Source organism: Gambusia affinis, linkage group LG24, assembly GCF_019740435.1.
Source record: "Gambusia affinis linkage group LG24, SWU_Gaff_1.0, whole genome shotgun sequence".
Lineage (NCBI taxonomy): Eukaryota > Metazoa > Chordata > Actinopteri > Cyprinodontiformes > Poeciliidae > Gambusia > Gambusia affinis.
Genome location: NC_057891.1, coordinates 5,491,087 through 5,773,469, shown reverse-complemented (window position 1 = coordinate 5,773,469; position 282,383 = coordinate 5,491,087). Strand labels below are relative to the sequence as shown.

General features: G+C 39.1%; 5 protein-coding genes across 13 annotated transcripts; 3 read left to right on the top strand and 2 right to left on the bottom strand.

The window, feature by feature from the left end:
* The first annotated feature begins 56,585 nt into the window (after positions 1-56,585).
* On the top strand, positions 56,586-62,355 carry spry2 (sprouty RTK signaling antagonist 2). Of its 2 annotated transcripts, none has more exons than XM_044110026.1 (2): positions 56,586-57,020; positions 60,388-62,355. In XM_044110026.1, the coding sequence occupies exon 2, from the start codon at positions 60,436-60,438 to the stop codon at positions 61,483-61,485; it is 1,050 nt and encodes a 349-aa protein (XP_043965961.1). In that variant the 5' UTR covers positions 56,586-57,020; positions 60,388-60,435; the 3' UTR covers positions 61,486-62,355. The 2 variants fall into 2 exon arrangements, with proteins under 2 accessions (XP_043965961.1, XP_043965959.1); XM_044110024.1 differs by lacking the exon at positions 56,586-57,020 and adding an exon at positions 60,153-60,297.
* A 16,175-nt stretch (positions 62,356-78,530) lies between these two features.
* Positions 78,531-86,082, bottom strand: ndfip2 (Nedd4 family interacting protein 2). Its single transcript, XM_044110023.1, has 8 exons — positions 85,837-86,082; positions 82,121-82,322; positions 81,775-81,905; positions 81,165-81,252; positions 80,946-81,070; positions 80,790-80,856; positions 80,597-80,702; positions 78,531-80,482 (listed from the first exon to the last, which is right to left on the bottom strand). The coding sequence occupies exons 1-7, from the start codon at positions 85,861-85,863 to the stop codon at positions 80,599-80,601; spliced, it is 744 nt and encodes a 247-aa protein (XP_043965958.1). The 5' UTR covers positions 85,864-86,082; the 3' UTR covers positions 78,531-80,482; positions 80,597-80,598.
* Positions 86,083-95,877: 9,795 nt separating this feature from the next.
* On the bottom strand, positions 95,878-207,598 carry LOC122827262 (gamma-aminobutyric acid receptor subunit beta-3-like). Of its 7 annotated transcripts, XM_044110013.1 has the most exons (14): positions 207,467-207,568; positions 159,161-159,219; positions 158,956-159,080; positions 158,489-158,687; positions 134,720-134,767; positions 132,471-132,562; positions 132,320-132,387; positions 119,100-119,320; positions 116,677-116,759; positions 115,324-115,461; positions 109,237-109,389; positions 104,581-104,828; positions 104,183-104,251; positions 95,878-99,867 (listed from the first exon to the last, which is right to left on the bottom strand). In XM_044110013.1, the coding sequence occupies exons 3-14, from the start codon at positions 159,044-159,046 to the stop codon at positions 99,496-99,498; spliced, it is 1,782 nt and encodes a 593-aa protein (XP_043965948.1). In that variant the 5' UTR covers positions 159,047-159,080; positions 159,161-159,219; positions 207,467-207,568; the 3' UTR covers positions 95,878-99,495. The 7 variants fall into 7 exon arrangements, with proteins under 7 accessions (XP_043965948.1, XP_043965949.1, XP_043965950.1 ...); XM_044110014.1 differs by lacking the exon at positions 104,183-104,251; XM_044110015.1 differs by lacking the exons at positions 158,489-158,687; positions 158,956-159,080; positions 159,161-159,219 and adding an exon at positions 149,925-150,221 and having other exon boundaries at positions 207,467-207,598.
* LOC122827263 (gamma-aminobutyric acid receptor subunit alpha-5-like) lies at positions 134,792-156,505 on the top strand. The gene is made up of 10 exons (XM_044110020.1): positions 134,792-136,366; positions 136,822-136,882; positions 137,495-137,619; positions 138,451-138,518; positions 139,742-139,962; positions 143,404-143,486; positions 147,123-147,266; positions 151,863-152,015; positions 152,102-152,313; positions 152,437-156,505. Exons 1-10 carry the CDS (start codon positions 136,351-136,353, stop codon positions 152,734-152,736), a joined length of 1,383 nt encoding a protein of 460 aa, XP_043965955.1. The 5' UTR covers positions 134,792-136,350; the 3' UTR covers positions 152,737-156,505.
* Positions 171,548-242,983, top strand: LOC122827264 (gamma-aminobutyric acid receptor subunit gamma-3-like). 2 transcript variants are annotated; one of them, XM_044110022.1, is made up of 9 exons: positions 171,548-171,798; positions 184,687-184,754; positions 207,078-207,169; positions 207,510-207,641; positions 211,860-211,942; positions 218,189-218,326; positions 224,701-224,853; positions 235,647-235,843; positions 238,973-242,983. In XM_044110022.1, exons 2-9 carry the CDS (start codon positions 184,752-184,754, stop codon positions 239,252-239,254), a joined length of 1,080 nt encoding a protein of 359 aa, XP_043965957.1. In that variant the 5' UTR covers positions 171,548-171,798; positions 184,687-184,751; the 3' UTR covers positions 239,255-242,983. The 2 variants fall into 2 exon arrangements, with proteins under 2 accessions (XP_043965957.1, XP_043965956.1); XM_044110021.1 differs by lacking the exons at positions 171,548-171,798; positions 184,687-184,754 and having other exon boundaries at positions 206,280-207,169.
* The last annotated feature ends 39,400 nt before the right edge of the window (positions 242,984-282,383 follow it).

The window sequence follows — 282,383 nt, the reverse complement described above, 5'->3', positions numbered from 1 at the left end:
TTTAAAACCATGCCTCAACCTGGCATGGTTGAGGCATGGTTCCGACGAAACATATTGGTGTGTGCTTGTATGGCACACTGGGTGAAGATTGTGCCTTGGTTCTGGTGGTGGCTGGTTCAAGGCCAGCTTGACGGATGTTTTAAAAATGTTAAAGACAGTTGTTGCGGTACTTGTAGAAGTTCCGAGGAAAAAGGTTGTCGTGTGCTCGTATGGTACACTGGGTGAAAACTGTGCTTCGGTTCTGGTGGTGGCTGGTTCAAGACCAGGTTGAGGCATGGTTTTAAAAATGTTAAAGACAGTTGTTGCGGTACTTGTAGAAGTTCCGAGGAAAAATGTTGTCGTGTGCTCGTATGGTACACTGGGTGAAAACTGTGCCTCGGTTCTGGTGGTGGCTGGTTCAAGACCAGGTTGAGGCATGGTTTTAAAAATGTTAAAGACAGTTGTTGCGGTACTTGTAGAAGTTCCGAGGAAAAAGGTTGTCGTGTGCTCGTATGGTACACTGGGTGAAAACTGTGCCTCGGTTCTGGTGGTGGCTGGTTCAAGACCAGGTTGAGGCATGGTTTTAAAAATGTTAAAGACAGTTGTTGTGGTACTTGTAGAAGTTCCGACGAAACATATTGGTGTGTGCTTGTATGGCACACTGGGTGAAGATTGTGCCTTGGTTCTGGTGGTGGCTGGTTCAAGGCCAGCTTGACGGATGTTTTAAAAATGTTAAAGACAGTTGTTGCGGTACTTGTAGAAGTTCCGAGGAAAAAGGTTGTCGTGTGCTCGTATGGTACACTGGGTGAAAACTGTGCTTCGGTTCTGGTGGTGGCTGGTTCAAGACCAGGTTGAGGCATGGTTTTAAAAATGTTAGACAGTTGTTGCGGTACTTGTAGAAGTTCCGAGGAAAAAGGTTGTCGTGTGCTCGTATGGTACACTGGGTGAAAACTGTGCCTCGGTTCTGGTGGTGGCTGGTTCAAGACCAGGTTGAGGCATGGTTTTAAAAATGTTAAAGACAGTTGTTGCGGTACTTGTAGAAGTTCCGACGAAAAGGTTGTTGTGTGCTTGGTTGGCGCAGTGGTTTGAGTCTGTGCTTTGGATGCCTTGAGACTGGGGTTCAAGTCCCGGTTGTTGCTCAATGTATCCAAAGCGCAAACTGAAGACATTGTAACAACCAATAGGGCAGATAGGAGAGGTAAGAGCAGGGTGGCGGACAAGGAGAGATCAGAGCAGTGTGGCGGAAAAGGAAAGGTCAGAGCAGCATGGCGGACAGGTCAGAGCAGGGGAGGGAAGAGAGGATAGGGAGGGCAGACAGGAGAGGTAGGAGAAGTCAGGAAGGTGAGGATAGGGAGGGCAGGGAGGAGAGGGAGGCTAGGTAAGGAAGGAAAGGGAGGGCAGGTAGGAGAGGGAGGACAGGTAAGGGAGGATAGATAGGGAGGGCAGGTAGGAGAGGGAGGACAGGAAAGGGAGGAGAGGGAGGCTAAGGAAGGATAGATAGGGAGGGCAGGTAAGAGAGGAGAGGGATGCTAGGTAAGGAAGGTTAGATAGGGAGGGCAGGTAGGAGAGGGAGGACAGGATAGAGGGAGAGCTGATATAGATAAATCTTCTCCTACCTTAACTTTACTTTTGTATGCTTGCTATTTTGAATATCATTATAAAATGCAGTGCAAACAAAAAAAAACCTCCTGACCATATCCTACCTGTCCCACCATACCTATCCTGCCTGCCATCCCTTCCTATCCGCTCTCCCCTGCTCTCCCCTTTCCTTGTCCTCACACCAGCTCTGACATCTCCTACCTATCCTGCCTGCCTTCCCTTCCTATCCGCTCTCCCCTGCTCTCCCCTTTCCTTGTCCGCCACACTGCTCTGACCTCTCCTACCTATCCTGCCTGCCTTCCCTTCCTATCCGCTCTCCCCTGCTCTGACGTTTCCTTGTCCGCCACCCTGCTCTGACCTCTCCTACCTATCCTGCCTGCCTTCCCTTCCTATCCGCTCGCCCCTGCTCTGACGTTTCCTTGTCCGCCACCCTGCTCTGACCTCTCCTACCTATCCTGCCTGCCTTCCCTTCCTATCCGCTCTCCCCTGCTCTGACGTTTCCTTGTCCGCCACCCTGCTCTGACCTCTCCTACCTATCCTGCCTGCCTTCCCTTCCTATCCGCTCTCCCCTGCTCTGACGTTTCCTTGTCCGCCACCCTGCACTGACCTCCTACCTATCCTGCCTGCCTTCCCTTCCTATCCGCTCTCCCCTGCTCTCCCCTTTCCTTGTCCGCCACCCTGCTCTGACCTCTCCTACCTATCCTGCCTGCCTTCCCTTCCTATCCACTCTCCCCTGCCCCGACCTTTCCTTGTCCGCCACCCTGCTCTGACCTCTCCTACCTATCCTGCCTGCCTTCCCTTCCTATCCGCTCTCCCCTGCTCTGACGTTTCCTTGTCCGCCACCCTGCTCTGACCTCTCCTACCTATCCTGCCTGCCTTCCCTTCCTATCCACTCTCCCCTGCTCTCCCCTTTCCTTGTCCGCCACCCTGCTCTGACCTCTCCTACCTATCCTGCCTTCCCTTCCTATCCGCTCTCCCCTGCTCTCCCCTTTCCTTGTCCGCCACCCTGCTCTGACCTCTCCTACCTATCCTGCCTTCCCTTCCTATCCGCTCTCCCCTGCTCTCCCCTTTCCTTGTCCGCCACCCTGCTCTGACCTCTCCTACCTATCCTGCCTTCCCTTCCTATCCGCTCTCCCCTGCTCTCCCCTTTCCTTGTCCGCCACCCTGCTCTGACCTCTCCTTGCCCGCCACCCTGCTCTGACCTTTCCTTGTCCGCCACACTGCTCTGACCTCTCCTTGTCCGCCACATTGGTTGTTACAATGTCTTCAGTTTGTGCTTTGGATACATTGAGTCACAACCGGGACTTGAACCCCAGTCTCAAGGCATCCAAAGCACAGACTCAAACCACTGCGCCAACCAAGCACACAACAACTTTTTCGTCGGAACTTCTACAAGTACCGCAACAACTATCTTTAACATATTTAAAACCATGCCTGAAGTTGGCCTTGAACCAGCCACCACCAGAACCAAGGCACAGTTTTCACCCAGGGTGCCATACGAGCACACGACAACCTCTTTCCTCGGAACTTCTACAAGTACCGCAACAACTGTCTTTAACATTTTTAAAACCATGCCTCAAGCTGGTCTTGAACCAGCAACCACCAGAACCGAGGCACAGTTTTCACCCAGTGTGCCATACGAGCACACACGACAACCTCTTTCCTCGGAACTTCTACAAGTACCGCAACAACTGTCTTTAACATTTTTAAAACCATGCCTCAAGCTGGTCTTGAACCAGCAACCACCAGAACCGAGGCACAGTTTTCACCCAGTGTGCCATACGAGCACACGACAACCTCTTTCCTCGGAACTTCTACAAGTACCGCAACAACTGTCTTTAACATTTTAAAACCATGCCTCAAGCTGGTCTTGAACCAGCAACCACCAGAACCGAGGCACAGTTTTCACCCAGTGTGCCATACGAGCACACGACAACCTCTTTCCTCGGAACTTCTACAAGTACCGCAACAACTGTCTTTAACATTTTTAAAACCATGCCTCAAGCTGGTCTTGAACCAGCAACCACCAGAACCGAGGCACAGTTTTCACCCAGTGTGCCAGCACACGACAACCTCTTTCCTCGGAACTTCTACAAGTACCGCAACAACTGTCTTTAACATTTTTAAAACCATGCCTCAAGCTGGTCTTGAACCAGCAACCACCAGAACCGAGGCACAGTTTTCACCCAGTGTGCCATACGAGCACACGACAACCTCTTTCCTCGGAACTTCTACAAGTACCGCAACAACTGTCTTTAACATTTTTAAAACCATGCCTCAAGTTGGCCTTTAACCAGCGACCACCAGAACCGAGGGATAGTCTTCACCCAGTGTGCCATACGAGCACACGACAACCTTTCTGGTCGGAACTTCCACAACTGTTAAAGACCGCTGTTAATGAACAGTTGTTGCGGCCTTTAACAACTGCTAAAGGCCGCTGTTAAAGACCAGTTGTTGCGGCCTTTAACAACTGTTTAAGACGGCAACAACTGTCTTTAACATTTTTAAAACCATGCCTCAAGCTGGTCTTGAACCAGCCACCAAAAGAACCGAGGCACAATCTCCACCCAGTGTGCCATACGAGCACACGACAACCAATTACGTTGGAACTTCTGCAAGAACTTCTACAAGTTCCGATTTGGTTTAACAGTTGTTAAAGATTGCAACAACTGTCTAACATTTTTAAAACCGTGCCTCAAGCTGGTCTTGACCCAGGAACCACCAGAACCAAGGCACGAGCCACACCCGGTGCACCACACGAGCACACGACAACCAATTCTGTTGGAACTTCTGCAATTACCGCAGAGTCGGCTTGACACTTTGAAAACCTTGCACCGACCTGGCCTTGAACCAGCCACGGTCTTCAACCGTCGTGCCACTCGAGCACACGACAACCAACCCCGCGGAGTTGGCTTTCCATTGTGCCAACCAAAAAGAGTAGGTTTTTCCATAGCACATTGACTATACAACCAAATCAGTGACAGCTTTAGCTCCAGATACTACAAATACCACATGTCACATATCACATTTGATTTGGCTGTAATGTTTTATGGCTTTTAACAAGTAAAAATGTTTTGTATGTTTACGCAAAGTTTCACATCACATTTACTTTTTTCATCCAGGGTTATCAGTATTGTAACTACTGAGGACCCAATTTTTATAAATGTTTTATGTTACTTACCCACCCTTTACATCTTCATCTCTTCTGAAATATTTTAAGGCACCACCTTATTCTCTCAGGCTGCAGACTCTGATTTTAGCTGAACATTGCTAGTTGCATGTTTTGCATTGTTCGTTCTGCTTACAAAAAGAAATTGCAATTACATATTTATGCATATGGCAGCATCTGCAACACAAAAGGTACATCACTCATTAATTGCTATGTATCATAGATACATTCCTATTGATTCTAGTTATCAAACAGTACAGTAAGGTTAATTTGGCAGATGGTATTGAGTGATTCATTTTCATCATCCACTCCTCCTGGATCAGAATGTAGCAACAGCACAACACTTTCATTGAGTTGTTGACTAAAGTGGTCCATCTTGAAAGTGGTGACAGCGGAATGGAAAAACTCCCCTTAAATAGGAAGAAACCTCCAGCAGAACCCGGTTCAATACAAGTGGTGAAGACCGACTGGGGGTTGGAGCAGACGGCTAAAAAAAACCCAACAGACAAACAAACAAAAAAAGCAGAACTGATGTTAAATTATTTTTGATGTACATAAAAAGTTCAGAGCAGAGTATGAAGAAGGATTTGCTGATGACAGCATTATCTCAACCGACGTCCTCTTCCGGTACGGCACCGCAGCTGAAACTGAATGCCCCGTCGGGTGCGGCTTCTGTGGAGAGAAAAATAATTGAACGAAAGCAATTAAAAAGTAACAGCAAATATCTTTTTGTGGTACTTCTCCTTGCGACAGTCTGGCGACCTGTCCAGGGTGTACCCCGCCTCTCACCCGGGACGCAGCTGGAGATAGGCACCAGTAACCCTCCCGACCCCTTTAGGGAGGAAGGGTGTAAGGAAAATGGATGGATGGATGGATGGGTACTTCTCCTAATTACATGAGGAGAAAAAAACACTGAAAACCCAGATTAATATGCTCTATTCTGGACAACATATATTATAATTTTCAAAGGTAGTGAGAAAAATTGGATGCAACTTTGAAATATTGTTGACACCAAACAGCAACACAGTTGACTGGGTAAGGCTGTGATGCAAGTTGCCAGAGACCCGGCCCATTACAGTTACGATCTTCAATAAACTGTCCACTACATACATTGCAAATAGTAATTTGTTCTATCCTCCAAATGCTTAAGAAAAACATGACATACTACTATGATGTCAAAATGTTGAAAACGACATACTATACTATGGCTAAATGTGCAAAAACATACTATACTATGGCGTCAAATGTGCAAAAATACATACTATACTATGGCGTCAAATGTGCAAAACGACATACCATACTATATGTCAAACAAAAAAACGACATACTATACTATGGCGTAAAATAAAAAAAAAACGCATACTATACTATGGCGCCGAAAATGTTGAAAATCAACATACTATATGCGCAAAATGTGCAAAACGATACTATACTATGGCGTCAAATGTTGAAAAACGACATACTATACTATATGAAATGTGCAAAACACATACTATACTATGAAAATGTCAAAAACATACTATACTATGGCGTCAAAATGTGCAAAAACGACATACTATACTATGTCAATGCAAAAACTACATACTATACTATCAAAATGTCAAAAAACATACATATATACTAAATCAAAAAAAAAACTACATACTATACTATGGCAAATGTGCAAAAAGACATACTATACTATGTAAAATGTAAAAAACATACTATACTATATACAAATGTGAAAAACTACATACTATACTATGCTTAAAAATGAAAACGACATATACTATACTATTAAATGTAAAACGACATACTATACTATGGCGTCAAAATGTGCAAAAACTACATACTATACTATGGCAAATGTTGAAAACACATACTATACTATGGCGAAAATGTGCAAAAACATACTATACTATATCAAAATGTGCAAAAACATACTATACTATGGCATCAAATGAAAACGATACTATATACTATGGCCAAAATGTGCAAAAACATACTATACTATGGCGTCAAAATGTTGAAAAAACAACATACTACTATGTGAAAAAAAACATACTATACTAAAAATGTTGAAAAACTATACATATACTATGGCCGAAAATGTGCAAAAAAACATACTATACTATATGTTAAAAAAAACGACATACATATACTATGCCGAAAATGTGCAAAAACATACTATACTATGGCGTAAAAACCACATACTATACTATGGCGTAAAATGTTGAAAAACCACATACTATACTATGGCGTCGGAAATGTGCAAAAAACTATATACTATACTATGACGTCGAAAATGTGCAAAAAACGACATAGTATACTATGGCGTCGAAAATGTCGAAAAAACAACATACTATACTATGGCGTCGAAAATGTGCAGAAAACGACATACTATACTATGGCATCAAAAATGTGCAAAAAACGACATACTATACTATGGCGTCGAAAATGTGCCAGAAACGACATACTATACAATGGCGTCGAAAATGTGCAAAAAACGACATAGTATACTATGGCGTCGAAAATGTCGAAAAAACAACATACTATACTATGGCGTCGAAAATGTGCAGAAAAACTACATATACTATACTATGGCATCAAAATGTGTAAAAACTATACTATACTATGGCTGCCGAAAATGTGCCAGAAACCACATACCATACAATGGCTGCCGAATAGTAAAAACTATAGTATACTATGGTTAAAAATGTCGAAAAACAACATACTATACTATGGCGTCAAATGTGCAAAAAAGACATACTATACTATGTCAAAATGTGCAAAAACGCACATACTATACTATGGCCCAAAATGTCAAAAAAAACGATATACCATACTATATGGCGCTTTAAAATGTGCAAATAATCTACATACTATACTATGGCGTCAAAATGTCGAAAAAATCTACATACTATACTATGTCAAATGTGCAAAAACTACATACTATACTATATTTTAAAAATGTGCAAAAAAAACATATACTATACTATGGCGTCAAATGTGCAAAAACTACATACTATACTATGATCTAAATGTCGAAAAAAACGACATACTATACTATGGCGTCAAAATGTGCAAAAACACATACCATACTATGCTATGGCGTCCAAATGAAAAAACGACATATTATACTATGGCGTCGAAAATGTGCAAATAACGACATACTATACTATGGCGTCGAAAATGTTGAAAAAACGACATACTGTACTATGGCGTCAAAAATGTGCAGAAAACGACATACTATACTATGGCATCAAAAATGTGCAGAAAACGACATACTATACTATGGCATCACAAATGTGCAAAAAACGACATACTATACTATGGCGTCGAAAATGTGCAAAAAACGGCATACTATACTATGGCGTCGAAAATGTTGAAAAATCAACATACTATGGCGTCAAAAATGTGCAAAAAACGACATACTATACTATGGCGGAAAATGTTGAAAAAACGATACACTATACTATGGCTTAAATGTGCAAAAAACGACATACTATACTATGGCGTCGAAAATTTCAAAAAAACGACATACTATACTATGGCGTCGAAAATGTGCAAAAAACGACATACTATACTATGGCGTCGAAAATGTTGAAAAAACGACATACTATACTATGGCGTCGGAAATGTGCAAAAAACTATATACTATACTATGACGTCGAAAATGTGCAAAAAACGACATAGTATACTATGGCGTCGAAAATGTCGAAAAAACAACATACTATACTAGGGCGTCGAAAATGTTGAAAAAACAACATACTATACTATGGCGTCGAAAATGTGCAGAAAACGACATACTATACTATGGCATCAAAAATGTGCAAAAAACGACATACTATACTATGGCGTCGAAAATGTGCCAGAAACGACATACTATACTATGGCGTCGAAAATGTGCAAAAAACGACATACTATACAATGGCGTCGAAAATGTGTAAAAAACGACAGTATACTATGGCGTCGAAAATGTCGAAAAAACAACATACTATACTATGGCGTCGAAAATGTGCAGAAAACGACATACTATACTATGGCATCAAAAATGTGCAAAAAACGACATACTATACTATGGCGTCGAAAATGTGCCAGAAACGACATACCATACTATACGGAATGTCGAAAAACTACATAGTATACTATGGCGCCGAAAATGTCGAAAAACAACATACTATACTATGGCGGCCGAAATGTGCAAAAAAGACATACTATACTATGGCGCCGTAAAATGTGCAAAAACGACATACTATACTATGGCTATCAAAATGTCGTAAAAACTACATACTATACTATGGCGTCAAATGTGCAAAACCACATACTATACTATGGCTGCCGTAAAATGTGCAAAAAAAGACATACCATACTATGGCGGCGGAAAATGTGCAAAAAACTACATACTATACTATGGCGTCCAAACTGTCCAAAAAACGACATACTATACTATGGCGTCGAAAATGTGCAAATAACGACATACTATACTATGGCGTCGAAAATGTTGAAAAAACGACATACTATACTATGGCATCGAAAATGTTGAAAAAACGACATACTATACTATGGCATCAAAAATGTGCAGAAAACGACATACTATACTATGGCATCACAAATGTGCAAAAAACGACATACTGTACTATGGCGTCGAAAATGTGCCAGAAACGACATACTATACAATGGCGTTTAATGTAGAAAAAACTAATATATAGTATACTATGGCCGAAATGCTCAAAAAAACAACATACTATACTATGGCGCTAAAAATGTGCAAAAGACATACTATACTATGGCGTCAAAATGTGCAAAACACTACATACCATACTATGGGCCGAAATGTCAAAAAACTATACTATAATACTATGGCGTAGAAAATGTGCAAAAAACGACATACTATAATATGGCGTAAAAAATGTGCAAAAAAACGACATACTATACAATGGCGTCGAAAATGTGTAAAAAACGACATACTATACTATATGCCGAATAAATGAAAAACGACATACTATACTATGGCCGAAAATGTGCAAAAACTACATACTATACTATGGCTATATTTAAATGTGCAACAATCTACATACTATACTATGGCGTCAAAATGTGCAAAAATGACATACTATACTATGGCTAAAAATGTTGAAAAAATCTATACTATACTATGGCGTCAATATGGAAAAAACTATATACTATACTATGATATGCCCAAAATGTCGAAAAACGATTATACTATACTATGGCCGAAAATGTGGAAAAACCATATACCATCCTATGGCGAGAAAATGTCGAAAAACAACATACTATACTATACGTCTAAAATGTGCAAAAACTACATACTATACTATGGCCAAAATGTGCAAAAATCCACATACTATACTATATGTCAAAATGTGCAAAAAACGCATACTATACTATGATTTAAAATGTTGAAAATCAACATACTATGGCGTCAAAATGTGCATACATACTACAAAATATACTATGCAAAATGTGCAAAAACGCATATACTATACTATATGGCCGAAAATGTGCAAAAAACGACATACTATACTATGGCGTCGAAAAAACGACATACTATACTATGGCGTCAAAAATGTGCAAAAAACGACATAGTATACTATGGCGTTGAAAATGTCGAAAAAAATGACATACTATACTGTGGCGTCGAAAAATGTGAAAAAACTACATACCATACTACTATGGCGCAAAAAAAAAACACATACTATACTATGGGCCGAAAATGTGCAAAAACGACATACTATACTATGGCCGAAAATGTGCAAAAACCATACATACTATACTATGGCGCCGAAAATGCAAAAACGACATAACTATACTATGGCGAAAATGAAAAACGACATACTATACTATGGCGTCAAAATGTGCAAAAAACATATACATACTATGTATTAAATTGTGCAAAAAACCACATACTATACTATGGCGTCGAAAATGTGCAAAAAACCACATACTATACTATGGCGTCGAAAATGTGCAAAAAACCACATACTATACTATGGCGTCGAAAATGTGCAAAAAACGACATACTATACTATGGCGCTTAAAATGCAAAAATCTACATACTATACTATGGCGTCAAAATGTGCAAAAAACTACATACTATACTATGGCGGCCGAAAATGTGCAAAAAACACTACATACTATACTATGGCGTCGAAAATGTGCAAAAACCGACATACTATACTATGGCGTCTAAATTTTGAAAAAAACGACATAATATACTATGGCGTCGAAAAAACGACATACTATACTATGGCGTCGAAATGTGCAAAAAACGACATACTATACTATGGCGTCGAAAATGTGCAAAAAACGACATACTATACTATGGCGTCGAAAATGTGCAAAAAACGACATACTATACTATGGCGTCGAAAATGTGCAAAAAAACGACATACTATACTATGATGCAAAATGTAAAAACGTATACTATACTATGGCTGAAAATTTGCAAAAAACGACATACTATACTATGGCAAATGTTGCAAAAACTATACTATACTATGGCGCCGAAATTGTGCAAAAAACGACATACTATACTATGGCGTCTAAATGTGCAAAAAACGACATACTATACTATGGCCAAAATGTGCAAAAACGCACATACTATACTATAAAAAATACTATATAAAACTAAAAAAACATACTATACTATATGTCAAAAAAAAAAACTACATACTATACTATGGCGTAAAATGTGCAAAAACATACTATACTATGATGTAAAATGTGCAAAAACCACATACTATACTATGATGTCGAAAACCATACTATACTATGGCGTCAAAATTTTGCAAAAAACGACATACTATACTATGGCGTCGAAATTTTGCAAAAAACTATACTATACTATGGTCAAAAAATGTGCAAAAACACATACTATACTATGGCGTCAAAATGTGCAAAAACGACATACTATACTATGGCGTGTAAAAATGTGCAAAAAACTACATACTATACTATGGCGTCAAAATGTGCAAAAAACGACATACTATACTATGGCCGAAAATGCAAAAACTATACCATACTATGCGTAAAATGTGCAAAAACTACATACTATACTATGGCGTTAAAATGTGCAAAAAACACATACTATACTATGGCTGTAAAAATGTGCAAAAAATACATACTATACTATGGCCGAAAATGTGCAAAAACGACATACTATACTATGTCAAAATGTGCAAAAAACTACATACTATACTATGGCGAAAATGTCAAAAAACCACATACTATACTATGGCGTAAAATGTAAAAAACCACATACTATACTATGGCGTAAAATGTGCAAAAACCACATACTATACTATGGAAAATGTGCAAAAAACTACATACTATACTATGGCGCTAAATGCAAAAACGACATACTATACTATGGCGTCCGAAAATGTGCAAAAACATACTATACTATATACTATGCCGAAATGTGCAAAAAACGACATACTATACTATGTCAAAAATGTAAAAACATACTATACTACTATACCGAAATGTGCAAAAAACCACATACTATACTATGGCGTCAAAATGTGCAAAAACGACATACTATACTATATGGCGTCGAAAATGCAAAAACCACATACTATACTATGATGTCAAAATGTGCAAAAAACCACATACTATACTATGGCTTTAAAATGCAAAACTACATACTACATGTAAAATGCAAAAACTATATACTATACTATATGGCGTCAAAATGTGCAAAAACTACATACTATACTATGGCTCCGAATGTGCAAAAAAACTACATACTATACTATGGCGTCGAAATGTAAAAAACTACATACTATACTATAAAATTGCAAAAAACTACACATACTATACTATGGCGAAAATGTGCAAAAAAACATACTATACTATGTATGGCGTCAAAATGTCAAAAAACTACATACTATACTATGGCGTCAAATGTGCAAAAACATACTATACTATACTATAAAATGTGCAAAAACCATATACTATACTATGGCGTCAAAATGTGCAAAAAACGACATACTATACTATGGCGTTAAAATGTGCAAAAACGACATACTATACTATGGCGAAAATGTGCAAAAAACCATATACTATACTATGATGCCGAAAATGTGCAAAAAACGACATACATACTATACTATGGCGTCAAAATGAAAAAATACATACTATACTATGGCTCAAAATGAAAAACTATACTACTAAAAATGTAAAAACGACATACTATACTATGGCCGAAAATGTGAAAAAACTACTATACTATACTATGGCGTAAAAAACTACATACTATACTATGATGCCGAAAATGTGCAAAAAACTACATACTATACTATGGCGTCAAAATGTGCAAAAAACTACATACTATACTATGGCCGAAAATGTGCAAAAAACGCATATACTATACTATGGCGCCGAAATGCAAAAACTACATACTATACTATGGCGTCAAAATGCAAAACATACATACTATACTATGGCGTAAAATGTATAAAAAACGACATACTATACTATGGCGTCGAAAAAAAAACTACATACTATACTATGGCGTTAAAATGTGCAAAAACCACATACTATACTATGGCACTAAAATGTGCAAAAAATACATACTATACTATGGCGTCAAAATGTGCAAAAACGACATACTATACTATGGCCGAAAATGTGCAAAAAACTACATACTATACTATGGCGCCGAAATGTGCAAAAAACTACATACTATACTATATAAAAATGTGTAAAAACTACATACTATACTATGTATGTAAAATGTAAAAAAACTACATACTATACTATGGCGAAAATGTGCAAAAACTACATACTATACTATGATGCCGAAAATGTGCAAAAACCACATACTATACTATGGCGTCAAATGTGCAAAAAACCATACTATACTATACTATGTGAAAAAGCAAAAAACTACATACTATACTATGGCGGAAAAATGTGCAAAAACTACATACTATACTATATGGCAAAATGCAAAAAAACGACATACTATACTATGGCGTCGAAAATGCAAAAACTACATACTATACTATGGCGTCAAAATGTGCAAAAACTACATACTATACTATGGCGTCAAAATGTGCAAAAAATACATACTATACTATGGCGTCAAAATGTGCAAAAACTACATACTATACTATGGCGTTAAAATGTGCAAAAAACTACATACTATACTATATGCTTAAATGCAAAAACACATACTATACTATGGCGTCAAAATGTGCAAAAAACGACATACTATACTATACTATGGCGTCAAAATGTGCAAAAAACTACATACTATACTATGGCTTAAAATGCAAAAAACGACATACTATACTATGGCAAATGTGCAAAAAACGACATACTATGGCTATAATAAAAGCGACATACTATACTATGGCGTAAAAAACATACATACTATACTATACCATGGCGTCGAAAATGTGCAATAAACTACATACAATAGTATGGCGTCGAAAATGTGCAAAAAACAACATACTATACTATGGCGTCGAAAATGTGCAAAAAATGATGTCAAAAAACTGAAAAATTTAGTCATAGGTTAGTAGGACGTCAAAATCGTGAAAAATTTAGTCATAGTTTAGTAAGACGTCAAAAAACTGAAAAATTTAGTCATAGGTTAGTATGACGTCGAAAACCTGAAAATTTAGTTATAGGTTAGTATGACATCGAAAACGTGTCGAAAACGTGTCGAAAACGTGTCGAAAACGTGTCGAAAACGTGAAAAATTTAGTCAGGTTAGTATGAGGTCGAAAACGTGACAAATTTAGTAATAAACGTATTGTAAATATAGTCAGTTTGGAACTTAGCAGTTTTCAGTATTAGCACACACTAAAAGCAACCTTTGTACCCAGTTTTTGCCTGGCTGTCAGTGATCCAACTTGAGCGTCACTCAGGGACATGCAGCAGTAGCTGCTGCCAGAGCTAATTAGACCCACGAAGGAGGTGGTTAGGGAGTTTTGAAGCCAATGGAGAAACATTTTGGGAAAAAAAACAAAAAATACGTCATATTTGAGTTTCAAGAGCCAAAATAGATGCATAATATTTAGTTGGGCAAGGAATGAATATTTCCCTGTGCCTTGATTTATTTCTTTTCTTACCTCTGCATACTTATGCTTTGTAGGATTACTTGATACATGTTCAACTAGGCGGAAAATTAAGACTAACTACATGATTAGATATGAAACTCCTTAGTGGCAATCCTTTGTTTTCATAGCGATGAGCTCTATCAGGCTCTGTTTGTGCTTGCCTTGTGCCTGCCATGCATCAGCCCTCAGAGAGAAACAGAGCCGGGGAATGCGATCAGATGGTAATAATTGTTACATTTCCCAAATCCAAGTACATCCATCAATCTATTTGAATCCACTTGTTCAGCAATGTGACCCCAGTCTGGAGCTAGATCTGCAGAGGGTTGCAGTTTCCCCTTCCCCTCCGCCACCCTGTTCATTCCACCGGCCTCTCCAGTGCCAGGAGGGATCAATCAGGCCCTGCTGAGGCAGGTTAGAGGAAGTGAGGTTGAGCTCGACCCTGTAGGTTTGCCGCCAGACAATGACGGTAAGTGGAGCGGACAGCTTCGGCCTGCCTCCGCTCTCCTGGCGACCAACCTGGACCAGACCGGACAGCTGGGGGGACGTGGGGGGTACAGAGATGAGCAGCAAAGTGATGACGGTCCGCATGTGCATGTGGATGCATATGCGAGTGCCATCTCTGAGGGGAGAGCGCATGAATTTGCATGTGTTTTGTCGGTGGGCCGACTGCGGTGTGTGCGACTGGGCCACGACCTTGAGTGATGCAGTCTGAGATGCGGTGTGTGCCACAGTATCTCGAGCAGCACACCATCAGTGTGCTATGTATTTCCAAATCCTGCTACTATTAAATATGGTGAAACTTTCAGGATGTCGCTAATTCACAAGCCATTTATATCATACGCACGTTGAAGACACAATGCTGAGGTGATATAAACTTGTGAGCCATCTAGTCCAGTATAAAGTTCCCGGAACAAATCAATCCACAAGACTGAGTATCCATCAAGACCGAGTCTCCAGCTAAGCCTTTTTTGTCCACATCCTCAACTTCTTTCTATAGATAATCAATCTGCTGCTTTTAAACAATTGAAGTACAAATGGCACAGCAAACCCCTTGCCTTTTAATAGGCAGAAATAAAAGACACCACACATACAGGTGGAAACGGCAACCTGGAACAAGCAACAGCATTGATTTCCAGTCACTGCTCCTGTATACACTAACAATCTGCTGTAGAGGGAAGACAGGCAAGGGGAAGAGGGTCTCCATGGGATTGCATTGTTGAAAAGCAGTAATTGGTCGGCATTCATAGAATTCGCCCTATTCATCTTTGGCCGCTGTCTTTATGTACCAGGAAGTCTGCAATTTGACATAATAATGAGGGAAATCCCAGTTCGAGATGCTATTCGGGCGGGACTGATTAATTTATTTAAAGACGTGGCTTAATCATCCGTAATCATGTCTTTTTGATGCAAAAAGAAATAAAGTCCTCTTATTCCAGAGCTAGAACATTAACTGGTGAGTTTTATAGTCAAGAGGCCCATAAAACCAAGCGTACCTGAGCTGTAACCCAACTCCGCCAGGGGCTACTATGTGAGTTTATATGAGAAGTGTGTTAAAAGCTTCCATCCAGGACAAGATACCGTCCACTCGAAAAATATTGACCCTTCCCTCTTCCCCTCCCCATCGTGACGCTCGAGTCGCTTGCTACGCTCATAATGTGTGTGTTTCGGATTGCTGGGAGAGCAAACTCTCTGGCCGTGGCCCACGTCGCTGTGCAAATTAGCATTAATAACACAATTTCATTCCAAATAAGAGGAGAAAACAAATGAGTACAAGCACACCTGGCATCACAGAATCCAGTCAACAAATGGGTACGCCGCAGAACTGTTTGTGTGGAGGAAGTGGGAAAAAAATGCAAATGAGGATTCGCAGTAGGGATCAGTCGCATGAAAACCAAGAGCATGGAGTCATGTTTTCTGATGTTGGATCCTTAAAGTTCCAGTTTACATGTGCTGATAACTAGCATTTTTATTGTAGCAGGTACTCTTTTAGGAAGATTATGACAAGCAAACACAACAGCAGGATCTTAGAGGGTTAGATGAATGCAAAAAACATCATTTTTAGATTATATTTTGCAGGGGAAAAAAAAGTTTTCCTAAAAGATGAAAGAACGTACACCTACATCAACCAACTATGTTCAATTTTTGTATTGGGCAAAAAATCTAGGCATTTTTCCAGTGCTGAGGTTTGTTTATTCTGTGTCCTTAGTTTATTTTGATTCTTTCTGTTTTGCTTCATTTCAGTCTTAAGTTAGCGATTCTAGTTTGTTTATTTCCTGTCCTTGCTCTCTTTCTCTCCCCTCACAGCTGCAACCTTATTTAATTGGCCTGGTCCATTATTCCAACATTCACACTCCCAGTATTCCTGTTCACTGGTTCCTTTGGTTACAATCCAGTTTTATCCCTGTTCCTTGGATTTTTTTTGGTCTGCTCTGACTCCCTGTGTAAGTTTCTGTTTGTTGCATTTTTCATTAAATCTTCATATCAACTCTTTGTCTCATTTGGGTCCACACAATCATGACAGAGAGCATAAACTTCTTATTGTGTTGGTAGTTCTGACCCACAAAGAGAAAATGAGTTTAAAAAAGAAAGAAATTGTTGCAGTCTGGTGAAATATTTTACAGCTTCTAGAGTTAGATGGAGGAAAACAAGGGCAGGCTGCTCTGAACAGAGATTAGGTTAAATAAGAGGATGGGAGGAAGTTGAGAACCAGACAGTTTTATGCAAATAAGGCAGCGGTTATTTGCCAAATGTCAGTTGGATTTTTAAGTTTTTATCAGGAGGGGGCAGTGAGATTTGTAACGTAGTGATCCAGCAGATGGAGCAGACGCAAATGAGTATGAAGGCAATTTTTCAGACCAGATCCTTGGGAAGCACGAGTGTCCCTGAGAGCCAAAAGAGGAATTTGCACTCAGCATGTTGCCCATAGTCGCTTCAGAAAAAGGCCTGGCAAATGGCGTATTTAACAACCTCCATTTGCCCTGACATTTTTTCAGCCACAAGCACTATTCCTATTTTCTCTATGTTGTTTTTTTTTTATCATTTCAGCTTCCTTTCTGTGGTCACCTCTGTATTTGAGCCTTTCTTTTAGATTTCATTAATGGAATGGGTCCATCAAACACACACTTTCTCTCTTTCGAAAGTGCTAAAATATTAAGGTCATCTTTGACCTTTTTACATGCTTAAAAATCTTTCAAAAGCATAAACGGTGCATAATTTAGCTTGCGTAAATAACTGTCAATGTCATGTTCTTGTTTAAGCTTTTGGTATTTAAAATGAATCATTTACATATTTTGCGATGCTACTTTTTTTAGAAAGACCTTGAGGAACCTATTTAGAGGAATATGCTTTATGAATAAAGAGTAAGAGGGAAAATATGTTTCTATCTCCTCAGATATTGTGTGTTTCTTGAAAGAAATTACTAACTTTAAACACCTATATATACAATATTATGTATATATAACTTCATAAAGTTATATATACATAATATTGTAATATAGTCTTTGCTCTAAAGATTTCTATCCAAACTTTGCCTTTTTTTGGTATTAATTCACATTATATTGATATTTAAAGGTACTACACATTTTCTATCCAGTTCAGGATTGGAAGAAGGTTGGAGTTTGTCCAAGTGCTCAACTGCTATAAGGCAAAGGTGTGTAAAGGCACCCAAAACACACAGACACACACACACTTACCAAAGACTGCATTCAGAGTTGCCAGTGCATTTGAGATTTGTCAAAATATCATCTTTCTGGGACAATTTATGAAGCATATTTGATCAAAAGTGAAAAGCACTGCAGCCCAACACACTATTCACTGAGTCTATTATCACAACACTGATGCTAATCGTTAGCAATTAATGAGATCTTACAGCCGCATTAAGCTACCTCATTCTTGCTTCAGTTCTAATCAGTGAAATACTCGTTTTTTTGCTGCATCTATTTAAAATAAATAATTATCAAACCAACAGGCTGAAACAAAGCAAAAGATGGTACTTGTGATTAAATGAAACTTATACGGATGAGATAATGATGATGCTGTGGAGTTTGTGAGCGCAGAAACTGCAGCGTATTCAGAAGGAGCGCATGGTGAACTCAAGACCTCGTATGATTATTTGAAGAGGCGCAGAGGAGGATTCTTCAGGTGGGAATGGCTGTCTCACGGCTCCTCGCCAGGTTTCAGGGCACCGCTGTTCTCTATGATAATTAGGCCTCTCTCTGCTTCTGTCAGCGTTCGCCTGCTAGGTATGTAAATCTGAATACAAGCTTCTGTCTCCTCCTGTCATCTCTGCACATCCCTCTCTCGTCCCGTTCTCTTCGACATTGCATTGTCTTGTTTTATTACCCGACTTCCAACTGGAGTTGCTTCGCCTGGTGAGGAGGGAGGGGAGGGCAGAAAGTCGTAAAATACATCTCCATGATATATGTGTGGCAACTAGTTGGATCAGGAGAGCAGGGAGTAGTGCATCGCAAGAGGATTTGCACCTCTTTCTATTTTTTATTTGCATTTTGTGCAAAGCAGACAAAGGCTGCAAAACAGTATTCTCACTTGGTCAGAGTTGACGGGAAGAAAAGGCCGATAGTTTCATGTTAGTATTAGATACGAAGCGTTCAGTAACAAATAAGCAGCAACTTTCAGAATATATACGTAGTTAAATTTTATTAATCTGGTTAAGCAGAATTTAAAATGTAAATTGGAACTATGGCTGAAATTATACTAATTTAGTAATTGATCATTAACTGGATTAAAAAAGGCCATTTTGTGAAAGCCAAAACTGTACAATATAGAAATATATACATTGCATTTAAGATAGGAACACCTTTGTAAACTTTAGCCAAAACTACTTAAGTGGCTGTTTGAGCTTCACCCAGTTCAAATTAACTAAAGAAATGTTACATTCTTACATTTCAGGCAGTAAAATCTTATTTTTATTTTTCAAAAAAGTAATTGTTTATTTGCATTTTTAATGCACTTCTAACATTGTCTTTTTATTTTTTACTTATTTTTCTGCTTTAAAAGCATTGGAGTGTCCAGAAAAACACTATAAAAATCTGATGTTTTATTATTTTTATTGATGTATAAAAGGGTTAAGTGGTTCAATAAAAAAATATGGAAAATGTGGCAATTTTTTTAACCGATTACTTGATTGATCATCAAAATAATCATTAGTTGCAGCCATGGGGGGAACTTATCTTTTGTTCCACATGTGACATTGTTGCTCAGGGGCGGGGGGGTTTCCAACAATGGGACCGACACAGATATTAAGTTTAAATCGTTGCATCTTTGTCCCGTTTGTGCATAAAGTCTGATTATAGTGTGAAAAATAAAAACTGTATATTTCTCCAAGGTGCATTTTTGTGAGTAAAGACTTCCTTTTCGTGGAGTTCAGGCTATCTAACGTTAGTTTTTGTTAGGTTTTCTTCAAAAGAAAAAAAAATGTAAAAATTCAAATCTTTTTCATCTCCCATTATGAACCGTTGTCAGCAGACAGGAGATACGGCCATCAAACTGCAGAGCAATAACATTCCCGTGGCTCTTTGGCTAAATCCACATTTATTGGAAAAGCTTTTGAAGTCACACATGCAGCAGTGTAATGCTCGCTGTTGGCCACACACACGCCAAACACTGAGCAACTGCAATCCCAAAATAAGCTGCTAAACGCCACACACGCTCAGATATGCACGCGAGCGAAAGGGCGAACAAATTGGAGGAAAATTAATCGATCATAGTAAAAATTCCCCTCTCTCTCTTCGCCGGTGGACCCTGGCAAGACCTCTGCCTGGTTGCTTTTGAATTATAGATGTCTGAGTGACAGATGAATGCTGGCTGGAGATTAATGTCTGTCACTAATCCTGTGTGTATGGGAGACACAGAATACACACACCGTCACGCATAAGTATGACTCCAAACTTCCACAACATTTATATCTGCCCGCCTTGAACGGTGACTAAGAATCATGCACACGCAAACACACGCACACACACACACACACGCAAAACAGCACAGCTAATGGCACCTTCACACACTTATGTCAACAACAGGTTTCCGTGACTCCTCAAATCCACATGAGGTATTGTGGTAGAGCGTAATGATTGACTGGTTGGAGCCTGATCTGCGTCAGACAGAGCAGGAGACTGTGAACTGTGCTGCAGGCAATTACTTTGTTTTAAAGCAAGAAGAAGAAAAAAAAAGATGGAGGAGGAAAAAAAGGGGGAGGAGAGGGAAGCATATAGGGGATGAAGGGGGTAGAGAGAAGCAGAAAGGGAGGAAGTCTGCAGAATGGGGGAGGGAGGGCTGTTACTAGCTAACAGTGGCACCTGGTGGTGAGCTGCGGAACTGTTGTTTCTGAAGAATAAAATGGATGTTGAATGATTATGTTTAGATTATGTGTTAGAATATGACGTCAATCCAATTAAAAATGTTTTGTTTTGCTTTTTCAAACACAAAAATGTTGCATTGGCGCCATCTTGGGGAAGACTGCAAACTGATACCGTTCTGACAAATCACCAGGGAAGCTGATAGTTTTTCCTGGGTCTGGGGCGGGACTATCCTAAATGTTACCTCCCACCTCACTGTTGAGAATTCAGCTACTTTCTTGCTATGTTCAGTGGCATGTTAGACAAAATAAATCAATATACACTGAGATTTCTGTGTTTATTTCTATATGCAAATTATCTGAGGTACAGCCTTGGGCTTTTTTTTAGTTGTTTTTAATATAATATCAATTGCTGTGTGAAATGAGTCGATATAACAAATGAGTTTTCCTTTTTAAGATGTATTACTGAAATAAAAATGATAGTTGAATTTACTGAGATGCACTTGTATTTCTTTGGCTTCAAAAGAATTTGGAGAAAAAGGGGTTTTAGCCATTAGCACTGGTACTCTGTTCTTGTCAAGAATTTCAAACTCATAAATGAAAGCCACTTTTCATTTGCTCGAATGAGTTCATTAAATTGCTTGGAACTTGTTACAGTAAAATTCACTAAAGCACTTTTTTGTGCTTTGTTCTTGGAATTTAAGGACAATGACCCAAAGCAAACAGACAGAGCTGCTTCTAATCAGAATTTTAAACATTTTCTTTTCCCCTCTGATTTAAAGCATGATGAAAAACTTCTCTTAGTCATTAAATATCTTTAGATCTTCAATTATTTTATTTTTTTGGAAATCTTTTAAAGACAGAAAGAAGGCCATTTGAATTTGCTTTCAAAACTTAAGAGCAACTTAAAATTAAACAAAACCCAATTATTTTGTGCATTAGGATTTATTTTAAAGGCATTTTTATAACCAAATAAAATCAAAGGGTTATGAGTACTTTTGTGTTTGTTTGTATTTATGGGTTTTCATTACTTTTCTTTATTTGAAAACTTAATATTATTATTATTAATAATAATAATAATAATAATAATAATAATAATAATAATAATAATTCAAATAAAAACTGATTATGGTTGAAAAATAGGCAAGAGAAAAAGACTTGGCATTTTATTCATTTAGAGAGAGACACAAGTAAACAGAAAGCGAGATTCTTTGATTACTACTAATCAATTGTAAACTGAAAAGGTTTCTATTGCTTAAATGACTCTACACTCAACACAGTGTAACAATAGTAATAGGTCAAGTTTTGTGCGGGCTCCATTTTGAGTTATCGATTTAAACCTGTAACCTGATCCCTTTTAGGTGGAACATGAAGGACTTGATGCGTCAACATGTTTCTCTGAAATCGAGTGCACCCAGCTTCTTGCTAATTACACACTCCTTTGTCTCCTTTGGCAACGATGGAGTCAGCTTGCTGTCTCTACCGCCGACATGTCGACTGTTGCGTTTGCGGTCTGGTCTTCCCTTTCACACAGATGCACATTGTGTTGACGGCTTTGCGTGTTTATAAATGTGTTGCCAACGCCAGGCACCATGAAGCTGGAAACATTGTCTGACGATAATGGATCGTGTTGTGGTCACTTAATAGTGAACCTTTTCGCCGATGAGCTGCTTGTGAAGCAGCACATCATGATCAATAGTCACTTTCTGTGCCTCAGTCTTTGACATTTTACGTTACTTTCTGGTACTTAAGTGCTGCTTATGTTTCATGGAAAGTGCCAGAGCATAAATAATGACGACATGGAATATAAATATATGTTTTCTTGTCTTTGAAGACTTAATTAATGACCACCGACTCCGTGTGAATTCTTGTCAGATTTATTTATTAATATTTGAAAGCCTAGCAAGGCACAGGCGTAGAATAATAAAGCCCCAAGGACTTGACTCACTAGAGGATTATTATTCATAAAGTCATGAATAAGCATTTGTCCACTGACAGATTCTGCCTGTTTTTGCTTCTTTTTTTTGTCACACCTCAACGTTTTAGATCATCAAACAAATTATTAGACAAATAAAAAAAGACTGGGGAAATACATAAAAGTCTTCTTTTACTAAAGGAAGAAGACGCCATTCAAACCAATGTAGCTTTGGTGTTAAAATATATTTGCCCTTGTTGTTAAATGACGCTTAACCCAAATTAATGTCACTAGACACTCCGACGTCTGATTACTGGAAGATAAAAATCACAAACAGAACCTGTTTGACAACATAAAACAGGCTAAAACATCTAAAAAATAAAAATAAATGCCCTGATCTAGAGATTCAAAAATAGATGAGACTCAAAGATCATCATACTGTCATGTAGAGCTGTGAATCAATCCAGTACACACTAAAAGTAACTCAGAGGGTAAAAATCTGGTTCGTTGTTTTGCTCCGACAGCCAGTAGATTCTTCTTACCCAAAACCCTTAAAGTAAACTTTCCAAGGCATAGTGAGTCTTTTGATAGTTGGAGCACAACTCTTTCAAGTCCTACTTCTCGAAACGGGGGTCTTCCTCTCAAGACTCAGTTCTCCATCGTTAGATTACAAAGCTAAATATTCGGGTCAAACATGATTGTCCCACAATGTCCAAAGCTTCAGCATTTCAAGAAAAATCTTGAGGCACCTTTTGCCAACTTTGCCGACCTCTGCCTGCCATGACAAGCAATATTCTTACCGTAAAACATTGACTATTGACCATAGCACAACTCTTTTTGTACATGTACGAAAACTCAAAGTAATAAAACATACACAACCCATGTCAGTGGAAAGGTCAATGTAGGGTTATCTACAAAACCAGCAGCAAAGAAAGACCACAGTTCTGTTCAGACAGGAAAGAGACTCGTGTAAACAGGCTGTTCTCTAGCTTGCCTTAGCTGCCAATATGTTGTATTTTCATATTTTCTTAAGTCTGTTTTCATTTAGATGCTAATTCCACAGCGAGAAAAACACCACAGATTTACCACACAGATGGCCAAATATGAAACTTACTTCCCTTAATTACTGTGTTTTTGGGATTCACACACAGACACCAAAACCGAATGCTGTTGTTTGAATGCTGTGTCTTTTGCAAGAACAGTTTGTACCACGTCTGGGCTACATGTTTTTCTATTTGGGAAATACCGACTCACAATGAACGTTTACCTTCTTTGTAGAAAACAGTGGTTGATGTGAAGCTTTCAGACAGCTTTGTTGAGATAATCTTATAAAACGGGGGGAGCATCAATAAGCCCTGGCTCAGACAGTGGAAAAACTTTACTTGTGACTCCTTATCGCTCCGCACGTTTGATGTTCCCATCTCCGTTTCATCTTTTTCATCTCGGCGGATGTTCAACGCTCGTCTGAAACTATAGGCTTGTTTCTGACGTATTCTGCCTTAAACGCACCAACATCTGCACCTCAGCAAAGCTTGAAAATAATTAGAGCATTGCAAAATTTAAGCCTTCGCTCAAACAAACAGAAGCATGAAGACGCCTTTCGGGATGCAAGCTGATGTGAGGTCCCCCTCTGATCTGACAACAGTGTCAGAACCTCAGAACCTTTAATGAAAACTAATCTAGTGATCTACATGTTTAATGTAATTTTTTTTCTCTCCCCCATACCTCAAAGCACAGTAGCATTAAAAGACACAATATGACTTTCAAAGATGTTAATTTTGCTGCTGCTTTATCCATTTTAAGCTGACTTAATACACTTTCTGCACCTGGTTTGATTCCCAAATTAGGTTACCTACTTCATATACAGCGACTAGAAAAAGTATTCATAGCAGTTAAATGTTTTTGGTAGTTCAGGTTCAGGTAGTTCAGGTTCTCCTTTACATTCATAAAGTGTAGGGCAGTTTTGCATTGACTAGACACACCTGACCACACCAACACCACCAAAGGCTCATCTGCTAACAGCGGTTGATAAATAGCGCTCTCCTTGATGACGCTAACATCACTGGCCGCCATCATTTTTCAACTTCGACAATGCTTACCTCTGGTGGTGTCGTCACGGGTGCAGGTTGTCTAGCAGGCAGATGTAATTGGTTTGGAATGGTCTGAAGTGAAATTTGGGTGAAGGAGCGAGATAAAACTAGGGAACATTTCAGTTTGTAGTTGTGCAAAGTTGGTGGGTACTCACCCCAAAAAAGACTTGTGGCTGGTATTGTAGCACGACGTTGTTCTACAAAGTATTGACTAAAGCTGGCTGACATTCTGAAAATGATATGCAGTGTTTGATAACACTTTCTCCTTTTTCTTAAAAGGGAATAATTTGATAAAAATCTTATACTGTCTTTTATATCCATAGCTGCAGACCAACATACCTACTGCCTAATAGTGTCACAGCATTATTAGGCGTATCTAATGGGGGGGTCAGAGGTTAAATGGCATGTTAGGGGCCTCCCACACAGAAGTCGCTAACTGAGAAGAGGGCAATACTCAGACACTTTTCTTACCTGTGTTTTACCAAACAGTTGACCTGAGGATTTGTGATCACTGCCGGTCACACACACACACACGCCTACGCACACACACACACACACGTTCCTGAGCTCATGCCATTTCCAGGTATCCAGAACCAGTCGTGCCTGACGGGTTCCTGTCAGACTCTTCTCGCCTCCAACAACTGGGCCACGGCACTTTTCGAGACGAACGCGCCCAGAATGTATTCAATTACTAAATCACCTTGATCTGGTTGCCAGGCAACATTAGAGCAAGAACTGCTGATTCCATTTTCTTTCAGCCTCCGGTGATTTGTTTTTGTGTTGTTTATGTACATTAGTCGAAGAGGAACAGAAAAGGGGGGGGAAGTGATTTACAACCGGACAGGCGGCGTACAGTATGCACACAAACACAAGTCTGCTGTACTGCAGCATGCAGCCGCACATTGAACTACACTAACACTACATTTACTTAAATGTTTTTATTTAATAAGGGGAAAGAACCAGCCAAACCAACCAGAAACCTTGTTTTATTTCTACCACGTTGGTAGGTTTTCTAGCCTGAACAGGTTTTGTAAGGTCATACTATCACATTGTAGTTTAGATTTAACTCCAGAGTTTGGCTAAACAAACATCTGAAATGCCAGATGTACTGTACATCTGGCATTTCAGATGTTTTTCTGGCTTCTTTTGTGTCCTCCTTTACAAGTCTTTGAGAATTGTGGTTGAGTGGCTTCCCCTGGAAAGTTTTCAGCACCAATTTATGGATAAGAAACCTCTCTGTACTTTAAGGGTATCTTAGTAATCAGGAGTAAATGTGGTTGGTGAAATTAAACTCAGTGAATCTAAAAGAAATGTGCATGATCACATTTAACTCTTAGAGCCCCACTGATTCTTTTTTGTTTGTGTGTTTAAGCAAGTAAGCTTAAACACAGATCACAAGCAAAGACAAGAGAGATCTGAAAGGGAGCCAATATTTTTTTACCACTGTAGAAATATTGTTACTTTACCTGATTTATCATTTCTAAGACTTTTCTTCTTAAAAACATAAATTATGTTTGCCGATTTCCTGTCTATGATGAGCAAAATGTTTTAAAAACTCGCACATTGAACAGAAAATGCTGCCGTCAAATACATTTGGAAGTAAATATATGAGGGGAAATAGCCTTTTAAAAGCCGTCTATTTGTATATCTGTAACCGTGCCAGTAAGGAGGAAACGTGTGCATGTCAGCTTCAGTCTTCATTCGTGGAGACAGCCTCACTCTGTCATCTCCCGCTACATCGTTCACAACAGCACCGTCGACAAAACACACTTGTACTGTCGTGTTCTGTGTTTTTCTGTGTGTTTATTTTGAAGTTTCCTGTGTGTCTGAGTCTCCGTGTTGTCCTGTCTTCCCTTGATTAGTTCCCAGGTGTGTCTCGTTCCCTGATTACCCTCTTGTGTATTTAGCGTCACCTGTGTGTGTCTGTCTTCGTCGGGTCCTACGTCAGTGTCAGTCTGTGTACGTCAATCTACGTCCGGTTACGTCTGTGTTCGTCCGAATCTGCCTGTTGCTACCTGTGTTGAGCATTAGCCTTCCGCTCAGCAGTGCTGCCAGGTCTGTGGACTGTTTTCTGTTTTTTCACCATTAAAACTCCTCCTCACCTCATCTGGGTCTACTGCGTGCTGCCTCACCTCCACCACCGCAAATCATGACAGAAGGACCCGACCACAAACGAGGTGAGGTAGCTACATTTTTGGCCCAGTTGGACCGGGAGGTTTTCCGGGGGACGAGACTGGCCTTGGCTCCCCCCGGATTCGCTCCCGGCCGTTTTTCCCGCCGGGGAGCACAACCTCCACAGTTCGCCCGGAGAAAGCAGCGTGAGCCGCCGATGAACTCGGCCCCTCGTTGCTTGCCGGAACCACCACCTTCGCAGTTAGTCCGGAGAAAGCGGCGTGAGCCGCCGATGAACTCGGCCCCTCGTCGCTTCCCGGATCAACCACCTCCGCAGTCCACCCGGAGACAACGACGTGAGCCGCCGGTGGATCCGGCCCCTCGTCGCCCTCCGGGAACGTCACCTCCGCTGCCGGCCCCGCGGATCCGCGCCGGCACTCCTCCGCTGCCGGCCCCGCGGATCCACGCCGGCACTCCTCCGCTGCCGGCCCCGCGGATCCACGCCGGCACTCCTCCGCTGCCGGCCCCGCGGATCCACGCCGGACTTCCTCCGCTGCCGGCCCCGCGGATCCACGCCGGACTTCCTCCGCTGCCCGCTCCGAGGCGCTTCGCCGGACTTCCTCCGCTGCCCGCTCCGAGGCGCTTCGCCGGACTTCCTCCGCTGCCCGCTCCGAGGCGCTTCGCCGGACTTCCTCCGCTGCCGCTCCGGCGCGCCGCGGACTTCTCCGCTGCCCGCTCCGAGGCGCTTCGCCGGACTACCTCCGCTGCCCGCTCCGAGGCGCTTCGCCGGACTACCTCCGCTGCCCGCTCCGAGGCGCTTCGCCGGACTACCTCCGCTGCCGCCCGAGGCGCCGCGGACTTCTCCGCTGCCCGCTCCGAACCGCTGACTTCTCCGCTGCCCGCTCCGAGGCGCTGGCGGACTTCCTCCGCTGCCGCTCCGGCGCGCGCGGACTTCCTCCGCTGCCCGCTCCGAGGCGCGCCGGACTTCCTCCGCTGCCGCTCGAGGCGCGCGGACTTCCTCCGCTGCCCGCTCCGGCGCGCGGACTTCCTCCGCTGCCCGCTCCGAGGCGCTTCGCCGGACTTCCTCCGCTGCCCGCTCCGAGGCGCTTGCGGACTTCCTCCGCTGCCCGCTCCGAGGCGCCGCGGACTTCCTCCGCTGCCCGCTCCAGGCGCCGCGGACTTCCTCCGCTGCCCGCTCGAGGCGCCCGCGGACTACCGCCGCTCCTGTCCCCAGTAAGTCCCAGTGCCTGTCCCGAGCTTCCCAGTGCCTGTCCCGAGCTTCCCAGTGCCTGTCCCGAGCTTCCCAGTGCCTGTCCCGAGCTTCCCAGTGCCTGTCCCGAGCTTCCCAGTGCCTGTCCCGAGCTTCCCAGTGCCTGTCCCGAGCTTCCCAGTGCTCCTCCCGAGCTTCCCAGTGCTCCTCCCGAGCTTCCCAGTGCTCCTCCCGAGACCCCTAGTGCTCCTCCCGAGACTCCTTGTGCGGCCCCAGAGACTCCTTGTGCTCCTCGTCGCCGCCCCCGTGCGGCCCCAGAGACTCCTTGTGCTCCTCGTCGCCGCCCCCGTGCGGCCCCAGAGACTCCTTGTGCTCCTCGTCGCCACGGACGGCCGCCGGACCGCCTCCGTGGTTCCCGCCTCCTGCGCCGCGGACGGCCGCCGGACCGCCTCCGTGGTTCCCGCCTCCTGCGCCGCGGACGGCCGCCGGACCGCCTCCGTGGTTCCCGCCTCCTGCGCCGCGGACGGCCCCCTGACCTCCTCCGTGGCTCCCGCTTCCTGCGCCGAGGTCGGCCCCCTGACCTCCTCCGTGGCTCCCGCTTCCTGCGCCGAGGTCGGCCCCCGGACCTCCTCCGTGGCTCCCGCCTCAGGTGCCGCGGACGGCCGCCTGACCGCCTCCGTGGTTCCCGCCTCAGGCGTCGCGGACGGCCGCCGGACCGCCTCTGTGGTTCCCGCCTTCCTGTGCTTCCGCCCACCCAGTTGGGTTTGTTTTGTGTTGTTTTTGGACTCTGGACCCTTGAGTTTCCGCCCAATTATGTTGGGTAGTTTTTTGTTGTTTTATGGACTCTGGACCCCCCATCCAGCTCCCCTCCGCCCTCCCTCGTTGGGTTTTCCCGTTTTTGGGCGTCTGGGAGCCGCCCTTTAAGGGGGGGGTACTGTCGTGTTCTGTGTTTTTCTGTGTGTTTATTTTGAAGTTTCCTGTGTGTCTGAGTCTCCGTGTTGTCCTGTCTTCCCTTGATTAGTTCCCAGGTGTGTCTCGTTCCCTGATTACCCTCTTGTGTATTTAGCGTCACCTGTGTGTGTCTGTCTTCGTCGGGTCCTACGTCAGTGTCAGTCTGTGTACGTCAATCTACGTCCGGTTACGTCTGTGTTCGTCCGAATCTGCCTGTTGCTACCTGTGTTGAGCATTAGCCTTCCGCTCAGCAGTGCTGCCAGGTCTGTGGACTGTTTTCTGTTTTTCATTATTAAAACTCCTCCTCACCTCATCTGGGTCTACTGCGTGCTGCCTCACCTCCACCACACCCGCAAATCATGACATGTACAGATACCCGTCCAAAGGTTAACGACCACGGCAACGCGCTGTGTGTTTTGCTCCAAGTGGCAGCGTCGGGTGATGAATGTGTTGCTCCCGGAGCCAGACTCCCGACACGTTTTTTTTTTTTTTTTCTTTTTCCTCTTCATGGTTGACTCGGTTGTTATCCGAGACACGCGGGAATTTGTCTTTCCTCCCAGGTTTGGAATAACTTTATTTGCCCAGAACAAATAAATGGGACGAGGTTTGTCTGTGGGACATTGATGTAGCAAACACTTTGGCAGATTTGATTTGGCTGACAGTTTGTGCCGACGCGCACAGCAGCACCACGAATCCACGTGGTCCGAAGATTCGTTTTTATGACAGCTTGGTGTTTGGTTTAGGGACAATGACACAACTTCTAGAGTGTGTCCACACACACACTCTAGAAGTTTCTTTATTTTTCTCAATTTTTTTTCAAAACACATGACGTACTATTTTTCTTTTAAAAATTATGTGTTCATTAAAATATTTACTTTTTGTTGGAGTAAAATAGCAATAAGTGGGATAACACCTTAATTGTGTTTATTTCCTGCAGATACAAAACAATCCCAACAAACCAGTAGTTAATTAATAATCTTGAGTTCTGGTTTTTATGGAGTATAAATGTGAAATAAAACAGGAACGTATTCCGACACCATTGAAGCAGCAATGGGCGAGATGAAAATCAGTTGCGAGTGTTTCACAAATGACTCCCTGGGGGAGCCCCTTCCTCTGCCACTCCTTAAGCCAAATGAAATGAATAAATCTGAGTCGGGGGTACAATCAAGTGCAGAGCTTTTCTACTTTCAACAGAAAGAAGAGGATGTCAATTTTCCATTGACAAAAAGGCATAAAGTAGTGGAAAGCTTGATTAGAGGGAAACTGACAAAAAGGTTTTATTTTAGTTTTTGTCAGATTCTCGTGTGCCACCCTCACGTCATCCAACACCCTGGGCTAGTGCCCATGTGGCCAATACCTAAATATTCAATGTTTTGAGCTCAGAGGATTTTCACATTTTTTCTAGAACATTTCTGATACTAATCGCAAAAGTTTTGCAATTTTTGACAGAAATGCACTTCTGTTTTTTCCTATGTACACTGCCCCAAATTGCCATCATAGATCAAACTTGCTAATTTTTCATTGCAATTAAATATTTACTCATTTTACAGCTTTTCACACATCGTTACCAGTGGTGCCAATAAACGTGGAGGATGCTGTAAGTTAACAGGCTTCTCAAAGCTTAACCCAGTCCTGTGGAAGAAACTTCTTTTTTTCTTAAACCACTGCCTCTTTGCTGCAGAACAAGAATATATTATGGATTTAAAAGTAGACAGAGCATAAAATATTAACTTCATGAAACTGTAAGTCTCTCCCTCTCTGCTATCATTTTACACCAACTTGCATTATATCAGAAATATATATTCAGCTCAATGACATAAAAGTTTAGCACCCAAAGGGAATGTAAATGATCCCGCTTGCAGGAAGCTTTCCACTTCTATCAGGCGTCTAACAGCCCATCAAAATGGTGAGTGGAGTAACCAGACAGAAGATTGGAGCGCATTAAACATAACGATACAAATATAGTTTAGAAAAATGCTGTTTTTATCAGCTAATGTTACTTTCAAATAATTTAAATTAGGGAACATTTAAATACCACTCGTCATTTCGAATGCTAATGCTGATGCTAATGATAGCAGAGAGAGAACAGCTCAGGAATGAAAAGAATGTGGCGTTGACACGTTTAGCTCTGTTATCTTGTCTTGTGGTCTTAAGCTTAAGATCGGTGAATGAACAGTCTCAGTGTTTGGATTTCACAACACTTTGCCTCTTCTTTTTTTGTTTTGTCTCTTGCTTTATTAATCCAGCAGAGATGAATGAGCTTATTAGACCTCTGAATTAGTTTGTAAAATTACTTTTAGACTTCTAAGAGGCTGATCAACTCTTAGATTTTAATCAGTTAATTGGTGTTTTGAACATTTACTCCATCATTATAAAACTTTCCTTTAATCACTAGCTGCCAAGCACAAATTGTGGTATTTTTAAAAAAAATTTGTTTTCCATTTACTTTGCCTTTTAGTTTTAGTTTTGCATCAAGTTTAAAACAATACTGAGAAACATGTTGATTCTCAATAAAACTAAAGAAAGGTCAAGAATTTCTTTCACTGTTTTCCCCATCTCTGTCTCCATAACATTTGAAATAAACTCATAGAAACTTCTAACAAAGTTTCAGAAAGCTCAGTGGAGAATCACAACAAAAGTCTTGAAGCTTCGCTTGTGACACTAAACCTCTTACAAAGGGAATTAAAGAAATTCTGCAGGAATTAATTAGAAAATAGGAATAATCCCTTTATTGTAACTTCAGTCTATTGTGTCTTCATGTTGTACACAAGCATAAAATGTAAAATGATCCGCTCCTCATCACTTAAATCTGGCCACATCGTCCTCGGTAAACAGTGCAAGCCCCACTGGCAGTAGAGCAGCGGTTCAGCTTGAAGAAGCTGAAAACCAAGCAAAAGATTCTCTAACAGCATAATCATAAGCGCAAAGGAACAAATGTCAAAGCCCTCATTTGCCCTTTGATGCCACTGAGTCATGTGTTAAAATTCAAATAGTTTCCATTGTAAGTGGAAGGCCCCTGATCGCATCCCCACTACAGCAGCTCTTAACCTATTTGCATATTTGCTTCTTAACCTTTGATAAGGAACTCGAACCCAAGTCGGACTCTCATACAGAATCCAAATGTGTCCAAATCCTCTTTTTTTTTTTATTTTTTACCAAGTACACTCCAAGATTCTTTCAAACTAAAAGCAGATATAATTTGTGACTAATTCAGAATGAGAACTGCAGGGCAGATAAACAGTCATATCAAAAGATCCTGATCCAGGTACAGGATCCAGGCTTTACTCAAAAAGGTTCAGGTTCAGGACTGCTCTTCTTCTATTATTAATCCTAAGCTCTCTCAAAAACATATAGCAGTTGTTGCTGAGAATAGCACAAGTACTGCTGTTTAAAACAGGAGCTCCATGTTCCATCAGTGTGGGCTCAGCTTGTCACGAGTTTAAATCACAAGTTCAAATCGTCACGATTGTTTGCGGTACAATAACACAATAATACAGCTGAGGAAATTGGGACAGTTTAGAAAAGTGAAGCTGAGAAAGAGTTCAGATGTTTGTCAGTGCTGTTTCACAGTTTGCGTCACCTGTTACCAGTATCCTGGTCGGTCCAGTGAGATGCTGCAGAGCCTCTCGTGAGACTTTTATACCCTTCATTCCATCTTTAGTATTCCTGTTTCCTGTCTTTCACTTTTCTCTAACACCTTAATGTCTCCTACCTACAGGGTTGCATGTACTTTTTCTGTAAATTGTGCCACATTGTCCGAGTCCCACAACTCCTGCTGTTTCCAGTCTGAACATGCTCTTGTGTTTCTGCTTTCCACTCTAGCTGTGTGCTAACTAGTTTAGTTTCCAATGTTTAGTCTAAAATGCTGCTTCTTCCCCTTTGAATAAGACTGATACTCATTGCTACGGCCCCAAAAGACTTTTGTTTTTGCTTCCAGCTCCACCTGGATAAGGCCCCTTCACCTTTCAAAGAAATTTCAGACTTATCTTTGAGATTGTTCATTCAGAGGAGCCGATTGCCTAGCGACTTGTTCTTTGACCTGTATTTACTACCATGAATGCTTTTTCTATTGTCTCTAATTTTCCGCCCATCTGTCTTGGTTGGCTTTTCGTCATTGTTGTTGTTAGACAATTCACTCAAAGAATTGCTGAAGTTCGTCATGGTCAAGTAGAAGCACAACTGAAAATATGTCAATGCACTGAGCTATGGCTCCAATTTACATGTATTTTCTGTTTATCATTTTATGTCAATTCTTGAGCTTTTCAAATCAAACAAACTTTATAAGCATATGAAGAAATAGTTTCCGATAAGAAAAATTTAATTAACATTTTTGGTGCAAAAGCAATCACCCCACTTCATTTAAGTTTAATTAAATGCCATTAACCAAATTCTTTGTGATTCAATTTCACAAGCCAAAGCCAGACCCGATAACTGCCTGTTGGCAGAATGAGGAAATTCTTTACATACGTAATGCCTTAGAAAACAAAACATCCTGGCTTGATCTAAACCAAGTCATTGGCATCCATCAGTCCGGGTTACAAAGCTATTTCTCAAGGTTTCGTACTCACACTGAGAGCCATTACCCGCAAATGGAGAAAACATGAAACAATTGTCAACCCTCTCAGGAGCTGTTGACCTTCCAGCACGTTGAACACCCATACAAGAAGTCACAAAAGAACCCAACACAACATTTAAAATCCTACAGGCCTCGTATGCCAGTGGTCACAATTCATCAACATAAAGGAAACTGGGCAAAAATGTCATCGATGGTTGATTTCTACTGCAGAAAACCACTTCTGGCCTTAATAAAACTTCCCTTAAAACTTTAGAAATATTCAAATGACTGACAAGACCTAAGTGGAACTTTCTGCAAGGGGTGCACTTTAACATCTAGCCTTATTACGCAGTTGTTCAGGTAGCACTTCAGATTCTTCAAAAACAAAGCCATTTCATGTTTAGTTCCTTCAGAAACTTGATTAATTTTGACTAATTTTGCTCATAAATAGACGAATGCTTCCATTTCTAGTGGGTAAAAAAAAAAAAAAAAATCTCATTGACTTTTTGAAATAATTCACAGCAGTACAAAACAGTTAATCGCTCCTTGGAGAAACTCGACAACCCAAAAGTCACATCAGGGACCGTACATCCCTTATGAGAAAAGAATATACACTCAGAGCTAGAAAGAGGGAAGATCAGGTTCTAAGATTAAACACTGGGACCAAAGTGTTGGTAACTCGCTCAAAGAAAACTTCCATTCCCAACTACAGCAAACACATATTTTTGCGAGGTAACCTTGCTCACTATTCAAAGCCGTGTTTGCTTCCCTCCCCGTGTTTGGCGGCGGAACATCGACAGTCTAAGACAGACTAAAGGCCACATTCTGCTTTTGCTTTTGCTGCGTTCGCGTCCTTCACAGCGGCGTCCTTAAGTGCAGCACTGAACAAAAGGTTTTCACATAGTTTCAGAAGCTATAAGCTGAAAAAAAAGCAACAAAAATTCATCCCACTAGCAAGGAGCAATTGAACTTTCAGAGGATATTGCTACCCTTTCAGTTAAATTATTTATGAAGCTTTTAGGTTGTTATTAAAAAGCTCTGCTGAAATGTCTAAAGACTGCCATTTGTTTTCTTTATTTTGCTTGTGACAGTTGAGTCATAGCTTACTTATGTCACGTTTCATTTCTTAAGTGCTTTTCCATTCAAGATTCATCATTGTATTCCAAAAAGACATTTTTTTAGGAAATGTCCCTGCTTACTTCATACATTTTGTGACTTCGCTTTTTCCTTAGCCGACATAGCAAAAATAATGGCATATTCTTTTTTCTTTTTCCCCGCTCTACATCCTTTCTGAAAATACTCTTTGCAAACACTTGAGTGAGTCCAAACCCAGACTGATTTTAGCCACACACCGATTGGTGCCAGACCTTTAGAATCAAGAGCAACTAAAACACAGCAATACCAGACAGAGTGGGCCAAAACATCCCCAAAAAGCAACTCACTGTGCCAAGTTTTACAATTTATTTTTATTAGATTTAACAAGGCTAAATGGCAGACAGTCAAATTTGCTTAATTTGATGAACATCAGGGGGTTTTTTTTTCTTCTTTTTTTGAATTTTGCTCACTCAGTGCCAGGAAGGAAAGACATTGGCTAGGCAAACAAGATTGAAAAATTAGCTGCTGATCAAGCTGGTAAGGCATTTTCAATCTATTTCTAATCCATTATTATTCAACAAGATAAATCTTTTCCATTTGTGAAAACCAACCACTGGTCACTCTGCCATCTTTGACTTGATTACTAATTCCTCTGTGTGCTCTGGTCCGGCATGCGGCCATTTGTCTGACAACTGTCCAGGACAACAACCCCAACAAAGCAGACGACCTCAAGTAGATATCTACATGGAAAACTAATTAAATCATGGTGTTTATGTCATTTTTTACACTACTATTGCACTATGGTTGCTTGAATTATTATTATTATTATTGACAGATTTTAAAAAGTCTGAAGTGAGGAGCTGGTACAGTTTGGGAAAATCAGAATAGACTGTGCTTCCATTTTCAGTCAAAATGCAAAGAAAGAAGGAAAGAAAGCACTGCACTCTTCTCTACGTGAGACCAGACTTCTGTTTTGCTTTGAGGATCAAATATTCTATTAGAGAAAGATCTCTTTTCATTAATATTTTCTTCTGAGACGATTGAACTGTTTGTGGGGGGAAAAAAAAAAAAGATTTTTAAAACTGAAAGCAGCGAGGATGAGAAAAGAGAAACATTTCCAAAAAGATGAGAATTAATTCCTGGGATTTATTGGGCTCATATCACTCCATCCTATCTGGGCTTATAGTTTGGCTTCAAAAAGAGAGTGGAAAGAGGGAGAAGGAGGCAGACAAAGGACAATGATAAAGCCGGGATCATATGAATTGAGGGGAGCTTATCGACGTGTCGCACACCTGGGCCTCCGTTCTCCGATGCTTTTTGTGCCTCTGAAATGAAAGCTCTTACAGACCAATAGCTGCGCAGAGGTCAGCCGTTTCACCAGCACACAAACAAAACTCATCTCAGACTCACCGTCACGTAAACAGCTTTTTTTTTTTCTCATCTTCTTGTTTCCACCAGAGCAGATAATCAGCTGTCTGTGAAGCAGATGGAACAATTATAGCACTGTCTGGTTTGGAAAGTGAGGAGATTCAAGGAAAATGCCAAACACAACAATCAGTTTTTATTCTGAGGCTGATTCTTGCATAAAAAAAAATCTGTTTTTGGGGAGAGAACAAGAGAAATAAAATACTTAACATTTGCCTTATAACATAATTTTGGCCCTATTTTCTAAGATCTACATGACCAACCAACAATCAACCATCTTTCCCTGGATTTGTGATGCTGCAATTTGAAAGATGAGTATCTGAAATCCTTTTACAATTCCTTCCTATTTTTGTACTTCTTACATCTTTATAAAAAATGATGTACACTGCTGATTTTTACACAACTGAATACAACACCCCACTGATCCAAGAGGAAGCAACACACATAAACAACACACATTGCTGTGGTGGAGAATACAGGTTTTTGTCTCATTTTTTCCAACCATTCCTACCTAAAGTCTTGAGATACGTTTCGAAATGGCGCAGCCTTGCCTTCCAAGGTTCCTCCCCAATCACATGGGAGGCAATGTGACCCCTGAACCCACGGAACCACAGCTTACTAGGCAAGGGAGTCGCATCAGGAGAGTGAAGGCTGTTTTCAAGAGCCAGCACAAACAAAGGACGATGGCAGCAGCATAAATCATTCAGGAGATGTCGCATAAACCCTGAAGGTCAACTGAAGGTCAACTGAATGTTCTTCAACCTCGACTCGTCTGCCGTCTATGCTCGGACTTCGGCTTGTTCTTTTATGACCTTTTCATCTCAGGGGACTGTCCCCCAGCTTTGAATTAGCTAATTTCAGACAGCCTCTATGTATCATGATCCCCATCCATTCTGTTTATGTCATCTTGCAGTCGCCTGACCACCAAGGCCCACCAGACCCACTGAAGGCCTACGACTTGGCTAAGCTGCAAAATGGTACAAAATATTTGAAGCTTGCAATTGATGACCAAACTAAACTGCCTTTTGCTTTTGATATACATATTTACATGTTAGCAGCACAAGTTGACAGATTCCAAAACATTTTACGTTCACCTAGAAAGTAAGGCAACATTGGGTGTTGGCTGCAATCAGATACTCTTCTAGCAATTGGATGAAATTGTTGTGATTGGGAACCTAAGTCAAATCTCCCAATGGCCATGAAAGAACATTAAAGAACCGCCCCCAGAAGTCATTTTAGGATTTGAATCCATATTTTCAGACATGCAGATGGATAAGCAACTCTCTTACATGCAGTTGGACCAGTCCTAAACTTCTCACTTAACTTTTTCTATTTTGTTGGCAAATGTATTTCCTGCATTACTTTTACACTTGCTTGCATTCCTTTTGGTCAGCTTTCTTTTGCAACGAAACCTAATCTCGCTGGACTTGCCGTCTGCGATTTGTGCTGTGCGCCAGCATCCTATCAGATGAGAGGAATGAAAGCAAAATTCCCCGACTTCCACATGTTTGAGGGTTCTTTTTCTCTCAAAAAGAAACAAAACAAAACGTGCCTTATCGCGAGAGCGCTGCTTCACCCCGGGGAACCTAGGAATACATTGTGTGCCTGTTCATTTTCTGCAAAAGAAACACTAATTGTTCTCCTAGGAGAGTTATGGAGGTGGGTCCTATTGTATCCCAGAAAAGCTGTCTGCCTCACTGCAGTGCAGACCACTTTTTATCTCCATAGAGAATGCTTTATAAGTGCCAGAGAGTTTGGTCTCACCCAAAGACTAACCAGTGTATAACCAATAATTTATCTCTTTAAAGGAATTAAAAGTTTGTACACTTCATAGGCTTATATAGATATGAATGTATAACAAGACAGAGAGGAAGTCAGTGGGAAAAAGCTGGACATACAGAGCATTAATATTTCATATGTTCAGCCTTCATTTGTCTTTCTTATCCCATTTTCCTCAAATCTAATAAAGGTCATGGATGTGTGAACAAGTCTAAAGAAAGGGGCAGATTGCGTACGTGTGGCTCCTATGGCGCGCCGTCATTATTACATTTAGTCTTGGTGATGGTGTTCCTACCATGCTGAACTGTTGAAATAATATTCTGAATAGGAAGCCCTTTATTTCTTCCAAGGTTCCTGGCGATACACATGAGAGATAATGTCACCCCGGTACCTGCAGTGGCGCAGGTTATTAAGCAGGGGGAGGCACATTAAACGAGCGAAGGCTGTTTTTCAAGAACCCAACACAACCAAAATGCAACTGCAGCAGTATAAATCATTCAAGAAGCCTCGCCTGAACCCTGAGGGCCGAAAATAAGTTAAAATAAATCCTGGAAAGCCTCGGTTTACTTAGAAAAGCAGAAACATGCTTGGAAGAGGGACAGATACAAAAAGGGCTTGGACATAGAGTTACATTTTTCTGGCTCCAACTTTGATTAATTGAGTAAAACGTTTAGAAACAAAAACAAGCAATGAGGAACAAGTTTGAAGGGTCATCGTTTCCAAAATGCATAGGAGTGGGTGTAAGAGAGAAGCTTCATTTCTTATAACAAATGTCTTCAGTAACTTTGATTTGGAGGGAGAAGAAGGGAACTGCAGGTTCACATATGGTTGTAAACTGAATATTTAATCGGAGGAATCTTTGCAGGCAGAAGCTGTGAGCTTCTCGCTAATGATTGCAACGCCAAAACATGTCCATTTCGATTTAAACACAAACAAAAAAAAGCTGTGTTAGTACAAAATGACACATATTGAAAATATTCTACTGTCCACCAGATATCAGAATATTACACACAGTGTGTAGTTAAGTAGGTCCTTGTTTCCTTAACACGATTTAGTTGGTTTTGTGCATCAACCATAGAAAAACACACATCGTCAATCTTCAATATCAAAACATCTTTCTATTTCTTCCAACTTTGCGCTGAGAAACTAACATTACAAACCGAAATCCTGAAATCACAAACTAAATTGGATCCAAGTTGGAAATGCTCTCTGCTCTCGGATTGAACTCGCACGGTACTTTGGAATAATTCAAAACCTTCTGGCCTTTATAGCCATGGGATCACAGAAAGACATGACATAGATCATTAAAATGATTCCAGCTCTGCTTCAGGAGTTCTGGGCCCCGTTTGTAAAATGTGTCAATTAATCAGCAATGGCATGAAGTAAACAACGTCACATTGAAACAAAGTGCGAGGGAGAAGAAGCCGGAGCAAAAAGACGTCTCAAACAATTTCCATCAAAGCCGTACAGCAGGCATCATTTGGCTTTAATTGACGTCTATTGTAATGTAAGCGGCTACCATTAATACCGACTCCTTCCTCTGGGTATTAAATACTTAATGGCATTTGTCAGTCATCTGGCGAGATCTGATCTAGAATGAGTTTTCCAGCTTAAGAATTTGGAGATGGGGTTTACACAGAAATCTCACTTAAAAAGTCTTCAGCAGACAATAGCAATGTTACCAATTTAGGCATATTTAATTTGGTATAAAACCAAAACAAGCAAGAGTTCACAATGTTAGGGGGCCAGAAAAATACTTTTAAACTACAAAAAATTCATTTTTTGAAGGGGCAAACTACCGCCAGGCTACTTTCAGGTGGTACTGATGTAAAATGTCACCTCACTGTGTGAGTCGTTGATCCGCACCAAATCAATTTACTCTCGTTGACTCCATGTAAATCTTTGGATATTGACCAGAATGTCATCGCCACATTGCGCTGGTGTTCCTGTGACTGTACTGGCTTATGTTAAAGAGACCTGGTGGAGATTATTGGAGCTTTGCAACACAGAGCATTATCCTGCTAGACAGAGAGATTTGAAGACGGATAAGTTGGTCAGAAAGACATTATCAAGGCAAGGAAGTTAAAGGAATCACAAAGCTGAAACTTAGTCTGTTTTGTATTTGAGTCTTGTGTTACTAATCCAAGAAAGGTCTGTTTTAAAAACTTGGATAGGAATTGAAAAGGACTACACTTTACATTGTTTTTTTGTAATCTGTCATGCTCTACAGTTTGGGAAAGTAAAAAGTTAAATTATTTAAGACAGCCTTTCAGCTGCAGCCACGTGTCTCACTTTGTCCTGCACAAACATTCCTTTAATGCCGTGATTTGATCGAACAGCTACGAGCTGCTGCAGAAATAACACCAGACGGATGAACAGTGAGAAGTAATTTCCCACAGACGACATAATAAAATAGCAACAAGCTCTGGAAACCTTTTCTCCTCCTCTGTGCTTTAGCTCCAACAATAAACTGGAACACGTTTTATTACACAGCAGCGTGGCATGTGTTTGCTAGCTTAGAGTTTTTAGAGACAAAAAAACAAATTGCACAACCAGAACGCAAAAAAAATGTTAAAGGACTAAAGAAAAAGCGAGACTTTCTGCTGCTTCCATCCACATATTCTTATTCAGCAGGAAAACATACAGTGAGGAACATACATTTTCTTATTAGAGTTTAGTGTCATCAATCTTCCTGTGACCCTGTTGAAGACAGGTGTCCCCACAGCATGATGCTGCCACCACCATGTGGGTCAAAACTTTTATTTTAGCCTAATCTGAAAACACTACCTTTTTCTTTTTACATGTTTGCAATAACTGAAGCTTATTTTAAGATGTTTTTGAGATCTGTGGAATAGAATGATGGGTGTTTTTCTTTGAAAAAACAAATTAAGCAAATAAATTAGATCTTTTTAAGCCAAAATCGGCTCCAATTTGTTTTCAGTTTTACTTCTTCTAATTTTTTTTGCACCAATTACAAAAAGCCAGAAAAATTAACTCCATTTCCAGGACTATATTGCTGTTCCATTCATCTTGCAAGAGGAGATTTACTGAGTAATAATTTTCATTAGCATAAACAGGCAGACGATCATTTGTGAAATAAATGCAGCTGATTAGACGGCAGTGGGAAAAAATGAGAAAGAGGGAGGATGGAGGGAAACGGAAAAGGGTGAATTAGAAACACCAGTCCTAACTAAAGCAAATGCAAAAAGGGGAGGATGGATAAAAATGGCAAAAAATAAAAAAGAAGAGAATTAATGTGGTATAAAAAGCCAATTTCCTGAATCCTTGAAAGCCCCTCCTGAGTAGAAACAATTACTGGAGACATAAAGACAGTTATGATTAAGCAAGCGAACGCCCTGACAGACCAGATAAGCTTCAGAAAGGAGGGGTTTGACAGAGTCTTGTTTGCCGCAGACTATGATAGTTAATTTGCTGCTGTTGATCAGTGCCGCAGTGAGAGGCTTCTCCATGGCAAATGACAGTTAAGAGTCAAATACGCTGAAATCTCGCCAGTGCATGCGCACAGAGCACGCCTTCACACAGCTGCGGGACAAGTTTCACAAGAAGTCGAGATGAACTTTACATGACTTTGCTTCTCATGGCGGATGCCAGCGATTATCCACTTTCTCTAAGAAATAAAAACCGGTAATTATATCAGAGTGCTGTCCACGGTATCGCAAAGAGGACCAAAAAGAAATTGCACTGAATGTTCTCTGAGTGCAGAGCGCTTGCTGCTTCCTCGTCAGACTAGAAAAACCAGAGATGGATTGACCATTTCTAAAATTATCAGCTGACAACATAAGACGGCAAGAATAATGGCAGAGAAAGTGACTGAGACTGGAGAGGAGTCAGGCTTTCAGTAAGTGTATGTTTGCAGGATGATCAACTTGGGCACGCTTCCTTTGTAGGGACAGAATGACAAAATTATTACCACGAAGGACCACAGACGTTTCCGACGGCAACGCATTCCCAGAAAAAAGGTTTAACCAGCTCCACACATCTTGAAACCTGAAAGACATTCAGGGAAACGGACCAATGTAGTACACGTTAGCAAGTTTAAATTTGGTTGAGATCAGGAAACTGTTGAACCCACTAGAGTCTAAGTGATGCTTGTTTGGCATTAAGAGAGATAAAGTCTATAAAGAAAATATGTCCAACTCTCTCACACCACCATCATTAGCCAGAACAGTTACTACTATGCAGGATGGAGCTGTGCTTTTAAACTCTTTACACAAAGTGGCCTTTGCAGGGTGTTGACGATAGGGAGCACATGATTTCCTCAAGGTTGTGAAGATTAACTCTAGATCGAGGGAATCTGAAGTACTCCCACATTTTAGCAGATATTTTCCTCAACCTCTATATCGCCTATGTCCACAAAGCGCAATTGTTTTGCAATTTAGTGGTTAGAAAGCTTTAAGGAACAAAATTATAAAAAAATGTTAAAATGTGTTTTTGTTTACATATTGGCATTAAACCTCACAACTTCTGCAATTCTGATACAGGATGCAGCACCTATTGGCAGAGAAAGCAAGTACTGGTGAAAAAATACAGAGTCTTTAGTTGTTTACAGACATTCTTAACAGAAATGTTTCCTCTTGAGTTAAATCCAATACCAGCCTCCAGCAATAAGTCTACAGACTAAACAAAAGCTTCATTTAATTATTGTATTTCATTAAACCTTCTTTCTAATATCAAGTATTTAACCTGAACTCACCATTTATACTGACAGCACACACTATTTACATGAAAAAAAGCAATCATGAACACTCCGCATGTAGCCTACAGCCAGAAGGTGACAGGTTGCTATGATACGCAAGACCTACTTCAAGAGAGGAAACTCCTGTGTTTTCCCTCACACAGGCTGACCTGCTTCAAATATTCATTCTGTTTCTTCTGCAGTCTGTTAACCTTTCTTTTAAACAGACGGAAAAAGACAAGTGAGAGGAACGGTTGTGTCACTTGCCTCCATTTGCCCCCGAGCCACACAAAATCCACTACTTTCTTCCTCCTCTTCACCTTTTGTCTTCTTCTTGTTTATGTTTCCGTAAGATAAAACCAGAATAAAGAGTCTGTAGGTGTTCAACAAGTGGAACTTGTATGTTGTGTAGATTAATGTAACATGCTTTAGACTCAGGGTTTGAGGTACTGCTTCTCCACAGACCACACATGCAAACTCTACCTGGGCCACCATCTTAACAGGAAGTAGGCTAAAACATCTCAGACAGTAACACATCACGGTCCAATGTAGAGAAATTCAAGAACAGATGAATCTGACAGAGTCAATGACATCTACTGCTGACTCCGGCCAAGCCAAAAACTCCAGACTTAAATCAAACTGAGATGTTGTAAAGAAGAGTAAGCCCAAATTGTTTGTAAAGACTTATTTGGTTTAAAGTTGGGTTAATCTTTAAATGTCCACTATCACCATGAAAGATCCTTAAGTCTTTTCTTGTATTGTTGATCAGCTAAACTAATCAACTACTGCTTTTCTTAGGCAGAGAAGTGCTTCAAAAAGTTTCCTTTTTTGTATTTTTAGTAGATGTCACATTTTCCAGGTTTAGCAACACACAATTACTTTGACAGAGATGCTACTTGAGTGAATTAAGTTACTTGTTCTTGATTATTTTTTTTTTATGACAGAGCATGTTAAGTTCTTAATTAAACCCTTTGTGGACTTTAGATGCAGAGCAAAGAGAAAGATAAAGAGGTAGGACGATTCTACAATGAATTATGTATTTGCCATAAGTCTTGATTTTGTGAGTTGAGAATAGATTTTCTTTATGCTTCCTTTACCAACATGAGAAATACATAGGATTGTAGTTCTCTGGTTTTCCACAAATCTGTAAACCTTTTCATCACGACACTAAGAAGGTCTCTATCTTCCCAAATTAGGACGTCGAAAGACTGCAAAGTAAAGAGTTTCCTGCTACCAAGTAAGCTGGCATACAAGCTCCTGCTGTGCCTCGTGCTCTGGATCAGTCCATCAACTTCCTGTTTCTGTCTGGAAGCAAGTTTGTAACTTCAAGTTTTCCACTAATTGCATTTATTAGCACTTCGTTAACTCTCACATTCTCCTCAGAACAAGCCCACAAAGGCAGGGGGCTCTCTGCTTTGCTGTGTTCACCAGCTGCTCTTAGATGCTGAATGCAGCCAAGCAATTATTTGAAAATCCAAATCTCCATTGACGTACATTCTCTATTTTCTTCTGCTACGATGGCAAATAAAAGCGGGAATTGCAAGAGAAAACCACAGCAGGTCATGTTGTCTTGATAAATGCAAAAGACACCCACGCGGGTTAACGAAGGTCCTGCATCGGTCGACTGCCAAACAAAGCGCTACTTTTTAATGTAGCTTTTGTGGGAGTCGTTATAGAAAACCGCTCATGTTCCAGGTGAGCAAAGGCTTTGCTGACCGCTTCAGAGCCGCTTGGTGGCTCAGACTGTTGTCCAAGATGGAAGACGCTAGCTGTAAGAAACACCAAAGACGTTTTATTGTTGTTTTTTTTTAGTTTGGTCAAGCATGGACAACTGTTCCCAGTCTATTCTCCCATGATGCTTTGTTGTAACCAACTTGCTTTGGATGGCAGGTGCTCTTCAGTGAACATTTGACTCCGGTATTGTGGATTTTTAACTGCAAATGGATTTTAGGTCACTTCATCTCAATCCACTCGTCTGCATCAATGACTAAATAAGCAGAGAAGCGCCCAGCTGTCAGGAAAATGCAGGCTGACTCTCGGCACAGTGATGGAACTACAAAAGTGCTAAATCTGAATCTCTTTACCTCTCTCTTATTCCCCTAAGTTGTATTTATATACATTTCGTTTCATGAGTAATTCAGGGTAAACCCAGATCTAAAGTCCAAAGGGCTTCTTCGGTTTTTGTTTTTTCCTACCAATTTCTTCACTGGTACAGAGGCCGCATTAAATCAAAAACCAAACCAAATTTTATTTGATCCTGACGAGCCTGAATGGCACACTGCTGGGATAAAAAAAAGACACCAGCATTACTAAGGGGAAAAAAACAACTTTCCCATTGTTCTGCCACAATAACAACTGATTGTGTTTCAGAACGTTGAGCTATGCGCCCGTCCTGGAGGACAGACTACTGCAATATTAATCCATAACCACGGGGAATTGTCTCACAGTCCCCTCTGAGTCTGGACTCTGCAGCCAAGCCAGGCCATTAAACAAGCCGCTGCTCTCGAGTCTGCTCACGTCGGGCCCCACAGCAGATTGCCCTGCCTGCTCTAACACAGCCCCGCTATTGGCTCCTGGCACATTGGGTAAGGCTTAGACATCATCGGCTTCCTAAAAGCATTAAGGCTCTTTTTTTTTATATGCTGCTCAGACGGCCAGCAAGAGACTCTTTTGTGTCGAAAAGAAAAGACTGACAAACGAACGGTGGAAAAACTTATTCCGACTGAGGCAGGGAATTTTATTTTGGGATGCTGGCATTTGTATGCGCCGAGCTTCTTATTCTGCATTCATACGCAGGAGAAAGAAAATTTAATTTTTAACCCCAAATGACCCAGAACTAATAGAACTGCTGTTTTTTGGGGGGTTTGTTGGCACAGCATAGATGTTATCTGGAGTCCATCTGAGGAAAATAAAAAAAATTCAACTTGCATTTTTTTATGTGTAATTTTTGCTTTGGAATAAAGTTTTCCATTTGTGCCCCAAAAATCCTATTCTGTTGCTCCACGGCTTCGTCAACAGCTTAATCGTTTGTTTGTTTCTATCCAAAGTCAGATGCATTTGGAAACTTATTCAATAAAGACACAAAATCCTACAAGTGCTGCTTTTTGATTTAAAGTGTCAAGTCAGGGCAGTTTCAGAAAAACAACTCATTGTAACCAAGGACTCCTGACTCACTCCAATTTTATAAATAAATATATATACATATATAAAAAAAATCCATCACTTGCAGCTTAATATCAAGATCTTTTATGAACAAAAAATTTTAACAAAAGTGTTGGTTTTTCAGAAACTAAAAGTCAATTAACTATTTGCCAGTGAAGGATGATAATTTTCTAAACCATGATTCTTATTATCGCTGGTACCAAGGACATTTGTACCGACAAAAGGACATTTAAAATAAAAAATCTTTGTCCAAAAGTCATTTCTGGTATCTATCCAATCACACATGAAAAGGCTTTTTCAGACTAACTGCATGATGAGTTGCCGAAGCCAATTCTGAAAATGGGCTCAACCATAATCATTATTAAAATGATGCTGGATGCTCACACCCCAGCAGTTAAATGTAACAGAGACTGCCACTGCTGCAAAACAGCTCCTCTTTTTGCCATTCAATTCATCAATATTTAGAAATCTTTATAGTAATTTTGCACATAACTTAGTGCTAATTTCCTAAGCTACCATATTTGAGATGAGAAAATTTTAAGTTTGACACATTTATCGTCAATAAAGTTTTTTTTGTTTGCCAAATATTTTCTCTTTTGGAAATACAGGTACTTCCTGTACTTTTTTAGGTTGTTAATGTCAATAAATGTTAATGCTTAATTACAGCAATATGGTAATTAGGCATGATTTCGCCCTATTTTGAACCATAATCAGTTAATACAAGACTAGCAAATGTGTCTTTGTTGCCCATGTTTATTCGGGGACGAGCACACAGGCCAAAAAGCTAATCAAATAGAAAGTACATTCTGAAAAAATGCCACATTTTAACATTTTAGTTGTCCTCCACACCCACCACCTTGATGTCAAAAGAATAGCCGCTTTTCTTTTAAGAAGTTGCATCTGTGTTTTCTGCAGCTGAAGAAAAGCTGCATAAAAACACAGCTTTCTACAGCGTCTCCACAGATAAGAGTGAAACGGAGGCATTTCTGGCTGTGCGCAAGCTAACCCTGCTGGAGACGCTGTTCTGCTTCAAGAAATCAACCGGAAAAGACAGACGGATTAGACTGGACGTCTCCATACAGTAAGGAGAAGCAAATTAAGCTACAAACAGTCCCATGTCGTCTTCTAGGCTCACATTTCTTATATTAAAAATGACTGGTGTCTACTAAAAGGGTTTTGGTGTTCATATTTAGTTTTGCATGACTCACAATCATGTTAAAAATACAAAGTTAAAGCTTCACATAGATCCAGCTGAGTCACAGGTTAATACCAGCGAAAATGTTCTGTAAATGACCGGCTGTAAAGGCTGGCACTGTGGCAGCACACATTAACCTGATCCCACCAGGAGAAACAGGCATGACTAAAAGCTCTTACCCTCAACAGTTCCGGTGCTGCAGGATGTTAAGTGAATGTCCTTTAAGGAGGTGACTCAACTTCACTTGCTTTCACAGGTCACCCCCCCAAAATAAAACTCTGCTCTAGTCTTCCTGGAGACTATTACTGATGACACATGCTTGCCTTGGAAAGACATCATCGCTGATGAAACCGTTATGCCTTTTTTAAAAAATTCTTCATAGGAAATTGCTTCAAAAATGACCCTAATCGATGAGCTGTCACCTGGAAAGTTAAAAATCCTATTTTTAGGATCAGTGAGTTGAATAAACATGAAATCAGAGGAAGCGTAGAGATGACGGAGGCTATTAAAAGCAAACTATTTTCTGCAACATCTCTTTGGTTTGTTGGGGTTGCTGCAAGAAAGTGGGAGAAAGCAGCACTTAAAGCAGAAAACAGTCTTTTAAAAAGTTAAGCTTAGGATCTGTGTTTTCTAGAGCAGGGCAACAATAGACAGGTTGCCTCTGTCTGTTGCATGTCAAAACAAAATGTCCAGAATTAGCTAAAATGCTGTCAGTATCATGTTGACTAATATTGACTTAATCCAAGCATGAGGCGCCAAAAACCTAAAAGCTAGCTTCCTCAGCAAGGTTGGTACTTTGGGGACAAACAAATTGCAGAACATTCACAGATATAAGATTATAACTTTCATGTTTTTTTGTTAGAAAACAGAATGGAGTGAGTGCTTAATATGTTGCAAAAGACATTGTGAACTCGTCAACAAATTGCAGACACATATGGAACAGCATCGCCCCAGCACTGAACATGAATAATTAATGTCCATTCACGGCAAAGGGACCAAGAAAGTAGGATAAGATTTTTAAGAGCCAAGGATTGATTATCTGTCCCAAACATCTGACTGGTGCATCTCTCGTATAAAGCAACGTCAGGAAGTAGCAATTTCCCAGATATTACATGTAGATTTTGGCATATTGTTTTACTATACTGACTCAGATATTTGATAGTGTTTTGAAATGTGTAATTATGGAGAAAGAAATGAAAAAGAACTCTGCCTTCTGTTCACACACACACCCCAAGAGGCCTTGCTGATCCATTCTCTAGGGTCAAGTAAACAAAAGCTTTATTGAAAGGAACAATTTCTGAGCCCACACACACACACACACACACACACACTATAAGAAAAGGCGAGAAAGAATAAAGTTCTTCGACAGGCAAATGCTGGAAGTGTTGCCCGCATTCTCCATCAAGAACATTCCTTCAGCGCCCGATGTCTACCCAAATGGCTCAGTGACGCCGCTAAGGTGTCCGTGTCTTTTGCCCGAGGGAAAATATCTATTATCCTCCGCGCCTCCTTGTTTTTCTTGCCTCGCGAGGAAATAAACGCTCAACGATCCGGGGCTTTCACCTCTACTCTGATAAAGGTTATCTTGGCAATTTAGTGCCGGCGATATCGCATTATGGAGAGAGTTATGAGGCGGAAATCAAATTTTGCTCCCAGTGACTCTGAGGAGAAAGGGGTGGGGGATGAAAGGTATAGGGGAGTGCACAGTAATGATATAGTGGGAAATGGGGTGTGCGTGTGTGTGTGTGTGTGGTGCACAAGTTTTTGCCTGCATGTCTTCTGTCTAGACTGGAGAATAGTGAACCATGCAGCTCATATAGTTAAGAGTTTGTAGCGAAGATCTTTGAAGGATTTGTTGAATCTTACTAATAAGTCCCAGGGGAGCAAGTAGGGATTTGTGGGTTGTGATCTGCCAACTGTTTCAGCAAGCAACAAGCAACAGAAGGTAGAATCATTTTTTTAATTTAAGATCCAAAGCAAGAGGTGTACAACCCTAACATCACCCCTAATTGTAAATTCTAATCTGTGCCAGAACTTCATTCAATACGTTTAAGTCCATCAAAAAGCAATCTGAAGGAATAGAGAAAGAGACCCAACAATTTGAAACATTTCTCACGGACTTCATTTATTTTTAGTGGAGTAGAATGTTTTAAAACTTCTTCTTCTAAACTCTCGGGGTGAAAGAAAAGAAACACAACAGCAGACACCTGAGTGAAGCTGATAACTTGTTATAACGCAGTGTGAGGAGTGACACCTCCTTCCCTTGCACAGGAAATTAGAGAAACATTACTTTCGGGGGCAATCGAGAGAGCCTCCAAAGAGCACCACCACATCACACCTTCCATATTTGTCGAGATACATTATCACATTATTATATTCACAGTTTACCCTGCTCCTTGGAGAGCAAAGTATTGCTCCATGGCCAGGCTCTTTGTGCCAAAAAAAAAAAGGTTGCCATGACGATGAGATTTCACTCCTCTTCTCCCCCCGCCTATCCTTCAGCTTCAGCCCATTCGACTCTTTCTACTCCTTCATGTGCAATTATGACGAAACGACCATTGTGATACGTTTGCCCAAGGATATCATTAGATCTGCAGCTATAAATTACAAGAAACTGTTCTTCAGACTATAAAATAATATCATACAAAAGCAAATGCGTGACTCCGCCACTCCAAGGTAAACACTCGACGTTCGGATTTCCACGGGAAATTGCTTATGTGATGGCGTTTCCCTCCCGTTTTTTTCTTGGAATAAATATGTATTTTTAGAAAAGCGAGGGAACGTTTTCATAATGCACTGTACACCCAGACGGCAGTGCCATGAGGAATCATGTAATAGACGGAGAGAGAGAAAGAGGGGACAAAACTACCTCTGTTTGAATGAAGCAAACAAACTGAGCTGATGAAATTCCTTTTTGTTTCATGTCAGAACAGATTTCATCAAAACCGTGTTGTCTGCTTCTACCAGCGTCTGAGTTCTGCCCTGTAAAGGAAGCACATTGAAGCCTAAATAGCAGGTAATTGTAAAGACAAAACGCTCAAACACAGCAGCAAACAAACCCTCTTCTTCAATCCTCAGGGACCTGATGGTAACTCCTTTTCTCTACACTCCTGATCTGCTGCATCTATAAACACCATTATTTTTCTTCCTTGCTTCAGTGGGTATTTGTAGCCAACTGGTTCTGTCTGTCTGATGGAAGGCTATTTTGAGTTAGAATCTGTTGACTCTTTCTTCCTGTTCAAGGAGAAGGGGACTTTCCAGTGTGTCAAAATGCTCCATAAATCCTCAGGACAAGGTACTGGAGATTTAAGCAAAGTTTTGTATCAATCCATTTCCCATTAACTGTGTACTTTCTTAGTTTCACAGTGCCAGAAAAAGTGCTTTGCCATTTTTCTTTGGATGGGGTCATTGACAGATATATTGCTGTGGCTAATTTTGTACACTGTGCTCTTTGCTTGTCTTGTCTATAGATAGTTTGGCTGCCTCTCTTTCTTGGGCTGGGTCAATGGCAAAGTCACAAGTGCCACTAACTTTGTGTACCATACTTTGTCTTCCTTTCCTAGAGGAAACACTTTGTGCCTTCCTGTATCTGTTTCCTTGACAGAACCATTTCCCGAGCTATCGCTGCTAATAACCTTCCATGTTGTTCCCTGTGTTCTTTGCTTTCCTACAGAAAGTACCTCTGGCTCAGAGGTTTCCGTGTTCAGTTGTGTTTCCTGGACAAAACCTTTGATGGCCCTGTCGCTTCCGTCTCTTGTCTCATGTCTTTGTGCAGTCTGCTTCTTGTGCTACTGGAACTGACACACTGCCTGAAGGGAAAACTTTCTACAGGGATGGATGAAATCAGCTCTTGTTTAGATAGATTTGTTTTTACTCAATATACATTACAAGAACAACTTAATTTGACATTGTGACTTAGATTGCACTGGATGGTATACATCTTATTGGAATCGATTAGACTGAACTGAATTGAACCCAAATTGGATTCCACAGTCATACATCGTCTATTTGATCAATATGTTTTTTTTACAGTGCCTTGACAAGAATTTTGTAGTGTATTGGAGTAACATAATTAAATAGAATCAAAAGAAATACATCCCAAAGAAATGGGCTGAGCATATGGAATTTATATTTTTAGTCAGTGAGTTTATTTTGTCCTTATGGAAAGTCTTTACTGGATATCACAGACTAGACAGGCAAATTTGACCTTCGACATGATGCGTATGAGAAGTGCTTCAGGAAAGTTGGGACTTGTGTGTCTTTCTACACACAAGAAAGTCCATTTTAATGTTCTGGCAGACGATCAGACATGAATTTACGTACTAAATCACAACAGTGACCCCAGCTGGAAAACTTGAATTCTGGGATATAAAAGAATAGATATACATTTGTGTTTTGTTATTAGGATTTCTGCTTTACAACACAACACCTCCCGCCGCGATCATACCTCCGACTTTTTTCATCACTTCACCGAGAGACAAAAACCCGCCGGTTTCCAGTGTGGACACTTTTCTCTCTGGCACGGCACTATGGCAGAGTTGGACGGATTAGATGTAGTATTTCAGTGTCAGAGGGAGCATCTGCACTGTCTGTGGCCGGCTTTATTCCTTCCCTGGCTCTTACTTTGTTCTTTTCTCCACTCCAGCCGATCCCGTTGAGCTCGCTCTCACTCGAGAGCTTTCATGGGAATCGCATACAGAGCGCCGAAGTGTGCAGGGTGAATACAATATGTTTCTCCCTCCGTATGCTCTCACAAAGACTGGAGTAGCTTTCTTTTGTTGTGTTGAAGCACAAGCAAACTTCCACACGAACAGTGACACCATGCTTTTCATGCGCTGTGAGTGCAGCTATGTGAGTTGTGCGCCCCCTGAGGCTTTCACAACATCTCAGTTAATGCAGATCTGGGACGTTTTTCAGAGCATAGATGTTTTTTGTTTTTTTTCCCCTTCTGCCATGGCTGAATATATTTCTACAGATACAAGTTTAGCTTCCTCTTGGGTAGTATTGTTCAAAACCTGAATTTATTTTCTTTAAAGAAAGTGGGATTTAGCTGACTTTGCATACCCTACAGCTAATGAGCTTAATATATATGGTTCACTGTAGTCCAGAAAGCAAATGTTAAGGAGCCCAGAGGGCTATGTAGACAATCGTTGTGTGTGCGTTTGGGGCAAGATGTGCAATTTTTCATTTTGCTAAAGGGACTATCTTTGGAGGAGGAGCAGTCTTTGCTTCGCATAAGATTTCGAGTGCCAAAAAGGAAATCGAGTCAATGTGTAATAAATATCCAGAAATCCCTGCAGGAAAAAAAAGCAGAAACCGGTTTATAACAGGATCAAACACGCCGATGGCAAACAGAATAATAAATAGGGGAAAATGAATTAAGATCACTGCAATAAGGGAAAACCAAAAAAATAAATTACCTGTGCCTACTTCAAAATTAGATTAATTCCCAATATGAAGGCTGATTCATTAATTTAGAATTTATAAATAGTAATGCCCAACTTAATCCTGTAAATGCAAAAAATATTTATCGATGGCAGTTCTATTCATGCTGTCTTTCAGCATGAAAGACAGCATGAGGTGACATCCTCAATCTGAGAACAAAAACTAAACACAAGAACTCAGAAAAGTTACAAAAATGCAGGTATCTGGAATATGGATAGGAACAGTTGAGTTCAGTTTAGAACTGCGGCTACAAACAAGTATTAAGTTATCAAAGTTGTAGCCAAAGTTGCACCTATTGTCTTTTTTTTTTTTTTTTTTTTGCTTTTGCTCATTCTCTTATGTTAGCTATTGCTTAGCCGCTTAGGCTAGGATTTAGTTAAATAGGTAAGCTAACCATTAGTTAACAAGTTGTTCCAGCCTTTATTTAACCTGCTAATTTACCAATTAGTTAACCCAAATAAAAATAAATCCTTGCATTTATTTAATTCACCCATTAGTTTGCAGAGCTTTTCTTAGAAGTGGTTCAAATGTTAAATTAGTCTTAATTAAGGAGTTGTGCAATTAAAAACAAAAAACGAGGGGTTCTCAGTTCAGTCCGATATTTGTGTGGACTCTTCCTCAAGGCCACTAAAGGATCACAAAGCAGCAGTGCAGCAGTTCCAGCTCTATCAGACTGCCATGCGAGAGCCAGAGAGGTGATGGACCTGTAGACTCTTTCCTTTTACAAAGCTATTTCTAACAGTTTGCACAGTCGCAGTCTGACAATCCAGACACAGTTCATCTCCTGCAGCAGCAGGGGGTTTAAGTTTCATTTCAATTTTCTCTCCTTTTTTTATGCCCAGGTTTCTACCAGGCTCAGCAGGGGTGATAATCACTGTTCAGGGATTCTGCGGGGAGAAGGAAGGCCATTGCTCGTGGCGCGGTGGCATAGGCTTTGTGGAAGTGCTGTAACTCAGCCCTCATTAACGACTCCACTTCCAGACCTTGCTGGCTTCACAGTGAACGGACATTTATCTTGCTTAGGTCCGAGAGCATTTGATGAATTTTAAAGCCTCCAAAAGAGCAATTCAGATTAAATTTAATTAAGATGAGTGAGGATTGTTTTTCTATTCGAGTGCACCAATGTTTGCTAGCACGTCATTAATGTTGTAATTCTGGTCACTTTGGCTCCTTTTTTGCTTGAAAAGTCTTCAGATAAGTCAAACTTCAGCTTGAACTGCAGTGCTCAGCAATGAATATTTATACAGCTTAAACTTTTTCACATTACAGCAAGGTGCTTCTGTGTGTTTTATTATGATATTGTGTGATACCAACACAAAGTCAAAGTAAAATGGTATAAGGTTTTTAAATTTAACCGATAACAACCAGAAAGGTGGGAGATTAAACGGTATTCAGTCCCCTTTACTCTGATACTCCTAAATAAAATCACCACAGATGTGAAAACCTTCCGCTTTTGCTCACAGGTAGAAGTATGTCTCCTAAAGAAATTTGCAGATTTTATTTTTAAAGTCAACCCATTCAGCAATTACCTCCAACACCTTTTCTTTTCACTGCTTTATCAGGGTCATGAGATTATCCCAGCAGCCATAGGGCGGGAGGAACACAACACCATCCTGGACCTCTGAGAGTTGTGTGGCAACATTTAATTAGTTGATAAGAAAAGTTTTTGTCATGATAAGACTCGGAAGCAGCTTTATGAAGGCTAAAAAAACCCTCAATTTTCAGGATTTTCCCATATTGCCACATATTAGATTTACCATACAATACTTTTCAAGTTTTGTTTCTTCCCCATAAATCCACACAGAATCCCATAATATTAACGCTCAAGTTTATTAAAAGATGTAAAATTGTTAAACTATATTGCTAAAAATGTAGCATCCACACACATTTTGCAGCTAAAGCAGCTTTTGCAACAACCACATCCTCCTATGAAGCTATGGTTCTATGAAGTATTGACCAAGACAAATCCTCTAATTCTGAATCTGAAATGCGAAAGCCATGGATCTTTTTTCTTAACCCTTCCTAATCAGAATCTGTGGAGGATGCTGTATGTGCTCTGGGGGATGATGGAGGCCTTTCATGCCTCGGAAGCATTTGGCAGTCCTTTGCTGTTTAAAACCCCCCAAAAAACCAAAAAAACACAGCAGTGCTTTAAAGCTGAATGAACTGTGAGTAGGAGAAAAGTCTTGAAAGCTTTCTGACCCAGATCCAAGTTAATTTGCCAAGTAATACTTAGAGCTGATTAAAGTGACCTCTCCTTGCAGTGTGGCACCCAGAACTTCATAATTATTCCGTCTGGGATTGATCAGACACTCTATTACTAAAACAGAGAAGAGGAGGGAGAGGATGTCAAAGCTCATTTTTCATTAATGATTTGCTCTTTTAGCTCACATATATTGAATACAAGATGATTGGTCTTTGAAATAGTGTCAGATCACAGTTCCTTCTATCTAACAATGTTTGGATTTCCTTTTAAGATGAGAAAATGTCTTCCCCGATCGACAATCATTTCTGGCATCAGATTTAATGCTGATCCACATGGCCATTTTATTGTTTCTGTTCAGTTATTTAAACAAATCTAGAAAACTAAACTGCAGATTGAATGAATTTGGAATTTTATAGACAATACAATGCCTCATCTTACACTAATCTAAATCTTTCTCTGATGAGTCCAATTCATTTTTTTCATGAGTGACGCTGCAGTGTTCCGGATTGTCCACGCGGTGGTGCTGTTCTACAACTATTTACATCAGTTGAAACCAAGTTTAGTTCATTAATTAGTTGTATCGACACTTATTGAATTCCTTTGTCAGTGATTTGCGGTAGCCTGGCAAAGAACTGTGATATGGCTGGAAATCTTTCACAAAATTAAGCAAGATCAACTCTGAGTCCTAAGGAGGCATCAGGAGATCGGTCCTGGTTCATCATGTTCCTCTGGCTTTTTAAATATCATGTATTCAAGGGACAAAACAAGATAATTCACAAAAAGATACACTAAAATTTTCATTAAAGTAAGACTTTTAAGTAGCTTTAAAAAAAGTTATGACAAATTTTACTAACTGAATACTGTCTGAATCCTATTTTGTGTCTATTACATGTCTGGTGTCGTTTATAAAAGGTGTAGTGGCGCTACATAAATACCAGGTGGCGTTTTTATTGGCGCTTTTAATTTATGTTCATAATACTGGTGCCATCATTTTTTACAATCCAGCTGCAACTTAATATACATCTGCCGGCATTTATAAACTCTGTAGCACTAAATAAACAGCAGGTAGTACTTTTACCATTGTTTATGTAATACCAAATAGTGCTGGATAGAATGTGATAAATGATCAAGGTGGTTGTCCATATTTAACAATACCTGGTGGCGCTAAGCGTTTTGAACGCTGAGTGGCGCTAACTACACGTCAGGTTGCATTTATTAGGGGTAGATTTGGCGCTAAAAAACCGCAAAGTGGCGCTGGTAAATGCGTGATTAGTGTGCAGAATGACTTCCCATAAATTCCGATCGTAGGTTTATTGCTCAGAGTATAAACTAACATAAACATAAGTCCTGTTATTATCTAAAAACTTTCCCCCCACAACAGCATAAATGAAATGTAACGTGGCAAGTTGAAAAGTGGGTCAGGAGCGATAAGAAATCTCGAGACTTTCTTGAGGATCACGCAGGACTCGTGTTTCCTCAACAGTCGGCCAGCAGCGGGTATAATTGATCAGACTGGGTGTGAATGGCTGCTCCTCAAGCCGCCAATGGCTGAGCACCGGATGCGAGATATCCGCTGCAACAACAAGCACTCTGTTCCCCCCTCCTCTCTCTTCAGCTTTGACGCCATGTACGGACCAAATCCCGACCTCCTCTCCGGAAAGGGAGAGAGAGACAGAGAGAGAGAGAGAGAAAAAAAACACATGAGAAAAAATAGCTTGTAACCCTACATAGTGTGTCGGATAAAACACGCCGAGAAAATCACTTGTAAACTGGAGTTTTGGTCGCTATTTCTTCTGGTCTTACTTTTTTTTTAAAAACCCCTTTCTTAAAGGAGTCTGTTAAGATTTACTCCGGCTGATGTTTTTAATGCCTCGTGCTCTTACGCAGAACATGGGATTTGCGTCCTAACGCGGCGCGTTGGGGGAAAATAAGCGGCGCTTGGAAACTTTCTCAATGGATTTTGCAGACTGCTTTCCCGACTGAGCTGCAGGAGTAAGGAAGAAACTGGGACTTATTTTACCTGAGCTGAAGCTAAAAGTGACGAGAACACGGTGAGTGCGAGCCTCTTATGGCACACGCACGGAGCTTTGGTTTTGTTTTTGTTTACTAACATGTATTTCTTTGTGGAATAATATGCCGTAGTAAGAATCCATCGTTTTCTTTCAGTCAGAAGTTTTTGAGAACTTAATTTGCTGTTTTAATTGAAAAGATAAGCTATCTTTATTAAAAAGTTGCAGATTTTTCACTTAAATTTGTGGCATTTTACGTGACTGACCAACATAAAGTATTGCATAAAACTCTAAAAAGGAAAATATGTAGGGTTTTAAGTGTGAGCCGCATATATCCAGTCTCCCTAAGTTCTCTTTAAATATTTGGAGAATGTTTCTCTAGTTCTTATTTCCAGATTTGCTCAAACTCTCTTAGATTGAACGGAGAGCATTTGGAAACAGCCATTATCAAGTGTCAGGTTTGCATCTAGGTCATTATAGCTGGGATAAACTTTGATCCAAATCATTCCTGAGCTGGAAGGTGAACCTTTGCCTCAATCTCCAGTCATTGGCAGCATCCTTCAGGATGTCACATAGGATTGTCCTGTCATCCATCTTCCCATCAACTATGACCACTTGCAGTGTTCCTGCTGGTCAAAAGCATCCCCACAGCACCATTCTGCCACCACTGTGGTGTGTGTAACATAATGTACAGTATTGATTTACTTCCAGTATTGGGTGTTTCGCATGAAGGCCATTCACAAGATTGCATTATTCCGCATTTTTGCTGTGTTCCCCTCATGGGTCATAGCATTTATAACTGTAACCGAGCTTTACACTGCTTAACAGCTTTCTTCTTGATTTGTCCGATTGTTCACTAAATCTCGCCAACACATCAGTGAGGCCTTCGCAGAGCCGTTGGATTTGTACCAAAATGAAATTATACACAGTTGGACTCTATTTCCTACTGATTTCTGAAGGCAAATGCCTGAATTGGCATTTTATACGTTACTTGTGCGATTTAGATGATTCGTAGATCATTTTAAAAGAAAGATATACTTTTCTCTCCATTGAGAGATTATGCACGTTTGTATGCTCCTATTTTACACCATCATCACCCGCTGCTTTCCGTCCCACCCACTGTGGTCAACTTGGCCTGCACCCCGGCCCCCAGAAACAGATGAGGGGGCCACACTCTGACAGCCGTCAGTCTGAACATGCCTGCAAACCCCCGGTTGCTGGTTGCTTTGCACCTTTGCAACTTTGTGCTCTGTATGTTTGCCCCCAGATTTTTGTGAGCCCCACAAAAGTTTAGTGCCCCCACAAAAAAAAAAAAAAAAGTCTCTTTGTACACATTTATCTCTGCTGATCATGGGAAGGCCTGCACAATATAACACAAATATCTAGATTTCACACAAACTAAGTTTCACAGTATTTATGAGAGAAGATGTAAATTTAAAAAAAACACTAGATGAGCAAACTGGTTTGTTTTAAAGCTATAAAGTTACAAATATTCCTATTGTTGCCAAAATACTAACATTGATTTTTATAATATCAATTACTGTTAGCTATGTTATAGCTATAGTTTAAGTACTTGTAGTTAGTGCTGACCTACTATTTTTAAACTAACTGAAGCTTAACAACCTCACAACTAGTTACTAGTGAATTAGTTGATGCGTAGCTACCCTGCAGTCTGCTGCTTTACAGAAATGCTTCTCAAAGCTGGCCAACTCTGTTTTAAAGAGCATTATCTTAATAGCAGTGACAGGTGGTGATTTTGTTGGTTTCTACATCATAAAATTGTAAATAATTGTCTTTTCCTTAACTGAACGAACCCTTCAGAAGCCTGTCTTCAACCAGCTGACTAGCAGGCCCTACACCGCTTTATGCTCCATACAGATGTAGAAAACTTCTGGCTCTGCTTCTAGGAATTCATTAAAAAGACTGAAGTGTGCTGCCAAATATTTAAGTGATCAAACCAAAGCGTTTTATAACTCTGTATCTGGTCCATACCTAGTGAACGTAAATGATTCCATTAGAAGACCAGTATTTAGCATTATTCAACAATACAGATGATATTCAATGCAGCAAAAAAAACAAAAGTATGATTTTTCATGTTAATACACTTCTCTGAGCAAAATTGAGATTAAATTTCAATTAGAAATGATACAAAATGTAAAACCTCTACACTCTAAATGAACTAGAGGTTTTATCACTGTAACCCATTAGAATACCTAACTGCCAAATGAAATAAGTTTATATGCAATAATACGCGCGTGGGCACAAAAAGGAAGTTGACCTTGGGTGCAACAAAATGGATCATAAAAACAGAAAACAACAAATTAACTGGAACTCTGGAGGATATTTCCTTCCACCGGTCGAGCCCTACCACGACCTACACGCTCGACACTCATCTTTTTGACAGCATGGCAATGCAAAAATTGGGTCGAGAAAAAAGATGGTTGTCATGCATCTAATTAACGTCCCTCATATATTATTATTTTATTCAAAATGAGTATTTCATTGTGGCAATATGACTCTCTACCCCGGTTTTCTTGCTGATATGCAATATTTAGTGTGCCTTCCATGTGTCAGAACTTTCTGTTGAGTCTTCTCTCTGACTTGTATCTGTCTTCAGTATGGCTTCCTTCAATGCTCAATAAAACCGTGTGAAAAACCTGAACTTTGATCACCACAAATTGCAGTCTTTGAGAGAGGAAAAATTGATCCCATTCAGCTCTAGATTAGAAATCAAATGGCTTTTCTCTCTCTGTGTAGGTGTGTGTGTGTGTGTTTTTTATATTAAGTACTTGTAGGTAGTGCTGACCTAATAATTTTAAATGAACAAGCTTAACAAGCTTCAGTTCTGTCAAAAAGTTGTTGTTTTTACATATATCTAATGAAACAAGATTAAAGGTGAGTATTTTTAAGGCTTGATCAAAGAGAAGTACGAGAGTACAGGAAGGGAAATTTTTTTCTCTGGTAATGGTTATTCAAAGCTGTCATGGTTGAAGGAAAGCAGGACATTTTTAACAAACAACCTTTAGGGAAGCATCTGCATTCAGATGAGATACTGCTTCTAAAACATAAAGCCTGGCTGTGGAACTTGCTATGGCCCCGAGCAAACAAACTTCCCTGTTTCTGAGCGCACACAAAGAGCCTCTGTAGCTTGTGGCTCTGGAGACTCCACTCTCGTGTCAGACTCTGAAGCTGGTGGTCCAAACAGATGGTGCCTCGTGCCTTTTAGGTTGTTTGAACAACTATGTAATCAAACGGATCCATCTCTCCGACGAACACTGACCTGTGTGTGGGGCTCATTTTCATAGCAGTGCTTGTGCAGGTATCTGTTATTATTTGCATGCTGTTATTTGCATGCTGTTATTTGCATGCGTTGTCTAGCAGGGATAAAAACGTTCCGTCTCTCCAACAGGAATTCAGATGTGTCCCCAGCCAGCTAGAGACGCCCTTCAGTCCAAAGATGGATTCCAGAAGTCAGAACGACAGCGACGGAGGAGGAGGACACCATGGAGGGTTGCCGTCATTGACTGGATTGGCGAACATGGCGCATGACGAAGGTAGAGCACAATCACGGTCTCTACAAACCCTAGATGCACCGTCAGATTCTGGGCTGAACTGCAGGTTACGGCCACACACTCCACCAGTGTTATCTCTGGATCAGATAAGAATAAGTGGTGGTAGTAATGAATATACGGACGGGCCATCGGCTGCTCAAAGGTCTCCGGCCACCCAGCAACGGAAGACTGATGTGGTTACATCAACAAGTTCAAGAACCAATGGACAGCAAGAGAGCGAGGAAGAGATGTCCAACAACCTCCGCAATCTGCATTCAGTGACTCACCAAGGGAATGCAAATGCTCCCATCTCTTCAAGAGAGGGTGTGTCTCAGTCTTCCAGTGTGGAGGACTCCCAGAGCAGCGTCCGCACCAGCGCAGGGAGTGGTTCCTCAGGTCAGCGGCTTCTCGGCAACCCGGCGAACAGCAACGAAATAATCAGAAACCAGCCAAAACGAGCTGATTCCGAGGAGCTGAAACCCCTGAACACAGAGTACAGAGATATAGAAGCAATTCCAGGCAGCAGGAAGCCTTTAAAAAAGGACAAACACTCCAACAAATGCGAGTCCTGCGGCCGGTGCAAGTGCTCAGAGTGTGTCCAGCCGAGAGTGCTTCCGTCCTGCTGGATGTGTGGCCAACGCTGCCTGTGCTCTCCACACAAGGCCGTGGAGTACGGGACGTGCGCCTGCTGCGTGAAGGGCATTTTCTACCATTGCTCCAACGATGATGAGGAAACCTGCGCGGACAAGCCCTTCTCATGCTCTCAGTCGCGCTGCTGCGTACGCTGGACGACCATCACTGTCTGCTCCTTGCTCTGCCCTTGTCTCTTGTGCTACCTCCCAGGTAAGGGGTGCCTGGCCATGTGCCAGTGCTGCTACGACCGAGTCGCACGACCCGGCTGCCGATGCAAGAACTCAACCCTAACCCGCTGTCACGACGACAGCACAGCAACGTAGGCCAGGATGAAATGGACATTGATTGACCAACTCCACACTGAGTGAACTGCAAAGTGTCAAGTTGCACAATTTGAGCCATCCAATAGTGTCATTGTGGCTGTTGTCTTTATGTCCACTTGACATGTCAGGAAAGGCTTCCATGTGTCTCCTTTGAATGCAAATTTACTAAAAGAAATGCTACTGGCAATGGAGGTGCATTTACTCACCCCAGCATTAGGAGTTTCACTTGAATGGTCAACCAAAATAAGCACTCCATATTTCAAGGTATGGCATCTTATTTAACTACTGTTATATCTTTTCACTCAAGTGCCGTGATATTTCCTAATACAGTCCAAGCAGATATCTTTGGGGTTTTAACATTTGATACAAACTATATTCTAAAAGCTTCTGCTACTAACTGTATGTAACATAATAATGGAAAGGGGATGTACAATAGGAAATGACAGATGTTTTATTTTTGTATATACATCTATATTATACTTCAACTGTGAAAGGTTTTCTGCCATTAGAGGCACCTTGATGACTCTGTATCTGCTCATTCCCATAAAGTTTCTGTATTCACTGGAATATCTATCAATCATATTTTTAAATAATTCACAACGTTAGAGATCTTAACCCTGGTCCTACCTGTAAATTGTACAGTGACCTTATTATTTGAAAAAAAAAAAATCTAATTCCAAAATTGCCTAGTGTAAAGTTAAAAAGATATATTTATTTGAAGGTTTTAATATTTTATTATGACAAATATTTATTTTGAGAAATCATTGTTAAAGGCCTCCGCTGTTGCTCAGCAGATTTGACACGAATAGCTCACTCTGGATTAGAAGATGAATATATTAACGTATAAAATTAAAAAGCCTTGAAGTCTAACCGAGGAGTGTGATTTTTATTGATTGTATTGAAAGATTGCTACGACCAAAATCAAACAATGAAATGTCACTGCTGTGTACTTCGCATTCCTGCTCTTGCTCTCGCTTGTTTTAAGCGCCTTTGACTGACGAATGTTGAAAGAGGGTTGAGCGGGGGGGAGGCGATTGTTTTACATAATTATCAACTTTCACCCATTTTACAGAAGGTGTTGGAGGAGACAGGGGGGCACAAAAAATATAAATAAAAAATAACCGGCTGAATCCCATTAGAGCCAGAAAAGGAAGAGTTGATCTGGTGTTTAGTCTTCACAGCCCTCCTCTCCCTCTGCATTGTCTCAGCTGTGAATGAAGAAGGGAAGCGCAAGTGAGATGGAGGGGGCTAAGGTCATTTGGAAGAGGGTCCGCTAAGGGTTAAAAGCGTCACTTTGAATGACAAAGACCAAACAGTTTACCCCCGTATTCAGCCCGGCATGCATTCATCCTGTTCTCAATAGTTAGGGGGTTATTTTGGCTCCTTTCTGGTACCTGCTCCCACTTGGTATTCCCATAGGGAGTTGGTGGGGTTGTTGGGGAGAGAGAGGTGGGGGGGTGGGGGGATCACTGGATGCAGACTGTTGGTCGTCTTTTCTGCTAAAAAAAAAATAAATACATTTTTTCAAGTGCTTTTTCATTTTTAGCTCACGTGAATTATTCAACTGACGAACCAAAAATATAATAAAATAAAATACAAACTGGTTCGGTGAAAAGATTTGTTTATCCATCAAGTAGCTGCAGCAATTTGGCAGGAGGAGGAGGAGGCTGGGATATGAACTGGAAAGAGAGGGACCGGGGTGGAGGGGGGGCAGCTCTCTTTGTTGGTTTTAGCCACCGTGGCCCCTGCGGTTCATGGTGTTGTGGGGCAAGAGCGGCTCATTCACCCTGCTCACCAAGGCAGAACGCAGCACAGGAAGACAGGAAGGAAGCGGGGCTATTCTTTATGGAAGCATTGTCTGTCCGTCTGACGGAGCCAGGCTTAAGCAATCAAACAACCCTGTGAGAGACGGGAGGGGGAGTGAAGGCCCACCGTTTGCCTGGCGATGACGGAGATGTGCTCCTCTGTGAAAATATACAAAAAAACAAAAAACAAGAAAGCAAAATGCGTATGCATCTCGTTCTGCTTCCTTTTGCTGGTCATATTTGAGAGAAAATCAGAATGCCACCAAGAGAAAGGCTCAACCCACAATTTGAGTTGACTTTAACTTCTAGGTTTAAAATTATAACAGGAAAAACAAACTGCAAGAGAAACTATTTTTCTATTGTTATAGAAAATAAAATAATTTTCTTTATGTTTTATGCTCTAAGGGAGGGGTGCCAAACTCATTTAAGATATAGATGAATTAACACATGAATAAATAGCGGCATATTTTAGTTTTGCTGGATAGAAAAAAATGCTAAAATTTAAGCACACAGCTGTTATTTGAAAAGGCTCTATTTTTAGAGGTTAGAGGGCCAAAAAACAAAACAAAACTGGATTTGGTCCACAGGCCTCGAGTTTGACACACACTCCATTTAATCTATACAGCAAGTTTAAATTAAATTTCTCTTTTTTTCCACCCAAATGTTCTTCTAAGTAAATAAAAAACTTACAAGAAAGTGCAAAATAAATTAAAATTACTCCACAATTTGAAGCACTGTGTATTTTAATGTCAATGGAAACTATTTTAGTAACAAAAACACAGAGGGTTAATCTTTGCTCAAGAAATTTTACCTCTAACAGCAATTTGAATTTCTGTAAAAACCAAAAAAGGTAATTAATTCATTTTTCACACACTTTCTAAAAGTAGCTTAAGGTGAAAAGAAATGATGGACAAAATGAGACTGGAGAACCACAGTCACTTAAAAACAAATCAGCTCTTTGCTGCTTTAGCTCCATCAGTCCAAACTTTGTGCTACAAAGTCGGGTCAATAAATCCATCGGAGGTGCGTCAAACCAAAGAGGGAGGGAGAAAAAAAAACAATAAAAAAAAAAGATAAAATCTCACACCTATCTCGTCTCTACCGGTGAAAACGTCTTCTCAGAAGCTGAACTTTTTTCTTTTTTTTTTTTTTTGTTTTCCGATGTGGGCGGCTGACAGATGCATGCGTGTGGAGCTCAAAGCCAAAGCGCAACCCCCTCCACCACCTGAGTGTGGTTTAACTTTCCACTGAGCTTGTCCTCTGCTACTGTCACACTTTTATGCTTTCGGGCAAAGTCAAGAGTCTTGGGACTGAAACTGGATGAAGTTTGCCCACTCACAATTAATCTCAACTCTCCCTTTTGGGGAGTAAAGATAACGGTAGCTTCTGAGATGAGTGATGTGCTGCTTTTTAATTCCAGATCTAAACCTGTAGCAGCTCAATCAGTCTCTGCGACAGCTGAACTACTGTTATGCCTTAAGAAAGGAGATTACAGCAGCTATGAAAGCAAACAGACACCGACTGAAGAGTGCATCTGCCATAAAGGTTTAGTGGGTGTGTATAAGACAGAGGGCGTGCAAAATAGCAACAGGCGAGTCTTTGGAAAGAGGGCAAAAAAAAAAAAAAAAAAGAAATCTGGCGTGCGTTTGTCCTGATAAACTCGACCGCTGGCGTGTTCTTGCACACGTGTGCAAGTCTCCCCCTCGCACAATGAAATCTCCCACTGGAGGCCCGAGTCTAATGGCAGCACTTAGCTTCAATCCACCACAGGAAGTAGGTTCATCTGCATGCCTTTACTCACACAAACACACAGCGTCAGTCCGCTGCTGACAGCCAGTGGATATTTGTTGGCGACGCGGAGGCTGCAAGGCTCTTTACAGCTTAGCGGCCAATTGTTGTTCACACAGACACACACACACAGAGAGAGCTTAGAGCTTCAGTTGTTATCCTGAAAGGCAAACCTGATCCCCCTGCAACACAGTAAGACAGACGCACATTAAAAAGAGGAATTAGTGTGGTCTGACAGCTCACTATAACACATGGCACTTAGCTTGTGGATGTGAGCGTTTGAGGCAATTATGTGTGTTTTGGGAAGGTCCGTTCGCATGTGGATGCATGTAATCAGGAACAGACTGTGAATTATATAGTAAAGGTTTGCATACAGAGAGAATAGTAGCCACTTAGCGTGTTTAGCGTTAGCCAAGCACAGTTTGCACACATCCAAATGGAGAAATGGGCAACTTGGAGACTAAATGGTGACTGTTGATCAATTTGAAACCTAATGTTATAGTAAATGAAATTCTCAATGTATATTTAAGCTTATCTGTTCATAGCTTTTTTAGGCAATCCACATTTTTGAAAGGAAACTGTCACTTTATATAGTTATGAAGTTATAAATCTAAGGTTTTGGGGGTTTTTTTCTTTCTAAAGTGTGGTTCTGTTGAGAGGTAGTAAATTGTCAAAACCTTACCAACAAGTTATTACTACCAGGCATTTTCTGACAAAAATGCATCTTAAGTCCTCCTGAAAACAACACTAAATAGACTGGATTTAAAAAAATGAAATAAAAGCAGGTCAATTATATGATATTGATGTTAAGACCATATATTTGTATGGCTTCAGGTGTTTGACTATTAACACTACACACTACATTATTTTTACATATCCATTGTTTTTCCCCTTCAACCTAATTTGCAAACCAGCTTCCCTTTTCTGCATGCGTCTCATTCGTCCCCAATGACATCATATAAAAGCCTACCTGAATAGTGCCATTGAGACCCAGGTAGAATTATTCAAATTTGAGCATAAGCGGAAGAGGGTGAAAAAACTATTTCAGTTGTGCATTTTAATAATGCCAGGAAATAGAATCCGGGACATGGAGGTTTGGCTTTCTTTCCCCTAAAATTAGAATGTTTATTAGGATCTAAGAAATTTCCCATGAGTATGAATAACTCCACAGAAAGTCATTTTAAAAACAAATCTGAAAGCACTAGGTACCAGTGAAACATATGCCAGCAAGTGAAAACGACAACTACACGCGTTTTTCTTCCAAAGCAAAGCTAAAGTATACAAAGTTTAGTTCATACAGTTTAGCAACAGCTGTGCCGAGATCAGAAGGTATCATGATCCTTTACTCTCGTTTTAGACAACACATTATTTAGAAGAGGCAACCACAAAAATGTCTGTGTTTCAAAAGAAATGGAGCAATGGTTGTTCAGCAAGAACCTCAACTGGGACAAGACTGAAGATGTTTGTAGGTACATGAACATCTACATGAGAAAAAACTGTTTTTTAAATTTATTTATTTAAGACGATATCTTATTGGTTTAAATCTGAGGCAAACCATTTTTATGTCCTCTCTCTCTCTCTCGCCTGGAGGAAATGGAGATCTTGGGTCTGTCATGCAGCTATGAGAGCGCTGCAAGCCACGGGGTCCTGTTACCGTTCACAGGTGCGGCGTGCTGACAAGCTCATGATGACAGCAAAGCCAAGGTGCGCTCGAGTGTGTGCGCGCTCGTACATATGGAAGTGTTTTCCCAGCCTGAGGACAGAAATTTGTCAATGGCTGCAGAGATTGTCAACATGCCTGAAATTCCTCTAGACTCCAAACAACTGGTGACAAGTTTGGAGGCTCCAAAGAAAGAGGGAGAGGCTCTCTCGCCAAAGTTTTCCACTCTGCAAGAGCAGGTGAAACTTTTCCAAAAATAAAGGGCCTACTGTTCTTCTTTACAGCCATGATATATGGAGAAGCACAGTTTGGCCAAATGTGAAAATTTGGCCAAACTGAATTGCACCTGGTCAATAGGATTTCTCAGAAAGAAGATGGACCTGCCTTTATACTACACGTGGTATCTAAAAATGGTTTCTAATTAAAATTTTACATTCTATTAATTAACCAAAAGGCAGGAGTAATGGGGGAAAAATGGCCACATCAACTAGTCCTCAGGAATCAGACCATCTGAGCCAAAAGGAAATTCCCAATTGGATACTGAAGGCCTATATTCACATATGGGATGTTGTTTCAACTTTATAAGTGCAGTAAAAATGTTCATAAAATTGTCCACAAGAAGTTCGGATACTGCTTCAATAAATGTATTTATGTCTCAAGACCAACACGTGTCAGGCCACTTGAAAAGTTGTTTGCTAATTTAATGTTTATGGAACTTAGTCGAAGAATTCCTTCTCTACAGACCACGATTGCCTCATTGACGGGACTCCAAAATAAGAGAAAACTAGACACACACTTCATACGTCATTTCTTGAGGAGCAGTTCTGCAGCTGGGCTTGGGCCAAAAGCAACAGAATTTCATCAGCTCGGTATGCCGGCCCGATTAATACAGAAAACAGAGTGCTTTACTGAGCTAAGTTAGTGTAGAAGTGTGGCACTTTCCTGGTCGTTATGTTGTCCATCAAAATAACGAGAGGGTTGGACAGAGCAGGGCAGAGGGAGCACTACTAGGATTTTGCTCAATTCCTTAAACTTTCATTACCAATCCAGTTTAACGGCATCTCTGCAGAGTTTGGCCACTTTGCTTAACTTAAGGACATTGCCTTCCCATGCAAGTCAAACTATACCCATACCGTCTGCTGAATGTTAAAGCCCATGATGCAAACCTGATGCCAGCTTTGTCAAAGATAGCAGACCAATGCACATCTGCAGCAATGGTGAAATAGTTCCTCAGAGGTTCTAGGGTATTGTGCTAAGAGTTGGTCAAGGAGTTGTCACGTTTGCCTTTGTTACATCTTGTAATGTCCAACCTAGAAACTTACAACGGATAATATGCAAGAGGCATGAGTAAAGTTAAGCGGGAATGTTACAAACCCTGGCGTGGTTCAAGCTAGCTAGCACAAGCAGTCTTGACCACTTCCTTTGTTAGCATAAACTTTGATTAGGAAACTACACATTGTACAGTACTTGACAAAGTTTTATCAGCAGGTCATAATTTTGAAATGTACTTAAAACTTTCATCATTTGAGCTAAGGGGAGAGCAGCAGCACAAATGCAAAAATACAATTACAAAAAAGAGGCCAACCACTATTTTTTGTTTTGTCCATTCAGGAAGCACCAAAATGGGTAGCAGAGGCTAGATTTCAGAGCTAATAGAAATCTAGCCACATCGCTACAGCTCCACCTCCTGTCTTGCCTGTCTAAGGTGGCCAGGACAAAGTAAAAATAGCTCAAGCAGGAATAACTAGAATTGAGGTTATGTTCCGAAAAGATCCATTGATAAAAGTGAGAAATAAGTGAAACCCAGTGTTGTCTGATACACGATGATCAATTTATTAAACATCAGATCAATTGAGAATTCATGGGATGACCTTGCCAAGCCAGTTTCATCCATGAAAAGCCTAACCAGCAACATCTTCTTTGGTCTGGTGTGGTTGCTATAGCAATAAGCCTGACTACTGAGGGGCAAACTGAAAACGATGGAACGAAAGGCAGCTATTTTACCCATTTTTATTTCAAAGAATTATTCACAATAATCCAAGTTCAGACTTCTCTACTTGTAGTGTAACTATAAAGCAATTCACCTTAGTAATTCACTTTTAACTGATCTGTATGTACAGGCTTTCAGCCAAAGACTTGGATAAGGATATTTGTTTAAGAAGTTGTACAAAAACTGAGAGGAAGTTACTTATTACGTATCTCGTCTACCTGTGCCAAGATAAGCTTTGTGTTTCTGCCACTTTAACCCGACCAATATCCTGTCTGTGTGTGCCTAGGACTGGGCACGTGTGTTTTCCATGTTTCTCAGAAGGCTGCAGAGCAACATTTCCTTTATGTTTCGACTCGCACACAGTCGAGGACACAAATTCGCCCGATCCCTCTGCCTTTTGGAGCCTGCGCAGGGGGAGCCGCAAGCCATCGCCATAACGTTTACTGTTGACATCGACAAAGCAGTCTCTGTTCTTCCTTTAACGCCCCCCTCCCTCCCTCCCACCACAGCTCCCCTATCCTCCCCGCAAGCATTTCATTGCTTCTCCCTTCTATATGCCACTCTCGCCTCACTCTTCCTCACTGCCTCTCCTTTCTGTCTTTATGTCAACCCCCCGCGGCCACTCTCCCTCCGCCCTCCATCCTCTTTGGCTCTCTTCCCCCCTCACATTTCGGATGTGGGGCAAGAGAAAAGGAAACAGCACCAAGCTCTGTTTGACAGGGAGAGAGCAGGGGCAGGGACAGAAGCAAAAGGAGCCTTTTTAGGGGGTCCATGTGCACGTTTGAGTGCTTTCCGAGTGGTGACAACAGTACCCACACCTCTAAATCAGGAAGACTCTGTTTACACTTCATGACTGCTATAAGTGTTCAGTTTCGTAGATTGTTACACACTCCGACATTGAGGCAACATGTTCATCGCAAAACTCTGTCCAAAGGGTGTAACAGTGGAGCATCTTTGTGAATCGTTTCCAACTTCTTTTTTTTGTTTCTTTTTTTGCATGAGGCTCTACTGATAGGCCATCCTCAATCATCACTTCCAGATCTAACATTTTTATGAGCCAATTATTGGTCAACGGTGATTTAGTCAACTGTACGCACAACTGGATTTACCAACAAGACTATTTCTAGAAAATGAGAGACAACTTGATGCAAAGCTGGGTGATAAATACACAGGTTTACTTTACATTACTTAAAGTAAAATTCACAACCTTACCTGAAATTTTTCACATTTTGTATCATTGCAACCAATTTAATTGTCTTGCAACTGCAAACTTAATGTCCTTCAAGTCGGACGAAAAACCCAAACATACATCCAACATGTATCCAAACATACATTAAAATGAAATGGTTTACAGTAAAATATGATTTGATTTTTGAGAATTCTTCATTCAAGCTCATCAAAGTTGAGCTAGCTTGCTTTAAAGAAAGGGCAGAAACTTTGTTTTTATACGTGCACAGCTGGTGGAGACAACACAAAAAGAATCCCTGACTCAAGAGGAAAATGTTTTTCAGGGTTCCGGCATCTTTCAAATCAAGTTTCAGACTTTATAGAGCTCTCTGTGCTTTATAGCCCATCTTTCAAAAATAAATATAAAAGTTCACACTCAATTTCCGTCACTGCTCTTTAAATAGGGAACCTGCAGGAAGGAGGAAGAAAGAGAGTAGAAAGGGAACAATGGATTTAGGAACTGAACAGAATTAGGACAGAGGGAAGAAATAAATGGCTTTACTGATTGTTAGAATTTGTTTACTTTTAGTCGAGGGAGGCAAAGAAGATTTTGGCAACAATATATGATATTTTGATGCCAGTATTGTCAGAACGCGTGTGACGACCTGTGGTAATCCTAGTGTTGCACAAGAAAAAAATTTGACTTGCAAAACAAGCTGAACTCAAAATAATATAGCTGCTCGTTCAGCCCAGAGTGAAGTCATCCTGCTGCATGGATTAATTGATGGATGTGACAGGAAGCGGGGATGAGCAAGGGGAGATTGTAGGTCAGAATGTAAAGTTGGAATTAATTAGGGCCCATCGCAGGGCAAGTGAATGGCTCATTGTTATCAGGAACAGACTGCAAGGAGGAACAATCTGGGCTTTGTGCAACAAGTTCACCTCTCTGTCCTCTTCCTTCTCCCTCACTTCACTTCATATATCAGATAGATGTATGGAATGCTGGTAGGATTTTTCTATTTGGCTATTTCTTTGCAAAATATCCAACTTGTATAGAATTTGCTAGACCTGTCACAATATATTTTGTTGGACGATCAACATTTAACACAGGAAGACATACCAAATATCCAAAATAAATCAACAAATGAATCTTTGTAAACAGTACCAACAACCGTTAAAGGAGTCTGACTCTTTATCTCTTTGAATTCATGTAGGTCTATAAATTAGAATGGCTGAGTAACCTCTCCTCCCCATTGACATCTTGATAAGTGGAAAATAGAGCTGGAAATGGAACTGCCAAAGGTCTACCAAGCCTCCCCACCCTGCATAATTGCAGCCTCGAAGCTTGCAGTAATTAATCTTTGAGAAAACTTGTCAAATTATTAATAGGGCCCTTAAGTGATGGCCCTGAAAGGAGGCCACTGTTCTGAAAAGAGCGAGAAAGAGAGAGAGACAGAGAGAGAGAGGGGCTGTTTACTGTGAAAATACGAAGAGGTCACTCTCCAGGAGTTCCACGACTCCACAGGTCAAGGCTCTCCACACGCGGAAGACTTAAAGGGAGTGCGAGTCTCTCCGGAAACCAGAGAGAAAGTGAACTCCTCCGCAGACACTACAAGGATGATTGATTTTTGTCAACACACTGAGTGCTGTGTGGTTTAAGGATGTGTTCTGCATCACATATGACCACTCTAGCAACTGTAGTCTCCGACTCCTTACCCCACCATGCCTCTTGTTCCGCCCTCTGTTGCTACCGAACACAACGGACATTGTTCTCACTAGCCGATCAGATCTCGCCATCCCATTCTCAATTTTCAATGTTAAAAGTCCTCAGAATGTACAGTGTCCACTGTCTTCAGGTGTTTTTGTTTAATCAGGATTTAATGTGACTGACCAACACGCCTGGATTTTCAGTTTCTGATTCGGATTAATCCACCGCTGGAGGAAGAAGGACGCCTTCCTGAGAACGAGCCGAGACTATTTTTGTCATGAGACACAGTCAAAGCTTTTGAAACTTCAGATGAAGTATGGGAGAACCTTTACCATGACACCTGAAAATATAAAAATAAAAATCACCCCAACACCAAATTCTGCAGCCTGTGTTCAGAGTAATTTCCAGTGTTAGTAAGATGTGTGGTCTAATCTTTGTCATCACACTTGAAATACGAAGGAAGGAGAAAACTGTCTAAGTTTTCTGACATAGCTACTACACTATAAAAACTCTCTTATTGATGTGTTCTTGTAGTGCATTAGAGTTTTTATTTACAATGCTGATAAAGTATACATAGCTGCACTTGGAATTGAACACAGGATCAGGTACTCTCCACACCACTTTTTCTTCACTTTGTCATATATATATAAGTTGTATTATCTACTTTCCTTCTGTGACGTTCAAAATTAGAAAAACTGACTTCAAACAGAACTTATGTTTTTCTTCTTACCACAAAAAGGCAGAATAAAGGCCAAATTTGTAGAGAACATGACCAATAGTGTCCTGTAGACGCCATTAGCTAATTGTAAGTTAGTTTTGTAACTAATGTACAAAACTAGCTTACACTTATTATCTAGTGAAGTAAGACATTTTCAGTAGAAACAAGATTGAGTTATTGAATTGCAGTCACTGCAAAACCAATTGCAAAAGAAAAAAAAAAAAAGAGTACCAGCCTTTTCTTGGTAGGAAAAGAGATAGCGTGCATCCATTTTAGTCACCTCTAAATTTACTGTGTCTTTGATTTGCCAAACAATGCACAAAAGGTTCAGTCAATTCCAGGAAAAAATTAAAGTAAACTCCCCTTTCCTTTTGAGAAATATCACTGCAGAAGAATTCACCCTCAAAGATCAGTACCATGGTCAGATTAAACAGTCCATCTTCAAAGACGTCTCATTGAGGAACCGTCCTCCAAATAAAAACCCTTTAGGTCACAACACGCGTCCTGTTAACCATCTCCTACTAAGTTTCACATCTTTTTGCATGTAAACAACATGTACGGAGGTTGTGTGTACTTCCAATACTTGTGAAATGTCAAGACATGCATCCTAAAAAGTTGCTCCAAACGCTTTTCTTCCTGTCTGAACCAAAGACGCCTCAAGACCCGGCTGTTTGTAGCGACTCCTGAATGGAGGCGTGTACGTTCACATGTTCGTGCATGTGAACGCCGAAAGCGGAACAACAGAGCTATTCTGTTCTTCCGCAACACAGTGTTTCTTGCCCACTTGAAAGCAGCGCTGCCTTGTGCCAAAGAGATTACATATTTCCTCTCTTACTGCCACAGGGTTAAGAAGCTTTGCTCTCGTGTGGGTGACTGCTGTTACAAGTCAGCGAAAGGTTCCACGCTACAGATCTAAGAGCTACAGTTTTCAATCCTTGTTGCAAAAGTCACCTTTTAGCTCTCTAGGTTATAAAAACAACCCGAAATCAACTAAATTATTAACTTTGCTTAATTAAAAAAAAAAACAGCCCTGCTGTCATGGAAACATTAAAGTTGAAATATAGCAAACTAATAACTATGATAAACTGAAACTTGCGAGGTTTTACCAATCAGATCTTTAATTTATCATTACTAATACTTGTAAATATGTGGTTGCTTTCCAGTGGGTTATTTTGAGCTTCAACAGATAACCGTCAAACCACAAGTCTTTGATAAACATGGTTACTATTAAAGTTTTCCACCCACTGACGTTCTGTCCGAGTAGAAACAGAAAGTCAGTAGATTTATTTACATTAAATAGGCCAACACTTCCAGCTAGTTACACAAGCCTAATCTTACATAAACTATCAAAAAATAAAAAATAATATTGAACTATGATTGCAAATTTAAAATGCGAGGAGATTGTGCATATTTCTCAGATTTTAACAAATACTAAAAATCTCTTGAGGCACGGTTTACTTGTCATATTATTTTTGTTATTTTATTTTAGTATGGCCATAATACTCTGTTGTAGCTGCTAAAGTTTCATGTCTAAAATAGAATCTACAGAAGAAAATGATGTCTGTCAGAAACTGTGTGGCATTACAGAGTACCGGCACAAGGGCTATGCAGTACTGCAGTGTTTTGGTTCATTTTTGGTCTCCTTGAGTGTTTCAGATGTCCGCAGTGTCGTTTCCATTAACCATATCATTTCTGCAATTATATGGCTCCGAAAATAAATTTACCAAATGGAAACACGCTAATTTGCGTTTTTCTCTGGGGTTTTTTTTTATTTGTTTGTTTTGTTTTGTTTGTTTGGTTAGATTTTTAGCTAGGATGACGTGTTTTTTCAGCTGTACCAACATTAGTGTATTTTTGCAAAACTGCAATGGAGACATTTTTTTTTACATCACAGGAATTGTGATCAACAACTGGCTGTTACTAATGCTAGGAAATACGAGCATTAGTAATGGGATGGGAATTGATGGCGCAGCATGTTTTGTTTTTTTTAATAAATCACGTTTTTTCTCCATTGGCTCAACCAGCCCCAAATTTGGCTCCCGTAGCACTTCTGCTAACAAGATCAATCTAAGAACAATATTTTCTACCTCAACAACACCCAGCAATAACACTAATGAGCTTTATGAAAGAAAAAAAAAACATAATTGACTCTAATTAGCAACTAATTAGAGTCACACTTGGCAAACACGCAGCAACACGGTCTTACCCATACAAATTACCAATCAGATCAAAACCCAAACTCTGTTGTTCCCAACAATACCAGAATGATCATACTATGTGCAAAACTCACTGAACCAGCAGCCATAAGAGAAAAAAAAAAAACAACAACATGACTTATTTCATGAAGCTAAAAACATAAATTTAGTCCTACCTGGAGATGGGCCATCTGAAGCCAGGCTTTGAGGCGTGAACCGAGTAAAAAGGGAGGGGTCAGATGAAGCGCAGCTCGCTGACCGCGTGACCGCTTCATTTTGCGTGTCGCTTTTCAAAATAAAAGCGCGCTGCGCCGTGATGCTTCATGGCTTGGAGGTCATTTGGTCGCGCTTCAGAGGAGAATATGTCTTCAATGGGCAGAATACAAGGAACATTGACCAACATATTTGATGTGTACGTCATTCTTGTATTGTTTTCAAAAACCATTGTTATTAATTACAAAGACTATTTATTGCAAGATATAAGTTGGGTAAAAAATAAGAAAAAGAGAGAAAATTGTAATTGCACACATGGTGCCAAAATGTCCAAAAATGTCACATCTGGAATGTCCGCCTGGAATTTTAACAACGAAATACCTTTCCAGAATGTCTATGCTTCACTTTTTTGGAATAAAATTTGGTACAGTAAGTGGTCAGAAGCTGTACTGTGAATTGCTAGAGGTTCTGGATTTCAACTGCATGCTTTCAAGAAAGATTCACATTAAGTAATGTATTATATTTATTTATTTATTCACTGTGAGCCATATGTATTTGTTCCTACTTAGTAATACAAATGTTGATTTTTAGACCTCTAGAGCATTCCCTGGAATATTACCTTTGTTTTGATACTTGAACCAGTCAAATGCATCTTGATATATGGAACTCATTTTGGGGGAGTCATTTTCAAGAACTCTCCAAAGAAGAGGCTTGATGTTCAAGCGGTAAACCCCCCCCCCCCCACAATTGTAATATTGTGTTTAGTGGAATATCAAAGTCAATATTTATACTGGAAACTGAGCTACTGACGAACTTTTTAGAAACACTGAACGGCTAGATTGTATTTTAAAACCGCTGACGAACAAGTTAGTTTTACAGCATAACCGAGTTACCATGTGGTTTCTTGGGGTTGGTGCCACACCTAGCAATAAAATCAACACTTTATGCAAAAATGTTCAAAAATAGAAGGCAAAAACATCTGCCAATAAAACATGACCCCTGTCTGCCTTTGACGACTAACAGGATTCCACAAACACAGAAAAGCTCACACATGGACAGGCTGAGCAGTGACTACGCAGCTGAGGGCCTCAGATATGCTGCTGACAGAAACTGTCGGCGCAGTTCCCTGCATTTCTTTTTTTCTCTCTCTGCGCATGTCAGGATTCGCTCTGGGCCCTCCTCAAAGGGTTCCACCTGGTCAGAACGGAGACGAGATGAACTCGGGTAGACCGGGGGAAAGCTTGGTAAGAGCGAAGAGGAATGAGGTCAGTAGGAGGAGAGGACTTTGTTGGGGAATGTCTGCAAACCGGAAGAGTTATGTAAATTGACCCGCCATTAAGGCCCTCAAATAAAAAGAATGGGGCCAAAGGGGGGGCAGGAGGGCTACGTGAATGGAGTTTTCTGTCTTTTTTCTTCAAGATCCAAACATTTTCTAATGCTTAAATAACATACTTTTGTCCCTCCAAGCGTTAATGTCTGCTGTCAGGAGTGTTAAAGTATTTATTTTTATTTTTTAAATATAAAAAGTCCTGACAGGTATCAAATAGAGCTTTGTAGTTCAAACTGGAAAGAGAAGCGCAACATCAGAGCAATGTCAGCATTTTACTGAAAATCAGTAGCTTTCATCCAGTCATTGCAGGAATGAAAGTCTGATTTATTTATTTTTTCTTTGTTCTGGTTTTCCTCAAGTCCAGGTGTCAATATGGGCAAGACAAACATGTCCTGATCAAAACTTTTATGTCCTTTGGAATAAAACACAAGTGAAAAGCTGAGGACTTCAAATCTAGTCATCCTCTACTACCGCCATTTTGCGTTGTCATGATTTGACCTATATTCTTGATAGATTATGAAGAGTGCAAAATCATCCAAGTTGTTGAGCCTTAAATGACTTAACACACTCATTTGTTCTTGATTGAGATATCACTCCTGTAAGCATATCATGATATATTTAAGATTAGTCTACGGCAGAAGTCTGCAGTCAGAGGCCTCTTCAGTTTCACTGCAGCACCAACTGCTGTTGGAGATCCTTCCAGCCCACAGCGACTCTGTAAAGATACTTGGATACGAGTTACATTTAGTTTGGCTTTTGATTAATGAAGTAGGCTATATTAGAACTGAACCTATTATGGTAAATGAAAGTGTGTGAATATTGCCCTCTTGTGGTGAAAGATAAATACTGCTTAAAACAGCAGTGTTAATTTTGACTTAAATAGTTCGTTTTAGTCGGAATTTAGTAATCAGAATTGGTTTCGTTTTAGTAAATAATAAAATTTTAGTCCGCTAAAAGCCAATTTAGTCCACAAAATATGCAAATGTAAATACTTTTTCAACAACCCACTTGAATTAACAAAATAAATCATGTTTTTAAAATCAATTATGGAATGATGTTATTGTTTGAATATGCAATACAAACAAAACAGATGCAACTTTTATTTTTTTTGATATCCATTTTTCTGACCTTGCTTTCAAGGTAAGAAAAAATGAATAGGATTCAGCAGCATATTACTTTTTAGATTACATTAATAGGTAGAAATGTCACACACCCACTAATATTTTCATCTAATTTTGTCTCGTCACGTCTTAGAGTCGTTATTTTTGTCATTGTCATGAAAAAAGTGGCGTCAACGAAAGTTTTATACTCATTAACAAAATCAACACTTTAAAGCAGCCACTTGTAGAATTGCGATCAATAATCACATTGCTGCTTAAAATCCCACTGCTATACCCGTTTCTTCACTTCACTGACACTTTAAGCATTCACTACGCTTATTTTATGTTCTTCCCTTCCTTCTCCCCTCAAAACCACCAAACATTTAGGGGTTTACAGGGCAGGCAGCAGCGATAATAGGTGTCCTCAAGTACTGGTGCTTGAGGACACAATGATCTAACCACAAAAGGCACCTAGGAGTGGCTCTAAATGGAGCCCATGTGCCGCAAACAAAAATAAAAAAAGAGAGCTAAAACTGCTCACATATTGGCAATATTGTCCACCAAGTTGGTCTCTAAAGTGTTTTCAAAGACGTGCATAAAAGGGGGATATGTTTGTACCAGAATAAAGCTTTCAGGAGGAACAAATTCACTAACACGTCGGGAGTGAATTAAAGTGATCTCTGACTCCATCTAGCGGTGATGACAAGTCATTCTGCAACAATAACAATAAAGAGACAAAACACGAACTTCAAAACCATTTTGTTACTGAAGGCATTCCTTATCACTCTAAAATAAAGATTTCTACAGGATGACAAAACAAGGAAACCAACTACCACCACATATTCTGTGCTTGTCTTTTTATAGTTTAGTTGAGGGTAAAAAATTAATAAATAAACCTGATCCTGTTAACTTAAGAGTTTAAATGGACACTATGTAGCGTTTTTGATCTTCATGTTTCGCCCTGCAGTAGCAACGCAAACACATCACCTACAACTCTGACTAGACTTTGAATCATAAATCCTGTTACAATCAGGTTGAAGATGCAGCATTCCACAGTTTGCCAAGTTCAATTTCAGTCCATCCTGAAATTAAACGAGGAACACTGACCGGCGTCGAGAGCCATCGTCTGCTCGTTTTAAGATGTGTACTTTTGATTCCCTCCACCTCTTCCAACAAACTAAAGTTTTGTACTGTCCTGCTGGAAATGGTCGTTAGCAAACGTGGTCTGTGTTCAAAAAGGTCAGAAACATACACATCAGAAACATCTGCCCAGAACAAAAGGATGAATGTCTATGAGTTTGACCGCAATAACATAATTTAAAAAGATGCAATGACTTTCAGATTTGTACAAACATAATTAAACACATAATATCAGTGGCAGGCTTTTGAACTTTATTGGCATGTTTTTTTGCAAGAGCTGTCATTTTATTTCCAGTTAAAGTAAATGCATACCGACTGCTTGAGATGAGTTTCTGAGTCTCGCCTCAGAGAAATAACACCCCTTACTTATCATATTTACAAAGACAAAGATGGATTTGTAGATTAATCCTAACGTTACCCAGCCAAACTAGCCCAGGTGGGTAAATCATGCAGTAGAGCTCTAATTCACTGAAAAACCTCGATATTGCTGAAGGAGGCTGGATTAAGATATGATCAGTAAATTAAAAAAAAAAAAAAAAAAAAAAAAAAAAGGTTTGGCAATTCTCAAGCTGTCACAGTTCAGGTTAAAAGCAATAAAACAAGACACATAAATATTATTTTTGACAAATAAAAAGTGCAAAAGGGAGATTATCCTTTTGGGATGATTAAGAATTCCAGTTTAAAAAGAAAAAAAAACAAAGAAAAAAAACTTGGATGGCTAAGGTACAATGTATTTTTTCTGCCCCCACATCAAGTTAAGCAGATTCACAAATCTTCTTGAACATCAGAACTTCAAAGTGCAAATATTATCAAATGGCATAAGCTTGTATATACACGTTTCATTTCATTTAATGACAAAAAAAATCTAAACTTTATTCTCTTCTAATGAGGTTCCATGCCATCTTCTTAGGCTCCAGTCAAACACGACCATACGCCAACCCTCGACTTCATCGCCGTCACGCTCGTGGGTCACCTCAACACCAGCTGCTGCTCTGTTATTAAACGAAGCCGCGTCTCGTCTCCACTCACAACAGGAAAGGAAACGTTATTAACACCCAAACCGAATCTAGAAGAGAGATCCGTCTGAGTCACGCAGAACAAGTCAGCTCGGCGTTTCTTTGCGACGTTCTCCTCCTTTTAAACGGACAGGCCTGCGGTGGTTAAAAGAATCGACTAAATCTACTTCAATAACGCACAACCTTACAGCCACGATAACTAAAATTCATTACAGCTAAATTGCATAAGACTCTCGCACTCCAAGGAGCGTTTTTGAAACAAAATCAAAAGGTGGGGTGGGGCAAAAAAAGAAAGAAAAGGAAAAACAAAGCACTGTGTGTGAACACGCTTCTCCATCCACAGCACCAGAACCAGGGGGGTCACAGCTGACCTGATGAGACCTTGTACAGCTTCAAACACTGTTTTATCCAAAAATATACGTCATTGATTAGCTCTTTTTTAGCTTACATGTTCTCAAGAACAAAAGTATGGATGAGTTCGGAGACAAAAAGAGTGTTTTGAAGCATAAGAGTTGAGATTAACTTGGCGTATGCTGTGAAATCATCGAGTCCTGAAGCTTTAGAACCTGAATCTACGTTAAAGTGAAGGAGTCTTAAAAATGTTTTAAAACTGCAGCCCTGTTTATCCAAATGGAAGTCTGTTCTCGTTACAGATGGTGCATTCCGGGCTCCACATCTCTGGATTGGTTTTACTGTAAAACGATGCTACATCACAGTTAAAGTAAGACTAGTTCAGAGTGTTTGACACCCACCTTTTCTGTGGACGACAGAGATACACTTCTGAGAGAAAAAGGAACTCTTGTTAACACTGAATATGCAAAACTAAATTGACAGATTAAATTCCTTTGAATAAATTCAACCATTTTTGCGAGATTGTTTTCCCCATTGTGCTTCGTGAAACACAAAGAGTAAGCCCGACGAAAGCAAAAAAAGGCAGATTTGCAGGAGAAAATGAAAATTCATCTTTTTTTTCTTTTTTTTGGCTCAGTTCAGAAGCGCAGACTTTCTTTAGAATGGGTCGAATCGTTCTAGAAAAGATGGATTAAACCGGTAACACTTTCTCCATTCCTTTCCCGCTTCCTCTCGTCGCTGTCGGGCTCCTCTGTCAGGTCATGCGAGGGCAAGGGGAGGAACTGGGTTGGAAAGGAATGCTGGCGGCGAGGAAATCTGGAGGAAGAGAGCACCACCAACACATCAGTGCTGTAGTTTGTCTTTTAATCCAGCAGAGTGCGCACTTTAGTCAAACAAAAGTGGCAGATTGGCTTTTTCTTCTAGGCTTACTTTCAGTATAGGAAGAAGAGGCGTGTTCTGTGCGATGTGGCCATGTTTTCTGACATGTTGCGTACTTTCAGGTAGTTCACAAATCCTCTGAAGAACAGCAGGAGGCCTGAATAGAGAGAATTAGTTAGGGTTTTTTTTTCCCCCCACCTGCTTTTTTCTCGTTACCCTCGACTGGGACAATGAAAATACTGACCTAGCAACAGGAAGATCCACCAGAGCCAGTACTGGCCGTTAAAGTAGCCAGTGAAGTAGTCTGAGAACTGTACAAACCGAGAAAAGTTCAAAACACATTCAACAACTTCAAAATAAATACATAAATAAATAAAAACTTATTTTGAGTTTAACATACCCTGACGATTAGGATCCACTTAATGAGCGAGAGGCCGAAGCCGCAGATGGCGCCGTAGCGTCCAGCGATGGTATTGGTCAGACAGAACGACAGACAGAAGCCAATCCAGTTGAAGAGAAAGGCCACTGGAGGCATAAACACACCATTGGTGCTCTGTTGTAGCAAAGAGTTTAAGTTTTTTTGTTTTGTTTTGTTTGTTAGTTTCCATGGAAAACTCACTGAAAAAGGCCAACATGAAGATTCCGTCATTCCCGACTCGGAGCTGATCAGCGTCGCTGAAGTCATCTCTCGGGGGGAAGTCATCGTCCTTTTGGAAACAAACAAAATAAAAAAAAACTTCAGGCACACTGGAGAGAAAATTTAACACAGAAAGTGCCCCCACTAAAAAATGTTTTTTTGTTTTGTTTTTTTTTTAAATCAATAGACGCATTGCAAAACATGTTTGCCCTTCTTTGCTCTCTTTGACCCCATTTCAGTCTGTTAACATTCCACAAAGTAATATGGTGTTTAATTTGATATTTTTTAGTTCTTAAAATAATAGCCTATATGACAGAGTGTTAGGGCCATGCTAAAAAGAAATTAAGTAAAATTACAAGAATAGTGTAATCCAATAAAGTCATAGTCGTATCAAAGTCACAAAATTATGAGAAAAAAAGTCATAATTTTACAAGACTTAGTATGTAGGATGACCCTAATACTATCCTGAACTTCCTAACAACAACAACAACAAAAAAAAGTCTTGTTTGCAGCTTGTCTTAGTTCAAGGAATATTTCCCTCAAATATCTTGAAAGCAAACAGTGACTAGAAGGTCTGTGTGTGTCTTGTTACCCGGGGCAACACCTCCACGGCGGAGGCAGCCAGGGCGGCTGCTTTAGCCTTCTCTGCTTCATCATAGGTTGGTAGTGACGTGGCGACACTGTAGGGTGGAGGAACAGGGAAGTCACCTTGGAAGCTGGATTCTGTGAAAACAGCAGATGACAAGAAGCCTGGGTTAATAAAAACAGAAGGAACCACGTGCAGAGCCTGAAACCACAATAAAATGGTGAGGAGGTGTAAGAAATTGGCATGACTCAACGGTCAGAACACCGCAAAAAATTAAACCCTCTGTAAGCTGAAAACACGCAACCTGGGAAGACATTTAGAGGAGCTCTGAGGTAGAATGGAAAAGTGGTACCAGGTGCCGCGGCAGTGGCCCCCAGGTCAATGGAGGCGTACGGAGGAGGGGGCGCGTCAGCCTCCCCCACTGAGGAGGGCGGAGCCGCGCCGGCCTGAGCCTCCCTCTGGTCCGGGCCGGACGCGTCGGCTCTGGCTGACGCAGAGGTGCAGGGCTGCTGCTCTACACTGGAAGTCTCTGAAGAATCTTCCTCATTGTGCAACTGCAAAAGAAGACGAGGTTTTAGAGTTGTAGGCACGAGTCCATCATCTGATCATCTGCTCCAGGAGGCGACCCTCGCTCGTCGCCGGGATGCTTGGTGGACTTAGCAATGCAGCACCAGATAGTATTTTAGCAACAACATGGGACTGTTTAACTCGTCAGCAGCCGCCTGGAGGCAACAATTTGGTTTTTACATTACAGAGCTGAATCAGGTTATTGTTCTGGACTTTGGTTCTTATAAACTCTCTGATCCCAACATCCTGTTACAGACTTGTGGCTGCGGTTGGGATCATCGCCCTGCTGAACGACTCGTTTCTGAATACTCACTATCACAAAACAAAATGTTGTTTTTTTCGTTTTATTATTTATTTTTAAATTATATCGTGATTATATTAACTCTGTATATTCTACTAAGCTGCAAGTGGCTTCAAAACAAACCCCAATCAATGGCGTTTGAAATTTTAACTTTAAGTGCCAAAACATGCAAATTTAAACTCCAGGTGGGCCACAAAATGTATTAAAATAAAATTGCAAATATTTGTCTACTGTGTTTTTTTTTTCCAGTTTGACCCACTCAACAATAAACAATTTTTGAAAAATAAAATCAGTAGATCATAACCGCCAGATCCAATAAACAAAAAGTGTCGCACTGTTTTATTTAAAAACGCTATTTTAAAATATATATAAATTTTTTTTAAATTGGGCAGAATCAATTGTTTTCTGCTTTGTTGGAAAACTGACTTATTCAGGGACCGAACAAGATCATGTCAAAGGCCACAAATGGCCCACGGGCCACACTTTGAACATCCCTGGTCTAGATATTCTGTTTTTAGACACTTTAATTTATGTTTCTTTTCATTAATGACATTACAGTGAAATACATTGTACTTCCTTTTAACACAATCAAGACTAACGGTCTTTTTAACTCAAAAACTCATTTTAAAATGTGAAATAAAAGCTTTGTTTACATTTTTGACATGACTTTGCACATGTCTAAGCAAGATTTTTTTTTTCCAAAAACAAAAAAATAAATTAGTTAAAGACAAATGCTGCTTCACATTTGTTCCAGAACAGAATGTTCGTCCCCAGAAATGCAGGTACGACAGAAACCGAACCGCGTGAAGCTAATCAGTGAATGAAGCTTGCTTCTGCGTCCAAGAGTCGTCTGCTGACTTGAGTCTATTAATTTTTTTGTCAGAGGCGAGAGCCAAACACCTTCTGAAATTACAGAGGCGACCGGGGTGTTATGGGAATCTGGAAGGTCAACAACCAGGAGGGAGATTACCAAACTACTCCAGGGGAGAAAAGGTTTCTGCGTCTAACAGTCGGCAAACCTTTGATGAATCACCTCATTTTGCTTTCCAACTGCTCCACTAAAGAAGCTAAAGATTATCATTGCCGCTGGTTGACTCGCATCTGGCTTTGAGGACGGCGCCGACGTCATTTCAAGCCGCAGATAATCGCAAAATAAACTGCTGGTATAAACTAAAGATTAACTAGAAGGGCGCTCAGGAAGCAGAGTCCTGAGCCAAGGTCGGCGGCCTCTCCGCCGCCCGCGTCTCGCCAGTGACGCTGACACACACCTCCACCTCTTGCTGTCGCCACCCCGGAAAAACGAAAGCGGCCCAACCGGTCCGGCCTGTCAAGTCTTCAAATTCCTGCGTTGGGTGAAACCTCAGATAGTTCTGGGAACTCTTTAAGTTGTCACTTTAAGTGCTGAAGTTTCAACCAGAATCTTGATGGTGTGACAGGAAAAAACGATTAAAGAGGTGAATTCTCCATTTTGAAGTTTTTCCACAAAGTAACAAACGGCAAGCTTGTGGTTTACCACCTCTGCATACTGGGGAAGCACCACTTTTATCGCAGCTGTGACTAATATCCAAGCAGCTTTTAAAGGAAATGCAGTCACATTGAAAAAAAAGACGACTACAAAAAAAACAAGAACTCTCATGATTTACTTCTTCCGTGAGTGAATACATAGAAATATTTATTTTCAGACATAGTTCCATTAATCAGCGAGTGAATGATCGGCCAACGTCTGGCTGGGAATCAAGGACAAAGCCTTATGTTGGGAGGAGGGGGCGGGGGATTACATAAGATATTAAACAGCATAGCCACAAGCCTCCTCGTGTGTCTAAATCCAACTGAAACCGAACAAATCCTCAACAGGAGGGACGGGATGTGGTGAGGAGTACAACTGAACCTCAACAAAACACAAACCGACGAGCGTTTTTGTTGCGTTATTCCTGGAATACGAGAAGCTGTTGCAAGCCCCTGGCTTTGTTTGGTCATGAAACGTTAGAGCGCGTCCTCCCTACATGGGTCACACTGGAATCTGCAAGGATTATCAGTCCAAACACCCACATGCACGACTGCAGGTATCCGGACACAAAAACAAAACGTCTCCGTTTGACATTTGAAATCAGCTCTGAGGGCTTATTTCACTGCTTTAGTTCCAGCTCCAATAATAAATCCATAATTATTTTCTATACACGTCCACCTCTGTGAAAGAGTATAGATATAGATGATATAAACTACAAAGGTAGTTAATATCAAGTGCATTTTCTGCATAGTAGCTTTTATAGCTTTGTTTCCATTCTTATTTGCAAACTCCAAAAGACATTTGATTAAGTTGCTACATCTTATGAATATATTAAGCAACAACTTGAACTTGTTGCAATTCACTTCCACTAAAAGCTGTGCTTTTAAGCATCCGAGCTTAGCTTTTGTTGGGTGAGTAATCGCTTTGTAAGCTTCAAACTTCACAGAAAAACAGAAATAAATAAAAAAACTGCCGGTCAAAAGCCTGATTGGTGCATTTCTTGATGCATTTTGAAATCTGTACCGTGTAATTTCAAAGCAAGACACTGCGGTTTACAAGGTAGACCTCATCTAAAGTGATACTAGGGCACCTAAGCAAAGGTTTTGAAATAACCTGGTTACCCCCACCTCACTTTTTTTTATGAAAGTAGAAAAGAACTGAAAAATAACCCTGTATCTTATCAAATAGTTCTCTGTGGTTCATAGTACAAAATGCGTTTACCATTTTAAGACCTTATCGCCTCTTCTCGGAAGCTTCAGAAATTACATTTTAGCTAGCATGCTAATTAATTAGCATCCTAAACCGCAATACTAATTTTGAAATAGCAACGTGGTTCCGTGTTTTAACAATAAACAAAAATAACAACACGTCGCGTTAAATTTTTGAGAAATTTATCCGAGCTCAAAAGATATATCCAGTTAATTTTAGCTAGCTCAATGGATAACGTTAGCCTAGAAAATGCGGAAGTGGTTTGTTAAAGACTAGTTAAAACAGTTTTTTTCGACAGTTTGAAACTAATTATGTCAAAAGTAAAATATTTTTGAGGATTCCTAACAATCATTAATGTTAGAAACGTTTAGAAAATGACAAAATGACGTTATCAATTTTATGCTGTATTTTCCGAAAGGCCTTGTTTGTTGTTAGGCCGACTTAATCAAACTGTTTTGATCTGATATCGCTGCGAACAACTCACCACTTGGTAACGGCTTGCTGGGTCCATCCCGACGTGGTTCAGCTGGCGAGGAAACCAGCTCGGTAAACAAAGAGGGGAATCTGACCTGCCTTTACTCAGGCGGTTTCCGTCACGGAGAGAGACTTGGGTCTGAACAAATGCGAGAAGTGCTGAAAGCAGTGCGAGAAATGGCTGCACCCTCGACGCACTCGCTTGGAAAAATACTCCTGTCAGTAGTGCGTCAAGCTGCCAGAGGCAGTCACTATTCAATTTATCAACTTCCGGTTTGATGTTTCAAAATAAAACACGGTCGCCATACAAAACATCTAAATTGCAACAGAAAGTTAACTTATTTTAGCGGTTCTGTTCAAAACCTATATTTTATTTTATCCAAAAATGCTGTTTTGTGTGCCTGCAGGGACATATGGTGGGAACATAAGACAGAAAATAATTGCATAAACATTTTACGAGAAGTTAGATTTTGATGTTTTATCACTAATATTAGCAGAAATAAATTATTTGAGTGTATCACTATGTTTGTAATAGAACTGTATACAAGGTGAGATTTCCCTTTTGTCTGCAATTAAATAGCTGCAGGAACACACAACATAGCAGTTTTAACAGCTTGAAACAGACGGTTGTTTAGTGTGGGGTTTCTCTTGTGACGTACGACTTGAGCCAGATCTCTTTTATGCATGTAGTGTAAAAATTTCAAAAATACACCAATAAAATCATTGATATAGGCTATTAAAACAAACTAGCAGGCGTTATGCGACATGAGTGGGGGTCTATAATAATGCGCACGAGACTTTCATGCAGTAGTTAACAGCTGTGCTTGTTAATTAGCTTTCGCCTACATAATGAAACCGAAAAAACCACGAATTTCTTTTTCACGGAACACTTTCAATAAATAATGGTAAGTGGGCTGAGGACCCTTCAACCAAAAATAACATATTAGCGGAATCACCATAATGTAAGAACGATGTTCTTACACTTACAGGATGAAGCTCATCAGCTGCAGGTGCGACACCTGGGGAGTGTGACCGGTTACTGAAATTGCGCAGGTTTCTACTGTAGACATGTGGCATGGGGTCTTTGGAAGATTACTACAGTGCTTTGGCAGCATATGAACAGCACTGGTGAGTGTGTATGCTTTTTAAAAATGTATTTCTAGAGTATTGTATCAGTATTATGCGTGAGTTTTGAGATATAAGGACTTTGGGCTGGTCTCCATGGTAAATGTGTGGTCAAAAACAATAACCTATTTATGTATGCTTCAGTCTCTTGTTTTAAGTGACTAAAGCACTTAGTCACCGAGTGTCACTATTAACTATTGAATAATGGTTATTTGGCCATATGCTTGTGCTATTTTCCTGAGACATCTTTGATTTTTATTTTTTATTTTTAATTAATAACAATGACAAGCTGTTCAGTTCCATGGACAGCAGCACCCCTTAAGTCAGGTTCAGGTTACATTTGATGCTATTATAATTTCATTGTAGAAAGAGTGAGTTTTAAATACAGAAAAAACATGTTTCAAGGAAAAAACATTAATATTCTAGTCATTATTATTATTTTGAAGGAAATTCACCCGAGTGCTTGTTCGACTCTAGTTAACTTACTAGAGTTTTGAGGTTTTGATGACGGATTTCCGCAGAGCAATGACGTCAACGCCCGTAAAATATTTAACAAAACTGAAACCAGTAGGTGGAGCCAAAGTACTGTCTCACGTCTGAGCTGCTGTAATCGCTTTTCCACAATGCCTGTTGTGATATATATATATATATATATATAATTTATTTTTCAACCACTGCATAGTTATTTGCATAGAAAAATGTAGATGCATTCATACCTAATTTAAAGCATTATGATGACCCTTTATTCTTTGCATGGTGAAAACATGTAGAAAGGCTGAAACTTCACATCTAAGAAAGATTTTAATCGTGACTCTGTCAGCCAGTGGAGCACACGTTTTGTATTTAAATTAATTATTTGAAAAGCTGTTCACTTAGATCAAAAGTTATTTGAATTTTTCACTAAATTCAACACCCACACAGAAGGAAAAGCTGGTGCAGGACTCCTTATGGTGTAAATCAATGGATTCCCTGCAGAGAAAGATCAGAGATTTCATACAGTTTGCTCAAACGTGTCTTTAAGAACAATGTGAACAGTTTAGAAAAATGCAACATGCTCATATGTTGATACCCTTAACGTCCCAGGTCTGTTTCTTTACCTCGTCTGAAATGTTATTCCATCATGTGTTGTTGCTTCTGGGATAATCCTGGATCAGCATTGCAGTGGATCAGCGCATAATGGAACCTTTATAAATTGAAATGCTTGAGTTTAAAGGTTGAACACTGAAAAACTTGAGAAACAATCTAAGGCATGTGTTTTTACCACTCTGTCCATCCTGAAAGTACTTTGAGAACAACAGCTAAACAGCAACTGAAGGACAGGTTGGAGGAAAATACAAGTTGGTCCCACCACTAATGCATTTCTTAGATGCCGTCTTTATTATCTTTAACCTTGGTGACTCACTCACTTTGCTGCATTGCTGATAAATTCACCCTTTTAAGATCTAAAATACAGCCAGCTCTTTCCAACTGCTATCTTTCCTGTCTATCGCATTAATTCTCTCACGCCTCCTCTTTCAGTTTGAGAAAAAGCTAGCTGAAATCTCCCTATGCACAGTGAAGTATTGATAAAAGGCTCTTCTTGAATCAAACATTAATCCCATTCACTAAGAAAGGGATTACTGTAGTACATGTTTCAATTAAGCGGGTCATGCTGAGTCGGAAAGTAACGGAGGAAGAGAAAGAGGCGAGAAAAAAAATATATAAGAATGAAAAACAAAGTATCTCCCATCTTGTGGTGTTTTACCCTTTTGGGAGCAATTAGGATTCCACAATCCTGCCTGAACTGCTGGACAGCAGCAGGGAAGCACGCTAGTTAAAAGAACTTGAAGTCATTTGGCCAGCTGCTTGTAAAATACCTCTTTTACAGCCAATAATGGCACCTCAAGACATCCATCACTGACACCACATGCACACCCTCTTCCCACGCGCACACATCTCACAATTGGGAGGCTGTTACTTGGCAACATCGTTTCAAGGTAAATAGGTGCTATAAAAAGGAGTTATATAAAGAAACAGTGGGTGTCTCTGTTGGATGGTGGAGCTTTTTAGCAAGGCAGACTCATTCTTCTACTATTAAAGCTTGGCTCAGTTTGACTGGAAGGCGAGGGTTTGGCTCGAGGAGACATATTCGTTTTGCAAGGTTCACTAGGTAGCAAATGTGTTTTGGGCAAACTTGCACCCTGTTGTTTGGGATAATGGAGTGAAATTAAGGCAGTACAGAAGTTGGATTTTGATTTTCCAGTTTATGATTTAACAGAAGTTTGACATCAAAGTTCTGTACTATCCAATCCCACTATAGGCTTCTGGGATACAAATGCAAGCAACAAGTGATAGCTTTACTAAAAACCTGTGAGATTTCAACATAACCAAAAGTTTGAATATATTATCCAACATGGCAGCCACACACCTTATCTTAATCAACACTCCAGCCAATGATCAAACATGTTCCACACCTGGTCTTTGTCCAATAAACACATCAGCTCTTAATTTTTATGAATTATAATGTTCTCCAGACACCTGGTCTTTGTGTATTAATCAACACACCTAACAACACAAATGGTCCTTGTTTAATAATTAACACGGACATTGCTTTATTAGTCAGCACACACATCATGTATCCATTTTTTAACGGATACATGACACACCTGTTGCATAACTGATCTTTGTATATTTATAACTGCACCTTTGCATCATGTTAGCAAACATCAAGGCTTTCAACTCTGCTTGGGATTTTCTTTGGGTTGCCATTTTATTGGTCTTTCATTACTTGATTTTTGCATTTGGAACCTCAACTAATAGAAGTTGAAGCAGAGAAACATCGCTGATTAGCTAAACTATCCATCCATCCATTTTCTAACACCCTTATCCCTAATGGGATCAGCAGGGGTGCCGGTCCGCATCTCCAGGGAACGTTTCGAGTGAGAGGTTGGGTCACACTGGACAGGTCACCAGTCTGTTGCAGATTAGCTAAACTAATTGAAAACAAATAAATCTTAACAACCATTCTATGACAATAAAGCAAAAAATAAGCTATCAATTTTATGTAATTTCCTGATTGCAAAATACTTCTTCCAAGAAAGCTGATTTCTTGAAATAAAGACTCCACTTAAATTCATTTTAGGATGGGAATGCCTATAAAACCAACATGAAATAATAAAAGTTGAACGTAATGTCACAAACTGATGCTGAAGAAGAGAACAGGAATGTGCAATTAATACAAAATCTGGTTAAAATCATCCCATTTATGGGACAAAATGTGAACTTTCTCTAACTAAACATGTAATTATAGCAGCTACGGCTCCCTCTTTTAAATAAGCAACACCATGAGAAACTGGCAGCCGCTAATTAGTAGGAAATGTAAAAACAGACAATTAGTCATGGCACACGCCTCCCTTTGTGTCTGCAGATGACTGTCTGGGTGTGTGAATGTGGATTTGGGAAGACAGTGCAGTTTCTGCAAGCTGCAAGTGCTTGAGTAGTCCAGCAGGGTGCAGAATAGACAAAGTTATTTCATTTTCATTTTTATTAACCTCTACTGTTTTCTTTCCTAACTATAGAGTTTCCAGACTGATAGTTTTCTTCAAATATGTAGAATATGAACAGCATTAAGTCTTTAAGAGATCCTCACTCATTTCCTGTTGCCCATAAACAAATTTCTCCAGATTTTCTGGAAAGCACAAAGATTTTATATTTTATATTCCACTGTATCTGTATCTTTGTAAACAAAAAAAATATTCTTGTATGTAGAACTTAGTTCTACATACATAAACTTACGTAGCCAAATCTAACATCCATACCTGATTATTTTTTAAATAAAGTTTAGTTATTTTTTGTCTCATGCGACAAATGCATTGACTTGTGACAGTAATTCATCATATCTGTGTTAATCTTTGCTAATAAACAGCTGCTGCAAAGCTTGCATGTGTTACTTTGCAATTCATGTTTAATTCAATTAGCTGAACAAACGCTAATGTAGCGACGCAGTCATGTTCAATTAAACCCAACATTAATCAGGCTTATATTGCCACCGCTAATGTGGAGCGAGACTGTTCCACAACTTTCACAGCATTGTGACAAAACAAAACTGCATTATAATCACCACATTGAGAACAAGTCAGTATTCTCTTTAATGTGTCTCCAAAGAGCTTGTGTTTTTTTTCTTCTTAACAATTACTGCAGTGAGGAGATGCAAGTCGAGACATGAGTGAGTTGTTTCTGGGTCATATATAATAAGGTTTCTTATTCTCTGCAGAACTGAACATTCGGGGAATAGCCCTTTAAATTCTTAATGACGTGGCCCTCTTCAAAAAAAGTTATTATTTTGTCCAGATTTACTGCAGGACAGTTGGTCTGCGGAAATATTGATTTTTACAGTGTCTGTCTGGAAGTTAGTCTTACAAACTAAAATCCAGGTTATAATGCATGCAAGAAACGAAATAATAAGCAGCAGAGTGTATTAGGATGAGTGAAATAGATAATACATTTCTGTTGCTGCTGTATATTGAGCTCATAAAACAGAAATGTTTAATCAAAAACTGCATGGAAGAGTCAATGTATTCCCTCTAGTCTCAGAGACAGTCTTTTGATGCCGAAACAGATTTTCTTTCTTTCTCCATCAATCCCTCCTCACTCCTACTCTCTCCCACGCTCCCTCCATCCCTCACCATGCTGCCATCGAATTAGAAGAAAGTATGTCAGCTTGAAGGCGGGAGGGAGAAGTGAAGTAAAGAAGACATCAGAAAGAATTCATTCAGCAAGCGAGTTTCTCGGCTAGAAACACGGGGCTGAGTCGGCACCGCCTCGTGAGTCTTCAGTGCTCTGGAGCGGTCATTTCGGGTCAGCCATTGTGGTTCAAAGTTACCTGGGTCTGTCCGGTTAATACATGCATTGATTAGGGGCCTGCCACTCATTTCCAAACAACTTCACCATGTCATCTAACCTAGTATTATGGTGGTCAGCTGTAATTGATGCAACCAAAAATTATGTTCTCTGCTGTGAGAATGTCTGGCCAAACTCAGGATAACGGGAAGAACTTTTTTCACAGCGCAGTTTATTGAGGAAACATTCAGATGTTTTGAATGTTTAGCATGCGTGTCAAAGTTATCTGGTTTTCTACAACGAAATTTTAAGATTTAAAGTAGCTGTGCTGCACTCTGGCCAGTTGCATAGCAACAGCAACTTTGAGTCAGCCATTTCATCATACACTACATATTTATTTTAAAAACTAAACAGGGAAAGGGATACATTGTTTTCAAATCTAGACAGAATTTTGTTGGCTGGTAGCAAAATATAACTCTGATTTGTTGTGGGCGTAAGTTTAGGGTCAAGGTTCAGCTTGCCTGGTAGTCTGTTAGTTGAATTACAGTATCATGTCTTGGTAGCTTTGCAAATGTGCCATACTCGTTGCATTTCCAGACAAATAAATACATTCAGTTGTTTTGGCATACAGCTGAAAGGTCACATATGTTTCAGAGTCCAAATCTTTCCTGACCAAACAGTACCACAAAGTCCAATGTATAAAACATTTCTTTATGTTTTGCCACATTACCACCTGCTGCTGTGACCTAATTTCTTTCCTCTCTGGTGCTGAAAATTTGATAGAATCTGTCTAATTCCTGGCAAGCAATAAAAAGTAACAAACCAATAACCACAGAGCTCCAGAGCACGTCGTGTGCCTGGCTTCACTCTCCCTCAGGTCATACAGGCTCTCCTGAAAATCAGCAAACCTTTTGAGACTTAATCCCAAATTGAAGTCCTCCGTTTCTGTAATTTTTCAGCAACACATCCCTGTGCTTTTATAGCTTTTGAAGCAATTGTAGAACTAGCAGAGAGTGTCTAATGATGTCTCAACTGCTTGGCCTTATCCGTAGAGTTTTTTTTTAAAGCATCAAGATCAATAAAATCAGAGTGAATGATGGGAGACAAAGAGCTTATAAAACAAACAATTTCTTTTGTCTGGATGACCTTTGGTTGGCTTAGTTTACTGCCCCTCCCGAGTGTTTTTTTTTATTAGTGCCATGGCATCTCGCTCACTAGGGGTCATCAATCACAACATCCAAGGCAGCCTCTCCACAACCACCATGCCCTGAAGGAATACTCGCTGTAAACTGCTTGGATGAACTGACTGACTTCATTCATCTGTAGGCAGGTTTTCACAATCTCTTGAGGGGATCCATCTTTACCAACACAGCAAAAGCAACTGATAAAGAAGAAGAGTAGGAGTGTTTTTTTTTTATCCTCTCAGTGTACCAGATGATCTGGGGACATCATGTAGTGTATTAGAGACAATTTGACAGAATTGTAAATCTTAACTGGATCATTTCCAGCAAGAACAGTTTGTACTGGAAGAAGTTTGGAAACAGAAAAAATATTGCCTGAATTTGCTTTGATAAACCTTTCAAATCCTTCAACATCCTTCTGAAAAATGTACAGTGGCTTACAAATGTGTTAATATTCCTAAAGCAGTTCTTCATTTTGTCATTAGATAGCTGCAAAAAATGCTTTTTAGGCAGTGCATAGTTGTGAAGTAGAAGGAGGATGTAAAAAAAGTAGCCTTCATTAGTATCCAGTGCCATGTTTTTAACCTCCCCAAATAAAATCCAGATCAATCAATGGTGTTCAGAAGTCAACTAATTAGTAAATGTGTGTCATTTAACCACACTAGTGTGTTTAAAATGAAAAAGCACAACAGACAAGTCAGAGGTAGAGCTGGGAAGAAGCAAGGTTATAAAACATTATTTGCATGTAGGCAAAATTATTTTTTGTCTACAAACACTTTGTGCACAGAAAACCAAGACTGCATATCCAGCATCATCAAGAACTAAATCCTAATGAAATTCTGTGGCAAGACTTTAAAAACACTGTTCGGTCCCTCTCCAACAGCTGGATGTGCAAAGCTGGTCGTGAGACTCTCCAAAAGACTTTAACTGCAGTGAAGGGCTGTTTACAGTAAATTACCATTTATATAAATCATACTCAAGTTCATTTTTTTTCCAAGGCTCTTCAATTGAAAGATGTCTTTCTTCAAATTAATCCAACCAGACTGATTTTTCTGTGTCTGACCTCTTGTTCTGCTTTGAATTCCTTCAATACTCTACTGGTTATTTATTTGAACAGCAGCCACACTCGCATGCTCCCACACAACTGCTGGGCAAAGAATTTGCTCATCTTTACTTTCATGATAAACGGTGTTGTACATCATCAGGCTGGAACCTTGAATATACATTACACACTCCTGAGATTTAGAAATCTATCAAGAAATACGTGCAGGGAACTCATGCTTTAGAAAGCCAGGGTGGGGTCGAAGTGCCAGGGTCAGCATTTTCCAAATAAATATTGTTAAAAAAATAAGATACATCTTCCACATTGCTTATGGGGCTGTGGCCACAAGTCACTCAAGAGGCATACATTTAATTCAGTTGAATTCGTACAAATTCAGTCGACTTCCACTCAGTTTTCCCAGTGGTTTCGCAGTTCCAGCTTGACAATATGACAAACCGTTTTGACAATTTCTTAAAAAAAACAGAGGCAGTTTACAGAACTGTTTTGTGAAAGTTATTTGCTATTTTTTTCATGTCACCTGGCCTAGCCATGTAACTACATGCATATATACATGCTGCAAGATATATTTGTTGTGGTTTTATTTTATAGTCTGTACATGTGTGCAGTTGTCAGTAGATACAATCAAAAATAGCTTGGTGTTAGTCCCCTTGGTGGCCCTGACCTCCTTTGAATGGCCTAATTATAACCATTAGCTTTAAAACTGAATATTTTCTTTTGTAAATAGACCTTACTCTCTGTAGTGGCAGCATGGTATTTCCTTCCTTCTTCACTTTGCACCTGCAAGTTTTCTTTTCTCAGCAGGTTCCCTAAAATATACAACTTTACACCAGACAGATTTAGTAAACTACATTTTTTACTTTGATTGCTGCCAGCCTACAGCATACAATGGCTGAGTTAAAATAAATTTGATATGGAAGAAGGAAGATCTGTATAATAAATTTCATGGGGAATATATGTTCTTAAGCCCAGAAGGTATTGTAAAACTTTAATAAGGCTATAATAAAAAAAAATAAATACTAATAAACATAATTTTGTATCAGTAGAGGATTTAGAGACACTTAGTTGGCTCCTGTAAAGTGAAGCATGCTGTGAAATCTGAATATTAATTAGCAGAAAATGCAATCATCTATCAGTTTTCAAACAGTGTATGGACTAAGCACAAAACAGGCAAAACAAATTGTACAATGTTTGCAGTAGGAGCAACTTGACTGAGTTACTTCCCCTTGGACAGTTGAATTATTTCTTGTTCATTGACATGTCTAGTGCAACTCTGCATTGAGTTGCCTTTTATTTATCATTTGAAGCAACTACGTAAAACAAGAAACGTTCATATTCTAACAGTCAATAATAACCTCCATATCTTTTTTTTTTTCTTTTCCACAATTTATTTCACCATGGAACTACTGTCGCCTTACACACAGTCCCTCCGGTTTACATTCATGAACCTTTTCTTATTCACATCAAATATCTTTCAAGTGGGATTTGCCAAGTTCACCAAAGTAAAGTGTCTTGAACTGTCACTGAGATGTTTTGTTAGATACCAACTATACTTTAGTTGTGTTGATTCCAGATTCCGTAAACACATTTTTTGCGAGGAGTCCTTTGACTTACACAGTCTGGCATTGTATTGTCATTTTATACACTATAGGCAGATAGTTAATGGCGTCTCATGCATGCTCGCAATACCAAATGCACAGGTACAATGTATATCATTTATTTCATGGTATAACATGATACTCTATTGAAAAAGGAGAAACATACAGATATACAGTATAAATCTAAGCCTACATACAGTTTGTGGCAGCACAGAACATTTCACATTCCATTATGGGACCAAGGCCATACAACAACTTGAAGTGTTTGATGGCTGTTTTTTTTTTTTTTTTTTCGTTTTTTTTGTGTGGATTTTTTAAAAGTTTAAAAAAATTTTTTTTATTTTTATTGTAGGCTCACGTGGCATAGAGTAATCTCTAAAATGAGCAGTTGGCAGCTGTTGTCATAGAGATTGCTAAAAAGATCTTCTGGAAGTCGTTCCAAATTAAGAAATGCTGCATGCATAATAAACAAGTTTCTAGAGTAGAGCTTATAAAGTCACAATTTCACTTTGTATTTTGATGAATTTAGAACTCATACAATAACTCATTTTTAAATCTCAACACACAACCCAAAAGCAGTAGTTTAAATCACAGAAGACTTTCTGCCTGGAAGATCTTTTTTTTTTCTACATGGACAGCAAAATTGTTTAGCTTTGTTTTTCCAGAATGAAGACTGAAATGTCTTTGGACTAATTAATTCTAGGAATTTCACAACCTTTGACATAGAAAGGGATTTGTGCCATAAAACATTCAATAATCTTATTTTTCTGTGTGTTTGTACAGTAAGTATCAAATTTAAGAGGTAGCCGGATCTCATACAAAGTCAACTGACGTTTTTCCGATTCCCAAATAAGTTGGACTCTGTTGGAATGAAATCTGGTAACTTGAGAAGCTGAGCTTTTGTGTGACTCCTTGAGGTTTAAAAAAATGCTCTTAAAAGTTTTGTCTGGTCAAATTGATGCAAAAAATTAAAAACTCCTTTTGAATTGTCAAGACACAGACTTCTGACAAATTACTTCATTGGTATGTGTTCTTCCTATACCCCCTCTACACAGTAGAAAATGCAACTCTCATTTAGGGCCCAGAAATCAAATTGCATTTGTGCTGTGACAATCCAAGTACTATACATTCAGTTGTTTGTCATATTCTAGACTGTACATGTTACAATTATTCTTTTTTTGTGTGCCCAAACTCACTGTTCTCAAGTATTTTTGTGTTTTTTTTTCATCAACACATATACTCGCACATGCACAAAGCGAATGTATGAACAGGAATGCTGTGAACGTGCACAACCAGGTTGTAACTGATTGCTTTGCGACCCTCTGTGGAATCTTACACAGTTGGTCAGAAAGAATCAAGACAGGGGAGCCATTTTTAGCCACAAAACTATTACAAGTTGACAATTTGTCCAGAGCTCAGCAAGCAGCGCAGAAAACAAATGGCGTACAGAAACTTTTCAAACTTGACATTTCCGTGTCTATTTTTTTCATCCAACACATGCAAAACTAGTTTCTGCCCTCATTTTTACTAATCACTTGCAATGTCAGAAGGGGTGGGTTACATTCTAATGGAGAAATGATGACCATGGCTCATTATCCTCTCCCTGAAGAATGGATCTGATACATTCAATGCTAGTATGTGCTTAAAATTACCCGACAGACTGGTTATCACGGGCGATCTTCATGTTCTGTGAAATCCATTGGCGTCACTTAGCAACAGAAATGCAAAGCTTGCTTTTCAGTACATACAGTAACTGGAGTGAAACTTCAGCATGGTCGGCTGATACAGTGGCATGCCACACCCTCTGGTAAAGATGTGTGCAATCTTTTTTTTGCAGTTTTCTAATTTTATGGTAATAATTTTACAAAAATCCAACCTTTAACTAGAGTACATTTACAGAGTGTGCAAATCCGGTCGTTTCGGCTCTGCCATTTCTTACAGGCCATGTGGTGATATGTACTTGCAAAGTCGATGTCTTGTACCAGCTTGGTATAAGTAGATGGTAATGAAATGGTTTGTTTACAGGTCCTAAAAAGTAAAAGAATAGGACAGAATAGATGTTTTAAAAAGTGAATAGACTTGAATTCTTTGTTTTACATGTAGAGTTTGGTAAGAATGTTTGGGACTTTCAGTGGGTCTGTGAACTATGGTCCAAGTAAATCATAATTCTGCAATAAACACACAAATATGAGCCCCGTATTATAAATAACTGCGTCTTTCATTCCAAGTCAATCTGCAGAGATCACAGGAAGATCACAGGAATCGTGTGCTTTCAGAGCGTTCAGCTGAGCTGGTGGGACTAAAGAGGTGTGGCTTAATATGGCACCTGCAGCATTCATTTAAGTGTGTTAAGATTTTCATGGAGACTGTTCTAATGAGTGCATAGGCACACCTTACTCCATATATTATCTGTATAACACAAACACTATGAAATCTTGTGGTTCCTCTGCTCTGTGTGCACTAACAGACAGGAAACTGGCCAAAGATGCTTGTACAGTGTTAAAATTAGCAGTAACAAGAAGTGTAGTAAAAAGAAAAAGGAAACTAAGAACTCCACAGATGAACTCAAATGTACTCATTTTAAAGGCTGCATTTTTTCCAGGTCTTACTGTGAAATGTTGATACAACAAAATATGCATTTATTTTTAAGTGTTTTTAAAGATGTTTATAGAGCTTTCAGTATTTGTGAAATATGCTCTAAGTTAAGAATGTATTCATAGTGCTCAGACATGCTCCAAAATGGTTAAGATGCTTGACTTGTGACATTAATCCTCATCTCTCCCCATGAAATAATCAGACTACTGGGAGTCAGTGACAATGACAAAATTAATATTTTCATTTTTGGGTTGAACACATAGTGTATGTATAGACATATATACACACCTATGTACAAAAAAATTAAGTAATTCCACCCTACTGTCACAATAAAAGAACTGTTCTTCAACAAAGTAGGTTAGGAAATCAAATAAATACCTGAAGACAAAGAGTACAAAAATATCATAATATTTTATGGGTTAAACAGTAACTACTTTGCCCAATAGGGCCATTGGCAGTTGTTTCAAATAGAAAATAAAAAGCGCTTGCGAAGAAGTATTGAAAATCTGAGTGCAATTTTGTCATGCAATTACATAACGTTTTGTTGTAAAATTGGGAAAAAAAAACGGCAGTTTTATTCATAAATTGTGCTTATTTTCCTTTTTTTGTCCCCAACACACTCAAAAATGGAGAACCTGAGACAAAAATCATCCTGAAGAAAGGATTAAAATTATTTTGCTTACCAGATCAACGTATACTAAATTGTAGACAAGAATATTATAAACACTCTAAATACACGTTATTCTGTTTCTGTAAGAGTTTTGCCTGTTCAACAATGCCCAAGTACATTAAAAATGCATAGCATTCCACTTTTAATGGATTTACTGTAGATATTGCCTGCACCCGATCAACTTTTAGTTAAAAAATCTTGACTTAACTGCTTCTGCATTGATTTTTAAAATAATATTTTTTTAAAAGTTGCTGGCTTTGTATTTTGCTATTTACACGTTATCAATAAGTGTGAAGATTGGGGAAAAAACTGTCACAAATCCAAATTACAGTACATACTTTCAAAAATAAAAAGACCTCAGTGCTCGAGATTGAAAGACTCCAAATATATATATATATATATATATATATATATATATATATAGATAAAAAACAATTTTAATGAGAACTTGGTCCAAAACATAGCAGTCTTTGTTAGATCAGTTTTCTCTTTTATCTTGCTGTGTTGCAGTCTTTGACTCAACAGATTCCATCACGTATAAAAGCAAGACAGAAAAAACGAAATGAACAAATGAAGTGAAAGTCAAAGTCAAACAACGACAAACACCAAAAAACAGACCTGATCAGACATAGTAGAGCCAGTAGATGAGGTTGAACAGCGAGAAAACGGATGGAAAGATGATGCGAGACCAGCGGTCAATGGCGTTCACGTCCGTCAGGTCGGGGATTTTAATTTTGAGCTGGGAGGACCGCCTCCGTAGTCGGCTCCTCTTCATCTGGGTAGAGCGGTCCAGAGAGTGGCGGCTGGTAGAGCGTGGCCCTACCCCACCGCTCTGCTTGCGGTATTGGATGTTTGACGACGCCGAGCTGTCCAACTGTACCATGGACTGAGAGTTTCTAATGTCTGCCACGCTGGTGGTGATTTCACCTCCTGCAACTTCATTGTGGATCTCTAAGGTTGTCAGCAGGATGTTTCCATGACCATGGGGTTCCGCCTGAAGGGATAAAAAAGAGACAAAATGTTAAAATAATGGATGGAAATACCTAAACTTTTAGAGCGTTATTGATTTGTGAACCTGGTGGAGTCCAACACACACTTGAGAAGGCTTGACATGCTGAGAATGATGACTCAGCTCTTGTTTTGGGCATACAAGATTTGGTTTGCCTTTAAAAATCACCCTCATACTTCAGTGGTAACTCCACTACATACCTTAGTGAACACAGTCATAGATCTATTCCAGGTCCACAAAGCACTTATAGACCAGATAAGCATACTCCTATAACCCCTTCAGCAATTCCTTGAGAGTAAAGACCTGACCCACTGCTCCATGGCCACATTGTTGTTTCCATTAAGACACATCTAATGTCTCAAGTCGCAAAAACCAATACAAACTTGACTAGGATTCATGCTCTGAAGAAGTGAGACTGGGACCGAACAAAAAGTTCTTCTTGATTTCAATGCTATTTTTTTTTTTTCAATGTGACACTAGCTGTTCTAGTGTGAATTTCAACAGATCACAATTAGCCACACCCATAGTCAATAGCTGAGAAAGCTATTTGTCTCAAGCTTGCATCGTACACCAAGTCAAATCCGGGTTGGATCACATTCACAACATAAGCAACTACTCTTGAGTTTATGTGGAATCAAAACCATCTTGGATTGATGTGATTGCTTCTTTTACATTTACAGAAAATAAATGTAGCAAGGGGTAAATTGAACCAGAGTTTATCTTAAACAGACTAAACACCTTAGCTCTGTAAACATCAGAGCATGATGAAGACTCCAGCAATACTATTTGGTCTACTTTATTACTAAACCAACACATTTCAGCTTTTGGACATGATCAGGGACATTGGGACCACAAGCACAAATGCATTGATCTACTATTAAAGTTATTTCTTAGGACTTCAGGTGTTGCTGGAGTCTTCACCTTATTGGATCTTTGATCCTCTCCATTCACCTTGGGAATCGGTGAAGTTATGTCAGAAATCTTTTAGAAAACACCCTGAGACACCAGCTATGTTACTAAGATATTTTTCAAATGAATGTGTCATTCTCCATCTGTTTCTTCACTGAGATTAAAAATGCTAAATACTATAATACCAAAACCACACTAGCAGGCTGTGATAACATTGAAATTAACAACCTTAAAAACTCAAACAACTAAGTCACTGAACTAAAGCAGTTCTTCTGAAACAATTGTTGCTTGTGTTTTTAGCACAAGCAGCAGTTAGTTTCGCCGTTCCTCTCAGGCATCAACTTTTTGAGAAAGTTCTTAAAGTTTAAATGAAAGTTAGGCTAAAGCAAGACAGATGTGGAAATAAAATATATAAATAATTCCACTCTGGTGATTGTAGCTACATTGTGCATACACAAAGTAGGCCACATCATGGTTATGAACTCCAGGCATTTCTGCTTGACACAATAAAAAGTTAAAATACCCATGTTAGAGTGGACAGGACGTTACCAATATGGAGAAAAGAGAGCCAAAAATGATTCAGTGGTGGCCTAATTTTCCAGAGTCTTAATGATACTCGCTGCAGATAACAGAATCAGTTTCCCTTTGGAGCTTGTTGTGCAGGTATGCTATGGTATTTACAGAAAACTTAAGGGAATGACAAATAACTCTTACTTGGTTTGTTAGCTTACAAAACTACCCAAGTGAACATAAACTCCTGCGATGCTCCAAAAGCAATTACTGTTTTATATCTCTCTCAATAAGCCTAAAGCCATTAGAAAATTGGCGTATATTCACTGAATGTTTCTATGAGAATTTCTGAATATCAAGGTAAAACCAAAGAGAATTCAAATTTTCATTATATTATTAAATAAGTCTATAAATGGCCAACCTGTCATCTGGTGCTAAAGTAACAGTGCTTCCTGTCAAAACAAGAAACTGGGATGAATGAGGCCATAAGAACAATGTAATGGTATCAGTCCCTATTTATAGAGTCACATCAATTTAAAATAAATAAATAAATAAATATTCAGTCCCCCTCCTACACAGGTTTATATACATATCTTTTCTTTTGAAAGTACGTGACTTAACGGAATATACACATCAAATGTAACCTCTTTTTTTTTTCTTTTTTTTAACTCATTCTACAAACATATTAACAATAATTTGTATTCCAAGAAAAGATTTAGGACACTTGTACTAAGCAATTTTAAGTTGGAATGAATATGGAGGTAACCTGATTTAGTCCTCCTCAGAAACATTTTTTAAAGTTATATTTTATATTGTAAAATATATTTTAATCAGTTTTTATTGCTTATTTTCATTATTTTAATACTTGTAGTGTTGCTGCCATAGAATACTGTAATTGCTTCCCAGGGATGTTTATTCACCTCAAACCATTGCCACTTAAGTTAAAACCACATCTGTTCTGTCTCTATTGGATTTGACTGTTTTGGCTTTCAGTCAAACATTTATTTAATAATTAAGCAGTAACTTCACAATTAATCCTGGCAGTTTAAGCAGATAATAATGGAGCTACATCTTTGTCACATTTGCATTTCCCCAATTTTCCAGCAGCATGCAGTGTCCCCCACACATCTCTTTCTGCAAAAAGCAAAATTCTAAGATGTATCATCCACTAAATGCTTAGATGATTACCAAGGGCAGAGATTTCAAGGAAAGCAACATTTTCATTTTGCTCTCTTTCATTACAAATACAGCAAAAATAGTAGTCCCGTTTCTGAATAAGGTCTGAAACGGGACTATTTCAGACTTTACTGCCACCTTGTGGTAGTGCTGGAAATACATTTTGGTCAAGTTAAATGTCAATTAAATAAACTCTTTTATTTTGTTTACTTCATGGGCTTTCTTAAAAACTAAAAATTACTTTCTATCCCTTTGATAATATTGATAAAAATATAAGTTTCTAGCCAGGATCATTTTTATGTTACCATTAAGAAACAAACTTGCACACTCCTAATAACTGCAGGGAATCCATCTTGTGGGCTAACAACAGTAATTTCTTGATTCTTGTAATTCCAGCCTATAAATACATTCAAAACACACAAAAAAAATACAACACCATACATCATAATCCATGCCTATGATGGGCGTTCCACAAAACAGATCAACAGAAATGAAAAGTGCAAATTCAGGTCTTCATGCAAATATAGCAACTGGTGAAGTCCCACATTTCCATTAAAGTAAAAAGAAAAAAAAGAAAAGAAAAAGTTTATTTGTTGTTTAAAACTTACCCCACTCTGGTCTAGTTTGCAAACGTGCTTTGCAATTCATGTAACAACTAGGTAACTATTATTGAAATAAAAAAAGTTATAAGCTGCAGGCTCTCTTTGGCATTATTTTATTAGACAGTGTTTTACATTTTTCAATAAAAGCTACTAGGTGTGAGTTTCGTATTATTATTTGTAGTCCAAACTTTTGCTTTGATATAAAACAATAGAATTTTGTTTATTCCACTAAAAGTTGACATCCTCAATCTCATGTTGGCCCATAACTAATATTAACAGATGATTGCATTCATTAAAAAGAATACCTCTGCTAAATATGGTTTATTTCTTTATCAAAAGGACCATGTATATCCTATGCACTCTGAGAGCTTGAAGCTAAATAAAAACTTTTAGGTGAGTATTTTAAAAGTTTAAACACATTTATTTCTTATACATTTTACCCATATTATATAGTAAATGTTTCCCAAAAACGACTAAAAAGAACATTTGTTTGTTAAATTCGGTTCTTAAGCTACACAAATACAAAGACCAACCAAGTCTAAAAACGTCCTTCATGTTTATACCTCCAAAGGAACATATTCTAAAGTACTTTCTTGAGGAAAAACAAACTCCTGCAAAAGATATTAAGAAAATTAATCTGGGACTGCAACTACCCCATAAGGATGGTATGGGGTCTTGCTGTGTCTCTTATTGTGCATATAGATCATTACCAAGAAGATCATCAGTAATTTCAAGTGCAAAGAATTGCTTGATGAGGGACCTCTGCAGTGACTACCTACTGGAAGTCAGACTGATTCACAATATTCTTACATGCGTTGTGATAGAAATGACCTTCACTGATGAGTTCAATGAGAAAGCCTATACAAACAGCATGCATTAACGGCATCGGACACACCAGTTCCCACAATGTAAGCATGAGCATCACTTCAGTGAATGTCATGGAGATGTCTGTTCTTGCTTGTTTTCTTCACATGGATATAGAGATATTTTGCACAGAGGCAAAAGACGGATATTAACCACATCCATGTTGGCTGATGGGCGATGGCGGAGTTGACTTGAGGATATTGAAGAGCCTCATTTAAAGAAAATCAAGAATAACTCACCGAGCGTGAGTGGCGAAGACCTTTAACCTGATTGGACCGTTTTAGGGACGCGGTCCTACTACCTGCCTCCTGAGGAGATGAAAATATTCAGCCACATCTGGGGACAAATGCCTGGAAATTGACTTTGCATGTGCCTTCGTGGGTTTTTTTAATGAACACCAAGGATACTCAGCAATAATGAAATACAGTTTAAATAATCAGGATGTTTGCTTTTGCTGCTGATTGCCATATTTATGCATCTCTTTTCAATGTCGGTTATGGAAATTTCGAGGATCTTAAATGTCACCACCAAAATTATCCCCAGTGAGCTGTTTTTAGTGAGTAAATGCATAACTTTTTTAAAGTTTACCCTCTGTGCCCAGTAATGTAAAGTGTGTCACGGTTTGGACCAAACTTACCCTTGCTGCGTCGTACTTGGCCGCTCGCTCATTGTTGGCCTTCTCTGCTTTCTCCGCCAACTTCTTCTGCATCTGAGGGCCCCTCCCGAAGAAGATGTAGTTGACAAAGGCGTACTCAAGAAGGGCCAGGAAGACCATGACAAAGCAGCCCATTAGGTACATGTCGATGGCCTTGACATATGGGATCTTGGGTAGCGTCTCCCTCAGGTGTGTGTTGATGGTGGTCATTGTCAGCACCGTGGTGATTCCTATGGTAAACAGGGAACAAATGTATTTTTCCCCCAAAAAAACAAAATAATTGACAATCAACTAAAACAACTTCAAATCTGAATATTAAATCTGTAATAATAATTTTCCTAGACATCCTTTAAAATATTTTTCCAACCTTAACCAAGAATTATGTAACATATTTCTACCATTGGTAGCCAGAGAAAGAAGGGACGGAAATAAGGAAGGGAGGACAGATCCAGAGAAGGTACTTTACAAGGAAAGGAAAATAAAAAGATTACAAAAAGAAGGAATAGACAAAGAAAGAAGAGACAAAGAAGGGATGGAAGGAAAGAAAATGTTGCAGAAAATATAAATATTTTCAATTGTCATTTTTTATTCATATCTAGTCCAGAAAATGACTGAAATCAGTTTCCCTACCTTTCCAAACTATATAGGAAAAGTACAAACAGCAGGCAAGATAACACCACCTTTCTATTATTTCAACTAAAAATAATTTGCTAAGCGCTTTCATCTTTGATCTTAGGCCGCTTGCATACACACAATGGAGGTGGGTGCTTCACTTCAGCTTCATTGAAATTCAAAGGTCTCCCTCAAAAACATCCTACTGCCCCTCGGTCATCCAGCAGAAATAACTCATTAAAATAGTTCTGCCTGTATCTACCTCCCAGCTCCTGCTAACCTTACCCCGTCAGGCTACAAAATGGCTCTCCACGTATGAAGCACCGTCACACGTGGCGAGTTTGCATGATAGGAGAAGATGCCTAAAAGTACATTTGGTTGACACAAATCCACATCAGCCATGGCTCTGGAAAGGTCAAAATGCAGCAGCAAGAAGCGGTTACCAAACAGAAGATTTGTAGAAATTATCTTTTCTTCCACTCCACAATTATTAATTACTTTGTCTCTATTATAAATTATTTTATTGTCTCATAAAATCCCAATAAAATACAATAAAGTTTGTGGATTGAACAAAACAAAAAGTAAAAAGCTAAACTCATCAAGTTCTGTCTCACACAAATATCAACATTGTTCTACCCAATGAAAGTATCTTCTCTATTCCAAATATAAGACATCACATCTCCTCTACCTCATTTACTGATATCGAACATAAATGGAGTCTATCAGCAGCGCCTCTGCCCGTACAACACACACAGACATCACTTTTGGTGTTTGGGTGTTATAAAGTACAGAGAGGAGACAGGGAACAGTCAGGGGTTGGGAGGAATGAGCAAGATAGCTAAGGTCAATGTAGCTCTTAGTGAGATTTATTGGCACATTACAAGCTTAGCACAGCACACGTACACATATGTGTTAGTATGAGCGTGAGCGTACACATGCTTCATGTCTAAGGCACAATTGGACTGTGCCCTTTTTGTGCTCAACAACAGCCTTGTTCTTTATAGGTGTTCTCAATGCTGGGCCATTACTCTCTGTCCTTTGCTCCCTCCCCCTTTTCTTCTTGTTGCTGCCTCCCTCAGTCTCCAATCGGACAATTTAATCAAGGGGCCGAGAGCCGGTGGGCTGAGCTGCTTTTCCATCACACCGCTGTCCTGTCCGTGGAAGAATTACGACTTCACAGCTCTTCTTTTTCCATCTTTGGTCTGGTGTGTCCTTTTGTTCTCCTCATCGACCATTTTTCTCTTCTTCATTCCGCTTTGGATCTCCCCATCACTTAGTGGTGGATGGCCTTACTCCCTCTACTCACATGTCCCCAAATCTCCTCTTCTTCTTTAACTGCTTGAACAAAGGCACTCAGCAATCAAATTTCCTTTAATCACAGACCAGTGTACCATTAGCAGCCCATCCCGACACTATACAGAGGAAGTTTCATGTTGCATGCAATAAAGCAAGTAAATTAAAAATACTGGTTACTCGGAAACTTGAATTCATCACTCGCAGACAGAGTAGCTAGAAAAAAAACAATTTTGCTCATGCTTAATGGCAGCTGATGTCACAAAGGGTGACGCAACAAGTTATAAAGTTTGGGGTGGCCAAGTTGGTTTGAAAATCTTTTTCTCCCCTAATAAGTGAAATCATTGTTTGAAATCTGGTCTTTGTTTTTACTCAAGTTATCTTTGATATGAAAATTAGTTTGATCTGGAGCATTGTGTGGTGTTGTGGAGTGGGCGCCTTATGTACAGAGGCTTGTCCTTGAAGTGGCCATCCTGGGTTTGGTGTCCGACCTTGAGACCATTGCTGTATGATTTATCTGGTAACTGTCAATGAAGACTGCTAGTACCAAGAGAAATCTTATTTGACCTAAAACATGTAAATGTGACAAAGAAACAAAAATGGAAATAAATGCTGAAGGAGCCAAATGCATTTCCACAACATTGTAAGACTTTAATTACATTAAATGTGCCCCCAACTTACCTCCACAGTTCATATTGATCCAGCCCTCATTCGAGGGCCATGACTCTGGGAAACAGCCAGCAACCATTTAAGGGTGTGTGCAGGTAATTTGTAACTTAGCAATCCTTCAGACTTGCTCAGGAAAATGAGATCCCTCTTCAAACAATTCAATTGTTTGCCTGCTGCCAGCTCGAATTGATTTCCCCTCCAATCATTACTCTGCTCTTACCAGGAGGTTGGCAAATGTGAAAGAAGAGTCCACGCCACACACACACATTCTTTTTTTACAGTCAAGGTACATACTGGAACCTCACAATAGTCCATCTAAGTACTGAGTGGAACTCCGGATCTCTCTCAGTTGTCAGGCTTTAATTGATTATTGCTAGTATCCATTCGCTCGCAAAATCAAACACTCCAAGGCAGATGATAATGACCGGATATTGCATGCATGCTTTAACGAAGGGAAGAGAGAAACACTCACTTTCAGATAACAAACAGCGCTAGGAAAGATATATAGAAAGGCAACACATCAGGGTAATGGATAGCAGCATGCTTTTCAAAAAGCAATATGATGAGTTAAGGGCATTATTGCTCCATTATCTATCCATATTCATGTGATTGAAGATCCAAAGGAGCAATCAGTTTACATAGCTGGCTTGCACTATTTATGTCCAGAGGTCAAGGTTTATTACATGACCTCCTGCTGAGCAAAAACAAGACATGACACACCAAGGTCATCAATGCAAGCATGGTTGTTCAGTTCATTATCTAAGGTTAAACTGCTATATGGTTTCTCAGATATGACATTAAGATGAGTCACTGTTTGAGGTTTGGAGGAATCTTCAGTGTAGAAATATTAAGTTTAGGTTTGAGCTACATAAATATTACAGATTTTCAACTACAATGAATGATAGCTTCAGTATTAATCTCTTTAAGCTTATAAAAAACAAATATTTCCTTGATCAACTTCTCGAAAAGAAAGACTGAGATCTTTGGAGACTAAATCAATATCAAAGAGGACCAAAATATTTGATTCACAGCTTCAAAAGTCTTTCATGTTGACAGTGGTGTTACTTTTTTTCAATGGATGATTTGGTAGCTCACAAAGATTTCATCCCACCTGGGGGGTTCTGAGTGTAGCCATTGTAGGAAAACACCATTTTACACTGTGGATTGCTAATGATGCTGTAGTCATTATCTGATTTGAACTCACCTCCATTTTTCTGGAGGTGAAGTTTGTAATCTGCACTGCATTTCATCACCTCCAATTGGACGTAAACCTGAACTTGATTGAAGAGCAGAAATAAGGAAGACTGTGGATGTTAGCTTCTGCAGTAGCTCTAAAACAGTTTTCACTGTGATTATTGATGTATGTGAACGTATATTTTATGTTTTAACTACTAAAAAAGGCGGTTTAAAATCGTTCTTAGGTATTAGCACATTTTAGCTATTTGTTGCCACTTGCAGTCTCTAACCACAGAAAATACCAGTTGTACACTGTATTTATAATTCAGCTCAAGATTTTTGATATAGGTTTCTTGGTATTTGGGCCACCTGAGACAAAGAATTATGAAAAACAAAATATGTAAACTGGTCAAATTAGCCCTGAGTTACGCTACATCGACAGGAGTGAATAGTAATTAAAATCAGTGAGTGCACTATTCCTGCAGGAACTGCATCTGGATATGGTCATTACTCATGTCTTGCATCATACTGACGGGATCATGATGATTAACAGCCAACAAACATCCAGCTGCAGCAGGTTTACTGCTAATATGAGCACTTTTTAGCAGTAAAAGCAATCTCTTTTGAGATGGTGGTGAGTGACTATGGTTTTTTTAGTGACAACAGCAAACTACAGACACAAATTGTGACCTAGTTTGCTGCTGTCACTCCACAAAAAGAAGAACCAAAATAGCATTCCTTCAAAACAGAATTACAGGTTTAACCCTATGAGCTCATCACGAGGTTTATTTACTCATTCATGAAAGGATACACTCAAAAGCACATCACTTTCAGGAGGGATCGACAAGGCGGAACTTTGTAGTTTGAGGAAGTAAATTGACTTCTTACCAAGAGCCACCCTGGCTGCAGATGCATCATAGTTTATCCAGAAGGATACCCAGGATAGGATGGTGATCAGGATTGATGGCATGTATGTCTGCAAAATGAAGTAGCCGATGTTCCTCTTCAGCTTGAAGCTCAACGACAGTCGAGGATAGGCACCTGAAACAAGGGAGAAAAGAGAGAGAAAAAAGTACAGCATCTGAAATATTTAGTCAAGAAATAAAATGTATGAAATAGCCTGAAGATTCTCTGAGAATGAAGCTAATTCAGAACGCATCACAAAAATGATAGGCTTACCCTGAAAACATCAAACTTTGATAGTCTGAGCAGCAAGAAGGGACCCTTGATGTTTTTGTTTCAGTTTCCATGGCAACACAGACAGCATGGGCTGAATTTATCACCATGGTAACAAGTATCCCCTTCAAAGCACTAACACACATCAGCTCTTCCTCACACAAGCCACACATAAACACAAAAACACTCAATTGCAACCCTATTTCATGATGTGTCACTATGTTCATATTCTGTGGTAAATAAATGTGACCACATTTTGACTTTTCAAGGAATCATCCACAAAACCGCTGAAAGAGTCTCCTACCATTGTTGTCATCCATTGAATTCAAATGTGAGCAGTGTCTATGCATGTGTGCGCATGAAATGTTAACATGAATTATATGTGATTCCTCAGCAATCTCGTGGCATTGTACCTCTAGATGGGCTGCATGTTACTCCCACTATTCTTAGCCGTTTTTCCATTTTGGTTTCATATCACAGGAGAAGTGGGACCCATTATGGGGTAATTTCTGCTCTCTGGGTATTCAGCCAAAGCTACTTGTGGTGAGCGTGGGTCCACCAACTGCACACTTGTGTGTATGGCTGGAAAAAGAGAGAGCCACTAGGAAAATATTTAAAAAAAAACGATCCACTTGCATCTCATTACGATTCAGCGCCTGGTGTGTGCAATAAAATTACAGTGCAATAAAAATGACTTGGTGTGATTTTAGAAAGAGGCCAGGAATCAAATGTTAGGCACTGTAGCTTCTTGTGTCAGAGTTCAGACTTAAGACGTGACAGAGACGGATAACGTCTGGCTTTATAAGTGAGCAGGATTCATAGAAATTAGTAAAGACATTTAAATTGGGAACTCTCAAAACTTTAAGGAGCCTAATCAAGTTCAGGCTCATGTCTTTGGCCCCAAATCAAACTCAAGTCTTCAGTGTTTGATGAGCATGCAATGGTTACTTTCCAAGTGTTTGTCCCTATAAGTCTTTGAGGGACACATCTATATGTCAGGCCCAACTCAAAGCTACAGCTAGCATGAACAGATTATTATGACTGCGTGACAGTCACAATTTCCCTGATCAAGCACTCTTTAATGGGAGAATGTCCACACCTCTGCCAGGGCTGAGGTCATAAAACCTGGAAGCTCCTTTCACTGGCATGTACTGTAGAGGAACATAGCATAGAAAACATGCAAACCGTGTAATAAAAAAAAAAAAAATGAAATTCTGATTTACTTTTAGTTTTTCTCAGGTTCAGCATTTGGAATCTGGAATCATCTTCATGCTGTTTTGTTGTATTTTTCAAAATAAAACTACCACTGCAACATTATCTTGCCTGTATCCTGTCTGTGGTTTGGCCCACGAAAACAAGCAACTATGATGCAATCACTTATGTTCACTCACTCTCTTATACTGCTTCAAAATTAGGATAAATATAAAATATTTGCCATAGCTATATTGGAAAATATTACAAGTCTGACATTTTCTATAGACAGTTTGCTGTTCCTCTCCAGCTTCTAAAGCTTCCATGTTGATTTCAGTAAAAATCCAGTAATCTGATCGACAAGAACAACACCTCATAAACTATAAATACTCAAACAATATTTATCTTTTTAGACAATCCTGTTATTTTTAGCTCCTAAATAACAGCTCTGACAGCTTGAAAAGAACCTAACAGATCATTTACATATATTACAGTGTGAAAATAAAAAAAAGGACAGCCACACTTCTTTAAAAAGCTCAGTTTACTCTTCCAGTGATTCAGCTCTTGTGGACTGCATCTGACTGGAAGAGAAGCCAAGGTGGCTTAAGAAAAGAGGAGGCCGAGGTACGCTGGTGTGTAGGTGTATTACAGTTCTGCTTATAACGGCTACACCAAGCAACATCAGTGAGTGGGAGGAACACCATGTGTGAGGCTGAGAAAGAGAGGGAGGAAGAGAAAAGAAAAAAAGTAAAGTTGAGCTGCTGCTGCTGCTGATGATGTCTGTGGATGGATTGGTAGACGAGAGAGCTGCAGGTTCAAAGGTGCTTTTTGTCACTGAATGCTGAGGTAGTCAGTGTTACAAACTATAAAAAAAAACTATGCTGTATTCACCAGCAGCTTTATTTTTGATTAAAATTTGTGGCTAAATAACTTATACTTATAATAATAAATATACTATCTAGATTCATTATGTAGAGTGAAATATTTTAAGTTTTTGTTACTAGTGATTTGAATGATTATGTTTTAATGAAACCCCTAAATTCACAGTTTCAGAAAACTTGACTATTCTGAAAAAGTTCAACTGTAGAAAATCAGAGTCACATCCTAAATTGGTGCCTAGAACACCAGCAGAGGTTTAGATGGTTCTAAATTGTCTCTCTGTCTGGCTCAGTAGGCTGCACAGTTATAGGGAAGACTGCTGACTGTACACACAAAAGGTAATTGCTAAAGAATCTGGCTGTTCATAGACAGATGTATCCAAACACATTCATTGAAAGTTGAGTGGAAGGAAAACATGACCCAACAATGCAGATGAGGGTCGCTGTCAAACCAATATGGGCTTCCATGTTACCTCAGTAGAACCACAGTCTGATCACAACTTGTGCACTTTTTTTCCATTTCTTCCTTCCTCTCAATTTTCCTATAATATGATAGTACAATTTAGTAACGGCCTTTTTGTGCTATGCAGTTACATAAAAGCCTTAGCCATGATCATAAAATAAGGGGGAAAAAAATGCTGAATTTAGTAACATCCTTTGATTTTCTATCCATGAATTTGAAGTACTACTTGGATCTTTTGTTATTATTGGGGTGTTTTACATCTGATAAAACGAAAGAATTTGCAGGAATATTTCCTGCTCGCGGTTTCAAATTATGCAAAAATGATCAAAAATGGATATTAAATATTTAAAGCTCTTCTAGCTGTCTAAACAGAAACAGATTGCAGTTATAAATCTGATCATATCTGTGACATGCAAAGCTTAAACATGCAGTTAAATGTCACCAAGCATTGCCTGTTCACCCGTGCATTTTGCATGTGGCCACGCAGGCCACGTGTACACACACAGAAGTCAGTGTTTGTAGAATAATTGATGCGGCGTGCCTCATTGCACATAAATATGAGATACCCTGAATCCTGGTCTGTTATTTTTCTTGTCAGAGAGCAGGATAATTGGCATCAGAGCACACTTTCTTCAAGTTGGAGGCAAATTTGCACTGAAGAAAGCTACAAAGAGAAGGGGGGGGAAACAGTAAAGTAAAACTGAAAGTGACAGGCTGAGTTAGAGAGCGAGAGAAAAGGAAATGGAACTAAAGTCTGGCTTGTAGCACATGTAATGGAGGAAACCTGATCATTAGCAAGGAAGCCAACAAGCTTTTGATGTGCTTCAAGCAGCAAGCGCAGCAGATCACTGGACACTAAGCTTCAATGGTCTCCACCCGCAGGGGGACAGATCGCTTCTACAAACAAGCGCACCCCTTCTCACCCGCTTAGGCACATTCACATGATTCTCCCAAGACAGGCAGAGGAGCCCCTGTACTGTAAACAGCTTGGGTAGAGGGTAAACGTAGAGTCACAAACACAGAGTGGAAATGATTGACAACCTTGATCAACAAATAGATGAATAAGTTAAAAATAGCCAAAAATCTCACAAAAGACTGATTTAGTTTTGCAGCTCTTCTCAGGGCGAGAGTGACTTTCTTTTCAGCATCAATTCTGCTGAAAAATATTTCTAAATGTCAGCTTTTATGTTCCCACCACAGCTCTGGAGAAATTGCTTCTCCGATCTACTGCTGCCGTTGGAAAAAAGGGAAAATAAGTCCATCACAGAATAAAAATCTCAATAATTTAGGACTTATACTGGCACATTTAAAAAAAAGGAAAAAAAAGAAAGTTCAGCATGTATATCGACTGAACCCCCTCAGGGAAACATTGAGGCATTAATTACAACATGAAATGTGATATAGTGACCGTTTTTCACATGCAGGAACCTGACAAATTGCCCCTTATGTGTCGCCTTCCTTTCTAATTACTGGCCCAAAGAGATGAAGCGCTGGGAAGAAAATCGCTATGATCCTATAAATAAGACTGGAGGCTGTTATTTTGCAACAACAGCTAATGACAACAACAATGTCAAAACATTTACAGGCTGCATGAATAACCTATTGCACAAGCTTTAAAACCCCCCCAAAGCCTTTAAGTTTTATGAGCTTTACTCATGTGGTAATTTCCCATCAGTTTTCTATCTGCTGTGGCATTTACTAATCAAAAGTGGGAGGGGCCTTTGTTCTCTGTTGACCAATCAGAACAGAACGCAGCTAAAATTACAATGCATAATTAGTTTTGGTGTTGCATGTGTGAGTGAACATAAACACAAACAGAATAGGCTGCAATAAAAACACGCAAGTCCTCAATAATGTACACTTTGGAAAATGTGAATATTAATGTTAACGTTTTCTGTCAATGTTGAATTACGCAAACAGAACCACCAAACTATACAACTGGAAGTATAAAATATTAATATATATGGACTAGTAGAGCATGGAGTATATTTGTCCATACTGGCTGCTATTGGGTGTCTATTTGGGAGTCTGTGTATGTGCTACACAGAATTAATAATTTAAGAAAGTCAGATCCAGCGCTCAACAAATTGAACAGGAAGTAGCTATCTTTTAACTTTTTTCCCTGAAGGTTGGCAATGAATTAAATGTAAAGATCACTGCTGAGTTTAAAAATCTTGTATATTTTGAATTGTGTAGAGAAAGGTAATTCATCTCCAAGACCGATAAATCAAGAAGATATGGTGGAATTTTAAGTAACGCAAATCTACTGCAATGTAGAGAAAATAGGCGATTTTACCTCAATTTGTAAGAATTGCCTTTGTAAATGCCTTTAAAGTCTCTTTAACAGAACTAGAAAATTTAAATGCAACCACCAATTATTCTTCGCTAATGGCATACAAAAATATTTAAAGTATGAATGTTTTCATAACCTCAAAGTGTGACGCTCACAAGTTTTGTCTTTGATGAACATTTAATAATTTAACATGTCAACATTGCATTATCAGTAACAGGACGTTGAAACAGTCATGGAAACGACTGAATCATTTATTTCGATAAACGAATCATATGAACTGAGCTGCTCACATCAGATCTTGATAACTCTGTCAACGCTTTCTTCTCATAAAAAAAAAGAAGCTTCTTTTTAATAAATAAAAGCACTGATCCATTCTGCCTTTGGTAACATGTGAGGCTGGTGGCCTTAGCGACCACAACCGTTACTAGCAATTTGTTTTTAACACACCAACATCAGTTCTTGGCTAGCTTTTTCAGCTTCACCCACAAGTTGCAACTATAACAGACGATTACTCAAACTGGCAACAAGCCCTGTCTAATTAACATGACCTCGTAAGCTACATTTGTCAACAATCAGAACAATATCAACCTCATCAATCCTGTAAAAACCATGATCTCGTGCAGTCAAGGACTACCGGTTGTAGAAGATGTTTGTTAGGTGATTCGTGTCTGTTTCAGTGAAGAGCCACTCCAGCAGGCTTGTTCCAACAGCAGCTACTTCAGGGAAACTTCAAAGGCAGATCTTACCTCATTTCAACCCAATTAGAGGCACTGACAAACACAACTGTGGCTCTGAGGATTTAAGATCAACCCATCAAGCTTTGGCATGCTTGATGGGTTTAATCAATTGCTGCAGAAATTGATTAAATTATCAGCTGTAAAACCAGCAGAAGTGTAATTTATAAAGCCTTAACCTCATATAAAAAAAAATACACAAATATTTTAGCTCTTTATGTATTCGAGTTCAGCGATTACCTGTGGAAAAGACTACATTTCTGGAAACTAGTTTGTAGTCAACAATGGAGAACTGCGGCAGCTCGATCCGCGTCACACCGGTTACGGCCGACTCGCCTCCCTTCCAGTAGAACTCGATGTCATCTGTGGTGTAGCCATCTGCAAGAGAAGAAACACGAACACACCAAGGTGTAACCATCTGTCAAAGCCATCGCAGGAGACCAAGATATGCAGCGTTGCTGATCGCCCAACTGGGCTGTCATTCTGGAAGTGGACAGAAAAAGAAAAAAAAACATGTTTGAAGGTGCCTCAAAGAAGCAGACGTTCCTTTAAAAGTAAAAGGCTTTATAGATTTCTTCAAGAGAATGTAATTACCAGTTAAGGGTCTTACACTAAATTAGGTCAATTATCACACATATACCACACTTTCTACACCTAAAACCATCTTAGAGAATAATAAAAACCCTATTTCATGTAGTACAGATATTAAGAGTTTCTAAATATTTCAGAAAATAATTTGATTTAAAAAATATTCTTAAGAGGGACACTTACTGGTATCCAAGACAATATCTTTATAATATCTGCAACTGAGCTTGTAGAAAATCCCTCAGTGGTTGTGTGGTTATGTTTCAAGCACCTATTTTCTTTTGACCCTCTTCAAATTGTGAAATAAAGGAAAACATGTTTTAAAGGTCAGGCAGATGTGTTTTGATCTTCATACATTAGAAAGCTGCTCTCCAAACGTGTCTATATCTACAGTCAGACCAATACAGGACATCAAGCAGAACTGAACGGCCAAAAGATCCAGGAAGTCTTGATAGAGTCCATCGTGAACTTTTTGCAATAACATCAAAAATAAATAAAAATTAGCTGGTCTATGCAGGGGGCCTAAAATAGGTCATGAAATAATGGGATCCAAAAAATTTGACCAAATCAAAGAAGAAATGCTTCACCAGACACAAAATCAACCTCCTTCTGTCATCATCTCATATCCTGGACCTAAATCCATAAAAAAAAAAAACACACATGCTAAGGCTTTTTTATGCTTTGTTGCCTTTAATCAAATACTAATCTTAAAGCGCATCCCAATATTCATTGTACACCAGGCCGATCTCCCGCAGCTGCTACATCATAAAATTATCCAATCAGAACCAGCAAGCAGCAAGGGACCTGTGGGTGATTAATTCAAGTAGAAAAAAGGCGACTTCATCAAAAGAAATTCTGTTTGAGCGTTGGATAATGTCTCCATTGTTGCAAAAACAACCTTCCTCATATCCAGTCCGTTACCGATCCATAGACTTTATCAAAAATTAATAAATTAATCTAGTTTAAGGAGAAAAAGAAACAAACAAAAAAAGACGCCCATGTACTCACAGCTCTCTATCTCCAGAGTGCAGTTCTGCTCATCCAGGGGATACCTCCTGAGGTCCATCATGCAAGCAGCTGTTGTTGTTATCCTGAAACACAACAAACAGAAAAAGAGATAATCTCATTTTCTTTCCACTTCAAAACGATGATAGTGATGCTTTTTTGTGTGTTAATCCATTGGATAAAAACCAAATGAACTACGTATGTGAATAATTTTGCCAGGCAGTACATATAAGAAGCTTCGGGATGTTCTGTATGCTAAGCAGTCAAGAATGACCGAAGAGTGTAAGGGACAGCAGTAATCCAGTTAGCCTAAAGCATTAAGCTAAACGCACCTGCTTGTGTTAGTCATCCTTAAAGCAAACTAATTATCCGCTTGTCTTTACATCAAATTTCTGAGCTGGTTTCACATTAAAATAGACTCCTGGCATTGTCGTCTCCAAAACAGATTACTGCAGCGTTCCGGAGTCAAACTGCTGACTGCGTAAGCATGTACATAATTAAACTATAAGTCACTGACAGACACCCGTCCATACTGATATTTTACAATCTGTTTATCTCCCTGGCATAAAAAACTGGTCTCCCTCCAGCTTCTGATTAGGTGAGAAAAACACAAAAAATGCAAACACTACTGCAAATTTTGGCACAGCTCAGTGCCTGCTCATCTGAACTGGGTCGCAACGAGTTGTTGCTTTGTTTATGTGATCGAGAGCGCTCCGACGGCTGATGATCAGACAGTTAAAGTGAGGGGCAAAGTGAAATGCAAATTCAAAATGATTTCGGCTGAGTCTGGCCTGATTAAATGCCGACTGCTTGGCAGTTAGCCACTGGATGTCTTCATTTAGTTAAGACTCAGATGAGGTTGTGGAAAGCCATTAGCTGTTGTTATTATGCTGTTAAAATTACACCAACAAAGTGGGTTTCTATAGTAGACATATTGTCATTACTGTGGCACTCTACAGATACAGATTATTTTATTTATTTTAGAGATAAATTATGCATTTTGTGTATCTTTGTCTTAACGATTGTAATGAAAGGTGATCAGGTGTTCTTTAAAACAGCCGTTTTGTCTGGCACTTGGGCAACCAGTACTCAGCTTAACTTCAGTTCCAGTTAAGTAATAGCATCATTCCTCATGACAAAGTATATTTAGAATACATTCAGCTATAGAAGAGATGAGGCTTGAAGAACATTTAGGAGATTTTTGTTTTAATGACGACCAAATTTGAAGTTTACAAACACTAAGGGTACACTGGCTTTTGACAATGGTGGCATTGCTTTAAAGCTCCTTCTTGTTTAATTTACATAACATACAGTGGCATTTTCTTAACATGAAATCAATCTGTTTACAGCTAGATACTCAACTTTACCTGACTTTAATTTACATAACAGCTCTAATCAAAAACACCACGGCATTTCTCCTCCGTACTTTGATCTCTTGAATGCACTTTGAGGTCTATAAGCAGCCCACTAGGCTAAATGCTCTGAACTCCACTGGCATAATCAAGCATTGCTGTTTGACTTTAAACTACTGACACATGCAAATGCAGGTATACTAGCACACAGCCAAACAAAGACGCACACACACAATCTCTCTGCGCACTCTGACAATTCAAAGCTCGCATTCATATTCATAGGTCATGCCGACTCCTCTGAATTAGCCTGACAAAAACATCAATGAGAACACAGAACAGGGGCTTCATAAAACAAGTATTCCTGTAAAAAACAAATATGTCACACTACAATATATCTAAAATCTTTATGCATTTCTTTACTGTTATTTAAAGACAATATGGGTCAGTTGCTTACACTACCAAACTTATCATTGGTCAGCTAGGAGAGTTAGTACACAAACTTTATCCTGTTATTTATCTCAGATGGAAATCAATAGCAGCATTTCTATTGAACATATAAATGGGCTACTTAGAATTACAAAAATAGATCTGCTTAACGTAAATGCCGATTTAGATAAAACTCTTGTTTTTAGATAAAATGTTGTTTTGCGCTAGGATTAGGTTGTCTTAGAGTATTTAAAATTAGAGTGTTTTGCAAAACTGTAATGAAAAGGCATCAGGAGTCATGTCATCAACAAAAGGATGTTACTACTGGCAGAAAAGACAAAGATGATAACAGGAAGTGGTAGGAGGATGATGGCGTGGATTGTTTTTTAATGGCTTAGAGTGTGAACAAACTCATTTATATGCGATTCTAATTGTGTGTCTTATTAAATGAAAACACAGCCATTGCAAAATTATGTTTTTCGACAGTAGCTGAATATTGATAAAGGTTTGCTCACATTTGTGGGTTGAAAATTTGGGTGTGCTTTGACAAATGGGGTAGTAAATATCTGCAGAGATGGCCCATTTTTCTTTGTGACCTCTCTCAAAAACAAAGATGTCCTTTGAGAAGCTTATGAGACAAGACCAAACCTGAGCCCATATAGGACAGTCCCGTCTGGGTGAAGGCGAATCATGCGATTTTTGACTGTGACTCCGTGAACAAAAGACTTCTTGTCATTGAGGAAGTAGGTGTCTGGGACCCACAGCTGGTCTGCAACCCTGTTGTCCAGAGTCAAGTTTAATGGGATTCCAATGTAGGCTAGACGCTTGTCCCTCCAGTACTGCTGGAAATACATGGTCAGCGTGTAGTCCTACGGAAGAAGAGAGATAGAAAAAGAACAATTATAAATACTTAAATAATGGTTTACCAGTTTTATTACATGTAAACCAGTAACCTAAATGCAGCCCCTCCCTGTGGAAACCCTCTACTCAGTTTTGTAAAGTACCATAATGCATTGCACAAAAGGGCAGCATGACTCATCTACCTGCAGCTTTATTGAAAATTTTTCTGAGGAAGATTTTCAAAAGTTGCTCTTCCCATTGACTGAATTTTTCTAGTACAAGGACATTGATTCACAAGGCTGAATTGAAAGCTTTTTAAACCAGTTTAAATTTAAATGGACTTTCACTCAGTGAATTATTCTCAAAAGGCTGATTGTAATGCATTTTTACAAAATGTCACACTACTTCTTTTTTTTTTCTCCACACATAGTATCAGTTAACAGTGAAAAACTTGTTCTAACTCCATTTCAATAACAAATGAAGGGATAATGCAATGTTAAATAACGCTTTAGCATTGACTCCTGACACATTTGACACTGTAGCAAACACAAATTGATTCACACATAAGCCATGCAGCCGTGGGTTTTAAGGAAAATTAGATTTCTGCGCCATCCCTGCAAAGGAGGATTCACTCACCTCAAAATGCCCAACGCTTAAAAGTGAAAGTGAAATGGACAGATTGATTTGTCAGCCTTTTTTATTTTAGTCATTCCCCCCCCACTCCCAAAAAAAGACTACGTCTGAGTCATTTTTTATTTTTTTTTTAATAACTTTTGTTTATTCTGAAGTGTTTATTGTCTGAAAGACTTTAGATTTCATTTGACCAGTATGGGGATTGAACCCATGACCTTACCTTTATAAGTGCCACGCTACCTGAGGTAACGCATCATTACCTGACATAATGATTGGTTTTCAAGACTTACACAATCTTGACAAAAGTGCTCATATCCTAGTGTTTTTCAAAATCAACATGTGTAATGGTTTAATTTAAAGCCTTCTTCTGTTTTGAAGAGTTGATTTTCTGAAAGACTATACGTTTCAACTGGCAGTATGAGGATTGAACACATGACCTTGTCGTTATTAGCGCCACAGTCTAACGAGCTTAGCTAACCGGCCACAAATAAAGTTGAGTTTTCATGGGTTATTTTTTAACATGTTTCTGTATGAATGTATTATTGCTATATCCCTTTAAATTTATGTGTATCAAACCGGCACTCAAAAAGAGTAAAAAAACAAACAATAAAACAAGACATAAGTCAGTCCTTTCATGAGAATACACATAATCCAACAGTGCAAGGGAATACTTGTGTTTTGTATTAATTGGGTAATATTTGACCAGTGCAGAAGCTGCACCAGAGGCCCCAAGCCCTCCCCCTTCCATACCACATAATCCAGTTACTCAAGCTAACTCTTCCTCTCTGTCATATCTATTTCTCTCTGTTCGCACCTCTCTTTTTTTCCTCCCTCTCTCTCTCTTTCTCTAGGCAGTGCAATGATCTTCATCGTACCTACTGTTGTGTTGAAATAAAACCTGCACCAAGCTGGCACTGCTAAAAGCACACATGTCCCCGTGGTGCCAAACGGAAACCAGAACGAGATTAAAAGCGTCCACTGCAATAAGCGTTGCTTTCCAAAAGACTCATGTGTGACCAAGCTGTTACATAACTTGAGTAGTTATTTGTCTCTTTGCGCCGCCAGAAACACTGTTTCTAATGCACAACAGGTTTTGCATTTTCATGAGGAAGGGAAGAAAATAGAATTCCAACATAAACTCATGCAAATTCATCCCGATGTCTGAATTTTGTCTCTTTATCTATTTTTATTAACTTCATAATCAGTGAATATTTTATCCACCATGCAGATATGAGGAAAGGAAGATCTTAGTCAGCACAGGACACAGATTGGACACTCAGCATGACAAGGAAAGCTTATTGGCACCAAGCCATGGTTGTACAGTAATACAGCCATGGCATGTTTGGTAGCCTGCAACGCCCAATCACTCTCGGATTGTAGTCTTTAGAGAGCATGTGGGAGGAAATGTCAGGAATTAATGTGGCAATTACTTCTGTGTGCTGCCATTATCTTCCATTACAAATCATCCTTTTCTCCCCTTTCTTGAACAAGGCTCCCACTTTCAATAGAAAGCTTATTAAATCCATGTAATAGAAGCAAATAGTTACAACTGTAAGGCATGAATGTCTCCAGAAATGTTGATCGGCAACTGCTGTATCAATGCTTGGCGTACGTTCAAACCCTACTCATTTCTCAAACTAAACATTAAAGTTACATTTTTAAAGTAAAGAACTTTACTCAAGTATCAAACACATTGATTCTTTTTTGCATGTAGTTCTCTCAAAATGTCTCTACCCTCCACCTGAGAACACACTGGTCAGTAAAATGAAGTGCTACGGTACAACATATAAGTGGGAGAGATGACTCATGTACCTACAGCTTCAGCAAAATTTTTCATGCAAAATTTTCAAAGAATTAATCCCCCCCATCAGCCGAACATTTTCAGCATGGGAACAATGATTCACAAGCCTGGACTCTATGACACCTGAAAGCTTATTAAACCACTGACGCTCTTCTTTTAAATTCAAATGGACACTCAATGCGATTTTTATCAAAATGCCAAGCTGCTGTTATTTGTCCTCATTGAGGAACATTTTAGCTGATGGACACTTTCTTTAAAATGCATGTCTGACCCTCTAACAAACATTTCAATCAAATACCTTGTATTCTTCTGAGAAAGAACCGGAACCACACATTTTACTCAACTACTTTAAAAAGGAATGCACAATAACCATCACAAAGATATACAAGTAACTGTTACCTACAGTACAAAAATATCTAAATAAATATCTTTAACAGTTTAAAATGGATTAAAATGACAAAAAAAAAAAAAAAAAAGAAAACTGTTAGTTGATGATGTTGAGCAATTTCTCAGATTGGTTCAGTTCCTTCAGTCAAACAAAGTCTGAGTCTCTACTGGGAAAATATATATTAAAGAGCATAAATAACATTTAAGTTATATTTAGTATGAACACAGTAAACTAATGCTGTTAGCAGGATGAACTTACTGATAGAGCTCCACACTAAAACCATTTAAAATTTCAAACTAAACAATGTTAAATCAAGTTAATGATGCCAGGCTACTTGGCGCCCGGCTACCTACAGCTCTACTGAAGTCATCAATAAAAATAAAACTTATTGACATTAGCTGTCTCTTTCTGTCCCATGTTTCAGCCATGGGAACAACATGAGCTTGTCTTCTGCCATGACAAACTACAGAAAGAAGTTTGGCTTGTAAATGGATGGCGGCAAACTAAAAACCTTTCCATCAGTAACAGCAAATGTTCTAGTCCTATTGATAGCGGGAGCCTGCAGAGGGAATTTGCTGTCTGAATCCATCCTATTGCCTTTCTTTCCCTCTCTTTCCATTACCACTGTAACTTTATCCTCCATCATCCCCTCCGAATGATTGATGCCTTGGCTTTGACCCTCACACCCCACCCGCTCCCTCTTCCACCGTACTTCCTCCTTTACGCCCGAGGCTGGCATCTTCCATTCGACATGTTGGCAGGTGGACTGCTCAGCGAACACCTCGTAGGATCATAAATGATTTAAACAAACAGTGTAGCCTGTGTAAACATGCGGCCAAGAAGTCCTCATCAATGTTGTATGGAGACAATCAAAATGAATCTGAGATGAAGCAAGCACTGCTTTTGCAATACCTACCCAGGAGTCGGGTGTCTTTATTTTTACTTTTTTTTTTAAAGGAAGTGAGCTCTGGGTTTCTATGAACCAGAACTGAACATTATAAATTATTGACACCTTGCCCTAGTCCCTCCAAGCTCTGCTTTAATGCTGTTGTTTGTGTATTAGCATATGTTTTCCGCAATAATAAAGACGGTGACCAGTGGAAATGATTTCCAGCACGCCTTAATAATTTAATTAACCGTAGGGTATAATCATTTCCATTCAGGGTGTGTGAGAGTTCAGATAAGCAGAGTTTTGGCTGCGAACTGACCCATATTCAGTTTAATCTCTGCCTCTCCACTGCACTGCAAATGGTATCGCAACACAAGCAAAAGCGTCAAGGAAATGTCCTGTTTGTCACATTCTGCCTGTCAACAAAGCAAATAGGAAAGAAGTTTGTAGTGAGGGAAAGCAACAATATGTACCGACTGCGTACTCTACATGAACCCTGATCCAGTAAAGCAGTTTTAGTCACTTTAATGTAATTTGGGAGCACTCTCTCTCCCCTTGGGATGGCCCTACAGTGGTATATCACCGCAGTGCGGGGGAATCCCTCAATGATTTCCTACACCCCTCCTTCCACGGATATAACATAGCAAAAATAGCAGCATCCCTTATAGAGAGCTATAAGAAATGACTTTTTTCCATTAAATGACGTTGTCCGCCTTCAATACTTCTGATGCTTTTATGATGTTTTACCTTCATAAATAGGAGATAGAAATAAAGTAGAAATGTTCCCACCTATTCTATTCAGAATACATATTGCTTTTTATTGTCTATTACTAAATTATGACTGATTCAGTCTGCAATATATGACGTTAGAGAATGACATTTAGTGTTACAAGTGTAACCTGATTGGTAGTTCTGGAGCAAAAGGCTTTTAGTTCCTCAAGTGGGGCCCAAAGGTCAAATTTTAGTCTAAATACAAACAAAGCTTTAAACCATTTTTATACAGCTTCTTGATATTTGGTAGAATTACTTTTAAAACTAGAACTTGGATAAAACATTTTGGGTTCCACAAGCTTCTTCCCACAATGTCTTGCTTGAATCTTTCCCCAGTGTGAGTTATGTTCGTCAGAGATCAGGGCTTTGTAAGGACGACCAATTTGTTGCCCTTTTGCCACTTGTTGCTAATTTGGATGTACACTAAAGGTTGCAGTCCATGTGGAAGACCCTCTAACTTCCTGGATCATGTCCTGTGATGTTGCCTCAATAGTTACATTTAAATTTATTTTCCTCATGATGCTATCTATTTTGTGTTGTGCACATTAAAGTATAGAAGTATCGCAAAAGACGAAAAGAATTCTGAAACATTTTAATTTCAAACTGTATTTCCTATTTCAGTGTTAAAATATATCGTTTCTCCCTCGTTCCCGATGTCCTTCCTTGTGGAGTTACTTCTTTCCATCTCTTTTTTCATTGTATTTTAACTTTTATTCTTTTATTTTCCTCCCTCTCCCTTAGATCCTTTCTTGTGCCCTTACTTATTTTCTTCCGTTTGTCCGTCCATTCGGTTTCATTTCTGCCCTGTCTCCATCCCTTTCTTTGAGTCCTTACTTTAATTTTTCTTTGCATCATCCTTTCTTTCATCGACCGAATCCTACCTACATTCCTGTCTTGAGTCCTTCCTTCCTTTCATTCCTTGTCAGCTTCCTTATGCCCTCATCTCTGTAATCCTTCACTTTCTCCCTACCTTGTTATTCCTTTCTTTTTCCTTCCTTATTTTCTTCCCTGCCTGTATAGTGTCCTCCTTTCTGCCCTCTTTCTCCACTCTTCTTCTCTTTACCTATTCCATATTTAAATCAGTTATTGTTAACTTTTGTATTTTTCATATAAAATGAAGATAAAAGACTAATTAGTCCAGAAGGTTGAATCTGGACTTGTCTAGAATCTCCCCACAAGTATTCTACTGGAGCCCTGCGGCCTGAATCAAAGATTGTTGTGGAAAGGTACAAGAGAACAAAAATGCTAAGAAAGCTTGTTTGGTGATTACTAAGACTGCGGCAACGGCAAGATATCATTCACACTTGTTCCCCAATTTGCAGCTATTCAACCGAGGCCTAATAGGTTGTGAAGCAGATAGTGGAGTCTTCATCCAGTCTTACAGCAACCTTTTAAGAAATGCTAGAACATAGTGTTCCTGTTTTTGATAGCAGTGAAGTTTTTACTGCTTTCTTCCATTAGAGTAGGTGGAATCTTTCTGTCTGAAGACCTTTGGAATAAGCGATCATGAATCAAATTTACTACACTGTTTTATTTGTTACCCGTCTGCTTGAGTGGCACCAATGAAGGGAATAAGGCTGGCTCCTATGGACTGTACATCTCCCAAGCCTGCAGTGTGTCAAAGGTGTAGGCAACTCTGAGTTTGGCTTCTATCACAAGGGGATTGTATCTTTGGAAACCCCCATCTCAAATCATGTGTTCTGTCATTTGGCTGGCACTATAAGCCAAGAAGAGCTCTCTTTGCTCACTCTAAATCTTAGTGATCATCACTTCAACCCACAGCATGCTTTCTCCGGAGGCCAATTACATTCCATCAGCCAGGAAACCGGATGCAGGATAAAAGACACGGGGTATATTAAGCTGGAGAGAAAAGTTATGCTCTTGCTGCATAGCTGGAAGAGCTGTACAAGATAATTAGGAAAACACAGTTATTGCTTTGGCAACATCTGAACCCAAGATGTACTTTATGCGGACTCAGTCTTACATCTGGTATTTAAGACCTAACCGTACCGCCGGCTCAGATCACTTCGATGTCGTTCAGAAGGAATCTGAAATCTGGGAGCAGATATTTACGTAAGAAACAGGTTTTTCGTGGTACTGGTGCAAGAGCCGAAAAAACTAAGCACGGAGCAGGAACATTTGGAGATGGAAAGATGGAGATCTTTTCACCTCTCCAAAATGACAGCCTTTTTTTCTTCTTATTTTTCTTCTTCTTTTTGACACCCACACACAGCCGTGGGTGTGCGGATGACTGGCTTGTTCAGCCTGTTACTGTGACTACATTTACTGTGCATGCTCTGACCGTTTCTCTCTGCGCTCTACCTTTAGTCGAGCTCAAACTTCATTTCCCGAGGCTGAATTTTCTAAAACGACCTCCATGAAGTCTAAATATTAGCTGATGAAAAGGGACTTTGGACAGAGTTCCTTCAAAGATTATGATTGAACACTTCAAATTTTGTCAACATGAATGTGTTCATTTACATCTAAAGTGAAAGAGAAATATGGTAAAGCAGAATTATGAGACATTATAAATTAGTTAGTGGGATATTAATGCTTCTTACCACAACAAAGATTCACACCTGGAAGTGAGTGTGTTGGTACTGAACACGCGCCTACACACAGGGCCCTTATTTTTAACCCTCATTTCCTTATTAAAGGTGTTGGAAACCAATTAAATGGAGACATGCACTTTTATTTCACTTTTATCTCCAAGCTTCACCTTAAGGTTAAGCTAAGGAATAAAAGCTAAAGAGGAAAGTCTTAAGATGAATGAGAAAACTGTAATTTACTGATTGATTGTTTTTGTTTTAGTTACAGTTGTTAGCCTGAGTTTTAATATGGTGCTGACAACTGAAACATTTTCAAGGGACTTCCTATTTCCTATACACTGCCTTCGCGCAGCCTTTCCCTCGCTCTGATCTTGTCCTAGCATGCGTTTCTCATCAAGCGAGGCCCGCAGAACACCAAGAGCAAACCTCAGAGGTAATTAATAAGCCTTTCTCAGACATTTTAGCATCTGCTTGTGCAGGAGCTCACTCTCTGCCAAGGTGTTGGAGCACACTACCTGCCCTGCCAGGTGGATTTTTTGTTTGTTTGTTTGTGGGCGAGCCAGATCCCATCTTTCAAGCTTTCAGAGATGCTTGGATCAGCTGCCTCTCTTTTCTCATCTTTTACTCGCACCTTCCGTCTCTCCGCAAGTTTTCTGCTTTAAATAAACTCTAACTCGTCTATCCGTTTGTCATTTTTCCCATCGGGTTTGCCTGTGTGATATATATTTGAATCTGAAAAATCAAACTGCTGGAACAAAAGACGGCTCAGTTAAACATTCATTAGGTGAATGAGTGAAGTGTAATCCTTCGTAAGTCAGAGGATAATAAGGGACAACAGATGTAAATCAAATCTGAAATTATTAGTAAGCATTGGTAATCTATCCCAGAAAAATTTTAAAAATAAAAACTTTGTAGGTTGGCTCTTGGTGCTGCCTTATTTAAAACGTCTCAGATGCTCCTTGTTTTCCTGTTTAAACAACAAAAAAGAAGAGGTCCTTACACACATCCTTGCTGCCTCCCTACATTAGTTTTAATGCTAAATTAATGCTTTATTCCAGGAAATTAGAAGCCTTTGGACATCTTTTAAATCATATACCAACTGTGTGACACATCAATCCAACAAACACAGATTGAATTTATGGATTTTCAGGATGTCTGAAGTGAACATAGTGATAAACTGGAGTTTTGGTAACTAGTCACACTTTTTCTACCTCCCCACATATCTTATTCTTGGAGCAAACCCAACACAAATCTCTGTCAGAGCTATTTTAATCAGGATTTAGTGTGTGGTGCAGTCTTAAAAACAATGGGAAGTTGTATCTTTTTGGATTGTTTTCCTTCAGCACTGAGGAATCTCTGCTTTCTTGTCCAACAAATTCCAAGCTAACTAACTCCAAGCCTTATTTCAGCACAGCCAGCAGTCTCTGGAAATAAACTTTAATTTTTTTGGACCGGTTTTTCATTATGTCTGCAGATTTGCTCGCTAAATTAGTGAAGATGAAAGGTTTTCCGAAACAAACGTGGAACTGAGTTCTTGAAGACTTGTCAGAAGTTGTTCTTTTGTTGATTTTTTTCATGGGAGAAAATGCAAATCGCAGTATTAATGTGCAGTTTAGCACTGATCAAAGGTTGACGCAAAAGCATTGATTCTCTGGTTTGTCTTTGGAGCAAGCATCCCCATGACAGAACAACAGACAGCTCCAACTCTGGATCAGTACCATCCACCAAATGTCAAACGCTGAAAACAACAAACAGCTTGTTGCGAGCTTCAACACTGGAGAACGGCCACAAATTGTCCATTTAGCTGGCACAGATGCAGAGCTGCACATGTGCGGTCCCCTGTGTGAATTGGTGGCAATGAGACACGGACCTAATTAATTAGCAGTTTAAGTGTGATCTCAACTCTCTGATTCCCTGGTTGATCAGTGGCTTTCATCTGCCCTGCAGAGAGTAGACTGCTTGGCCCACCAGCTCCTGTTAACAGCACTCCCATACTGTCAAATCCCACTGCACCCTTTTCTAACGCTTAACTCCCCCTTATCTAAAAGAACAACTCTAAGTGCATAAGCACAAAAATAAAAGGAAAATATAGAAACTTTCTTTTTTTTGACACATGACAGATAAAGAAAAAATGTTCATTTAAAATATTAATCCTTTTAAGGAAGTGCAAACAAAGTAAATAAATACTCTTTTGATTGATCAATTATAAACAAAGTTATACGTTTTTGATGAAGAGTCAGGAAACATGAATGCATGTTTGTTTTTATGACACATATATGAAATTATGATCTAAACATTTTCAGGAAAGCGTTTATCATACTAATAAAAACATGCAAAAAAAAAAAAAAAAAAGACAAATGAAAAAATAAAAAGTCATTCTTGATAAAAAAAAAAAACTAAACAGTATGCTTTTATTTTACAATGCAGGTGCATATCGCTATTTTTTTGTTTACAGTTCCTCTCCGTCACGTTAGGTTAATGTTATATATTCTTATTTCCTACTTTCTTGAGCTCCATGCAGCTCCTTGAGTGTAAATGACCGCAAATTAATAAACTCTGTATGATTACACTGATATATCACTTATTCTATCTGAGCACCGCAGCCTGTTGAAAATATAGTAAACCTTCCCAAAACTAACTTTTATAAAACCCTAACTTAGAAACTTAATTATATTTTGAATATTTTAAAAAAAGAGAGTTTAGCTGAACTTTTGGAGGAGCTTTAAAGTCTTTCACCCAAACAGAAAGTTTAATACCTGCATCTGACCTTTGAATTTCTTTTTAAGTATTAATTTACAACAACATCTCAGTGTCAGACAGTCTGCTTTCTTTCTACTTCTTTGCAGTTAGAATTTGAACATTGAAGACTTCATGCAGCGGGAAGCAGAGTCTTTTTAGTCTTCAGCAAGACCTACATCTGCCTGATAGGTGTCAAAGAGTCACCGGGAGGTGCATTTAAAATTAAACTGAGCAGACAAGACTCTATTTTTACTCAACTGCTTAACTAGATACTTTATGACCCTGTGATTAAGTTTTATTTTATTTTAGCTGCACTTGGATGGGGGATTGTAACCATGAATTCTGATCTGTGCCATAATATCTTAACAGTACCACTCTACAAACCCTCAAGCACATCTCCCAGCTTTTGTATTTTAGCAAACAATAGCAACTTTTCATAAATAGAGGCCAATTTTTTAAATTATGTCAAAAAGGAAAGCACTCCATCTCAAATGCGTTTGGGGAGTTTCTTTGAAGAATACGTGCCCAGAAAGCCAACAAAATCTGCATCAATCAGTTAAAGTCACCAGGTGAACTAATCATTGAGTCATTATTATTGATCAGAAACCTGCCCACACACAAACACACATCTCCTCCTTCCCAAAGGATCGCTCTCTAATGCATTTCAGGGAAGCGGAAGGCAGACCAGAGCAGGACTGTGGTCCTGATACGATGTGAGCGTCACCTGTACCAACCTATGTTGAGGTTTTAAGTAGTCACAGATTCAAAACTGCCACAAAATGCAGTTCTTGCAATGTAAAGTCTCTTTAAAAGCAGACAGATGTTTCCTGCTGTGCAGAAACAAAAGTGACAATCCCGTCAACATGTGGCATTTGCGCTCACTTAGCACATAGAGTAATTTAAATTTTATACCGTTTTTGATCGCTTGCTTTGTGGTAGTTTTAAATATCCTGAATATTGTTTCTTTACAGTTCTACTTTTACAGATTCACAGTTAGTATATTAGCTGATTAAAGCAGGCTGTTTGTGGCTGGTAAACAGACATAGCTTCTATTAAAGCTGGCTTTTGTTTTCCCCTAACTGTTTACAACATTGGTATAACTTGATAGAATCAGCCGATGCTTTTCCTACGACCGACTGTCTTTGACTGCAGAGCCATGTCTTTGTTGTGAGAACAGCTCAGCAGCTCGCCGGCCATCAGCTCTAATGAAAGTCATGATGGCAGCACCTGTGCAGGCAGCGGCCCGTGAAAGCTGTCAGAGCAGAGGTGTTGATGTGGAACCGGAGACTTGAAGTTAAAAAAAGCCAACGCCTGTAACTCAGCTTGGCGCCTGAGCCTGAAAAATCTTTCTTATTTTATTTTTCGCTCCTGCAAAGAACAGGAAGAAGCGTAGCCACTGGCAGATCATTTCCAACTGCAATTTGGGTCATCATCAGCTGATATTTTAAGATACAATAGCCTGGAGTTACTTTTCTTGCATGCGGGTGCACGTGTCGACGTGGTAAGGGGCTGGAGGGGGGTGCAGGGTAAAGTGGGGAGCATTTAGCTCATGAATTAACTAATCCAATCTGAGCTCTATGATAGCCGTCTGCTCGGAGGAGCCTCCGGGGAGGACAGTGTTACGGTAACAGCCGAGGTTAACAAGCAGAGCTGTGAATTCTTCTGCATCAAAAAGATCTGAATGAGAGCTCTTGGAGTGTATCGATTGTGAGAGAAAGGCTGCAGCTTTAATCTTGTCTCTAAAGTGAGCCTTCTGTCTGAGGATTGTTGGAAGCAACGTTGCTGCTGCTGCTTCTCTATTCTGCCAACGTTCCAGATAAAGAAACACCAAAAACCCACATGACCGTATTATGTGTTGGGTGGGGGGGAATGAGTGGAGGAAGCAGGACTGCATGGTCAGTATAGAGAGACAAAAATGCCACAATTTAATTTAAAAAAAATAAGTTAATAAATACTTATTTATACACGACCTAAGAAATGATTCATGTAATGACGATTTGAATGCAATTTTTTTTTCGCCGCTATGAATTTCTGTTACAAAGTCCACTTCAGACCAATTAAATTGACTAGCGTTGGCCCTCAGCCCACAATTAACAGAAATAACATGGACATATCAACACTGTAATGAAACCGGACCCACCTAAACTGTCACCACTAGATTTCTGACCTTTTTCTACCCATTTTTATGTCTTTTCACATTCAGTAGTTCTAGACTTGACTTTTTTTTACTACAACATGATGATCAGGGGAACTTTTCATACATTTATTTACTCATAGTATATTGTGAGAAAACATGGTTTTATAACTCTATAACGTAATGCTAAAAGGAGATAACTTAGAGTAAGTTTCTCAGAGGTCAAAAACTGTCTTACATCAGGGGAGTGAACTCGTCCAAAATTAAAGATCAGAACCAAAATAAAGGAAAAGTGTAATACATTTAAAATAAAATTAATATACACTTATGTTTGTACAAAATGCAAGCAGAAAATATATTAAATGGAAACAAGTATATATATTAAATGGAAACATTTTTGAACAAAATGTTCAAAAATGTTCAAAGTAAAAATGAGCAAAAAGCCAACAGAAATGTCAACTTCTTAATGACTGTTAAGCTTTCCCAACAGAACTAATACACTTGCATAAAGCAGCAGCAGCTCTGTGACCCAGTTGCTGGTAACACAGAGATGACGCAGCACTGTCAGAATATCCCAGAGGCGGATGAGAAATGGAGTTGAAATTGTTTTGTAAAAGAGATGTCAAATTTTCAAGCAATGATAGTAAAGTCATGGCCGATACTCATTAAAGGCTTATATAATGTTTGTACCTTTGAAATGTGTTGCTCATCAAGCTAACTTTTTAATTTTAACTGATTGATGGCAAGTGGAATTTATATTTTTATTATTCATGAATTAAATTTTGGCAGGTCTGAACCGCCATAGTTTAGACAAACACACTAAATAAACTCACCATGTTTACCTCTGACAACAATTAGCCTCGTGCAAATTGTTAACACAAATGAGTTTAATTTCATTTAAAATCTGTTGATTTTTTTCATTGAATTTCATCAGTTCTGGATCCCTGTAGATTTAGACAAACACCATGTTTACCTCTAACACCACATTTAGCCTCATACAGATTGTCTGAACAAATTGCTTTTTGTAATTAATATACACTTGAAATCTTTTGACGATTTTGTTAATTAATTATGGCAGTACTGCACCTCCATAGAGGTGCTAAAACACATAAAAATCCACTCACCATGTTGACTTCTGACACCATGTCTATGCTGGCCACATCTATACTCATGCCGACTGCAACTGGGGGGCCTGGAAGAGGTTAAACAGTGTTGTGAATACTGCGAATGGCGCCAAACCAGCGCGCCAATGATTGACCATGATGGGCCGTGTACCTCCAAAGTCCGGTCTCAGTCGGATGTCGTATCCCTTCAGTAGTTTATCCACCGTTTCCTTCACGATGGACATGTTGCCCGGTTCGTTGACGCTGAAACGACAGCGGAGGAATGAGAGGAAACACCACCCAATGGCTGATGTGCCAATTAACCTGAGCAATAACCTTGACTTGTTGGGCGCAGAAACAAAACGAGAAACAAAAGAGCACTCACCTTTTTGCGCAGCACACAATCGCCCCAATAACCAGCGCGGACAAGACGCGAAATTGACGAAGCTTCGGCAGAGTAAACATCTTCCTTCTCCCCTCTAATTTGATTTGATTGTTACCTGCTATAATTAGTGATATTCTTTATCACCTGATGTTTACAGACACCTCCTACGCCGCAATCAACAGTCTTTTCGCACGCAAATCCATGGAAGACTCCCCCCTCGCACAAAAAAATAATAATACACCAGCAGAAAGTCGACTGAGACGCGGAAAAAGTCTGCTGCAGACGGAGTCAGATGTGGAATGTGGGTTGACATCGCCTCCCTCGGCGGGATTGTTGGGCTTCGCCTGGGTGTTATTATTATTATTATTAATTTTTTTTATTTGCCCATGTCTAAATGTGCGAGAGGCTCTTAAATTGAGAAGCTGGAGCGCATATTGATGAGGGATGCTGCTGCTGCTGCTGGTTCTGGTTGTGGCGGTGACACAAGGCTTGTTCAAATGAGAGAGGGAGCTCAACACTTAACACACTGTAAAAAATGTCCACCACCTGCAATCAAGATCAAGTCCAAACATAAAAAATATGTACGCAAAATGTTCAAATAATTTTAATTAAGACATTTTAAATGGTAGCGCACAATTTCTGACGATTTGTGTCAACGCACGGAGGCTACTGTTCAAATGTTAGCAAATGGTTTTTGAAATAAAAGCTATACATTAAATATCAATGAGACGAAATAGTTGTAGTTTGATCAGTTCAAGCATTCTAAATTGTGTCCCCCAGTCTAAACAAAAACTTTGAAACAGCCCTTTAGCTTTTCATTGGTCCACTGGAATATGGCTATTTTAGCACCATTAACAGTCAACAACAAGCTAATAATGGTATTCCCACGGTACTTATACATAGTTTATAATTCGTCTGTCACTATCAGCAAGACCACACGCCTTAATGTTGGCTTTCCAAACTGGACAGAAGTTCTTCACTAGTCCCAGCCACAAAATCCAATATGGCTACCGTGAGTGTAAAGGGTAGCAATCATTAAATAACTGTTCACTTGTATTTCTAAATGCTTGTATCTCAATAAATTAGTCATTTGCAAAATACTAAAAGATAAAATCTTAGGAAATTTGTTGCTACAGTGTGTAGTACCTTGTTTTGAGAAAAGTAGTTAGCCTGGTGGCTAAACACACCAGTTGGTAAATCCCACTACTTGACAAACTTGCGACCGGGATACAAGTAGAATAACAAAGATTCAACTTCAATCTTCTAAATTAAATGGAATGACGAATCATAAGCAAGGCAGCCATTTTGGATTACAAAGAAGGAGTTGTTAATAGTTCTGACTTTGAAGACGTGTCTTAATAAAATTTAATAAGAATGTCTATATGTAAAAAATAATAATAATGGAGTCTAACAGTTCCCATGATACAGCTGGTTAACGTTTTTTTATTTTTCATTTTTAAAGCTAGAATAGAAATACATATGATGAATTGGTGTACAGAAAAGTTATAACCTTTTTTTTATTAATAAAAAGCATTAATAGTTTATTGTTCTTATTTTTTTTTGCTTTTATCATTAGATAAACGTATTTAATTCTGTAAAATATTACCCGTGTTTTAAGATGTTTACAAATATTTATTGAAAATATTTTTCTATATAAATTTTTTTTTTCATTTAGCGAAGATCAACTTCTCTAAATTGACATTTTTTACAGTGTGTCCCACACCAGCGCCAATTCCCCTTCTGCCGTGTTTCCAATAAAAATGGCGCGAGCGGAGCATTATCCAGTGAAGGCAAGGTGTTATTTTTTTTTTCCATCTATTTTTAATCAATATTTGATTGGTCTTCCTGTTAATCGCGAACAGCGGCCTTTTTATTTATGCGATCTTAAACATCAGCTCGCACAATGGGTCATCTTGCTTGATTAGAAAGGCGGTCCGATGAAGAAGAGAGCCGTGTGTAATTGGAATGGTGCGTGTGCGCCTCACTCAGGGCTCCAAAAGCAGGGATGAGGGTTGGGATCAGGGCTTTCCTCTTACCTGGTGTCATAAATGGCGAACAACTTCTTGTTTCCGTCAACAGCATTCCTGAAAGAAGAGGTGGGATGACATCATTCACCAATGAAGAGAATTTGACCAATGAAAAAATGATTCTGTGTTTGAATCACTGCCGTAGTGTATATGCAATATTACTAAAGTTTCATGTTTCTTTATGCTTTAATTCAGTGTTAAACAGTGGGGTGAGTACAGGACACATAATGAAGGACATTATGTGGGAATCCTCTCTGTGCAGGAGCTGTCCGCCAGCCGTGGTGCTGAACTCAGTCTCTTATGTGGGCTCGCTTGTTTTCTTTGCCGTGCGCATCTCCGTCTACTGACTGCAACTCGGGACGGATTAAAGCACGCGGACGGAGGTTAAACGTCATTCACTAATTACTAAACGTGGAGCTCGGCTACCCTCTTACGGCAGACGTCAGGATGATAAGTGTGCTCCTGGATAGTGGTGTGTGGAAATTAAAGCGGTGGAAAAATTTGTTTCATTTCAGATTTTTTATTTTATTTTATTTTAGCACGCTTCAGTGTTTTAGATTATAAATAAATTGTAATGTAAAACAAAGGTGATTCTAAGTAAATCTAAACAGAAACATTTAAATGACGATTTGCTTGCTGAATGGACACTCTCTTCCAGGATTTACCAGAGCAGCATTCATAGTTCACTTAAAACAGTAAATGAGTAAACTAAAATATTTCAATCATATAATGACTTGGAACAATTTGCCATAATGGAAAGTAAACTAATTAACATCTGAGCTCAGACCTCTCTATTATTATACTCCTTAATAAAACTCAGTGGAACCTCACAAGAGCAGAAGCATCTCCAGTCACATCAACAAACACGCCAAAAACATCTAGCTCAAAAACATAATTAACTATTGCTAATAAACTGATTAAAGTAATGATAACGGTACTGAACCACAGTTCAATTAGCAATGCTAATTTCTCCACATTCCAGTCTATCTCCATTTAAACACCAGTGGACAATGTCAACAAACTTCCAGGCTATTTGCATTATTGTATAAGAATGTCTTTTGTCCTTTAACCTTTCTTTCATAGTTTCATGTTGTGTAGGTGGACGATCATTTCTATGTCAATGAAACTTTGCCTGGGGATAATTGAAGGTCTGTGCTTTTGTGTATTAAGGTGACTTAAAGGGGGAAGTGGTGGGACAATATCGCTGGTTAAAGGAAATGTTCCTCCCAAACCAACAATGGAAAGCATCTAATTCAAAAAATTATTAGCAAAAAAAAAAAAAAAAAAAAAGTGAATAAAGGAGGGAAACAATGTGGAGTGAATCCAGTCTCGTCAGAGGCTGTCCAACGAGCCAGACGAGGCAGCCCCCTTCTTCTTCTGCTGCTGCTGCTGCTGCTGCTGGTGGTGGTGTAACACTTCTGGATGCGGTAAAGCCTTGAAGGAGGAGAGAAGCAGAGAGACACCTCCTGATAGGGAGCCGCTGATTGACGGAGAGAAAAGCAGAAAGAGAGAGTGTGGAAACAGCCCATGGTGAGGAAGCCAAAGAGGAGGAGGAGGCGAGGCGAGTGACTAGCAACGGAGAAGAATAGGTGGTGGTACAGTCCGGGTGTAGACCCTCTTCCTCCAGGCGCTCGGTAGAGATGGATCCGCATTCAGGTTAATGTTTTTTCTCTTTATTCTCAGACATAATTCATGTTTGTGTCCAGATAGAGAGAATGCAAATATGTGGTGATAGAGGAGAAAGGAATCAATGGTAGATAGGATGAGGGAAAGCAGGGGGGGTTGCCCACATGTTTTGCAATACCCTGAATTCATTGGAATAGAACATGCTGCTGAAAACAGTTTGCTTATTTTCTTTCTCATAAGGGGATTTATCCATTTGCTGTGTTTTCATATCACTCCTGGCTGTTGAAGGAGTTGCAGACTGCAGCTTCAGTGAACCCACATTGTCCCACTGCTTGATTTAGTGCTGCTCTGTCTCGGCATTCAGAGGAACAAAGAGTTTTAGCTCCTAAATGGGATTCATCTTCAAATAATTGTCAGATTTTCTTTCCGTCTTTTGCATTCAAACAGAGCGTAAGACGCTCACTCTTTGCTTGTGTGTGTTGCAGCTCTTAACAACATGACTTGGCTTGTACTTTCCCTCCTGCTCCTGCTCGGATGCCAAAATAGGTAAACTGATGCCACTAAATGAAACCTCCTAACACTTTACTTATTCACTTGTTCTGGGATGAAAAAAAAAACAAAAAAACACCTTTCATAGATAATTGTTTGTATATATTTTGTTAGATTGCAGAACGTGTTGCCCTTTTCCCACTGACTGATCACTTATCTGAGGTGCTAGACTAGAGTGCTGTCTGAAGGCTCAAAACAAAAAAATACAAATTACAATTTTCTAAGTTGAAACTTGCATGTTTAAAGTTTTTTATGTGTCCTCCTTAAAAAAAACAAGGAGAAAACAGACAAAATCTGTAAATAAACAAACAAAAAAAGGGTCAACTTCATCTTATAATGGCTTCCCTCCTACTTTATTTATAAGGAGAGCTCGTTTGTTTGCATTTGAATCACATATCGAAGCGCTAATTATCTCCACTGGTACTTGTAAGCAGCACTTATGTTCAATAATTAATCACAACAAGTCTGGCCTCAATACGGCTGGCTAATTAATCACAATAACCACGTCACATTTGACGTCCTGCAGTTTTAACCAACGCCATGATCATCTCTCACTCCCCCCCTCCTCCATTTTTCTTTCCTTTTCATCACCTCCCCACTTCCTCCCAGTCTTTGTCAGCAGTCGTCAGAAGCTCAAAAAGAGGAGGACGCCAACGAGGACAGCACGGTTTTCACCAGGATCCTGGACAGCCTGCTGGATGGCTACGACAACAGGCTCCGCCCAGGACTCGGAGGTTCGGTCACATCCAATGTGTCCATTCAGGCTGAGTTATTCTTTTTGGGCAACAGATTCTGGGGTATAAACAGGGCCAGTTGACGTAGGGTGGCCAGTCTCCATCAATCTAGCTGTTGTCACCACAACCAGAATGCAGATCTCTGAGGGGTTTTATTCATGCGCCTCACCCTGGCAACAGGAGATAACCTTGAGAGCCAGCAAACTGTCATTCAAAAATGGAGATCTTCCTTTTTTTTTTTTTCCTGAGGGACTTCTGAAATGAGAGCTTTTTATTCCTTCTATCTCTTAACAGCTTGCTGCTTATTACACTTTTACTCCTGAATTCCCCTGAGCTTTTTTTGTTGCCCCTCTTCCGTTCCCTGTTCGCGTTCACCTTGTTGCCACATGCAGACAGAAGTTGTCCAACAATGGAAGGAAACCAGGACATTTTTTTCCTTCTTCACTTTTACTTATTTTTTATTTTTTGTAACCACACTGTGTCACGGCACAAGGCAGCTCTCAGAGCCTGGTAACGGTTGCTACCCTTGACAAGAGGGCCTAAAAATACATGCCAGAAATACACAGGCCTCCATTCAGCATTCAACAAAATTATTCAACAAGCTGCAACCAACCACATTTAGTGGCCAACGACCAGCTCCATATTCACAAAAAGACGAAAAATCTTCCTGGCCTTTTCTCTCTGTTGCTCATTGGCATTTTTAAACGGTCACCTTGTCCCTAAATAACTCACAATTAGCATTCATTTTCAATCCTATTAAAATGTTTGCTTCTTGCATTAACTTGTCTAATTACACGTTTCTTTTCCAATTAAATTCCATCCATCCCCCAGAGAACGTGACGGAGATCAAGACGAACATCTTTGTCACCAGCTTCGGTCCTGTGTCTGACACAGAGATGGTGAGTTCTTCCGCAGCAAACACTGCTGATGCAAAACCTTTCCACACTTATAAGTCTGCTAGGGTCAAAGTTGTACATAAATTCATCTAAATGTTTTTCAAAGGGTGTTAAAGGTTCAAGATCATCTTAACTTTGCTAAGCAATTTACTTTCACTTAATGAGCAAGAAGACCCAAACTGTCCTTTTAAGATTACAAAACATTGATAAGACTGATAGGGTCCCAATAATGGAATAAAAACCTTCCAACTTGACTGAAATCTGTTGTTGCCCATATTGACCAGCTAAATCCCTTTGGACATAATTGTAAGACTCTTTGGCTAGACATAAGGAAGACTCGAGGACCGGTTTTCAAAATCCAAAGATGTGCCATCTGTTAAGCATGGTGATGAGAGAATCCTCAAAAGCTGAATCCAGATAATTTATGTGAACTCGACCAGTTTTGTTATCAGTAATGATCAAATATCTAGCCAGGATTATGTCAGAAGTTTGTTGGTGGCCACAAAAACCATGTAACATGATAAACGTATGTAATCTTTTATCTAGAGCATCACCACAAACTCCTAGAAATTGGTTGGTACCACATGAGGGTGGACCCCTGCTCGTGTGGTCATCCTGTTAAAAAAAAACTTCGATTCCAAAATAACTCTTTAATACTTGCAAATCATGTGATTGTAGAGTTTGGGAACCACTTCAGTTCGGCTGCTCCATTCCAATTTGTTCCAAATGATTCACCATTTCCATTAATCCTTTCTCTTTCCAACTACAACATTCTATCTGGACAGCGAAAATAATTAAATCTCCTTTTTCAGAAATTTTGTCCATTACGTTCCTCCCACATCTTTGCACAGTTTTGACACTGCACTCATCAAACTTTGCCATAATGAACTCGAAAGAGCCATTTTCACTGTATAATGACTGATTTATAGATTGCGGCAGGAGGCTTGAACATTCCTTCAGTTGCTTAAAGCGTATATGTCAGCCTGCTAACAGCGTCATTATTCTGTCGGCTATCGCGGTCATTGTTTTTCAGAGCTTGAAGCGAGCGCGCACGCAAGTTTATGACAGATTTATGAAGTGCAGTATCCAACCTCTGTGGTTCTGAAGCGCTGAAAGTGAAATAGATGTGACAAATTCTGAAAGCCTGCCAAGATTAATTTATTTAGCTTTAAAAATTTCTTCACCTTTTTGAATTCTCTTCTTCCCACCGTGGCTTTCCATCCCAGGAATACACCATAGACGTGTTCTTCCGTCAAAGCTGGAAGGATGAGCGTCTCTGCTTCAAAGGCCCCATGGAGATGCTCCCATTAAACAACCTGCTGGCTAGCAACATCTGGACTCCTGATACCTTCTTCCTCAATGGTAAGAAGTCCATCGCTCACAACATGACCACACCCAACAAGCTGCTGAGACTGAAGGACGACGGAACCCTGCTCTACACAATGAGGTAGGCCACAGACAGCAAGGTATGACAGAAACAGGTATGTTTTTAGGTTTGTACCATATTTGTTGCAAAAGTCCAAGATGTGGCTACAAAAAGTATGCATGAGGACAACCATAAAAGAAACAGACTTTGAAATCCATCAGAAATATATCTGAAAGCAAATAAAAAAAAAACCAAGCTGAGTGTTTCAGAAGGAAGGGAAATAGCAGCACCTAGTGGTATTTGTTAGACATCGCCAAAATTCTGGAAAAAATAATGAATTCTGTGCTGGGTCTTCAGAAAATCTCTAAATAAAGATACATTTGTTTAAATAAACTGACGCGCCAAGCTAGTGACCAATTTAACGATGTTAGACTCAACTTGATGACTTCCTAAAATAATTTGCTCTTGACCTAGAGTTTAAGAGCAATTAATTATGACTTCACTTGGATTTGAACCCTTTGACTTGGAAATATTTAGATATCCAACACCAAACAGAAAAGTTGCATCAAAGGAAAAGTGCTGGGTACAAAACTATGGAGCCAACAAGAATCTGTCTTCATGTGCCATCAGGTAGTTGGGCACAAAGTTGGTGCCAACAGCTGTTATGACATTATGTACGGGATCCCTGATCTACCAAAATGCAACTGTATTAGGTTAGATGACACTATTTAAATATATATATAGGTTTATTTGTTTAATCACACATTGAAATTTGTATGATCCAAATAGTTTAGATCAAATACATTTTTGGCCAAAGTAAAAATAAAATTAGCAGAAATTCTCAAATGGTTTTAAAGTTCACTTCCTCTTACTGGAAATCTTTTTAAATCATTTAAAATCACTAAATTAATTTGATTAAATTACATAATTGGTCAAATGCAAAATTAAAAGTTTAAGACTTTGACTGGAGACCTTCATGCCTGTACCAGAGACATGACAAGATTTAGGTGGAAAAAGTTGAAACCGACTTGTGGCTTGGAAAACAGTGACTTGGTCCCACCTCTCCTGAAAACAAATGTAAGCCCTGCTTTTCAGATTTCTTCATATTAATGTTTCATGTGACTAGAGAGATGAATAATTTTGCGGAGCATTGTAAGATTCCAGATTTCTGGGATTCCGCTTTTTGCTGCACTGCAGCCCGACAGACTAGCACATTACAGTCAGCACGACTCGTCTCGCACAAACACCGAGCACACGAGTGCCGGTGACAGCTCATGTCCTCTGTCTCCTGAATGTGCCGCTGTCTCATCTAAAAGCCATTACTCACAGGAGAAGCATACGGAGCAAATCTGTCTAGTTGTCCCCATCGAAAATTTATAAATTGCCACTTCTCACTCCACAATGCAGGCTTAATGCACACTGACTCGTTGGTGCAACTACTAGATATCCAGCAACATGAGCAAGTTAGGACTTTTTATCGTTTGGCAGGACAGAGTCATTCACACTCCTGCCGTTTTTTTTTTTGTTTTTTTTTTCATTATCTAATATTTGAGAAGTTCTAACAGTTCTCCTTTTAGCCTGTTCTCACACATGTAGTCTGCAGATTTAAAAATGGGTCGGTTCGTGTGAAAAGACAGATGGTGGCTAACAAAGCACAAGCTCTAGCCCTTTTTTTGTGTTGCCAACTTCTCCACTTTTGCACGAGATCAGATTGTCTTGTCAAATTTTCCTGTAGGTGCAAGAATATCTGTCCTTCTGCTGTTCTGTTCTGAGTATTTGTCATCTCCAGCCTTTACTGACAGAATCAGAAGACGGAAAACTGGAATAATTCAGCTTTGAAGAAACAAATTAGCACTCACTTTTGAACTCGTAATTGCAAATTTCTTGCAGTTTAACAAGTTGTTGTGCCTAGTTGATTGGCATTACCCATAAGCCTGTAAGAGATGTCTTTGGTTGATAAACAATAACATTATTTGTAATGTTTCTAAACTGACTAGTTGAAAACATTACAAAGGAAGAAACCAGAACATTAGAAAATCCAAAGCAATTTATAAAAATTGTCTACAAAATAAATGGTAAAGTTTAAGATTGAATTATTCCTGTATCTTTTTATTTCTTTCTCAACAAGTACGCATTTACATTATTTTTCTTCACATCAGTCGATGCCATATTTTATTTTTCTAAACTTTGAGTGATTCCGTTCTATTTTCATTATTGTTGAATTTCATCATACATGTTTTCCTCTACATCAAGCATTTTTCCCTCAAATGTTATTGTCATTGCTTTTTCCAGAATTTTCCTTCAACGTCCAATTTCCATAATATTTTTTTTAACATTGAGTGAATATGATTATTTTTCTGAAGTGATTCAGTCAAAATCTTGCCTTGTTGTTAAAGCCATTAATTTCTGTCTTATTTTTACACTAAAATAAAATAACTGACTGAATGTTTAAAATTGTTTTTATTTGCCCTGGTTGTATCTTAACTTAAAGTCACTAATTTCATCCTCTGCTCTCACCACAATAATGGGACATTGCTCCATGAATAATTAGAACATTGTACCACTGCCGGCAGCCATGTTCTTATTAGTTTATCCCAGAGACCCTCTTTTTTTTCTCCTCCAATCAGAAACATCGAGTTATGTTGACACGGTAACACAATCTGGGCCCCAAACCAAAGGTTGCTTCTTACCCCACTTTGTTCTTCTTATTGATTTAATGAGAAACCCTCCTGCAGAATATACATGCAGGAGCAATTAGAGCGTAAAAACACATCCCAAGTTGATTTTGAGTAAAACAAAAAATGCTCTGTAACTAATGTATGCCTTGATTCTGAAGGCAGAAAACAAAAGCTTTAATATAATGAATCTTTGTGTTGTGGCTAATTCTCTGTCAGCCACCCCATGAGCTTTAGTGAATTCACATCACTATGAACGGCGTATTATTCATCATCATGTAAAGAGCAGAAATACTCTTGGGGATTTAATTCAATCTAGGACAGATCGCTTCTGGGGAATAAAAGGGTAAGAATTACTAGGTGGTGTGCGAGTGCTCAATCGAGTTAATCCTGCACCTGCACAATGATCAGATCCGGACTTATTGTCAATGTAACAGGAAATGGGTTTGTTTTTTTGTTTGTTTTTAATAGAAAAGACTCTTCAGGGGATTAAAAAGAGTTAAATCTGGTTCTGCATAAGATCTCAGATTTTTTCTGCTTAAAAATTGAGAAATATAAAGTTTCAAATGATAAAGCAAATTAATTATATATCTATACTTTGGAGGGAAACACTGGAGGGACTCTTTTTGACCACTAGATGGAGATATTACCAGTTTTACACGGAGAAAACTGCTGCTTTCTGCAAGTTCTAGAACTCAAATGTAACAAAATGTTTACGTTTCTAACAAAAGTAACATATCATCGTAAAAAAAATGACATTTGATCTAATCCTTTATAGATGAGTCTGCTTTTGAGCTCAATCGAAAGACTCATCCTAACAAATAAATGTTTATGTACTTGGTCTTAGGTTGACAATCTCAGCAGAATGCCCCATGCAACTGGAGGACTTTCCCATGGACGCCCACGCCTGCCCGCTCAAGTTTGGCAGCTGTGAGTACAATCCTTTCTGCAGGCGTCTATATCCATCCCCTTACAGTGCTCGGAAATCCCAGATCAATCACTGTTACGTAATTGCATCCTGCAGTCTGGTGCAGCCATTTACATTTAACTTTAGTCCACGGTTGATGTTGATTAATGCCTGACTGTCACAGTTAGAGTCGATTTTAAGGCCTGTTGATGCAGTGCTGAATTATTAGTCATAAACTGGCACAAAAAGTGCAAACACTGTTGTAACAGCCAGACTTTTACCCTACCCCCTCTTCACAGAGACGTTTATTGAGTAATTCAGGAGAAATCGATGGCATAGGCTGAAATATGAATCAGACTTTATCCAGGGTGTGCTGGAATAAAGTTACACTGGAAACTTCCTCTGTCAACACTCAATGCTCCTTTCTTTCCAAAAGCCAATAAAATCAAGTGAATAGATTACGTTTCCTCAAGCAGTTATGTGTCCTCCCTCTGATAGAAATGTGAGAGGAACTCGGTGGTATTTAAAGACAGCTCGGCCCACACCTCGGGAGTCTGTTAGGCTTAAAGGATGAGGATCTTTATCCCCAGTTCTCAACGACATGAGCTCCACCCACCCTCACTATGTCAGGTTACACTTTGGAGCGCAATCCAATTATACTGCGAGATGGTGCTGGGCTGTCCTGGGGTCAGCATCAACCTAATTACCCCTCTGGTGCAGAAATGCAGGTGAAAGGTGGAGGAGCATAATAGAAATATTGAGCGGATGGCAAGGCAGAACTATATTTTTACAATAAGAAGGGAGTGCTTCCTGTGACAATTAGTTTGAATTCACACACCTATCTTGTAGAAGTGCTTGCACCTACTGCTATGTGGCAGAGTGGGGACTTATCCGGCAATTAAAGCACGTTAGCTCAGGTGAAGGGCTGCTAATCCCCCTACTCTGCCCCACTTGCTTAACATAACTGCTGGGCTGCAAGGGCTCACTTCTCAGATATAAGCAGACAAGTTGGAGGAATAAATGAAGAATACAATTTCTGCAGCATATATGCAGTGACTAAAAAGCAGTCCTGGGATATTAAATATACCCCGTCTTGTTCTGAAAGATTTAGGCGGGAAAGTGGAAGATGCTAATTAAATGCAAGTGATAAATTGATCATCAACAAATGTCATTACTGCAAAAGAACACAAGTTTTGGCAAACTGCTGTTTTAGAGCATACCAGTGTATGATAAATTGATGTCAAGAGAGAATTGCAATGATTTTAGAGAAGCAACTAATGTAGCTTGCAACAATTTGGAGAAACATTTGATGATGGTTGCTAGTTGGTTTGGAGCTAACTGGTGCGTTTAATGCAATGCCAAAGGAGAACAAGCTAGGATGGATTATTTGTAACCAAAAGAATTGAAGAGGTACATTTGATCTTATATGTCCAACAGTCCAAGTTTTACTGAAAGTGGATCATCAACAGGACAATTTTCAAACAGCAGTGAACCTGAATGACTAGACAATAAAATAATCTATTGGGGAAAGAGTCTATGGAGAGACTAGAAGAGTTGTAGGAAGGCACAGAAGTGGAAATCCTTAGGTCACATCCCATACTAATGAGATTCATTTTGAATTTTCCCTTGGGTCCAAATAATGAACGCCACCCGACTCCTGACATGTGTAATAAGTGTGTCACATCAGACCATTCAAAACACTTTGCATTAGCATTTTCTGTGTGCTAAATGACCTGCAAGCGCACCAGACCACACCACAAGACAAAGGGCATCATCGTCTGTCATGACTTAGGGAGCATTTACGCTTGACAAGAGACCAGTGGGCCTCTGTGTTGTTCATTGATGATAGTTGAGACACATTGAGCAGAAATGATGGCCACAAAAGATGTTGGAGACATCAAGGAGATTGCTATGCATCAGCCAGTCAAACCTTTCGTTGTAGTGTCGGTGTTACAGTGTGGGCAGGTGACTAGTCAACATAGAACTGCCCTATTCTTTGTCAAGCTTATAGTACCTGAAAAACATCGTCACTCTCCATGAACAACACAGCCCTAATGTCATCTTCATAGATGACAATGCTCCAGCTCATCATAGTCACATAATTATTGAACGGGTACTGGAGACTGGGGTACCTCGAATGAAGTGGGCTGCATTTCACCCAGACTTGAATCACATAGAAAATGTATGTGAAGAATTGAGTCGCAATGCAGAGGTTTGCAATCCTGTATCCCAGAACATCAATGACCTGAGGAGGCATCCTTCAAGAAGAATGGGATGCCACACCTCAACAGGCAGACAATAAGCTGACTTATGAACAGCATGAGATGTCTTTGTCAAGCTGTGATTGATGCTCAGTGCTGCATGACATTATTTAGAGATTACAATTTTTGTTGGGTTTTGTTTCCATACATTGTTAGGGATGAGGATTTTACCATTCCATACATCTACTTAAATACCCTACTTTCTTGATATAATATAACTATAGTGTAAACTGTTCACAAAACTCTGACTCAATCTTGAGCTGCGCTCTTTTGTATTATTAAACATTGCCAACAGCTAAACTCGGTGCATTCACTTACTGTAGGAGGTGATGAGTTTGGCCAAGTTGTAACTTCTTCTTGCCTCTCACAGTGAGGCAGGAACAGCATCGCATTAAGTGTTGAGAAGTTGGCAAAGGTAGACTGTTGGGCCTGCCAAAGACTTTAGCTCTTCGTTTGCATAATGAAATTCACCAATAATCCCTTTTTGCAATCTCCCCTTTCACTTAAGGTTGCGATCTTTAGCCTGTCGGTCATTAAATTTAACCAGGCAGTCAACAGCTGCATGAAGCTGCCAAGTGAGCACACAAATTGGAAGCCCAAGGTTAGCATCCTATCTGCCCTCATGAGAGGCAGTGGTGTGAAAAGCTGTTCCTAGTCCCCTTACACATTCCTACAGATTTTGCTTTTCACTTCACACTAATGTTATACAACAATCAGTTTTAGATCCCAACACAGACAAGGCCACTCCAAAACATTTACTTTGTTGTTTTGAGAAATTGGTTCTCAATTATGGCACATTGTTGAGGTTCTGAATGAACAAAACAGCTCCATACCGTTACACTACTGCCAATCATGTTTGACTATCCATACGTAACAGGAGTGACTGTCTGAGTCTTTCATGCCATTAGATTTGCAATCAACAATGTCGAAAAAAGTTCCTAACACAATCCAATCTGAAGAGAATCGCAGAATCTTTGGGAAACAGACAACATCACTGGTCTTATGGGCACCAGGTGATTTGTGTTTTTATTGTCAGAAAGCTCAATCTTAAACTCCACATTTACTTAGATTAACGTCTGAGGTTGTACCGCTAAAAGAAAATAATAAGTTGTATTAGTTTTACATCTTTAGTTATATTTGATCAGTTGTGCAATGCGTCAAGTCTGACGGTGTTGTCTTTGCTAACAAGTTAGACAACCTCCTGACCCAAAAATACTGGCCACATCAAACCCGCCATAACACAAACAAAACACAGTCACACTAGAAATCCCCAAGTTTTCCAAATTAAGCAGAAAGCAGCCATCTATTTGTTTTCAGTAAAAGCTGTGGGAAAATGTTTTTCTTGCATACTCAATTATCTCAGTAGGTACATGTTTAAAGTTTGTTTCTGTTTCTCAGACGCCTATCCAGTATCAGAGGTGGTCTACACATGGACTCAAGGAGCTGCCAAGTCTGTTGTTGTGGCAGAAGATGGTTCTAGACTCAACCAGTACCATCTCATTGGACAAACAGCTGACACAGAGGACATACGCACCAGCCGAGGTGGGCAAGGCTGTTTCAACATATAAGAATTTTGGTATAGTGAGATATTAATGACTTAAGTTTCTTCTGCATTTATACTGTGCCATATAATGTGTGACAAAATACAATACAATGTTTTACCTCAGGTATTTCTTGATCCAGAGTTTATGCAATTACTTTTTGACAGTCCAATTCCTGGTTTAAAAAGTTTTACTCATGGCTGTTCAGAGTGAATGACGAGTGCAGGCAAATAGTACTAAGACTCAGTGAGTGGATGCCAGTGGAGGATAGTAGCATATCAGTCACACAACCAGCTGCCGGACAGGCCTGTCATACAACACTTATCCCCACGAGCTGATGCGTGCACACGTGGCCACACGAACAGACACTGAGCTGGAGAGACCTGAGACCAAGGGTTAATCCTCCCCTAACATCCCTCCAACCAGCCATCAGCCTTTGCATAAGAAGATGACATCACAAATCAGTGAGAGATTGGTTGGGTGGCTGTCACTGAGTGGATCTGCGTGAATAAATTTATCTCTGTGAACACCAGATGTCCTCACAGCAATAGACAGAAACATACAAAAGAGGTCATGAACCTGGGTATTTCTCTGGGCGGTTTAGGTTTTCAGCTACCATCGTGGAAAGGTGTAAGGTTAGCTTTTCCCTAATCACGAGTGGAGATGTGCTTCACAGAGAAAAAAAAGTCTCTGATCACAAGTTCCCACAAAGATGGAGCAAGAAATGTTTGTGTGTTGGCACTGGAGAGGCTCGCACAGACATGTGGAGGTTGAGGGGGACGGAAACACATCTGTTTAATACTCTTATGTAAAGCGGAACTGTGCACTTCCCTTTGGTTTCTAGAGGAGTGTTTGTTGAAAATCTGGATTTCCCCTGCATGAGTGTTTTTGTTTTTACAACAGAAGTTGTTTGCTTATTTGGAATAAACCAAATTTATTCCAGAAATCTTTACCAACCATTGCCCTCAATCATTTCACACTTCATTAGCATTAGCTTAACTAAGTGTCTCTATTTCTTTGTAAGAACCAGAAAAATGTTGGGGGATTTTATTTGTGCTTCTTAAACACATATTACTGAATGGACTGAATTAGTTGTTTCTATTCAAAAATAGATGTATGAACTGGACTTACTCGCCCCCACACACATTTTTAACTGGGTACTCAAAACCTTAAACACAAACCACATTTTGTACAATTAGATGGCTTTAATTGCAATAAATGTAGCATCATATCAAGTAGGTCAAATTTAACCTATTTGAAAGAATGCATCTAAATTGAAACATTGGAAAGCTTCAATTTCTGATTAGAAGTTTATCCAAAGTTGACTTTTATCCTAAGATTATTTAGCATTGTATAAACTTACAATGGAGTCTTTATCAATTATTAAGGACCTTTTACAGGTGGATAAATGCAAAATTGAAAGTAAAATCACCAAATTTGCTCTTCTTTTTTTTACTTATGCCAGAAGTTATTGATAATATAATGATTTATCCATCTGCAAAAGTTTATCAGAAAAATAGATAGTTATAGGGACTAAAGGCAGATAAATCAATCATGCAGCCCAGAGCTTGTCTGGATGTCGTCCAAATCAGTGGTGGACATTGCCGGTGGGTTTGGACTGTAGGATCAAATTCAGTCCAGTAGGTTAAGTCATTCTGGTCAGAGTTTATGAGTAAGTTTTACAGTCAAATATGACATTTTCAACCTGCCAGACCTAACTTGTGCATTTTGACCTGTCTGAGAAAGTAGTAGGTTTGTGTTCAAAACGAAAGAACCAGAAACATGGTAAAGTTGAAATTTCCACCGAATTTCCTATCTAGAGATACTAACACCTTCCTCTCTTAGGAAGCAAGGCAACACATCTCACAATAATCTTTACTTGATTCCCTTTGTTAATCATGGCAACAAGCAATGAGGAAGGCTGTCACGGCAAAAGGAAATGAATACTGCACTAAAGGTGCAAATGAGTTTAGTAAATTTGCCACAAAGGCTTGCTGTCGACAGATGTTCACTGTTGCTGCTCTGCTCTATTTAGAGGAGCACAGCGGATGCCTGCTGTTTCATTTAGTTCAGATAAAAACACCAAATCACTCGTTCACATGAAGTTCAAAGCAGCGAACGGTTAATGATTGTCTTGACTTTCTGATGTTCTAACCTCTGACAACTACATGGTACAAAAAAACTTCCTGGGCTCTAGCTGAAAGGGGCGGTCTAATAACAGTTTCATTGGACCAGACTGCCGCTATGTTTAAGAAGTCTTTAGAAAAATAAGATATTGAATTTGCCTTCAAATCCTCTTGTAAACATTAGCTTGAGTTTGCCAAGAAAGAATCCTCTTTCAAGTTTGTAGCTTAGTGCTTTGGATGGATGTGACGGTGTTAGACTTTAAGTAGCACATCTAATTTTAGACTATACACCTATTTGAGAGCATGAAAGAGGAGATTAGTCTATGAGTTTGTCTTTAGATAGTTGACATCTCTGAGGACACTGTGCATTCTGTCTCGGATAGCAATATCGTTCCCTAAATAGCTGCCTGACACTACGGTGATGCTGCCGTTCCTTTCTCTTGGTCTTCATTTTTAGACAATAAGCCCTACCTTAAAGGTCTTCGTAAACCATTCAGCTCAAGTGATATTTGAGGTACATCCAAGAAACTTACAAGTTGACCAGCATTGCAGCGTTGTTCCCCAACATGAAAGGAAGTTCCCCTTGGACGTTGTTAAATACAAATCCATGGGAGAGTAGGAGTAACATCCAGCAGTGGAACATGTTCCTTGTCAACCCTTCCCAGTACAGATCCATGCATCAATGGTGAAGGTGCCCAGAATCTTCACGACAGCAGCAGAGGTTGATGGAGGGGTTGTAAGAGAGCCAGCCTGGGGTCATGAAGGCGTCGGAAGGCCCGGGTAAGGATGCTCGGGTTGTCCCGACTGAGGCATCGCAAAGACCAAGGTTGCTAAGAGATGGACGTGATGGACAAAAAGCAACAGACCTCCGTCATTTGACAGCTGCAACAAATGCTTCCTTTTTCCCTCGCATGGCAACCAATCCCGTCAAGAATCATTAATCCACAAAAAGCTGCCAAATTAAAACAGGGGGGTGGGGGGAAATCGGCAGGATGAAAAGGAAAAGTCAGGGAAGACCCATAAAGCTAGCCCCCCTCCATCCCAGCAATGATTAGCAGCAGCAATCGTCCTTCCTCTTCCGCCGCTTAAAGTCTGTGCTGAGGTGTGTGTCAACAGTTGGAAATCATGCTGCGTGTGTATGTGTGTCTCACCGCCGTGATTGGCAGGGCTCAGATTGGGTGGGGCTTCATCGAGGATCCCGGGACAGGAAACCTAAACCCCCTCCCCCTCCTTCCGTCTCACTCCCTCTATTCCTCTCACTGATGGCAGGATGCAGATTGTAACCAGGGATTAGAGAGGTTCAAAAATCGGATTTTGCCCCAGAGAAAGCCTCGTCTATTACTCTGTGTACGGTGTGTGTGTGTGTGAGAGAAAGAGATGGACTGGATTTTTCATAGTTACCCAGCGCCTGCAGTCATAAACAGCTGACGACTAGAGGATTTTTCTTTCTTTAAAGCCTCAAATTCAATATCATGTCCCTCTCTTTCTCTTCCCCTACATTTCCTTTCTTGCCCAACTTACCTCCATCTGCCCTCACCCGCTGTCAAAGATCCAACATTAACCGCATAACAATCTGTTCCCATAGTAATTAACACAGCTTGTGCTCATTTATTCACTTTAATAGTGACTCCAAAGTGTGTTTAATTTCACCATTATGCTCAGTTGAATATGGAATATTCTTTCTAGTCCTGCTCTGTAAATTTTTTTTTTCACTACTCTGCACATATCAGCCCCTCTTTATTATGTTCATACAGAATTGAGAAAGAAAAAGTTTTCAAAAAGAGAGGGTTTTGACATAAGTTCTTATCTGAAAAAAATTTGTTGTCCTAAAGTTATTTTCTGTTTTCACACAGAGAGTTTCAAGCATTCTAAACTGTGTTAAACAATTTATTTCTACATAAAGTGTATCTCAAAAGAGTGATGTACAAATGCAAAAAAAAAAAAAAGAAAAAGTAGCTTTTAGTAATTAAGATGAAGCATATTGGTAGCAGTATCAGACAACATTGGCACATCTTAAAACTGGGGTTTCAAAAAATTAAAGTTTAGCAACAAATTAGTCAAAGCACACAAATAAATCTTACAGGAAAAGTGCAGGGACCATAAAAAAAGATACATTTGGGCTAGAGATTTGCTCAGTAATGTGGCCTATTTGGAAAAGTTTCTTCAAAAGACGTCCTTTTGTTTAGCACCCCCACTTGGTGAGATAATGTCATAGCATAGGTAATTTATATCAAGTTCTACTTTCGTGACTTGAGCACCAATTTCATTCTTCATTTCTCCAAAGATCAACAATAGTTTGCCAAAAAAAGCTTAGCTTACCATCAGTTTATATATAAACAATAAGACAATTACAGTATTTTACTTATGATGTCTTACCTCCAAAAGTCATTGTGTGTTTTATTTGGCACTTAGATTTCATTAAAATGCTCCATCTTACTCACTAACCTCATGTTCTTTCTCTCTCTACTCAGGACAATACACTGTGATGATGGCGCACTTCTACCTGAAGAGGAAGATCGGATATTTTGTCATCCAGACGTACATGCCATGTTTCATGACTGTAATCCTGTCCCAGGTGTCGTTTTGGCTCAACAGAGAGTCCGTTCCCGCGCGGACCGTGTTTGGTGAGTGAAACATTTCCTCCACTCTTTTTCCATCTAGCCTTTCAGTGATGCATTTAGACATAACGCGTTGTTTGGTTTGCTTCCAGGGGTGACTACGGTGCTGACTATGACCACACTCAGCATCAGCGCCAGAAACTCGCTTCCCAAAGTAGCCTACGCAACAGCCATGGACTGGTTCATTGCTGTCTGCTATGCTTTCGTCTTTTCAGCTCTTATCGAGTTTGCCACAGTGAACTACTTCACCAAAAGGAGCTGGGCTTGGGATGGCAAGAAAGCTCTGGAAGCACAGCACCCTAAGGTAACATCGACAAGACCATTTTTATGCTAATTGTTTCGAACTGACTTAACTCCATTTCTCACTAGTAACAGAAATGCAATGTAAAACTGTGGAAGCCAATCATTGTAATCTGTTCCATCGTAGAAACGAGACCCAATGGTGCTCTCAAAAAAGGCCAACAACGTTTGCTCGGCAGCTGTCAACTATACCCCCAACCTTACCAAGGACGCGTCCATCTCCACCATCTCCAATACGACGTCGGTGCAGCTGCGGGGTTCAGAGAGCAAACTGGTGGACCCCAAAAAGACGTACAACAGCGTCAGCAAGATCGACAAGATGTCGCGAATAGTTTTCCCTGTCCTCTTTGGAACCTTCAACCTCGTCTACTGGGCCACATACCTGAACAGGGAACCGATGGTGAAGGGAGTTGTCGCTTCCACATAATCGCTTATTTTGTTTGTTTTTGTGCAACGTTTATTCTTTCTGAAACTGAATTTGTGTAAAATAAGAAAGGGTTTGATCCCAATCAATCGCTGCTTTAGAAAAAGACAATTGATAAAGCAAACATCTGCGCTTGAAGAACGAAGAAACATCTATCTAATTCAGGCAACCTGAATGGCTGCAAGAGGTTTCCTTTCCTTTTCTTGAGGACTAAAAAAAACTGCTCTGTAATGAAGAAACTGCTTTAAAGAAACAGGAGAGTGGCGGCTTTGCTTCCTTCTCGTCTATCCTGCTGCAGTTTGCATGACATTCTCTTTAACTGGAAACTGTGGACTCCTTTGTCTTAAATACCGACCATGTATATGTCATCGCTTAAAGTGCAGAGGCTCACTTAGTTTGGATTGGAAAGTTAATTTGAATGGTAAGCAATGCTGCGAGTATATTAATTTAGCAGTTCTTTTTGCCATCCACGTGATGTTATGTTCCATTGTACTGCTTCAAAACCCTTAGACACAAGCCTAGAATCTGAAAAGTGAGAAAAACAAATTAGGAAACTTGAGAGTTACATACAAGTCCTCAATATTTACATAAAAATTTAGTAAAGCAAGATATAGAACAAGAATATTCGCACATCTTTTGCGTGAAAGGTAAAAAAAAAATAGCTGTGAGAGACGGGCTAGCACAGTTTGGGGACTGGGTATATGTGATTCAAATTAAATTTTAAGCCTTGCTAACTCAGTCGTGAAACTAATATACACAGCTGAGAAGTCAGTTACCTGAAACGCGTTGTGTCACATACAAATCAGCAGTGATGTGGAGCGTTCCAAGACTGTGATTCTGTGAAGTGACCTGGATTCAAGAAGCCTTTTAAGCATCCTTGAGCAAAACACTGTGGCGCTAAAAGCTCCAGGAGGTTTTGCTTTCAGTTTGACTGCAGCTAAAAATAACAGCTGACTCTTCATCGTTGTACAAGTAGATCATCAAGTAAGAGACATTTGGGTTTGACTTTTAATGAATTGTGCATTTGTAACCCTGAACAAGCCACGATAAACTGGTAATGCTCAGTGTAAAATGTTTCAAGAGCTACGGTGAAAGAGATCTGTAAATGGAAATGTCAGTGTTGCATCTCAAGAGTTTTTATGTCAAGCTTTATAAATGTGACCTCTTACTTTATTTTTACACATCTAACCTCCAATATAATCACCCTATTTTCAATTTGCTTTAGTAAGCTGGGTTTAAGACTTAGGTTTTATAAACAACTTGCATCTAAAATTTTTTTTAAATGTTTTGCAGTCACCTCTTTTGTTTTGTTTCAGTGGACATTGACTCTTCTACATCTAGGGTTAAACAGGCCTCTTTACTAGTCAACTAGATATCAACCTTCTCAGCTCTGCTGCTAAATTGTAGATAAAATCAGTTTTTAAAGACGTACTCTGTGCCTGACGATCTACAAACTAATTTTATTTTATTTTTTTCTTAGGCTTTAATACATTTTTGAACACATGCTAGTAAAAGATAACACTATAGCTATGTTCCTCCCTTTTTGTTTTCTGTCACAAAGCTCAGTCTGCCGAAAGAAAACTCCTCAAAAATGATTGTGTTTTGTCTGTATGCTCTTCCTTTTTTGGCGACATCATGTATGTATTTAAAATTGATGATTTTCATTCAATAGGTTATATAAAAGATAGTCAAAAAAAGGCTTTCTTACTAGCTAGTGATTCAGGAAGCTCACAGCTGCTTACAGTTTGATAAAGTCTGTTTTATAAAGGGGTTCTTTGTGCCTGACTTTCTAAATATCCACTATTTTCTATTTTAAAAGTCATCCTCTGACATAAGAGTAAAAGCTAAAAGCTTAGTGTTTTAGTTTTGTTGCCATTTTTCCATGCAGTCTGCAAAAGAAACATACATTACATTTTCTCTTTTCTATGCCTTTTATTTTACCCAACATGTCACTGTTAAGGAATGTACATAAAATTTAATAACTAATAATAATAATCAAACAGAAAAGTCTTACAGAAGTGGGTTAATTAGCTATTTATTTAGGAGGCTTTTGCGATCAGTTACTAGGGGATAAAATCCGTCTATGGGGGTTATTTCTGTCTAGTTTTATTTTGTAGGTTAATCAACAACATTCACAAAAAAAAAAAAAAAAAAAAAAAAAAACGTCCAATGCTGACTTTGAATTTATTAGGTGTAAGCTCTTGTCTTGTATCTTTTCCCTCAGGTTTTGTGTGTTTTTACTTCACTCTGTTCTTGATGTTTGTGAAACAAAACAGACATTTGAGCTTTTTGTGTATTTTCTTCTCTAACTGAGACTGTGTGAGGAGAGGTTTGGGATCAAGGCCGAGGATCAGGTTCTGTGTCGGGACACTCAGGAACAAAAAGACCAACGTTTGGAGCCAACATAATGCCACTCAGTCTGCGCTTCTTGAACCACATCATATCAAAGATTGTACTTTATTGGCCATTTTCTTGGAGAACTTCAGGGCAGATAATATTGTATCCTAGTCTGAAAAGGCTTTAACTGGGTCTTAAGTTGGCTTTAGTAAAACAGCTCCAAATGTACAACACTGATGACCCATGTGGGTCCCAGTTTTACCTCCATCACATCTTTAAGAGCAATTAACAAACCCATGAATAAACTCATCTGATGACCATTTCTCTTTCCATTTCCTAAACAAACGGGCCCCATAAAAAATTGTTGCCTGGGAACATCATAACCAATTTCTTTCCTACAAATACCCAGCTTCTCACCACAACCGTACCTAATTTACATTTAATGAAGACAATTGTATGATATTGTGACAGATAAAAGCTTAGATCCTGAAAGAATGTGTACTTTCTTTTTTACAATAGCTACTTTGCCAATCAGCTTCTACAGCATCATATTTGTTTCGTGGACCTAAAGTAAACAACATCAGACCTGCTTGTTTAAGGTGCTTAATGTGACGTGACATGTGGCAGGACTGATGCGTTCTGGTGAGCCGCTGCTTCTGGATACTCAAAGTGTTGCTGTCTTGTCAGCGGTGCTGAAGTCTCTGTGCTTGTTAGGGTGAAAGGATGTGGAATGAAATGCGGCTGAAGGTTGACACGTCCATCTGACTGTCCGGCTTGGGTCGACATGGCAGCCGAGAGAAGATTAGCAGCGCAGACAAGCTCCCGGGGAACAACCTCTGTCTCTGTGCATCTCTTCACACAGTAGTGAGTCTTTAAGATTGTTTGTTGGGTTGATTTGTAGAGCTGTAATAAGCATCTTCAGGTCATTTTATGAAATCTGATGATAACCCTTGTGTCCCCATGGTTATTTTCCTGACTGCCTTCTCAAAAGCAGCATTTATTCCCAGTGCAGAGGAGCACTCATCAACCTATCCATCTGTTCAACCTTCCTTCTCACTATTGTTAGCCAAGAAACACCCGCCTGCCCCTCACATCTTGCTTCAGCCTCTGTCACAGACTCATCTGTCATACATCTGCTAGAAAAGGGATTTAGTTCTGCTTAAGTTGCTTTCATTCGGTCAGGGGGGCCCCTTACAGCAAAGCACTTTTCTCCGGTTTAAGCCCCGAGCAGCACCCAATCCTGATGACAACTGCTTGTTTTTCTCAGTCTGCAGTCTGGACAGATTTGTGCGTGTTCTGGGGCAAACGCTCGATTGACTATGTGCACTTCATCCAATGCTAGCTCATTGGTAGTGAGGTAGACTGGAGTTTTGGAGCTCTCATTTATGACTGCAACAGTTGTCTCTACTACAAACAGACATTCTCCTGCATGCAAGAAAAAAATAAGAATCTCTGAGGCAATTGTATTTACATTATATTTTGCAAAATTACAGCAAAGATATAGCAGCTGATTCTCTGCCACCCATATTTTTTGTTTGTTTTATCTTCTGTATTTGTCTTATACAAAAAGGGGATCAATAAAGACACTGTATAATACACCTTCATGTATTAAAGCACTGCTGTAGCTAAAATGTGGCTTCATTAAACCCTGATTAAAGCTGCTAATATGGGAAGCAAATCGGACATTAACACTTGTTAGTGGCATTGATCTGATTCTCTGCTGATGTATGCGGCTTGTTACATACTGTGGATCTTCAATCACTGTCTCCAGACTGGATTGATTTAGTTTGTTTTCTCCTGCCATTCTGAGTGGGATTTTCTGAAGCTCTGATTGGCTGCAAGGCCGTACTTGATGAAGAATAAAAACTCTGTTGAATTTACTAGAACACCATGCGCTTTTTTGTCGGCAAAATTTGATTTTGTCATGATTAGTTTATGCAGTTTCATCATGGGGATGAATCTTATATTCATTCAAAATTACTGAAATGTTATGTTGTCATGAAGCCACACCAGACCACACAGATTTGAAATTTAAGAATATCTAAAAGTTGATTTGCGGTGAAATTGACGAAAATGGAGTAGTATTGCTTTCTTTCAAAGCCTCAAATTTGACCATAAAACCTTCCTTAAAGGAAATTCATTAGTTCAAACTCCTGAAAATGTCAGTTAATATACATGTACATTTATACATATGTGAATATACCCAAGTGCTTAAAATAGACACACTTTAAGAGCATGTTTCAGACGGTAGATCTCAACCCCTGTTGAAAATAATGTGCAATTATATAATTTCTAGTCCAAAGCACTTCACTCCACTTGGGAGTCTGGATATCTATATATCAAATTCCAGTGCCTTGCAGAAACAAAGTTCAGTTCATGGGATTTACTGTGAGAAACCACAACAAAGTCACACATTATTGTAACAGGAAAAACTCTCACCGCTTGTAAATTCAGCACCTGGATACTGATAAATAAAACCCACGCCAACCAGTTGCTTCTAGAAGTCACATATTTTTGGTGTTTGTGACATAGAAAATATATTCAAAGGGAAAAACTGTTTTTTTTAGGCCAAAAGCGATCAGATTACTTCGCAATTAAATTATGTAACTTTAGACTACATATTATACTACTGCAGCAGTTATTTAATAAAAGATTTATCTGTAAAAAAAAAAAGTTGTTTCTCATATACAGTGCGTTTTTTGTTCAAACACATCAATGCTGTAATAATTAATCATTCCTGCAGGTTAGAAAAACCTACATCGAAATTGGAAAAAAAGAATTATTGCTCGTTGTCATTCATATTTATCCCACCAGGGGGCAACAAAGTCTCTCTACTCGCGCTTAAGTGTTGCGCTCCTTCAGACATGACTTCATAAAGTCCAACTTCAAGCAAACTGCAAACATCAGTGCAAACAAATGCCACAACTTTGGTAAAACTGCAAATGTCTTGTTTCATTTATTTATTTTTCTCTCTCTCTTTTTTTTTTAAAGAAAAAGAGGTTCGAGGTGAGCAATTATTTAGCAAATTCGCAGGGTGTTTACGCGCGCAGGAGGGGGGTACATTAATCACGCTTATGACGTCTCCTCCAGTTTTCATCTGGATAGTGACACCCAGGTAGTGCGCGCGGAGTATATGAGTCACGCATTCGCTGATAAAGGTCCTCCGGCGGCAGACGGCGTCACCCCTCCAACCGGTGTGTTGGCCCCCACAGGCGCCACAGCGGGTAGGGAGGAAGGAGTTGGCCCCTTCCTCCTCTTATTTCCACCTCATCCCGCCGGACTCATCACCCGTCCTGATTGATCGTCGGGTGTCTTCCCGGAGGAAGCCCTCCTGCGAGGAGCGAGGAGGACAGCGCGCTGGGGCACAGACTACGTGGGCGAATGAGGGAGTTCGGATGCGGGATTGATGGGCACACACCTCCTGCACGCGGCAGCAGCAGCAGCAGAGGCAGCAGCAGCGGCGGTGCGCGCCGGGGTCCCCGTCCAGCAGTTCCCGCAAGCAGAGCTGCCTTCCGCCCGTGGGAAAATGACAGTCAGGCTCGCGGTCACCCTCTTCACACTTCTTCTGCTCACCCAGGATGCTCGGTGAGTCCTTTCTGCTTCTAACTGATCAACAGCTGGGGGGGAAACTTAGCTAAATGAGGCCAATTGCGCATTTTGTTCCTTCTGTCTCAGGGCTTCCCCCATATAAACAAACAAGAAAAAAAAAAAAAGGTCTTAAAAATCTTTTCACCTGGTTATACTCAATTATGCGCATCATTGTTGTGCTTTTTCGACTGCGACAAAAGTTTTTATTCCAAAAAATAACAAAAACAACATCATTTTATTTCATTAATATATGTTATTTATTTATTTTTCCTCACCCCCATTTCAGTTGTGACTTACTGGAATATGGCGACGACGAGGAGGACCTCCACGACACCACCGTCAACCAGATGCTGGTGCCCAGGTCGCACCAGGAGGACGCCACGCTCATCCTCAACAACCTGCTGAGGGAGTACGACAAGACCCTGCGGCCGGACATTGGCGGTAAGAGCGGCATGGGAAAAGTTGGATGCTGATGTTGCTGGAAGGTGGATCACCCACCCACCTGCACAACCACCTCCCTTTAAGCTTAGCTCTTCTTCAGTGATCCGGATCCTTAGACGTCTTTGATGACCATAAGACAAATGTGGACATATTGGTCTTAAATTATTCACGATAAAGCCTCATTTGAATCAAACAAAATTGTATGGAAGCCCTTAAAAGCAAGTAAACATAAATGATTCATTTTATCACCACCTTAAAACAGTTTCAGCAGTTGAAACCAATTTTGGTCACATCGCTAAAGCAAAAAAAGTATTATTGTGTTACTTGGTCTGACCAATGGAATCTTTGTCTCGAAAGATTCCATTGGATTCCTGAATTCTTTATTTAAAGGCTTTATTGGCTCTAGTGGCCTTTATTTGATAGTTAATTGACAGGAAAGTGGGTAATGAGAGAGGGGGGAAGACATGCGGCAAAGGTCGCCAGGCCGGGATCGAACCTGCGAGGGCCACGTCAAGGACTAAGGCCTCCTTATGTGGGTTGTGCTTAACCCCTGCACCACCACAGCACATCCCCAAATCCTGAATTCTTAATGTGCTTTTATCTCTGAAAAAAAAAAAAAAATCCATTAACTGCAACTTTCCTTTATTGTTGTCGTATATTTGTCTGCCACAAGGGGCAGGAGTGAGCCACTTTCCCTTGACTGAAGTTATGGGTGTATACAACAAATGTATTATTCCCCCATCCATCTACTGTCTTCTGCTTATCCGATTGGTTGTTGGGGGCAACAGGTCTAAGAGGAAAACGTGGCCATTCATCTCCTACTCTCCAGTACTGATGGGGAATCCATTGTCTAGAAGGGAAATACATTCTTTCCAGTGGAACATGCCTGAAAAACATCTAAAGGGAGGTGCCCAAACCATGTCCACTAACTTCTTTAGATGTAAGGGAGTAAAGGTGTTACTCTGAGTTACTCCTGGGTGCCTGAGCTTCAAACCCTGCCTCTAAGGTTCAGCCCAGCCAACCCGCCATGAAATCTCAATTTAGCCACTTGCATCTGGGATCCTACTCTTCTGGACATAATCCATATCTCAGAGATTCTATCCATGAAGTCCAGAAAAAAGGGATTTGTGATGGACAGCTCTGGCAGAGTCCAACCACCTTTTTTCCAAGAATATAGAGGAACGGTCGGGTTGGACATGCAATAATCCACAGAATGCAAGTAGAACGGACGACCAAATCTTCGTAGCTCCCTCAGGAACTTTGTCAGAGGAATAATTTAGCCCACTGAGGTTTGATGACTGAATTCTTGTGGTTGGAAAGAGTTTTCTTTCCAACCACACTAGAGTGAACATCTCCAGAGGAACTAGGAAGAGTGTCCACTATAAAGTTGGAACACAGTCTCTGGTTCCCCTCAATAAAAATTATGACCAATGCCCTGGTCTGCCACTCCACAGCCCCTGTGACCTGGAATGTCTGGACAACCCAACAACATCCAGAGCCTTCAGCACCTTGGGCTATACTTAGTCCAACCTTGGCACCCAGCCACTAGTGAGCTTCGCATTTACTGTGGCTATGTCTTCTATGGTTTCTCTCAGACTCTACCTCATCCTGGCCCAACATTGTGAGTGAATTAAGGAGATCCTGAATCTGGATCTACCATTTCTGCATCTCCCAAACCATTTCTGAGATTGTAGATCAAAATGTCCGACAAAAACCTTGGTGGTGTTAGAGTACACCGAGGGATGTAGAGTATGCTACCGAAGTTACTCAGGGGTAGTGATTCATTTTAGTGCCTCTTGTGGTAGAAAAGAGCAAATGAGAGAGTAATCTCTTTACCCTTGAGAGGTTATTTCAAAAACAGTTTTTTTTCTCCTGCTGATTTGTTCTGCAATTGCAATTTAATTGATTTTTTGTTTATAATTACAAATTTAATTGGGATCAAATCAAATATGGCACCATAATCCAAAATTAGAAACTTCTAAGCTTTGAAACATGATTTAATAACTAATAATCTTCTATTTTAAATTACAGCACAAAGCCATTTTTTCCAGAATTCCACCCAAAGGAATATCCAGTCTTCGTTTTGCGTTTAGCAGAGCCTGCAGAGAGCCAGACAGACTCAAATGCAGCAGATGAGAACGGCAATAATTCACTTTTTATTCCAGTGAAAGGAAATTAGAATGAGATAATCGTTTCAGCAAAGGGACATTAAAATAAGTTGAATGGTTGTAAAACGGGTTGTAAATAGAGCTGATTAGCTGTGGTATCACTTCAAAGTTCTTTTCTGTCAAACACTGATACTAACCAGTGAGGGAGAATTTATCTCTAAGTCTCTGGTTCCCCTCAACAAAGCAGAGGCAATTATAAGGGCAATTATATGTGCTTTTACAAATAAAACCTTCCTGAAAACCAGACTCCGGCGGTCTTCTCCTCCGGTCTCAGTCTGAAACTCAAGCAGCTTTGTGCCGTTTTCGCAGGGAGAGAGGAGGAGTTGGCAACGTCCAGTTCAAATCCTCCGCTGATTGCACTCGCATCGTTTCCGCCATGTTTACAATGCAATCACTGCTCTGAGCTTCTCTGAGGCCGTTCTAATCAAAATCGTTTACTGGTTTGATACCTGGTGTGTTCTCACTGGTGGGCCGCTGCCTGGAAAAACCGCCGGTGATGATCGTCCGTAGCGAATGCTGTTACCCCTCCGCTTCCAGAAAGTAGAAATCACCGTTTGTCATGGATTCCTGAGTGTTGAGTGCAGGTTGTGACTGCTGGTGACTCAGCTTTAGTATGATTGCGAGATATTTATGGCCTCTATTTGCAAATGTAGGCATTGGCTCAATACTTTTCTCACATTCCAGTTGGGCTTGTTACTGGTACCACATTTATTGTGCCTCATTATTTTATGTTTTAGTCAGAATCAATAGAATCCGATACGGAAACCATTTGGGAGCTGCCCTACATTAAAATTTAGGATTATGCACAGTTTTTGTTTCATCTTTGTTTGCTTGCGTTGCTTCCTGCAGCTTCTGGAGAAGACAGCAAGCTTAAATAAACAGCCTCTGTGTAAGAAAGGTTATATAACAGATTTCAGGGTTTCCTATGAGTTTCAAAAGGGGGGCGGACTAATGACGGTGGCAAAACATGTATTTGTGTCACGCATTAACGTAACCCAAGTGAATTTTTATTAAAGGGTACTGTTGTGATACAGAGAGATACTACAAACAGGATAAAATATAACAAAATGCTTCAAAACATGCAGAAATAAATAAAAGTCGATTTTTTAGCTGATATGTTTAAAGAAAAAAATACTGATATTCTTTTGTTTTTGTCTTCCCCTTCACATCATTGAAATTGATCAGAAGTACAGCATGAGTATGAAAACCATGAGTTTCATTTCCATGTCTGAAACAAATACCAGTACAAGCCAAACAAATGCAACTGATTAAACCTGAACAAGCTGCAGTAGCATGGAGTGAAATGAACTGTAAAGCTGGATGCTGTAGTTTAATTCAGTAAGGCATCCATATAGTGACTATAAAAAGTATTTACCTCTTCGGATGTTTCACCCGTTTTACTGATTTTAGTAGTTTTGGTAATGAGTTCATTCTTTCAGACTAGCGCTACTCAAACGACTTGATAAACTACATTTGTTTATGTTTACAATAGCTTTTCTCATAGATGCACTTCATCTTTCATTATTCTACAGTTTTTGCTTTCCCAAAGGCTACTTAAATTTAACCACAGGCTTGATTAATGAGATGTGTTCGAAAAGGAGCCACTGCCAACTGATAAAAAGCACAGTTTCCAAAAAGTTAGGAGACTCTGTGAAACTCGAACAGTCAGCCTGATACAGACAACAGCAAAAAAAAAATGCTTAAAAAAGACGTTCCTTTCTTTAGAAAAAATATACTGGCATTCTTATATGCTGACAGGGTTTTTTTTCCTAATAAAAAAGCTGCTATAGCAAAACTACAAATGTTGTAGTTTTTAAAAGAAAAATGCAAAAGAACACTTTTTCAGTCTGGTATTAGTACGTCGATGGTTTGAATTTGGTGACTGATCTGAACTGAAGGCGGAACAGTTCAGCAACCCAAATCTTCTACTGTGAAACATGCTGTGTTTTGATGCAGAAATTAGTTTTTTTTTTTTTTCCATCTGTTTGTATGAGCAGTACATCATCTGGAGGATGGCATGCGGTCTTCCAGAAACAGAGTACGTTATTCAGCGCCAACTGTTCCTTCACGAGGTGCCAGTTACTTGCTTGGCTTCTCAACTGTGTGCAGATAACAAGCTTGGTGGTTCCTCCTCTCCTAAGTCCGGCAGAGGATGACATTTCCCTTGAACACTACTAAAATAAATGGACTCTGACTACAGCTTAGATTTCAGGAAAAAACCCTGGTAGTGGGCATCATCTACTTCTCTTATACTGTACTGAGCTAAATTACATGTTAACTTAAACATAAAGTGTATTTTATTATGTGTACCATTTGTATTCTTAAAGATAAATGGGCAGCTATTGATTTAATGTTTAATATTTAATAGGGGAACAAGGCTCTATACTCATCAGTGTCAATTATGCTGAAGAAATTAAAACAAAATGTCTGTCTACAAGACAAACTGCACTTCCAAGCTACACACTGTTCTTTTTGACAAAGTTTGAGTGGAACAGGAGATCATTTTATACCTAAAGATTTATCAAGAGTCTGCTTGACTCTCAGATGTCAAGAGAAAGATAATGTTTCCAAATGTTATAGATCTGAGATGAAATGAGGTGATGGAACATTTTAAATTAAACCTGAATCCCTCTCTCGGCTGGAACGATTTCCGCGACTACTTCTAAAAAAATGCTATAAAGATGGATGTTTTCTGCTCCTGGGTTTTGGGTTAATCAGAGACTTTTCACATTGGATTTAGAACCGGGTGACGCACTTGGTGAAAGTCCCTGAAGGGCGCTTAGCAAGTTGAAGGTGTTCATGAAGCCCTTCTTTGAAAATTTTTGTAATCCAAGCCAAACATTGATGACAGCTGAAAGTTGAAACCTGGGTCCAGTTTCTTGACTGCTTTGCCGTTCAATGGTTTGGTCTGATATTCAGAAAAGAAACCCACAATGAGACTTATTAGGTCTCACAACCAATGAGCTGAAACTAAGACTATCCAATTAGAAAGCTCTTATTTGGTGCTGTAGAGTTTCACAGATAAAATTCAGCTGGTTAAGCTGAAGCAATGAGAAGATGAAAAGTTGAAACTCACAAAATCATAAGTTAAGAACCTAGAAACATTTTAGAAAGTAGAACTTACATGAACTTTATGGTATTGGGCCAAAATGGTACTTTTAATTTATTTATATTTTTGTTGTAAAGTCTTAAGTTAAATAAAAAGAAACCTTGAGAAATAAAAAGTAGATTAAATACAGCATTGAAGGTAATTAAAATGACCTAACACCACCCTGAAGTTAATTTTCCCCATTCTTAAGCTGGGCTTATTCTCATATTGCTGTTTGTGTTTCTCTGAATATTTAAGCTGAATTTTGGTTCCCCCGGCAGCTTCCTCGGTTTGGATTTTCTTGTAGCTCACCTCTCAGGAGGGGAATCTCCGCACAGCTTTGCTTCCATAATTAAGGGTGAAATTTTGATGAGATCCAGTTGACAAACCTCAGTGTCGCCCATGAAATGTTAATGTATTGGAAGGATAATGTCAGGCAATGTGTGTGTGTGTCCATGTTGCATGAAAGAACCCGGCTGGGGATGACTCCGAGTCAACAACAGATCTGGGACAGTAAAGTCATTGGAAAAGGAAGAGGGTTCAGCTGAGAACAAATCTGAGAAAAACACACTGTAACTAGCACACTCATGTAACCGGGTCTCTACCAAACACACCTGGATTTATTCTAAATCAAAGCAGTCCTCTACCTATTCAAACACACAGAACACACAGTGAAACACACCAAATCAAACAGGCTTTTCTGTTTGTCTCTTTTTGCAAATGTGAGCAACCTTCTCGGTTTGTTTGTGAGCTGATGGCTGTGGAAGCAGAGTGCTCTCTGTTGAAGCATGTTCAATATTTCTGTGTTTACTGGCCATAACTCTGTTTTATAGCCTCACGTTGCGGCAAAACACACCAGTTAGATAAATCACTTTGTTAGCTCAAATCAAACAAGGGGCACTGGGTATAACTGAGCTGACGGATGTAATAAAGAATTTAACATTTTTACAGAGTGCTCTTTCTGAATAAAACTATTTTTAACAATCTAAGCTAGTAATGTAAAAGTAGGGTTAGTCTAACTTATAAAAACTGTTGGAAATGAAAGAAAATATTAGCTTGTAGGTGAATTGTTGTCATAATAACTGAGCTAGCTAAAACTTAAACGGATTTGAAGTTAAACTAGAGAAATCCAAGATACCAAAGCATAGCAGGACTGTTATATTGTTTCCCTCCTGTCTCCTCCAGTCTTGTGAAATCAGCTGTGAACTTAATGTTCATAGAAAGTGGGTGACTGGTCCACTTAAGGGGAAAAAAAAAAAAAAAAAGAAAGCGACCCAAATTTCCCCCTGAGCAGAACAAGTGTCGTGCCGCACCTTAGCCGATAAGAAGCGGCGCAGACTGGATGGAGATGAGATGCTTTTGTGCCCCTATTGTGTCACTTTCCTTTTGGGTTCAGAGTGTGTGTTCACTTGTGGGAGATCTTAGTGATCCTGCGCTTAAATGTGCATGGCTGTGTTTGTGCGTTACCGTTTGTGTGTGTCTCCTGTGGGGAATCGAAGGTAAAGTGGGCTGGAGTGAGACTGTGCTGACTGTGCTCCTAAGACACACATCCAGCGTTTGGGAGGCAGATTTATTCAAAGAGCTTAATTAAAGACTAAAAATGTAGCAACCCCCTAGTGCATTAAAAGATACATTTAAGGCAGATTTAAGTCTTTGTGCCCAGGAGAACTGAAGCCATAGAGAACAATCCAATAGAGGCTTTAAAAGTGTGTGGTCAAAAACTAAAAAAAATAAAATAAAAAAGCTAATTTACAGATTTGTCAAACCGCTTGCATATATTTCCACAGTTCACCAAGGTGGACAGACAAATTGCAAACTGTCTTGAGTACATTCGGAAGAGTTTTTTCATAATATGCTGTAGAGGTAGCAAGTTAGTTGACAATCAATGGGTGGTAAAATGACTAAATGAAAAAAACTATCAAGCATCCTACGATGAACTTCAGAAAAACATGCATTTTAAGGTCATTTACTGCAAATTTTCTATTTTTCCTCAAATCCCTCCACCATAGTGCACACAGTCTCTGAAAGGAAAACATTCTTCCCCTTTGTCCTCTTAATCTCTCCTTTTAGATTAAAATCTCTTATAAAAATCAGACTTAAACCACTGACATAACCTTCCTCTTGACATCCAAGTCAAACAGTCTCAGTTGTTTTTAGGTCTCTTATCAGATTTCATTCTTATGAAAAAGAGGCGTTTGTCTACTGTTAGTAGTAAATAAACAATAACTTGATAGTATTATGCGATCCTTCCCTCATTTTGCAAGCTGAATATTTCAATAAATGTTAATCCTAACCACTAGAAGAATGTCTTTTTGAGAAGCAATAATGCTGATTGAGTTATGGACAGTAATCTCTAGTAAAGCAGCTGACATTTGCGACAGGGACATAAAGGGAAATCACTATAACTCATGAGTGATATAATTAAATCACTTAACATTTATGCTCGGAGGATTTCTTGTAATTCTCCACATTTGCAACCAGAAACATAATTCCTCTGGTGTCCACATCCTTTTGCACCCCTCTCTGAAAGTTCTGCCTCTCATTTCACACTTGGAGGACAAACACAATGCAGAATATCATGCTGCATACTAATCTGTGCTTTGAACTCGGCCGCGGACCTGATCCTCTCTGTGTGGGATCAGACGCAGCGACTGCAACCGAAGGTGCTAATTGTCTGCAGCTAACAAGTTATTGATTTACACCGAAACGACCAGGTCCCTCAATCATATCTGCCATTATTGCTTTGTCAAATAAGTCTGACAGTAACAATTACATCCTCCAGTGGCCAGGCGGAGAGTTCATACATTTAACTAAGACATAACTTGCCTTTCAGAAGCACTTTTTATTTGAGCTATTATTCATATATTCTTTTGTGATCGCATTTTGTTGTTTACTGTAAACATGTCCAAAGATGCGACTGCGCCTCTTGAGTGTGTGTGTCACTAAAGAGGACTTCAGAAAGATTCAGATGAAAGCCAGGTGTGAGTCAGAAATAGAAACCCGAATCTGCTCAGACATTGTTACTTCGCAGCTGTTTCCTGTCTCTTTCGCTCCATTTCCATCTGGTTCAACTCTCTGCATCTCATTCAGTCACCTTCCTCTTTTGGCCCTTCTCTTACTCCCTCCATCATCCTGCCATTTTGTTTTTCATCCAATAAACCTCCCTCTGCTTGCCGTCAACGTCTGTGCCTGGCCACCTAAGTTATGTGCATATTAACATTTGCAATTTTGCAGTTTTCAAGCGAAGGTTTGACCCACTTTTTGATCGCGTATTAAAATCTCATACATCCGAGTCAGAAGTCATGGCTGATTTGATCGGTCTTTGGTGGAACGCAGTATGGTGATTTTTCTATGATTTATATATGACTACTGGTGCGGTCAGGGGAATAACCAAGTACACTATTTCTACTTGTGTGTGATCCAGCAGGGAAGGTTGCAACCAAATATTCTTTTTATTTGATTATCATTTGAGGAGTTTTGGCAGCTTGCTTTTCTGGAAAATGTTTAACACACTGCCCAGTCGGAAAGCATTTCTGCTGCCTATCAGTGTGGGAAGTGTTCGAAGATTGTTTCTACACAATTTGAAGCCTGTCATAGTAATTTAAGAAATATTATTCATAAAAGAAAATGTGAGAAAGTCTTACTGAATTCAGATCACGTAAAGTTAGGAGAAATGACAAAACGTTGGCTTGTTGAAGGATAACTGTTACAGGACAATGAGAAAAAGTCTCTGAAAGGGTTGACAAGATAATGAGATATCTTTCAAGAGAAAGGTCTTAGTTTTGCAAAGTTGCATCTTAGCTATCCAGGAGACTTCTGGTCCTTTGGTCCAATAGATTCAAAAGAGGAATGTTGTAGCAAAATGTCACAACAAAGAGAAGATATAAGCAGAAACACTTTACACCAATTGTCGGACGCAATGTAGGACCTGCTTTTCAGAAACAGACCCCAATCATTTCCTAGTAGAAGTTAAGGCCAAAAAGCTTTTGGTGGAGTTCAGAAGGAAAACTCGGAGTGTGTTTGCCTTTAGAAAGTTAAAAGTCTTCAATCACAAACACACAGATAGGCCTGTGGATAATTTGATTGAGTTGCTCTCTCCTGGCCTCCGTGGGATCCACGGCAACCTGCGTGGTTCTTTATTTTCTGCTTTGTTTTCTTTTTGGAACAGCGATATGATCAACAACTTCCTCTATGCAGATTCAATTAACAGCAAGAAGTAGCCCTGAACCTCATTAGAGATGTAAAGCAATGCATGTTCTCATTTTGAAAAACTGTATGCGGTCCTCTTTGGTAATTACCAATTTTCCGATTGAAATGCCTTTTAACCGCCTCGCATTCAAATGATTACATAGTTAATGAATTGGCTTACTATTTTCTTAACAGGGTGTCGGTCTCATCATTGTGACTACCCAGCTGGATCAGAACAAGCAAGAATATGTGGGAGGAATTAAAAAAATGCACTGATAGCTGTAATAATTACATTTAAATATATCTTCTGGCTTCTGAAAAGGGGGAAGCAGCTTGTAAAATCCATCTTTAAATCATTTTAAGACACAATCAGTTCTTAGATACTAGAACGTTCACTGGTCTGGTTTGCCATTAGACTGTCAGAAAAGAGGTGTAAGTAAACTTCTGGATTGAACTGTAGCGCAGCCGGTAAATGTTCTTCCTGCTTTGCTTTTTAAATGAAATATTTACAGCCTATATTCAGCCTTTACCTGCGCCCGGTTGCAAGCTACTGCTTGGAAGTCGGGGGGGGAAACATTCTCAGACATCCATTATTTACAAATGTCGTTTCAAGAAAAATGAGAGCAGATTTTAAATCTTTCTTTACCCCCGCCCCCGTGTCACCACAGCCACCCTCTTTTATATGAAATGTTTATCTGTGATCTAGAGAATTTCATATTTAGTGGTTGTCATATTTTGTTTGCCCTTTTCCTATTTGTGTTGTTGATTCACAGATTTTTACCGGAGAGTTTTCACGTTAAATGACATTGATTTATCTTACATCCTTGGTTAAGTTGGGACTTAAAGTGACTTGTTTCTGTAAATTACACGCTTTGTTACATCAGCGTTTGGGAGCAACTGAGCGACACTGAGGAGATAACGAACCCATTTTTCTTTAGCAACTTAAGCTTGCAGGTAAAGCAAAGGCACTGCTGACTGCATGGGCGAATGCTGCTAACAGGAAACTGGATTTTGAACCAAACTGGAGCTGCTTTAATGTAAAAGACAGACTTACATTTCAAGATTTCATCACTTTATCATTGTAAAAAAATTCTATAATCACATTAAAACACAGTCTTTTCAGCATTCCTAAATTATATTCATACAAATTATTCAAATAAAAAAAAAATTTTGTAAACACTTAAGTGTCATAGCATATTATAATTTATGTATTTAAGATCCTTTGATAGGTTAGATAAGTGGATTGACTTAAAACTGCTAAGGACATTTTGAAGAAAAATGTAAAAAAAAAAAAATCTATAGCAATATTTATTTAACGGGAAGCACATTCATTTCCAGTTAAATCCCAACTCAGATGTTTCTCTAGTCTTTTAATTTTAATTTTTTTGAGGCAGCTCTTTCCTGCCTGGCCTCCTCTCCATCTTCACAGACCCGACATTTGGCACAGCCGTGTCACCACAGCAGCTTAATAAAGGACAAACCGCACACAAGCCTCTTCAAGTTTTTCAAGTCCAGTAACATTTTGTTAGATGAAAAGAAGTTTAGAGTCCTGGCAAATGCTTCTCCTCACATCTGAGGTGTCCAGGTTAGCCGAGCCGACAGTGTCCCACAGGGCGGGAGCTTCACACAAGATGCAAATTTAGGGGGGGGGGAAATGCACACGTGAAGCAGCACTTAACCTTTTATAGAGCTCTTTGATGCAAGAATGACTCCGGAAGCGAGCGCGATCACTGGAGGAAATTAATTCACATAAATCCTGGAGTCTCACTTCGCTGATTTAGCATTTCACCCTCCACAACATTGTCCGCAGGAGGTTGAAAGTGCAAACTAAGTTTTCCGTACCCCAAAGATAGCCGTTTGTCATCACGACCATCTTCCTACATTACCCAGAATTCAAGTTGGTTGTAAATTTCAATAAGGAGCCTTGCTGCTACATCTAAATTAGCCTTCTAGGCATTGTGGGGGGGAGGAGGAGGCAGGCAGCAGCTGGTCTGCAACAAAGCAAACACGCATTAATAATGCCGAGCATGTGTTTGGATAAGCACCGAAGTTTGTTTTAATATACAGGCTGTAGACAATGATGTTAGTGATGATGATGGAGCACAATAATAATCCAGCTCTGGATCCCAGTCTAGAACTTTCTCTCAACATGTTGGGATAAAGTTTGATAATTTAGATTGACAGCTGAATGATGTAATAAACATTCAATGCTTTCCTTTGCCATACTTTTGTATTTCAGTTTGATTTTAATGCCCAATTTATAAAAATTTAATGGACATGACTTTTTTTTTTATTCACCTCAATAAAACAGTCTAAAAATCTCCATCATATTGAGCCATAAAAAGAGCTGTCTGTGTCTAAATTTTGCAATGAATGTCTCATTTTGCCACAATTCGGCTTACGTCTTAACCAAAGATGTAAGATAAATCAATGTCATGAAAACTAAGTTCACACAAGTCAAAATGTTCATAGCTCACTATTTAGCAGTAGGACTGGGCCCATTTTATATTTACTTAGGGTCTACAAGTAGCATTTCTGCTAAGAAACCGACTTTAGCCTGAATAATTAGCCAGTTATTATAACTTGTTCTACTCCTGGTCCAACACACCTGAATCCAACAGCTGAATCACGTCTTAAGTCAATCAGGTTCTCGAAAGTCCTGCTAATGACCTCATTATTTGACTCAGGTGTGTTGAAGTAGAGATACATGTAAAAGTTGCAGGACACCGGCCCTCAAGGACCAGGAGTGCCCACCCCTGTTCTACGCTATAAAGAGCAGCACAACAACAATCAATAATATTCAGAGCAAACTGCATCTAATTTAGTGGGTGTTAAGTCTAAAATGTCAAAGTAAAGTAATAACTGCGTTACTGAAGGTTATAAGTCAGAGTAATAGTAAAAGTTACTACATTTTGGACTTGTTTTGACCGAGAAACAATGCACAGTGTAGCTTTGCTCTATCAGGGTTAAAATATCCTGATGCAGCGAATGCATCATTTGGAAAAGTTCCACTTTGATTAAGCTGATGAGCTCCACCTGTGGAGTTTGTGAGTGGCTGCAGAGAAGGACAGAGACCTGGAAGGAATGTTCTGGAGGGATTTAAAAGCAGTGAAAGGATACGTTGAAGGAATACCTACAACTTAAGAAGATGGAACTGAAGACCTGAGACTGCGCTTGGTGGTCAGTGTTGAACGAAGCTGTTTGAACAAGCTGATGCGAAGCTTCTTCCTGGAGGTTTGATTCAATGGAGGCCAGGTGAGCTAGCAGACCAGAACTGTTTTTCATTGTCCTTGCCTTCCTTGACAATTATTTACTTTGAATGTACAGTTGAGAACTTTATAAATGCTGCCTGCTGCTACTTTGGAGATGCTGTGGACTGAATGTTTTGTTGTTAAACAAACAAACGAGATTTAAAACGATATTGTGGGTAAGAAAGTAAGAATTTTGTGCTCGGCTAGTCGTTAGCTGTGCTTTCATATACTTTGGGTGTTGTTGTATTGAAGTTATTAGAATGGTAATAACTGCAGGCTTTCTGCCTGAAAGTTGATTTGATGAGTGTGACTGATGCTTTGCTAAGCTGTAGTGACTAATGCCTTTCTGCTTGTATGTATTCGTTTTGGTGAGCAATAAGCTTTTCTTCTTGTGAGCTTCATGTGGGCACACAAAAGTAAACATGAATACAGTTTTAAAGTTGGGGAGTTTTGTGCAAATATGTATTTTTATTTTGGAATAATCTGTGGAAGCTCTGAGCATTGATACTGAGGTAATTAAACTTGACTGAGGACAGAATAATGAGGTAATTACCTCTGGTGTACAGTTCTTCACAAGAGGTGAAATCAATGAGGAAATGCATTTTCAAATGTAGTTTGCTTCTCCATAAATTGTGAATTAAAATTGGGAAAAAAACCACCTATGTAACATTGTCAGCAGACCTTTTAAATTCGCTGAGCATTTAGGCATTTTGAAGATGTGTAGCTACACAGAAAACGTTCTCTGATGCAGTTCAGGAGGAAAACTGGTGAATGTTCCTGGTAAAGAAAATCAATGTGTTGTTTGAGGATGTCTTTGAACAACAGTTATTTACCACACTGCACATCCACACATTCCTGTTTGAGATAAGTCAGCAGAGTCGCACAGAAGTTAGGCAAAATGTTCACCCTTTTAAATGAGAATAAGTCTTTGCACACGGTTTGTGAAGCTGTCATAAATAGCATCATTATGAGCTTTACCAGGCAAGAAAGTTTGTACTATAAAAGTTACACGGCTGTCAGCAAGAAGACTAACTAAGCAGTTTCTGCTCTTGCAGTTTAATTTCAGACTTCTTCTTTTGGGAACCTAAAGCCTAGAAAATATGCAAGAGGGCCAAACCTCCATGCATTAAAGCTTTTTCAGAGTGTCGAGACAGACCGTCCCAATTTGTGTCCATCATCTCGCTTTGTACATGATTTTCTGTTTAGTGGGGAAATTAAGGAGAAAATACAGAAGAAAACAAACCAGTAGGAGTTATTAGAGGTTTGTTGCCATGCGGTAACATCTGCTACCTTGTAGATTGCTTCTGCTTTCTCTGTGTCGCATTTCTTCACTTCCAATCAAACTATGTCTAATATCGAACAGGGATAACATGGATGAGTGCTTTTATGAGGAAAAACAAGTAACTGCTACACTTCGTTTAGGTAGCAATTACCTAAACTAAGGTGGCAACAACTGCTATCAACCATTAATGAGCTATTTCTGGCTGAGCGCAAATCATAGTTTCACCTATGCAGCAAAGCATTAACCAACAAACACCATGTTTGACTGCTGGTACGATCTCTTTCTGAAACGCTACTTTCAACTAGATGCCACATTAGAAAAAGTTCTACTCTTCTCTTGTTGCTGACTCATGAACTCTGACCTTAATTAAGACGTGTTAGGCCTCCAGTTCTTTGGATGATGTTTTATGACCGTCTGGATGATTAATCTGTACATTTGTAAGTTATTTCATTAGAGTTAGTGGATCATGATTCTCACTATGGTGCAGCAGAGTCCAACACCTTAATGCAGTGTTTCTCAGTTCCGGTCCTCAGTCCCTCCCTGCCCTGCATGTTTTAGGTGTTCCCCTTCTGCCACACACCTGGATTGAATCTGTGGGTGATTAACCGGCTCCTGCAGAACTTGATGGTCATGCAATCATATGGATCAGCTGTTCTGAAATAGAGACACATCTAAAACATGAAGAGCAGGACTGAGGACTGGAATTGAGAAGCACTGGCTTAATGGATGACTGCAACTTTTTCCTCACCTGTTCCTACATTTCTGTTGATTGGGATGCAAAGTGTTGGGTTTTCAGGTACATTAGCCTGAAAACCCAACCGTAGTTTTTTTTTTAGTTTTTTTTATTAATTTACTTAAAAATATATATATCTTCATTTTGGAGCTTTGATCTGAGTCTAAAATTAAGTTCTGGGTACATCTCTCATGTTCAGACTACAGTCATTTACAGAATCATTATATCTACCATATGGGAAACCATGGTTGCCATGGTGATATCTGCAGAGGATCATAACAGAAACTGTCATAGTATAAAGCTTAACAGACAGAAATCAGCCCTGAGGCAGATATGTTTGCAAATCGAAGCTTTAAAAACCGCAGAGACCTTGACCCAGGATTTTAGCTTGAACTCTTCTCCAACGAGAGCTTTTCAGGCCCGGTAAACCCACACCTTTCATTCCTTCAATGTATTGTGTTAATGAGAAACCACACAGGAATGGCCAGGTAATCATGTGGAGCTTTAAAGTGGTGGACTGATACCACACCGAAGTGCATTAGGGCAGTAATAAGACTAAGCTTGGCTTGGATCATGTCTGACACATTCCCCATCCCTGTGAGCTCTAACCATTAAATCGATTTCCATCTGTGAATCCCGGGTCCGCTCCACTCTGGTGAAAGCACGGCTGGTTAGTCGGGGATTTGCAAGGTGTGGATGAACTTTGAAGATGTGAACAAATGTTAAGATGCAGTGCTTGGACCTGTGTGGTTTGGATTTCTCACCGAATCCGTTTTCTTTTTCAGTTGCGTTACGGTAGAGAACAAATGAGATGAAGCAGTTTGTTAAATCTGTCTCCTTTTTTTTTTTTTTTTTTACTTGTTTTCCTGTGAAAATATTCCCAAAGTGTGCCTCCATTAAATATTTTCACTGCCTCACTAAATATAAACATCTTAACAACGTGCTGCGAGCATGAACGACTCCTTGCATTGAAAAATTATCTAACAAAAACAGTTCAGCTGATTTGTTCTACAAAGCAGCTGAACCAAATCAACTTTTTATACAACTAGACTAAATCAAATGCACAAAAAGGAATATATTTTGACAACTTTAACCTAATGACCACAACTTCTGGTGTTGACATCAAGGTTGTTTTCATATTTTTTCATGATTACACATCTTTAGGTGCACTAAAGGACCATTTTTGGAGGCTTTGTTTTTCAGAAACACTATTTTTTTTTTTTTTTTATGTCAAACATCTGCCAAATCCTCACTGATGGTGAATCCAGTGTCATTAATTCTTAGGAACGATTTGTTGGCTTCTGTTTTGAGAACTGACCACAAGTCTTGAGTTGGATAAAAGATCTGGAGAGTTCCCAATTTAGAGGTCCAAAATTTGAGTAAGTTTGTCTGCTAATCCCTTGTGGACATTTGCCTTACGCTGCTGTATGAAAACAATCTGGTACCTGTTTCCCAATAACGCCATTAAATGCATATTATTGACATTCTGGAAGGACTTTGCTATCACCTAGTGATCAGAGTTGTGTAATTTTTTTGTGGATAGTTGGATAAAGATCCTCCTGGATGTTTAGGCCCTATTCTTTTTTCCTGGCTGTGGTTCTAGGTAAAACTCGATCTTTGGCTCTTTCCCAGAAATTATCTACACAATCTGGAAGTTCTCAATGATCTAGAAAACGTTTTTTTCTTTTTATGATGTTCCACTCTTCTTCCAGTCTCACCCGTCCAAATAGCTTCACAAAAGTCTGGAAGTTGCCTGTCCTGTTTCTTGTATAGCATATTCTTTGATATGTTTTCCTTCCACTCAATTTCCCACAAGTATGCTTGGAGGAAGTACCTTAAACACCACAGTGATTTAACGTCATGTTTGTAATGTTTGTGTGTGAATATCTTCTATGACCAGCGAGTAATACATTCAATGCGTATAAAGTTTAAGCTTTCAGATTTCTTTTGTTACTATTCTATCTTCTACAGCGTCCAACCTTTACTGGTATTCAATCAATAACGGCCATATTGCAAAACAGTTTGTACTGCAAACCCGTTGCAGGAACACTACATGCAACACATTCCTTATTCTTGCCTCAATTAACTTTTGGAAATGTGGGCACTTTAAGGGGACTTGAGTTAATGTCACGCAGGGAGAATAACGGGGATTGTCTGTGTGTGTTTGTGTCATGCTGCGAACTCGTGTCAGCAGGTGGCAGCTCTTCTGAAAGTCTGAAAAAGCAGAAATTTTCATCCCCCGCACCGGCTTGTTTGGGATCGGGCGGTCTCCGTTGTTGTGACTGCATCAGGAGAGCAAAATAATGCATAATTCATTGTTTACCTGATGGACACAAAGTCTAATTAAATCTGCACAGCGTCACCCGCTGTGACAGGAGTGTACATTTTTTTCCTTTTCCCCCCACTTTTGCTTTGTTGTGTAAAGTGACATAAATGTGTCACATTAGTGCCCAACAAAGACTTAACTGCTTTTTGCAGCTGTATCCAATTCTCAGCTTCCTGTCAGTAGATTGCAACACAGATCCAAGCTAAATTAAAATAACTTCAAGTAATTTTAGTGGATTGGCTGAGAGTGAGTAAATCTGGGAAAAGGCAAACTTATTATTTCCTTAATTCATAGAAGCAGCATGTGCAACAAGCATGGCCCTGCTTGGAGTTATTGCCTGGTGTCAGTTCATACGGAGCAAGATCCTCCCCTTTACATAATTCCTTATTAAACCTCTGAAGGAGTAGAAATATCCTGCCGTCTCAGAACTATTACATCGGTTCAGTGAGGTGAACACAGTCTGTCAGAGTGGAACAGTGTGTCCTCATTCATTCCCCCACGCACTCCCATACACAAAGCGCTGTGTACAAACCTACACTGTCGATCAATATCTGTCCGTTGGGGAAGTGTTTTCAATGGGATTCAAATGACTTTTTTTTTCTTCTTTTTTCTTATTTGTGCATTCTCTAAAGGAATATGAGTTTTTACCAGCAGCCGATAAAATCAGTGAAGGTTTCTGTTGCATATTTTCTTTGTGTCTCATAAACCAGCCTGGAGGGTCAAGCAGTAAAGAGTTGCACTGTACAATTTAAATTACGTCTGGTTGCAGAGGTGTGAGAATGTGAGAATAAAACTGCTCTGCTACAAGTTATTCAAATGTTGACATGTTCATGTTTCACCAGGGTTGATATATCTGCAGAAGCAACTGTTTGCCCCACCTGCCTTCCTTTCCTGTCTGTGTGCATTGCATTTGAAATAAACCCAAAGCAATTTCTAATAGTTTTTTTGTGAACTTGCAGCAAACGTTATGCGCCACTTTAGAGCTTCTTGGCATTCAAACAATACCAATTGCTACATCGCCAGATAGAAAGTTTCTTGTCTTTTGAGATATTGATATGCTTGTTGCCTTGCTTTGTGTTGTTTCCTGTTTTGTTCTTTAACTTGCTGGCTGGCTAAAGGTCTGTGATTAGTCAGAAAAGTGCAATCAGTGCACCTCTAGTCTTTATCTTGACAATGCATTTAGGTTTGCTATGATGCCTCAGTAATATGCTGTACCTATCCAGCTCTGTGTTTTTGTTTGTTTCAAGAAACATAAATCTTCCAAACCATCTTCTCTGAATCTACTGCTGAACTAAATTGTTGCCTGAATTGAGTTTGAGTATATTGGAGTGAAATCTAGCGGCCTTGCCTGCATATGAAGGAAAATGGTATCCTAGTCGCCTGTGATTGCATGTAATGTGTCTCTGAACGGCGCAGATGGCTGGCTGGAGCTCATCCTTGAAGTGAGGTGCTTCAGAAATGTTACAGATGTGGGTCTACCAGCGTTTGGAAAGCATTTTTAGCCTCAGCTTCATCCTGCATGGCACAGCCAGATGGCTGCTGTTCATCACTCGCACATGCCGTTTTATTTATTTAAGCATTTCTTGGAGGCAGATAAAAGCTCCAATGGTTAAGTCCCAACGAGATGAAGTAAATGTTTCATATCTGCCTGTAAATTAACTGAAAGATGCAGCTGTTGTTGTAGGGGGGGAAAAGGTAATCCATTCAGAAAAAAAAGTGCCTATTCAACAACAGATCTTGGCTCAGATTTGTTGGTCTTACTTTTTCCTCCCGTATCATAGTAACCCAGATGGCTGCTGTCTGTTTCCATGGTTACAGTGTGGGGAGGTTGGCTGGAAGAGGCGGTATAATGATGCACATGTGCCAACATGTGAACAGGCTACAGCCGGAAAGTGTGTCTAAGTTTTTATCTGCTTTCCTTTTACGGACACAGAAGTGCAAAAAGTGTTGATTGATGTTTCCAAGTGTTACCGTCGGCGATACGATCACACACTGATGCAAGCGGGCCAGCTTTTTCTTTCTTGAGGAGGGAAACTAAAACCCCCAATAGAAGCTTGGAACCATTTCCAAGGTGCATGCCAAATCCATTTAATTATTTCAGCTCCGTCTCACTAATATTGCAGAACAGTTTAGAAAATTGACAATATTTTTTTGCCCATTTTACTGCCATTAGTTGGTTTTAGGTACAAATTTGCCCATAATTGTGCAAATCTACAGTTTTTTTTCTTCTTGTTTCTCTAAAAATCTCTCAGTATGTAATTCAGCTCCAGGTGAGCTGAGAATTGAAGCAGAGAAATATTTCTTAAGTGACGCAGCTGGAATTGCAGAGATTTAACCGAACTGCTATTTTTATCTTGAATAATGATCCAAACGCAAAATAATTTATTCCATCTTTGGGTTTTTTGTTACATATTTCTCTAAAGATTAGAAAACAGCAATAGGCTTGGATTATTGTGAAGTACTTGAGACAAAAATAATCAGCAAAAAAGGAGCTCAGGGGCCTTATAAAGGGGACTACAGACAAATTGTGATATAAGAACCTCTGAGGGACTGATGTACATCCCATTGTCATTTTTCAATTGCTCCATATAGGCTATAACAAAAATCTTAGTCTTATAAACTGATGACTGCAAGCTCAGCTACAGAACTGATAAAGTTTTCACACCGCTTGAACTCTTTCAACACAAACTTGAGGTTCTGCATTTAAAGCAGCAAGCAACTTTGCAAATTAGGACTTTTGACCTCAATCTGGACAATCTCAGATTGAGCAAAGTCCAGAAGGTTTGAACTTTGACTAGGTCATCAAACTACCTCAACCAATCCGGTTGTGTGTTTAAGGTCTTTTTCTGGATTGTTTTTTTAACCAATATTTTTCTGTTTTGTCCCAATAACAGAAACATTTTCAATATTGCAAACGCATCATCATTATGATGATGACGGGGATTCGTTTCACGTTCTAGCCACCACCATGTTTCACGGTGTGGGTGGGTTAAGTATCTGATAGAAACTTAATATGGTGTAAATATCAAAAAAGGCAGCAGTTCAAGAAATCTTTTATTCATTCATCCATTCATCTCTATGCAAGCATAGCTTCTGTATCTGAGTCAATGATTGGTGGTGGGAAGCAAGCAAGGAGAAAGGCCAATATTTGGAGACTACTGGATTTCTACCAAATATTTGCTTGGATGACAAGACTTTCACTCGCTTGCTTCAGAGCTTAAACAGAATGAGTATAAAATATGACCATCATCTCCTTAAATGTCCTATTTATCCGTATATGAATGTGAAACTTAAACTAAATGATGGTTGGTTTACAGTGAACTTCGTAGAATTACTTTGAGTCAAAAGGGATTTGCTTGTTTGAGTTTGTAGTAAATTCTGTTTGCATCGTTGACATCAAGTTTTTCAAAAAGTTGGGAATGTATGGAAAGAGAAGAGGGACACATTTCATCTCAGAAATGCTCATATAAAGATTAACCATTGTGTTTCAAATACAGTATTTTAAATTTAAAAATATTCAGTTCTTCATTGATATGTATATTGGCGTATAAACATATTGTATGATTTCTTTTTAAACGTTTTTGTTCATAAGTTTATATTTGAATAAAAAACTGAACTCTTGTTTTAGGTGAATGTTCAATGGAGGCTGTAGTTACAGATTGGTAGAAGGATCCATTGTTTCTCGTCTGCCTCATATTGCATTGCATCCCAATTATCTACGCTCTTGTTTTTTTTCATTGCCAGATTCTTGTGTCTGCTTTTGCTGCGTACATCCGTTCTTCATCTCAAACTTAATTCTTCAGTCCTTGGCAATAAACTGCTTCCATTTATCGGTTCCTTTTGGTTTAATAAATAAAAATTATCCACACTCCTCAGCCAGTTGCCTCAAGAATTTAGGTTTGGCTGGGCAGATCCACACAAATACATATTTGTCATGATTAGCATAATAAGCATCAAGAAAGTTAAAGTAGTAATTGTTGCAGTAAGCATCCGACTATTTAGGTTTGAAATTAAATGCTCTTTTTGTGACCCATCAACTTTCACTCTTTCCCCACTACTTCAGTGCAACACACTGGCTCAATCTGGTTGTCAAGTAGTATTGCACCTTCGTATTTCAGATTGACAAACTGCAGTTTCCTTTAGTTTGGATGCCATTTTTTCATTAAATGGGGTCATTATTTAAAAAACATATGATCTTACATATCCTTAAAACTTAACCGCATCAAAAGACCAACACTAAATCTCATCAATCTTGACCTGATTCTAATTGGTTGCTTTGACATCAGGGCCGATTAAAAAGTGAAGTAAAACGATGCCGTCTTCGTTTTATAAGTGCAGTAACCACCAGAGCCACAGGATGGCCGAGTCCCGATGAACTCTACGCCTCAGTGAGCGCAAATGTCTTTGTCAGAACAATGTCTTCTGAAGACATCACCAGCAGCAAACAGCTTGAAGACACTGCACTGTAGATGGTTTTTACTCAATGCAGAGCAATAAATTATTTTCCAGCACATTTGCTTCCAAACAGCCACAGAAGACACCAGGGCTTCCCCCCTCGGTGGTGAATCCGGCAGCCTGCTGAGGCCCCTCGTATTCCATGCACAGATCCCGGGAAACGGAGCATATGGGAGCTTGAGCGCTCAGCTGGGATATGTGCATCAGCATGCACACACGAGGTTGGCCGGGCTTGACAATGCGTAATGCATTCGTCATGCCAGCCGAGCCAAGCAGGCATGGAGGGTCTTTCTTCCTAACCGAGCCCCACAAGGTGATTTGATAATACAGATGGGAGCTGTCAGGCATTTCTGGAAAACAAGACGAGGAAGGAGAAGAGGAGCAGGAGGAGGAGGATGGGAACACACAGAGGATGACAAAGAAATCATATGCGCTCCGTGGATGAAAGTTTCTCCTGTACGAGTGTAAAATTGAGGTTAATAAAAAGATGTATAGGTGGATGTTTCATTGTCTGAGCATATGAGAAAGAGGTTGCTTTCCTTTGAAGAGCATTCTCACATCTCAGAGATGAAGAAGATAAAACGAGTCATTCGATAAAGAAAATAATTGCTATAATTTCCATTATATGACAACACATGAAACTGAGCAGAGCTGAAATGCTTTATGTCCAACAAGCAGATGTTAGAAGCACTGGACTGAAGTGATTCCTTTCTAGAAATCCATCTATCCATAAAGCACATCATGTGGGGATCAACACTGCCATCATCTGCACTGATAAGCTATTGTGGGGTATATTTAGGTTTATCCCCTTAAGGTTGTCCCAGTTTCCATATGCACCAATCTGCTTTTGCTATAAAAGATCAGCTTTGCACCACATGTGTTCATTTCAGTGGTCTTTCAGATGCATTCACCCCAATTTCCAAGGTGAATGGGTCTCAGAGGAGGGATGCTGGCTCTCTATAATCCCCAGGTTTTCGCCAAGCTGTATTCAAAGCTGCCCAAATCGGCGAGCGCTCCTTATCTGTCTGTTTCTGGACTGGCCGCATGTCCAGGGGTTTTCCCCGCACATGTTTAAACACCTCCTGGCTGCCCTGGAGGAACAATACATACATGCCCGAGAATTTTTCCACAATTTATACGTTGTAATTATGCATTGTTAGAAATGCTGTCAGTGCCAGGGTTTTCCAAATGACTTTGAGCCTGAACTTGATTTTGTTGCCAAATAGTGTTTGGCACTGGAGTTGCTAGTTTGCTACTGGCCAATAAATTTAGGTGAAATATAACTGCCTCCAACCTGTATTTTATAGTGATTTTACATAATCGACAAAGTTATGGTCGTACTGTTTAAAAAGCAGGATTAAATTAGTAAAAGTCATTGTAGCAAACAGAACTTTGGCTTCTGGTATTTAATTCATTTGATTAGTGCCACTTGTGAAAATGAGGAATATATTTCTGTTTCCCCATTTTGATCCTTTTTTTTTGTTGTTTTCAAAAATAAAACAAGTATCAATCTTAATAAATTTTTACAAAGAAAGCGGATTCACATTTTACATAGACTTCAAATTATAGATCTAGTAATAAGATGCTTCTCAGAAAACACCAGTGCTATGCCATGGTGCACTGCCCAGTCAGTGGAGCAGAACATTCAGCTGGAATCGAACCAACACCTCCCAGCAAGCCTTCACCGACAGACCCCCAGCGTTACGGAGAGCTGATGTTCACATGCATTTCAGCTCCGCTAGATTCGACCTCACAGCAGAGAAAAATAAATAAAAAATTACACAACTCCATGGATGCTGGTGATCCAATGATTAAGAAAAAAAATCCTGAGGCTTCAATTACCAACGCAGAGCTGAAATGACACCAATTCAGGTTATTAATACATCGTGTTGCTCATTCTGTGACATGCAATCTGCCATCTGGTTTGTGCTCCAGCAGCTGCTGCATGTACACTTAGATGTGCTCAAAATACTGCAATCTTAGAAGTTATCTACAAACAAGGGAAAAAAGGAGAAAGTTGAGCCTCAAGACTCTCATTAATAGATAAGCTGGTGACAGTTTTACGAATTGCTCACCCTTGGGGCCGATTGATTTGCAAAAGAAACCTCAAGGCAAACCTTTCCCAACCCTCACAATTACATGACAACTTCATCCCAGACGGTTTCATTCCAGATGTCTGGCTGATAAATGATTATATTGGATATCAATTGGTCATGACTATGATAGCCAAATGCTCTCCTGTTTTCTCCAGTTATGTTCTCAAAGTGTGGCTTTTGCGAGTCTGAATGACTATTTGTGATCCAGGTTGGATTTCATTTGAAGCCTGATGGGGAATCATGTTTGGTTTTAGGATTAAAAATTATCTTTGCGTTAGGTTTTGTAAGTTACAGGAAACATTTCTGTAGATCATTATGGAGAAATATCGTTCGAATTTTTCCAGATACATTCTAAACTTTTGTAAACTTTCAATTGAATAAAGTTCAACATCTGTGTTGAGGTTTTGGTTATTTGTAGTTAAACGTTTACCTTCATGCTTTTATTTTGAAAACTGTTTATGCAGCAGCTCTGTTTTCTCTCTTAATGCTTTTTCTTTTTCTCCCCAAGAACTTAAATGCTAAGAAAAAACATACAGGAGCAAAATAAGACAAAATCTAAACATAGATGCAATATCTAGGAGCCACAGACTCATTTTACTAATTATTGCAATACCAGTAACCATCTGACTATTTTGATTTGAAAGTTAAATGCTCTATATGCATCCTTAACACAGTCATTAAATAGAAATTATAATATTTAAATTGCAATCCATCATCCAGTTTAAGTGTTTAGCATTCTATTATCGAGCCATTGCAATACAATCTGGTAATCACTTGCATCCATCTTGTTGCATAGCGATGTGTAAGGTGTCAGAGTTGTGGCTGTCATGCTGCAGAATGTGTTTGACTTGATACGGCTAATAGAGACGCTACAGCAGAGGATGTGTAAAGAGGCCATGCTGGAGTGTGTTGCATCCAGCGCTGGGTATCGTCATCAAGCTATTGAAATGCAAGGGAGATACCAGTTAGTAAGACTGGCTTTTAGTTTTCTCTCTCCTCCTCCATTTCTTGCAGTGTAGAACTAGAACTTCCATTAGATATTATATGTGGAAGAAAAAACCTCTAGAATCACAACATAACGGACTTTTAATGTATGTTTAGGCACATTAGAGCAAAGCCTAATTTAGGTGATACATTAGTGAAGCAAACACTTAATTCCCAAAGATGCAGTTTTAATGGGAATGCTTTGTTTCAATAAGCTGAAGCTAGTATGTATGGATTACACAGAAAAGCATAAAAAAAGCATGCACAGAGAATAATGCATGAATCATGGTGAATTTTTCATGAAAAGTTTGCTCTCACACCTTATACAAACTCTCCCCTAAAGCATCTATGCATTCTGAAATGTCTGTCTGTCCTAACATCGCTCGTGTTCTGCTGTACCTTATTTCACATTCCTACTTCAGAATAAACAAGTCAAATGCTCCTGCAGAGTAAATTTAGCCAAGATCCTTGGTGCTGACTGGAAATGCTATTACCTGCCATGGTAACTCTGGGAGTGCTTGAGGAATCAGAGCGCAGCTTCTCTGATTTTAGAAGTGTAAATCTTTCTTCTCGGGGTGAATTGATGGCTCTGCCTGCCTCCAAAAGGAAATGAACTGGCTTTATTAGCCAAGGTGACACTGAATGATGAAAAGCGTGGTTTTTAACTTGCTTATTTATACTTCTGTTTTTTGGGTACATACAAGCCTGCAGCATGGAAAGACTGACAGCTATATATCACAAGGTATTAACACCCTGAGAACTCAGAAGCACTAACCTTGACGGCAGTCCGGCACAAAACGCTGCATAGTTTTGAATCAGAGGGAAAATTTAACATGGATTTAGATTATTTTGAAACTTGATGCAAATGTTAAATGAATGCCCTTTCAGAGGTTGGAATAAATATGGTTGCTACAAAATGTAGTTTATTACACGAAATAGTAATATCCATTTGAGTTTGCTTAAAGAACCGGATGTGCACCGGATGCTCACATTAACGCCATTTTTTTCCGTTGCAGAGAAACCGACCGTTATCGACGTGGGCATCTACGTCAACAGCATCGGACCCGTGTCGTCCATCGACATGGTGAGTCGGGTTTTCTTCATCCTCACACCTGTAGCCTGACTCCAGAGCCTCATCAAACATGAGCGCCGTCATTTCTCATGTTGCATTTGGAGGTGGTCTGTGCCCCCACAGATGTTGTCATTGCAGTTCGAGCCAAGAAAGACAGGTGTGGGTTTTGGTTTGCTTGATCAGCGTGGATCGAGCCAGAAAAACAAAACAAAAACACAACTAGCCAGTTTGGGTTTTTCTGTAGATAATCATGAGAAATCAAAGAAAAATAGAAACAGCTTTGAATAAGTTTTCTAAAAAGACCAGAATGCTGGATTAGAGGCATAGAAAAAATCAAATTGCTGAAAGTAAAAGCCTGATTTGCAACAATGGGAAAATAGCTGCTTCTCAAAGCATTAGGAGTTTGTTCTCGATTATTATGCAAAAATCTGCTACATTCTAGTAAGTTTAATTTTTCTCCAAATTACATAAGTGTATGACTTTGCAGATATTAGCAGAGCTAAATGTGATAAGAAATTATCCAGATGTTGAACTGCTACTATCGCTCGGCAGCGTGGAAAAACCCCTGATGACATGAGATCCTTTAAACATGTGAAGCGCTCTAAACTCATTAAAAATTAGGTATGCACCTGTTACACTTAGCTGCTGAATGCATTCAGATTTAATTTGATCAAGTGTTGTGTGCAACACCCTCCACATTTATTAAAAAATGCACAGTTATGGAAGAAGCCTTAAAATTAATTAATCTTTTATTGATTGAGACTGGAAAAGTCCCGCCTTGGATTTGATTGCTTTTCAGCTAGGGGAAGAAAAAAAAAAGTTGTTTTAATTATTCAGTATTTACAATTAATTAACTCAACAGAAAAACAATAGTAATACTTTCACGGGTTTGTGAAAGTATTACTTGCATTGCTAGTATTGTAGCTAAATATTTAAAAGTGGGCTTCAAATTTAAGATTTCCAATCGGACAAAGTTGTCCCTAATAATTAGAGTGCTTTAACATGCAGCCATTGTGCAGAGGGACATTTAGGCATACTCCCAAAGTGAATTCAATTTGGGATGCAAAATGGTGGACTCCAACTCACAGTTCATTAACTTGATTTTCTACCCAGCACTCTGAGGAGCCAGCAGGCTCTCTGATAGACACTCAAATCTGCAGTCAGTGTAGATCTGGGTTTCTGGAACCCTTATTAAGATTACTGAACCGCTGCAGAAAACGGCCTCTGTTCGACTCGTTCTCTTCTTTTTTTTCTTTTTTTTTTCCTGTCCCGCTTGTCAGGGTTTGTGCTTTCCATGGTGGAAACAAGTGCAGCTGATTATTAAAGCACCCCCCAAAAAAAAAATAAATAAATAAAAAAATAACAGTTGAGGCAGCAGCAAACAAAAGACGAAACTTAGTCAGAAAAGTCTGCTTTGTATCCTGATTCCAGCTGATACCAGAGAGAAAAATGTTGCACCACAACTGAGACAGAACTGCAGCTCTGTCAAGTCCAGGACAGGAGATCGTCTCTGCCAGCAACAAAAACCCCATGTAACTCCTCATAGGAACTGTTTTCTTATATTGAATTTTCTCCCATAGTTTATACACTGCAATAACCCATCCTCCCTTTGGGTTCAATAAAGTATTATACAGTTCAATAAAGCTGTGAAAAATATTACATTATTCTGACTGCATCATTAGGAAATATTTATATTTTCAGCAATTTGCATCTTCTTTGCAAGAGGGGACATTAAGCTTTATTAAGTATGAACTGGTTGCTTCTAGTTTAAAAAAAAACTTTAAAAGACGGTAGCCAAATACATCCACACTGTTTTAACTAAAAGTTTAAACCTGGAAATTGCAAAAAAAATGTATAGAAAAGGAAACAAAGATGGGAAAGTAAAGCATATTGTGTAACTAATGATTAAGATAAAACGGGAAGAAAACTATTGTTTGTGTATGCAGTCAAAATTCTGGCACTGATGTGCCAATAAATTTCTGTTCCTAGTTTAGTATCAGCATTCAAATGAACAGCAGGAAAATTACAACAATTCCATATTAATATATTCTTTGTACAGATACATAACATGAAGGGCTAAATTAGTGAAATGACTGTTCAGTAACTTACAAAATATTAATTTAACCAGGTTCCACTGAAACCACAACATCAAACAATCCTTCAAAACAATCAATCAGGTTTTTAGCAAAAAGTGAATCATGTCCATGTCTATTGGATGTGAAGAAATGTTGCCATATTAAAAAATGAATTGAACATTTAGTTCCATTTATATATTCAACCTTCTATCAATCACAAATCTGGTCATTTTGAATCAGATCAAGTTCCCCGAGTCTTAAACGATAACAAGCAATTATGAAGTTTGAATATAATTCCAGGAAGGTCTCAAGCATTCAGCTTTCTTGAAAGAGTCGTTATGACATTTTATGTATAAACTTTTCCCACTGCAGTATTTAGTCTGACACAGAGCAGCAAAGCCACATATTCTAACTATGATGCTGTTAGGATCAAAAGCTTCTGGGCCAACTAATTAGGGCTTAGTTTCCACCTTTTCCTTTCATTAAATGTTCATATGACAGGCGCAATGCAAGTTACATCAATCAGCACGTCACATCATCTTTAGCCACTTAATGTTCAAAGCACATCCATATAGGGCGTTTAAAAATGAATATGCATTCCAATGGAGAAACATAACCAACACATTAATATTCTGCCCTCTTTAAATCAGGTTCATTAAATGTCTTAGGATTAAACTTCAGCAGTTTGACATCTCCACAACTGATACCAAGGAAACCAGTTTTTTTGACTTATTCACAGAAGTTTGTAAACCTTTTTATGACCCTGAACTTTCACATTTTGTCACATTACACTCGTAACGTGACAAATGGGGGAGACCAGCACAAAGTAAAATTGGAGCCCACAACAAAATGATTTTATTTTTAAGCCATATCATTCAGCATTATTTTAATGTATTGCCTTCTGATCAGGTTCTCCATCCTTGAAGTAAATTATCCTCACTGCATGATACTTCCTACACCTCGTTTCCCATGGGAGGTGCTGTGTTCAATGCTAGTTGTTCATTTCAGTGAAAGACAACAGTTTGATTTTCTTCTTCTTTCTGTGGAAACATGAGCCTGATTTTTATTCTAACCATCTTCCTGTCGATCTTTCACAAAGAGGTGATTGAGGCGCACATGACAAATAAAAATAATCTTGTCCATGGATTGATTGATCTCTGCTACTCCTCCGGAGTTACTGCAGACCTTAAACACAACACAGTCCTAGACTTGTTTTTAACACTGAACATTCTGTTTGAAAACTCTGAATATCCATATTCAGTTTCTACAAAACTGGACACCAACAGTCTACACCTCATTCAAACATGAGAGCTGTAACCTAAAGCCTCCCGCTGCCTGTAGTGGGTCAGTAGGGCATGACTGCGTTGTGGAGCTCAGAGCTCCTGTCCATGAAGGAACAGAGTCCCGCTGCGACATCCCGATTATCTCCCCCCCTGTGTAAGCACTGATTGGCTCCACGGTGCCAGGGCCAGTGTATGCCGATCAGTGAGACGTGAATCCCCAGCCACCTCCAGATTTGACTGGAGTGGAATTAGCGCCGAGTCACAACTGCTTTCCCCTCCCCTTTCCAGTTTTCTCTGCGTCAGTTTTGTTTGGGAAGTATTACAGTGAGCGAGAGAACAAGAAGTATCCTCTGACTGGATTGGCCTTGTTTCCCTCTTTGCTTTTCGAAGCTCAACATTTACACTCCGCCGCACTCCGAGTCCAATCCATCAAGAGCAGCGAGATCTCCGTTTTACATGTTCACCCGCTCCTCGGGTCTGAATGAGAGTTCCACATGAAAAACCAGGTCAGTTCCCCAAGGGTGTATTAGATTCATGATCCATATTGATACATACATACATGCCCTCACACACACTCTCAGGAAATACAATGATACAACTCTGCAAACAACCAAACTCCAGGAAGCTTCTCATCCACCATTGTGCAAAACACATTATCTTTCTTCATTTGGTGCGTTGGTAATGGGCGCTGGCTGGGGCGATGCAACGGCAAATGAAGCCGATGGTAATTTAGGACGTACTGTGATGAATGGTGGAGTGATTAACCAGCATTAGCAGCTTTAAAACTGGGAGAAAGTGCTGAGTTTCTCTAGCTGGCGCTGAGAAAGCCTGATAACAGACAGCAAATTAACTAACAAAAATGCACTTTGACCTCCATACCACATTGGTGACGGCGATTGATTGGTTGATTCATACTGAGAGGCTACCCAATCAATGAAATCATGACGACTGCCTCTTCTGTCCGACAAAAAGTGGGAGTTTTACACTTGTGTCCAAAATACAATTGGTGAGTAGAGCTCATAATCCTCTCTGCGTTTGATTCCAAAAACGCAAAGATGTTGTAGGACAGCGTCTTCAACTCAAAAGCAAAACATGAATGTAACCAAATCAACTGCCAGCAGGGACCACTGGTGATCTAACCTTTTTGTCATACAAGCCAAAATAGTTGAGTCAAAACTACTCGAGTTTACTTGTGTCTAAAAAGTACTTTTTTTTTTTTGACCTGGTAGACTATATACTAAACATGCGACATTTAAATTTACCGGTATAAGAGATAGTACATTTTCTGCCTGCTAAGGTTTTAATCCATAGTGGGCTAGTTAAACATTTTACCTTTTTGTTTTTAGAATGAATGCGTGAGAAAATGCTTTTCTATTATCTCTAACTGATTTTGTGAACGATATACTCTCCTTGTTACCTGATGACACCTGGAGAAGCGCTTTGCTTCCCAATTAATCTTCAGGTAATTAACCAGGTGTAGAAAGTGAATATATAAAAGTAAAGACAGCTAAAAAGAAACCAATGTTTTTAGTAATAATGTACAAATCATTACTTTTCTCTGATTTGCCAGAATTATCAATCTGTAGTCCTTCAAATAAATTTCCCCACAATATGATATTCTCGGAGTAATAACCTTCCCAATGTTCTTTAATGTGTTTGCTTCCAATATTCAAGAAAAAAAAAAAATCAACAAATGTGACATCAGTCTTCCGAAGTCTGCTAATCTGTAAAACCTTCTCTATAGCTAATGGCCACCAGTTGAAGACAAACTATTCCTTTAGAACAGCTCACAGCACTTTACCACCTAAATCTGACTTAATGTCAGAGAAAAAAATCTGTGGAAATGGATAGGTGCTATTAGAACTCCTCTGGTAGGTAGCTGGGTCACAACTAATCTTTAGTGCATTCAGTAGAAACAAAAACAGGAGAAATCAATCCTCAAGCAGAGATCCTGGAAATTGCTCAAGAGGCTGAACCACTGGAGGCTAAACTTGTCATAATCTTACCAGGCTCTCCATCTTTATTCAGTGCTCTTCTCCAGCAGCAAATGAAAGATTTAATGATGTAAAGCTGTGCAACGACCCATCTTCTCAGAGGTGAAATGGATTGCAATTAAAGGCGATGGTTGTTGGGGAACATTAGATCTAAAACTGCAGTGGCTGGATGCATGGAGTGCAGGTAAAACCTGTTGGCTTTATAGCCCGTATGAACCGATTCACCAGTGCAGCATAAAGCTAATAAATAACTGGAGTCAAGCTTGGACTGGATTGAGACCATTTATGAATATACAAGTCTTGACACAGATTCTGACCTAGATTTAGGTCTTCACTTTGAGTAGATTATGCCAACAAATATGATTTCCAATCTAAAATTACTTTTCAATATTGGGACCGATGTAGATTTCAGGCCCAATATTTGTGAGAACTGCTGGTATCTAGGAACTAGGGATTTGGATTGGATCACACACTGACCTCCATGTGTTCATTCACTACACAACCACAGAAGAGAAGTATTTAAATGAATTGCAATACTAGAAAAGTCTGAGTTGCTGACAGATTTCACAATATTGCAGCAACGATGTGGGAATGAAACGGGTCAAATTAGAACTGCTTTTAGTTTTGGTTTGTTTAAATTACTTTCAGGTTATGAAAACTGATTTGTCCAGTTCAGAGAGCTGTGTGCATAAATGCAGATAGATTTTGACATGAATACTTTCTGAAAATCTGTCATTATTTGACAGATATCACATTTAAAAGCCATGGATATGTGTGTGTTTGTTTGGACTAGGACAAAAAGCCCTACTCCGCACATGAAGATGAAGTTGTAGGAGTAAGAGCTTTATGTCATTCCTTCACGCTTCAGTGTTTGAGTCTCAAGCACAAGTCGTGTGTGAGTGATTCCAGACTGTATTTTTTTGTTATCCTCTCAGCTCACATCACATCTGCTCATCGAGATCCCTCTTCTTTTCTCCTTCTTCCATTTTGTGCTCCTAGTGGAGGCTTCAGAGCTCATCTTTCTTTCCCTTCTTGTCACAAATCCTCGCCGTTCGGGTCTGAGATCAAGGTCGCCCTTCGCCGAGATGAGCCGGTGAAATTAGCCGACATTCCAGTCCTCGACTTTATCGACGATGAACACATTTATCGCGCCATGATTAAAAGAAAAAAACGAGAAAGACGAGGGACAGTGACTCAGATGTAGAGGACAGATTATTAACACCATCAGTCCAGCACAGCTTTGTCCTTCTTGCACAGAAACCCTCCGTTCATCAGCCTCAGCATATCCAAGATGTTATTACTGACCCACAGCAGAAAGCGGGTCACAACAATGCAGCGCAGCCAGGTTTATAGCATGTTGTCATCAAGCGCTGACAATTCATATATATATATATATTTTTTCAATCGGTTTGAAGGTCGTAGCGAAGAAATGAGGAAGCAATCGGCTGTGTAATTATTTTATAGAGTGAGTTTAGAACAGCAGAAATTATTAGATTTTTTTGATTGGCTTCATTTGTAATTTTTTCCATAATAAATAACTGTTTCCACTAATTAGCTCATTATGTAGGAAAATAATACATTAGTAAATTAAATTAGGATTAGACAGAACTATTTTGATTGTCAGTTCAGTTCAACCTCAGGTAAACTAGACATTGTGTTTTGACTAGACCTAGTCAAAGTCTGGACTTTGATGCTACGGTTAAAAACAATTCTGTAAAAAAACATTAATCAAAACTCCATTTACAATAAAGACTGATGGCATTTGCTGCTGCTAAGAGTTGTCAAAGTATACGACATCTTAGATCTAAGAATATAAGAATATTTATGCTCTTCCGTCTGATGTGAGGCTTTAAACATGAAATGGTGGAAACCAAATACAACATCATTTAAAAAACCCCACTTTTCACCAAAGTTCAAAGACTTTGGTGGTACAGGACTTTGGTATCTACACACAAACAGCTTAGACCAAAATGGGTGAACACCCCAACTTTGGACGTATCCTTTCAGAAACTATTGGAGAGCTGATTGTATAATTAAATATTAATGTAGATATTTTCTGTTTTGATAAGATTTTTCTCTCATCATGCAGTTTTTCAGTGTTCCAGATTATACTCAGTCAATGTTAGAAGCTGGTTAAGATTAGATCATTAAATTCTTTTCTTCTTAGAAACCCTAAAACTGGAAAAAGTGAATGCATCATGCATAATATTCATATATTTTTGTAAGCGTTTGTGCATTGTTAACAAACTATCAAAAGATTTATTATTGGGTTTGGAACATTGTACACTATAATCACCATCCTAAGAGCCTTTGTTAAATTTCAATTTACTACGGCAATTAAGAACTGGTTATTTGAATTACTGATCTTCATTTCAGATTTCAAGAACAAAGTTGATGTTTATCTTATGTTTCTGTTCCACGAGGAGACGTTACCTGGATCTAATTTTAGCAGACAGATTGAGCTGCTTCCATTTCAGTCAGATCTGATTTGATGCTTTATGTCCTGCGGCTATACTTACACGATCGAGGCTGATAAAACAGGTGTGTTTTTGCATAAAAGCTCACTCAACGCAAGCAAACACTAAATCAGTCGACCAACTTGAATGTCCCCTTTGAATTATTGAGTTTGGCTGTGAATAAAAGCTGGATGCTTGACTCACGGATTCTTATTTTGGTTCGATTCATCCGTTGAACCTTTGGTTTCCCATGAAACATTTCATTTTTTTCCCTTTTCCTCCCGAATGGAAGAACCGGCGAATCCTCCAGCTGCAGTAAAACTTACTGAATAATTAAGTCTGTGGAGATTGAAGGAGTTCCTGACCCTCGGAAAACACTGAAGGAGCTATTTTTGCGGCAGGGACACACACACAGGTTCACGCAGACTCACATTTGAATGTAGCCATCCATCTGCCTTTGATAAACACACACGTGCAGGGAACACACATCAAAGGCTCCAACCCTCTTCTGAGGAGAGTCTTGGAGCTAGAAAGGAACATTGTGCTTTACTCCATCTCTGTTCATACATCTCTGCTCATTTTTATGCGCCGCTGATGTTTTCACTTATTTGAGCCAACTTGCTGGTATAATAATCTGCATAACTGTCACTGTACTGATATAGTCTGTATTGCTGTGAGTCACAAGGTTTTACAATTTATCAAAGGTTTTACCTTTTGAGAGGAAATGTACATGAAACATACTTGGTGTTAAAAATACACTAAGGTATAAATATAGATGTAGCGACTTTGCTGGAAAATGAAAATACCTGATCTCAAACCTGCCTTAGTCTGATTTACGTCACTGAATAAAAATAGCAAAACTTCGTCTTTTTATAGAGGTGCTTAAACTTGCTGATTACCAGTTAATCAAGTGCGTTTGATTAGCAGCACCTGGCTGCTACTTACCTTAATTTCTCTCAAAACAGTTAAAGTAAAAGTTCTTCACGTGGTAATTTAGTATTTTGAGTTGGTTTCTTAGACTAAAATCTGGAAACTGCATGTATCATTTAGAAAAAAACAATGATATTCTTGCATCTTGCAGACAATAACAAATCAAACTGAGGCTCCAGAAGCCAAATATTATAAAAGTGCATCTCAAAAAGTCTGTCACTCATTTCAAAAAGTGAAACTCATAGATTCACGGAAAGTAAAATATCTCAAGCCTCTTTCTTGTCATTTGGATCAGCATGGCTAAAAAATAATGGAAATTGTTGCTGTGGAAACTGGTTGTCCAGTGCTTAAAAAGTTACAAGACTTTGTTTAGTATTGGTCAACAAGTTTGGATTCAAAGTTTTAAACTACTGCCGTCTAAAGAAACGCATCACTCCTCGTCAAAAACAGCCAATCAGAACCAGGAGGAGCGACTTTGCGCTGTCAATCAATCCTGTGAAGATGCTACTAGGTTTGCGAATGACAAAGAAACAACTACCGTCAGCTCTGATTTGTTTATATTGTTTTACAGATAACCTGTCTCGTACTGTACCATCATGACAAAGTGGCAGTTTCAACAGATTCGTTAAAAAAATATATTTTATAAAAGTTACATAAGGCAGCTCTCATGCATTTCTCAATCATTTGCAAATACTTGCTACTTTTTCCTCTGATTTTTAGATTACTGATAAACTGTGTACAACAATAGAGTAAGATTTTTAAAAATCTGACAGATATAGGGATTTAATCTTCATAAGCCTCAAAAAGCCAAAAAAATGCTGAGAGTTGTTCTAAAAGCAGCTCTTTCTCTGAAATTGGACCAAATCTAGTCTACAGAGCATTATATTCATCAATGCAGCAACATTATTGATAGCATTTTGCAGGAATTCTGCTTGTGAAAATTGTGGTTTCTTTGCTACTTTTATTGGGTAAACTTTCTGTTGCCGTATCGATCAGCCCCCAGGGAGAACGGAGTCGGCGGTTCGGTACAACTACAAGCCAAGACTCGTCTTGCTCTAATGTTAGCTTATTAGTGCTTAATGCTACAGTCTACAGACAGACTGAACTGTAGATTTGATTTTTAGACTAGATTAGCAGCCATAGTGGGATCTCACCAGCTGCCTGGGTTATTGACTTTCTGACAGTACAGTTTGTGCAACTGTCTGATAGAGAGGTCCACAGCAGCAGCACAGCGATGAGGGATGGTATTCTCATCTTTTCTCTGCCAGCATATCTTTGAGTCCTGTCTTCAGAAAAGCTCAGACGGCTCTGCAGTTGTGGGTGCGTGCTGCTAGCAAGGCAGGACATTTAGGACACGGAGCTGCTTGATTGCTAACTCTGGATGCTAGTTGTAGATTTCAGAAATATGAGTTCAAGAGATACAAAAAAAAATTTCCGGATCTTCATTCAAACATTAGGGAAGTTTGTAGAATACCATTTTTATTCTGGTGTCATTTCTTTTTCTTCACTTTTGCAGTAGAGCAAGTGACTCGTAAAAACTGAAGAAACTAATCAAAACATCCATAGATATGAGTTCACTGTGATATAAAATGGTGCAAGAGGTCAGGTCAAGGTTATTTGTATCGCACTCTAATTCTCCATTCTGTTTGCAAATGTTATCTGCAGCTAAGCCAGGTCAAATGTAGCAAATTTGTTCATTTTTCTCATGGTCGTTCATGCAAACTAGTCGAGCTTCAGTCACTGCATTCTGCAAGATCCTTGGAGCGACTGACACGACAACTGTATTTTCAATTGAACTCTGCTTATTTTACCTTACTGTAAAAATTGTGTTCATCGTTGGAAATTCAGCCCAAAGGTGTCAGTTGCTCAAGTACAGAGAAAGGATTGAGGATTTCTCTGCAAAAATAACCCGTCACAGTAGGAGAGTGTGAATTCTAACCCATTATTGCAAACAGAAATATGTGAACAGAGCAGAAGCAACACACATTCTCTAAATATACATGAAAAAAAAAATTTTATTAAAAAAAGTGTGTGGACCAATTTAAAAAGTTAATTCTATGCTGTCCAAAACACAAGTTGTTAATAAACTCCTGCCTTCATGCTCTAGGTCAAGTTCCTAAACACATACAGAACCTGACTATAAAGTCCAGACTTTCATATCTGACAGTAAAAATGAAGTTTAAATGTAAAGGTTCATACTGTAATACTTCCAAAGATTCTTCTACACAGAGTTCCTAAAACGGTTCCTCCGTTTATCCCCATCACCAACTTCCTCTTCTCTAAGAAATTTCTGTCACTATATTATGTCATCTGATCAAAGGGAACAGGTGTGTTGGCCTTGAGAGTCAATTCTGGTTGTTTGGCATCTGAGGCTCAGGTGAGTGACAGGAGACAGTCAGATTATAAAAATAAATGAGTTTAAGGGAACAACTGTGACACTCAAACAGCTAAAAGGTCTCCCAGAGGGCTCCGACACTTGAGACTAACTCTCAAATTTTCTGCACTCCAATTTAAGTCCAAGCAATAAGTAACCGAACTCAACAAGTTTGGAGAGCACATTTACTCGATAAAAAATGTCCATGACAGAAAAAAATAACTATCAAAAATCAGCACAGCCATCTCAGTGGACTTTCTTAATGAGACTGCCTCAATATTGCTGATGCTGAATTTTAACATCAGTAAAGAGAGTCAATCGATTGTCGACAGTATTGAGAATTCAAAACCGGCACAAGGTCCCTTTATTTATGAGATGATACTTCACACCCACAAGGACTCTTACATAAACCACTTGGATGTTTCTTAAGGGCCACTTCATTCTCTTCAGTGTTTATGAAGCTAACTTGTTATTTACGCAAAATTGGGGGGGGGAAAAAGTAATACGAATGGTGTTTTCACTCAGATTTGATGAGATGCAACAGTGTGTGAGTTAACAGCAGGAGCACAATGACAGCTCATGAATCAGAGAAAGCAGCTCGAGCAGAAGAGTCTTTGTCGTCGTGTACAACGGAGAGTTTCCCAGATGTCGCACGTCTCTTTAAAGTGTTCTTTAATGTAGTCCCAGTATGTGGGTGTATATGTGAAATTTTCCCTTTGCGGAAGTTTTTTTTTCTCTTTCTCTTTCTCTGTTCCATTTTTGACCTTCAGTGATGCTCTTCAGTTTGAAACAAGGAAACCGAGGCTGAAAATTCATGAGAAGAGGTTATCTAATTGCAGCAGAGAAGGTTAGGTCTTAGGTTTTCTTTTTTTCCTAACAACACAGACATTAAATGGTGTCAGGAAAAAGTGTGCTCAACAAGATTTTAAACTGGATGAAAAGCTTCCATATTTTAGATTTATATTCAAATTAGCCTCACAAACTTGTTATTGGTGACCTTTCCAAAGAAGTGACTCGTACTTCAGGTAGAGTACGCTTTGAACTTGCTTTTCTCACAACTATTTTGCAATTTGTGCGGTGCTTTTTTTAAATGCCATTAACTTCAGTCAGCTCCAATGTTCACTAAAATACATGAAAGGAGTTCTTGGTGGTTTCTGGTTAAAACTGTGGAGATATTTATAAATCTCTCCACAATTATGGGCTCCACTTTTTAATTGCATCAGTTTAGTAGGAAAAAAATTAATACTTTTTAAAATCCACTTTAAATAATCAGTTAAATGAACAGATTTAAAACTTAAACAGTTAATGAGCTATAAGTGCCTCAATAATGTGATGAAAGGGGTATTTTTTTAAATGGCTGACCAAGCTTATTTTCACATCTTACAACCTCTTATTTTAAAATTTCCCTTTATTTCTCATCCAATAACCATTAAGGTGACAGTTTAATGCTCTACTGACCATATCAATAGTCATAGAAATTTATCAATTTCTAAAAAAAAAAATCTTACTCTTTAAGCATCTGAGTGTGATTAATCTTCACTGGCGCAGACAAAGCACTTACACGTTGCAGCATGAGCTGAAAACTATTGTTCATTGGCACAACGTTTGAAAAACCTTAAACTTTAAAGCAGGGAAGCATGTGTGTAGTGCCAAGTAAACATTTTATGACGACGGCAATATGAACTGTACATTTTGCTAATACGTAATTGGGGAGAATATATAGAACAGTTACACTTTTAGTAAATGTACCTCTATGTGGACGGACTGAGAGGCATGTCTAAAATAAGAACCACTCACACTCTGACAGACAGGCTTTGCATATTCATGCTTAATGTGTTTGTGAATTGTAAGCAGTTGCGTTTGTTGCATTTTTGAGTCATGTCAAGTCTTTGGAACTCTGGTTTTTATCTCGACATCCAGCTTTAGAGCCGGTTTGAGGAGCTCTCAGGATCCCAAGGAAAAAAAAACTGCTTTTCAAAAACTACTTACTTGGACTTGGAGTTCATTATATCACAGTTTACAGCATGTCATTGTTGCAGCTTAAAAGTGTACAGATTCATATCATGTCTTGATTAGCTGTGACTGTGCTGAGGTATTAAAAAGTGACTGGCGATTATGAGACTCAGCATGTATTGATTTGCTGACACAGGAATCATTTCAGCTTCACTAAATCATGTTTGTAGTTTCTTTACACCTGAATCTTTAAATAAATCACAATAAAATCTTTCATTTTGTTTCAACACTGTATTCAGTTTCATCAGCCACTGCTTCTTTTACAATTCCTCTATTTTTCGCTCTTGTTTTCCACTCCCTTTTCCTTAAAAATCAATATATACAGAAAATTAGTATTTAAAGCAAGACTCTACCAGCGAACAAGTGGGCTTAAGCTTTCACTGATTAACGGACCATTTCTGAAGCCTTCGGGGAGAAAAAAGAAATCTTTAGGTAGATTGAAAAAAAGGGCTTAAAGCATCAACACAGTGGCTCTGATGCAGAAATATGCATGAAATGCATTTGTGATTCCATTACTATTTAGCTATAATATAGCCGCTGTTAACCTTATTTAAAACAAACGTGTTCGGCTAAGCAATTCCCAATTAACGGAATGAGAAAATAAATCAGAAAGTGGAAATATCCTCGACCCCAATCATAATTTTAAAAATCCAATTACATACGTAGAAGTGATCAAGTATAGGAGGATATAGCTCCCAAGTTTTAGAACAGCACTCTCTTTTTCAATTAGCAAAACCAGTGTTTTTATTAGAAATTATTAATTAAGTCTGAATAGTCTGTGTTTTATATTCAAGGGCCATTTTTTAGTTGATATTGGGCTGCTTGTGTTTAGCTTAGAGGTTGTTTAGACAAGGTGTCTACGCTTCCAGTATACTTCCATGGGCAAAATCACAGAGAGGCAATTTGGTGGTTGTTTTTTTGCACATATTTGAGCGTTAATATCTCTCCTGGATTATTTTTTGTAAACAAAAATATTTGTACCGTTACTGCAGTCTGCAGTAAAGGTGCATTTTGTGCAGGAAACTAGAGATGGGTAGATTCTTGAGCTCAAAAATGAATTGCGACGTTGGAAGTATTGTTGACATAGAATGTTTGAATAATTCATCCTATTTTCTGATTCATTTACGAATGAAAATCCTGAACATGTTGCATTCTTTAAAATTTCTACAAATTATTTAAATGCATTCTGTACAGAATAGCATAACATACTCTACACTTATTCATGAGACAAATACGCAGGCATTTAAATGGGAAAGAATTGTGAAAAATGTAAGAGAAATTGGCAGCTTGGTGCTTTTAATCAAATCTTTTATTCACAGACTATGACTTATCTCAGTACATCTATTAAACCCAAAGTTTTTCCTAAAGAAACCACCTGTTGGGAACAATGCTGGGAAGGAAAAATAACAAAGGTCTTGGAGAAACAAATTCTGGATGGAGGAAAACCTGTAAGCTTGGTGCTAATGTTCTCTAACAGACTGTCTTCAAGATCAGATCGTGCAACACTCAGAGAAACTGAAAAAAAAATACACACTTAATCTCCATCTCCACAGGCCTCAGTTTAACCTCTTAAGACTTGCTGACTCTTTTAGATGAATTGCAAAGATTAAACCTTTCCTAAAACATTTAGTAGCACAGCTTTGTTTTAAAAAGCTTCATCCAAATGAATCAAGACTTCTGAAACAAACAGTCAAAATAGGGATGTTTAGTTTACCATACTTTGCAAAAACAAGACCTCGCAGCAGCTGTGGAGCACGGTGGTGGACGGGTGATGGTATGGGGTCGACTTGCAGTTATGGAGTCAACCACAAACCCTTTTAATCTTTGTTTAGAAAATGATAGAGTTTACTCTGCTCTGTTTTTGTATATCCAAAGTGCAAATTTAAATAACTTCCCAAGACCTGATTCGTTTTACAAGCTGAAAAATAATGTTTACCTTTCTACAATTAAAGGTCACAAATCAAGAAATATTTTAGAACGTCCGCTATTTTAACAAAAACATTTTAATAAACCTTTTGAAATTCATCTCACAATTACACTAACCTCAGTTTTAGTTACCTGGCTTGTTCAATCTAATTAGCAGTCTACAAGGCTAACTAAGCTTTAACAGTAGTGGTATTTTAATTAGTATATTTTGTATGACAAGAGTAAATTGTATACATTATGAAAAGGTCACAAAACTCTTAACCACCAAATTGCCCACCGCTTATTTTTTTCCCCCAAAGTCTGTGAGTATTTTGCAAGGCAACATTTTCCAGCAGCCGATTAGTTTAAAGGACTGAGCTAAGCACTTGTGAACATCTAAGAGATGGGACATAATAGTGGAAAATAACGATTGATGCTGGGTGAGTTGGCCAGATCCTCAGGCCATTGGATGCATTGTTCTGTGAGGTAGTCAGCCTTCAGCGATGGCAGATGCTGCTTAACCATAACAATCTGTTCTGAAGGAGTTTATAAAAGACATTAATGTTCATTATGCTAGCTGGAAACAACATGTAAAAACTAATTTTTATTTCTTTGATATGGGTTGCATTGAGAAATTCTGAGCCGTGAATATGTCACCTGCTGGATTCAGTGTTTTGGAGCAATGTTAGGTCTTAACAAGAGGGTCAATTAGAAAGTTCAGCAACTTAAAAACAGCTAAAACTCTAAACTCCACTACCAGATCTTGTAAACAATGCACTGAAGTTATTCGCAGCAAATTACTGGTAATAAACTGGGGCTTTTGTTTGTTTGTTTTAGCTTTTGGTTCCTCTATCTCTGGAACTGCTACTGCTAAAAATCTGCACAAAGTTTCATGATGGGATTTTTAGGAACTTTCAAAATGAAGCAAACAGATATTTATAATAAAAAAAACCTCCAGGTTACTGCTAATATAGGTTTTAAATTCAGTATCTGCCTACATTCATTAATACAAGCTTGTTTTATAGGTTAAATTATTACAAAAGTAGGTTTTTAATCAGGGATTCCAATAGGGATTATGTGGGCAGTAAGGTAGCAGTCAGTCTTGCAACAAATTTGAAGAGGCTTCTGACTAAAGACTGTTTATGACAGTTATGACATTATATCATCTCAATTTGAGCTTTTGAGATGCTAATCAGCTGCTCCCTGTTGTCAAAAAAATAGTTCCCAGAGTTACACATCATAAATGTCCACAAGCAAAAAAATAAGGGCAAAAACCTTTCTAGCTACAGCATCTAAAATTAGAGGGAACAAACAGCAACGTCACACCCAATAAAATTATGAACTAAAGTCCATAACAAGAATAACTTCAACATGCTGCCACCATTAGCAGCTCAGTACTAGAAAATGATATTTGGGTTACTTATTCATCCATAAAGTGAATTAATAAAATTTTTTCCCACTGCTGTGGCCACTTGTTAGCATATAAATTAGCATGACTGCTACCACTCCTCCAAAATCTGGATCCTCTCCGTTGCCACCACTATAAACAGCTCAGACATAAATAAACCATTTATCTTAGTAGAAGAAGCACAGCTGATGGTCTCAAGGAAAAAAAAAACAGCCAGACATAATTTTTCATTTCACTTCCTATCCCCACAAATGGACTGAACAAACAAGCCAGCTATGCAAATGGCTCTTTTGTTCTTTTCAAACGTCCCGTTTTATTTGTTTTTTTCCCAGCGAACAAGACAAAAGCGTGTTTGTGAAATGACCTCCACATCGGGACAAAAGCTGCCTTCAAAACGCCTCTTGTATCTGCAGGTGCTGCTCTCCTTTGTGCTTATTACTCATGTGACAGAAGTTCATCGTCAGCCTTAAGCGGTAGCGGTGAGGGGTCGGCTGTTTACCTTCATCCCTGCCTGTCACCATTCATGGGGCATCACTGTGAGGCTGCAGAGGGGTATTTTCCGGGTATTTTCCAGGTATTTTCTGTGTTTGCTCACGGCGACGATGAGAAGAGTTCAAGAATAAACCAGAATATCAAAATACCAGGCAGAATGATGCCGCCTCATCACAGCTGGGAGGATTTGTTCCTGTTTCTCTTTACTCCTCAAATTTTAAATGTAGACCAGCAACTAATTTTCCAAGTACTAGGAGATATTAATATTTCACTCATAAATATTTATACCAGCTGTGCAGCATTGGTTTTGCCTGAAGAAACACATTAGTCAGTGATCTGTGCTTAAGCTTGAGATTCTCTTTTCTTCACATCTCCATGTTAGAAACTGCAACACAGTGTTTCTGGATTCCACTTGATCAGCAGTACAGAAGAGTGGGGACCATTATCAGTGAGATCCATATGAAGCCCCCAAACTCACTTTTTACTACATTTAGCAAGAAAATCATCTTTAGCCCCACAAGTTGTACTTTTATTGCAGATCCCACCACACAGTACTAGAACTCAAACCTACATAAAACGCAAGCAGGCAGAGCCCATGAGCATTAAAATATCTTATTGAAAGCTCAAAAGCATTCTAATGTTTTTGAAATAAGAAATTGTTCAAATTACTCCAACCTCAGAAACTCACATTTATTTTTAAATTGAATAGAAGACTGCTCACTATGAAACTAATCCTTTATTTCTTTAAACAACCAAAGCCTGACATTATGACTTTTGTTTGATTAATTTGGAAGTAAAGTCCAACTTTAATCTAATTTATCACCGCACTTTAATCAGCCACTTGTTTTGAAGTGATTTTAACCATTTGCCATTTTCTGCAAAGAAATGCTACATTTTTGCTTGGAATTTCTGAGACATGTCAAACACTTTATGGAATAAAAGAACAATGTTCATTTTACTCAAAGATAAACCTATAAAAAGTAAAATCAGAGAAACAGATCCTGATTTTTCTAGAGATGTATTTTTGTGATATCCTTAAGATTTGAAACTGGAAACAACATATCCAAGAAATTGCTACAATATTAGGAGTCACAAAATCTACAGACGGGTGTTTTCTTTCTGTAGCAAGAAAGAAAAGAAGGGAAGAAAGTGCTGATGAACTCCACAACTAAAAAAAAGCTGCATGTCCACAGAAGATACGAAGTTTGCAAAATTATTTCTAGAGTGAAGTGAAACCTCATCTCAGCAGCATACCAAGTGAACAAAACTCTCCAGGAGGTGGATGTATCAGTATCAAAGTCTCCCATAAAGGAAAAAACTGCATGAAAGTAAATACAGAATCACTGCAAGGTACAAACCACTCATAAGGCCCAAGAATACAACAGAATAGAATAATTGTGTTTTGTAACGTGAGAAAACAGGTACGCATTGTCAAAGCACCGTACAGATGAATTAGAGATAAAATGTGGTACTGAAGTTATTACACCAGTATTACACTTGGAGGCACTCACAAAGCAGAGCTGGTGAGTGGGCTTAAAGAGGCGGGGGATGCGTGCGCTGCAGTTCCTCGTGTTTAATGGTGCTTTTGTTTCACTTCATTGCAGAAGTTGACTGAAATGAGGAGTTCATTGCAGAACGCTGGTGGTAAAGGAACGATCTCATCTGGATATCAAACGTGATCTTATGAGGAAAAAATGTAATGTTTGCACTAGATTCTGTGTGAAAGGAAGGTATATAAATAGTTACAATAAAGTTTTTTTTATCATAGTCAGTTCTGATGTCCTGCAAAAGCACATAAATACTAAAACAAGGACCAATCAGGTGTGGCTAAGAATATTTAGCTGTTCCACATCTAAGCTGCAGGCCATTATTTTCAATAAAGTCTCTAAAAGGAGGCATCTGAAGAAAATGTACAAAACTATATAAAAACTCAATTTGTGAGTCATGATCTGTAATGCAATATCAACTCTCTATCAGCCAGTATTACATCCCTAAAAGGAGACAAAATGGGAAAACAGAGAAAAGGATGACGATATTAGATGGGAGGAAAATGGGGTTTTTTTGGCTTACATTAAAAAGAAATCTTTATAGTGGAAAACTAGAACGATACATAATCCCAAACACTATTCCTGCTGGGATGCATAGTGGTCGCTGTGTTATGCAGTAGGGATGCTATTTTTTTTATCTTTATTTATTGTACAGAAAGGATCAGAGAACTGATTCTCAGCTGCAACAGATATCGATCTTCAGTCAAAATCTAATTTAAATATTTAACATTAGCAGTTTCTAACATTACCATAGGAATGTTATTCCAGTTTTTCAAATATTAAGCTAAAGCTAAGGGACCAAGGTTTCCAATAATCCAATTTTCATGTCAGTTCAGTTCAGGATTTGGGGGGATCTGGAGTTTTACACCAATCGTGTCTTAAAACACTGAAAAAACCCAAACAGAGAGACACCATTTGGAATCTCAACAGTCAAATTTTCAGCTATGAAACAATATTCTTTATGAGTGCAATGAGACCCAAAAATAGTAGACGGTTTTAAAAAAAACCTTCAAAATAATTACATCTCCTGAAGTTTAAGCAATACCAAGTGCTCTGTTCAAGTAATTTAGCATCTTTATTCCAACAAACTCCCCTCAGGTACTGAAACAACAAGTGCTCAACAATGGATGAATCATTGTAATTACTTAGAAAATTGGTAATCATGAGAATCCTGCCTCAGCCAATCTAGCGGATTTTTAAAATAGCTTCTTCGATAGTTTAAGGCTCAGGTTGAATCTTTATGAATATAAATCCTAACAATGCTACGCCTGGCAATACGGTGATCAATGTTTGAATCTGGGTGAAAGATAAATGTGTGTCGAGTGTGGATTGAGCAAGCTGATGTGAAAATGATGAGGACAAAGTGATTTGTTGTGACGCAGGTAGAGTGCAGCTAATGAAGTCAGACGTGCCTTGTATGCATCCTCTCTCTTTAATAATGGATTTCGCCTCATCGTGCTGACCCGCTTTTCCTTCAAGACAAGTCTGTTGTTTTCCACTCAGACATCAGTTCAAAGATCTTAAAATGTGTTTTCCTTGAGTTCAATGTCAAACCTATGCTTCAATATCATATAAATGAAATAAGTTTGAACCTGGGATCTTATCAATGTTTTAAAGACATGAATTTATCTTACTGCTTACGTGGAGATTAATGTATTTTTGATCATGTGAGGGTTTCCTAGCACTGAAAGTACTAATGAGTTTCCTGTGTCCCATTACGGGACACAGGAAATAATTTGGTGTGTTATCAAATATTTATGCAGTAAATAATGCCAAACACATCCGCTACACAACTCTGTGCAAAAGTTTTGATGCTGCTTGAATTTTTTTATTTCCTTCTTTCATATTACAGCAACAGATTTCAATGCTTTTTATTGTTTTTATATGTGAAGGGAAAATGCTATTCAGTCCTCTCTACTCCAAAAGAAAACAGTGTATCCCGTTCAAAAGTCACCTTATTACTAACTAGATTCACGTTTTCTTTTTATTATTTTTAATTTAAATGAAACAAAAGGCAGTAAAGTTGAACAGGTGTTACTACTTTTGCAGGGCTGAATGAGCTCATGAACAGGTCAGACGTTCATTCGGTTGTTTGACCCTAAGTAACCCTAAGATCTGCCTAAGGTCTCATTTTTCTGACACGGATCCCAAGGGGAGCAATACAGCTGGTGCAGTTAAATTTAATCAGATATCTGTCAACACTGCACTCCATCGTTGTGTGTAATGTCCATAAATAATGGACCATCTTCAGTGCCTTGTCATGTACTTTCCAAAGAGACCCAGTTAAAGCCAAGAGGCCATGTGTTCACTTTCAAGGCGAAACAGTTGCTGCTTTTCTGTTTATGTAGTCAGTAAATTATAGAGGTGTCATCATCAGCATGGTATTTTCCCGTCAATGAACAATAACAAGGTCTGTCTTTAGAATAAATGTAAGAAAAGGCAGAAAATGAGGAATGCTTTACTGAAAAACAATAAAACGTTCCTGCAGCGTTTGAGCTTCTGTAGACTTTCTTTGGCTTTTGGAAAAGACAAAACTCTCCTGAAGAGAAAATCCTCATATAATTGCAAACTTTCTTGTTCTCAGCCCCTCACCAGCAAGGATGGTCAAGGCTCTGCATCACTAAAACATAATGGCCCCTGAAATGACAGTTTCATATCAGCAAAAGCTTGGGAAAGGCTTCTCCAAGCCTGACCTTACGGCTGATGTGTGCATCCTGAGAATATCCCTTGAAGGGGCTCCAGCTGAGGCCCTGACCATCATGGAGACCCGGAGCTCATTAACAGCTGAGGCCCAAAGTTTGAATCTAATATCTGTTGTGTTACTCCACAATAACAATTCCTCTATGCATTTCTACTATAGATAAAATAAAGTCTGATCCCATATCATTTGTTTGTTTGTTTGTTTGTTTGTTGCCCCTCAAAATGATATAAAGACATTAAGCGACTATGACATCTCTACCCGGCTGAAAATAAGGGACTCAGAGCCAACAGGCAGATCGTTTGAAGGAGTTATGAAATGATGCAAGTGGTACAGTTTATATTATGGGAGGGTTTCAGCTATTGATGCACTGCCTGTAAGGTACTTGTAGGCTATGTAGAGCTCTTAATTAATGATTGAATACCAAAGCTTGATATCAGAAACACAATGTGACATAAAAATGTCAGCATAGTGCTACAACACCAACATCAGCCCCATTTACATACATGAAAAAATCTCCAAACTGATTCACATGTTAATGACAATTTTTGGAGCAACTTGATTCAGTTAAAGAAGCAAATTAGATCTCAATATGAACCAAATTATTCATGGTCTAATTAAGCATTTGTACAATTTTTAGTTCATATTATTCACCGATTTTGACCAATGCATAGATATCATCTGAATCCACTTTTCTAAATAAAATGTTTCTTCCTATGTCAAGTTTATAATCTTTTAATCACAGCTTATGTAAAGAAACAAGCAACCACCAAAAAAATGCAAAAAAAGAGAAAAAAAATCCTTTTGGGTAAATAGAAGTATAAATATTGAATATCAGCAAAATGAGAAAGTTCTGATTCAATGTTCTCACGGTAAAACCTTGCACAATTAAAGCAGGGGTCATCGCTGAGGTGAACGAAAATATGCTCAAGTAAATAGTTTGGGAGATGCTGTAATTAAATTTCCATATCAAAAGCATAATATGGTCTTGCAGTGAGAGCTGCGCTGCTGTTGGGTTTTCTTTGATGTGGACATTTTTCGCTCAACTTCTCCAGCGCAGCGTTCAGCTCACAGACCTCCTCCTGGAAATCTTTCCGCCTGTGTATCTCACTAAAAAGCCTTGTCCGATCACTATATCGACTCTTCTTTTCTCTCCCCAGGAGTACCAGATCGATATCATCTTTTCCCAGACTTGGGTGGACACCCGTCTGCGGTATAACAGCAGCAGCATGCGGATTCTGACCCTCAATAGGTACAGTGCATTTGCTACAAGTGTGCTTTATTTGTAACCAGAAGCTTTTTTAAAACTAACTTTGTAGCAGTTTGTCCTCCTTTTTCAGCACCTTTTCTTAGACAATATCTCATTTGAGAACAGTATTCTCCTCTCTCTTTCCGTCTCATACCGACCTGTAATTAATGGAACAAATTGATTGATGTGCTTTGTTTTCCCCAAGTCGCCCGGGTATTTTATTATCCTCCTATTGAGAAGGGAGGCCGACTCATGCATTTCACAGAAGTCTGGAGGAAGTCTGCTGCAGTGAAGTCTCACCTTGTTCTCTCTCTCTCTTTCTCTCCGTTTCTTGTTCAACCAGCAATATGGTCGGCCTGATCTGGCTGCCCGACACCATCTTTAGGAATTCCAAGAACGCCGACTCGCACTGGATTACGACGCCCAATCAGCTGCTCCGCATCTGGAACAATGGAAAGATACTTTACACACTGAGGTGAAAACCTTCACAACACACCGAGATAAATCACATAAAACCAGGAGAGGGCAATGCAAGAAAACAAGATTGAAAAGGTAGCAGAGCTGCTGGAAAAGCATTCATCTTTTTGTGTCCTTCAGTGGCAGGTGAGGGAAGTGTACTTGTCTAATCATTTTTGAAGGTGCTGCTGATAAAAAGAGAGCGCTGTAACATTTTCAAGAGGTGACATTGGAAAGTTTTGTTGCATAATTCAAATGTCTGAGTTGGTTGCAGCAGGTTTCATCCTGTCCATCTGCCTAAAACATCCAGAGTTCCTATTAAGCCATTTCAGAAGGAATATATGACGAAAATGATTATTTTTACTTTGTTTTGGTCATAGACAGCTGTGGGAAAAACTAAGTACACCCTTTGGCTACCAAAAGAAAGAATAGGCCTAGATAAACTAGTTGACAGCAATTGTGAGAACTTATATAAAGTTGGTCAGGAGCATGACAACAACAACAAGCTACCAGAAGCAATGGTTGCTTCCCATAAATCTGTGAAAGGTCACAAAAACATTTCCAAACAATCTGAAGGCCATCACTCTTCACAGGTGATTCAAAAGTAGAAAACATTTAGGACAAAGACTGGTGGTCTTCTCTGTGGGTGGACTTCTGAGCACATCTTTGAAATCCTCAGAGAAACTTCAACAAATTAGAAAAAAATTAGACAAAACTCTGATTTTAAAATGTATAATTGATTAAAATCTGAGGTTTCTTTGCCCTGTTGACTGGAGTAGTTTTGGCCCTGCCCATTGCCTTTGACACATAAGGCTGTCAGAGATAATTGTGCTGAAATAATTAAATTATGAAACAGTTGTAACAATAAAAGGCTGTATTGCATACAGATTTGAATAATTGTTTTTGGATTTCAGATTATTACACTTAAAGAAAAGCTCATCGAACTGCTGCATTTTAAAACCTCCTACTTTTTTCATGTTAAACTACGTCTAAAACTTACAAATCAACATCTGACCTAAGCGTGTTAATCTCAAAGCAGTTGGGTGGAAAAAAATCCTTTAAATATTCTTTCTGTAGCTGAAGGTAATGTGTTGTTGTTTTGGATGGTTGTAAACAGCAGCTGCAGCAGCAGACATTAATTTGACAGGCCGCCCACACATCCACAGCGCGCACTGGGGTAGATCATATTCTCCGTATCAAGATTCTAATCTTTGCTTTTGTTACCAAACGGTTATTTGCCTTCAGAGCAGATATTTAAAACGTCCTCTTCCAGCTTGTCAACATGTCCTGTTTGCGGTTGGAGGGACCCCCAGCTGTCTGCAGCTACCAAGAAGGAAGAAGGGGGAAAAAAAAGGTCAATTTGGGCGAATGGATTCTTTTAAAATTTTATAGCCATTTGGGTTCATGAACTCTGAGCTTCTGACAGGCTTTTATGCCCGGAGGATCAGTTTCACCTGCATAGTGAGAGTTTCTGACTAAACGTTGGCAAATAGCGCAAACAACCCCGGCTTTTGTTTACACGGCCCTTGGAGGAGAAGACGCAGCAGGGTTGCTGCGTCAGGACGCTTCAGGTGCTGTTGTGAATAAACTGTCCTTAAATGAGCATCTTGTTCTTCGGAGACTGTAGCACTTTATCGTTTTTGGTTTGCTGTAATTTAAAATTTTACATTTCTCTTTAGGTGATTAGAAGATCGCAATGCAGCTTTTCATTTAACCTTTGAATGTCATAAGGGTAAAAGGCTCACTTAAGAAATGTCTCATTAGTAGCAGGATCCTAACCCATGATTGTAGGGGGATAATTTGTGCTGTTGTAGAGGTTAATACCACTGATCACGGCCTTCTGAACGGCACTCTAAACGTGCTTCTTATCAGCAGGGGATGAATGGGCCAAAACTGAACCGCTTTGAATTGAAACAGCAAGAAATTAAAGCTGCACTGATCTCTTTTTTTTCTGCACAAACAATAGACCCGGTCATTATGTTTTATAGGAAAGGGTCACCCGTCGTGACAGATGGTTATCGCCCGACACAGCTGTTCCCTCCAGCTGCACAGAAACTTTGGAGTCACTTCAACTCCTTGTAACCGCTCTCTGTCGCTAACTCTCACTAATTGACCTCATTTTCTTTTTTTTAATTTTATTTATTTAATTTTTTTCTTGTAGCTACTGCAGATTAAATGTGAGCAACATCTTTAGGGCTTCACAGATGAAACTGGGTAGCCAGTACCTGCTGGTTAGAGAAGTTGGCAAGCTAAAGAGCTCAAGAAAAAGCAAATATTAAGCTTGACAATGGCAGGATGTAAAGGTTTTGGAGAGAGCAAAGTTACCCCAGGAAGGTAAAGCGATGACATTGGCTTCTGTCTGAAAACTAAAACCCTGTTTATAAAGATTCAACTTGTTTAATTTTCCCTGTGTGTCAGTTTTTGTTTTGCTGAATCATTAACACTGACACTGGCCCTGCAGTGCTTTAGGTATGATTCTGGGCTCTCTTGTGATCTCCTGGTTGAGTTATTACTTTTTTATATACACCCAGGTTGGTTTATGAAATCATAATTTTATAAAACTTCAATGTTACAAAAGGAGTCAAGTAAGGGGGAAAACCTAAACAGCCTACATTTTCTCTGCCGGTTTTATCAGAAATCCAAATCAGTTTACTTGAGCCATTCCTAAAATGTAACTCAGAAACTTGCTGATGAAACTTTGACTTTAAAAGTTAGAAGTTTGACTCTTGGTTGGTTCACTAAAAGCAGTTATTTTTTCTGAATTCAATCAGAACGCCACACTGTAAACAAACAGAATGATGTGAAGACAAAAGTTGAATAATTCAGGTTAATGATTTTACTTTTACATGGAAAATAAATGAGAAATGCAATGATTTAAAGGTGGCTGCATTGGGTTTTGTTTCTGTGTGTAAATAAAAAAAGGAGCCAAAAGAATAAAACACCAAATATTTATACTTTATAGAGGAATCCTTAGGAATGAAAGTTTCTTAATATTTCTCATATAATAAAATGATTCTGTATCAAAGTTAATCGATCCAGAACTCATACATTTTCTACATAAATCTTCTCACTGAATTGCATTTATTTTTATTTTTTTTGGAATCTGAATATGCCAGTTTTAGTAATTGTGTTTAGATCGTTTCCTCTAAATTTCTGGTAAATTCTGTTCTTTTTACTTTATGATTTTTATAATTTTATCGTGTGAATCAACATGCTTCAACCTGCCTGCCAATTACATAAAACTGTCAAATGATGGTTTCCAGAAACTCATTTCAATTACTAGCTAATTAAAAAAAGTTTCAGTTTTCTTAGAAAATGACACCAGTGCATGTCCCTGTACCTTATTTAATAATGACTTTTATGCAACAGATATTAGATTATAAAACAGGCATGTTTTGGGACTCATTTTGCTGAAGAGCCTTCTCTCAGACGCTCCTCTCTGCTCCGAAGCAGCTTCTTGTTCTCATTAATTTACAGTCTCTCCCAAATCTAGATTTCCAGGCTCCTGACAAGAATGGAAGCGAGCAAGTATGCAAATTGAGATTGCACATCATGTGCAATTTGTTCCCCTACAAACAAGGCGAGTGAGGCAGCCCTCCTCCTGCTTCGACTGAGACTCCTCTTTTGTGCTCCAAGTCAGGCAATTAATTAGAAATTGTATGAAGGACAAAGAGGCAACAATGTGTAGCAAGCTGGGGAAAAAAATAAGCTGGTGTGTGATCTCATTTTCAGAACTCTTATTGTCTGCGAAAAAAGAATCTTTTGCTTATAAGCTCATGTATGAAGCGAAAATGAACTAAATCTGGGCTTACAATTTGCAAGGCGGAATAAAAACCGACATCCCAGATTCTCCTGAACATCTGGTGTATTGACTTGTCAAGTGATCAGAGCTAAGTACCTCTGATTTTAGAAGCAGACATGCCTTTGAACCATGACCTGACTGCGGGGGGGAGAAGCACGTTTAACTCATATGATGAAAGACTCGTGTCATTTTGAGGGATTTCGCACATCAACCGTGCAATCGAGTGTGATCCTGTACCATCTGGTTTCAAGTCAGTGCCTCATAATCTCCAGTGCCAAAAAGTGCATCCTGTGATAAAAGCAGTAATGAGTCTTGTGCACTCACAATGTGCTTCACGGTCTGCTAAGCGAAGGATCCAAAGTAACTGGAGAGCCCTGAGCACCTCCATCTAATCCAGTCTTCTCTCTCTCTCTTTATCTCTCTCTCTCTCTCCAGGATGACCATCAACGCAGAATGCCAGCTGCAGCTTCATAATTTCCCAATGGACGAACACTCCTGTCCTCTGGAGTTCTCCAGCTGTGAGTCCTGGCACCAAAAATACACATGCATAGAAACACGTTGATGCCCAGAAATGCATGTCCAGAACTTTATAAAACCAGATACAGTAAGAAGAAGTAAAGTCACTGTAGGTTTGTCCCATGGGCTGCGCTGGGCTCCTATGTGAAAACACCAATCTTTCAGGTGCTGCTGGGAGTCTGGAGGCTGTTTTAAAGGGAATCACTGATCAGAGGATTGGCGATCAGCTCTGTATAGATGGGAATATTTTATGAGGTTGTCATGTCGCTCTGTCTCAGTGAAACTTCTATTCATGTTCGACAGCAGAACTTTTCAAAAACAGTCGAGAGAAAATTACTTTTCTGAACTGAAAGCTGGCCATGAACTCAACTGCATAAAGGTTGTTTAATCATCCACGATTCCTGGGCTGGTTAACTGCCATGATTTAAGTTTTTTTTTTTTTTTCCTTTTCTTGCCTGATAAGTTGGCATCCTAGTCAAAACCGTCACTGAAAAGCTCTCAGAACGTCAATGTTTCCCTGTTTTCTGATTATAGATTTCAAATTTCTACCAGAAGAGGTTGAATCAGAATCAGAAAGTTTCACTTTATATACTTCAATCTACTCTCTTCTTAAGAGTTCCCCACTTTGAAGCAATTAAAGTGTTGGAATAGTTGCTTCTACAGTATTCATCCTCCTCAGCCAACATTTTTGAAAGGATAAAATGACAAAGTAAAGTAAAATCACCTGCCTGCAGTGAAGAAGGTCACAGTTAAAACTTTGTAGCATCATTGTTCCACTATTTATCTGCAGCGATGCCCTACAGCTGCAACATTCAAAGACTCGTCGCTCATATAAACCTGGTTTCTCTCAGCAGAAGTATGAGGATAATAGTATGAGTTTTAGTTCTTCTATTACCTTTATTAAATAAAAACAGCAAAAGAGAATTATTTTGGAGTTAGATTGTGTAGTATTGCTTACATTCTGAACTCTGATTTGAATTTGTACTTACAGGCAAATCACTTTTATGTCCAAATTCCTTGAATTGTTTGTGGTAGATCAGTTAATTGGTTATTTTAATTAAAGCCGTCCCCTAATTGTGAAACGGTTTGGATTTCACTCACCGTATTAAACAGAACCAGAGACCTGTAATTTAATTTAGTCTGAAAAGGATCCTTAAACTCAGGAAAATTTAATTTTATAAGTAAAAATAAATTACAGTTCTCAGTTGACAGGAACTTTTTTTCTTTATTTTAAAATAACGATAGTTAAATATTTCGTCTACTTGTTCCACAGGAGGTCATTAAAGTGATTTTAAAACCAATCAGTGCAAAGAGAGCTTCGAAGAAATTTAACAATATACAAAGGACAATTTTTACTTTTTTTATTAAATATGTCCCCAGATTTGGAACAGTCAATAATAAAAATGAAAAAGAACAAAAATTCCAACATATTTTAGATTTTTTATTTTTATCTTTAAATAGTTCCTTATAAACTGAGCATAAATTATATAAATATTATGGAAATATAAATACCAAAATTGCAATTGGAATGCAGTCGTGTGTATCAGGTACAAAAGAAATACCGGTATATTTTTTAAAAATCTTGTGATCAAAGAACATCATTCTTGTCACAAATATTTATTTTCCTGCCTAGTGAAGCACTGGCTAATAGAAAAAAGTTTGTGAAATCTAGATTTTAATTCCTTGATGCATAAATTCATTAATACGATCCTTTGAGGTTGTTTTTTTTTTCTAACATTTTATTGGTTACTTTTAAATAAATTTGTATTGGTAATCTTAAAATTTAAACCTCTGAAAAGCCAAACCAGGGACTCGGCCTACAAATTAGCCTTTGGCTAGAAGGTCTGTGTGTAAATCAACACCTCACAGAAATTATATCTTTCAATGTTTTATCCCCAATCAAATAAAACTTTAATAAAGCAAACTAAATATTCATCATGTAATAAACCTTATTTTGGAGCAAATCACTACAGATCAGATGTCAGTGTTTATCGCTGCTCATTATCGATGCCTTCCTGCAGCAGTTCATTTAGTTTTCATTTAGTTAGATTTAATCTGTTCACACTGTGATGCAGGCAGATATTACTGAACTGCTGTTAGTGAGAAAGCCACTGACTGTTGCTGGAAGTGTTTGCATCCAGACGTATAAAAATCAAACTACTTTCCTGAAGCAGTTTTTAAATTATTAAAACAAAAACTATAAAGTAGAAAGAAAAAAAAAAATCGGTTTAATTTCTTTGCACCTGATTTTGATGTAGCCTCTCCTCCTCTAATCAATGAGGTTTAACGACGTCTCAAACCGAAGCAGTCTTCTTCACGACAACAAACATCTGTTACATATCTGTTTTTACAAAGTCCACCGCGTTTTGCTTTCCCAGTGTATGAATATAATTTTTGAGACGGCGGCGCAGATGGACATGTCTGCAAAAATGAGTCAATTCTTTTGGAAAATCTCATCTGCTCTCCAGACTCTTAACCTTTACAAAGCTGTTTGTACTGTTAGTTTTCACTGCAGAGCATGAAAACTGAGCAACAAGTGTTTCCTTCCACAACGTCTCACTTCGCTTTGCTGCTATTGGCGGTTGCTGTAGAAATGGCACATGTCATCCGCAGCAGATGGTTTACAAGATGAAGATCTGCTGTGTAGGAAGATGAGATGAGGAGACCAGTTGGGCATACTGGGTGGTGTCTGGTATGGAAGGCAGGACAAGCCCTCGTTTTGATCCATGGCACAAACATAAAGTGACTTTCAAAACTATTCACTCTTTTTTAACTCTTTTACACTTGTCAACTTCTGTCCTCGTAGATTTTACCTAATGAACCAACACCAATTGTGGAATATTTGTACACTGGAAGGAAAATAATACTTTTAATAATAAAAAAATAAATAAATAAATCTGAGAAGTGCGGAGTGCCTTTATATTCAATCCCACAGAGGGAATAACTTGTATAACCACCTCAGAAAGAGGTGGGCAGATCGATCCACAAATATCAATAAGTCAGCATCACTATCGGATCAATACTAGCATCGTCAGATCGATACCTTAGTTTCAGATTCCCTCTTGAAATTGTCCTCAAAGACTTTGTTTCAGAAACATGCACACAAATCATGTTAATATGTAATCAATGTATTTTGTAGATACCAATAAACTTTGTACAAAGTCTATCCATGGTGTGAACAAACAGAGAAAACAACACTTAAGGGTTAGCAGTTTGATGCTATAAAACACACTTAAACTGCATCTGTATCCTTATATTTCCTTATTAATACACGCACTATTGCATCTCTTCATTATTTTATGTAAAGTTGATCAAAATCAGTCATATTGGATGGAAAACTTATCAGGATGTCACTTAAAGACTTTATATTTTTATCTAAATAATTTCCATTGTAACTCTTGCTGTGTGTTTAGGGTTGTTGTCCTGTTATCAAATCTTTTGCTAACATGGGCCTTTTGGCCGCTCTACATGGTTTTCAAATTGATTTTAAAGTGGATTTGGTCAGTCTGTCAACGTCCCTATAAAACACATCGATGTTCGTGTTCATGTGATGAAACGTTAAAGGAAAAAGATGGAGAGGTGTGAATACTTTTGCACCACTGACCTCCGTTTCTCACATGCAGCTGAAGCCTAATGTGAGGTTTTTAAAACGCATCGTCTCTTCATCGTTAAGCAAATCACAAGCCGACCCATAATGACCACATTCAGTTTCATTTACTGAGAATGAACATTATGACCCAGATGGATGTTTTGATAGCCTCGCTGATCTTTTCCCATTTATTTTGAGGGTTTTTTCATAGCAGATGTACCCCTGACAGTACATTATGCAAGCAGTGTGAAACACTGGAAAGATTTTTCAATTAGTGGCTCTGAGTATGATGACAGAGAGGCTTTTAAGATGGTGAAGGATTTTTTGTGTGCGCAGGTGATCTTACATCAAACAGGAAAGCCTGACTGTCCCCTTGTCATGCTACATTCAGTTCACTTTTATTAAATGAAGAAAAAATCCTTCAATTGAAAGAAACTGATTTTTTGCACATTTGTTCTCAATTTAAAACTTCACAACCGACTTTAAATGTCGGCAAAAAAAAGTTGTAAGTTTGAGGGTTCTGAGTAATTTCAGAGTATACAGAATACAAAGTCTTGCTGAAGTGGGGAGTCTATAAAAGTTGGACTTATGAGCAGAAGAACTTTGGTTAAAAGAAATGGGTTCAGAGTTGTTGCAGAAACGGACCTTTAAAAGGACGGCAGCCTCACTAATCTATTATTTCTAATGCTTGCAAAAATGTTCCAGTCTGTAAAAATACAGTCTGGAACAAGTTAGCACAAAAGAAACAACTTGGCTCAATTGGAATAATTTTTTTTCTCTCTCTCTTCTTCTCTGACACCACAATAAAGCAGATGAAGGTTTTGTTGCAGAGTCCTTTTTGTAAGTAAAAGCTTGAATTAGGGGTCGTGGTTGAAGACCCTGCCGGCTTGTATTGAAGCATTGCCAGAACTAAACGTCCTAATATGTGGAGAAAAAAGTGATGTGCAAAATACTTCTGGCTAGAGATGGATAACTCTGCATTGTATCACAATATCATCTCTAATATTTGTTCATCTGTCTAAAATGAGGCGATACGACTCTGTTCTCTACACAGATAGTGAACAAATAAATACCCCAATCCTCCACTTCTTCTCCTCCAAACTTAGAGGAACTGTTTAAAGTCCAACCAGTTGTTGTTTCATCTATATTCTCTACTATCCTTACACACAAATAATCAACAGACACGAAGCAGTAGGTCTGTCCTGGAGTAGGTCTGCCATTTGGTGACCTCTTCCCCTCAATCACCCAGACTGATCAGAAAAACGGACGCCATGATGGCGACTATTCATGAACTGAACTGTCAGTCTGGGATTTTGACAGACCTGCCATCAGAAGCTGTCGGGCTCTTCACAACTTCTGTGTTGTATAATAAAAAGGCATCAGTGCGGCTCCAATAACACCTAACACTAAAAATAAACATACTGATCTTCTGTTGAGGTATGGATGCCGACAAAAACTTCTCAAACGCTATACTGGGTGTAATTTCCCTGTGTGGCAAATTGCTCTTTAAGGCACTGAAATAAGTTCTGTGTACAACTCATTTTTACTCCTGTCATCTGAATATTGCAGAGGGACATTAGAAATAGCTGCAAATGTGTGATCATTGGGGGCTGGTTGAAAATTGGGAATAATATCATGTGTTAGTCTTGATTATATGGAAGAGATGCAGGCAAAGAATCCAAATTTCACATTTAGCTGCACTTGTTTGTGGTGAAAGACAAGCGGGCGTTAGTGGAAAACAGACAGGGAGGATATTGGAGCCAAGGCCTCAGAAGACTGTAATTTATAGCATTGTGAAAGAACATGATGCTTCAGGGGGCTTTTAGAGGGTATGAAACATTTTGTAGCTGTAAAGACACACTGGTAGCACGATGATAACACCGGCTGTAGTCAAGATAATTGTGCAAGGCCAGAAGAAAAATGATGGCAATAATGTTCAACTAAATTAGTATTTTAAAAAGTTAGAAAATAATCATTTTTTGTGTCACTGTGATTTCTCTTCTTCCCCTGACATCTAATTCTATTGTAAACACAGTATAATTTTCTTGTTTTTCACCAGCACATGCCTGACTGGTGAGAGGCTTTGTGGATTATTTTAAGCTGCTGGAGTTGTGAAGTATTTGTCCCTATGAAAATGAACTAATAAATGAACAGTTTCTTAGCAGTTGATCCTGAATGTTTCGAGAGATTTTAGAGGAAGTACTCAAGTGTGAGAAGTTTGTCACTCATGCTTGTATATTTACTCTATAAAAAGCATCCAGCCAGTTTATTTTCCCTAAAATTGGACTCAAAGTTGGAAGGTTTTGTTACTAAAGCATAACGGGATTGAGCTGGAAGCCTGTGAAGCCATTCCACTGACATTAAATAAATGTTACATTCGATTACATGATAGAGTATTTATTCTCAATAGGTGTGCCTCAGCAGAGTCCAAGCTAACGAGTTAAGACTGATTGCTCAGTTGGTCTGCATTCCACTGAATCTCCAATGGAAACCTGCTGTATAATTTTGTATAAATCATGCATACAACAAAAAAACTGCACAGCTGCAGAAATCCTCTCCTGCCTTCAAGTTTTATTCCGATCCTTTTCTCTGTGCTTTATCCATTTATCCTCCAGAACACACTCACACACAACTGACTCGCTCTGTGTGTGGTTTGCAGATGGCTACCCGCGGGATGAGATTGTGTACAAGTGGAAGCGAAACTCGGTGGAGACGTCAGACCAGAAATACTGGAGGCTTTACCAGTTTGACTTCATGGGGCTCCGAAACACGACGGACATGCTTAGGACCACGGCAGGTAGGTCAAAGTTCAACAAAGTTCTCCCAGATTGTCACTTAATGACTCAAACTGATGTTATGAATCATAATCCACCATAAACATGATCTCAGTTTAAAAGAGGATGGGGAAACTGCAAGCTTGCCAAGACATGACTGTTCAAGGAAAATGTTAATAATTAAACCTTACAGGAGAGATGGGAACCGCTAACCCTAAAGCACTAATTATAAACATTAGTTCTGCTAATGCTAAATCACTACACCAACCTGGTATTTAGCAGAAGCTAACACTAAAGCACTAACTTCAGTTCAGATTATGGTGCGTTCACACCAAACGCGTTCTGAGTGTCAGGGGCATGTAGTTTACAATCAAAGTCTATGTGGAGGCGTGTTGAGGGCCGGCTGCAGCGCATTTCGAGCATCTAGCTCAGTGCAATTTGTAGCGTTTGGAGTGTTTTGATCTTTCACGTGTCAAGTGCATCCAACACTCCACAAAAGCATTTGGTGTGACCGCACCAAAAATGCACGCGTCAAACTTGAAACGTCAGACATGTTTTCGACGTGCATATTGCGTTTGGTTTGAACGCACCATTATATCTGCTCTAGAAATACTGCTCTGGAGCATGAATTTAATTTTGACATTCAATTATGGCCTTAGAAACTGTTTTTATGTTTACATGTTCTTTACTGTCTGTGTTTTATTCTATTTGTCCGTTTCTTGTTTGAAATCGTTATCAAAGAGAGGAAGCAAAACTACTGCGTAAACAGTCTTTCAAAATAAGAGCACGGACATAAACGTCTAACTACTTTAGTTCTTAACAGTCAATAACCAAAACATGACGGATGTCAAATTTTATTCAACTGAAAACAGCTAAGTAAATTAGCACTTTAGAATATATTTGGAAAAATAAATGTTTGGGGGAAGTTAAGTTTGCTAAATCTTTTCAAAGTTACTAAAAGTTTCAAATGAAAAGTTAGCTGCTGTATTAGTAGAAAATGTGTCCACCTCTTACAGCCAGAGTGACGAGAGAGAACTTTAGATTCCATTTGGCCAATATGGATCCATTTACTGATTCCAAATGGGCAAAATCTAGTCCTAAACAGCTGCAGATATATTTACAGGAAAAGTTGGCTCTGCAAAACACTGAGCAGGGGAACTGAACCCAAACACGCAGGTTAGCTTTAGTATTTCCTTTTCCAAAAAACAAACAGAAAAAGAAAAACATTCAACGTTTTCCTTTTGTTTCCATTCTGCGTTACAGATGTTGACATCTGCCCGTTGAACTGTTCACCCCCTCAGAGCTCCACAAGCTAACATTAGCATTAGCTCCATGCATATAAATGTAATCATATCACTACCGTTTCAAAGCTCATAAGTATTCCCCTCGGGTATAAGACCAAATAGGTTTTTTCACTGACATTAATCACTAGGATTAAAGATTAAAAAGGAAGTTTAATTATTCACTCCTCCTTCTCTCCTGCTCATCCGTTTGGTTTTTATCCTAAGTATTTTGTAGCTTTGAATCTATAGACAACTGTAAAACCTTGCTGCTCCCACATGTGGACAAAGCTCTTTATACATTTTTAATGCTTTATACGTGACCTTTGAAAATAAAAATCAATTCCGATGCCTTAAATAATTGAAAGACAGAGGACACAGACCTATCGTTAACCCCTTTTAACCTTGTTTAGAAGGTTCACCTTCCTCCTGGTAGGTGCCTTACGGTGCTTTGTCTTCAGAGAGACGGGCCCAGATCTGCATAATGTGACCTGATTCAGCTTTCTAACAGCTGAACCTCTGTTCATGAATATTCCAGGAACAGGATTATGGTTAGGAAATGGATAACAGGGAGTGGCATCGAATTATCCGGGAGTTCAGAGGAAATTAGCTGTATAACTCCATTTTCTTTGGCTAAATCTTATTGAATTGTAGTAAAACTTATTTACAACAGAAGATCAGTCAACATTACACACTCGCACTGATAACTGAGCATTAGTTTTAGATCTAATGTGGATCCTAAAGGTTTACACAACATATTTAAAAGAGATTTCTGTAATGCACCTATAATGTAAAATAGATCTGTATCGTATCTTTCAGTCTGACTCCACTATGCGAGTTATATTTCATCTCAGTAGGTCGTGCACATTTTCATATTTTAGCTAAAGAATCAATTTGCAGACAGGTTTAATACTGTATCTTTCAGAAAATTTAAAATATTATGGAAACAATAAATATTAGAAGTTCCTTGTGTCACAATCCAATAAGTTAATTAACTCAAAACATGGGAAACGTTACCTGAGCCTCTAGATCTGGGGTGTCAAACTCCAGTCCTAAAGGGCCATCTGCAGATTTTAGATGGAATGAAATGAAATGAAATGAAATGGCTTCATTACCTCCACAGCCTTGCTAATGACCTAATTACTCTAATCAGGTGGTGCAGCGGAGGCACATCTAAAAGTTGCAGGACAGCGGCCTGACTGGAGTTTGACCCCTGTGCTCTAGATGATCTCAGTCTGGGTCAGTTGGCTCATTGCTAAAGAAGTTGGTTGTTCAAAGAGTGCTGTACGTAAGCTTATTCATAGAAAGTTGAGTGGAAGGAAAAAGTGTGGTTGGAAAAAGGCTCCTTGGTGATGGGAGTGTGATGTCATCGGCTGGTTTGCCATTATATTATCAGGAGACTGCAGTCAGCAGAAAACATTTTAAAAAAATTTTAATTCATCTTATATTGTAATTGTCTGAGACAATTTTGGTTCTTCATTCTCTGTACTTGAAGTTACATAAAATTAAGGCTTACAATAAAGTAAAAACTCACTCAAAAAATACAAAAACTTTATGATGTTCTAATTTTTTAGCTGTTTTTCCTCTTGAATGCTACAAGATACTACAAATGTCATTTGTTTACATTGAACGCGTGGCATTTTAACAGGAGTGTGTCCACTTTTTAGATTCACCATAATGAGATTAATTCTCAAATCAGGAAATGCTTGTGATCACAATAGGAAATGGCGCCTGAGAGCTTTCATCCTGAGCCACACTGATGGGATTACAAATTACATGTTTTCTCCTGCTGCATTGTCAAAATGCCACCAAACTAATTTTCTACAGAGATGCTCAAAATAACAGCAAACCTACACATTTACCTCATGCTGTTCAAGAAAATTGGCCATTTTCTCATTTATTACCTCGTTTTCTTCTTTCCTGTCTCACATTGCCGCGGCACTGTTTGCACACGCATGATGATTAGTTTCCCGGCTAAAAATACCTATCACTGATTTACATCATGACAAACTTCAAAAGTGTTTCGTTTCTTTCCTTCCTGAACATCTACACGCCGAATCTACTGCTTGATTTCTCTCTTCATCTTTCATAAACATGTGCAAATTAGAGATTTTTTAATGAGGACAGAGTGGACAATTCAGCAGATCCTTCTTTGAAAACGTCCCGGTGAGGAATATTAAAGACTTTGGTGTTTTTCTTCTTCATCCCACTGAAAATTCACTCAAAGCTGTGGGAGTTACGTCCTTTTCTAAATTTACATTCGAGAACTAGAGGTATTAATGATTTTCTTTCTTTTTTTTCCACATGTCCCCACTTGAGTTTTGTGTCTTGAATCTCTAATGAAAAACCTGGAACTCCCTCGCTTTCCGTCCCGTGTCTTGTAATACATCTTTTCAATTTCTTGTTCTTTGTTTCGGCATATTCCTGAGAGCTTTCAGCGTCTCAGCCGGAACCCAGAAAACCGTGATTAAAGCACACAGCATGTAGAAGAGAAAAGCCCTCGTGCCAAAAATGCAAAAGACTCCTTTGTGTGGTCACTTCAATCCCATCCATCCTGATCCATGAAGTAGGCTAAAAGAACAAGAAGAAAACTCGACGCATGACGCAATGATCTGATGAAATTCAAGAGCAGATGAAAAGATTGACATGTCTTAAGATGTAAAGAGTTCCAGCCCCATTTTGAGGGGGAACTTTAGATTAAGCAAAAACAAATTGGAGCAGTCGTGGTCCCGCTCTGGATTTTCAGGATTATCAAAAAATTACTTAAAATACACAAAACTGAATAAAGAAATGCATTGCAGTGTAGGCTGTAAAATCACACAAACTTTGGTCCAAATAAACCATGTAGAGTTGATTTAATATTCATTGGAAGTGAATATTTGAATCCGTAAGTTCTCCTGTAATTAAGGAGATCATCATTACAAAAATGTATGCATGTCTGCAAAAATGATATAGTTCTGTTTAAATTCTAGAGCTTATGCCAGAACTCATGCATCCAAAGTGGTAGTCAAGCCCAGCCCCTCCTGCTGACCTCCCTGTTGCTCTGGACTCCCCTCAGCAGTAAAGTGGCCACTCTATACGATCCAAGAGTTAAAGACCCTTAAAACTGGAGCAGCACTTTGCTTTGAGGTCTGATGACCCCTTCACAGAGCAGAGGTAGGAACAAAGGAGGGAAATGGACATTAGTCTTAGACGTGTGGGTCTCTAGTTCCTGAGTGGTTTTATTATAAAGTACAAAACCTTCCATCTGGAGTAATTTCTCAAATAGAGCAGTCGGTTGGTAGGGAGAAGAAAATGTTAAAGGAAATGTTCTCATTTTTTCTGTTGTCTCTGCAAAATCTCTCCGGTTAGTAGAAGTAAATGTAGTTCATGTTTTATTTCAGTTTTAAATTGTTGTCAAGATGAAACTTATCACTGGAGGACAACAAATGTTCATATCAAGCAGATCAGTTTGGTTCTTTAAAAAGTTCAAACCCGGTTTGGGAAAAATCCTCTTCTTCACACTGTGTGTATTCTGTCTGATGAACCGTTCAGCTGACACGTCCTTAGCTCATTAGCGAAGCAGTTTTGCTGCAAATATTCTCGGCTGCTTCCAAACAGAGCGGATCCGACCGTCCGGCACGGCGGAGTCGGTAGCAGAGCGTGTTGAAAGCATCTTGGACTAATAAGTGCTCAGGAGAAGTGTGCAAACAGAGGGGCGGCTGCTGTCCAAACAAAGTAAATACGGCGATTGTTGGCTAGAATGCACACTTGGAAAACAGAAGCTGCTCCCCTACGGCTACAGATAACTTATCTGGGAGTGGAGAAATGTTCCTGCTGCTGGTATAGTTGATAATATTCAAGAGGAACCGTGAAATTAAGAAATATGTTTGATAATGGAAAACAGAGTCAGTGTAGAGTTCCACACCGTTGAACTTTCCCTTGTTTTGCGTTGCTGCAACCACAAACCTCAGTGTTTTATTCAGGTTTTGTGTAAAACAAACATAATGTATTAGTTTTTGTAGATCCCTGGAGCTGCATGTCTTCTGGGGTATGTCTAGCAAATTTGCACATCTAGACACTGACAGCTTTTCCCATTCTTGCTAAAGTAGCTCAGTACGAGTCGATATAGAACAAATCTGTATACATCTCTTCACAGACTGTCAACTGAATTTAGACCCAGACTTTCAGCAGTTTTGAGTAACATGAATATGCTTAGGTCTATGCAGAAGTTGATTCAAGCGTAGAAGTTTTGGATTGTTTGTTAAAAAGGTTCAGTCAATAAAATTGAGATTTTAAAGTTTGTGGTTGTGATGGGAGAAATGCAAGAAGGTGGTTTAAATTCTAACTCATTGCCTGAAGAGAACAATAAATTTAATGAAACCATTTTATCGAGTGTAACAGAATATAAAAACATGCTAATGATGTCAAATCTTTATGTTAAGATTAAAGTTTTCTTCTCTGCAGCATTGAGGCGTTTAGTAGAAACCAACCACCCTTTTATTACATCATTTGTTTGAGTGTAGTTCCTGTAATCACAATGTGACCCAGCTGTATGAATAAAAACTGATTAAAGCCACCATTTTCTGACACACAAAATGCATAATCACTGAATAATAATAGACTTGAACAAACACACAACAGGGAGGACGCTTTCTTATTTCCTTGGGTGCATCTGCAATTTTTCAGAATTGAGAATGAAGCAGACAAAAGGTCATCCTCTTCTTCCTTTCATTCAGCGTTTTCATCAACTTCTGGCAGATTTGTTAAAACGTGACCTCCACTTATGTTTTAAGATGTACTTTAATGAGTAGAACCTTTATTGGTTTGAAAGCAACAGTTTCCATGAAATGGAGCTCAGTATCTTCCACTCACTGCCAATTAAAGTGTCTATGAAGACAGCAGAGTGACAGGAGGACACCGTCTCTAGACTTATCTACTTTCCATCTCCTGTCCTCGTCTTTCCCACTCTGCCTGCCTGCCTTGCCTTTTGATGAAGATTATAAGGAATTAGAAACAATTCCCATCCATCAAAGACTAAGCAGATTTACAAGCTACGGCTGATTTCTCTGAAGTTTAGCAAAAGAAGATTCTCTAATTAACTCAGCTGATGAGGTGTGCTGCCATGTCTCTTACAGGTGACTATGTGCTGATGACGGTTTACTTTGACCTGAGCAGACGGATGGGCTACTTCACCATCCAGACCTACATCCCCTGTATTCTCACCGTGGTTCTCTCCTGGGTTTCATTCTGGATCAAAAGCGATGCCACGCCGGCCAGGACCACGCTAGGTAGGCAACTTCAAGAGTTGTGAAAGTGTTTATGTGGATGATGTGATCCAAAGAAAAAAAAACTAATATGTATAAGTCACACCTGACTTGATGTGTCTTCAGTCCAGATAATGTGGCATATTTAAAAAAAAAAATTGATGAATTTTTACATCTGTTGAGAGTAGTAGACATTTCTAAGTTCAATAGAATTCCCTGGTTACTTTAATATCTGCCAATTTTCAGTCTCTTCACTTCTCTTTTCTGACTGGTAGGTCTTAGAGTCGTTTTCTTAGAGGCATGAAGTTAAAAATAGTCAAACATTACAGCATACATTTAACCATTCACTCAACTGGCAGTTCTATTCTAGTAAAATATGAAAAATATATTTTAATTACTAAGCAAAGCTGAAATATTTTCATTGATTTCTTGATCGCAGAGAACAAAGTTTGCTTTGAGGTTGAAGTTGGGTGGGGATAAAGATGGGTGGACTGGATCTATCCGCTCTGAGCTCACCCTGTGATGTACCAATACCCTTCAAATCCTACTGGCTGAGATATTTTCAGACCTTGGAAGCCTGAAACAAAGTGGAAGGGTTGAGTATTTTTAGCGTTTTTGAGGCAGTCGTCACTTCAGACACTAAAATAAATGCTCTCAAGTGAGGAAAGTGATGTTTCTTAAAAGTCTCCCTTAAAGCCAGACCTAAAAAAACATCAATACCCTGTTAAATACTGATCTGATTAATGAGCAAAATCAAACATTTATCTCACAAAGGAAATGCAAATCTAAATCTAATGCTAGTTCTTACTGGATGTGATTACATTGATTCATTTAACTTCATTTAAAAAGAAAGTTAATTAGAGTTTTGTGTTAATTTCACAGAAAACTAATCAGGCATCAGATTATGACCACCGACTGGTGAAATGATTTCCACTGATTATCTCCTCATCATGGCACATGCCAGTGCACATCCGTCTTCATAGTTGATGTGTTAGAAGGAGGAAGAATGGAAAAGTGCAAGAATTTAAGAAAGACAGATTGTGAAAGTTGTGATGGATCTCCAAAGCCGCAGCAAATGTTGCATGTTGCCAGGAATCGACATGATCAGAATCAGTACTTGGACAGAGTACAAAATCCAGCTGCTAGAAAATCCAAAATGTTGAAAAAGTCTCACATTTTTTGATAAAATGTTTTTGTGCTAGGATGAGGTGGTTTCTCAAGAGTACACAAATTAGCCTATTTTGCAAAACTGCACTAGAAACACTTTTCACATCGCATGATTGAAAACTGAATATTGCTACTGGCAGAAAGATGAAGAAAGATTAAGAAAACAAGAAGTGGTAGGAGGACGATGGCGCGTTTTTAAATGATTTATCGTTTTCCTCTCCTGATCATTAGCATTGGATATGCTGGCTACTAGCATGCCTAGGCTTACGTGTTCTTTTAGCAGGTTGCTGTATTGTATTGTTGGTTTCCCATTTAGGCTTCTGATTGGGCAGAAGGCTAATGGGCCGCTGCTACGTGAGAGATTCTTAATTTTGGTGCTGACAACACACCAAACATGATCTTCACCACATCTCTATATCTGACTGATTTGATATCTGTTCTCGTTTAGTTTTTGGTCCTCCCAAACACCTTAGCGATTAAATCCCAGGGAGCTAACTGCCTCAGTTGTACTTGTTAAATGAGTTTAGACTAACTTATTAACTTTCGCCGGTCAAGTTTTGAGTCTAAAGCATCTCTTACCACCCTCATCTCGGCTGTGACCAGCTTTGAGGCCCCGCACTCCTAAAGTGCTTTAATTCCACTAAGTCCCTGCTGCCCTTCATCAGCCGGCTGGTATCACTGAGGGTCATCTGGAATGGCTCTGGAGTAATAAAAAAAAGCTTTATTGGACTTCTGTCCATCACTATTCGCTATCAAACCAGACAAAAATACTTCACAGTCAAACAATGAGTTTGTCTCATGTGGTATTGAATTCAGTAGTAAGCGAGTGTTATTACTCATGCATGCGTCAGGCCAAAGGAGCCTCTCCTCTCGTGCCGCTAATGAAAGCTGATCATAATAAGAGATTGTGTTCGGCTCGGCTTGCTTCTTACTCTGATAAAGGTTGACACGATGACAGATGAACATCCAAACAGTAGGGCAGATTAGATCAGGAGACACGACATCACACCGCTTTTTTCAGTTTGTTTGTGGAAAATGAAGGAATGTCCTGTAATGGGAAGGATTTTTCTTTAATACAAAATTGTCAGTGAAGTCCTCAGATTAAATCCACTTTTTGTGCTTACAGGACACATGGCAGTGGTAGCATCTTGCTTTAGGGATGTTTTTATTTCCAACAGGGACAGCAAAGCTGGTCAGAGTTTATGGGAAGATGGACAATCCTGCAAGAAGATTTGCTAATTACAGCTTGAGACCAAGATTCACCTTCACCCTCGACTACCCACCCAAAGGATTTAGATCAAAGCACATCCTGTTAGGATGGCCTAGTCAAAGTTGAGGTGGGGATTTGTTGCAAGATTTAAGCTGATGTTCATATAAAGGTATATCTAAAAAATTTGAATATCATTAAAAAGTTCCACATTTTGTCACTCATTTCAGAAGTGAAACTCACATTAGATTCATTACAGAGTGAAATAATTCATGCTTTTATTTCTTAGATTTTTGATGGTTACACATAAAAACCAAAGTTCAGAATGATAGAATGATGCAATGGATTTCCATCATCTGTAATCCTTTATCATACACAGATTAAACACTTAAAACATTTCACTCTGCATGACAAAGCTTTGAGTTTCACATTCTGAAATGAGTGGCAAAAATATTCAACTTTTCTATGATAGTTAGATGTACCTGCACACTTTCCAGTCTGAGTTTCATCAATATGACTTTACCGTTATTAATAATTTTCCTTTAACCTTCAATGAGCACAGAAAATCTTAATAAAATACATGGAAATTTTTGGTTACCATGTCTACACCTTTGCAAATCAGATAATTGTTCTATCGGCTGGTAACCAGCAGCCTGTGGGTGGTGAGGAAAATCCTTGTGACATTCCTCTCAACAGGTAGGGCAGTGAAACAAGCACCTCCTTGTCCTGATAAACGTCCACCTTCAGGTGAACAACAGAAAGTCATTTAGCCCCCCCCCCATCGTCCCTCTCTTTTGTCCACCGGCCCCCACTGTCAGCTTGAGACCAAGGCTGAAAAGAAACCGGACAGGTAAGAGGAAGAAAAAGAGCTAAAAACAATCAGACCTCTGGCACATAGCAGCAGGGAGAAATGTCACAATGATGGAGGTTAAATCTGAAGGAAAACAGCTTCACCTCAACCCCAAACAAGCCAACGCAGCGCTACCACTCACTGGGTACTCCTATGGCGGCAGAGCCTTTGGACAACATGGAAGTTAGAGGCTTCAGCTGTGGGTGACTCCTGTTAGACCTCAATCTCTGTACCTCATATGGATGCTGGCAGAGATTTGAACTCCGATGATGGGAAGTAAAAGCGCCCGGAGGCAGGTTTCAAGAATCTGGGGCTTTATAGTGTAAAATAGACTGTAGCAGTGGAATTAGCAGGAGCTGGAGGTAACATCCATCATGCTCATCCAGGGTAATCACCGTGTTGCTCAACGTCAACATGACTGCTCACCAAAAAGAGCTTCATCCCAGCATTTATAGCACAAATGGATTCATTTTTATGCTGCCAGAATGTGCTAATAGTTCAACAAAAAGTGAAGCTTTAGAAAAAAAAAAAAAAATGCTAGTTTGTCGTAGTTTTTACACTTTCCTTCCAGAGGGCTGTGTTCCAGAGAATCGACTATGGATGAGCATTTCCACCGAAACCAAACAAGTCTGCAGACACGTCTGGGCAATCAAAACAAATGTCCAGTTATGCAGCGGTCTGTGGAGAGTAGCATCCTTACCCCTCAGTGATGACATTTACATTACACACACACACACCCCACCAAAGCCTGGAGCTCTCCCAGACATGCCAGGAATAATGGCTCCTTTAAAAAGGACTGTACACCCACAGCCTCCATCCCCTCCCCATGTACAGCCAACTCAGATTCTGCTCAGACTCTACCAGATGTCACCGATGGGAACATTTTTAATGCAGAGGTCTGAGAAAGCAAATTACTGTTACTGTGGCAGAAAAATGCCCCCAAAGCAGTCAAACAAAGGATCTATAACAGGGCAATTTTTAGAAAGCGTGACCTTTGAAGGTTAAGGGTGTTTCATGAGGTGGATAAGACCACATAGATTCTGCATACAAATTCACAAGCAGCTTCCACTAGAGAATAGTAGAAAGCCTCAAAATAAAGTTATCTTTTACTGCGTACAAGACTTTCCGTTGTCGAAAGAGTCAGTCTGTAATTCAAGCACATGTACTGCTTTCAGCCTAATTTTTAGAAATAATCATTTTTAGCAGTAAAACGTCATCGCTCAAGAGCCGACATCAAGCTGCTTCCCTTGACTAATGCTCAATAAAATGTCTGAGTTGCCTCTTCAGATAGAAGACCTCAGAGGCGAGTTAAAGTTGCTTTAGCTGCATCAGGGTTTGGAGTTTGAGACCTTTACCCTAAATTGTCCTGAGTCCTGGTTTCTCTTCTCTCCAGCCCAACCTACGTTCTCTGCTGGATTTAGTTCTGGATTTAGGCAGCCATTAAAAAAAGGTTGGTTCTGCGTCGACTGAACCATATATGTTCATTTAATCATATGCTTTAGGTTGATCTTCTGCTGACTGACCCAACGGTCATCACGTAGATGTGGTGAAGAAAACTCGCAGTCCAGCTGAGAAGTTTTGTGTTGTGATGGAACCAGTTTAAATCTATAGATTTCAAATCCGAAGCAACTGGAAGATAGTTCCCACTATCAAAGCATAACCAACAAAGTAGTTGAGTGCACAGTTAGTGTTGGCAATAAAGCATAAAAGAGGAAGAGAATAATCAAATCTTTGATTCCTTCAGCAACGTAGGTAAATAATGTGACTTAAAGTCCTAAAAATACCAAGCCTTTAACACTACAGGCCAAGCCATGCTGAGAAATTAAAGAACACAAAGCCTCAGTGAGTAAATTAGTTTTACTACTGATCGTGTGACAAAAGATAGTCTCTATAGCAACTTGCATTTGAGAAGCATCTCTCCCACTAAACCTGTCTACAGGTGTTGTCAAATTCTGTGTGGAAGGAAATAGTCGAGCCTTTTTGCGTCTCCAGAGGAAGCTGTGCAAAATCTGATAAAATGCCTCAAGCATTGGTTGTGACTAAAGACTGTAAGATTGGAAGGGAGAAGGGAATCTGTGGGGAGTTGGAAAGAAGTGAGCGGAGCAGAACTTTGTGGCCCTCTCATCTCAGCTTGAGGCTAGCAGCCTGAGGCTACAATAGCTGCTGCTAGCATGACACTTCTGAAAGTCTGGCTGAACCGCCAGCAGGATTTAAACCCATCACAATGGAGGTTTCTGACAAGGTGCGAGAATGTCTGATTCTTTTTCCCTGCTGGAGAAATTATCAGGGTTTCCTAACAGACTGAGAAAGCAATGGTAGATTGCTAAGAAGTCATTATGGGATGGCAGCTTGATGACAGTTTTCCAGGTTGCAAATGCAACACTTCCTTTGTGGGCTCTGTGCGGCTTGTTAATTTGAAACCATGGTTTGGACGGTACCAGAGCTGTCAATACTGGCAGTCCACATAGAGGGTAATTTTGTTATAAATCCAATTTATTAGATTTATCAGAACTTTGCATCAGGAATACAATAGTTGCAGTTGAAGACATACATGAAGTATTTACCCCCTTCCAGATTTTGTTTCAGAATAAACTATGGGTAAGTATAAAAAGCAGTTTTTAGACTATTTCATCCAAACAAACCTGACTACAACGTGTTTTCCTCTACAGCTAAAAGTTTGCTACCAACCTGGGTGGAAACAACTGTCTTTTTATCCCACTAGTTTCTGAGAATCAGTCCCATTACCATGTCTCAGTCAGACCTAATGTGCACCTTTGACTAGACCACTCACTTTTTTAAGCCAGGTACTTGTTATTATGCTTTTGGATAATTGTACTGCTGTATAAACCAAGCGTGCTTCAGCTTCAAGTCATTTGCTAGAGAAAATCATTCAGGTCCTTCAGCAGAAAACCAACTTCAGATTGTCATATTACTACCAACAAGTCCATGAAGTGTTCCTTTCTGAAGAAATACTTTTAGTTTCACACCAGACATAACCAGGACTGCCATCTTTGGATCGGGGGATGATGCATTGTTTTTTTTTGTTTTTTTAGATCTTTCAGCCTACTTTTCTGTCCACAAAGCTCCAATGAAAGATGTTGTGAATCAGCCTGGGTGAATTTAGTGAAATTCAGGTCAGCCTTCCAAAAACTGTGATTCATCAGTTACTTTTTCCACATGGCAGTAATAAAAACTCTCATTAAAAATGCTATTTTATATTCCAGCGTTCATTGTGGGACTACAAAAGCAAAACAGATGAAATCTGTGAGGGGGAACCTTTCTTCACAGCAGGCTAGTGTCGTTGCAGTCAGACAGGTGGTGGTTAGTATAAGGCATGGCTAAAACAAACCCTGGTTTCCAGCATTTTCTTGGCTCATCCATCCATCACAGCCTCTACCTTTTGCACACATTGTGCCTTTTTCCCTCTGTTGCTCCCAATAGAGAAGAGTCATTATTCATAGAAGCAGAGGATTTGTCACCACAACATGGACATTTCTCATTTTAGGATATCTCTTGAAGCAGCTGATTCTATTGTTTTTCCTTTGGCAGTCTCAATTACAGAGACTGTGGCCACTTTTCATCAAGCAGAAAAATACTTTCCAGACACAAAAACAGTAGAAAAGCAAACAATGGAAACCATTAACAAAACTCAAGACAAAACCAAATGGTTAAAAAGCGGTTTGTCCAAGTTGCCTTTAACACAAAATGCTCGTTAAGGTCTATAAGGTTCTTGGCAATAAAGTTGAAAATGTTCATCACGAGAGCTTCAGTGGAAGAACTATTCACATCCACTTTTTCACTTCAAATCAAAGCTAAAAGGAGGTTCATAACAGTGAAGTGGTAGGAAAAGATAACCTCTTAGAAGATCAGCTTTTAAGTCTTGCCCCACATTCCCAGTTGGATTTATTTTTGAACTTTGACTAGATTTATAGTTCAATTTTGGTCTTTTTCAGCCCAGAGCTCAGGTCTAATGTGGCAAACTGCAAACAAAATGTTGTCCTGGATTTTATTTTGGGACATTGGTGTAAAGGGACCTTAACTACAAATGCACATCACAATTTAAAGCTTATTTCCATTTCAAACCATGTGTAGTTTCCCTTCTCCTTTAACGTGTGTATCGAGATAAAATCACAATAAAAAAAGACAAAACACAGAAATTTTAGTGCGTAAATTGACAAAATCTCAGAATTTATGTTTAAAACTGCTGTACGGTTCTCTAAAAAACAGTATATGTGACCACAAAGTTTGACTGAGATAAAAAAAAATTAAAAACCATAGTTTAAGCAGTTCAGAGGAGCACTCTGACCGTCATATATTACACGACTGAGAAAACAAATTACGCTTCAGGCAGTAAAGTGGCTCTTTGGTCAGAGGAGCTCCTGCAGGGCCATCGGACTGATTATGTGAATGGGATATGGTTTGAAGCCACAGTCGCTAAAGTGTGTACAAAACACACTTAATCAGATCAGATTGGAGTTGCCATTGGTTGCATTTTAACCTTAATCACCAGCACATTAATATGAAAACATCGGCATAATTACAATAAACAAACAAGGAGCTTGTTGCAGAGCGTATCATGTTGGGTGCACTGCTTTTCCTGCTGTATAGATACGAGTGCATCATAACTCCAGACCAAACATATACACTCATATTAGTGTAATCTGTTTCCAAAACTCAGTCTGTGTAAATATTTCAACTACATAATGATAAATAGATGCTAAATTCATTCTGAGCTGAGATAATGTGGATTGTCCTCCAGCTTTAAAAGTTAAAAATATATTTTCACAATGGAAACTTCATATTTTAGCTCCAGTTCTTGTACCAATCATCCTGTTAGTTATCTGAATGTTTGTGTCCAGGAAACCTTCACATTCTTAACTGGCTTTAGCAAATCAAGGTTTAATTGCACTTGAAATAACATGCATATTAATTTCAATAAGGCCAACTGTTCTGCATTTTAATCCTACTTATTATGCTGTTGCCACTGGCGACCATAACCAATACATATTAGATCATTAAAAATATACTAGCAATGTTGCTTTTCAAATTAGTTTCTATTAATACCACTGACATTAGTGTCTTTTGGATATAAATAATTTCTAGCCAGTGTAGCACAAGTTTTACAAATTAGTCTCAATTTTTCCTCCAGCCTGTATTTTCAAAGCCTGGTGTGCAAATCAAGTTTTAATACCTTTTATATTTAGATAATAAATATAGTGAAACATGTCTCAATTGGTAGTTGAACTGAACAGCTAAAAAAAACTATTTGAGGACTTTTCAAAAATGGCGAATAAAAAAAAAAGAAAACAATCAATTGCTGTAATAGTAGATGGAGCATTAAATTGTAGCTTAAACAGCATTTTAAAAAATTTAAAAACCAGATATTCTCCACGCTTTGACCTCTTAACAAAGTTAGTCTAAAGTAAGACATCGTGTAGTTTTAGCCACAAGCGTTTGATAAAAACTGGCAGTATTGTGACCCGGCTCCTGGTCCTGAGCTGGTTCTCCTCTGCACTATTTATAGAAAGTGTGCGGTCTGGTCCCCCAGCTGTACACCTGGACACTAAACAAAGGTCAGCGTCTGGCATTCGAAACTAGTCGCATCATTTTACAACCTCCAGTCAAATTATTCCCCTACATTCACTGCAGCGTCTGTGAACTTTGGAGACACAGAGTTGTTTTATTGAAAAACAGAGAACCTGTTCTTTCTTGTTGCTGGAATCAAACTGTTGTTTCTCTCTCTTGCATGCTTGCTTTTCGCAGCCATATGCAACGCAGCTTTTCTCACTTCCATGTGTCAGCTCTTGTTTTGACTATAGATGCAAGAGTGTTTCATATCGCTTGCACAGGCAGGAATCACTCGGTTGCTATGGTATCATGTAGTGGCAGTTTCTACCGAATGAACCTAAAGTGAACAAAGAAAACTTCTGACCCCGATTTAAAGAAGCAGACAGCCGGCAGATAGTGACGAGATGTGAGGCTAAGTTTTGTTTCAGTGACGATTTTGCGGAGAACTGCACTCGGATCTGAGATGATGAAGTATCTGAGAAGAGGGTTGTACATTTACCAGGTTGCTTACTTAAACATAATTAGTCAGGAGAGAGAAAAAAAAAAAGACAAGTCTAGACGAGCACTAGACGAGAAGAGGTGGCTCGAAATAGAAAGGAGCAACTCGTCTCTATGGAAACGAAAGGCAAAAACAGTGGCACACACACCGCCTTGAAAGACATGTAAGGGATGAGGGTGAAAGAGAGCAAGAGGAGAAATGGAGAGAGGGAGGGAGACTGGAGACGTGGCAGGAAGACAATGAAGGGAGGGAAAGATTGTGAGCTTCCAAAAGTGACGAGAGTCACAGGAGTAAATATCGACGTCGTTCCTGTTGCTGCTTTTATTCCTCTTTGAAACAACTGATGTCCTTTCAAGCAGATAATCTGGAGAGTGATTTCTTTAGCAATTCACTAATGTTTGAGTGACTTCCAACATACTACTGACCAGTAATTACTGAAACACTGAATGTTTATTATTATTATTATTGAATATTACAAGCAATAAATACAACTGTATATCAGAAGTTTAAAGGTCAAGAATATTAGTTAGAGTGACATCTAGTGGTAAGACTAAATATCTACAGGTACATTTTGAAAAAAAATGTTTCACAAAAAACGTAATTTTAGCATTTCAGTTCAAAAAGTAAAACTCGCTGAGTGGAACCGGCACCTTTTGAGGTTCTACAGAGAAAAATGACGAGGTTGTTTCAGGATTTGGTTCTATTGTGATGTTGCCCGGCTGACTATCTGTCTGACCTTGATTGTTGACTTGAGCATTGTGTTGTTGATTGCAAGAAAAACAACCCCAAATCAATCTGAAGATGTGTCAAGATCTTACAGGTTCAAGAGGTTCACCAAGAAAAAAATGGAGGAGTTAAGTTTATCTTTTCAAACATTATTTAAAAATACCTTTCTTTGAAGGCTTTTTTCATAGTAATTGATGTTTGTAAATGTGGAGCTGGTGATTTTTCTTTTCCAAAAAATGTATATGTTTTTGTTTTCCTAATCTCATAATTCCCACAGTGAGATTATAATGCAGCAATAAATGTAAAAACAATTGGAAGATGTTTCTCGGCTGCTCCACTTAGACAAGATATCCCATCTGATGACGATAATTCAGATGTGGAAACATCTGCCCAGAATATACATTATTAATGGTGATTAACATCTCTCCACGCGTTACTTAATCTGACATCATTTGCAGCTGGCATAATTACTCATGAACCTTTCAACATTACAACCACACACATTTTAATGTTTTTATCTTAGTAGGTCATCACAAATTAGAGCATGATTGAAAAAGGAAGTAATACAAATTATTTGTGTAAAAATAAGAGAGGTCAGCATTTACGTTCCTGCTTTAGACTTTAATAGAATCAGATTTTGCTCTTGTTTAAATTCAAAGAAGTGTATCAAAACATACCTCAGCTTAACTTTTCCAATGTGGCAAAATATGAAGACGGTCAAGGGGTATCAACACTTTTACAAAGTATCATAGTTCACCTGATAGCTGCTAAGAAAAGGTTGTGCATTTGCTTCTTTGCAGGCATCACTACAGTGCTGACTATGACCACCCTGAGCACAGTGGCCAGAAACTCCCTACCCAGAGTGTCCTACGTGACGGCCATGGACCTGTTCGTCACCGTCTGCTTCCTGTTCGTCTTTGCCGCCATGATTGAGTACGCAATGCTCAATTATTACTCCTACAGTATACGCAGACCGCCTCCAAAGATGCAGCGGATGGTAAGTCTATGTTGTACAACGATACTTTCTGATATCTGCTACAAGTACGGCTCTTTGTGCAGAGCTAATTCAGCTTTTGAAGCATGCATCAGTGCCTTTCATTTAAATATTCCTGTAATGTTTCCAAATAGTGACATTACTAAACCAGTCTGACTGATGCTCTTATCTGCTGTTGCCTTGTCAATCACCAGACCTCAAAGGGAAACAAGATGTCCACTAACAGACACTAAGCAGCTACAAAGGGACAGAAAAAGGCAACAGAACAGGGGAACCAAAGGGAAACTACTACAAACAGTATCAAAAACACAAAGAAACCGACTACAAAGAGATACAGAGTGCAGACATAACAACCCCTGACCATATTGTGTGCCTGCGTGGGGGGAAAGGGAAGTCACTGGAATTTTAATAAAGATAATTAACATGACAAACAGTACGGACTTTAATCAAATATCTCAAAACATTGCTTTCGTGGCTGCCATAGCAACTTCAAGGGGCGATTAGGACTCTAAGACATCTGTGTGATAATCCATAGTGTGTATCAAATGCTGCTAAACATCATAACAAAAGAAGGGGAGAAACTTCATCAACATGCAGCTAGAGCTAGATATTCACATACTATAAAAAACAACCTTTATTTTCTCCCGCCGTCTGACATTGATTGTGAAACTTTTTATGTTTTAGGTCATTTAGGACTAGAATTCATTTTATTTGCCAAATGTCAGAAGTTTACATACATTTCTTCCTCCCACAAGCTTCAAGCAATGATGGCTGAATTTCCTCCTGATAGAACTAGTACAAGTTTGGCTGCCTTGTTCACAGAAACCTTAGATACTTCAGAAGATTGGCTCTGTTGTCTTTAAGCCACTTTGCAGCTAATTTGTCTATATGATTAAGATCATTGACCATTTGGAAGACTTATTAAAGCAACATGTAAAGATATGAGTCAGGAAGTAAAAACTTGTACACAAACTGACCATAATACTGAGCATACAGCCAAAGTGCCGTAAAGACAAGTTAACGTTTTGCTGTGGCAACTGAGTTCTACCAGTTCTGTCAGAAATGGACCAGAACTCGAGCAAATGATGCAAGGAAAGCCAAACAGTTGGATCAAAATCATACAGTTTACTGAGCATGTATGTAAACTGTGATTGTGAAGACGGTACAAAATGCATCTGACGTATTCTCTGTATTATTATTGTGGCATTTAGCAAACAGAAATTATTTGGTAACTGACCTAAAACAGTAGAGTTTAGACTTTAAAGCATCATCTATGAACCTTTTTGAGGCTGAAAAAACTGCTCCTGAGCCCTTGCTAATAATGTCTTCTGCTAGACATCACTCTTTCAAAAACAGATATTGATTCCATCCGTGTGTCTGTACATCCAGCTCAATTCCCAGGAATCTGACACGTCTTTATGAACACCTGTGCTCAGTTAAAAAACATTTCCTCTCCAGTCTTCGCCCCTCATGCTGTGCGTGGGCGTTCTCCCAGGCTGTACCTGCCGCCAGTGCCTTAATGTCGGCGGCACACACGCACTCGAACTGAGTCAGCCGCCGCCGCCACTGTCATCTCTTCCTCTCTCCAGATCCGCTCCCTATTCATTATTTCCTCCTCATGTGGAGGAGTTCTGCTCAATGTGTCTCAGGGCCAAAACCACTGTCAGCTTGGACCGAACAATTAAGTTGCCTTTTATTCAGCCACCTTCTTCTGGGTTTTGGCCGATCCTGCATTGGGAAGCTGCATGTTCCCACCTCATCCCCCTCATGGGCATCTTTTCAGTGCCCACTCAGTCAATTCTCCATTGCATGCCACTTATCCCTGACCGGAGAAGGAAAGGGTTTTAAAATACATCTCAAGTATCACCTCATATTTCCTGTTCTAAACCTTTTCAGTGCAGGTTTTATAAATTTGACTTTTGATTTTGTTTCTAATTCAATTTGACCTTCTAAAAAGAAAGCTTTGAATATGAAATTTTATTTCTGTTATGGATCATCTAGAAGGAATATTTGTCTATTTGGTGCATTGATTGCATGAAACATCATGTGTCAAGGATTTGTTTTGATAAACTCATTTGTCCACAACTACAGGCTCTTCTCAAGCTAGAAAACAAAAAGGTTAAAGTGCAGCTCAGAGAGTAAAGGTTGTATTCTACATTCATTGCTCACAGGAATTTGTCAACTGTTTATTTCAACTCAAATTGATCCTTATGGTTTGTAACTATGGAAACGCAAAAGCTACAGTTACCAAGACTGTTGAGAAACTATTTAATGCAGAAGCGTGTCCTTGTACTGTATAGAGTGAATTAGTTCAGGTGTTTACTTTGCAGCAGTAGCAGCCCTGAGCTGAGCTCTGATGTTCAGTCTAGTGTTGCACATCTTCATCTGGTTCTGGTTCTGGTTCAGGTCGGGCTAGATTGCTGGTCAATCAAGCACAGTAACACCGTTAGTATTAAAGCAGGTGGGGTTTTTGTGTGTGGGCAGGTGACAAGTCCTGCTGGGAAATAAAAATCAACACCTCCATAAAACTTGTCACCAGAAGAAAGCATTAAGCTCTCTGCTTTAACTGTGGACTTGATTAAACACAGTGGACCAGGAACTTGATTTCCAGCTATTTCTCTGTAGCTCAATGAAGATGAGTTGAGAATGGTCTGTTTGGCAGCTGTGCTAAGGCTTTTAAAAGGCGATATGTTTAGAAGAATTTTGCCAGAAATGATTTTTGCAGCCATTTTGTCCTGTTTTGTTTTATTTAAATGCTCATGCACAGTGAATGTACAGCTTGTTAAAGCAGACAATTGACTGTTTTATTTTAAACTGATCAGGAAATTCAGTTTTAGAAAAAAAGAGCACACTATTTGTAATGATATTGTTGCAAAATTTATTGCAAAAGGTAAAATTTATAGTGTCGTGCTTCACAATCAATTGATTTTTAGTTTGTTTTTGTATTTTTGACCATTAAAATATGATTGAGCTAAATCCAGGTTAACAAATTGTACAGTTTCGCCATGTCGTACTTTAAAAGGACCCTTTAATATTCAATTAAGTCCAACTCTAATATGATAGAAGTTTCTCATCTTGTGAATGGATTCTTAGAAGCGACACTATTTGAATTTTTCCCACTCTGTGTTGCAGGCCTACTCATCCTTCAACATGGGTCGCACACCTCGAGCCATGATGCCAATGGGCAACTCTTTGTTCTGGCACGACTATGATGATAACTGCCTGTACGAGTGCCTGGATGGAAAAGACTGCAAGAGCTTCTTCTGCTGCTTTGAAGAGTGTAAAGAAGGCGGCTGGAGGAAAGGACGGATCCACCTCAACATCCAGGAGCTGGATTCCTACTCCCGGGTGTTTTTCCCCACCTCCTTCTTGCTTTTTAACATAGTCTACTGGGTCAGCTACCTCTACCTCTAGTCTGATCGGACGGCCATCTTTGGACCCTGCTGGAGCAGCTCTCATCGTTTCCCACCGCGACAGGAGACGTGAGGTCTCAACCAAGTAGTGGAGGAAATTAGCTGGATCTGCATTGTGGGAAGTTTTTACAGACACACTTCTTCAAGGGGGATATTTTGATGGCCAGGATTTTTAAAAATGGGTTTACTTCTCTGTCAGGATGGAAAGACTGATTTTATAACTCTTTGAGGAAACCAAACTGTGACTTGAGAGAAGTTCGGGGACAGGGTTGCAAAGCTGAATCTTGGACATCGAGATAGCCAAGCACCCATAGTGCCTTCTCTGGAAAGGGTGCGGCAACACAGTATGCGGCTTCAGAGTTCCCTCCATTTTTCTTTTTCACCTCATAAGTCACAAGGCCGCATGCTGAGCTGTCCATCTACTGACAAAACCAACCTGGATCACAGTTTTTCACAAATGGACATGTTCAAAGTTATTGCTTTTATTTTGTAGCAGTTTAGTTTTAGTTCTATGCTAGAATTAGTTCTTTTCCTACGGTGACATTTCACTTTTCTTATCAAGTTGGACATGAGTTTACAGCAACACCAACACATCAGTTAGCTGTTTAGTACGAGTCAGCAGCCTGTTGTTGCTGATGTTTTACGACCACGGGACGCAGTTTACAACATTCTTACACAACAAATGTATACCAACCAAACTAAACTTACAAATCTCAGCCATGGGCATTTTATGTATGTTTAAATACACAAATAAGCTTAGCTATAGGAGTGCTTTCATTCAGAGCAGATATTTAGTTACTCTATTAAATATACTTATTTAGAGTTTTTACTGTCACTTTTAATTTCCCAGTCTCTTTGTAAATGAAAAGTCGGACATTTTGGGAGATTTTTGTTTGTCAGTTGTTTTTCAGCTGTGATCAGGAGTATGGATAACTATAAAAGCTTAACTTCTACATTTCCATATGTTTTGTTATGGATCTAGCTCTAATCTTCATTTCAACACTTATACACTCCAGAAATTCACAAATAAGATGAATTACTAGATTAGGAAAACCTTTCATCTACAAAAGACAATCAGAGAATCTGGTAATTTATTATAATATTCCTCACACAACTTTTTGCTTTTTCTGGTAATTTGATTGCCTATTTACATTATGAGTATCAATGGTAAAGGTATATCTTTCTGTGCGATGGTTGTGAACTTCAATGTCTAGAACGAAGGTGAAGCTAATATTTTTTGCCACGTTTTATGGGAACTGTGTGCCAAGTGAACTGTGATTAAACTTGAACTTTTAAAGAAAAGTATTAGACTACTTACTACCATTGGACGAAGGTTTAGTAACTAGCTCTGACTGAGCCTGACCATTAGCAAACCTTTTAGCTGAATTAACATTTAGATGACTTAAGATCTTGTAGAAGCCAGTATGAAAATATTTTTACATAACTGAGTCCAAAATTTGTTCACAGTAATGTAAAACTATAAAATATTTTATTTTAGTTCTCACTGGCCAAACATCTTTGGTTGGAAAATGGTTCCATTATGAAGGAGTTGAAAGACAATGGCTAGCAGCAAGAATTAGATTTTAATTTCCTAAAATAAATACAACACATCGGTTTTCTTCATGGGTTCACTGAGATAGTAGAAGGTCTGGTAACAAACACTTTCTGGTGGTGCCGTTTGCTTCCCAGCAACTTCCTCAGCCAGAAACAACACATAAATAGCTATGTGTAATGGTTGTATGCACTGGATGCATTTCTCAAGTAAACAAAATTAGCAAGGAATGAAGAAACATATTTATGACCACCAAATCTGATTCCTGGTGCTGAAAATAGAAGCTCGTAGTGAAAATCTGGATATTTAGACAATATAAAATCCTGTTTTGTGTATGTACCAATGTATGAAGTAAGTAACATTTAACAACAGTGTACCTGTTGACTCCTCCTTCCACCAGGATCAAACAAAGCTCCATTCTTCAAGTTAAAATTAGGTTACTGCACTCGTATTTCCATCAAGGACCTTATACCGAAAAATATCCGACAACTGTCTTATAAAAATGACCAAAATCTCAGGAAAGTTTTCAAACCACAAATAATTAACCAACTCAATCCATACTAGTAGGGTGTACCTAATAAAGTGGCCAGTGAGTGTAGGTGTCTAATATTGCCCATGTGTGACACAAGAGACCCCAAGAGCCCTTGGAGTCCCTCAGAGGCAGCAGTGGCTTTGACAAATGTCACTCTTAGACGCCGCAGGAATGAGAATGACTTTATGTAGCTTAACCTTTGCCACCCAAATATTACACTGGTTTTCTTCTCTAAACCTCGGCAGCAACACAGATCTCTTCGACAAAATGTCAAACTATTTATTTAAAAAGCCCATAAGCCGCCACTGCGCCTGCCAACTGGTGGAAACTGGCTTTGAAGGGTGATAATAGTCGTCATCCCAACACAAATGCAAACATGAGAGAGCCTGTGCTGCTCATGAGCTAGCCAAGCTCACCAATTTGAAATGATTAACTCCTACATGTTGTGATGCTCCACGCTCACATGGTGCACAGGGCAGAGCTGGAAATGGATGATACAGGATGTTTGCTGATGGCTCTTGATGGAGTCTCTCCGTTCCCTCCTCAAACAAATAAAACCCGGCGCCATATGTTTGTGTACGGACCCAAACGTTCAGGCAAACAAGAGGATGGTGCCAGCGTGATCTGGAACCCCTTTTTGGTTTTGTTGACTCTTCTATGGCGTTTCTTGCGGTTTTTTTGGCTTCGTAGAACAATCGACCCCTCTTTTCTGTCCTCCTCCCCACATCAACACACTTTCACCGGTATTCGAAGCTTTTCTGTGAGACGTATCTAATTAATGTTTCTATTTTCATACAGTTATGGAATGTATGTTAGGTCAGTAGCAAGGCTGGAGTCGGTCTGGTTACAGTTCAGTCAGTTCGTGCCGCGTAAATTAGTTTATTTTTAGTGGGGCTTACATATTCATAAAGCCTCCATACCCATTTGTGTCCTGTCCAGAGACTTGTAATGGAAAATAAACCTGCTTTGAGAGTTGCTAGATGAACAGCAGAGGGGCTGTTACACTGTGGGCCATTACTATTATGCTGATTTACAGATTAACTCATGAGACAGTGGCATTTCATTAGTATTCAGCATATTCATCTCCTTAGAACTGACTGAACTAACCAGAGCTTGGCCAACACCGCAGTAAACCCTCCTCACCTCTGGTATTTCTACTACACTTTATAAGTGTCTTAGTCTGTTGAGATACTTCAATAAAACAAAAGAAATCACTATTTTCTACGTCTCAATGAACATCACCTTGTCTGTATCAAGCGACAGGAACCTGTGTTTGTAAAAGCTCTGTGGAGTCTGAGTGCTAATCCAAGATCAGCCCTAGTGAGCTTAATGAAGTCGCTGCGGCGGCCGCCTTTTCCACCAGACCTCGTCACCCCCATTAAGGTCTGCACGAGTCAGAGCTGCAGAGTCGGTCCCATGGAAGTGGCAGAAAATCAAGTATTACTGGGGTTCCCCCCCCCCCCACAAAGCAATTTGCTCGTCATCGTCAGGGAGACCACTGGAGGGCGGGGCAGAGAGCAAAGCGCCAATGAGCCACACTGGTCTTGGATCAGCCCTCCCAGAGGAAGCTTTTATGAAAATAGGATCTTGGGTGAAATCAAGCATCTTTTCTATTGTGTAGTATGTTGCTTATATAAATAAATAATGTTTTGGTCAAGTGCGACAGTGAAGTGTTTTTGTCTAAAAATGAAACCTGGAGAGAAAAGTTACAGCTGATTCCAACTTGATGAGCATTTCCTTCTGTTAACGACTTTCACCTGTTGAATCCACATCGCTAAATATCTGGATGCGCACACAAACTTGAATGCTAAGAGAATCAGCAGCAAAAATCATTTGGTTTACTTCTGGTGTAAGTCAAAGAACTTTCAATGTTTTCCAATCAAGTTCTGTTTTGTGGGGGCTTCTTGTTTTCCTGTGTATTTATGTTCTATATTCTTCATCAGACAGAATAACTTTTCTTAACGGAAAACAACACAAACTCCAGCTAGCAGTTCATCACAAGCAATCAAGGTAATATTTTACGTGTTAGCTTAGACAAGAAACCAAGTCAGGGCCACATTGTGAGAGAAACTGGTGAGTTATCACCATTAATGTGCACCAGTTCATCGTTATGGAACAGCCTAACGGAGGGTTTCTCAACCAATGACATCACAAACATACAACCATAAGGTACAATTTCTCCTTGACTGCAAAAATACTCAATCTTAAAGTAATTTTGGTCCAATTTCTAGTGTGAATATCTTCACACACTGCAAATAAGACAAAACTAACTCTTTACCAAGATAAAGGAGCTTGACAATAGTGTCATTCCAATGACCTCTGGGCCTTTGAAAGGTCATCATTTAAAGTCTGGATGTTTGCTTCTGTTGTCTAGAAGTATCACTAATCCAATGTTCTGCTGGAAAAGTTCAATTAATCCATCTACAATAAATACAGTGATTTACAACCGTCCTCTGGCTGTCTGCCTGCCTAATAACAATGACGCGACTAATATCCAGTGACAGATGCATGAGCACATCATTGCTTTCACCTCACTTTAGTGACCTAGTTTTCCCCAACAGCATACAGACAGAGAGAGAGAGAAAGGAGAAGAGTTGTGGGGTGGAAGCAGTCGAGCTTCCTTGGCACCGGAGGAAGCTGCTGCCACCTACGCAGAAGCAGGGAAGCAGCCTATGAAGGCGTGTGATATGGAGGGGAAGCCACCCTGCTGCAGAAACCGAGGTTTTAATTCCTGCTGTAGTGAGCTGCGTCTGATAAACCTGGAGGGATTCGCATTATGCGCTCAGATGGAAACATGGCTGGCTTACAGCCTGTTGCTGGCGCAGTGATTCCCTTTATAAACGCAGGACTTAAAGACAATATGGTGAACAGATTTTGGACGGTTCACAACAAAATCTCTGGAACAGGGGTTACATTTATAGTGGGGAGAATAAGAGTATTAGTCATTTAGAGAAATAGTTCCTCTGAGATCACCTTGTATGACTTTCAAATAATTTGCATTGCAAGTCAGATGACCACACAGATGTGATCATCTTTCAAAGGTCCTCACTGCACTATAAACCTTTAAAGTACTGATCAAAACTAGAGTAGAAACACCATCAGTACAAAACATTTTGGATCAATTTCCTGTCAGAACCAACAAATCCACTAATAAGTTCACATTGCAGTGAGAGACATTCTGGTTTGAATGTCTGGTGTCTTTCAGTCAGACTTTGTCTTATAGTTCATCTCCTCTTAGTCTCAAGGTTAGAACTATCAGGTTTTATTGTCACAGATCATCTGCTCACAGACACGTCGCCTACTGCCTTCGCTTTTTCATTTTCTTCTTTACAGACTTTCATTTTCTCCCAGTTCAGCACCAGACAAGACGCATAATTGCTTTGCATGCCAATTTGAACAGTATTTCCAAAGATTTTATTGATTTTTCTGCCTAAACTAGAAATAAGTTTATTCTAAACTCTGACGGAAACAACACGCACTTTATCGTGGCTCGACATGGAGGTTCAGAACAACCTGTTGCTTCATTCAAAACTGATAAAACACTGCGAGTTATCTAGATTAAGAGTTCCTCTAATATTCATTTCATTTTCATGTGAGCATTCTAGCGTTTTGGTTCAGAAATTTCTGAAATAATCAACATGACAGCATCAGGAATGTTTTCACTCATTGGACTGACGGTTCGTTCCTGGTCCACTTCCTGTGACTCATTTTCTCCGTCTGATACTAAAATAGTTTTTGGAGGGGAAAAAAAAAACAAAAAACACATCAAAGATGGATTGTTTGGGTGGCAAACGCCAGAGGCTTTCACCAGAATAAAGCCACTTTTAGCTGAGCGGCGAGTATTTAATAGTTAATAGAGGCTAAGCGGTAAAGTTGTCACTGAGAATTAACATTAGTTCCATCCAAAGTCCAGTTCAATACAGTCATGTAGATAGAGAGGGTGCTGTGTTTGTGCTTATAAGCAAAGTTTATATGTAGAGACGAAGCGATCTAATATTCTGAGGTGTTTAAAAATGAAATGTAATGCACCGCTTTCATTACATCTGCAAATTGGATGGAGAAATGAGAGCTGGTGCCACATGCACAAACGGCTCGCTCTGCAGAGCAGCCGGGCCACGATTTTATTAATGGACACTCGAGGGAAATCTGTCCGCTGGCCAACTTTCTGTGATTTTAGGCCAAACGCAGAAATGTTTACCAGACAACAGAGGTAAAACAAAAAACCCCAGCGGTTTGTTCAGAGTCTCCATCTGTCCAGGCGCCACGCTGAAGACTTCATTAAAAGTGAATCCTGTCTCTGTGGTCACAGAAACAAATGGGATCTCAGGGGAAATCAGACTGAAATGAGCTTTTTTCTGACATATGCATTTACAGAAAAGTATTTGTCCACTTTAGGTTCTTCGTAATCCGTTTTTGTAACATTTAAATGTTGCAAAACAAAGATTCAAACAGTTTGTTTAATTTTAATTTATTCAGTGACATAAAAAGTTGGGCAAAACACTTGTCTTTGGTCAAAAGGTGAAATCAGAGATATACTAACTAGATATTTGAGTGCGATTATGTTGACTTGAGCAAACAAAACAGGAAGGAAACAAAAGACAAGAAAGCAAGAAACAGAAAACCAAGATCCAACAATTCTTCATGTGAAGCAAAGTGACCATCATCTATCAGTCTGGAAAGAGTTACACATCCTGAAGCAGAGCACAACTGGCACAGTTTTTATATATATATATATATAAATCATTCAAAAACTGGAATATTTACCCAAATCCCCTCATCAACATTCAGTTCATCTGAAATGTTCAATTGCGGCAAAAGAGCAGAAACAGGAATCTGGAAGGAGGCAAACAGTTTTTGTCTGAAGGAGAATCAGGAAACCAAAGTCATCTGGATTCATAATTCCAGTGAAAACCAGAGCAGCATTAGGATTCATCCGCCTCCACAGCATGGAGGGGAGTCCAATATTTACTTTCCTATTAAGGGGGAAATATCCGCCATCCTTCAGCTGCTGATGGCGCTGCTATGTTCACCAGCTGGTTTCTGTCGGCATCTGGCTGTTTGGTGGACATGCAGAGAGGATTTTAATGTTTTTAATGAACATGGATGCTGCTTTCAGCACCACGGCGATAAAGAGGGGCCAAACAATTTGGCTTCTGAGGCGCGAGGAGGAATTTAAGCCAGGGCTGTATGGAGGCATCACCATCTCAAACACACACAGACTAATCACTGGAAAATAAAACATTTCACATCGCATCTCTGGCTCCTTATCTTCAGGCCAAATCAACTGAAAGCTCGGCTTTAAGTCAGAATGACACTGGAATCCTAAAGTTACTGCAAGGTTGTTGCTGTTCTTCTCCAAGTACATTCATGTTTTAATATTTTGAGTATCCGAATTAATACAAAAAGTAAAGAAACCTGTAAATGAGACCCTCTGACCTTCACATATTAAAACATGACTAACAAATTGCCTTTTCTTCCTGTCTGCTCTGAAAACGTCTCCTGCAGCTTGTGCTCAGTTCTGTTTATCTGTCAGGATTTTGTGCTTCACTGCACCAGCAAATTATCTGAAGAAAATGAGCGAGGCAGCAGCCCTGACCTGATAGGGTTACGGTCACTAGTGTTGGCAAACTTTATCGCTAAGGCGTGCAGTTAGCCCACTAGTTTTAGATTCATACAGTTTGATTAAAAAAGGCTCATTTATCTTGTTTCCATCCTGTCTGTCTGATTCTATTTTGTGGCGTCACATTCCAGAAACGGACCATGGTTTATGGAGTTAGAGATTAAATAATGATATTTTTTAAAAAAGAGTTATTTTCAACACCAGAACATATTCTCTGGTATGTTACAAAAAAAGCAACTTGAGCTAGAAATCGCCTAGAAGAACAAGAAATTACCGAGTTCGCTGAATTTATTCTAATTTTGGAGCCTAATATTAAAACCTTCTGTCGTCTTTTCCATCTTGTCTCCTCAATTTTAAGGTCAATGGAAGTGCAAATACTGAAGTAAACCTTCTTAAAGTTGACAAAATTGTTAAGACGGAATGTAATTTTAAATCTTTACTTAAGCTGTTTAAGATGAATCAAATACTTTTTTATAAGAGTGTCCAAATGAGGCCGTTTGTTGTCCATCCCATGAATTTCAAAACTGAAATTCAAGAATGAAACAACTTTAAAGTCCTCATATGTAATAATCCAATTGTAATAATCCAAAACTCAGCAGTGCAATGAAAATAATTGTAATGAATTAAGACAATTATCAAGAAACTTCTAAATGAAGTTGATTCAGTGTGATTGAGCTTGAATACGTATCAAACTCCTTAAACAAACAGAACCAGTAACTCAACGGCTGTCAAGTTTAACTTCAGCCAATAAAGTCAGAGCAAATTGTTCCCTCATTTTCCTTTGAAGTGCAGCCAGTGTTTTGCTCTTTAAAGTGTGTGTTGGCACATCCTGAGTTTGATTATTTGCAGAAAACTGCAGCTCAGGGGGTCTCCATTGACCAGCGAAGTCATTACAGCCGAGTCATGAAAAGAAATGAAGAAAAGTCGTCCAAACATCTGCGACACCTTTGTTAGCCTTTCTGGATCCTGCGAGGGAGAAAATGAGTGGAAGTCATCACACGCACCAGCTGCCGCCGCCGCGCCGCCCTTCTCCTCATTCCAACACAACCGATTGTGATTTAAACTGTTCAGGATGCAAACGACACAATTTATAGGGCAATAACGCGCTCATGTGTTTCCCAAAAGTCAGGATTAAAAATGCTTCCCTGCTGGCTGTCCACAAGAAGGATTAAAAAGCATCACATTGAAAAGGAAACTGATTCATGCCCTACTTTAGTGAAAAGTTTTAGTCACATTTTTTAGTAAGAGGTAGAGCAAACCTTAGAAAAGAACACAAACAGCTCCAGCAGTAAAATGCATGAGGTAAAAAGAAATAAAGTCTCGCTCAATGACCTCTGCCACGTATCATCCGTGGCGCCTGCTACGCTCTCAGAAAAACAGCGTTAGAAATACCGTGAACCCAGTTGGGTATAATGCCAGTTTACCCTCCGGACCTCAATCTGAACAGAGAGCTGCAAGGCGACAAACTTTGAAAAATACAGAGAGCGAGATCGCGCTGGACTTAGGAGACGACCAACACCACGCAAAGACGGAGAATCGGGGGCAGCAGAAGCTAGAAAGTGGTTCAGCCTAAAACGTATCTGGAATATTTTATTTCTGAAGATTACAGGATAAAGACAAAAATCACTGGACAGGAAACTGAAAGGTCATGAGGGACTTCCTGCCGTCGCTATCAGACGTTTAATCTCATCCCTCACACTCCCAGAACAAAGTCAAATCTTTGTTCTGCTTTGTTTACTGAAAGTTACAAACAGAGCAGAAAGAAAACACGTGAATACACTTCTAAAAATCACACTTTTTGCACACTATATGTGTGTGCAGCTTGATATAAAGAAAATAGATGTAAAAGTTTCAAAATTTTTTGGAAGTGATCATTTTTAGAAAAACATTTGTCTCTCATTTAGCAGTTTATTTACAAACTGGATAAATGAAACTGGACAAAATGCCCCATTTTGAAAAAACAATTATTTCAATGCGACAATGAGCAATTAAAGCATCGCCATGGCAGCAGAACATTTTGTTTGTAGGTATATATAATGTTTGGCGAGCATGCCATTCATCACAGCTTTGTTTTGGGTTGCAGTGAACTTCACCCATCGTATTTACTCATCATTGCCTGACATTTTCCTCCATTTACAGAATGAATTGTTGCCCGTTCTGAACCGCTTTAAGAAGATGAATGAGAAGTGGTGACGAAGACGAGCTGCAAGAATAAACACCAGGCAGAATGTGAGGAAGATGAACGAGAACGCAAAAATATCTCTAGCAGGTCTAAAGGTTGAATAAAACATCTACAATTCCCCAAAAAAATAACAAATTTCTACAGCATTTGGGTCCAGAAGATGAGTCCCAGTCCATTACATTTCTGAGCCGGTGATAAAGTATGCACTGAGAGTGAAAACTGCATTCAGAATTGGTTTTATGACAGGAGGGGTTCAGCTGACATTAACCTAAAAACCCTCCGCAGCATGGACTCTGCACCGCAGAGCTCTTCTTCTGCCAGCAATCTCAGTGTCGCAGCACTCCCACATTTAAAGCCGGGCTGAGAAAGCAATTGATCCACTCGCTCTTTAAACGCCTCCATTTCAAGCACATGATTGCATAATTGCAGCAACAACAATAAAAGAAAGAAAAAAAAGAAATCCTATATTGGACGTGAGACGCTGCAATCGTGCGAAATGTAGACAACAACAAGTCAAACTGGGTCTTTTTTTCTTCCTCTCTTTCTCTCATTTTGAGCTGGAGTCGGATAAAATATTCAGGATTCATCCCTGCAAGAACAGACTCCGGATGAAAATCTCCTGAATGCACACTTTGGCTTTCACACATACACGAACATCCACTGTTTGCTTCAGATAATCTTTATGAGGCAGCGACCCCATTGAGAGTATTTAGAACCCAATCAGATGGGTATTCATCCATTTCTTCTCTCCACTGTTTCTGCCCTTGCTTCACTACGAATGTCAAACCCTCTAAAAAAAACAAGAAACAGAAAACCTACACCTCCCCGGGAGATCCATATCAACCTGCCATATGTTGTGTACATCTCAGAGCAGGTGGTAATCCTCAAGACAACCAACCCAAAACGTTCTCTTTCTGGAGCCGATGACTCTGGAGCTGCTCATGGCACTTTTGAGGTTGCAGTCTTTCCCCGGTGAACTCTGCCGTATTCATGCGAGCGCCAGCAGATGTTTGTCTCTTACGGTCACACCTTCAGCAGGCAGCGCAAAGTGGAAAGAAAACACGCAGGGACAACAGGGCATCAATTATCAGATTTTGCAGGAGAGCTCGCAAAAGTTGGGATGGTTTCATCAAGAAAGAGAGAGAGAGAGAGAAAGAGAGAGAGAGAGAATGTTTCTGGAGGATTTAAGTGCTACCAAAGGAGAAAATAATTCACATAATGAGTGAAGTACGTTTGCTCTCTATGCAAGTGAAAAGCCCATCAGTAACATATATTTAATATAAAGTGCAAATAACACACACCTCCATGTTTTTAAGTGGGATTTTAAGTGACAGACCAACACAAAGCAGAGAGTAAACGAGGAGGAAGGGAAAATAAACCTGGATTCAACTTTTTTTTAATCTGACAAGTGTGGCAGTCTGAGGTGCATTTCTACCCTCAAGACCTCTGCAGTGAGCAGCATTATTCTGAAAATTAACAAGTCAAAGCATCTCGAATTATAACAGGCAACACAACATATGGACAGAGTAAACAAGACTCACTGTCCTCAGGAGAAACTGAGCAGGAGAAAATCTGAGACCAAATCTGTTTGATTCAGCTGAGTTTTCTATTTATTGAGTTTTTTTATGTTTTAGTTGTGTGTTCGTCATCAGAGGTCACAGTAAGGTCAGGGTATGAAGCTGAGATAAAGAATAAAAATAGTTTATAATGGGGGAGGGAAATCTCCAGTGAGATAAAAGATGAATTGGACTCATCTGAAAAAATGAGGAAAATGACAAATAAAAGGCTCTACAGTTCTACAGTTTCCAGGTTCAGTCTCACAGTGCAAAAGTACAAACTATGCACTGACATTTTTAACCATCTTTCTTCTCTAAACAGCTGAAAATGTCATTATTGTACAATGAACTGGCTTTTATTTCAGAGTATCCAAGTAAAACTTTCAGATTTTTCTTTTTTAAGAAATTCTCAGGAAAAAAATGCTTATTTTCTTCTTCTAAATCTGAATGAAAATGTTAGATTTTGTCTCATAGAGTGACTGATAATTAAGTAAGGTATATTTAATCTTAATAGATTAAATACCAACAACTCAGCTTTAATATGCTTCCAGTCTGAGTAGGAAAATAATCCCCATTAGAGACACGACTCTGCACCAACAACATGACGCCCTCTCATTTGCGTCAGTCAACGAAGAGAGTTGGCTGGTCAAGAGGCGACATAAACCCGATGCAGGTCAAATGTGCACCTGCGTCATTAGAGCCGTCCTCCTCCACTGAAGAGCTGCTTAGTGCAGCTGTGAGCAGCCGTCAATTACAAATCACTGGGATAATGTGGCAGCTGATCTTCAGATCTGCCACACCCCACTTCCACATCAACCCCAGGTCCATGTGAGAGACAAAGCAAACACAGTAGATTTTAGGTCATCCTGCAGTGGCTTATTACATCTCAACAGAGCCATCAGGAGAGTAAAAAATTTAAAAAGGTTGATTAGAGATTGAGTTTTTACAAAATACCAAAGTAAGGCAGAAAAATCCCTCACTCCCTCCTGCTAAAGGCTGAAGAATCTATTTAATGACAACAAAATTCATTGTTGTTGACGCACCTCGTCAACACCCCGCTGTTACCTTGACGGCATGCTCCATCAATCAAACGCTGCTGCACAGGCGCCCCTCGCATCCATCATTCACAGACGACTCCAGACTCCCTGGCTGTGCTGGAAGCTCTGGGCAGCTGCTCCCAGTTCACAGTAACGTTACTACATGTGGGAGCCGAGGGACGGAGCAAACCGCCGATTAACGCAGAGCGAGACGGAGAACCGGGCCGAACCCGGTTCCACTGCACTTTACCAAACAGCCATCCATCAAAACCTGCAGCCGTGGACATTAAGAAATAATGAAGATTAAAAAAAAATAATAATAATTAAATACATGGGAGAGAAATACGTTCGTTCCTGCTTTATATTCCAAGGCTGACAAGTGATTTCTCCGAGGAGATTGTTTGAACGTTGAATATTTTAACACTCATTGCATTTCAAATGGTGCGACGGCAGATGAAACAGATGACGTATGGCAAAGGTCAGAACTTTCTGCTGGGAACAGAAGAGCTCATTTGATTCTTGGCATTACTCAAGTGTCCTGTCCATAATCCAAGAAAGGAATCCTAGGATATTTATTTTTTAATTATTTTATTTTACAAAAATCATTCCTACAAGGAAGGACTCTCTTTCTTGTTTTTTATGTGTTTTGGAGGTAATTGTTTGAAGGATAGATTTTTCTCATTTTTTCCCTTTTTTTTTTTAAATTACTCTTACACTTTAGAGAAACTATTTTTCAGATCAAACCTTCAAAATGATCGAATTCAACAAGCGTTTTCACAAGCATTTACAAAATTGCTTGAACACTTTTATAAGCTCTTCAAATACAGATCTTCTCTCTTAAAGCAGATACAAGGCCACAAGTCGAGACCAGCAGAAATCTGGTTCTTATTTTTACTGCTGCTGTTTTTATGACTCAATTTGCACAGATCCAACGGGGAGAGATCAGATGGAAATTAATTAAAATAAAACAAAAACTCATTTGCTGGTTTAGTTTCAGCCTGGCGACACAATGAGCGGCTAGTATATTTCTTTAATGAGCTCAGTGGAAATGTTAGAAGAAGGAGGAGCATCTGTCATTTCTACTGAGTCAGAGGAGCAGAATAGTTGCTTCAGAAGCAGGTGGAGACGAATCCTCCTGTCAACCATCGTTACCTCAAAAGAAACGTGTGCTGTCACTGCTCTGGTCTTCACAAGCAAAATTATTAATACTAATATAATTTCACACAAATTAAATATTTAACAAATCTTCGAAAACTTCAAGATGGGATTTAGAAAGCTTCCTGGAGACTAAGAAAGAGTCCGTACTGTCTGTCCTGGAGTGGTGTTTTTTTAATTATTATTAATAATGAGCTTATTTTCAAAAGTAATTTCCTAAACCTTAAAAGACTGAAGAATTTAATTCTTTAGAAAGTGTCTTTTCAACAAACTGCTTCCAATTTGGTGCCCAATGTTACAACAACTCTGTGCCATCACCCGAGTATGACCATCTTTTTTTAAGAGCGCAGAAATCAAAAGGTCAGTGGCATGAGATTTCTCTGAAAACTGACATATAAAAGAACTGGAATGAAAATGAAACGGGAAAGAGAAACCTTCATACAGCTTCTAAAACCAAACCGATTAAAAACTGCAACAAAGTCTGGCTCCTCAAGAGCTTTCCAAGCAAATACAGCACAGCGAGCTCAAGACATAACACAGCAGAGGATTTGAGGAATAACTGTGAACCCCTGGTGCCATACACACATATACACACACAGATATACACACACACACACTGGGAGAGATGACGCCAGAGCGAAGACAGATGAGCGCATTGGGAATACTGAGCAGGTTCATCACACAGAAAAGCAAGAAATCACAACGCTAAGACCCATTAAAGTAAATCCTTCACACAACTCGAGCAAAACTTGTATCTAAATGAATGCTGACAGAATTTTAATGTTTCAAATCTCAGTTTCAGTCAGAAGTGATCTGCAGTAAATCAGAGGAACACTGGACTCACCACAGGCAGCTTGTAAATCCCTCTGTATGTTGCCGGTTTGGTAGGTATTCTTCTTGACTTCTTCCTTCTTCCTCACTAGAAATAAAAAAAACAACTACATTTTATCAATTCAAATTTAATCTCAGGATGTTTTGCAAAAATGGACGAGTTTAAAATGTGAATACATCTCTTATGAGCTGAAAAAGAAAAATTATAATATATTCCATTTAAAATGAGAGTTCCCGTATTAAATGCATATCAAAGATCTTTGACTTACAGTTTGAAAAGTATCAATACAAGAGGGAGGACGTCTACTTAGAATAGGTCACTAGTGCATGACCTGCCTGAAGCGTTGCAAACAAGGAGGAAACCTCCATCAGATTCTATCCATAATAAATGGGATCCATCATTGCAGTTTCTGTCTGCTGAGGCCAGATGGTGTTTTGTCTGTGGACCAGTTTGGTTTGAAGGGCTTTATGGTGTCAGTGTTGTGACTAGTTCTCATAGAAATGTCAGATTTTCTGTTAAATAAAGTCAGAATGTTGTAAAAGCAGCTAACACGCTGATCATTTACAGAAAACAAATGTTAGCTTACCTCTCCAGCTGCTTTTTCTGGTTGACCCACCAGCTCCATCTGCTCCGTTTTCAGTTCAGCTTCTTTTGTATTATTATCATTATCATCATTATTATTATTATTCGAGCTAAAAGAACTTTTCACTTATTTCACTGAAGTGTTTGAACTTTCTCTACACTGAGGAATTTCTATGAAAATCCTTCCAAGTCTCTGTCCTCGTCTACAGCAACACACAAACTCCACAGGTGGAGCTCATCAGCCAAATCCAGGTGCGCCTCTCCAGATGGTGCATTCACTGTTTCAGGACGCTTGAGCGCCACAAAACGGAATCACATGTTTCTCAGTCCTACATGTAGGATGCAGAACTAAATTTGTCTTTGTATTTTAAGACAATCACCAAAAAGATTGTTGTTTAATTACAGAAATTACATGAAAACAAAAGTTGAAATGAGCATACTTTTCTTATTTAATAAATTGCCTTTTGAACAGAGAATAAATCTGAATTTTCCCTCCAGCGTGGTCAGAGTTTAACTACAGAGAGAGGAAGCAATGGGTATAAAACTGATAAAATACAAACAGGAATAATTAGCTCTGAGTTCTGTGCAAACTACCTCCCCTGAGATGAAAAAGTAATGGCCAACATACAAATGAGAGCCGAAAAGGAGAAATCAATTTACACAGCCAAAGCAGTTCCTCTCACTGTTTCGAGAGAACAGCTCTATGCAGATTAAAGCAGCAGATGTGCCAGCAAGAGTTTATTTTATTTTCTTTCCACTATATCAGGGTGGACATGGTACCTTACACAAGCATTTTTATCCGTCGTTTTCACCATTTTCCATCACAATTCTCAATGCATTTTATGGAGATTTTAAGCCAATCACAGCAGGGACACAAAAGCTGATCTTGGAAGAAAACTATTTAGATCAAGGGTGTTCAATGTAGGGTCCAGAGGCCATTTGTGGCCCCTGGGCCTATTTTGTGCGGCCACCCCAACCACAATTTGAGTATAATTTAAATAAATTAGGACGAAGCTCCGACTTTTAAAATAAAATCTACTTACAAAAATGTTTGATGCAATACAAAGACATTATTTTTTCCCCCCAGCTTTCTGGTTTCTCTATGTTGTCATGGTAACTAGGACCACATCTACTCATTGACTTGTACTCTGAAGTCCACCTTAGTGCACCCTGATGTGCTTTAAATTGCTGTATTAAAGCCTGGCTAAATGCAGCAACTGTTTACAAATGAAGACTGACCTAGATCCCGTTTCACTGCTGAGAAAAGAAGAAACATGTTTTCAGTTTTCATCAATCGAGTCCGAAATAAAAAGAGACCTGGAAGTCTTTTATTTAAAGAAGGAAAATGTGCAAAAAACATTTAAGGTTTTGGATCTATGACCTCATTTCTACTGAAAGATATTTATTGTTGAGTAAGTTAAAGAAATTGCAATATTTCTGGTGTTTTTTGTTTTTAAAAATTTTATTTTTAAGCCTCTTTACCCATGTCACAAAATGTTTGTAAAAAGACTAAAGATTAGCTAAATGCCACACTTTTCAGATTTGTCTTTGTAAAAAAAAAGGGAAAAAAAAGAAAGAAATGCAATCTTTTCCACAATTATGCAATATTTTGTATTTATTTATGACATGAATTCAAAATAAAACAATAGATTTTGCAGATGTGATGTAACAAAATGTAAGAATGCATTGCAAGAAATACTTGGATTAAGGCGCAAAAACTAAACATGGCAGTCCTTCATCGGATCCAACTGGTGGAAACTGTAAATAACATTATAAAAACTAAGTGAAATCAGAACAATCCTTCCCAAATTAAACAGAAAACACTGTGGATCATCATGTTCTGTGGGCATATCTTCGCACTTTTACTCTTTGTGTAAGAAAAGTCACATGCTTTGTGCAAACGTATTGTTTCTGTCTGCCAGCTTGTTAAGTAGGACATAATTAGAAGCTCGCAAAACAACCTAGGAATTAAAAGAGAATATCTAGAAGCAGACATATGTCTGTGTGTCCTCAAGGCTCTGAGGCAAGACATCGAGCTCACAGAGGAGCAGCGATAAAAGGAGTCAGGTCCTGGCAGACAGTTTGTCAGCTGATTGAGCAGCTTTAGAAAACCTTCTCTCTCCCTTGGACATTGGTATTTAAAGCACTGTTCAAACACAACTCTGAACATTTACCCACGTCCTGCTGTAAACACTCCAGGCGCAGGTCATCAGATGAAATGAAATGAAATAAAATGTAAAGGAAACCAGTCTTGACAAAACTGTTTGTCCACAAAACTTGTCAATGGATTAGCATGAAAGTGTGACGGTATAGTCACAGTGAAATACGTCCAAAACAATTTCAAAGACATCAAGCCTAAAACTGGCATTTTAAAATAATGAGTCTTAACGATTTTGTAGATGTTTATTTGTTTCAGCTTCAGTGGACTCAGGAGTTTTCTCTTTTTTATACTTTTCTCCTTTCATACTTCTTTAAGAGCAAATAATTTAAAAATCCAACGGTTTTTATGTCTAGTGGTCACAGTATGGTTATTAAAGTCATAAAACACTTTTTTATGTAGAAATTCAGATAAAACAGTTTTTTTCTTCTTGGTTTGTTTAACCAAGAAGCTGGCAAGAAACGCATGGTATATTTTGTATGCTTATTTTTTATTTTTTTATCCACACTCTTGATGCAAACTCACATTTTTTAATAGGAAGATTTTTAGCTGTGTCTATATTAGTATCCATCATTTTCAGACTTTGCAGAATATTTCTTACAACATTTAAAGAAACCTTCCCCAATTTCTTTTTGATTGGGACTGAAGGCATGAGGGGACTGAAATAACTGATTAAATAATTTTTTTTTTTACCTTCTCTATAACATTACCAGCCTTTCTGTTTTTAAAAAATACTGCCTCTCATTCAGTCTCTGTCCAGCTGAGTTACTCTCGTAGAAGGAGGCGCCGACCCCACATCTCTGCTCTGCCCACACTAGTGGAAAGCATGTGTAATCCTCACAAAACACAGAATAAATGATGATTTTCAGAGACGCTCACAGCTTATTCCAGCTATTTTACCAGATTTGTCTTTAAGCTTGGCTTAGCTAACCTCTGGCAGGTAAAATCCTTTGAGTTTTTTCATACTGAATGATTTTGACGGAGCATTTTCCCCAACTATCAGCTGGAAAAGAATTGAAAGCATGTTGGGTAAATCTTAGAAGAAAACCCTCAGTGAAGATCAAAATGTTTTGTGAATGCTACGGCTAAAGTTGTGGGGGGTTTTTTTGAACATCAAAGCACAGAAAATGTTAAGGATGACTTTAGAATTAGAAATGTGAGTTGACTCTTTTGTCTGACACAGATAATAGGATCTTTAGAAGACAATTTCTCATCAGGGAAATATTTATTGTATTTGTTAAAGAAATAGACTTTATATTTTACACAGAATATTGCTAAATCTACTCTCAATACTTGTCTGTCATTACACCCATACTGGATGAGCCAGGGTAGATGCTGCAAAACATACATTTTCAACCAAAATACTCAAATGAAATACAACCTTTAGGTTCCAAATTTTCAAAAAATAAAAATAAAAATAAAAAAATTGATGCTTGATTGTTTTTGTTTTTTTCTTTTTGAAACAAAATGCATCTTTGCTGATGATTTTCTGTCTTATGTTTTTGTGAATCTTTGAAATTGTTGGTCACTATTTTGCCATCTTTTCTCCAATTATGGATAAATACTTAAATATCATGGTGCAGATTTTTTTTTTACCCTTGTCCTCACTCACCATTCTGCAACGTAATAACTTTGGTCCTTTGTAATCTTTAGCTAAAGATGCTAACAGGCAGGCATCAAGAAAGCCCAATAAGGACGGCTGAATTTTACTTAATCAGTTTTTCTGATAACAGACGGCAGATTTGACCTGAAGAAAATCAGAAGCACCTTTTTAAATCTATATATAAATCAGATAAATTGTGTAGGGTAAGGGCGTAAAATGCTTGGAAGTCATTTATTATGATTTCAATTGCTCTAACTCTCAGGACCTGGCATTATCCCAAAGGTGTTGCTGTTTAACAGAGCTGCTGTACTGCTGAGATATTACGTCAATTTAGAAGGAGATTCATGGCAACAATATAAGTAACAGTAAAATCACAGCTGGTGCTCACTGGGGCCAAATTCACTTAGAACAGCTCTACGGGGAAATGTTATTGACATTTCCTGACATTGACAAGTTTCTCCCTGACACGCAGCACCGCACTGATAATGAGGTTTGATGAGCCGCACGCTAATCGTGGGCTCTCGGTGCGTTATCGTTTCACACCTGAGGGATTAAAAATGCTGCTTTAATGGCGTAGCTGCTGTAATTAAAGAAAGATCAGACTAGCTTGAAAGAAACGTGTTAGTTTTACATGGCTAGATTGTATCAGATGGATGATCGGATGAAGAGTCAGCGGAATTGGAATTATTTTGGCCTGAAATCGTCTCCTTTGAATTCAAAACCATAATCTGAAGCTGCATTTCTGTTTTGATGGACAAAAAGCAGCACAATGTTGCGGTGATTAATTACAGATGGTGCCAAGTGATTTACATAGAAATCTGTTATTCTTTTTATAGCAAATATTGGTAAATTCCTTCGCAATTAAGTGAAATATGGCTGGATGTAACACCTCCCGCTGCGAGAGAAGTGACTGATGAGACATGAATGAGATGCAAACTGTAACAGTGTGTGTGTGGGTGGGAGCTGCTAAAAGTGTTGGGGGTCAAATGGGAGGTTAATGGGGAGACCGCGGGGTTAAAGTTCAAAAGCCAAGGAAGTGAGAGACGAGTCGGGAGCCCGGAATAGAACGGAGGGGAGCGAGGAGCGAGGGAGGTGAGAAAAAAGTCTTGGTGGGAGATAAGGGATGGGGAGAAGACAGAAGGAGAGAGATAAGGAGCAGCTGTTAGCAGAGGCAGCCTGCTGATGTGAATAGTCCAGGGAAAACAGGTCTACACACAGAAACTCCCCCGATCATTGGGGGTAATCATTTCTGAAGACCTCATCTATCTTACAGGTGAACATGCAAAGAAAACACAAATGAAACCGTTTGTTTTAGCCCAGAAGCGCTCTGAGGACATAAACTGCAAACATTTTTTTCCCTCTTCCTGGGTTTTCAGACCTCGTCACTGACAGATAATACGGGTTATCGCTCAGCTGCACGTTAACGACCTTCATGCATCTTAATTTATCCCTTTAACCCGGCAGAACATCTTAGAAAAGTCTTGATACTAAACAGAACATTTTTTAAATTCTTAACAGCCAGGGTGGCAGATTAAATTATTCAATTAAAATTATGATTCAATGAAATCTCCTCTAATATTTTATCAGTTGTATTGATTATTATTTTTGGTTTCAGAAAAAACACAATAGGAGAAGTAGAATAATCAACTTCTAGAAATACTCCAATAGGGTTGAGATCAAGTTATAAAACCTCACTCCTCTTGTAACGGAGACCAAATAGTCCTACCCTCAATAACAAAGAAAAAAGTTTTAGATCATCAAACAAGTTTTACAAAACGGCATAAACAACCTTAGTACAAACAAAAAGTGATTTTCAAACGATGATTTGAATTTATAGAGAGAAAATTATACAAAACTGTTCCTTTCATGTTTCATGCAACAAGTGCTATCACAAGAAAATTCATAATAACATAAAAATGAACCATGAATGAAAGCAAGATTTGAATCTGTCTAAATAGGACTTATGTTTAAAAATGCAATATCTGCTTCTTGGGGATAGTGCTCCACATTTTAGCCGCAGTTACTTGATAAAAATCAGATTAAGGACAGCGGTAGCCGTTAGGAAAAGCATCCCTTAAACAGTCGCATTTATCATGCAGTCAAGCCCAGCTTAAAAAGTGGCATTGATACAAGAAAAGGAAAGCAGGAAGGCTTATTGTTTGTCTGTTTCTGTGCATGGAGGTGCCGCTGTGGAAGAGGACAAAACGTATCAGCAGTAAGCCATTATTCCTGTGCATGTGCCTGTTTACAGCATTTCTATCATTCCCCACCACCACCACAACACATCACAAGTTTCACATTTATGTGGAGAGGGAGATTACAGCAGCAGCTGCATTAGAAGCATCAATAGACGGTGGTATTGGAAAGTGCTTGCCAAGCCCCTGAAGGAAACAACAGCACTCTGTGTAGTGGAGCAACTCTTTGCAGTCCAATTCGTTCAATTGAAGCTGACAGGAGAGAAATTGGTACCTTTGCCTGCTCCGAGGACTGACACCAGAACCTGATGGTTTCACTGCAGACGGTTTTAAATGTGTGGGAAATAACTTACACAGCAAAGGGGCAAAATGCAGAAAGGAGCAAAGGGATTTGGCAACAGCCAATAAAGAGCTATTTAGGTCATTTAGAGCCATGCTCAGAAAGTTGTTGGACTTTTAAAAGAAAGAAGAAGAAGAATGGACAAAACCAGGGCAGCAGAAGAGAAAATCCTGACTTTTTACCCTGGACGGCAGATAGGTAAATCAGCTAGTTAAACCTTGATAGATACTTCATTTTTTGTAAAAAAAACATTTTGAAATAGAGAGAAGGCAGGTATGAACGAGCTCAGTGCATTACTGAAAGAACAAGCTGCTCCCCCAAGTCTGAATTTGAGAATCACGGCTTGAGCAAATGAGATTTGAAGCCCAAGGCTCATTAGGCTGGAGAATCTCTAAAGAGACCGACACAGACTCACAGATTGTGTGCAAATTGAGGTAATTCTGAACCTTTTTTTTAATCGACTCCGTGCGTAGTTGGTCAGGATAGACTGCTCCAAAAATACAAAGTGTGATTGTCTGCAAGGTCAAACAAGGCTTGAGACTTTAAATAATTTTCTCTCATTTTGGCTAAAGCTTTTGTTCATCAAAAAAGCTGAACATGCTTTGAGTCAAAGAAGAAAGCAGAGAAAGTCGGTCCTATCCCTTCATAAATCTAGCGTCATGTATGTATCCTGGATTCTGGATTACTTTTCTACAAAGTGTTAGAAAGATTTTGTACCAAATCTCGCTAGAAAATCCTTCTAAAACAGAATAGTTTAAGAAGAAAGTTACTGGAAGTTCAAATTTACTTTATTTCAACAGTAATAATAAGATAAAAGAGAAATTACAAACAGTAAATATTTCCCCTAATACTGGTTACATTTTGGTAATAAACACAAGTCAGGGCTGTAACAAACTAAGAATGATGCATTTTCTTATTTCTCTTTCTGATAGCCTCTCCTAGTTTAACTCCCCCATCATGTCCTACATCTTAATTTATTCATGCATAAGTGAAGGGGAAGTATTTCTCTTGGAAACAGTGATGATGCAGCAGTGAAGCATAGTAAATATTAAAAAAGGACAAAGGACTCCTGCGTGTTTTGAAAAGGGAATACCACCCGTCGCTTCTTCTCCACCATTTAGATAGAGAAGAAGAATTAGATAAGAACTACATGATGTTCTCCTCCATGTAAACCATTTAAATAAATTATGTCTCCCCTGAAAGGCCTTGTGGTATTTTCCCAGCTTCGGTGAGGCACACAGAAAGGATCACCTCTTTCATCTCTCTTTCTCCTACATGTATGGATGGACATCGAATCATTCCTTCGCTCTATTTCGCCATTTATACGTTGTCTCACAGAGGAGACGGAGGCTCTGGAAAATTTCTCCAACCTATTTCACTTCTGTTTTCATTTCACATATCTGTTTACTCTCCCAGAGGAGGAAAAAAAAGAGAGGTAATCTTTTCATAGGAGAAAAAAAAAACTGAAGGAAAAAAAAAAATAGAAAGCAAGTACAAAACAAAAGTGATGGAGTGGCTGCCGCGCTGGAGTTGAAGTGTACTTAATGGCAGAGGCTGTTCTCATGTTGCTATTGAAAATTTCATGCCCTTACATTAGGTTTCTGTGTTAAAAGATGTTGTCGAACCAATTGAAACACACCAGCTTTCAGGCCAGGAAGCCACAAAAGACTTGAAATGCTTCAAGCATGCACCAGTGGAAGTTTTCAACAATCTAACTGTGAGAGACTGAAGGCTGAAAGGACTCTCCGTAAAGTTGCTTTATATTCGAGGGGCTGCTTTGCTGCCTTTTTTGCAGAAGGATGAAGGATGAAGCTAAAGATACTTGGCATACTTTACTTACTTCCTGTAAAAGCCAGCTGTGCGACTGTGTAACGATGGCTGGGATGTAGATTCAGGTTGTTTTTATTCCCTTCCCTTTCAGATAAGGTATAATATTCCTGCTGCTTGTGTAATTTTACTTGCATATCTCAACAGGAGTCTGCAGCCTCACCAGTTCCTCACTTTCTCCACTAATGACAAAAAGAAGGAGGAAAGACTTTCACGTTTAGTTTTTTTTTTCTTTTTTTCTTCATTTTAAAACCAGTCAAGGGCTTGAAAGTAAAAAAATAAAATTCACACATTATAATGTAACTTGTTCCCTGCTGCTTAGACTGAGCCATTCAGCAGCACCTCTACAGGACAGCATGTCTGTATCCCAGGCAGCAAGAGGGAGTTACTATGGCGACAGGACACGCTGCATCTCTATCTCAGAAAAGTTTCCTTTTTTTTTTACTCTCCGTTCATCCGGCTTATTTGCAATCATTAGATTTGAGATTGGTTCCAGAATAGAGTTGCCGTTGTTTTAACGACCTGCACCACGTTCATAAACAAAAAGTCCTCTAAAGTTTTCACCAGCTTTGATTTGTCTTCCACTTTCCTTAAAAGAAATAATGGAGCTAGTAAAGCAACAACAAGAGCACAAAAGAGTCCACATTCAGACAGCGTCGGTGGAGGACGTCATATTGGAAATGTGACTTGGTTTCCATGGTTTCGGATTACAACACACTCAAACCACTACAAAACAGGAAGAAACCCGACCCTCTGATGTTTGATCTTTAGATGTCTTTCTGCCATTAAGAATGGGGCATCGAAAAATGTGCTGCTGTTACTTTAAATGGACGAAGCCGGAGCAGCAAAAAGCCCTTCCAAGGCTGCTGGTGTTTGAGTGTGTTGGGATGTTTGGGAATAAAGAGTTTGTTCTGCTGTGTTTTCTTTGTTGTTGCCGTATTAAACTGTGTCACAACATGAGCAAAGGAGTTTAATTTTTTTTTTTTTTTTGTCCAGCTTCAATGGGGAGAAAAAAAGCAACAAAACAAAGGGATTTAGGGAGGCAGGCGGCAAATGTACATACACACGGTTGTATTTTTGGATTTAATGGTGCACTGGAAGGTTTGAAAATAATTACTGAGAGCCAGGAGGGATGAGTGAGGGGAGGAAAGCAGGTGTTAATTGCTTATTTTCTGAGGGCTGAACCACATTGAGTAATTTTTGCCAAGCGCCGCCTGTCTTCCTTGAGTCAAACATGCTTTAATTGCTCATTCGCTTTGGCAGGAGGAGACATGCAAATCAGCGTGGCATTTGAAAACCTTCTCAATATGGCACAATGACTGGGTGAGCACCGTGTTTGTCACACGCTGCTTTGGTGTGCAGGAGAAAGTAAATGCCAATTTATTTAGTCGCCACTATAAGCCTGCTTGCTGTGCAAATCAGGCTTTAGGATTTTTGCAACAGTGACAGAATATTTTAAAACAGCTGTCATGAAGTATGGTAATCTGAGGCAGAGGCGTATTTCAGTCACAATGAGGACGACGGCGAAACGCACGCCTGGAGTTTGGAGACTGATGCAAACAGATTCTGAGTTAGTTTAAAAATTATTTTTTTATTTGTCAATTGCCTTAAGAACTAGCAGAAAACTTGTTTAGGATGAGTTTTGACAATTAAAATGTTCTTTGCTACAATGAAATAAAATATCACTAACCTGCGTCCTACCAATCGTTAGTCGTTTGTGATTCTAATATTGTGTACATGAATATTGCTATGACGACGGACATTTAACATATTATTCAGCTTTATTTTATTCACATGCTCCCAGCTGTGAAATAATAAGCGATAACTGTGTTTTCAAACCTACTGAGACGTCTTCCACATTCAACTTTAATTCAGCCGATTTCAGTTCATTACTGAATGCAGCGCCTGGAAAAAGCACTTATATTCATCCCACGTTGTCGTGACTTCATTAGTGCAATATTTTATTACTTTCTTGCAAGCATCAATAATAGTAGCATGTGTTCAAAATTGGCAGTCTTACAGAATGAAACTAAATGTATCAAATAAAGTATTACTCACCAAAACTTTCATTTTAAATCAAACAACTGTGACAGTATTTGGTATTTTAATTTTTTTTTGCCTCTCTTAATATTAGTGACATTATTTTATATACTGGTAGTGTTGAATTAGACCCAATTTATCTTGAACTGATTTTCAAGAAGAATAAATGTTTGAAGCAGATATCTTCTACAGGTTTCTTGAAAGGATACAACTGATTCATTTAAACTGAATATTTTATGTGACATAGATACAAATCTGAAAATGTTCCACCACAATTAAAGTTAGTCAGTTGTTTGTTGTAATTTTAAGTTTTCTTTTGTTGAATAAGTAAAATACTTTACCTTCAAATTATTTTTGTTCTTTTTCTAAATAGAGGTCTAAAAAGTGTGGTATTTTCACATATAATATAATATGTAGTATTACATTTAACTACACTTACAACTCCAAAGTTAAGTATGACTGATAAAGAGTCTAAATGTTTCTTTTTATGTTACAAAACAGCTTAGGTTTAGTCAGATTAACTGTGAACATCAATTTTAAGTCTTACCACAGATTCTCAATTGGATTTCAGTCTGGACTTTGACTAGACCATTCTAAATTATGCTTAGATCTAAACCTTTCCATTGTTGCTCTTGCTAAATTGGAAAACCTTCAACTCCAGTCTCAATACTGTTGCAGCCCTTTCTAATAATTCTTAGAATACCACAAAAAAAAATAAAAAAAAAATAAAATAAAAAGTCTGGGCTTCCCACAGCGCCACATGCAGATCATATGTACATCCCTCCCTGACTGTGCTGTGGATCACGCTCTGCCCACAGGCTCCACTGTTGAGGAAATACCAGCCACATAAAGAGCGACTGTTGGGCGGCGGATGATGTGCTTACCCGTTTTACGCTGGGATTGCATCATAAAAACATCAGCTGTTAGGTTACATTCAGCCACCAGATCCCAGTGTTCCCAAAGAGCCGCTGATCTGCAGCGAGTGAGCAACACGGAGAGGCTGATTGTGCTCGTCACTTACTGACTGAGCCTCGCCTCCCGTGGGAACGATTCTGTCAGGAGCTTATTGAGAGAGACCGTTCATTTTTGCACTTCTGACAGCAAGTCAAACCCATGAAAGCAACATATTCAAATAGCGCTGAAAATCTGAGACTTCTTTATAGAGCAATCAAAGGTAACACAGTTTGTCTTCATATATGATAATTAAGTACATCTGAATCTTCAACCAAGGCAAAGAAATCTTTACAAAAAAAAAACATGTTTTTCCACCCAACTGAACTCTTCAAACAGTATCTCATTATTGAAACTACAAGGAAGTCAACAACAGGTGACTGCACCTATTTCTGAGAGAGCACCCAGTCCAGTTATGCCATTGTCCCCCTCTCCACCAGGAGCAGAAGCAGCATGTATTGTTACTGGCTGTCAAAAATAGCTTAAGATCTGATACATCCTGGCAAGGCGAGAGCTGAGGAGCGGGATGCCATTTCTCTGCTCATTACGGAGCAACAGTCTGCCATACTGGTGTCACAAAGCAACACCTCTGAGACCTCACACCACAAACACTGTCCCCCGCTCTAGGTACAAACACCTTTTTAATGGAGAACACAATATGGACCCGCCTTTCCAGAGAGGCTGGAAGCTTGTTTTGTTCCTTTAAGCTTTTGTTTAACTGACAAGTACATGAGAAAAGAGAAACAGCTGTACCAAAAGACTATTTGATTTAGAAAGCAACAAGAAATACACATTGTGTTCTGGAAACAGGAAAAGTTTAAGACTACGCAGCAAACAAAGAAAGAAAAGTTAAAAAATGGTCAAGTAACGTCTTTCTGGAAGGTTCTACAACCAGATTGTCAAACGGTAACAAAGAATGAAATGTAAATGTAGTCAATCTTTTTTTTGATTATTATTTGCATGTCACAGCAGAATCAAGGTCACTTGAAAACGACAATGTTCCAATTTAATAACTAAAGTTTATTAAAGGTTTTTGAAACGGATTCTCCAACTGATTGTTGAACCTAAGGAGAATCAGTTTGGCTCTATTTTTACTGTCGTATGTAATTCAGGTATTTCTGCTTTCTACTCACACAGTTGTGTTGAGGCCTTAAGAAGACGACTGCAGAAACCTTCCTACCCACTGCGCGAGTGTCCACTGCCTCTAATGAAGAGGCACGGTGTAACTATGTCTGCTATTTCAATTTAGCGGGTCATCACATTTTGGTACGACATGGAAAACGGCCAGAACAAGCCGTGCTGAAAAGCACAGATAGAAACGCGCAGGGTTTCAGCAAACTCCTATTACATTCTGCCTCAACTAAACTAAACCAGCTCCAAGAAAATACCAGAAAAAGCCATGTCTTCCCTATAAACAATGAAAACATAATAGTTTCTGCAATTGATGGTTTGCTCAGAATAAACAAACTTACAGGATGCAAAACCTAACATGAAGCATGCAGAAGTCATAACATCAATCACATGGACTACATGGGCTTTGGAAAGCAGAAAGCTTTGTTCAAATTGCAGTGAATCATTACTTTGCTTTGTAAACTCTAAGACTGCACTGCTAATCTAATTGCATTTACATTAAACAAGTTAAAATCTGCTCTGTTCTGAAACATCACGCATACAGTAAACTAATGCTGGCCTTTGGTTTAGCCGAGATACATAGTTAATAATTTGAATCAGTTTGGGCAGGCCAGATCTCAGTCACTCTCGTTAAAATTATATTAGTAAATGATGTAGTTTAACTCCGATTAAATAGATTTAACATCTATTTAATTGTGTGTAGATTGTAAACAGATATTTGTTGATTGGATTTTGAAAACACAGAGTACGCTAGTTTAGAGGGGAAATTATACAGAAACAGAAACATGGCTGAGCATGAGCATAGAGAATAAAGTCTTTGTTTCTGTCAACAGTTTCTGTTTTTTCTTTTATTGTAATAAGAAGCATTTTGATCTTTTCTGAAACAGGATACATAAATAAACTCAACAACTGCTGGTAGTGCACTGACGATGTGTTGTTATTTCATGCTAACTCATGAAAAACACCAAAGCCATGTTTTTTAACATCAGTGTGATGTTGACAACAGCATCTGGATTGTAGATCTTCAAAATTCATGTGTGTTTTGTCCTGTGGCTGTCAGAGCAGAAAATGATTAATTTATAAGCACAAGAAGCAACTAAAGGCAAACAATAAAATCAACTGATTTATAAGAGTTTGTGATTGAACTACTAAAAATTAGACGTTATGTTTTTAGAGATAGTTCAAAGTTTCAGCTATTTGCAGATAATCGTAGGGCTCACTGTAAATCATTTTAAAAGTATTTCCACCTCTGTATGCAACATAAAACGTCTACAAACTGCACTTAGGTTTTGATAAAATGTCAAAATATACTTTAAGCCCATTAGTACTCATTACATGAACAGCAGGCATGCAAAACTCTAATTTGCATATATATATATATATATATATATATATATATATATATATATATATATATATATATATATATATATATATATATATATATATATACACATGTAATGAATATTCTTCTCACCTCTTAAGTATCCAAAATGTTTATCAGTAAAGTTCAGATGTAAATTTTTCCTCAATTTCTTTCTAATAAATGTCATATTACATGCATCCGTCAACTGCAAAATAAAAAAACAACTTGTTGGATGTCTCTGGCTTGAAAGCATATCTGACCTACTAGACACAGTTGGTGATGTGTAGAGCTTGTAATGACAATAAAGCATGTATAAAAAAAAGTCAATTCAATCTGTTTTCTTCCACCTTTTGATGAAAGAATGGAGATCTGTTCTGCAAGTCTATATTCTGACATGAGACAGAAATAAATAAATCCATTAACAGATGTATTCCTCTAGAATATAGGTCCTTTTAACTTAGATGTGCTTTAGAAAATGGTTAAAAGGTGCAACAGATAGGGTCTTCTGTGACAATTAGGTACCTTCTGTCCATTTTCCCAAACAATAGTCTAGGAAATTCCTCCTGTCTTTGCTGCTACTTCACACAGAGTTAATTGAGTTTGTTGCAAACATTTTTTTAGCTGCCACCATTTGACTCGTGCAGAGGAAGAGAAAAAAAAAATGGGCTTCACTCGGTCTCTAAGGTGCAAGACAATTTGCAATACTCTTTCCAGCTTGCTAAGGTAATAGCCATGGTAAACAGGTGCAGATTGGTGCGGCCTATTGTTTGCCAAGTGTGAAAGGAGCTGTGAAGGAAGGTATTTAGACAGCTCAATGAGTCATTTTCACATTTTCAAGATGCTGTGATCTGTGTTGGGGGCGAGATGTGTCACAGAAGCAGCATGTGGTGAGGAGTGTACATATATCCTGGCTGTCAGGGCTGGCTCTGTCTCAACCATTAATGCACCTATGAGTAAGATAACATTTTCTGTTCCTACAGGATTCACACAATGCGTATTGCTACTGCAGAACAGTGATGTTATGCAGATTACTTCAGTTCATTGAGTCATCCTGAGCAGTTTTTTTTCAGTCCACTGATCTGCGATAATCAAAACATAAATGTCTTTGTGATACGTCTTGACTTAGCACACTAGCGGTGCTTTGGCTTAACAACACACTCCTCATCTCAAGAGGAAGGCCATGTAAAACATTCAACTCCACATGAATGAGAAGAAGACAGTGGACTAAGATTTCCTCACCAATGGCCGCTCTTTAACCTATTTTAGCTCCAATCTCTAAGGCACAAAAGCCAGAGCAGCAATGACCTTTAGAGTTTAGCTGTGGCTAATGGGAATGACATTCATTATGTTGGTATTTCGTAAAATATAAGGACAAACTGTGATTTGAACTGGCACTAAATAAAACGTTTTTTGCAATTATGCTTTTTCAACTTGTGCCCTACTTTTATGGAGAATGTACATAAAACTTCACTAGACGGTCAAAATTACAAATGCTGGACTTTTACTGTTCTGTGAATAACATACCAAATATAGTGAATAGTCTTACATATTAAAAATTGCAGAATAAACCTAAACCACAGGAAGGAAAGCATTTCACATTAAAGATAGAAAATGTTTTTTTATGACTTTCCGTTTCCCGTTTGCACGCTTTTTAGATGCACTGTATGTCCAAAAATATCTAAATGTAGCTAAAGGGCGAGGAAAGATTGTTCACCTCCGGTACTTTATCTGGACCAAAATAAGAGCTACCTCATATGACATCTGAAATACTGTCACTGTTCCTTTAAGCCGCTCAACAGGGACTGCAGAGGTGCTGATCCACAACACATTCAGCCAAGCAAAGGGCTCTGGTGCACATCAGCAGTTACGGTTCACTGAAGGAGGACAGTGTCATCAGCAAAGAGCAGATACCTCCATAATGTCAGCAAACTGGACCGTCTCCATGACCCCAGCTGGTTCCCTGTACATTCTGAATGCAACAGAAAAGAGGAAAGGGAGCACAAGGTGACTGATGTCCACTGCCTCTACACCAAAAAGGAAATGCTTGCTCCAGGCAAAAAGATACCAAATAGTTTGGAGAGCCAACACGGCTGGTGCTCTACTCTCCCACAGGATACCCTAGACTGAACAGGAAAAGTCTATTCCAGACACAAAAGCACCTGTAGACATGTCCTAATTTTGTGAGCCCTTTGATTAATTGAGGGTGACTCTATAAACTTTAGGTAGGCACAAAAAAAATTGCCTCCATCTGCTTTTGTTCACTAACTGCAGTTAGTCTAAGAAATGTTCAAGTAAAATCTGATGATGTATCTCTTGCTGTTTGCTCTGGGAGAAATATGGATGAGGGGAATAAAGCTAGTGGTATGTTAGAGCAGCCACTGCACACAAATCATTTCAACTGCTCTAAAGTACACAGAGGCTATGACACAGAGGCTGAGGCTACAGTTTTATTGGGTGGGAGCAGATGTGTGTGTTTCTGTGTGTGTGTTTCTGTGTGTGAAAGTGAAACGGTGAGGTTGCATGAGGGAGAAATCAATATTTCATCTCATCAGGTGTTTATCTGAAGAGCCGTGCAGTAAATGTCATGATGAATGGCTAGAGGTGGGTTGGGAAAATACACATTACGCTAACAGGTCTGTGCCTTCCTCAAATATGCTTAGAAACAGAAATAAAAGGAGGCGGGGACAAGAGGAGAGCAGATTCATTCACATGCATGCACATTGAGATGTTAGTTGCATTTTTTGGTTATTTAAAACTTAGCTTACTTGAAATGTAACTGTATGTGACTGCGACCTTCATCTTCATAAAAACAGGTTCCCCAAATGTCAGTGTGCAGTCAGTAAAAACGAGAACACAAACATGCCTAAAATACGAAGAGTGGGTAACCCTTGGCAATCCCTCGTGTCTGCCGCCTCTCCCAGGCAGCTGTGTCGCTCTGTCTTTGTGCTTTTGAGCGCGTGTAGGCGTGCACATGTGTGTGATCCCAGAGAGATTTGTAAGCCCCATAGCTCACAGTGAGAGGCGCTAACAGATTACCACTAGCCAGTCATTGAAACATATATACAGGCTAAAGCAAGCTGTTGAGTTCATTTCCTCTCCAGGTAGGGGGATAGTGAGGTTGCACTGGGCTAACCTGGGAGAGTTAAAAATCATTTCTCAATGATTTGTGGGCTATTTTGCCAATAATTTTGAAGGCTAACCCTGTTGAGTTATAAAAAACCCCACTTGATGGGCTGAATCGAAGCTGACTCTAGCCATGCAGTGATGATAAACAGCCGGTGTGCATATGGGTGTATGCGTGTGTGTGTGTGTGTTGCAGGGGAACATGGGGAAATGTGGGTGGAAATAAAAATGCCAGAAAGCATGGAGTCGCCTTGACAAGTGCAGCATTTGCAGACAGGTTGGATGTGCTTAAGGCCTAGCTGCCAGCATGCATATAGTTTTACAACATGTAACATTAGGATGAACATTATATACAGAGAACAGCTCAGTGAAAGACAGGGAAAAGTAATTAGGATGCATAGAGAACCAGTCAGAATAAATATATACTGTAGGTTGAAATGTTAAACTTGCAGCTATCTAATAACTAAAGTTAGAATGCTTTGCAATTATGTAGATATACCATCTCATAGCACCAGGTTTTAAACAAATCAAAATATTTTTTTGTTGCTTTTTGTGATTAGTTTCTTTCTTGTAACTGCTGAGATTGTTTGGACTAAAGCCCAGAGAGTGCATTCAAAACTGATCGGGCCAATCAACCGCCTACGCAATCCCATACTAATTATTTATTGCAGATCACACATAATTAGGACATAATGATTTCACTAGAGATTAAGAAAAATGGTTAAATTACCACTGCTGTTCAGATACTGCCAAAGAACCGTTTCCGTTTGTTGGATAAATTGTCTGGCGTCCTTAAAACATCCACCGGTGTCAAAAGACCAAACTCTTATATAGCTCATCATTAAACACAGAAAACTGGGAGAGTTTTCTGTGTTTAACATTGAACTCTGCCACCTGATGCAGATGCAGTGGTGTGTGCACACCCCTGATAAAACTTCAACTTAAAGTCATATGCTACACAGATTTTGGAGATCCATGGACGCCAACTGTAGCTGCGCTTCCACTGACCATGTAATTTTGTCAATTTTTCTATAAAATCAGTAGGCAAATTAAATCAGTAGTTATCGACCTGAAAACTCCTGCTTTAGACATTACATTTAACCTGCACATCCAGTATTGCACAGCAAAACTACGTCAACATACAGTAGATAGAAGAAAAATGTGTGAACAGCTCAAAGTTTGGCTAAGCAAACACATCATTAGCTAAGCTTCCTCCACATGCAGTGGCAGCCAACAAATCCGCCTGCAGTCTGACTACCTTTCAAACCTCTATAGGAGACTTGGAAAAGATTTCAACTGGGAGGGAAAGGAAGTTGAAACAAGTGAACTTGTGAAAGAACTCAAGGCGTAGAGTCAGATGGTTTGATTTACTGATTTGCTAAGTAGAGATGCCAAAAATACAAAAAATAAAAAATAAAAAAAACACCTGTTAGCAATGTCAAGATAAAAAAATATATATTTTCAAAGAGTGATTTTATTTAAGGCAAACTATCTGAACAAAATATTATTCCCTCCCACTCCCTAAATAATAAATGAACCACTTGTTTTTAAATCAAAGTTCAACATCTGATTACTGTCAGACTCGTAGAATCAGGAAGTCTATTAAGTCCTTTTCAGCCTCATCTAACAGCCTGAAAAGAGTTACCAAGTCATTTCCTAGGCTGTTGGGCTCCAATGAAGGATATTATCCACAGTCGGAGAAAACATGGAAGAGTGATGGCTAGGAGTGTTTGGCCTCTGTTAAGATCAGTGTTTGTGATTTAGCAATAGGAAAGGAACTAAGCAAAAATAGCAGAAGAGTTCAAAGAAGCAAAAGCAAGACGTCCAACTCACATTTACCAAAAGCCATCTTGATGAAGCCAAAGATGTTGGAGAAAATATTTTGTGGATTGACGAGATGAAAGTGGACATTCTTTGAAAAGTTGGCGTTCCTCCTGGTACATCAACAGCATTTCAGAAAAATACTGAAGACGAATCACAGTAGAGGGAATGTAATGGTTTAGAACATAAATGACTTGAAATAACTGATGTTACCTCTTTTCTATAGAGGTTGACCAACAATTAGTTTAATGATATTACGTTCAACTGCACTTAATGTAAGGAAAAGTGGGTTGAAATTCCTCCACTCAACAGTTCCTGAGCTCTTGCTTCCAAAAGTGGAACTACCACTTATTAGGTTTAGATGACCATTATTCACAAATGGCCAACAAACTGAAGAAAAGAGTTGAAAAGTTTTTTTTAATAACCACTTTTAAGGTTTCCTGGCTGTGTGCTTGGTGGTGCTGTAAAGCTCCCAGCTGAGACTTGTGTGAACGTGTGAAAATCCTTCCTGGAGCGACCTGAACAGCGTGTTAGCATGGCCGTGCTAATAAGGATGTAAAGAGAAGTTGAAGCTGATGATGTCTTTGCTCTTTCACTTCCACCATCTTGTCAGTTCTCTGTATCAGTCAGATTCACCATGACGGAAAAAATATCAGATATTATAGATTACTTTTTTTCTCACAAAAAATAAAGGAATCTTCTTCTCACAACAGTTAAACTGAAGTGTCTTGAGATACAATTACAAGACAGAGTTTCACCACGACTGAAACTGAAGTCATACATCGACACTAAAAGAATGCACTGATCCATTTTTTCCTTGTTTCTCTTCTTGTGACACCTTCACAGATCACACCATGGTGTCCTTCCTGACCTTTTCTTCACCACCTTCTCCTGCTGCACCTGCTGAATACGTGCTGATGCTAATATAACGTTAAGCGTGTTCCCCTGACAACACTGTGCTTCCCATCAACACCTGACTCTCCAGATTAGGTGATAGTGAAATCGAGTGCCAGGCTTAAACCTAGTTGGAGGGCGGTTCGGCTCATTTGCAGCTGCGCAACGCCAGCCCAAGGCAGCAGAGACACGACCCCTTGAGAAACGGTCGGCATCTCTTTTTATTAATCAGAGAAAAAGAAATAAACAAGGTGGAACGGGTTGAGAGCTAATAAAAGAACGATAGCTTGAAATGTCAATGGTGGATCTGTAATAGCTGCATAATTGCAAAAGTACCTGTGCCATTTTAAGCTAAGAGCCATTTCTTACAATTGTACAACTTATATAAGACATGAACATTGCAGAGTTGGAGACTTAAACTGAAGCAGAACAGATTTTGTGAGGATTGTTTGGATTTTTTGGAATAGGATTTTGCAGGGTAGTTATGAGAAGTTACTATCTTACCTGCAGCAAATAGTTATTTTAACGTGTTTGTTCTGGATAAGTACAGTTAATTATAAAAATACATGTTATTATAAAAGTTAAATGAATCATTAGCTATCTTAGTCTTCTACCTAGCAACAGTTAAAACATCTTACATTTTGTCACTATCAAGAGAAGAAAACTGACAAGCAATGGAACATTGGTACAAATTGGTTTGTTTACACAATGAAAGGAGAAAAGAGGGAAGAGGATAAAATGATGACCTGTACCTTTATGTAGTGATTTGGATAGGTGGGTTTAAACCATAATAATAAACAAACAAGTCAACAAAAGATATTGCTGGTCACATACTTTCTTTTTTCCTCTAGACTTGAAAACTGTTCTATGTTCCCACACTTCAAATATTTGGAGTATTCTGCTAGTAGCAAAAAAATAAAAAATTCCATTAATTTGTGCTTTATGGTGTAATTTTCCTGTAATGGTACTCAAAAGCTTTTTTTCCAGCCAGGATATATGTAACATTAATGGCTCCATTAGCCTGTGTACGTGACAGGAGGCTGCCACCGGTCACATTAATGTGAACGTTCCACACAGATCATTTCAGATGTGCCTATGAAAGTGAAAGAGGGCTAGCGATTCAGCGCTCACGTCATATTTGCTATTTGTGTTCCACTAAACAGTAAATCAAGAGAGGTGTGTCAGTGAAATCTTCACAGACTCATTGCTTCCCACAACAACATGCCATATCACCACGGCAAATCAGATTTGAGTGCCAACTGTGCAGTGGCTGCGTAAAACAAAGCGGAGGCTTGGTGAATTATGTTTCATATGCATGCATGAACTCTGACATCTATTATCAGCTTGAAAAAAATTGATTTTTTTTTTTTATTTCCAGCTATGTTGGTGTTTTCCTTGTTTTTCTTGTGAAAACAGGAATAAAATAATTGCTCTCGGTAAAAGCGCGGAGGATTAAAGTTTAAACACTGCTGTTATTTATTCATTCGGGATTCCTCTGAACAGCTGATAAGAAGCCAAATCATCCCACTGCTGCTGTGTGAGCCTGGCGTCTAATGTGGTTCCAGCAGTTTAGAGTGCTGCCCCACTGAAACCGATACGCAGACGCAACTGTTTGTTACCATTCCTGCTAAAGACGTGAACAAAGCCTTAGAATGAAGAAATTTTTCACTGCAGCAGAACAATCTCCAATTACTACTGAGAAATTTGTGACTTTCTGGTGGGTTTGGCGTAAAACAAAGCGTGGGGATAAGGGAAAGTCTCCAGTAAGAAAGGAAAAAAGGCGTCAGAAAGTCTTTGACATGATAAATATATTAGAATCTTCTTATTTTATCCAAAAGCAATCAACATTGAAACAGAAGCTTTGATAGAATTTCTTTTTTATATATATTTCTTTGAACTTGACCTTGAATACAATTAATTTAGTAGATGTTTTACTCTTTGTGGCTCATCGCTTTGTTCCCTACATGAATTCATTCCCTGCATAATTGCTCAAACCTTTGAGGTATTCCATTGACTTTTTCTCATAATTTTTGTCACTCTACTAGTTCATTATCTTCCTTAATTATGAAACATTTTAAAGCTGTCTTATCGAGAGTTTTGGATAAGGTCATTATCTATATTTTATCATGCAGACAGGAAAAGCTTTTGTGGACTCTAGACAGTTCAGACATTTTGTGTTTGCCCTCCCTGATAGACACAAGAGAGGGCAGGCAGTATGTAAATGTCCAGTCCATGTGGTCTGATGATGTGTTAAGGTGATATTTCAGAGGCATAATTGCCGATGCCGCATAAAAAAGCGTGGTGGGAGTGTAAGATCAGTTCTGCAGTGCATTATTTGTCTGAAATGCATGGATTTATGCCAGAGATCTGTAAAATCTGAATGATTTCTGTGTGAATAATTAGCTTCTGCAGGTCAATGGAGCTGATTTGCTGCAAACATTTTTTCCAAAACCTTGAAAACACAACAGCTTACAGTTACTAACACTCTAGTTACACTACAACGTAACTGTCTTCTGTTGTTATAGCTTATGAAGATGCACATCGTTAAGTAATTAAAGTCCTGCCATTGTTCTTTTATAGATCTGACACATTGGCAATGGCCCAATAACTACATCATTTAGTCTCTTTCTAAGCTATGCAGATGCTCTAAATGTATGGATCGGCAGACAGCACAGGTGACGGTACTCTTCTTTATCCTAATCTTAAAACTAATAATCCAACCACTAGGGGGCATGCCTGTGTGTAGATAACCAAATGTTTAACCTTAGATGGTTAGGCAACTTAAAAAAGAAGACTAAACATTAATATTGTGCTGGAAAATTAAATTTTCTTGCTCTTTTATAGCAGTGCAAAAATTGTATCCGATTAGACACACATTAAGCATTAACACGGGTTGATGTTTCAAACATTATGCTTCACTTCTTCATGCTTATTCCCGTAGAAAAGGTGTCCAAATGTGTGTAAAAAAAAAAAAAAGAGCAGTTTGATTGTAGGGAATATTTAATTTAAGTTGGAATATTCTCGATAAAACTCATGAATAAGCTGCCATTGGTAACACCTGTCTAGTTCACACTACAGGTAAAAACCCGTGTATGCTTCCATACTCTCACAATATTGCAAAATTTTTAATTTACTGCAAAAATATGCCAATTCTAAGCTTATAATGCTGGTTTTGTAACTCTTGCTCATATAACCCCAGCTTGTATATCCTTCCAGTCAAATCCAGTCTCACTTCAAAATCCTCTTTTTCTTGCCTGCAAACATTCAGGCTTCAGCTTACGACAGTAAATTATTTTAAAAAAGCAATAAGAATAAAACTTTGCAGATACTAAGACGTAAGGAGCACAGCTCAAGAGCAATCCATCGCCGCAAGTTTAGAACAATAAAAGACCAATTAGTCGCTTTCTCAGGGAGAACTCACTCTTCTTATCCAGTGTTGACAGTCATACAATTACACAGTTGGACGGTATCATAATTTATGTTCTCATTAACCCTAATTTGTGGCAGATTTGAAAGCTGGAACACTTTGCCATTGTTTCTGAAACTCACAGCGAGGAATGTTAATTGAAAGGCTTTGCCAGGTTTGCTAACCGTAGAGTCAATTTCAGAAATGTGAGATTTGGAGGCGGTAAAATTCTTCTGAAGATCACAGCAAATTTCACAAGACAGCAGAGAGCACAGGTCACGCGTTTTCAACTGCTGTAGCTATCTTTTGAAGGAATGCGGTTTCAAAACACACACAGATCTATGATTTGCCCAGAATGGCCCCGTGCTTTGAAGGAATCATGAATCTGGCAGCAGCTAGGTCGAAAAATATCAGATGGAGGAAAGAGGCAGGTAGTGAAAGGAAAATGAAGGACAGAAAATCATCATTTCAGCACCAGGCACACAACCAAGACGCCTAAGCTGACAGGGATTTATTTCCATAAAATTTTAAGGTTCAGTGATTGCTGTCTTTTTTTGGAAAATGTGTTTTGCATATTGAAAATTACCATTTCAAGACATTAATGAAGATGTGGCAGATCCTGCAACCTTTGGAGACATTTACTATATTTTTCATGACTCTGCAATCTTAATTTCAACAATAAATTTTGATTTTATCTTGATTATGGTGTCTTGACTGAAAATACACAATATTTTTCAATAAAGAGTGCAAGAATTAGAGATTTCAAGTTATTGTTTACAATAATTTCAAAAGATAATAGATTCTTCAGATTAAAGTGGAAAGAAGTCCTGGATTTTCAGACTTTTGTTGCTTTTTATGTATGAAATGCTTAAAAAATGTTGAAAACATGGAAAAGTGTAGAAACTTAGTCTAAGGTTGTCAAAAAAGAACACCTAAAGCACTTCAGGGTTTTGAATTTTAGAACATTTTAAAGTCTGGACTTTAATCCAATCCAATCAAAGAATGGTGGAGTTGGTTGTCATACTGGCACTGGTCTAACCACTTATATACTTTGGGTCATGCTGAGTGGCACAAATGTTCTACTAATGCAATTTCTTTACCAGAGCAAAAATGTGGAGCATCTTTGAAATGCGTCTCATGTCTGCAACGTTAATTACATGAGAAAAGACAGACCAAAGGATGAATCGGGCTTCATTACTGTAAACTCTGGAGGTGTTTAATTGAAAGGTATTAGAAGAATCCCAGTATCTGTTTGGCAGTAATAAGTAGGTACACAGTGCTACCTAATTATGTACACTGAATTGTTGTAGGAGATAGCATGATAAAGAGACTGAAGCATTGAACATTCTCTAATTGGAGGAGCATCATAACGTAAGCAGATTTACTTCCAGCTTCGAGTAATTTATGCTAAATTTCAGAGTTATTCTATTGTACAGTTGACTTTGAAGCTGACAAACAGCCAATTGTCTAAAACGTCTCCTCCTTTTGTTGTCTTGTGTTCTCATCTTGACCCGGTCGCCTCTGAAAACAAGCTTCAGTTGTCACACAATGACGCTGCATGCAAGCAAATCAAATGAGGATAAAAGCAAATCTTTACAAAAAAATGAGTGAGCACTTGTAGAGATGCAAACACTCCCTGGAAAAAGCACTGGGTACAATGGAGTATTTCTCTCTCAGTAATTGGACAGATACATGAGAAACTTTGAAGCTTACCTCGGAGTGTTTCTGCTGCAGTTACTAAGCTAATTAGTGGTAAACAAGCAGATGGTAACGACTTCTCTGATTCTCTTAAGTTGTTTTAGGTCAGTCTAAAGATGTAGCTTTCAGGCTTTGGGATGAATTCAGAATAGTTTTGTCATCAGTGCAAAGAAGCAATGTGAGTCTAACAGTGTTCTGTAAAAGCTCCAAAAATCTCAGGACTCCTTAGAGTTTCTAATTATCTGACAATGGAAGTGATATTATGTCTTTTCTTCTGTCCTCTTGGACTTTCGACAGGATTAACCCGGTCAGTAGTGTAAATATTGTTCCATGAATGGTCGATACAGGAGTGCAACAAAGCTAATTCTAACATTTATCAAGAATGATTTTCTACAACAGTATTCAAATGTCTGATTGCTTTTGGGGAATATGGAGAAATTTCACAATATTTCTAAGTAGAAGTTTAAAGCAAGGAGACAAACTGAAGAATTAATGGCCAATCTGACTAATCGTCAACTTTAACAACAATAGTCAAACGTCTCTAGTTGTGCTATTTAGGGTGTTTTATCCAACACATTGAGATTTTTTTCTTAGTCCAAGTTTGCTGTCTTCAACGGTATAATTCACCCTTCATCTCTACAATAATAATTTGCTGATTAATAGGTTATGAGATTAAAGTTAGTTCCAATCAATTAACTAATAACTTCCGTTTAGATTTTCTTTTAGTGTTGTATTTTGGCCGCCATCCAGCAGAGGGGGCTGCTGGTCATTTTTAAGCAGAGCCAGATACATAATTAAATATGGTGGGGTATTTAATACAGTTACTACAAAGTAAAGTACAAGTTTAATGTGTTTGTTTTTATTTTTTAATTCAGCATATTTTGAAAAATTCTGTCCTTTATGTCCTGGAAAAACAGTCGTCCCATTGATAAAAGAGAAAACACATTTTTTAAGAAAAAGGCCTCTTTGCAATTAATTGTTAGTCGATTGCTAAGATCAATCAACTTTAGATCGGTTCATCAATTAATAACTTGCATCTCTAATTAATACAAAAACAAAAAACTTTAAGGCATTTAAAGCTTGTCTGATTTAAAAAAAAATGAGACAAAAAAAAAATCTATCTTTATATGAAGGATGTATCTGGTGGATATTTCACTCTGCCTAGAAAAACTGATACTAGGAATAAAGCTTTAAAAATAAATGTCTCACATTTGGGTACAAGGGACTCAAAGTGCAGACTTTATGCAAAGCTGCCACTGACTGTTGTCAAACTTTATTAGGAGTACTTCCACCTCCAAGTGTAAAAAAAGTGTCATATCTGGTGCATCACAGCTGCTGAACCAAAGAAAATCTTGTGTCTGTCTCTGAGAAAGTGTCAGCAACAATAAAACTGCAAATGTGTTGTCCCACTTCACCTGACATGTCTAATCTCCTCATTTTGTCTATTTGCCTTTCAAATGTTTGCCATACTCCGACTACGCTCCATGTTCTGCAGTTGTGTACTAAACTCTAATAAGGTAAAGTCCCAGATGAGCTCAGAAGCAGCAGTGATTTGGGTCCTAACCCCGGCATGTAGTCCAGCTCCAGCATACAAAAAGCATAAATTGGACTAAAAATGCCTTTTTGGTGAAGCTCAGCAGCTGCAGATGGTTTATTGAATATTTTCTTATCTTTAGCTACGAGGGAAAAATATAATAAGTGCTCAGATGTTGAAGCTGCACTGAAATATACCCTGAGAATCACTGTCGAACCATGAAATCCAGTGTTACAGTCTTGAAAGCTGCTGGTTTTGAAACCCTCCTTCACTTTTTTTTATCCATAAACACCGAATCCGAGGAAAGGCCTTCCTACTCGTCAAGACAAAGAGAAAAAGGTTGGATTTGATTTGCCATTTGTTTCCTCCACGGCCATCAAAAAATAAACATTTGTATTTTGGTCTGTGGAGATGTCAGGGGGGATTTATGCAGCCCCCTGTTTCTAGCCTATTTAATGCTACATTGCACACCCCTCAAAAAGGTGGAATAAACGCATGGCTCTTCATGTAGAAAGCCATATTGTGGGCTATCAAATAGTGAGGTGAACCAGATTTAGATTCCTGGATGGGCCAAGATGTCGATTTGAGTCATATTTCTGCTCTGACATACCTGAAATTAGATCCACTGAGAAAGCGCAATGGGTATTTTCTTCTTTTTATTTTTTATAGGAATGGGGCCCAAGACTCTGCTCCTCCAATCAGGGCTGAGCAGTTTTAGGTATTTTGGTGTCTTTTTCATAAGATGGTCGGACAGATTTGGGTTTCCTCTGCAGTAGTGAAGACGCTGCTCTGTTCTGTCTTGGTGAAGAAGAAACTGAGCTTAAAAGGCAAATTTCTCAAATTGAGGTGCTTGATCTACAATCAAAACTCCCATTTGTACTCTCTGTCATTAAATCATACCTTTCTTGTTTCAGAATAGTTAAGATTAACAAAATCATTCATATTTGCTTAATGCCAGAAGAACTATTGAGAAAATGCTCATTATTTGGTAGAATAATTCAACCCAGTCTCACTCCCAACTCGTCATATATTAGGACCAATCCATTTTACCTCCAAATATTGACACTTTTGTCCAATATGTGACGCCAAGGGTTTTACCTGATGCCTTACCGTAATTTTTTCCTAAACCTAACTAATTTTGGGTTTTGGTGCAGTGTTTATGCAGGACCATTCATAAATAATCCATGCTTTCAGAGCTTCCAAAAATCGCTCAAAATAAATCAAAATTTTACGGTGAAGGAACCTTGTTACATATTGACGCTTAAGGTACCTTCGCCAATATGTGACACGTCAGATCAAAATGGGTCAACAGAAGTCGGTGTGAGAATGTGTTGAATAATTAGCCATACTTCTCAGTTAAAATGCTCTTCTCAGGCTTTCAATCTTTCTATTTTACCTCCAAATATAACAAATGACATTTTGTCCAACATTTTAATATTTGTTTCTATCATTCATGGGGACGCATTTCCAAAACAAGGTCACTGAGGGCTTTGGTAAGCCATAATTTAACTTTTTATGCTGCTTTCAGAGCTGTGGTTTCTTCCTCTCAGAGAGGTCCTTCAGTCCTTGTTGATTTTGAACGTTTCACTCGTCTTTAAATGTCTCACATCAAAAAATCCCTGGGTTGCTGAACAATTCCATCGTATTTTCTTGTTTATACAGTTGAATGCAATCTCTTACGAATATGAAAACTGCACGCAATAAAGATCCCCAATTCTTTCAGATAGAACTATAAATGTATGCACATATTTGTCTCTGATTATCTCAAAACCATGACATAATTATCTGGGTTTTCCCAAGTTCTAGGAATAATAATCCAAGCTCTTAATCTTCTGGCATTTGAACGCAAAGCGTTCAGTCTGTCAAACTACATCTTTTTCTCCAGTGCATGTAAAAATCTGTTTTCAGCTTATATTCCACAACATCAATGTTGTGCAATATAAGCTCCAAGCAGGGGTTTTTTTACCTTCTGATATCAGCTGTCATTTTTAAGGC

What these genes read in the sequence shown, in the direction of transcription:
- spry2 (XM_044110026.1), top strand. Translation starts at nt 60,436, where the DNA reads ATGGATTCCAGAAGTCAGAACGACAGCGACGGAGGAGGAGGACACCAT.
- ndfip2 (XM_044110023.1), bottom strand. Translation starts at nt 85,863, where the DNA reads ATGGACCCAGCAAGCCGTTACCAAGTG. An exon ending in GGCCACTGCCGCGGCACCTG is followed by an intron (nt 81,906 to 82,120) that starts GTACCACTTTTC and finishes CTGTTTTCACAG; the next exon opens with AATCCAGCTTCCAAGGTGAC. An exon ending in GTGGATCTTCCTGTTGCTAG is followed by an intron (nt 80,703 to 80,789) that starts GTCAGTATTTTC and finishes CTCTCTATTCAG; the next exon opens with GCCTCCTGCTGTTCTTCAGA.
- LOC122827263 (XM_044110020.1), top strand. An exon ending in ACCCTGCTCTACACAATGAG is followed by an intron (nt 139,963 to 143,403) that starts GTAGGCCACAGA and finishes ACTTGGTCTTAG; the next exon opens with GTTGACAATCTCAGCAGAAT. An exon ending in TGGAAGCACAGCACCCTAAG is followed by an intron (nt 152,314 to 152,436) that starts GTAACATCGACA and finishes GTTCCATCGTAG; the next exon opens with AAACGAGACCCAATGGTGCT.
- LOC122827262 (XM_044110013.1), bottom strand. Translation starts at nt 159,046, where the DNA reads ATGAGCGTGGCGTCCTCCTGGTGCGACCTGGGCACCAGCATCTGGTTG. An exon ending in GCTGCTGCCGCGTGCAGGAG is followed by an intron (nt 134,768 to 158,488) that starts GTGTGTGCCCAT and finishes CTCTTCTTTCAG; the next exon opens with GAATGCTGTTGACGGAAACA. An exon ending in ACTGAGACCGGACTTTGGAG is followed by an intron (nt 132,388 to 132,470) that starts GTACACGGCCCA and finishes AACCTCTTCCAG; the next exon opens with GCCCCCCAGTTGCAGTCGGC.
- LOC122827264 (XM_044110021.1), top strand. Translation starts at nt 206,943, where the DNA reads ATGTGGACATTTTTCGCTCAACTTCTCCAGCGCAGCGTTCAGCTCACA. An exon ending in AAGATACTTTACACACTGAG is followed by an intron (nt 207,642 to 211,859) that starts GTGAAAACCTTC and finishes CTCTCTCTCCAG; the next exon opens with GATGACCATCAACGCAGAAT. An exon ending in TCCTCTGGAGTTCTCCAGCT is followed by an intron (nt 211,943 to 218,188) that starts GTGAGTCCTGGC and finishes TGTGGTTTGCAG; the next exon opens with ATGGCTACCCGCGGGATGAG.